At 49.5% G+C, this 274,425-nt stretch overlaps 16 protein-coding genes and 1 long non-coding RNA gene across 29 annotated transcripts in view; 8 read left to right on the forward strand and 9 right to left on the reverse strand.

Annotated features, from left to right (window-relative positions):
- Window positions 1-4,787: 4,787 nt before the first annotated feature.
- Window positions 4,788-31,137, reverse strand: LOC309358253 (FXYD domain-containing ion transport regulator 6-like). 2 transcript variants are annotated; one of them, XM_081891241.1, is made up of 8 exons: window positions 30,864-31,137; window positions 11,035-11,097; window positions 10,474-10,512; window positions 10,294-10,368; window positions 9,405-9,441; window positions 8,235-8,284; window positions 7,681-7,723; window positions 4,788-6,478 (listed from the first exon to the last, which is right to left on the reverse strand). In XM_081891241.1, the coding sequence occupies exons 2-7, from the start codon at window positions 11,090-11,092 to the stop codon at window positions 7,695-7,697; spliced, it is 288 nt and encodes a 95-aa protein (XP_081747367.1). In that variant the 5' UTR covers window positions 11,093-11,097; window positions 30,864-31,137; the 3' UTR covers window positions 4,788-6,478; window positions 7,681-7,694. The 2 variants fall into 2 exon arrangements, with proteins under 2 accessions (XP_081747367.1, XP_081747366.1); XM_081891240.1 differs by having other exon boundaries at window positions 11,035-11,094; window positions 30,864-31,136.
- A 1,557-nt stretch (window positions 31,138-32,694) lies between these two features.
- On the reverse strand, window positions 32,695-52,003 carry TMPRSS13 (transmembrane serine protease 13). Its single transcript, XM_081891016.1, has 13 exons — window positions 51,839-52,003; window positions 47,363-47,543; window positions 46,434-46,544; window positions 43,343-43,465; window positions 42,837-42,966; window positions 42,041-42,133; window positions 39,310-39,353; window positions 38,444-38,603; window positions 37,678-37,853; window positions 37,445-37,543; window positions 37,148-37,290; window positions 36,002-36,154; window positions 32,695-34,728 (listed from the first exon to the last, which is right to left on the reverse strand). The coding sequence occupies exons 1-13, from the start codon at window positions 51,860-51,862 to the stop codon at window positions 34,708-34,710; spliced, it is 1,458 nt and encodes a 485-aa protein (XP_081747142.1). The 5' UTR covers window positions 51,863-52,003; the 3' UTR covers window positions 32,695-34,707.
- Window positions 52,004-62,442: 10,439 nt separating this feature from the next.
- On the forward strand, window positions 62,443-68,765 carry IL10RA (interleukin 10 receptor subunit alpha). Its single transcript, XM_081890979.1, has 7 exons — window positions 62,443-62,532; window positions 62,787-62,910; window positions 63,078-63,256; window positions 64,348-64,508; window positions 64,978-65,128; window positions 65,878-65,999; window positions 66,757-68,765. The coding sequence occupies exons 1-7, from the start codon at window positions 62,481-62,483 to the stop codon at window positions 67,651-67,653; spliced, it is 1,686 nt and encodes a 561-aa protein (XP_081747105.1). The 5' UTR covers window positions 62,443-62,480; the 3' UTR covers window positions 67,654-68,765.
- Window positions 68,766-70,214: 1,449 nt separating this feature from the next.
- On the reverse strand, window positions 70,215-94,312 carry SMIM35 (small integral membrane protein 35). Of its 4 annotated transcripts, none has more exons than XM_081891237.1 (4): window positions 94,073-94,312; window positions 75,984-76,100; window positions 72,273-72,306; window positions 70,215-71,687 (listed from the first exon to the last, which is right to left on the reverse strand). In XM_081891237.1, exons 1-4 carry the CDS (start codon window positions 94,077-94,079, stop codon window positions 71,558-71,560), a joined length of 288 nt encoding a protein of 95 aa, XP_081747363.1. In that variant the 5' UTR covers window positions 94,080-94,312; the 3' UTR covers window positions 70,215-71,557. The 4 variants fall into 4 exon arrangements, 3 of the variants coding, with proteins under 3 accessions (XP_081747363.1, XP_081747362.1, XP_081747361.1); XM_081891236.1 differs by lacking the exon at window positions 94,073-94,312 and adding an exon at window positions 78,094-78,150; XR_014163361.1 differs by lacking the exon at window positions 75,984-76,100 and having other exon boundaries at window positions 70,215-71,663.
- On the forward strand, window positions 86,137-107,232 carry TMPRSS4 (transmembrane serine protease 4). Of its 2 annotated transcripts, XM_081891060.1 has the most exons (13): window positions 86,137-86,276; window positions 95,692-95,725; window positions 96,963-97,076; window positions 97,429-97,581; window positions 98,200-98,332; window positions 99,406-99,510; window positions 101,432-101,472; window positions 102,577-102,736; window positions 103,167-103,333; window positions 104,162-104,257; window positions 105,562-105,704; window positions 106,006-106,155; window positions 106,323-107,232. In XM_081891060.1, exons 1-13 carry the CDS (start codon window positions 86,274-86,276, stop codon window positions 106,332-106,334), a joined length of 1,311 nt encoding a protein of 436 aa, XP_081747186.1. In that variant the 5' UTR covers window positions 86,137-86,273; the 3' UTR covers window positions 106,335-107,232. The 2 variants fall into 2 exon arrangements, with proteins under 2 accessions (XP_081747186.1, XP_081747185.1); XM_081891059.1 differs by lacking the exon at window positions 106,323-107,232 and having other exon boundaries at window positions 106,006-106,315.
- A 2,116-nt stretch (window positions 107,233-109,348) lies between these two features.
- Window positions 109,349-124,873, reverse strand: SCN4B (sodium voltage-gated channel beta subunit 4). Of its 2 annotated transcripts, none has more exons than XM_081891141.1 (5): window positions 124,242-124,873; window positions 115,627-115,787; window positions 114,616-114,862; window positions 114,166-114,292; window positions 109,349-113,099 (listed from the first exon to the last, which is right to left on the reverse strand). In XM_081891141.1, the coding sequence occupies exons 1-5, from the start codon at window positions 124,561-124,563 to the stop codon at window positions 113,009-113,011; spliced, it is 948 nt and encodes a 315-aa protein (XP_081747267.1). In that variant the 5' UTR covers window positions 124,564-124,873; the 3' UTR covers window positions 109,349-113,008. The 2 variants fall into 2 exon arrangements, with proteins under 2 accessions (XP_081747267.1, XP_081747268.1); XM_081891142.1 differs by lacking the exon at window positions 124,242-124,873 and adding an exon at window positions 117,627-118,273.
- Window positions 124,874-138,354: 13,481 nt separating this feature from the next.
- SCN2B (sodium voltage-gated channel beta subunit 2) lies at window positions 138,355-144,644 on the reverse strand. Of its 2 annotated transcripts, none has more exons than XM_081891180.1 (4): window positions 143,951-144,644; window positions 140,642-140,808; window positions 139,672-139,882; window positions 138,355-139,397 (listed from the first exon to the last, which is right to left on the reverse strand). In XM_081891180.1, exons 1-4 carry the CDS (start codon window positions 144,024-144,026, stop codon window positions 139,198-139,200), a joined length of 654 nt encoding a protein of 217 aa, XP_081747306.1. In that variant the 5' UTR covers window positions 144,027-144,644; the 3' UTR covers window positions 138,355-139,197. The 2 variants fall into 2 exon arrangements, with proteins under 2 accessions (XP_081747306.1, XP_081747307.1); XM_081891181.1 differs by having other exon boundaries at window positions 140,642-140,798; window positions 143,947-144,422.
- Window positions 144,645-154,777: 10,133 nt separating this feature from the next.
- MPZL3 (myelin protein zero like 3) lies at window positions 154,778-163,250 on the reverse strand. Of its 2 annotated transcripts, none has more exons than XM_081891171.1 (6): window positions 162,718-163,250; window positions 161,017-161,183; window positions 159,898-160,108; window positions 158,359-158,524; window positions 157,550-157,604; window positions 154,778-156,098 (listed from the first exon to the last, which is right to left on the reverse strand). In XM_081891171.1, exons 1-6 carry the CDS (start codon window positions 162,767-162,769, stop codon window positions 156,072-156,074), a joined length of 678 nt encoding a protein of 225 aa, XP_081747297.1. In that variant the 5' UTR covers window positions 162,770-163,250; the 3' UTR covers window positions 154,778-156,071. The 2 variants fall into 2 exon arrangements, with proteins under 2 accessions (XP_081747297.1, XP_081747296.1); XM_081891170.1 differs by having other exon boundaries at window positions 161,017-161,186; window positions 162,718-163,245.
- Window positions 163,251-164,221: 971 nt separating this feature from the next.
- Window positions 164,222-170,882, reverse strand: MPZL2 (myelin protein zero like 2). Its single transcript, XM_081891184.1, has 6 exons — window positions 170,713-170,882; window positions 167,884-168,050; window positions 166,848-167,058; window positions 166,560-166,704; window positions 165,097-165,162; window positions 164,222-164,447 (listed from the first exon to the last, which is right to left on the reverse strand). Exons 1-5 carry the CDS (start codon window positions 170,768-170,770, stop codon window positions 165,105-165,107), a joined length of 639 nt encoding a protein of 212 aa, XP_081747310.1. The 5' UTR covers window positions 170,771-170,882; the 3' UTR covers window positions 164,222-164,447; window positions 165,097-165,104.
- A 4,489-nt stretch (window positions 170,883-175,371) lies between these two features.
- Window positions 175,372-177,756, reverse strand: LOC309358264. The gene is made up of 2 exons (XR_014163381.1): window positions 177,617-177,756; window positions 175,372-176,037 (listed from the first exon to the last, which is right to left on the reverse strand). It is a non-coding gene; the product is annotated as an uncharacterized lncRNA (long non-coding RNA).
- Window positions 177,757-178,021: 265 nt separating this feature from the next.
- CD3E (CD3 epsilon subunit of T-cell receptor complex) lies at window positions 178,022-187,191 on the forward strand. 5 transcript variants are annotated; one of them, XM_081891210.1, is made up of 7 exons: window positions 180,353-180,638; window positions 180,794-181,332; window positions 182,389-182,515; window positions 184,757-184,987; window positions 185,765-185,935; window positions 186,469-186,515; window positions 186,798-187,191. In XM_081891210.1, exons 3-7 carry the CDS (start codon window positions 182,467-182,469, stop codon window positions 186,852-186,854), a joined length of 555 nt encoding a protein of 184 aa, XP_081747336.1. In that variant the 5' UTR covers window positions 180,353-180,638; window positions 180,794-181,332; window positions 182,389-182,466; the 3' UTR covers window positions 186,855-187,191. The 5 variants fall into 5 exon arrangements, with proteins under 5 accessions (XP_081747337.1, XP_081747336.1, XP_081747338.1 ...); XM_081891212.1 differs by having other exon boundaries at window positions 180,353-180,608; window positions 181,239-181,332; XM_081891211.1 differs by lacking the exons at window positions 180,353-180,638; window positions 180,794-181,332 and adding an exon at window positions 178,022-178,040.
- A 1,540-nt stretch (window positions 187,192-188,731) lies between these two features.
- Window positions 188,732-197,026, reverse strand: LOC309358242 (T-cell surface glycoprotein CD3 gamma chain-like). The gene is made up of 5 exons (XM_081891221.1): window positions 196,778-197,026; window positions 194,791-195,000; window positions 192,422-192,553; window positions 192,212-192,255; window positions 188,732-189,188 (listed from the first exon to the last, which is right to left on the reverse strand). Exons 1-5 carry the CDS (start codon window positions 196,836-196,838, stop codon window positions 189,123-189,125), a joined length of 513 nt encoding a protein of 170 aa, XP_081747347.1. The 5' UTR covers window positions 196,839-197,026; the 3' UTR covers window positions 188,732-189,122.
- Window positions 197,027-199,077: 2,051 nt separating this feature from the next.
- On the forward strand, window positions 199,078-212,575 carry UBE4A (ubiquitination factor E4A). Its single transcript, XM_081890863.1, has 20 exons — window positions 199,078-199,231; window positions 199,525-199,676; window positions 200,434-200,610; window positions 201,388-201,500; window positions 202,115-202,267; window positions 202,364-202,523; window positions 202,698-202,900; window positions 203,187-203,378; window positions 203,742-204,075; window positions 204,263-204,389; window positions 204,969-205,276; window positions 206,422-206,554; window positions 207,647-207,834; window positions 208,316-208,416; window positions 208,510-208,623; window positions 209,676-209,850; window positions 209,933-210,113; window positions 210,442-210,589; window positions 211,081-211,238; window positions 211,712-212,575. The coding sequence occupies exons 2-20, from the start codon at window positions 199,553-199,555 to the stop codon at window positions 211,845-211,847; spliced, it is 3,225 nt and encodes a 1,074-aa protein (XP_081746989.1). The 5' UTR covers window positions 199,078-199,231; window positions 199,525-199,552; the 3' UTR covers window positions 211,848-212,575.
- Window positions 212,576-214,466: 1,891 nt separating this feature from the next.
- On the forward strand, window positions 214,467-217,196 carry ATP5MG (ATP synthase membrane subunit g). The gene is made up of 3 exons (XM_081891234.1): window positions 214,467-214,629; window positions 216,072-216,232; window positions 216,876-217,196. Exons 1-3 carry the CDS (start codon window positions 214,566-214,568, stop codon window positions 216,972-216,974), a joined length of 324 nt encoding a protein of 107 aa, XP_081747360.1. The 5' UTR covers window positions 214,467-214,565; the 3' UTR covers window positions 216,975-217,196.
- A 3,927-nt stretch (window positions 217,197-221,123) lies between these two features.
- KMT2A (lysine methyltransferase 2A) lies at window positions 221,124-266,228 on the forward strand. The gene is made up of 36 exons (XM_081890797.1): window positions 221,124-221,567; window positions 235,395-235,464; window positions 236,096-238,776; window positions 239,745-239,922; window positions 240,150-240,384; window positions 241,160-241,224; window positions 241,462-241,845; window positions 242,199-242,272; window positions 242,895-243,023; window positions 243,586-243,699; window positions 244,231-244,377; window positions 244,796-244,891; window positions 245,212-245,332; window positions 245,678-245,791; window positions 246,182-246,366; window positions 247,616-247,789; window positions 248,169-248,279; window positions 248,558-248,631; window positions 248,970-249,163; window positions 249,573-249,679; window positions 251,138-251,275; window positions 252,196-252,354; window positions 252,491-252,608; window positions 252,705-252,783; window positions 252,973-253,133; window positions 253,930-254,088; window positions 255,364-259,627; window positions 260,207-260,290; window positions 260,858-260,922; window positions 261,287-261,457; window positions 261,729-261,803; window positions 262,286-262,460; window positions 262,993-263,100; window positions 263,350-263,433; window positions 263,817-263,946; window positions 265,369-266,228. Exons 1-36 carry the CDS (start codon window positions 221,139-221,141, stop codon window positions 265,642-265,644), a joined length of 11,928 nt encoding a protein of 3,975 aa, XP_081746923.1. The 5' UTR covers window positions 221,124-221,138; the 3' UTR covers window positions 265,645-266,228.
- Window positions 266,229-271,167: 4,939 nt separating this feature from the next.
- TTC36 (tetratricopeptide repeat domain 36) lies at window positions 271,168-273,479 on the forward strand. The gene is made up of 3 exons (XM_081889718.1): window positions 271,168-271,431; window positions 272,254-272,442; window positions 272,975-273,479. The coding sequence occupies exons 1-3, from the start codon at window positions 271,323-271,325 to the stop codon at window positions 273,271-273,273; spliced, it is 597 nt and encodes a 198-aa protein (XP_081745844.1). The 5' UTR covers window positions 271,168-271,322; the 3' UTR covers window positions 273,274-273,479.
- A 327-nt stretch (window positions 273,480-273,806) lies between these two features.
- Window positions 273,807-274,425, forward strand: part of TMEM25 (transmembrane protein 25) — a 5,352-nt gene continuing 4,733 nt past the window's right edge. Inside the window, exon 1 of the mRNA XM_081889714.1 lies at window positions 273,807-274,425. This exon is cut by the window's right edge and continues 713 nt beyond it. The gene's annotated coding sequence lies outside the window, so the exon portion shown is untranslated.

Below are 274,425 nucleotides of genomic sequence, written 5' to 3' on the forward strand. Positions count from 1 at the left end.
GAAGGAGCGGAACCACTGTATGACAGTGCCCCCAGCTCCCAGCCCCTCTAGACGGTCCAGAAGGATGTTATGGTCGATGGTGTCAAAGGCCGCTGAGAGATCCAGCAGAACTAGGAAACAGCTCTCACCTTTGTCCCTAGCCCACCGGAGATCATCAACCAGCGCGACCAAGGCAGTTTCAGTCCCATGGTGAGGCCTGAATCCCGATTGGAAGGGATCCAAATGGTCCGTTTCCTCCAGGCGTGCTTGGAGTTGTTCAGCAACCACCCGCTCAATCACCTTGCCCAAGAATGGCAGATTTGAGACTGGGCGATAGTTGGCCAAATTGGCCGGGTCTAAAGATGTTTTTTTAAGAAGCGGTTTAATGGCCGCCTCTTTCAGCGGGTCTGGGAAGGCTCCCTCACAGAGGGAAGCATTCACCACCCCGCAGAGCCCATCGCCCAGCGCTTCCCGGCTCGCTTTTATCAGCCGGATGGGCAAGGATCAAGGAGACAGGTGGTCGGTTTCACTCGTCCAAGCAGCCTGTCCACATCCTCGGAGGTAACAGATTGGAATTGATCCCATATAACAGGACCAGACAGAACTCTAGCACTCTCCCGCCCTGGCCCTGCTCCCACGGTGGAGTCTACCTCCTTCTGAATCTGAGCGATTTTATCTGCAAAAAACTTTGCAAAAGCATTGCAGGAGATCTTGGGGTCCCTACCAGGCCCCGGTGGTACAGGTGGTTCCGATAAACTGCGAACCACCTGAAAAAGTCTCCTGCTGCTGTTTTCTGCAGATGCAATGGAGGCGGCGAAGAAGGCCCTCTTCGCCGTCGCCATTGCCACTTGGTAGGCTCGACGTTGAGCTCTAACCCGTGTCCGGTCTGATTCAGAATGAGTTTTCCGCCACCGGCGCTCTAGCCGTCTCAACGATTGTTTCATCACCCTCAGCTCCGGGGAAAACCACGGGGCTGTCCGGGCTCCATGCAATCGGAGGGGCGCTTCGGAGCCAGACAGTCAATTGCCCTGGTTAGCTCCGCATTCCAGCGGGCCACCAGGGAATCAGCTGAAAGGCCATCAACTTAGGCTCACAAGGTCCCGAGCAAAGAAAAGAAAAGTGCACAACAGACACCTGCCATTCAACGCAAACAGCTTTGAGTATTTTTATTCCAAACAAGCATTATGTTAAATGTTATGGAAGTGAATTGCAAATTAAACCAATATAATGATGGTGTTCTATAAATCTATGGTGTGACTGCACATGGACAGTTCTGGTCCCCTCACCTCAGAATGGATATTGTAGAGTTGAAAGGGTTCAGAAAAGGGCAACCAAATGGTCAAGGGGCTGGAGCAACTCCCCTAGGAAGAAATGTTAAAACATTTGAAGCCTTTTAGTTTACAGAGAAGGTGACTAAGTTCGGAAAAAAGGGGGGACACGATAGAGATGTGTATAACATTATGCATGGAAGCTTTTCCTCCCTCTTGCATAATATTAGGACACGTGGACATCCAATGATGTTTGCTGGAAGATTCAGATCAAACAAAAGAAAGTACTTCTTCATGAAGCTCACTCCCATAAGTGTCAGTGATTCCCTCCAATGAATGGCTTTAATAGGGGAATCAGATAAATTCATGGGAAATAAGACTACTAGTCATGGCAGCTGTGCTCTGCCTCCAGTGACTGTGAGTCAGCAATGCTTCTGAATTTGAGTTACTGGTAACCTTGGGGGGGAGGTGGTTCTCTCCTGCTTTTGGGCTTCCCATAGGAGGCATTTGGTTGGCCAGTGTGAGATCACAATGCTGGACTAGATGGGCCTCATTTGTCCCATTCCAGCTGCAGCCAGACTCCTCTGATGCTCTTACATCACTCTGCTGTGAACCTGGCCTGAGTGCCTTAAGTGGAGCAACTGATGGCTCTGCCAGGTTGCTTTTCTGCTCTCTGCTTTGAACCACAGCATCCATCCCAGGCTCAAGCAAACCATGCTGTGCTTCTCCATCACTACACAGGAGCTGGTGGCAGGTTCATGACAGCAGCACCAGTGCCAGTCAGCCACAGGAGCACCCCAGCCCTTTGCAGTCCACTTAAGATGAAGAATCCAAAGCCGTTTCTGCTGTTGTTCCCTGTGTGCTTCATGCTCAGTCCATGGTGCAGCACGCTTCCCTTGAGGTGGCTCAGCCTAGCAATAGTGCAACGCTGCAACCAAGCAGCAGCAGGTGGCACCAGCGTGCATGGAAATGTCCAGCAAGGGAAGCTTTAAGATGCTATCTCAGAAACGCCCTGCTAGCTCAGATCAAAGTGGGGCCTCTTCCTAGCCCAGCATTCCACTTACTGGATTCCTCTGGGAAGCTCGCAAAAAAGGGCCCCGTGTTCTCCCCATTAAGCAACTGTTGATGCTTCCCAAAAGGGCTTAGAATGTCCCCACCCTACCCCCAATTTTGACAGTAGGCAGCTTTACAGGCTTTGCACTCCAAGAGCAAAAATGAATAAATAAGAGCAGCCCTGAGGCTGGATCCAGCCAAGGCTCATCTCGTCCAGCATCCTGTTCTCACAGCGGCCAACCAGGTGTCTTCCTTGGGATGCCCACAAGCAGGATGTCCCCAGCCATGCTCCCCAGCAACTGGTGTTCAGATGCATCCCTATTCATTCATGGTTCTTATGGTTTGATTGAGAGAAGCCAGCTACAAGCATTTGTTCATATGTAACACTAGGTGCTGTGGGTTAAACCACAGAGCCTAGGACTTGCCGATCAGAAGGTCGGTGGTGCAAATCCCTGTGACGGGGTGAGCTCCCATTGCTCAGTCCCTGCTCCTGCCAACCTAGCAGTTCAAAAGCATGTCAAAGTGCAAGTAGATAAATAGGTACCACTCCGGCGGGAAGGTAAACGGCATTTCCATGCGCTGCTCTGGTTCGCCAGAAGCGGCTTGGTCATGCTCGCCACATGATCCGGAAGCTGTACGCCGGCTCCCTCGGCCAATAAAGCGAGATGAGCACCGCAACCCCAGAGTCGGTCATGACTGGACCTAATGGTCAGGGGTCCCTTTACCTTACCTTTTAACTCTAGGCCAGTGGTCCAGCTTGCTTCCTCCTAGCATGGCAAAAGGGAGGAAGGAGCAAGTGAAACTGCAACAGTGCCTCCTGCTACTGATGTATTTAAGTATTTTTTGTTGCTGTTGGCCTTTATGTCTTTCACAATGTGCTTGTATTCCTCTTTGGTATCCCCTGTTGTCTGCTTGCAATCCTTTTACCGAAGTTGGTGCTAATTTTTGTTCTTCACATTTCGAAAAGATCTGCATTTTCTGAAGAACGCTTTCTTGCCTCTAATAGCTTCCTTAACTCTGCTCATTAACAGTGTTGCTATCCTCTTGGCCCTGGTAGGCCATTTCCTGATCTGCAATAAGCTTTCTAGCTAAGCATCTATTATTTGATCCTCTTGATGTTCCCTTTCATCTTCCTTTTTACCATTCCCCTCATTTTTGAAAAGTTACTTTCTTTAGGAAGTCCAAATTGACTGCTGAACTTTTTGGTAATTGTCCCCTTCACCCTATTCCTGGAAGAGATGCATCAGGCTTCCCCAACCTTCGGCCCTCCAGATGTTTTGGACTACAGTTCCCATCATCCTTGACCACTGGTCCTGTTAGCAAGGGATCATGGGAGGTGTAGGCCAAAACATACGGAGGGCCGCAGGTTGGGGATGCCTGAGATACATCCCAAACCAAGCAGGCTTTTCCCCCCAGAGATCAAGAGTGGTAAAGGGAAAGGGGCTCCTGCAGGCAACAACTGAGGTTTTTTCACCACTCCTCCAGCCTGCCCTATATGCTAGTCCTTCTGGTAAGCGGTTCGTTGCTGCCTGGAGCCAGTCAACCCTATCATGCATTTCATAGAATTGTAGAGTTGAAAGGGGTCACAAGGATTATCTAGTTCAACCCCCCTGCAGTGCAGGACTCTTTTGCCGAACATTTTGAGTTTGAATTAGTTATCTGAGGGCCGGCCCTATCATTTGGCAGCAGGTGCTGGGGGGTGGCAGTGAGGTGGTAGACGAGAGAACTGTGTGTGCACCCCTTAAGCTCGCTTCCTCCCCTCTGATGCAGCAGAGGGCAAGATCTCCTCCTCCTCTGGTGTTGAAGAAAGATTCAGCTACCAGAATGGTTGGCTTCTGTTTCTGGAACAGGGTATGGGGTTGCACCATCATGTCCTTTGCCTCAGGCAGAAAAATGTCCTGGTCTGGCCCAGAATCGATACCAGTGAGGAGGTGCCATATCCCTTGTACTGAGGGAGTCCCATCTCAAAGCAAAGGAAAAGGGATGGGTGCTTTCTGCAAGGAGTCACAGGCAAATACCTGGATGTTGTGCCAGGTTTGACAGAGCGAATGGAGGGTGGCTGCAACTTCTGCAAAGCAGTTCTGCCTCTCAGCTTTTTCTTCCTTTAATGGTGAGAGAGCGGGCCCATCTGGGCACTGGGCAGGAGGTACCCTGGGCAGGGCAAGTGTTGAGGGCGTTAGCAGAGGTCGATTTAGGGGAGTGAGTGCAACCACTTTGGTTGCAATGCATGTGGATCCTCACAGGGGCTGCAACTATGATGTGGAATGTAAGGTGAGAGGCAGGAGGTCACCAAATTTTGGCATTGCACAGGGCGCAGCTGGAATTTGAAAGCCCACGGTCCACCACTGGTGTGGGGAGGAATGAGGGCCAGGCACCTTCTAGTTACAGCAGAGCTCACACATGGAAAGACTGGGCGAGACCAGCAGCTCCCACAGAGAGCAAGAACTGGTAGGACAGCTAAAGCCCACAGAGAGAAGCCAGAGCCACTGAAATAGAAATGATATTTTATTCCTCTTCTCATGTGGGTTTTGGGACACAACACAAAAATGCAAGTCCTTTATCACAGCAGCACAGCAGGGTTGCCTATTTCGGATGAAGACACAACAGTGGGTTTGGCTTTCAGAGTTACAACACTTTTACAGCTGGATGGCTTTCTACCAGGTGTGTTAAATGGCTGTTACCAACTGCACACTACAGACACAACGGAGAGGCACATGGCAACAGACGACTGGTGGTGTACACACAGCAAACACTGGTGGAGGGGGCAGAGCAGGGTGGCCCACTCACTCACTGGTGTGAGCAGGAGATGAGGCCACCTGGGTGGGAGGCAGGTGGCCCCAAGCACAGCACTCGCACTGCCCTGCACAGGCATTCCCAGTGGCCTAAGCCATCAAGGTCGGAAACCAAAAGTTGGCTGGGCCGGGCAGAGAGTGATCCTCCTGGGGCTAAACTGTGCTGACTGAGACAGGGGCCGAATCCCTTTGCAAATCCTCACTGTCCCAGACAAGGCAGAGGATAGGGATTCCCTCCTTCCAATGGCATGGAGCTGACTTGAATTGGTCATGGGGGCAGGGGCTCAACCTAGCATTGGAACAAATTTAACAGCTGAATTTGCACATGTGGCTGCGTAAAGCATTGTGGAAAGACAACCTGGTGGTGACAAATTGATGGGGCAGTGATCGGGTGGAGGAGGCTGAGCTCTGCAAAAGATAAATGCTCCTGCCTTTTGGTGCCAGGAGCAATTGCACAGCATGGCTCCAGACAAGCCTGTGTGAAGTCAGGATGTCACCCTTCCAAGGCTTTGCAGAAGAAACCTGGAAACTCTGCAGATCTCGCCACACAGTGGCATGGCTGGAGGGGGCTGGAGGCAGAGATTTGCAGAGGCAGCACTCCCAGGTAAGTGAGGCAGTGCAGTTGCTGACATCTTCCTCTCCTAGTCACGTGTGGAGTTGGGAAATGAGAGCTCTCCCCTCACCCCTGGCACAGAACTAGCTCCCTTTTCTGCCTCCTTCCGCTTCACCAGATGACACTGGCATCTTCCCTCAGGTTGGCATCACAGTGGCATGGGCAGGGGGCTCCTCCTCATCGGCCTTGCTGAGTATTGGTTGGAGGCAAGAGAGGACACAGCATTTTTCTTATGGCAAGGGGAAGGGGACCGAGGGGAGGCAGGGCTGGAAAGAGAAAGTGAGCTGCTCTTATGGCTGAACACTGCACATTATATGCATAAATATCCTGGGCCAGATTCCTGCACCCTCTTCTCTCCCCCAGCCCCACTTCATTGCTTTGGCCAGCATCTGAGGTCATGGAAAGGTGCAAGGAAGAGAAGTTACCCTAGGGGGATATTGCACAGGCCGAAGGAACCTCCTTCTCACTCTCCAGGGATGGAGCATCACGTCAAAACAGCATGAGGGAAGTGAAGAGAAACAGACTCACACGACAACATCGAACTGGAGGCAACGGTCACCACGGATTAACATTACACAGGTGGACGGTATTGGCAGTAGTTGGGGGTGGGGGAGCTTTTTTTTAAAGAGAGAACCGATGTTCCAGGACACAGCCCAACATGGACACAGAGCTGGCAGCATCTCCCTGCAAGGACCCAGGCAGGTCCTTCGCCTCAGCCTCTCTTCACATTGTTTGCATCTGAGGTCCGCTTGTCCGTTGTCTGGTCTCTAGATCTACAGGAGAGAAAAAGGAAGGAAAGGAGGGGTGGCAGCCTGGAAATTTCAGCTTTGCTGGCGGTGGAACACAAGGGGGAGGACACACTGCCTTTCTAGGAAGGGGTCCAGATTGGGCATGCTGGTTGTGTCTGACTTGCGTGGTTCAAGATCAAGAGATCGCATCTGCTCGTTTATCTTAAAGACACACATTAGGAGAAGGAGCGGCAGGCAGCCGCCTGTGGCTCCCACACACCTCTGCTTGCAACAGCCTTCAAGGCCGTTTCTTGGCCGGCTGCCAGGAATTTTGCATTCACAACTAGCAGTCACTCAAACAACTTGGCAGGAGGGGGGAGCCCAAGTTCAAGGAAAACACCATCTGCATGTGAGTGTGTCTCTGCCTTTGGCAGGGACAACATTCAACAGAGAAATCAGGCTTTGCAAAGGCAGAAATCTGCAGCCACTACCGGGGATTAGATCAGGACTCCATAAGGAGCTCAAAATGAACATGTTCCACCTCCTGGAACTGGGGCTTCCTCCTTGCTGTTCATCCAAGGCTCCTCCTGCCCCCCAGCTCCACCCAGCAGTCTCTGGGAAAGGGTCATGGGGGGAGGTGGGGGCTGATGCAGCTCCAGTGTGGGAGGAATGCTGAAATATTTGCACCCCCATTTCATTTTTCTCTCCTTTAATTGGCAGAGTTGGGAGACAGGGCAAGAGCCCATTGGAAAAGGAGAAGCTGTAATTAGTGTTTGTTATCTTCCAGCTCTGGAAGGTTTCAAGCCTTGACTCTAAGGATTCATCCAGACTTCCTTTTGCACAGCCCTTTCCAGGCACAGCTCCATGTCCATGTGTTTTCCTTTACTGTCCGGGCATTTCCCCCAGAGAAACTCACGTTTTACCTCTGAATCACAGCAAATGGCTATCCATAGAAAACCCTGGGGTGTCGCTGGTTTTGTTTGTTTCAGTGTAAATGCAATAAAATAAATGAGCAAGAGGAGAAGCAAAAGAAACCCACCCTCAAGAGATGCTGCCCTCATGTAGACAAAACTGAGGAAAGAAGCCCTCTCCAATTCTCAAATCACCGTAACCACATTCCACAGTACAGAAATAGGGTGACGCAGCCGTGGATGGGTCAGCCTTCTGCCCAAGCTTCAGTCCACCCCATTGGTATTGCCACCCCATGAAATGTCACACAGCACTCACTTCCTCTCTGGAAAGCTCACCTCGTAATTTCTGTTCAGTTCTCTGCTTTTTGTGCTCCTGTTGCTGCAGAAAAGAAAAGGAAAAAAACCCATCTGGAAAATGTCCCTGACTCCTCCATGTACATTTTCTCCTTGTAAGGAGCACTCAAGTAAGCTGCTATGGGGGAACACAATATCTGACCACCCACTCCTTTTGGTCTGGCACCTCCCACTGCCAGACAAAAGGGACAAGAGAGTTTTTGAAGACATCCCAAACGCCAGGCAGGGAGAAACTATTTCCCATTCAACCAAGAGTTCCTAGAAAATTGGCCATGCAGTTAAAGTGGTCTGTCTGCTTCTGCAAACCAGCACTGCTGTCGCACAGAGCATCCTGGCTGCTTCCTCTTGCAGCCAAGACTTCTACGCACAAAAGAAACATTTGAGCACACAGACTGCAGGCAAAGTCAGGAATTCAGAGCGTATCTGAAGCACTCCTTCAAAAGCACCCTTGGTCAGGTGCCAGGAGGCTCTTCCCCACGCAGAAGGAGGAGGGACCCTCAGGAAGTTTCTGCACAGCAAGTATGAAAAGCCCTTACCATTTGAGGCAATCAAATTCTCCCCCTGTGCCTCCTCATCTCCAGGAGCCCTGGAAAGAAAGACAGAGAGTGCAGTGAAATGGCCAAATTGCCTCTTGCCCCAGCTGGGATTAGGGGAGCAGGCAGAGGCCCGTGAATGGCTGGTGTTTCTAGCCACAGTTCTGTAAAGACTGTTCTCATGTATTTTTCCATCTTGGGAATCTATAATTACGGTACATTTACAATTTAAAAACACCTAAGAGGGACACTTCCCATCTGCCTGAATCTCAAGGCCATCAGCTGTCAAGGCAACTCCTACAGAGACACCTGAAGCTACCTTTATACAGAGTCAGGCCATTGGTTTGGATTTTGATTTTGATTTGATATCCCGCTTTATCACTACCCTAAGGAGTCTCAAAGCAGCTAACATTCTCCTTTCCATTCCTCCCCCCCAAAAAAACACACACTCTGTGAGGTGAGTGAGGCTGAGAGACTTCAAAGAAGTGTGACTGGCCCAAGGGCACCCAGCAGCTGCATGTGGAGGAGCGGGGAATCAAACCCGGTTCACCAGATTATGAGTCCACTGCTCTTAACCACTACACCACACTGGCTCTCTGGTCTCCCAAGCATGGTATTGGCTACACTAACTGGCAGCAGCTGTCCAAGATTTCAGGCAGGGGCTTATCCCATCTTCTAGCCCCACCTGGAAAAGCTGCCTGGAAATGAACCACAGACTTTCTGCATGCAACACAGATGCTCGAACACTGAGTTATGGTTTCTTCCCCAAATATCTTAAGGGAAAGTACAAGAATGCTTTTAACTTTGCTCCCTGGGTCTAAACTGGATGTGGCATGCCGGCCCATAGTTGCCCATGCAAGAAAAACAGACTTGCAGGCTGAGGTGGAAAAGGAAGAGAAGTTGGTGTGTCTGGAATTTTGAACAGAGAGATCAAAACTTCTTCTCTCAGCTGCTCCTTCCAAGGCTGCTTTTATTTCAGTCAAAAAACACACACTTGATCTAAGCTGGAGGAATCCAACTAGAAGGTTCAGCCACTGTGGCCCTTGCTCCCTGGAATAGGATGTCATGGTATTTCAAGTTTCATAGGAGTAATGGATAGATGGGGGCGGGGAAGGGGCAGAGGAGAGAGGTGTCACCCAGACGGAACCTGAGATCCCCCATGCTGCCACATACCTTGGCTTTTGGTTGAAACTGCACCTACATCTTCTGCCTGGGAAAAGAAAGAGCATGCCATGAACGTGGAACCAGAACCACAACAAAGGGTTGCCTCTGGAAATTGGGCAGATGTCCCTCCAAAGCATCATTGGGCATAGTTCCCACCAGAGCCCTCCTCAGTGGTTGACTATCTTCGTGCTGCTGCTGCTACAGCCCACTTCATCCCATGGTGGTGTATCTAGGGAATTCTTGGGTCTCTGGAAACTAGTGAGAACATTCAGAGCTCATTTAGCTGAGCAACAGCTCACCCTCTGTCTGCAGGAGCAGGAACCAAACCACTCCTCTCCCATTCTCGTTACCCAACAGAGAAGAGGGAGAAGAAGAGAGCCACAGCTGGGATGGGAGACTCTGAAGCTGCCTCCTGAGTAGGCAGGTTTCATTTAGGCTGTGGTAGAGGAACTGAAGGTACTGCATGGGAGGAGGGGGGAGGGAAGAGGTGCCACCCAGGCAGGGCCCCAGTGTCCTCCACATATGACACCACACATCTTGGGCTTCGGGCCAGTGTTTTAGACTGACAGCAACTTTTCATATTCAAAGCAGCCCTGTCCCTCGCAGCAAATTTAGGCGGCGCTGTTCAGGCCAAGCTATTTTGCTGCTTGAGGTGCAGTAGATTTGGCGCCCACAAGCCAAATCACACAGCAGCCAAGGGTGGCCAAATTATTTTGGCACCAGAGGCAGAAAACCCCAGAGGTCTGCCTTCCCCTCCTTGAGATTACACAATATGCAGCAATAGCCCATTAATAAGCTGGGAGCTTGTTGCCTTTTTATGACGCCTTTCACTCTGCCGCCTGAGGAGGCTGCCTCACTCTACCAAACGGGAGGGCCGCCAAGAAATTTGCAGACTCACTCAGTATAAGGAGGATCCCCACAGTGAAGAAGACCACAGCGAAAACCAAGCCACCGATCCGAAGGGTCTGGTAGTCTGGAGGGAGAGAGAAAAGGAAGATGCCACCCACTGCTGTGTTTGCAAACAGGCCGCAATGCCCAGAAACACACAGCACAGGAAAGGGTGCTTAAAGATGCTCACCATAGTTAAAGGGGTCTTTTTCCTTCTCTTGATCAGTCACTGGAAATAAAAAACAGAAGAGCCCCATGAATCTGTCCACAGCAAAATACATGAGAATCCATTTCCCCCAATATGTGTGTGTGTTTGTGTGTGCATGTTTCTGGGCTGAGAAACTGGGGCATTTGCTACCTGGGGCTTAGGGAGTAGCCAATGGAGCAGGAGAGATATCAAGAGGATTTATTTCTGTAAGTGAATGCTTTGCAGGTGTTTTAGATTTGAAAGCCTGATTACATACCCATGAAAATTAATTCAATAGTACAAATACCCGAGTCACCCGAGGAGATAATGCTTCACCTCAACGCTTTCATCACACAGAGAAAAAATGGCAGAATGAACCTGTGTGTGCTCCTAAAGGCTCAAGAAGCAAAGACCTCTCCCGAGTGCCTTGCTCTGTTCTCTTCATCAGGTGGCTCCTGCCTCTCCAGGGATGGCACTGGCAGCAACCTCAGGCAGAGAGCAGTGGGTTGGGGCAGCTGTTTTCATGAGACCCGTTTTCCCCACCCATCCAAGACTGCTACCTACCATCCACCAGCATCACTGGAACCAGCAGAGAGCAGAGAAAGATCAGCCCCGTTTCCATGGCTGCTGAGGAGGAAGAGAGAAAGCAGAAAGGGGGAGCAGGCGGTCAGACCAAGGAAGGGCCAATGGGAGATTTGTGGCAACAGGACAGTTAGCACTGCAGCAAGTCAGCCCACCCTCCAACCTGTGGGATGTAATCCTTTGGAGCAGTCAAGTACAACATTTCCTGTTTGCCTAGAGTGAACACGCGTTGGGAATGTTGGTCCAGCCAGTTGAACTTCCTGTTACACCTGGCTGGAGCATCCTTCCTTTTGCATGTGACTAGTAGGTGGGCGTGACCTTTCCATTGGGTACCATTGGGGAAAGGGTGCCATTGCGGCCGGCCCTCTGGGATGCACAACCCTGGGATGCATGCCACGCCCCCCTAGGTGACACACCACACCCCCAGGACACACGCCAGCCACGCCCCCGCCTGTTCTCCGCTCCGGGGGCTGCAGCATGTTTGTACATATTTGTAACTTTAAGCCTAAAGCCTGCCTTCAGGGATCACACTGTGCTCTGCCTGATCATGAGTAAAACTTCTTATGAATAAGACTGTTGTGTCTTTATTCTTTTAGGAGGGATTCAAGGGATCTTACCAGGAACATATCCAATCTGGGCAAGCCAGATTGAATTGCTTATTGTCTTAAGAGACTCACATGAGTCTGCAACCAGCTTCTTGCTGTGTAAAGGGAGAATGCATTCTGCTGTATAAAGAAATTTGCCAGTGCAGGTTACGATTATATTAATCAATGTATCCTCTCCTGTTACCCCCAACATTCCCACACAACCCTGTTGCAACTCATTGGGCCCATTTTGTGTTGGACAAGGAATCCTGTGACATCCCCCACAGTGGGAAGATCTCTACCAAATTCCCTTGGCAGTTGCCTCCCATCTTTTCCAGAGCAGCTGCCCACTCAATACCCAGGAGCAGCACATGTCACCCTCCAAGTGGGCTTGAAGGTCAGTGGCTCAAAGCCCTTTAAAGCTAAACTCTTAAAATATCACTTAAAATAGACAGAGTAGCAGAACAACAGCACAAAAAGTGAGCTTTTAAAGCCTGTTTAAAACCAACAAGCAAATAGGCTTGCCTTTTCACAGGCTGACAATCCATAATTTGGTGCAGGAGGCATTGCCGAAAGGGCTCCATTCTGTGTGTCTGCCAATCTAATTGGGTTCATAGGTGAGCATCTCAACAGGTCGTCCAAAACAGATCTTAAAAGTGCAGGCTGCATTGCATTGGTGGGAGCAGTCCCTAAAACCATCTGAACCCAAACATTTGGGGCTTTAAATGTCTTGAAATGGGCTGGGAGTGTGGGGAAATGTGCAGCCAAGACCACAACTGTGTAATTGCTAGAGAGTCACAAACGGGGGGGGGGGGGTATGATGTCACATAACCTCTTTGTGGTGGGAGGGGAACAATAGAAAACTTAATATTCTTCTTCCTCTCACTGCTCACAATCTTCTTCTTACCTACAGTGGAATAGGTTGCCAGCAAGCTCTCTCCAAAGAACACACACCATTTTTGAGCCGAACAATGGGCTCTTGTAACTTTTAATTATTATTAATTGCCTGCCTGATTTTCATCACTGTATCTATCTGGCACGTCTTTTGGCTTGAGTAAACTTTATATTTTCTTCTTTGCCTAAAACAGGCCTGAAAGCGATTTCTTTGTGAAGAGGGAACTCAGATGGGAGGTGGTCCAAATCTGCCAAAGCACCCCAGGGATAACATAACAATTCTTTTTTAGAAGGTTGCACAACCTTGCCTCCGAAGCTTCTAAAAATAAGCTGCACATGGATGGTGATTTTTAACTCTGCTGAAATAAGTATTTGCAAAAGTGAAAAGCAGGATGATAAATAAGCAATTAAATATCCTCTCCTAACCTCTAAAATCCATCCAACAGGAAACATACTGGTGGCCTGATAACTGGTGCAATATAGGCATCATATGTCCTATATGTCCCATCATATGTCCCACCCAACCTGTACCAGTTTTGGTTTCTGAACCATATTCAAAGACAGCCTCAGATAAAGTGTATTGCACCAGTCTAGGCTGGAAGTCGGGGACGCGGGTGGCGCTGTGGGTAAAAGCCTCAGCGCCAGGACTTGCCGATCGAAAGGTCGGTGGTTCGAATCCCCGCGGCAGGGTGCGCTCCCGTCGCTCGGTCCCAGCGCCTGCCAACCTAGTAGTTTGAAAGCACCCCCGGGTGCAAGTAGATAAATAGGGACCGCTTACTAGCAGGAAGGTAAACAGCGTTCCGAGTGCTGCGCTGGCTCGCCAGATGCAGCTTGTCACGCTGGCCACGTGACCCAGAAGTGTCTGCAGACAGCGCTGGCTCCCGGCCTCTAGAGTGAGATGAGCACACAACCCTAGAGTCTGTCAAGACTGGCCCGTATGGGCAGGGGTACCTTTACCTTTACCTTTAGGCTGGAAGTCACTAATGCATGAATAAAGGTGACAAAGCCCAACAGTTCTCAATAGGGTCACAGCTGGTGCACCAATGGGAAGGGAGATTTACCTATGAGGTTCTGGATCTATTTCTCCCCCAACTGTAACCCAGGCCCAACTCTGTGCAACAAAATTTCACACTGGTGCTGATCCTGGGAAGTTGTCCTGAATATGGGATTTCCCTTTATTGTATGAAGGATAGATGCTGTCCCTGTCTGCAAACAGAGCCCCATTTGCTGCCTTGGTAACTTATGGCTGAGGTTAACAGAAGCACCAGAGCCATCAGTCAATGGAGTCTTTCTTCACAGGTCAGAAAGCACCTAGCAAACTCGTACCTTGGAGTGCTGCCACTCAAAGGCTGTATAGTTCTCTCAAGTGCCCTTCAGGTTGCCAAATCTTGTGTTCCATCCTGCAGATTAAGGTAAAGGTAAAGGGACCCCTGACCATTAGGTCCAGTCATGGACAACTCTGGGGTTGCGGCGCTCATCTCGCTTTATTGGCCGAGGGAGCCGGCGTGCAGCTTCCGGGTCATGTGGCCAGCATGACTAAGCCGCTTCTGGCGAACAAGAGCAGCGCACGGAAACGCCGTTTACCTTCCTGCCGGAGCGGTACCTATTTATCTACTTGCACTTTGATGTGCTTTCGAACTGCTAGGTTGGCAGCAGCAGGGACCGAGCAACGGGAGCTCACCCTATCACGGGGATTCGAACCTCTGACCTTCTGATCGGCAAGTCCTAGGCTCTGTGGTTTAACCCACAGCGCCACCTGTGTCCCTATCCTGCAGATTACTCAGGGCCAAACTACTTTTAACGTGTCTGTGGGGTTGTTGTTGTTGTTTTAAAAAATAATACAGTCGTACCTTGGATCCCAAATACCTTGATACTTGGACATTTTGGCTCCTGAATAATGCAAACCCAGAAGTGAGAGTTCCAGTTTGCAAACATTCTTTGGAACCCGAATGTCCAATGGGGCTTCCACAATCAATCAGAAGTCGCACTTTGGTTTTCGAATGTTTTGGAAGTCAAATGGACTTCCAGAAAAGATTCCATTCAACTCCCAAAGTATGACTGTAGTTCTTTTATCACCGGGGATAAGGAGGGCTACAGTCGGGACCAGGACTTCAACCCCTTTCCCTTTCTGTCATGGTGTTGGCAAAAAATACCAAAAGCACCATCTGCTGTTTTTGCTGGGAGGAAAGATGTGAAAGAATCTCTGGTCTACCCCCAAATGTCACCACAAAAATATAATGCAGCTGGAACACATTGCCCAGCCACAACATTCACACACACACACACACACACACACACACACACACACACGTCAGCATTTCATGCCAGGTCTGCAACTGAGAGGCAGTGTGCCTCTGAGCATACACAGCATTCCCTTCTTGCCGCCTTGAATGTAGAATCCACCTTGGTAATTAAGCTGTATGGATATATATAAATAAATAAGAATGATAATCACAATGCAGTGTGAGCCCGTGTGTAACGTTTCTCTTCTGCAATGTGGCACATCCTTTGCTAGGCAGGTAAGGAGTCCGTAGGGGACTTCATTTCATGACTCGCAGCACACATCCTGCCTGGCTTGCCAATCCTCCACCCCAGACCAGAAAGGGCTACAGGCAAAGAAGAAGCAGGTCCCCACCTATGAATCTCTTCCTGGGCGCTGGACAGAGCCACTGAGCTTAGCCTCAAAAGCCATGGGTGCAGAATCCAAGGCCCAACCAGCAACCTCCCTCCCTCCACAGCTACAGAACAGGCACTGGGATGTCCTTCTGCCTGACCCCTGACTCTGCTGCCCTGCCCCAAGCCTTCCCCAAGCCTCCTCTTGCACTGAGAGTCACAGCCAGGGCCACAGGGGAGCGAACCAGTTGCCCTCAGGGATGCATGCAACAAGCACATGAAAGATAGCCCCTGAAAGGATTTGATGCATTTGTCACCAGAGGATGTGGCAGTGGTGACTGTTGCTTTGGGACATGCTAGACAAGACAGCTGGGTTCACCTGTGATCAGACCTCTCAACAACCACCGAATGGGGACAAGGACTCTGGCAGAGAATATTAAGGCAGAAAATATCATATTGCAGTACAAAAAGTTGTGCAATAGAATGGCAATGTAAGAAATCTTATTGGACGCTCAGTACACATTGAATACTGTCGTGCAATAATGAAATATTGGGAAGGCTGTCTTAGAAGTAACATAGAACTAACCGAAAATGATTAAAATTAGATGGGGGAAAATATGAATTTATTAATGCAGTATTGTTTTAACTAAGTGGTTCCCTGTATTTTGCAAATAAGTTTATCATTGTAAAGACCCTCTAGAACATGGGTAGGCAAATTAAGGCCTGGGGGCCGGATTCAGATTCGTGGACAGTCCAGGAATCAGCGTGTTTTTACATGAGTAGAATGTGCCCTTTTATTTAAAATGCATCTCGGGGTTATTTGTGGGGCCTGCCTGGTGTTTTTACATGAGTAGAATGTGCCCTTTTATTTAAAATGCATCTCTGGGTTATTTGTGGGGCCTGCCTGGTGTTTTTACATGAGTAGAATGTGTGCTTTTATTTAAAATGCATCTCTAGCTTATTTGTGGGGCATAGGAATCCATTCATTTTTTTTCTTCCAAAATATACTCCGGCCCCCCACAAGGTCTGAGGGAAAGTGGACTGGCCCCCTGCTGAAAAAGTTTGCTGACCCCTGCTCTAGAATGACTTTACTGTTTTGTTTGCTGTTGTTGTGATTTGTTTCATCAGCGTGAAACATAGAACGAAAACAATTTATGGAAGATTGTAAAGATAAAATACAAATCGTGTTTAAATTGTATAAAATGATTCAGGGCAGCCCTTTCCAGGTATGGGGTGTGTGTTTTTCCGCACCCAGGCACAGCATCTCAGCAAGTGACCACTGGAAGCTGTAAAACGGGTGGGAAGGAGGCAGAGAGAGCTGTGGAAACACCTCCTAGCAAAGCCTAACAGTTCAGCAGGGGCTGCCAGCTGGATGCCACCTGTCCAAATGTTGCAACGCCAGATTTAGGTCTGCCTGCTGTACCTTGAAGGGCAGCCACTGCGCTGGGCAAGTGGCTAGAATCTGTCCTTGGACTTCCCTTTGTTAACATGTCCCTGAGCCAGAGCTTGCCACCAGCTGCATTGCATGGGAGGAACAGCAGCCTGCGCCGGGGATGGTAATAACACAGGTGTCCTTGCCAGTGCTGGTGAGCGGGGTTTCATTCTGCACAGCAAGAGGAGCCCCAAGGACCTCCTGTCTGCAATATGGGCTGGGAGTCTGCTTTCTGCTGCTGCACCTGGAGAGACCTTCTCCCAGCCTGGGGAGCAGGGAGCTGTTTTTGGCTTCAAGGCTGAGCAGAGCCCCGTCTGGAAGGCTCCACACCAGAGTCTGGTTCTCATGCTCCACTCAGCCCTTTCTGCGGCAAGACAAGCACTTCTCCAGCCATCCTTGATCCCTGAGATTAGTCAAGTGTGCCAAGGGATTCCTGTGCAATCAGAGTCTCAGTCACCCATGAAAAGGATCAGGGATTTTTTAAAAAGCATCCAACTTTCCTGTGGAAGTCCCTTGGGTAACCTAATAAATGGCAAGAGCCAAGATCAAGCCACAATGAGAACTACCCAGTGAGTCAAGTGTGCTCTGTTCCTACTGCTATTATTCTGCTGTCTAAATTGTCCATCCAGTAGTCTCTGCCTTGAGGACAGCAGTCGTTCTGGGGACTAATGCATCATTTAGCAGATCTATCATGCAACAAGCCGTTTTCTTTTGTGATTTCTCCCTCCTCCTAATGGCCAGACATAAAGCGGCCTTTGAGCAAGATCAGAGAGTGAGATAGATACTCTGCCTGTTCAGTGTTGCCTGCTCAGCTGCAGTCCTCAGCATGAACTGAGCCTCTCCTCTTCTTAAAAATTAACCATGAAATCCACGAGTCCTCTCCCAGGATTCCTCTCTAGGATGGAGATGGAGGGGGACTGTGGGATCCTGGCCAGTAGATGGAGACAGCATAGAACCCTCATGACTAGAAGCCACTGTTAGCCTTCCTCTGACCAAGAGGACCCCATGGCAAAGCTCGTCATTGAGGAAATCTTCTCCTAAAGTAATGATCAGCCAGGCTTCTTGCTGGTGTGTCTCAGAAAGTTCCCCATGCCAAGGGACTTGCTTCCAGCTTCCTGCACCCAGCGTGCTACAGAAAGGGCAGCCTTCCACACAAGCCATTTCCTCTCCCACATGCAAGGACCCTCCTGCAGGAGAGAAGAGGGTAGGGGTGGGGCACCAGCCACGGCTTTGTTGTGCCAGCCACAGATGTCAAGGAAAGGGCTGCCAGCCTCCACATGCCACCCCAGTCCCATGGCAGGATCTGGCACACAGCAAGCAAAGACAACAGTATGGCTGCTGCCGCTGCCGCCTCCTCCTGCAGCTGATGCATGTGATCCAGCTGGAGAAATATTTGGGATGCTTTTGTTTTGCTGGCCAATAGCTCCATCATTCATGCGAAGAAAGAGATTAATGGAATACAAAACTTAACACAGGCTTTTCACATTTAGGGAATTTACATATGCAAATATATCCATGCACGCTTTAGTACCCGAGCATGGGTTTCATGTGCTAATCAGGCAGCTGCTTGCTCAACCACAAAGCAAAAATTCAGCAAAAGTTTGCAAAAATGCACCAAAGCAGTAAAGCAAAGACCTTTGATAAGCATCTACTGGTGAGCAGCACTGGAAAGCTGCACTGCTGGGTCACTCACACCAAGAGAGAGGAGGCCAAGGTGGGTGGGGAACTGAAGAACACACAGGGCCATCCCAAAACAAGATGACGTCTTTCCCTGGTCCAGAAGCCATCTGGACTAGTGATTAGTGAAGGGGTGTCATCCTCCACTGCTCCTCACCCTCACAAAAGGCTGAAAAAGGGAGCCCAGGTAGGCCGTGTGGCAACAGACCAGAATGGTAGTGGTGATGGGGAGATGAAAGCGGAACAGCTGGGGGCCACCCTCCAAAATCCCCAGCTGAGGAAGTCCCTTCAGTCTGCCTTATGGCATTGCACAAGGTCTGAGGTTGCCCACCCCCATACTTGACCATTCATGACTGCTACACACCAATACTGCACACACACAAGTGCACACACCTGAGTCCAAGGTGAGCACCTGCTCCCATTCAGGGACCTCAGCATAAAGGTGAGTGTAAATAGCAGCCTCAGTCCTTTTGAGAGTGCAGGGCAGCTCAGTCAGAACACCATGGACTCCATCCTTTGAAAATGGGCTCTTCATTCTGTGTTTACTCGGCTATAATCATATATTTCAGCCACACAGAAAATCCGCCCACCAGGCTGGAGGGCAACATACCTAGCATTGGATTTTAATCGGAAGGGAGGGATTTTATCAGATAAATGAAGACATTCATCTCATCTCAGTCTTCTTTAAAACGTGCATCAGAAAATGGACTTTTAGGACTGCACAAACATTCACCTTTCCCTTTTGCTTTTAAGTTATCTGCGGTGCACAGCAGAGGCAGCCAAGCCAATCCTGCACCTGAGTCTGTAGCTTTTCATAATGGTTTTGGCAAGTTCTGCTGCCTAGTCACACAGATACACTCCCCGCCCCCACTCTCAGTTTGCCTGCCTGCCTCCCCTCCTCCCTCCTAAACCAATCTGGACCACCCAACCTCAGGATTTGTTGTTGACTCATTGGCTGTAGGCGTCACTTTCCCTTCCTATCTGATTTTTCAGGGTGTAGAAGGCGGCAAGGCAAAAATGGAGGCCAGCTCTCTGTCCACAGATGATGTGAACCCCGGTTAAAAAGAAGCATCCAGGGGGCAAGGGGCCAGCTCTCCCCAAATACAAACTCCAACACCCACCCTCAAGGAACAGACAGACTCTTGGCAGTTCATCGGTCACAGATCTCCCCCAAACCAACCTCTTTAGAGAAGAGTTTCTCTGCCTCAAGCACATTGCGCCCTTTTCCTCATCCGCCCCTTAAAACAGGCAGAGCCCAAACCCTGCATTTTCTGCACCCTAAGAAGAGTGGAAATTCATCTCTGTAGCTCAGCAAAGGAGAGAATGTCAATGTTGCCCATCGTCTTCCCGAAGCCACCCAGCCCCTGCTAACATCACAGCTTCCTGTTCTTGTTAAGAGGCCTGGAGGCATCTACCAAAGATCAAACCTGGTTAAAATCATGGTACTGCCCTTGAGTCTTGCCTGCACAGCTCAGCTGCCTCAAGGGGGAAAGGGGGGTGCATGTGTGAACACAGGCAGGGATGTCACTTTGCTTCAACATCAATCAGGCTTCTAGTGTGAGGGAGGTTTTTTCAGTCTTCTGCTCCAGAGATTCTGAACCCGGCCTGCACTGTGCCTGACAAGTGCTTCCCGCCACATGAATGCATTCCTGGCAGGTGGAGTGAGAGAGAAAGAGACCCCTTGGCTTGCGGTCAAGCCTGGCTGCAGGAGCAGTGGGGTGGGGGAAAGCACGACACCCCAACCACCAGTGCAAATGCCATAAAGGAGCAGCAGTGGTTTGCAATAAGGTGTGGGTGGTGCTGTGGTCTAAACCACTGAGCCTCTTGGGCTTGCTGATTGGAAGGTTGGTGGTTCGAATCCCTGCAGCGGAGTGAGCTCCTGTTGCTCTGTCCCAGCTCCTGCCAACCTGGCAATTCGAAAGCACGCCAATGCAAGTAGATAAAGAGGTACCACTGTGGCAGGAAGGTAAACCGCGTTTCCGTGCATTCTGATTTCCGTCACCGTGTTCCATTGCACCAGAAGCGGTTTAGTCATGCTGGCCACATGACCTGGAAAGCTGTCTGTGGACAAACGCCGGTTCCCTCAGCCTGAAAGCGAGATGAGCGCCACAACCCCATAGTTGCCTTTCACTGGACTTAACCGTCCAGGGGTCCTTTACCTTTTTACCTTTTTTTAGTGCCACAAGGAAGAAATAAGAACAAAACACCTTGGATGATAATTCAGAGTGGAAAAGTCACAGGCACCACCAGAAACATCAGTGCTGGTTTATTGTCTGTTCTGCACAGAAGGATTAGCTCTAAAATATTGGATGCTGGCTTTTAGGGAGCATTTTGCCATCCCAGTTTTGACTTGACAGGCTTGAAGGCTGCAGAAAGCCCCCTGTTCCCACCTGTCAAGACCCTCAGGCTCCTCCTCCCAAGATCAGCCTGTCCATGAGACAGACTGAGGTTGCTGCCTCAGGTGGTAGAATCCAAGGGGCACCTCCGTGGGAGCAACCTCCCACCATCGCTGGAGAAGCGAAGAGTAGCAGCTGTGGTAGCTTCAAGAGTCCCACAAAATCAGGAGGCACCATCTCATTTTGCCTCAGGTGGTGAGATGGAACAGGCCACCCATGCCTCCTTCCCTCCCACTAGCCTAAGGGATCATGTCCTAACCTATCCTGGAACAATTGCCAGATCCATTTGGAGATGCTTCTCCTGGTCATGGAGGGGGTTCAGCTCATCAGACTGAAGTGCACATCGCAAGACAGAATGTGGCAGGCCCCCAAAAGCATAGCTTGGCCCATTACCCACCACTAAGTATCTTAGATGTGACTTTTGCAAGGCTTAGCTGCCTTTGTGGGGAAAACAACCTTGGAAGAAAGCACACAGGAGCATTCTTAAACGGGTGGCCCTTCATCGGAGGGTGGGTGGAGCCCTGGGTCTTTTGCACCATTCCACAGATCTCCTAAGTGGCGTAGCGTGAGGGGTGCAGGGGGGGCTGGCCGCACCGGGCGCAACATCTGGGGGTTAGGGTTAGGGGGCGCAAATCCATGGGTTAGGGGGCACAAATTACTTGCCTTGCCCCGGGTGCTGACAACCCACGCTACGCCACTGGATCTCCTACCCCATCCTCACCCTACTTTTTTAAAAATGTATTTTTATTAAATATTTTCTTGATTTACAAAAGTATGTGCAATGTCTCTCTCTCGGTTTTTCCCCCCATGTAACATTTTTTACAAATCAGTTTCATTTGTTGAGACATTAGGAAGAAAAGGGGGAAAGGGGTGGGGGGGAGGATGGGGGGTCGGGTAACGATGTTTCTATTTTACTTAAAATATGTGAGGTTTTGTGTCAGCGTTGCTTGTGTAGGTTCTTTGATGTTCACTTGTATTCCTTTGGCAGTGAGAGAGGTTGGGGTTGGCCTAGGGTGTTGTTGTTCATTTGTGGTTGGCTGTGGTGGTCTTTGTTTTCATGTGTGAGTGGGTGTGTGTGTGTGTGTGTTTTGGATCAGGTTAGCCATATTGATTTATATGCTGTTGGTGGATTTTTGTCATTGTCTTGTTGGGCTGTGTGTGTGATAAAGGGGAGCCATACCGGGCTCACCCCACTTTTTAAGCTTTAAAGATTATTTGACCTTGCTTACATTGGGTGCTCTCTGAAAGCTGACCTAATTTACATGTAGACATGCAAATTAGCATATGCAGATTTCATGCAGATTTTAATCACAGGCTTGTGCCTCAAGTCTTTTAAGGGCCTAGCAACAGCCCTGGGGCCTAGAAGATTCTCTTGCTTGCTTGAGCAGAGAGGACGTTCCTTATTATTGTGGTTTTTTTCCTCCGCCTGATTATCTAAATATGTGAGCCTGCCTTTGTAAACAGAAGCTCCAGCTAGCACAAAATGTTGCTGCTTGCCTGTTGACAGGCTTGAGTCAGTGTAGTCATCTCTCCCTCTCATGCAAAGCTCAGCTACTGAGCACCAACAGGACCATAGCCAAAGGGTGTAAACCCCAAATGATTACGGAGGTACAAAAAATCTTTAGGAAAAACGACCAAAGGAGCAACCCGCCTCCACAACAACAAATAGTGAGGACTGAACATGGCAGTGGCGTAGCGTGGGTTGTCAGGCAAGTAATTTGCACCCCCTAACCCATGGATTTGCGCCCCCTAACCCTAACCCCCAGATGTTGCGCCCGGTGCGGCCGGCCCCCCCTGCACCCCCCACGCTACGCCACTGGAACATGGTCAGTGGTGGACAAAGAATGTCTCTTGGGCCAAGGCAGGGTGTGGGAGAGTGGAATGGAGCTCCTTGGAAGGGGGGTAGCTGGCTGGCTGGCTGACACACTGAACTGAAACACTCCACAATTCATGGGAGGTCCCAGTTGGAGGTCTTTTATTTTAAAGCAGCTGCACCAGCTATTCATTCGTTTCTGGGCTCAGTTCCAGGCGCTGTTTTTGACACTTGAGACATTAACAGCCTTGGACGAGGATCCAGATATCAGGGAGAACATCACTAGCTGCCTCCTCCCACACAAACTTCCCCAGAATGACTACTGCATTCCTGAACTTATAAGGAGCAAGCCCTGTAGAACACAGGGGGACTTGCTTTTGAGTAATCGGATTGCGCGGTAAGTCCTACAGACAAAAAACAATGCTTCTGATTCCACTATGCACAGAAGTTGCATTTGCCTCTGCAAGCAGCAGGGCCTTTTTAGTTAAAGCCCCAACATTGTGGAACACCCTCCTGCAGGAAGTGCTTGTGAACCCCTGTCATCTTTCCATTAGTTTGCTAAGACTTCTTCAAAAGGCCTTGATTCGGCTTCTCTGTTGTAATTTTTGTAGCAGACAGAGGTGCCGAGGCAGCAAAAAGATATGGGCAGGGAAAAGGTCTTAACACTTATAGTCCCCCTATCCTATTATCATCAGTGCCACCTGGTTTGTGATTAACTGTGGTCAGTGGTGAGGGTGAAGTTTGGAGTCATTGTAAGACCAACCAGCATTTCAGGCAGTGGGTGACATTTTTCACCTTGGGGGACAGGAGCAGAGAAGCATCACTATTTTGTTGTTCTTTTGATGCATCTATGATTGCGGGAGAGTCTAGTCCCCAGGTTTGAGATTGGGGGGACGGACATAAGAAAGCATACCACATTCTCTTAGAATTCCTAAAAACAGAAGCCATGGGTTCTGTTTTCAGTCAAGCATATGAAATTCAAAAGACCTTCTGTTCAAGGTAAGGAAAGCACCAGGGGAAAGAAGCAAACATCTCAGCCTCTGAAGGTCAAGCGTTATGAACACTGCAAGATGAATAATGTTCAACTTACGTTACTGTGGACCAGAAGCTCCCAAATCATTGCAAGTTCTGGGATCTGGTCCCTAGCTCCAGGAGAGGCTATCTTGTAGATTAAGATAATCCTCACCAGGATAATTGTCTGAGCTCAGTTAGGAGATCCATTTGATACCCATTAGCTTCTTGATTGCTGCAATTTTCTCATTTCTCAAAATATATGTTTATAACTTTGCCTACCAACCAAACCCACTCTCAGCCCAATAAATTCTACCCTTTACTTCTAGGCAGTCCTGGATATTTGAGTCTGCACATAAATTGTCTTCCTTGATGCATTCATCTGCACTCAGAAATCAATGTTCAAAATAAAAGACAGGTTTTATGCATTTAAAATCTAATTACCATCTAATTAGAGCATGGCGCAAATTGGAGCCAAACAAGACAGTATATGCAGATGTACATTGACATTATTCTGATAATTTACAGAGGGTTTGCTGTTGCAGCAAGAACATTAAAGGGCTTGCCTGCACCACAATTTACTGTGTGGTTGAATTCCCATTTAATTTGTGTAGGCGACATGATGTTACCCTCAAACCACAACAAACTTGATGTTTTCCTGCTGTAAATTCAAGTTTACCCAATATGAGGATAATCAGATAAATTGGGGAAAATCATGCTCCAGACTGTTCCACTCAGGATCGCAGATGATTTGCTTCAGTGTTTTTGGGTGGATGGATCAATTGTCATTTTCTGCTGCTCCCTTTTCCATGCCTACCACTCCCACAACACTTTCATTTCTTTTTTGGATGTACTTGTAACTATTTACGGTGTGGTGTGCTCTTAAATAGAGGGGTGGTGGTTGTTTTTGATCCCTCAGATTTGCACAAAAACAGAAAACTGTACAAGCAAACCACATCCAAAAATTCTACACTATATATATTGGGCAGCAATCTGATATATATATATATATATATGCAGGTTTTGGTGTCCTCGGGTGTCTTCCCGTGTAAAAGTTGGGGTGTCTATGCGACGTTTCGACGAGGTCTCACTCGTCATCTTCAGGCTGGTGCTTTCGGCTTCTTGTTACTGGAACAGAGCAGGATCTCAGTGTTTTAGTTCAGGAACTAAAACACTGAGATCCTGCTCTGTTCCAGTAACAAGAAGCCGAAAGCACCAGCCTGAAGATGACGAGTGAGACCTCGTCGAAACGTCGCATAGACACCCCAACTTTTACACGGGAAGACACCCGAGGACACCAAAACCTGCATTCCCGTACCCGTGAAAATCTACGAAAGCATATATATATATATATATATATATATATATATATATATATATATATGCTTTCATTTCTTTTCCAGCATGCTGGTAAGGCCAGGTGAGAGCTTAGCCTGTTTGTTTGTTTGTTTGTTTGTTTGTTTGTTTGTTTGTTTGTGATGGACTGGCTGGATGCAGAGGAATGGAGGGAGGCACCAACTTGGAAACCCCCCAAGGGGATCCCCAGGGGGAGAAAGTTCAGAGCCAGGGGATTGGTGGTGGGACAATGAGTGGTCAGAGGGAGAAGACTGGGAGGAGGAAGCGCTGAAACCTGAAGAGGTTATGGGGCTTAGTGAGCAGGAAGAGGCTGGGGCAAAGGCAGGAGAGGAATGGGAGCCAGGAGACAGAGGTGAGGCTGAAGAATCCAGGAAGTCTCTCCCTCCTGTTGCGACCAACTCCCCTTCTCCCTGGTCTCCCAGAAAATGTAGAGGAATGAAGAGGCAGAGCAACGAGAGACTAGATGAAGGAGCCTGAGATTGCTTGTGAAGGACCCGAAGGAAAAGGGGTCTTAGGGAGCAGTGGAAATAAGAGGACCTCACAATTACCTCATAGGGCTAAGACCCAGTGGAGGAGCATATGCCCAGGGTGGGCGTGGTCCAGAGGGGGGCGCAGCGCAGAAGGCGCCCTCCCAGGTGCGGGATAGCCACTCAGGTGCCTGGAGCAGCGTGCACGCCCTGCAGCTGGGGGCGGAGCAAGCCTCCCATGGTGGACATTTGGCGCACCGCCCACCTGCGACTCCTAAGCCTCCCCCAAGCTGTCAAAATGAAGGGGGAAGGAGGGACTGCCACCGGCAAAGCAGTACAGATCCCACCCTTACTCCAACAGCTTGGGGTAGGCTTGGGAGTCGCAGGCAGGTGACATGCCAAATGTCACCCCCTCAGTGAGGACACCCTTTCTATGCCCCAGCCAAGACCTACTGGGAAGAGTTGCTGTGATCACTAGGCCTGTACTGTACTGTACTGTACTGTAACTCTTTCTTTGAGTAAAGAGTTAACTTCACTGACACATTGCTAACCTGCTCCTGACTTTGCATGTACGTGTGTTTATTCTTATCTGCACAAAACAAGAAAAGTACACAAGCAAATTTACAACTGCCTGACCATATACTTTTGCACACTTCTTGTGGTGGTGGAGTAGGTACGCAGGTCAGCTACCTGTGCACATGCCCTGTCAGTACTTAACTAGCATAACAGAGTCAACAAATTAGAAGGCGAGGACAAACACAGAAGGGAACACCTGCTGGTGTGCACTGAAGTTGCTTCTCATGTATAAATCCAAATGCATGTGGGTGTGAACTACTTCAGTCTAATTAGAACGGGGGAAAGCAGATTAACAGCAAAATTATGCTCCAATGTGGACAAGTCCAAAGCATCTTAAAGCAGGGGCAGGGAACATCAGCGGCTGGTCTCCAGATGTTGTTTGGACTCCAACTTCCATCAGCCTCAGACAGCATGGTCAATGGTCAAGGAAGGATGGTGGGTCTGTAGTCCAGCGACACCTGAAGAGCACCGGTTCTTAAAGACTCACAAATGTTATTATGCATAGGCTTTCATAGACTAAAGTCCACTTTATTGGAAACATGAAGTAGTATTCTTCAGCTGAATATGGGGACAGACAACTAAATCGTAAATTAACTCTGCATTCTCAGGGTGATTATTTTATCATGTATCACAGCTGTGGTCAAGGATCACTGTACTTATTTTGCATTCCTGCAAGTTATAAATGAATGGCTATTAAGTACATTTTGCATTACATTTCCTCTGGCCCCCACCCTCCAGTTGCGTATATTCCTGTACCTGAGGATTATGCTTCATGCATCTATCTGCTGAAGTGGAGACTACAGTTTGGCTGTAAGCAATGTATCACATTCTGTTTCGAAAATGGTAAAACTGTTTTCATATATTCCATATTTGTTTCCATAAGCAGTGGAAGGATTTCATTTAATTCAAAGTCAGCTTGTTTTAGTGATTGTATCAAGCAGTCAGCATCTAACATTTTGGTTATGAAGTGTCTGAACAAGGAACTAGGAATAGAAAACTTGATTTAAATCAGTTTTTGTACCCTGCCAGCTCAAGCTCGCTTCCAACACACTTTCTGGGCTCTTATGTCGTGTGTTTAATGTCTCCTCCTAACAGCTGCTCTGAAAGTTTTTCTTTCCTGTTCCCCAAAATTGGGATGTGGCCTGAAGGCACATGATGGAACAACCTTGCTGAAGCTAAGCAGATCTAAGGCAGGTTTGTGCCTGGGTGAGGGACCTCCTGGGAGCCCCACAAGTGATCCTTTGAGCTCCATGGCAGAAAGGTGGAATATAAATAAATGAAATACAGAGCTGGATCACTGCTGGTTGGCCCTGTCCATCTTCTCATCTTCTCATCTCCCCATCTGTCATCTCAGATAGTGTACTGTCCCTCAAGTAAGCTTTCCCATTTTCTTTCAACAGGGTGCTCACTCCCACACACAGGAGGGAGGAGGAACCCAGAACAGTGGTGTGCAAGCCCTTTAATAGACTTTTGAAATTGCCACCTTGTAGCTCAAGACGTGGGTGGGACGTGGGTGGCGCTGTGGGTTAAACCACAGAGCCTAGGACTTGCTGAGCAGAAGGTTGGCAGTTCGAATCCCCATGACAGGGTGAGCTCCCGTTGCTCGGTCCCTGCTCCTGCCAACCTAGCAGTTTGAAAGCACATCAAAGTGCAAGTAGATAAATAGGTACAGCTCCGGCGGGAAGGTAAACGGTGTTTCCATGTGCTGCTCTGGTTTGCCAGAAGCAGCTTAGTCATGCTGGCCACATGACCCAGAAGCTGTACGCCAGCTCCCTTGGCCAATAAAGAAAGATGAGTGCCGCAACCCCAGAGTCGGTCACAACTGGACTTAATGGTCAGGGGTCCCTTTACCTTTACCTCAAGACCACTGCCCCCATACATACTTAGTTGGTCTCTAGGGTGCTACTGGACAATTTTATAATTTTTAAAATTTATTTCAACATCACAGAAGAGGCGGTCTACAGCAGAATCCTGTCTGGCAAGAAACCTGTTAATGGCTTTACCTGGACAGCCTGGCTTTACCTGGACATTCTTTTGTGATGATAAACGCTTAATTCCTGGGTCCAGGTCACAGGCTCACCCTATTCACACCCAAATGTGCCCTTAAGGCAGGATTTGTGAGCGCAGAGACAATGGGGAGGCTTTTCCCATTTCCATTCAAACAGCAGGGGAATATTTGAGGTCACTGAAAGAGTCAAAATGGCTTATAACACTTTCAACTGAGCATGCTCCAAAATCTCAGATGTGTATTCCAGTAAATTGAAGCTAGAGTGCAGTAGTTCTGCGTCTATGCCAGAAGAGCTGGCTGGATCAGGTCAGTTGTCCATCTAGTCTACTATCCTCTTCTCAAAGTAGTCAACCAGGTTGACTACTTCAGGGAAGCAAGCAAACAGGACCCAACCACAAGAACACTCTCCCCTTCTGCAGTTTCCAGTAACTGGTAGAAGAATTACTGCCTCTGACCATGGAAGACAGAGCACAGACACCATGTCTAGAAGCCATTGATAGCTGTGTCCTCCAAGAACTTATCCCTTCGCATCAGGCCCACACGCAAGCCAGCACAGACATACCATATTTTTCCGTGTATAAGACTAGGGTTTTTTTACCAAAAAAATCAGTTTAAAATTGGGGCTCGTCTTACACATGGGTAGTGCTGAGGGGTGTTTTCTTAATTTGGAGTCCCAAAAATAGGGGGCGTCTTATACATGGGGGTGTCTTATACATGGAAAAATATGGTAATTATTAGGATACAGATTTTTAGAAAATCAGCGCTTCTTATTTCAAGGCCTCACATCTTTTAAAGATCCAAATGGTTCCAGGTTGGCCTTCCTGTGCTGATCTATGTATGTGCGGTTATGAACATTACCATATATCTAAGACCATAATATTCCTATCACACTATCATACATTTCACCCAGTCAGTTAATTGCTTAATTGCAACGTCAGCCCCAGAAAGAAGACAAGCCTCTCTCTTCTCCACAAAATGGTGGCAACTACGACTCTCTCAGGGGCTCTTTTGGGGCATCTTCAGAGAGTGGCTCCCCCAAAAAGCTAAAGCCCACCCCGGCCAGAGCTCAGCTGTGTCTCCATTGCAATGGCATTATCTCAGTCAGGCAGGCAGGCAGGCAGGCCTGGCCTCCCCCACCCCACAGCTTTTAACTCTGCCTTTTATTGCTGCCCGCCCCCTTCCATCGCGCTCTCTCTCTTCATTCAGCTGGTTTTTGTTTTCAAAAGCTAGGAGAGAAAGCTGAGCCCCCTCCCTCCACCAGATGATGGAGGCCAGATGATGCCAAGGAGGGGCTGCCCGGAGGGCGCATGCGCACAGGGAGGGAATTGCGTGGAAGTCTCGGACCACTTTGAAAACATTTCTTCATGTTGCAAAAACCATATCGGCCTCCCCTCCCTCGGCTCTCCTCCCACAGATCCCTCCCTCCTGCAAAATTATGCCTTTATTTTGCAGAGGGACGCTCCCCCCCGCCCCGAAAAAAGCATGAAACACCTCCCTCCTCCACCTCCATCGTTTCTCTTCTCATGTTGTTCTAGATAAACAAGGTTTCTCCTCCGTCTCCCCCCCACTCCCGCCCACCCCCGACCATAATGGCTTCCTGTAGTTCTCGTTAAATCCCCTCCCAACCGCCCGAATCATCTCACAGTCAAGAAAAGTCGCCTCGCAAAGGGGAACGCAATGCGTTTGGAATGCAAGTCTGGATTTGTGTTTACCAGAGAAAAGAATGAGGAGAGAGGGGCTGGGGGGGGGGGCGGGCGGTCGTCGTGGCCGGATGAATCCAGGCGCACGGCTGAGCGGCTTACTGGGGGGGGGGGACAGCATAGATCGGGGGGGGGGCGGAGGCGGACAATGCGCGAAATTGCAGGCTGTCAGATGGGATTCCATCCACGAGCAGGGAGGGAGCGGGGAGAATGTAGAGGTTGGCCCGGGCGGGGGGGGGGGGGAGAGAGACTAGTCAAGGCAAAACATCCTCCCAGACTTATGTGGGGAGATAACTGGTAACTAGGCAACCCACGGAAAGAAGAGCCGTGCTAGCAGGTGGTTGGCACGGCAACAGCAAGGCCAATCACAGCCGCGCAATGGACGGGTTTGCAAGACAGACAGACTGCGGGGCATGTGCAAGAAGAGCCACAGCGGTGCCAACAAGTGGGGCGTTGAAGGGGGGGGAGGAGAGGGAGATGCAGCTGGGGAGGCGGGAGGGAGCGCCTGGCGAAGGTAGGGTGGCGATGACACTGAGCTCCCGGGAACTCCCGCTGAGCACCCAAAGCAGGCATCGCAAGCCCCACCACGCAGCAGGAGGGCGCAGGGTGGGTGTGAGCGATGCCCGGGCGCCCGAGCAGAGTCTTGCCAAAGAAGCCGCCCTCTCGGCCCGTCTCTCCCCCGCGTCCAAAGTGTTGGGCTGCAGTTAATGCTGGTCTGGAGGGAGACTCTCTGCGAATGCTCAGAGGCTCGCTCCTGGCTATTCCCTCTCTCTGTCTCTTTATTTATTTTACAGATTTGGCCCCCAAAATCCCAAGGGGTGACAAGGGGGGCAACATATTTAGGGGCACATGCCGCCCCTAAATCATATGCTTGTTCACTCAGGACAGTTTTGGCCTGGCGCGGACTGGGGGTGGGTGGGGTGTCCGTGAGTGGGAAGGCCCCGGGGGTGCTATGCCCAGGAACGGGAGGGAGCTGGTGTGCATTTGGAAGGGCTGCCGACGGGCAGAAGGCTCGAGCGGGACCCGCCCGGCTCCTCGGGGCAGAGACCCGTCGAGTGCGAGGGGAGGACAATTCGGGCGGGGCACCGGGGGAGGCATTTGCTCCCCGGTCACGTCTCCCGCGGCGCCTGGAAGCAGCCCGGCTGGGCTGGGCGGGGAGGGTCTTCGACGCTCGCTCGCGACGACGGAGCCCATCAGGCAGCCGTCGGCCGGGCCGGTGTCTCCTGGAGCGGGGGCCAAAAGCCTGCGCTACGTGGCTACCTTCCCGTCGGGGGCCCCGCTTACCGGGCAGGCGGCGCGAGGGCGAAGGCGGCTCTCGGGCGTCTGGCGGGGCGAGACGAGACTGGGCTGCAGGGGGGCCGCTCCGACGACGAAGGCGGCGGTCGCAGGGCGAGGGCGGCGCGCGAGGCTGGCAGGCTGTGTTAGGGTGGCTCCTTTCCTTCGGGCGCTGCTGCGATCAAGCCCGCGTCCCCTCGTGGCTGGCTGGGGCTGGGCGTGCCACGGGCTCGGGCATGGCTGGGCTCGGCTGAGAAAGAGGGAGGGAGGCGGGGGGGGCGAGCTGCGCGGAGCCAGGGAGGCGGCGCTGGCAGACAGACGGAGGGAGGGAGAGCGAGCGAGCAGGGGCGAGCTGGGGGGTGGTCTCTCCGCCACCTGCACTGATGTCAGAGCGTGTTTCTGGACGCAGCCCCGAGACCGCCAGTCTCTCTTTCGGAGCGGCCAGCGACTGCACCGCCTGTCTGCCGCGGTCTCAACGAAGCAGACCCTCGACGCCATGCCAGCTGCCTGGCGGTGCTTAGGAGGAAGGCAAAGCGCTCTGCCCATGCTCAGCGGCGCCTTCACCGCAATCGCAACTACGCCCAGCCTTGGGAGGACTTGGGTTGTCCCACACTGCTCTGGAAACGGCTCTCCCGCTGTGTCTCCCACCCAACCCCGGACCTCGACGTTTCATGAGAGTACCGCCGGTCCAGCGAGCTTACGTCGAGCACCAGAAGCCTTGCCGCACGGACCCTGCCTTGCTCCCTCCCTCGTCCTGACTGGGCGGCTACAGCGGGCCAGCAGCATCAAGAGGCGACTTGCCATTGCGTGTCTCTAACCGTCGGGAAAGCTGGTCAGCTCTCCAGGCGGGAGAAGAGTCTCCAGCAGCGCAGCTTGGTTTTACACGTCTCCAGCAAGGCAGCCTAGTTTTCCGTCGGGGACAGAAGACAATGCGATTCTCCACCTCTTCCCCAAGGAGCAAGCAGTTGGCTTGGATTGGCTGCCCAGCACACCACCATTAGCCATCTAAGGGGCTGCCTGTCTGGATGGAAGCCTCCTCCTCCTGGTCACTGGAGCAAGAAGAACAACAGGAGGCCCTGCCTTGTCCACTCCCTGCTATCCAGCTGTAGCAGCTTTCCAGGGACCCAGCAGGAGCAGCAGGTGCTGAGCTCTGGCAGCTCAATACTGAAGCAATGCGTACCAATGTGGAAAATGCCTGGGCCCTTTGGGGGCTAGTACAACTGCTGCTGCATCAACTGGGCAAATGCGGAGCTGATTGGCTTCCCTGTTCCTGACCAGGCTCTTTCGAGATTTGCATTCAAGACCAAGGTGCATCAACATCACACACAGCCACACACTACCTCTAGCAGAGGGGCAGTGAACCTGCTGTTGCTCCTCCCTGACCATTGGGCTGCCTGCCAGGCTGATTTGAGTTGGAGTCCAAGAATACCAGGAGGGTGTTCCCTCTCCCTGCACACCCTACTTGCCTTCCCTTCCTTGGGGACATTCAGTGCCTCTCCCTCTTCTTCCTTTAACAAAACAGGTGGCTCTAAGGTTTGCCAGATGGATGCCCAACGGCTTCTAAGCCCTAGGAGTCTTGCTGACCTTGCACTGCTGGAGAATGGTCTTTTAGGAGCCTAATCCAGTAATTGTTTGGCTTCTGTGGGGAGTGGGGGGAGGGATGCAGTCTCTTGGGGAGGAAGCTGCTTGCAGGAAAGACACCACTCGTTAAGGGACTGCCCATCTATAGGATGAAGTGTAAACCGACCAGGAGAGCATTTTTCAAATGCAAAGCCCAGAACTCTGGTTTATCCAATGTAATTGATTGAGAGGACAGGCAAAAGAATTTCCTCAAACAACACATAATTAAATAATATAATTCATTTTCAAAAGAAGTGGCAAAAACCACCAGCTTGGGGGGCTTTAAAGGAAGATCAGGCAACACTGTGGAGGAAAGAGGTCTGTCAACAGTTGTTTCCCCAAACTGCTAGGTTGAGCCTTTGTAGTGAGAGGAGGTTACCTCACTGTACCAGATGCAGGGGGCTAATCATCAAGCTCTGCTTGTGAGCACCCAGATGCATCTGGGAAGTCCCCGGGTTCTGGATTTGATGGGCAAGAAGGTCACCCTGTACATCATCCAGGAGAAGTGGCTCTCCCTCCAACACCAGGAAAAAGTCTAAACCCAGGAGCTACAGAAATGCGATTTCAGGAGAAATAATTGCCCAACAGTTACTATCAGGCTAATGTTGAAATGTGTATAAACATTAGAGGCAATTGTGACATGGGGTGTTGTCTTTAAAGAGCATGCTGCTGCATGAGGAGCCCCCTAACAGCCCCAGTTCTTTGGGGTAGGCACAGTACTAAGGCTGGCTCCTCTTCACACCTCCTCAGTGGCATAGCGTGGGTTGCTAGTGCCCAGGGCCACACGAGGGATGGGAGGGCGTACACATGTACATTCAACTGCCTAATGGAGTCTGCATCACCCAAGAGATCTCAGCTGCAGAGATAAGAAGAGCTGTTTTGTTGTCTGGAGAGGTCACTCCTGGCTTGCGTAGAGAAGACATTGCCAACAGAGTCCAGTGATGAAAGCACATCCTAACAATTTTGCGCCCAGGGCAACCACTCCTGTGCCCCCTCCACGCTATGCCACTGCATCTCCTGTTAGCAAACTTATTATTGCCACACACCAATTATGTGCATTTCTCTTTGAAGAACTATGATGCTGATGTGGCAAAACAGCTGCCTTTGCCAATAGGCAAATGGTACATAGTTGGTGACTGGGCCCTTGGCTACTGGCAGCAGACACAGATAAGAAGTTCTCTGCACTATAGGATAGCAGCTTTGCTACCATGGTCTACCTCAAAAGGAGAGGTCATAACTCAGTGGTAAAGCACCTGCTTCACATGCAGTAGGTGGAAGTTCCAGGGTGCCTGGCTAAGAAGATGCCATACCTGAAGCTTCGGGAGGTGGGGCTATTACTACTGCCAGTCAAGCTGACAGTACAGAGCCAGGTAGACCAATGGCCTGCATCTCACTTGACATTGCAAATGGGAATGCCCCATAGGAAGCCATTGTGCCAGAGCAAAGGAGGCAGTTCCTCCTACAAGGATGTGTTGTTTAACAGGATGGAGAAGGGCAAAGAAGAGGCTTGTTCCCACGCAGAGTGCCACAGTTTGGGGACTGAGAGGCACCCTTCTGCAGCTTGCCACTCTCCCCACACAGGATCACTGGTGGGGCCCAGTTCCCCAGAGTGGGTGAGTGGCATGGATATACCTAAGGCTGAAGCGTTTCTTAGCAGTGCCCTGAGGACTTCCCAGTGAGGGAGGCTTAGTGGGTAGGTGGGTCTAGCTTTCAAGGTCTTGTGGTGTAGCCAGAGTGATTCTAAAATGCAAAGGAGGCAGAGATGCAGCAGCCAAGGATGCTACAAGGGCTCCTCTTCTGTCCCGTTTCCAAGGACCTATCCAATCCATTCCTGGTCCAAACGGTACAAACAGGTGACCTTAAACACTGAGAAGTGGTCTGTTCCCTTTTGGCCAATGCAACCTGATCCCAAGGGCAGTTCCAGAGCTTGAGCGCAGCTGATTCTCTGGGGAGGACATAATCACACTCCACACTCCTCCCAGATGCTCCATTCCAGGCCCAGCATCAGTTGCATCAGCCCCCAGAGGCACAAGCCAGAGTCCAGGAGGCACCGACAGCAACATCAGCAGCAGCAGCAGCCCAGAAGTACCAGAAGAGGAAAAGGTTGTCCTTTGCCACACAGTCATCCTGATGGCCCATGAGCAGGAAAATGCATCTGGCCACCCCAGCCTCCATGAGGACTTTCCATGGGAAGACAGATGTGGTGCTGGGGGCAGAAGAAGCCCATCTTTTCTCAGTCAGTCTGGCTCTGGCTCTGTAATGGAAGGAAGGAAGGAAGGAATGAAATGAGCCCACGGAAAGCAGCTGCTTCCTCCCCACAACTGGGGAAAAGCGAGAAAGGGGCACCTGCTGCCAGACTGAACTTCTGCTACTCTGGAATGTGCAAGCTTTTATGAGATCTAACATAAGCAGTCAAGTACAACACTTCCTGTTTGCCCAGAGTGGACACACAGGGGGATGTTGCTCCAGCTAGGAGGACTTCTTGTCACACCTGGTCTGGAGCATCCTCCCCCTGCATGTGACCAGGTAGATGGGCATGGCCCTTGGAGACCCCATAAAAGGGCTGGTCACGCAGACACCTTCTTCTTTCTTCTTCGTTTTATTCCATCTCGATGCTTTTGCTGTGTGCTGGCTCTCAGCCAGCAGCACATGGGCTCATTCCCATAGGGGCTGAACTCAAACACTGTTCTGTAACTACAAGCTAAAGCCTGTCTTCAGGATCATACTGTGAACTGAATGTAAGTAAACTTCTTGTTACTTTTGAGAAAAGACTGTTGTGTCTTTATTCTTTTTAAGAGGTAACAAAGGAACAATCTGGACAAGTCAGTTTGGATTGCTTAAGTAAAGAGATTCAAACAAATCTACCAACTAGCTTCCTGCAACATACTGGGGAATGTACTCTGCTACTGACTCACTAGCATGAGTGAGAAAGGATAATATTTAATCAATATGTCCTCTCCTACTATCCACAACATTCCCACACTTTTGAACTCCCCAGGGCATCTTCTTCAGGGTAACGAAAAGGAGATGCATTCAGTTGCAAATATAAGTTTCTGTCCACATGGGTGTAGCCAGGGGGACAGCTGCCCCACCCTAAATCAATTAAACATTAAAAATCAATTAAATCAATTAAAAATAGCTAACTGATCAATTGTGTTGCCAATAACTCAGTTCTGCCCCCCCAACATAATGCCCACCCCCCTCTAAAAAAAATCCTGACTACGTCCATGTCTGTCCACCTTTGTAGGACAGAAGGTGGGTGAAGAATGGCTTTGACACTAGCTATTTCAGACCTGCCCCCATAACATGACCTAGAAGTTGCAATGAATCAAGGACATGCTTCCCTCCCACTAAGAGGCATGTTTGCTGGCTTAAGAGTTGCTGGACAAACCTCTGACCTTTTAGCAGAGCATTGAAGAAACATTTTGCAACCATTTCCAGCACCTCTCCACTGTAGTCTGCCTGCCAGTCTCCTAAACTAAAATAAGTCAGCCGGCCCCCAGCAGGCTCCTCACATGCTCCCTTACCTCCATTTTGCTGTAAATCCAGCTAAGCAGCTTTGTGACCTTCGTGTAGACACCAGGCTTGTTCTTCTGGCCACAGCCAGTCCCCCAACTGGTGATGCCAGCCAAGTACCAACGGGAGCTGTCATTACAGACCAGGGGACCTCCACTGTCACCCTGGGGCAGAGAGAGAAGGTCAGTGGGGCAAGATGGAACCAGAGGCTGGAGAAGGGTGGAGCAGAAGCCACCTGACATTTGGGTCCCCCAGGAAATGTCGGCCACAGTGGCTTGTGAGCAAGGCCCATGAAGGCACCACATAGGGGGACTTTCCACTGCAGACCTAGAGTTTATGACAGGATGTGTGCTCTGGGCATAACCTCTTCTCATGGCAACACAGCAAGCAGGCAGATCACCTGTCCCAACGTTTTAAAGAGCTGGACAGGACTTGTAATTTATTGAGCCCTCCATCCCCAGAAAGCACAGCCTCTTAGGGACACCTCATGTCAGGGAATGGTCTGGATCTGAAGATTGGGGAATGCAGTTGTAGGCAGATCAACTCCTCACAGAAGTGGAGGGGGAGTATTCACCCCGCCCCCTACCTCCAGCATTTTCAGAAGCAGAGAGAGAGGCAGACACAGACACAGAAGCAAAGCAGCTTAGGGAAGAGTTACCCAGCTACGAGATAATGACAAGAGATCCAAAAGGGAGGAGGCAGCTGGGAGACACATCAATTGAGAGTGTGGGGGACCCCTCCTCCCCATGGACTTGAAGGTCTGCACAGAGAACAAAGGAGGCAGGGAAGGGGAGGAACTTCCCATTGGTGCACTCCTTGCTGCGGAAGTAGGATTCAAAGTAGGCAACTGATCTCCTTGCAGAGAGTTGTGGTTTGTGCTTGCAACATGATGCTGTAATAAAGGGACTATAAACCTATCAACTGTTCGTTAATTCTTATCTGTGAAGCTACTGAAGGAAGAGGGGAACTCTCCACGCTTGACACCTCTGGTCAAAGCACTCCGCTTGGTGCTCAGTGCACCCACCTCAGCCCCTGGGCATTTAGCACTTGGCTTCTGGCACCAGTGAGAAGAGAATGGGGGATGACCAACCTGAGGCCCCATGAGTACTCTTGAAACCACACCCCTTTGCCTTCTTTCAGCAAAATACCAATCTCACCTGGCAAGCATCTCTTCCCCCTTTCAAGTACCCAGCACACATCATCCGTGGGGTCAGGTAGTGGTCATAGACATTCTGGCTGTTGCAGAGTCTGTAGTCAATTATCTTCACCTCTGCCTCCCGCAGCTTTGGCGATGTATTCTCTGAAATAAGCAGGCCATGATGAGATGGAGGAGCTCTCCTCGGCACACCAGCACCTCCTGTTGGAGTTTGCTCTGCAGCTGGCTTGGGGTCCTCTGCACCCCTCAAGCTGCAGTTCTACAACCCATCAGATGAAGAACCCCCACCCCAATTCACCTTCATTCTCGTTTGTCTTGCCATAGCCTGTGATGTAGCAGGTCCTCCCAGGCAGGAACTTCTGATCAAACATGGGGAGGCAGGCTGGGCGGACATTGGCTGAAGCAGAGAGAGGAGAGAGAGATTAGTTTCCCCTTGAGGGGGAGGCTGTGGGCTTGTTTCACCAAGGGACCTCAGCACCAGGAAGGCAGGGAGGAAGGTGAGATGTGGCAGCATAAAGTCAGGAGCTTTACCTGATAAGGTCAGAGGCTTCGAGAGCTTCAGCAGTGCAATGTCAAAGTCATCATGATCATCATCGTATTTGGCATTGATGATGATGTGTGAAACAGGGATGCCCGCGGTAGGCAGGTGCTTGAGGTTGGAGGCCCCAGCATACACCTTCCACTGGTCCAGGATCTTCACACTATTCCTTAGAGGCCCAAAGGATGAAATGTCACACAGGTTAGGGTAGAGTCGCTTCTGCTTTGGCCCAAAGCCATCTTCCTCAGCAGGAACATGTGCTCAGAACATGAATTAAGTGTGACAGGGGTGCATGTGAGAGGGAGGGAGAACGTGCTTTGGATCAGGACTGGGTGCCAGGTGATGCAGCTACTTTATCAGAAAAAGAGAGGCATGGAGGGGAGGCAGGGGGCAAAAAGGACAGGGCAGGAGCTGGTGGGACTTATGTTGCAGTTGGGAGGAAGGTGCAAGCAAACTGGGAGGGGGGTGAGGAAGAGAGTGGAGAGAGGTGACTTGTTCAGGGATGTGGCCATTGCATCTCCTGCCTTGCAATAACAAGTGGAGTAGATATCAGGGATGGGATGTCAGAGCAGATAGTCCACTGACTTCCTTTCTGTTCGACCTCCTGGATTCATTGGATCTCATTCTCCAGCCTGCCATGATATCCCTCAGAACTACATGTAGCCACAGTGGAAACCCAGAAGGTCAATTTCCCCCTGCAGATCCAGCCCTCCAACTCAGCCCCCCCCCTCACAAGTTTTGGGCAGGGATGTCACTTACATGAAGAAGCAGTGAGCTGCTGTGAGGACCCACTGAGGATCGATGATGGTCCCTCCACAGATGTGAATCGACCCATAGTGCAGGCTCACTTGCCAAGGCCACTTATTGATTGTTGTTTCATTGCCTTCAATAATGCGGCCAGACATTGTTTGCCCGCAGTCTACAGGGAGAGAAGACATGCAAGAATCATAGAATTGTAGCATTGGAAGGGACCAGGGGTGCTGGAAGGGCAAGCAGAGAACTCTTGCACCCCAGGAGAGCTTGTGCCCAAAAGATGCCACGGTGAGATCTGGCATTGCACAGTTCCTTTGCATCACCCAAGGCTTCCTTTAACTCTTCCCCTCCTGCCCTCTCTCTCTAGTGATGTGCCACTCCCATGGCATTCTCTTCCCCTCTCTTGGCCCACCCTGGGACTTTCCTGGGACTGGGAAGCAGTAGATGGAGACAATGACAGGCAGAGAGGCAGAGCAATGGATGCTAGTTTTGTCTCCACCCCCCTCCCAGATGAGTTTCACAATAGCAACACGGAGACCAAGGAGGAGGAAGCTCAAAGCCAGGCCCACCCTCTGGGCTGCATATGGGAAGACAGGTACATAGGTAGGTGGTGAGGGTGACCAAGGTGAGTGGGGCAATGCCCCATTTGCCCTAATAGACCATCCACCACTGGAGGCTCCTATTTCACTCACACCTCTCTGCTGTGCTGGGCCCATGATGCTTCTGCGTAATGAAGGGTGTGGACAATGTATGGCAGGGATCACTTCAGGGTAGCTCACAGCTCAGTCTCTTGGGTATAGCAATGGTATAACATGAGATCCAGGAGGGGACCCTTCCCACCTCCCACCTATATAATAGCAAAGTCTCCTTACTTGTGCATCGGAGGGAAACATACTTTCCAGTGCCACATTGGGACCTTGAGGAAAGACAAAAACAGACTCTGTTAGGTTTCAGAGGATGGGTCCAGCAGGCTGCAGAGTCAACACAATGGGACTCCCTGGCCAAGAGAATCGAGGTGGAGTAGGATCATGTCTCCAAGAGCCAGCTAGCCACCTAACTAACACATGGAGGTGCCAGGAAGGACCACATTCCTCCTGAATCACAAATGGGCTTTCTGAGCACCTGTGTGCCAAGAATAAGCAGGCTTGACTGGAACAGGCATTGAAATGGATCTCCATCCCTGTGAAAGACAGCTCAGGGAATCAATGGTCCAAACAGTGCCCAGTCAAAGGCCAATGCCAAGGGGGAGAAAGGAGTGCCACACCCATCAGGTGAGTTCCCCCAACTTTGTGTTATCCTCCCAGCAGATTAATCTAAGAGACAGTGGCTTTCTCAAGGCCTCCTTGGCTAAGGGAGGATTTGAGCCACCTCGCTTCTCAAAGTTCAGCATTTTTCATGGTTCCACTGACTCTCTTAAACCAGACTTTTCGAGGGTTAAGGGGCCCCAGTCAACATATAATAAACCTGGCAGACTTAGCTGGAGTTCTTTTGCCATTTCTAGTTCTTAGCTAAATAAAACACATTTAAAAGAGTTGTGGGATGGTGATCTCACATGCTCCAATATGTATCAGGTGAGCCCCTAATGGCCATTTCCTCAATGCAGTTCAGAAGGGCAAACTCTAGCCAACAAATTGCCTCCCTCCCCAGTCTTGGGAGGATGGTCAACAAAACACTTGGTTAAGCAATAATTGTTAATTTATGTTCTGGAACTCACACATTTTAAGGTGTGAAAAGTCTCATCTCTCACAGCTCCTTTGATGTTAGGGATTTTGTTCTTTAAAGGGAAGTAATGCCTTGAATAATTTTGCATAGCAGATGGCACCATTGTCAGGAAGCACATGGTAAACTGATCTCCTGTGAAATTCACAGCTTCAGCTAACAACATCTTTGTAATCTGGCCTGAGAGAGACACAAATCTGGGGGATCTTTCTGTACACAAAAACACACACCCCATTTAAACAATTTTCAAAAGTTACACAAAACTATATACAATAGCCACACAGAAATCATGTAATTTAGGGTTAGATTCAGATTCCAGACACATGTAGAATAGACCCACTTAAGATCATGGGACTTAAGTTAGTAATGAAGAACTGAACTTCTGTTGATGGTTACCAGTAAGCATGATGGGAAGTCTGGAACCAACACACAGGAAGGTGCCCTAGACCAGATCAGTCCATTCATCCACATGGCCAAGCAGCTGTCCAGGGTCTTGGACAGTGGCAGACAGTGGGGTGTCTTTCCTTGATTCTTTCCAATGTGATCCAATGTGATCCAATATGTGGCCCTCAAGGACTTTTTTGGCACCCTCTGCAACATCTGACACACACACACACACACACACACCCAACCCTTGCACTGCCTTCCCAAAGCCAGTTAAGTGAGTCACTGGACTTTGTAAAGGAAGGGTGAGAGCTCTGATAGGGTCCTAGAGTCCTCCAAACTCCTTCTTAACACTTCCCTAGCTTTGGGAAGGAAGTGGAAGGGCATAGGTGTAGCCGGGGGGGGGGCAGCTGCCCCCCTAAATCAAGTAAATAAATAAAAATAGTTAACTAACTGAGGTTCTCCCCCCCCCCCAACATGAAGCCTGCCTACGCCCATGTGGGAGGGCACCCTGCCAGAGCCCCGCACCTCCTTCCCAAAGTCTGGTGCCTTGCTTAACCATCTTTGGGAAGAAAGGAGTGGGCATCAATATTTTGCCTCGCTGCACCAACACCATCCTGCACATGCAACAAGGCAGTGTATGGCCTGCGGGTTCCATGTTGAAGTACGATTGCAACCCAATTGGGCCATCCTGAACTAGAGGGTACTCTTGTGCTGAACTTCCCTGCAGGAGGAGGCCCATCCATGATTGCATGGTAAGTTGCTGTATGGCAGGAAGATCTAAGAATTACCTGGATTTGGGGTGGATTTGTGGCAATAGAAGGGTGCAGCCCTTGGCATTCTGGGTAGGCAAGTAAGAGAGGGAAGAAGCTGGAATCTACTCATTCTAGTAATCCCTCTGCCCCTCCTCCCATGCAATGCTTGCATTATGTGTGTGGTGTGTGTGTGTAGGTGCATTTAATGAAATCTACAATCCCCACCCCCGACTCACCCAAATTTTAGTTAAACCATGCCCCCTACTGCAAGCTTCTAGAAATAGTCACTGGGATCTGTCACTAGCAGAGCCAGTCCTATCATTTGGTATGGGGACACAGCTGCTTCAAGCGGCAATGAGCTGGTGGAGAAAGAGCCGTGTGCACCACACAGTCAGTTCTGCACCCCCTAAGCTCACTTCCTGCCCTCAGGTGCAGTTGAGGGCATGGCCTCTTCTCCAGCCATCTTGAAAGAAGATTCAACAGCCAGTTTGGTTGGTGTCTGTATCAGAAATGGGGGGAGGTGGGAGTTGCACCATCTAGACTTTTGCCTAAGGTATGAAAATCTCCTGGGCTGACCCTGGCAGGTCCCAAGATTGGAGAGGGGCCAGTGCAGCCCCACTGCCAGTCTACAAAGGGGCAATCAATAACAGCCGACCAAGGGGTTGCTACCCTGTCTCAGAATCTCACCGATAGGAGGGAAGGGCTGTCCTCTCCCCTTTCCAAAGGCCACTCCTCGCTCCCTTACCTGCTGAGGCTCTGCTGGATTGTGCTGTTCATTTCTCCGGCCGTGAAGCTGTTCCCAGACCACGAGAGAGGGGCATAATCTGTTAGGGAGGCACTGGGGAGACAAAGGAGGCCGTGGTCAAGATGCGAGAGCCAATTTTGGGGGTGCAAGGCCTATCTTGGGACAGCCCCAGCATGTGTTTGTAGTAGACAGAGGCAGTGGCACATGTAGATGAGATGGAAGGTGGAGGGGGTGTCTAGAGGGGGCTGCCCCCGAGGGAAGCAGAGGGATGTCACCCTCCACTGCCTGAGGGAGGGGGCGCCCCACATAGAATCACAGAACTGTAGAGATGGAAGGGACCCCGAGGGGCATCTAGTCCAACCTCCTGCAATGCAGGAATCTCAACTAAAGCATCCATGGTCATCCAGCCTCTGCTTAAAAACCTCCAAGGAAGGAGACTCCACCACCTCCAGACTGTTCCACTGTCAAACAGTTCTTACTGTCAGAAAGTTTTTCCATATGTTTAATCGGAATCTGCTTTCTTTCAACTTGAAGCCATTGGTTCCTGTCCTACCTTCCAGAGCAGGACAAGAAAAGCTTGCTCCCCTTTTCCAGGCTAAACATACCCAGCTCCTTCAACCGTTCCTCATAAGGCAGCAACCCTTTTCTCTCCTCCTTTTTTGCTAGAAGAAGCAGGTAAGCCACACACCCTCCCTGTGGGGTGACAGCGAGGAGGCGCCTGGCGGCAGTCGCTTGGGAAACTGCCTGCTTGTCTCTCTCCGCTCCTGCCTGCCTGCTGCCTCCACCCAGGACTTACTTGAGGAATCCGAGCTGCCGGCAGGTCTTCCTGGATAAATCCTCCGTCCAGTCTTTGCTGCAGACCGGCAGCCACCGCTTCTGGGGCCCCGAGTAGACCTGGAGAAAGGACTCGTTCCCGGCGAAGCGCACTGCAGAGCCGGAGAGGAGGAGCCAGTGAGGACCACGAGGAAGAGGAGGAAGACTCAGCTTCAGGCCCGTCGCTCGCCGGAGTAAGCAGGAGACCCGGCCGAGGCCACCTTCCCCACCCGGCGAGCACTTGCCCGGCCCCAGCTCCGCAGGTCGCCCCACTCCACCACCCTCCCTCCGCACCAGTGGCATAGCGTGGGTTGTCAGCACTCGGGGTAAGGCAAGTAATTTGCACCCCCTAACCCGTGGATTTGCGCCCCCTAACCCGTGGATTTGCGCCCCCTAACCCTAACCCCCAGATGTTGTGCCCGGTGCGCCCGCCCCCCCCTGCACCCCCCACGCTACGCCACTGCTCCGCACCCCCGGGGAAGGCATTACCGCAGTCCAGCTCGTCGCTCCGCTGAGAGCAGTCGGCGACCCCATCGCAGCGCACCGCGTGGCTGTCGCAGCTCTCGGCCGGCTCCTTGTAGACGATGCCTGTGCCAGAGCGCCAGAACAAGACTGCGAGGGGCAGAGAAAGAGGGAGAGGGGTTCATGAATCTCACCGCCTTTTCTCTGAGCTGAGCTGAGCTGCGTTGACAGATTGTCTCGGCTTCGAAGTTGTTCTATGTTTACGCTCCCGTGTTCTTTGCCACGGCTTGTCCACCAGGTGTCAGGAAAGCTCCAGCAACCAGCAGAGGGAAGCTGTTATGCCCTGAAGGGAATTCCAAGCCTTCAGAAAACACCGCCTCCCTTGTCAGGGCTTCGTGATCCTCGTGACCTCCAGAGGATAAGGAGGACACTCTCCTCCCACACACAGAGCATGTGGTCAAAGTGAGCATGACGATCCCTCATAAACTAAATGACACCAAAAGTGCTTCTATATTAGATGCTGACCACACTCCGTTCATTTTTCAAAAACAAAACAGGGCACCTGCCTGATACAATCATCAAAAGGTAATTGGGAAGGTGAAAAGAGCCCTGCAGCTGCCACCAGGCCCAAGGCCCAAGCGGTCTATGGCAACGGTCAACTTCATGCGGGATCTGAGAGCCTCGGCAGTCCTGTCTCCCCTCCTAATTCCCAGCAACTGGTGTTTACTGCATCCAATACTGGAAGTTCTCCCAATGCTTTCCTTGTGCTCCTCCCATGTTCATCGGCTTGCAGAAAATTCCACTTAAAAATATAGGTGAAGGAAACAAAAGCATAGTCTGTACCAGTGCAGATCGCCTTCGGCCAGGGCTTTTTTTTGCAGCCGGAACTCACTGGAACTCAGTTCCGGCATCTCACAGGTGGGTGCTATTGCCATTATAAGAGAACAAGGGAGGCATTTGTGGCAAGTTCTTGCAGATCTTTTTCTAGAAAAACAGCACTGACTTTCACACTCTGCTTACTGCCTTGTGATATATGTACTGGGCAGTGGAGCCCAACACATCACTTTCACAATTACTTTCCTGGTCAGTGCTATTTTTGTGGCACAGATATTTTGAACCTGACCTTATGCTAAAATGGTTTTGTTTTTTGTTTTTGTTTTTGTTTTGTTCTGCCTATATAAAAAAAGATTCATGCAGTGGAGCTCAAATAGAAACATTTTAGATTTTTTTTTAATTACAAGAATATTTCCCAATTGGCAATATTTTAGGAGTGACAGCTTCCTCATATTTTAATAAGTGCCAAAACACCTATATTAGAAAAAACAACAACACTGTAATAGCACTTAAATGAAAAATCCTTTTATGTGCAAATTTTCAAAAAGGATTTTTCTTTTTTAAAAACTGCACTGCTAAAGTCACACTGATCCGGTGACAGCCATTCCCTTCCCTGTGCAGATGGCTATGCCATGGTATGGAATGGGAGCAGAACACAGTGGGGTGTGCGCACAGAACAAGCGCGGGACCCTCTGAAGCATGGATAATCAGTTGCCACGGCATTCATAGCTTACTGAGAAGGTCAACAAATGGGCAGCCTTAGGAGCCACCCTCCTGCGACCATCCAGAAGGAGGAGGATGGGATGGATGACAAGGAAAGGTAGCCTGGCCTGCAGCTGCTCCCCCAACTTCTCCCTTCCCAATTGTTGACTCCAAAACAGAAGAGAAAGAGAAGAAGGCTCCAGCCAGTGTGTCCTTGTGTGGAAATGTGGGATCTCAGCCAATTTTCCAAGGAAGGGAGGAGCCATGAATCCAGGTCACATCTAAAACTGGGCGGGGAGTTCTCAAGACAGGCTTGGCAGAGTCAGAACCCTGAAAAATGGGGCAGCCGGTAACACCATGTCATTTGCACTTATTTGCCTGTTCAAACTGCTTGTTGCCTTTGCGTTGCTTCCTCATTTTAAAATCGCAACAGGTAAGCCTCTTATACACACCATACATTTAAAACACATGATTCCCCCAAAGAATCCTGTGATCTTTAGTTTACTCCCACAGAGCTACAACACCCAGAACCTTTAACGAACTACAGTTCCCCATAATTCTTTGGGGGAGGTCATGTACTTTAAACGTATGGTGGGTACATAGTCTTAAGAACGTGAAAAAGGAAGAACACACACAGCAGGGCCCCTCCCATGAGCCACAGGACTCTCGGCTCTTCAAAACAGATGGAAGAACTCCAAGGGCCAAATTCATCCACCCACCAGGGTATCTGGCATGTTTCCATGGGTAGCTGCAGCTGCTTTTTGTAGTTCCAGAGATGGGGGGACCCAGCCACTGTGTATTTCTTCTTTCCAAGGCTCTCTGGGGAAACCTGATGCCTGCCTAGCACCTAAAACAACCTCACTTGAATGTCTTCTCCATCCTTCCCCCACTCTGTTTTAAGACTGCAGCCAGATGGAGACTCCATAGCTTCAACATAAGCCAAAAAAGTTATTCTTCTCCCCAGTTCATTTGCCATCTAGCCTCAGGTCTGGAGATCACAAAAGCTCACACTCTGTTTTGTAATATTTTGATTGGTCTAAAAGGGAATTGCCCCAATATGAATTTGGGGGGAAATATATTCAGGGACAGGGACGCGGGTGGCGCTGTGGGTTAAACTACAGAGCCTAGGACTTGCCAATCAGTAGGTCACAGTTTGAATCCCCAGGATGGGATGAGCTGCCGTTGCTCGGTCCCTGCTCCTGCCAACCTAGCAGTTTGAAAGCACATCAAAGTGCAAGTAGATAAATAGGTACCGCTCCGGCGGGAAGGTAAAAGGCGTTTCCGTGTGCTGCTCTGGTTCGCCAGAAGCGGCTTAGTCATGCTGGCCACGTGACCCAGAAGCTGTACGCTGGCTCCCTCGGCCAATAAAGCGAGATGAGTGCCACAACCCCAAAGTCGGCCACGACTGGACCTAATGGTCAAGGGTCCCTTTACCTTTACCTATATTCAGGGATATTTTAAAAAATATCCCATAAATTGTATGAGATCTGCCCTCTTCTTCAAGCAGGATGTTCATTCCCAGGAATGAAGGAAGAGCAGAGACACATTCCTCCCCACCACAAACGAGAGGAGAAGGACTCACATAGCAGGATGAGGGCCACCAGAAGCACAATGAGGATTAAGATGCAGACAATGAGGGCCAACCTCTTCTGGCCCATCCTCCAAGACGCCTTGAACGTTGGAGTGGAGGAGGCTGTGGTTGGAGAAAGAAAAAACCCAGATTGGTTACAATTATGAAATACCCCTAAAACATCCAGTTTGCTATGGTTAAGTCCGCACCATAGAAGGAAATTTTGGAAAGAGACTCTATTACAGAAAACCAGACTCACATGTCCAAGCAAAACTGAGTTGCAAGGAGCATCTGGCTAAATTTATTTGTCTCCTTTTGCTATTGTCTGGACCATTCCTCCCTTTTCATTTGTACATTTAAATGTAGAACTCCTTTGACAATATTCAACCAATATATGGGGTCCCTCCTTCTACCCACAATTACTAATCAAGAAATTTCAATAGTCCAAGGCTCAAGCAGATCCCAAAATATATGTTAAGCTTTTCGCCCACCTCTCCTGGACAGCAGAAGAAGATTTTCCAAGAAGACATTTTGCAATATGTTTTTTGAAGACAAACTCATCTTGACTAGCACTGTTTGAAAATCTTTACACCCATCCACTGTTAGGAAATCAGGATTTACAGTCTTTGTTTCTGTATTAATTTCTGAAGGCCAATTAGGTTCCTCATTCTTGGGGACACCTGCTTCCTCCCGTCCCCTGACTGTGCTCATTTCTTCCTTCTCTGCTGTGTTACCCTGAAATCCCAGAAGTTAAGAAGAGGAAGGGATGAGTTAACACTTTGCCTTTCTCCATTAGCCCCTTGAAAGGTGCAGATGTTCTTGACTCTGCCAGTCCTGCCTGGGATATACCATCCGGACTCCCCCACCTCAATATACATCCAGCAGCAGCTGGGGCTTCCATCAGGTGGCTTCCTTCTCCCCCAGCCCACCCTCCATCTTACCCCTTGAGGTCTCGCGAGCCACGCAGGGCACAGGAGCCAGTCTGGAGTCTGTAGGGTAGGGTCTGAAGGCAACTCCTCGAATGGTCTCTTCTGGTGGGGGAGGTTGGGCCACGATGGGCAGGACAGATGATGAGGCACAAGAGCTGGGATTCAGGTTGGCATGATGCACGGTTGGAGTTTCCTGCAGGTAAAAAGGGTTCAGACTGAATAAAGGGTTCTGAAAAGGCTCTCATGTCATAGCTATTTCTCTGATGGAGCCAAAGGTCAACATGAATGAGGCCTTAAAAAAACCCTCACTCGTGTTGGAGAAGGTCACAGCTTCAATCCCTGGCATGTCCAGGTGGCGCTAGGATTGTCCACTGCCTGGAATTCTGGAGTGCCAGTCAATGTATAGAATTCTGACATATACTCAGCTCTTAGCGTTCATCAGTAGCCCTGGAGAAATCTCACCATTTTTAGTAGGTCTGACCTTGAAGGCTATAGAAGCATCAAAGCAGAGGTGCCTCCATTGCAGGACCTGCCTGCCCACAAAGTGGGGTGAGGGGCAGGGCTGGATTAACCATTAAGCAAAATAAGCACAAGGGACGCGGGTGGCGCTGTGGGTTAAACCACAGAGCCTAAGACTTGCCGATCAGAAGGTTGGCGGTTTGAATCCCTGTGACAGGGTGAGCTCCAGTTGCTCGGTCCCTGCTCCTGCCAACCTAGCAGTTTGAAAGACCATCAAAGTTCAAGTAGATAAATAAGTACCACTCTGGTGGGAAGGTAAACAGCATTTCCGTGCACTGCACTGGTTTGCCAGAAGCGGCTTAGTCCTGCTGGCCACATGACCCGGAAGCTGTACGCCGGCTCCCTCAGCCAATAAAGCGAGATGAGCGCCGCAACCCGAGTCGGTCACAACTGAACCTAATTGTCAGGGGTCCCTTTACCTTTTTAAAATAAGCACATGCTTAGGGCATCAAGGGAAGGGGGGGATTCCTTATCCCTACTAAGTATAGAAGCAGATGTGTTGTGTAAGATTGGTTTTGAGGATCTGATCAAAGACTTTGCAATTAGAAAAAGTAGGAGAATTCCCCCCCACAAAAAATATAAATAAAGTGGAAGTGTACAAAAATAAACATTACTTTCCATCTCGCTGTAAGTTTCATTTTGAAAAAAATATAATTTAATTTTATGGTTTATTATTGTTTATATTTTGAATTAGATATATATATGGGGGCACCGAAATCTTTTAGGTGCTTAGGGCCTCTAAAGGTCTTAATCTGGCCCTGGTGAGGCAGTTGCCTCAGATAGCAGATCTGGGCCCAAGGAGAACCCAGCCAATCTTCTCCAATGCTGTACCATACTGCCATGCCCCCACTGCCCCCTCCTTGACTGTGAGCATGCCCCCCATGGAGGCAGGGGTAGGGCACAGTTCTGGAGGAGGGGGAGGCAGCGGGATGGAGCATTTTGCCCCAAGATGCAAAATGTCCCGGACCAGCCCTGTGCTATTGGCCAGGAGTCCAGGCTGCAAAGGGACCTCCAGAAATGGTTTCCTAAGCTGCTTCTTCAAGGGATGGGAACACAGGGCATCTTCGCGAAGAAGTCACCTGATCGATTCTGGTGTGACCTCTGTGTGTGCATCCAGTTACTGAAGATGGCTCCCCTCAATGAGGCCACCTTGTTGAGTCAATCGTTAGTATCTGTTTGAGCAACCAAGGGGGGGGGTTGGTTGCTTCAGTTTATGCACTTCCTTCCCTGGAAAGGCAGTGGCTGCCCCCACCTCTGCTTTGGGAACACACCTATAATAGCCAAGGACTGATTATTTGCATCTGTCTTCCTTGTGGGCAAAGGCAGGCAAGTCTCTTGGGCAAGAAGCCTGGGGTGCCTCCGGCCTGTCACTTTTCCAGGAGGGATTCAAATGTGTGTGGGAACTTTAGGTTTGCACAGTTAAAGTGAATTAAAGGGCTCTATCACTCTAGCGCAGGAAATCCACTTCAAGAAAGCATCGAACATTTTGCAGTTTGGAAAGTGACAGTGGAAAGCACTGGAAATGTGGGGTGATTGAATGTAGAAACACCCTGCGAGCGCATTAGGATGAATTCAGGATAAATGTTAGCTGTTGTATAACAAATCAGAAGGAAGGCTCAATAAAGACCAGACTGAGTCCACATCCACACTATCTATTCAAAATACTCTTATATTGCTTTTACAGTCGTGGGGAATCCTGGGGGTTGTAGTTTGTTAAGGACGGTGGATCTATGAACCCCACACTCTTAGCAAACTGCAGTTCCCAGCATTCTTTGAAGGAAGCCATGGTTGTTAAAGTGTTGTAAGGGTGCTTTCAATAGATTGTGTGGATCTAACAACTGCATTTGCTTTGTGCAAACAAACCAGGGCAAATAGATGCTCCATGTACAAGTCATCTGGAAGAGTCCAAAGTCAGAAATGTCTACTCACACAGGGTGAGGACTCAACGCCAAGTTGCCAAGACTGAGAGGAGGTAGATCTGGGAGTATTTATAGCAGACAGTGGCACCCAATTGGCCCTCTGCTGTCATTTGACTTCCTAGGCCAGGAGGCTTATGGACTGTTTTGTACGTTCTGTTGGAAATGTAAGAGTTTAATGTAGTGAGTGCAATGTGCTACTTTGTATTCTGTTCTTAGTAATGTTATACATAACTAGTTTTAAGACTGTTCCACAGCAAAGCTTTGAAACTCATTTTTGGGGCAGAAAGCTCAGTTATCCAGATCAGGGATTCTGCTGAACGACTCCAACATGTGCCCCAGCCGAAACTACCAGAAAATTCCACCCTTCTGCCCTGCAGCAACTCTGGTAGTGCAGGGAGCAGGTGACCAGCAGTGCCTGAGAAATGATGATCCCAGTTCCAACCTGGCGCTTTTCTAAATGCAGGGATGCCTCCCAGGGCCGTGGAATGCTGCTGGGCCATCATGTCACAACCAGGTGGAAAATTCTCTCTCTCTGATTCACTAACAACCTTATTAACTGGATCACCATCATCTTTTTCACAAGCTGCTGCTAGCCCTGCTGTGGGGCTTATAAGCCTGGCGTTGTGTGTGGTGAAATGGGAGTGAGGGGAAGGTTTCACTCCCACACTCCCATGTCACTGCTGCAATTCAGTTTGCAGAGCTTCCCTCCCATTACTGCTTTTAAGGGGAAAAGAAATGGCCGAGAAACCCAGCCGCAGACCATCTCTTTTTTGGCCCCAATGCAAGCTTTGGTTTGGCTCTGACAAGCTCCAAGAGGGCTTCTCAGTCATCAGTGCCACATATAGGGAAAGGCAGCCCTCATGTCAAAGAAGAGACAGAAAAACAAGGAACTGACTGTTTCTCCAAAGGGAAATAGTTCCTGCTCAAGACAAAGGAGGCACAGCCAGAACTTTCTGATTTCTAAGCTTTTGTCAGAGGGCCAGATAGAATCTGCCTTCTGACTGTCAGCACAGCTTCCAAAGACCTGTTTCCTCTACGTGCATCAATACTTGAAATTCTGATGGCTTTTCAGGCCTAGGATCTTTGGGCTAATCCTAAAAGGTGTTGAGCAGCATGAAGTCAGTGTGTAGAGGCTTCCGCTGAGTTGTGTGGCTAAATATATATAAGCAGACATGGACACACACACACAGGCTGAACCGCTTGCCTCCTCCTTAAAAAAGGTGTGAATTGCTTGCACCCCTGGTCACAGCAGAAAGAGGGCAATTAGATATTTGGCACGGAGGGGGAAGAAGCCCCTGTCCATGAGGACTGCAAGCACCACAATGGGCACACTGTGGGGCCAACCTTTCCACCAGGATCTTGTCTTGGGGTTCTCCTTGCAGCTGTCCCAAACCATCTGCAAGCACCACCAGCCTCAGGACAGTTACCCTGAAGTCCTGCGGTTTTACCACCACCCACAGCAGCAATCCTGATTATTCAGCTCCAGGAAAAGGAAAACAGTGGCTGTTGACCAAACAGTGGCTGTTGACGAAACATGAAAAGGAGGCAGAGGAGAACACCAGAATGTTTTGGCTCCTGGCCTGGCAGGTTTGAAAAGTTGCCAGAAAGCAGTAGGGGATGGGGAGATTGCTCAGCATCTCCCCCAGGATACTATAAGGAGCAAAGGGCTTTGGTAACGAAGGAAGCCTGAGGTTCAGTCTTAGGAAGAAGGGCTTGCAAACAATATTGCGCATTGGGCTAAGAAAACAAGTAGGGCTGGGTGGTATCTGGTTTTCAACATCAGGATCTATCACCAGCAACTGCCCCAGGATGCCAGCTGGTGGTGCTGAGGCTGCGAGGAAGGGAAAACAAGGAAGTATCAGGATGGGAAGAGCAGCCTTGTCTGTTGTCAGCCCCACAAGTGAGGTCTTTTTGCCCAGCTGGGATTCTCAGGACAAGGCTCAAGTCCACCTCCCCCCACCTCCAGCCTGTTGCCCTGTTTCAATTAGTCTCTGCCCCTCACCCCATGACCCACATCAAGGCCCCTGCATCTCCTCCTCTGTTGACTTACCAGGCTCGCTGGTCTCTCTTCCATGGCCTCTTCTCTCTGCCAGGAGCTCTGGGTCACTGCCACCTCCCAGTGCCCATGGTGAACTGCCAAGGGTGGCCTTCCTGCTCACTCTTGGGCTGTGGATGCCAGCCAACCCAACGGAGTGGCAACTGTTCCGAATGGGGAGTCCGTCCGTCCGTCCGTCCGTCAGGCCTGCCTGCCTGCCTGGCTCACTCCCTGTTAGCTGTGTGGCAACCACAGATGGAATCCAGGGAAGAAACTGGACCAACCTGAAGCGCTGCTGCTCAGCTCTGTGTTCCTTCCCTGACAGATTCCTGGAGGCAGGTGGAAGGTGTTGCCCTTCAGGTGTACTGAGGTGGCTCCCACTGGGGCAGCTCCCTCCTGGCTCAGAGAAGTGGCCCTTGAAACCCAGCTAGGGAGGCATCACACTGACCGCGCCATTAGCTCTTTGAGCCTGCAGCCTGCCTGGCCTTAGACCTTTAAAGAGCCTTCACAGGCAGGCAGGCAGGCAGTATCGGGGAGCCCCACCCACTTGAGGTCATCATCAGGAGCAGGGGAGGAGATGGTTTTCCTTGATTCAGGAGAGACAACAGCATGTCAGTTGGAAGGAGTAGCAGAGAGACAAATTACCTGGCCGGGGAAACCACCCAGGTCTGGGTCCTGCTGGGAAGCAGAATTTCTTTGGAAGCTGCTTCTGATCTCTGGAAGCCTCTCAATTGCCATTAACAGCACACAGAATTACAGTGGTACCTCGGGTTACAGATGCTTCAGGTTACAGACTCCGCTAACCCAGAAATAGTATCTCGGGTTAAGAACTTTGCTTCAGGATGAGAAAAGAAATTGTGCGGTGGTGGCACGGCAGCAGCGGGAGGCCCCATTAGCTAAAGTGGTGCTTCAGGTTAAGAACAGTTTCAGGTTAAGAACGAACCTCCAGAACGAATTAAGTTCTTAACCCGAGGTACCACTGTATTATTATTATTATTATTATTATTATTATTATTATTATTATTATTATTATTATTATTATTTTATTTATACCCCGCCCATCTGGCGGGGTTTCCCAAACCACTCTGGGCAGCTCCCAACAGTGGACTAAAAACAGAATAAAACTTCAAACATTAAAAACTTCCCTAAACAGGGCTGCCTTCAGATGTCTTCTAAAAGTCAGATAGTTGTTTACTTCATTGACATGGGAGGGAGTTCCACAGGGTGGGTGCCACTACCGAGAAGGCTCTCTGCCTGGTTCCCTGTAACCTCACTTCTCGCAGGAACTGCAGTGATGGTATACTCTTTCCCTTTGGGTCTTCTTCTTCTTCTTCTTCTTCTTCTTCTTCTTCTTCTTCTTCTTCTTCTTCTTCTTCTTCTTCTTCTTCTTCGCCATTGCATCCCCAGCAAAGATGCAAGCCCCTTACAAAATTCCACAATTCCAAAGACAGCAGCAGGCAAAGGCTCAGTATCCCCCCTGGTTTCAGAACAGGTGTGTGCATGTCTGTATGTGCGTACGTGTGTGTGTGTGTGTGAATCCATGTTTGTGCTAAGGCAGAGTGAGTCAGCAGCGATCCCCAAGGCTGGGAGTTTGGATCCCTTCGTCTCATTCAGTTCTGCCTTTCGACAGACACTGGGCTCCCCAGAGAAGTTTGATTCAGCCAGACTGTCTTCTTCAATTGGGGAAGGGAGAAGGAGGTTCAAGGGGCAGGATGAACTAGCTCCAGGGTGAAGAAACCATGGGAAATAAATGTGAACGCAGATTGCAAACTGGGCTTTGGAGGTTGAGAAGGGATGTCTGGTTTACACACACTCAATTCCTGTGTGAGTCTTGGGGATAAGGATCACTGTCACCCACCCTCAGTCTTTAGAAGAGGAAGGGGCATGAATCCAGATGTATCCACATGTATTTATTAATATTTGTTATATTTGAGGAATATATACTCTGCCTCTTTAAAAAAAAATCCTTGCATGGCTTTCAAAATCTTAAAACACCACAAAATGGATTTAATTATATATTAAAATATATTTACAAAACCCCGGAAAAATCAGTAATAACACCTTAAAACAAACAGCAAACCCCGGCAAGTCAAAATGAAACAGACTGAACTAAAAGACAGGATAAAATAAAGAAACACCTTTGCCTGGCACTGAAATGACATCAGGATAGGTATTAGCCAGGGAAGCCTCTCTGAGATGAGTATTTATTACTACTACTACTACTACTACTACTACTACTACTATTATTGCAAGGAGCTCAAGGTGGCATACGTAGTTCTCCCCCTTCCCATTTTATCCTCACAACAACCCTGTGAGGTAGGATAGACTGAAAGTGAGTGCCCTTCACCGTTGTGTGAAGATTTGAACCCTGGTCTCCCAGATCGCGGTCCGACACTTTAAGCACGCTGAAGCAAGTTTGAGTGTATCAAATGATAGATTATTTACGTTTATTATAATATCACCACTAGGGGGTATTTACCTCAGGTAGCCTTGTGTTACCAACAACCCATCTCTGCAGCTTTCCCCCCCCCCCAAAAAAAAAAATACGTTGGGCATCTCAGAAGAGGATGGTGTTTCACATAACTGGGGCCACTACTGACAAGGCTCTTCCTTGGCTGCTGTACATATGATGGGGAGAAACGCCCAAAGAAGGAGCTTGCTGCAGGGACAATAGAGGCAACCCATCTCTCCAGCCAGGTACCATGACTAAATGCTCAGAGATGTGTTTTTGACCAAAAGGTCCTGAGTAAATGTAGCAGAGTCACAGAATAAAAGGAAGGGCCCTTGGATGAGTCAGTAGCAGATGAAAGGCCTCTTCTGTACTAACTCCAAATGTGGGCTATATCCAGCGGGGGACGTCTGAACCCTAAGCGCTCTCCTTGCCTGCCGCCAGGCTCAGCTGGTCATCCTGAGCACTGTTCGATGTTTTGCTGAGGTGCCTTTCCCAAGCACCAGCCTTACACAACCGGTTGATCGTCTTGTCTGGCAGAGCAGAGGGAGGCCGGAAGCACCTGAGGACGAGGAAGCCAATTACTGCTCTTACGTGGCAAAAGCATTACGAAAGCTGCTTCCCAGTTCACTCATCATACTGATGGGCTGGTGTCACAAGCTCCCACAGAAGATACATTGGCAAAGACGGTTTCGGCCAGCCTACTCTGCAAGATGCAACGGCAACGTCAGGCGGAGGTAGGCAGCTCTTCCTGCCTCTTCAAGCCTCCAGCCCATCTCTGTCTCTCACTGGGAGCTGAGTTGCAACGAAGAACAGGAGCGGGGCTCAGATTTGGAAAGGCTCCTCGTTGCCAAGGGAGCATATTTACATATTTACATATAAGCTAAACAAGCTATAGCTTAGGGTCCTACTCTCCTGGGAGCCCAAAAAAAATTTAAAGGGGGGAAAAACTGGGTGCACATTTCCAAAATATAAGATAGAAAACAAATAAAATAAAACCTACATACAGCAACAGTGTTTTGTGTTGTGTAGGCTCCTATGATGTAAGTAATGGGCCCCACCTGCTAGCCTGCTCCCTAAAATATCACTGGTTTGCTCATTTCTATATACAGGGTACCTACATTCTGCATGGACTGTTATGGGCAAATGGCTTTAGATACCTATTAGGTCCATAAAGCATATATTCAACACAGCGGCAATTTGTTGTTGACAAAGGACAGCTGGACATATAAAGGGCCCCATTACCTTCAGTAGCTTAGGACCTCATCAAACCTAAATCCGGCCCTGCATGGGAGTCCTTGCTCTCACAGAGCCAAAGTTGTGAGGGCTGACCACAGTTATGCAATGGCATTCTACACATGCTCAGAGACACCCTACTTATTGTGACTCCACATATGCGCATAGCCTTTGACAAGTTTATATTGAGAATTCGTTCCAGTTTGTTTACAGGGCAGTTATAAAAGAATAAGCACTCGCCCTGATTTCCTTGTGGGGTGCTGACACATCTTCCAAGTAATCACTCACTCACTCACCCTATATTTCTCTGTGCATTCCCCCAACACTTTCCTGACTTAAAATGTACCCCGCAGAAGGGATTAAAGCACATACAACTGAAGAGGACTAAAGAGATCTATCGCCCAAGCACAATAAATCCACGCACAAAAAAACCACCCTGGACTTTTTGCAGTTTAGAAAGTGATGGGAGTCTGCATTTTGAAGTGTGGGGTAATGAATTACCAATGGGAAGATATATGAACACTCTGCAAGGACATCAGGATGAATGCTCAGTGAAGACCAGATATATTCTAACCTCCATGTAAGCTTTGTGCTAGCAACTCAAAATAAATCCTCAATAGGTCATCTGAAGGAACTTCAAATATCACTTTGGGTTGGGTTTTCTTTTCCAGTGGACATTATTATTATTATTATTATTATTATTATTATTATTATTATTGTATTTATATTCCGTCTCCCCACCCCCCAGACAGGGACTTGTTGTGCTAGGGCAACATAGCACTTTAATCCATGTTAATTGCACAAAACCTAAAGTTTCAGTATGCACCCCAACCCCTCCCACACAGTATTTACAGTTTGGACACAACTATAATTATTTTCCGTGTTTGTACAGTGGTACCTCAGGTTACATATGCTTCAGGTTACAGACTCCGCTAACCCAAAAATAGTGCTTCAGGTTAAGAACTTTGCTTCAGGGTGAGAACAGAAATCGTGTTCCGGTGGTGCAGCGGCAGCAGGAGGCCCCATGAGCTAAAGTGGTGCTTCAGGTTAAGAACAGTTTCAGGTTAAGTATGGACCTCCGGAACGAATTAAATACTTAACCCAAGGTACCACTGTATTAGTGCTTTTGAGTGTTTGAAGTGATATGCCCAGTGGTGCACGCTTCAGCTGCTCATAACAGTCCTGTAAGGCGGGCTGCTGATCAGTGGCGTAGTGTGGGGGGTGCAGGGGGGGCCGGGCGCACCGGGTGCAACATCTGGGGGTTAGTGTTAGGGGGCGCAAATCCACGGGTTAGGGGGTGCAAATTACTTGCCTTGCCCCGGGTGCTGGCAACCCATGCTACGCCACTGCTGCTGATACATCATTGTCCCATATTGCAGATACGGGGGCAGAGACAGAGAGTTCTTTTGCTGGCAGCTACCGTTCCCCAACAGAAAGAGCTGGTTCCAGAGCCATTGAATCCAACAGGAGGAGGCTAGGGTCCCAGTTACAGAAGGCAGACTCCTTCACCAAAGTATGTACCAAGGAGGGCAGGAGGGCAGCAAAGTCCAAACAAGCCAAGGTCAAGTGCACTAGGTCAGACTAAGTCCAAACATGACCCAGAGACAAAGTCAGGCAGCAACTCCAGGGTCAATATCACAGGGAGCTGAAGGCAGGAGGTCAAGACTCAGGAGCAAGGACCCAGAGACTTGTGCTGCTGTTAGCAAGAGGGGAACCTCATCTGCTCCAACCTTCCCCTTAAGCACAGTTGCAACAGGGACCACTTACTCACAAGAAGACCAACAACTAGGGCTGTGTGGACATATACTGTGTGGTTTGCTTTTTGGCCTGGAACCAAAGCTGTTGTTGCTGGCGCTCTCAAAGACAGGGTGAGTCTGCTCCTTCCTCTGACCATTCCATCGTCCAGTATAAACTGGGAGCTGGGGGAGTTCAAAGGGTCCCTCAGAACTGAATGCAGGGAGCCCTGCCTGCTCCTTAAGATCCTCAACCTGTGGAGTGTCTGATTCGTCCTCAGGTCAGGGCTAGGGCACTAGGCAGGATATTGGCAATTGTGCTTGTCACAGAACGTATGGGATAGGATGGCAAAGGTTTAAGTATGGAGTTGCCAGCTGGTTGCTCCAGCAGGGCTCCTGTACTTTTGGCAGCTGCATAGCAGAGAGAAGAGCAGCATGTGAGGTGTTCCTTAGGGCTGCAAGTTCCACATTGGGAACACCTTCATCTGTTGCTGTCCATCCTGGAGGTCACTTGGGGCAAGCAGGTTGGTGTCTGGAGTGTTAAGGTAATGTCCCTGTTGGGCTCCTAAGTGTCATTGATGTACTCAAATCCCCGTGTCTGTGTGTGTGGTGAGGTCAGGCAGTTTTGTAGGAGCTTTCTCCAAAGTTTCCCATCTCCAGAGCTCCCCCTGGTGATCTCTAAGGGTGTATGGCAGGAGGACTGAGAAATGGAGCTCCATGCGCAGCCTCTATGGCAGTGGTTTTCTTTTTTAAAAAAATAATATTTATTAAAGTTTCAAAAAAGTTACAAAAATAAGAAAGAAGAAAAGAAGGGGGGAAAGAAAAAAAAGAAAAGAAAGAAACAGAGAATACAAAATACAGAAAAATAAGAACAATTAAAAACATTTCCCTCTTTCCATGTCTTGTCTTTCATTTACTTATTTCCCTGACCTCCTCACACCTCCCTTTTTTTGTATTCTAGTTCAATTAAATATTCCAGCAAATCCTTTCCAGCTTGATTTTTATCGTAATAGTTTATCTTAATGTAGTATAATTTTACATTCTCGTCTTTCAGCAGTTAAAAAATCAATTTTTACCTAATCTTTTATATCAATTCTGCTAAAACCACATTACTTCATTCCAACATCCTTCTAACATTCCTGAATTTTACAATGTTTCTGTAGATAAACTTTAAATTTTCTCCCATCTTCTTCCACCAACTCTTCACCTTTGTCTCGGATTCTGCCAGTCATCTCCGCCAGTTCCATATAGTCCATCACTTTCATCTGCCATTCTTCCCGGGTGGGTAAATCTTGTGTCTTCCAATGCTTTGCGATGAGTATTCTTGCTGCTATGGCAGTGGTTTTCAACCAGTGGACCATGGCACCCTGGGGCGCCTTTTTCTAATTGCAAAGTCCATGGTAAATGCAACAATTGAATATTTCTGCGGTGCCCGCCTTCCCTTGATGTCTGAGCAAGTGCTTATTTTGCTTAATGGTTAATCCAGCCATGGGTGTAGTACCCAGGATTTGAGGGGGGCAGGCTTTTGCTAGGGTATTGATTTGTATTGATTGGCGGGCAGCTGCCCCCCTGCCCTTACCCAGCCCTGCCAACCCCTCCGTACCCCTCTGCGCTGCTGCCTCTTTCGTTTCTCGAAGCGCTGCTTCTTTCTTCTAAGCCTCTCTCTTTCCCCCCTTCCCTATTTCGGTTGTTGTTTTCGCTCTGGGGTTTCCTGTGAAACTGTGGCGGGTGGGGAGGAAGAAGAAGCCGGCCGAGACTGCAGTTTGGGTTTCTCCCAGATGCCCCAAAGCAGAGGGGAAGTCGAGCCCTTTCTCCTCCCCCGACCCCACGGCAATCGCTGCCTGAGGATAGACGTGCCGCTTCTGACCGGTTGGAGGTGGGGTGGAGCCTTTTCATCAAGACCCATGATGTGACCAGTGGTCCGGTGATGTCATCCTGAAAACTCGAGACAGGGACTCTTAGGGTCCCCTCCGGCCAAAGGTCAGAAAGATGGTGGTGGCAGACACAGGGCACGCGAGAGGTGGCATTTCGCTTCCAGATAGAGGGCCTTCTTAGTAGTGGCACCCACCCTGTGGAACGCCATCCTTTTAGATGTGAAGGAAGTAAGGAACTATCTAATCTTTAAAAGACATCTGAAGGCAGCCCTGTTTAGGGAAGTTTTTAATATTGAATGCTGTATTGTTTTTAACACTTGATTGGAAGCCGCCCAGAGTGGCTGGGGAAACTCAGCCAGATGGGCGGGGTATAAATAATAATAATAATAATAATAATAATAATAATAATAATATTCCCACCAGCCCCTACGCCCCTGTGTGTTGTCACCTTATCCTCGCCAGCCCCTGAAACTGAAGCTGAAGCTGGGAGGTGGACTTTAGCTGTGACACACACACACACTCACACTTGGCTTTCCCCAACAATATACAAGGCAAACACAGGCGCACGCACTAAATCTGAGTCACGGGTCAGTATTAGAACGAGCGGAAGATCATCAAAGGGTGCGTGTGGACTTACTTCCCTTGGGAGCTTGCAGTGGCGTAGCGTGGGTTGTCAGCACCCGGGGCAAGGCAAGTAATTTGCGCCCCCTAACCCGTGGATTTTAGTAGGGACAGAGAGCTGCGAGTGCGAGCGCGCCCCCCCAGATGTTGCACCCGGTGCAGCCGGCCCCCCCTGCACCCCCCACGCTACGCCACTGGGAGCTTGGATGCGCTTCTGTGAGGAGGGGCCGCGGCAGAGACCCTGATGACTGGCGAAAGAAGAGCCCTGCTGGGGGAGAGGAAGGAAAGACCCCCCCCGACAGCCCCCAGAGGGACACCGTCTCCCTTCCTCTGGCAGAATCCCCTGGTAATCCCTTTCGTTGGATGACAACACCCACACCAGGCCTAGCATAGTGAGCAGGGGGGAGGAAGTCCCCCCACACCTCCACAGCATACTAAACCTCAATTGTCTGTCCCCAACTCCCATGGGCATAGCCAGAGGTGCCTCTGCCCCCCTAAATCAGGTAAAAAAAGGAAAAGCTAAATTGAAAGTAGAAGTAATCAGGATATTTGAAACTGAAATGCTCGCTGAGGTCAAAAGAATTAAGTAATTTAAGTGAAAGTAATTTAAATCATTTCATTCTGAATCTGCTAGACAGAGACGGACAAAAGGATGGTGACAGGTGGGTGTCCTGATGCCCCCCAGCATAAATACTGGCTATGCCCATGCCGTCCCCATCAATAATACACCCCTAAATGCTTCCTCGTGCGCACCAACTAGTGAACTTTACTCTTTGGCAGGGCTCAGCAAGGGGCGTAGGTAGGACATTGCGCACACACACCCCACTGGAAACTGACATGTGGACTCCACTCTGCCCAGGGCTGGATTTAGGCTTGATGAGGCCCTAAGCTACTGAAGGTAATGGGGACCCTTTATATGTCCAGCTGTCCTCAGTCAACAACAAATTGCCACTGCTTTTTGTGTTGAATATATGCTATACAGTATGGTAATTTATGGACCTAACAGGTATCTAAAGCCATTTGCACATAACAAAATGTGTATTTTATCAAGGTAATTGTTGAACTGAAATACAGTTAAGAAGAAGTATATTAATAGTGAAATACAATTAAGAAGTACAGTATAGTGATAGTGATATTTTAGGGAACAGGCTAGCAGGCAGGGCCCATTACTTACACCATAGGAGTCTACACAACACAAAACATTTGCTGTATGTACGTTTTATTTTATCTTATTTATTTTATCTTATATTTTGGAATTGTAGGGCCCTAAGCTATAGCTTGTTTAGCTTATATGTAAATCTGGCACTGATCCTGCCCCACAGATATGCCGCCGCAGCACCCAAGAAAGGGCTGGGCAGCTGTCCGTCAGGAGCCTCAACAGACACCTGCAAACAGCAGCAGTAGGGATGGAAGCAGAGAACCATAGAATTGTAGATTGGGAAGGGGCGCTGAGGATAATCTAGTGATTTTCTAGAATTTCTAGTCCAACCCGCTGAGATAGCTCAGTCGGTCGGCTCTTAATCTCAGGGCCCTGGGTTCATATCCCACATTGGGCAAGAAGAGTCCTGCATGGCAGGGGGTTGGGCTAGATGACCATCGGGGTCCCTTCCAACCTCATGATTTTATTCTAACCCCCTGCAATGCAGGAATATGCAGCTGCCCCAGGGATCGAATCTGCAGCCTTTGCATCATTAGCACCACACTCTAACCAAGGGAGCCAAGCAGGCCAGCATTCATAGAATCATAGAGTTGGAAGAGACCACAAGGGCCATCGAGTCCAATTCATAGTGGTTGAATGCTGGAAATTAGGCGAGGGTCATGCTTGTTGGGTTAGCAGAAAAACTGGCATGTCACCTGCATGTTGCCTGATCTATGAAGACCACTACCATCATCATCATCATCATCATCATCATAATTTATATCCTGCCCATCTGGTCGCATTTCCCCAGCCACTCTGAACTGCTCGCAACAGAATATTAAAAACACAATAAAACATCAAACATTAAAAACTTCCCTAGACACTGCTGCCTTCATATGTCTTCTAAAGTCAGATAGTTGTTTATTTCCTTGACATCTGATGGGAGGGTGTTCTACAGCGGTTCCCTGTAACTTCACTTCTCGCAGCGAGGAAACCGCCAGAAAGCCCTCGGCGCTGGACCTCAGTGTCCTGCCTGAACGATGGGGGTGGAGACGCTCCTTCAGGTATACTGGGCGGAGGGCATTTAGGGCTTTAAAGGTCAGCACCAACCCTTTGAATTGTGCTCGGAAATGTACTGGCATAAACGCACAGAAATCTTTGGAAAGGCGTGCTGGCGTGAAATAGTTGATAAGTTATGCTGTATGAGTTAAGGCTCCTTTGGAACTCACCGGGACTGCTTTCAATGGAACAACCGTTAATTTGTATTTTGCTATGATTTGTTAATTGATTTCTCAAACTTTTAATTAACAAAACAAAACAAAAACCTGCAGATAGGGAAGAGACTAGGTGGACGGATCCGCCTGCAGTGTTGGGCCGCTGGTTTTCGCGCGGCTCAGTCCCCAATCCAGAAGTGCTCTCTCGCCTCCTCAGGGGGACGCGCCGCCGGGCTGCCCAGAGAAGCAGCGGGACATTCCCCGAGGGAGGTGGCGTAGGCGGGGATTGCCCCGAGGGAAGCGAAAAACGTTGCCCGCGCTTCCCTCCCCGCCCACCTCGCAGCCTCGCTCACTCGCTGGCCCGCAGCCGCCTGGACTGGAGGGACGGGGCAATGCTCTTGGCGGCGCTTCTGCTGCTCCTCCTGCGCTGCTTTCGGGGACACGGTGAGGATCCCGGGCAGGAGAGGGTCGCGGGACCCGACGGGGCGTGGGGCTTGCCTTTCTGATCCAGCCGCGGGGCTCTCCTTGCCTTCTGAGGGTGCCAAGTCTGGGTCTCTCCGTGGCCGCGCCCTCCTCCTTTGGAGTAGAGCGGGCAGAAGATGCCCTGGCCCGCCCGGAGCCCTGGCTTGGTCCCTCTTGGGCTCACCACGGTGCCTAGCTAACCGAGGACCATCAGTCGGTAACCGCTGCCTTTGCAGGAGGGAAGATCCCAGCCCCGCCCGAGCGCGTGAGATTCGTGGCCGAGACCTTTCAGCACGAGCTGCGCTGGGAGCCCCCGAGCACCGGACACGGGCTCCTCCTGTACGACGTCCAGTATGTGCGGTAAGAAGGGAAAGGGCCGTCGCGGGAGGCACTGGGGGTCTTGGTGGGGCATCTGTCTTAAGTGTGGAAGGGTCTCTGTCCACATCCAAGGCAACCCCCCCCCCGCTCCGTCGCCACTCCGGCCTCCTCCTCTAGGCTTACCCGCTTCGCCCGGTCCTCTCCTGCAGATACGGCAAGATCGGCGGCTGGAACCCAGCGCAGCACTGCACGCGCGTCCGGAGCCACTCCTGCGACCTCTCCTACGAGACGCGGGAGCCCTCGGAGTTCTACTACGCCAGAGTCCGGACGGTCACCGGGACGCGCGTTTCCAACTGGACCCAGACGAATCGCTTCGATCCCAAGACAGGTAGCCGTCCCACCCCACCCCCAGGAAACCGGCAGTTGTGGGTGAACCGCGCCAGAGAATCCGGATTAGGAGCTGGTGCGCTTGACCAGCCCCGCCGTCGGGCAAGGAGATGCGCGCTCCTTGCGCGACAGCAGCGAGGAAAGGGCTTTGGACTGATGGTAGAGAGGCTGCTGTGCGTGAGGAGGTTCCAATCCCCACTGCCATCTCCTGCCTAGAGAGCAGCTGCCAGTCAGTGTAGGCAAGGCTGAATTAGATGGACCTATAAAGGCAGCTTTCTAACGTTGCAATCCTGGGTGGCTGGCCGCCTCTCAGAGCCCTCCGCCCCTCAGCTCCCTGGTCTGTGTCCCATTGTGTTTATGTTTTGAATTGCTACTTAGCCTATTTCTCCAAAGTGGCTAACAGATTGTGACAAGAAACGGAATAAAACATAATCCCTAAAAAAAACCTTCAATGTACATTCAAATCACGAAATTAGTAAGACTTGAAGATGCTATCACTGCAATCATGCATAGTTAATACAATTTGTGACCTTACTGTCTGTTCTTGGTTTGTTATTTTGTGTTGTTTGTTTTCCTAGCTGCAAAGAAATATCTATTTTTAATGACTAAATTAATAAATATCCAAATCTATTTAACAAGTCCCAGCAGCACAATAATAATGCAGAGCCGAGCCAGCAGAACTGCAACATTATAAGTCAGGCCTGTTAAAAAAATTGCAAGCATTCTCTTGGCTACTGGTAGGCTGTGTGCTCGGTGTCTGCGCAGCCCAGGAAACATGAAAGGCCATTGGAGTTTGGGATGGGAACAACTCTTCACCAGCATGGCTGAAGGGTTTTTCCAGCTTCTCTGTTTTACACGATCTGGGTCCAGGCTATGTCAAGGGGTGACTGTCACCCCCATCTCCCAGTCACAGGGACTGGGCAGGGTTTGCTCAATAGAGGTGGACAAATAGTCATGAGAAGGGTAGAGGGCAAATTCCCCAATTTAGGACAACAGTATTTTCCTAACTTTGGAACTTCACTCTCAGGCAGTTTTTAGAACTCCCCCAGCAGAAATTCCCATTAATTCTTTGTGGTTGTTTCATTTTCCCAGCAACTCCTCGACTGGCAGGAGTGAGCCTCTCACTTTCCCACAACGTGATCCAAGTCAAGCTGCAACCTCCGACCAGCAGGTGGCACAATATAACCTATGAGGACCTCTACCACTGGGAGGAATACCATGTCCATATCCGGAAGGTGTCTGACAATACCCAGGTAAGGCTGTGGTGGATGGCAGGGCACCCTGGCTGGAAGAGTTCAGGGGGAAGGTCTGCCTGTGGTAGGGGTGGGAGAGCACCCAGCTACAGCACCCACTTCGCCGTCCCTCCTTCTGCTCTGCTGGCCACTGGGGGCGCTCTCTCTGGATGGGCACTGCACGCTCTGGCAGGGAACTTGTCCTAGGCAGCCCCTTCTGTTCCCAGAGGAAGCCCTCTTGGTGGCATACTAGGGAGGGAGGCAGTTGCTGAAGGTTCCAGGTGCTTCCCACAAAGAAGAGAAGGGCCAGGGCCAGTCCCTTTGGCATAGGGAGGGCTAGTCTCTTTGAGGATGCCAGGGGGCAGAGGAGACACTCTTGGCACTGACGGGGACTTGGCTAGAGCCGGATATCATTGGCCAGCCTGGTGAACTCTGGCTGGAGTTGGACTGAGCTGGACTGACAACTCTCACATTACGGTATTTTCTGCAGTTTGAATATGTTAAGACCAAGCTGGAGTTTAACCTCTCATCGCTGTCATGGGGAGAGCGCTACTGCATCAGTGTGGAGCCACGGGTGGTCTCCCAGGCAAGTCCTGGCAAGAGGACAGAGGAGCAGTGTATCTCAATACCCACTGAGGAAGGTGAGGCTCCAGTCCCCTTCCTCCTCAGCACCCCCTTACTGTTCTTCTGTGTGGCAGAGTGAGAGAGACATGATGGAGATCAACAGGTACCAAAAAGAGAATTGGGGGGGGGCGGGGAAGGAAGAGAGATCCACTGGAGGGGATTGCAAAGGCAGGCTGGGCCCAAATAAAGCAGCCTAGTTAAATGCTTGGTGAAGAGTCAACAGCAGGAGACATTGGAAGCATCTCCTAGGTAGCTAATGACCCTGCCCTCTGCATCTGCCACAAAGCATCCACAGGGTTGCTGTTCATAGGATCATAAAATTGTAGAGTTGGAAGGGACCACGAGGGCCATCTAGTCCACCCCCTGCAATGCAATGCATGGGGCTCAAACCCATGATCCTGAGATTGAGAGTCTCATGCTCTACCCAACTGAGCTCTTAAGCTACAAACCTTTCTTTCTCTCCATAGCATGTGTCTCTGACACATTTGCATCTGCACACATTCTCATGTAAGGAACCTAGCTGCGCCAGTCCCTTCCTTCACCTCCTCAAGGAGGCTTGATTCATTGCAGAGGGCAGCGGGAGGGAGGCAAGCTAGCCAGTGCACACAGAGAGGAATGGAGGGGACACAGACTCAGGTCCCACAGTTGATTCTCCAGGTACTCCTGTCTCTACCGTGCACTTAGCAATCTCCTGCAGATGCCTGTAGAACTCCCCCATCAGGCCATCCGGTTGAATAATCAGGGGTCGCTGCTCTCTTCTTTGCAGACCATGTAAGATCCATCCTCATCTCCAGCTTGGCCCTCCTGACGGTGATCGTCCTCTGTGGCCTGGGACTGGGAGCAGCCTGTGCCTATGTGAGGAAACCCAAAGAGGCACCTCTCTTACTGGTAAGTGCTTCCAGGGAGGTTCAGAGCCCTCTCTCCCTATGGGTAGCCCAACTGTACAGGCAAAATAGGAAACTGAATCCTAGGGGTGCTTCTGCAGCCATGGAAAAGTCTTAAAGAGAGAGTCACTGCCTGCACTTCTGTAGAAGGCAACCCAGAGGGGGATGAGCAGCTCATCAAGTGTGTAGGACCGACCCCGCACATTCAGGGGCCCTTCTGCACCTCCCCACCTATTTATTCAGAGTACCTAGCTGTCTTTCAGGGAGTGTTTATAAAAGAAAACCAGGTTTATGTAGGGCAAAGCCATAGAAAATAAGTTGCTAATGCTCCTATTTTGCAGATAGGGATTGAGGCTGAGAGATACTAACCTATCCACACTGAGTGCATGACTGGGGGTGGGACTTAAACCCACATCTTCCAGCCCCACAACAGCTGTCTGTCTACCACCAAATTCTTTACTTCCCCTGGGTGGATTCAGTTCCTTATCAAGCAAGAAGCTGGTTCTATCATTAGGCAAAGGGTGGCAGGGGGTGGAGTGGGCATCAGCTGTGAGGTCAATCAGCATGTGGCTGGGGGAAGGGGCTCAGCAGGATCCTTAGCATTGGATTCAGGGGACCCTGCCTGCTCCCCACTTGGTGCAGAGTCTTAGAGACAGGTTTTGGTTTCTGAAAGGCCCTTCCAGCTGTGACCAGCACCTGGTTGGCAGAGGTGTACAGAAACCAGAAAGCCACAACTGAAATCTTTTCTTTCTGCCTCCCAGAAATCTCCGGTAAAGCACAGTCTGCACTGGGTGCCAAAGGAGAAGTCTCCACTCGGGATGCAAGACTTGGTATCGTGCTTAGAGGTGGATGCCATCCAGCTGCTCTCCTCCGTGGGACCGAAGGACCCTGTCCATCCTGACAGCACAAAGTGTGGAATGGGAGCAGCACCAGCACCACTGGGAGGTTGCTTCTGGCTGCCGACGCTGCTAACACAGGGTGCAGTGCTCAGGGACCTGATGGACAGCAGCGGCTGCAGCACAGACAGTGGCATCTGCCTGCAGGATCCTTCCGGCAGCCTGGGGAGGCTGTCTCTGGGAAGCAGTGAAGAGGGAGGCACCCAAGAGGATGAGATGGTTGGCCTCAGCAGGGAGGAGCAGCTCTTGCTGGAGGCTCCGTCTTCTTCCAGTGGGACTGAGCAGGTGGCTCCAGAAGCTGAGGACCCACCCAAGGCCCAGATATTTTCTGGGTACCAGAAGCAGTCAGGGACACCTTCAGAGATATTGGGCTGCTCCCAGCCTCCCCTCAGCACAGAGGAGATGACCCCTTTGGAGCCCGTCTTGGCAACTGGGTACTTGAAACAGGCCTCTGTCTGTGCTTCCTCTGGCCTTGCGATGGACGGGACTCTTACCAATGACTTTCTTGGCAGAACAGAGCATCAGAAAGAGCCCTTCCCTCCCAGCATCCCCCTGGAGCAGCTGGGATTGCCCCTTGAATTCCCCAAGACCCTCTTGGCGTTGGGCTTCTTTGAGCAAGAGCTGGCGAGCCCCTCTTCACACATCTCCCCACAAGCGAACTCTGTGCCACAGCTGAGCCTCGGTGTCCCAACCCTCCCGCAGTACTGGGTGCAAGGACTGCCTCCCAATAAGCTGAGTCAATGGGAGATAGCACAGCTCTAATGGAGCCACATAGAGAGGTGGGGGCTGCAGGGTGGAAGGGACAGGATCGGGGACCCTCCTGACTGTCCCTTTCTGTTGGGCAGTTAGAGCTCTAGTTCTGACATCCCTTCCCCGTGATACACTTTTCCTCTGTCCCCAAAACCCATACGTGTAAACCAGCATGTCACAGACATAAAACATGCAGCAGGAAGGAGGCTAATGATGCCAGATGTTTCTGAGAAGCTCTGGGACCCGAATGCAAGAAGGGAGGTCAAGGCAGTGGTGCATGTCTGCCTGAAAAGGTCTGCAGCGACTAGAGGAAGGTAGCTGTGGGCGGCGGAAGGAGAGGACACTTCACACATCATTGGGGTTGTCTCTGCAACACTGAGTACTGGTAGCTTGTTGCTGGCAACAGCTGCGGTGTCTTCAGGATGATTATATATATATTTGTGTGTCTCTCCTTTCCTACAAAGAGCACAGAGATTCCTCAGCTGCCTACCATTCATTTTGGGGCAGAGATCCTTACCTTCGCATTTCGCTTTGGAGATAGAAAGGATGGTGACCCCATCGTAAGCAATAGACACAGACTCAGCAGGACTGGCCTGTGCCTTTCTGAAGTGGAGGTCCCTTTGCTGGCCCTGAGCCAACCTGCCACCCCTCCCCCTCCCTGTACAGCATTGAGAAGTCTTGAGCCCAGAAAGCCCAGTTTCAGCCTCTGATGTCAGCCAGAGGATCTCAGAGATGAAGGAAGCAGTTGGATCTGCCCTTGGCAGCAGCAAAGGGCCCTTCCAGATGATTGACAAGATGGACTTGCCTCCTTCTTAGTGGGGGAACTTGCACTAGCCCAGATTCAGCCCCCTTTGCAATGCCAGGGCCAGCCAAGGTTGCCCTGCCTTTGCCTCTGATGTGACGGGTGCTAAGAAATATATTTGTTCAGATGGACACTGCCTTCAGTGCCAAGCTCACCTTGCCAGCCCTACCATTTCCTTAGGAAGAGGATTCAGCGAGCTTCTTTCAGGATTATTACAATTATAGGGAGGTCGCTAAACGTTCATAATATTTTGTACAAACTGACTTTATTTATTTTATTTATTTTGTAAATCTATTTGGAGCATACAAGTTTTTTTTAAAAATCAATGCATTTCAGTGTATTTATTTATTTAAAATGCCATGCCACTTTGAAGTGTTGCTTTGGGATGAAAACCCTCTGCGAAGCACCCAAGGACCAAGTGTGTGGTGCTTACATTTGCGCAGAGCTTCTCGCCTGGCAGGTGCTGGTCAGATGCAGAGGCTCCTGGTCCGGCGAATGGTCTTGCTCTGTGCACTTCACAGCTCGCAGAGCTGGTGGCGATTCCTTTTCCTACTGATGTCAAGTGGATTGCAAGCACACTGATGTCCTGAGAAGCTAAATGTACCCTCCTTTAGGTACATTTGCAAATGCAAGCTTTTGCCCTCAAGTAGAAAGATCAGGTGACTGCTCTGCACATACATCAGAATGCCAGCACCAGACCACTTCAGACTGCAGCAGGCGTGGGCAGCACATCTGGAAGAAAAGGTCTGCCCCGGCCCTTTAGAAGTGACACCTTCTTTTCTATTGCCAGGAGCTTTTAAACTTAGGGGAACATTTCAAACTGTTGAGCACCCCTCTGCCCTCTGAAGTGGCACAGTCCCGCCCATGGCCATCTGCAGCTGTACCTTCCAAACATCCTATGAGCCAAATCCACAAGGGCAGCCTTGGGTTTGTTTTGATGCAACAAGGAAGTGAAACTCCTCCCCTAGCATGGACAGAGAGCCACAGGGCAGTTGTGCTTTGCAGCTGGCTCTAAACTTAATCCACCCTAAAGAATAAGGCACAGCTGTATTTGGCAAGCAAGACTATTAACAGCAATAGCAGGCAATTGTTTTCAAAGCCTAGCTATGTTCTCATACTCCGTTTTGCACCACTATGAATAATCTGTGCATTTGATTTTTTTAATTTGACAAAATTTGTATGCTGCTTAACTGTAAGTGAAGCCTCTAAGCTGTTTACAAAAAAATGTAAAAGATGCAGTAAATTGTCAGTAAAAGTTCAAGTTCTTTTAAAAAGTCCAAAATATAATTAAAAGCATCCGTTAAGCTAAAATTACAAAAGACACATGAACCTTTAGATGTCCGAGGAGGCTTCCTTAAACAGAAAAGTTTTAGGGGGCACAAGGAAGTCAAAGGAATCGCAGCAGCTTCCCCTTCTCATGGGTCTGTGGTTTCTTCGCTCCCCAGACTGGAGCTGAGCAAGACAGATAGTTTCTCTGGAAAGCCTGGAAAACCTTCAGATACAATTTCTTGGAAAATTCCCCCACACACACACACACACAACATTGCAGCTCTCCTTCAGAGGTTCTGGACTTCCTCTAAACAGGGAGCTGCTTCACAAATGACCAAGAAGAAATTCCACAGCCTTGTGCATTCCCCAAATTATCTCACAGTGTGACGGATAGAGGAAGTCTGTTTGCATGTTATGCAAAGGAGGTTTCAGGAAGTGGTCACCAGGCAGCTGCAGAGCAAGACCCAAGTCTTTTGGTCTCAGGAGTTGTGCTTTTTTGATGGAGCTGTTGAATTTTTCCGAGGGTGGCTCTTTGAGTAAAACAATGAAGGTACGAGCAGGCATTTTCTTGCAAACCCCCAGCTCTATAAATAATGCCCAGCACTATTGTTTCTTCCCAGGAGAAGCTCCCCAAGCTTCTATGGGTGGAGGGTCTTTCTCAGCCCTTCAATCCAAGGCACAGATTAATAGGAGATGCCAGGAGCTAAACCGAGGCCTTGAAAAAGCAAAGCCACCAAACCACAGCCTGCCATCGCCCCAAGGACACTTCATAGAGTTTTCTCTAGTCTGCCCTGGTGACCTGCCAAACCATGAATCATGGGGCCTCAGTGCAATGTGACACGGAGCTACTGCCTGGTCAGTGGGGCAATGCCAAGCATGGGTGCAGAGGGACTTCTTGGTAGGTTCCACCATCTGGGGTAGAAAGGAGTCAGATCCCTGCTACTGGCTACTCCAATTCATGCCATTCATACACTTCGCAGAAGGGGACAGTGTCCTGTTTTTGAGCATTGAATGGGGTGAGATGAAGGCTGACCAAAGCAGCAAAGAACTTTTTCCCAAAGAGGGAAACTTTTTAGCACTGAGAGGCAACCAGCTTGGTGCCTTCCAAGTCAGGGGCCCATTTTTCCTGAGAGCAGGGGCTGGGAGCCAAGAGTTGGTCCAGCAAGCTGGCGATGAACAGCAACCAGGAACCAGAACCAAGGAGCCAGCAAGTGGAAATCCTGGGATGGAGTCAGAACTAGAGAATACCTAGGAAGGCAAAATGACGACCCTCTCCTTGTCCAGGGAGGTTCAATGGGCAGCCTGAGTAGGCAGAGCTAGCTCAGTACACTTACTGCTAAAAACATGGCAACCTGCACGTCTGTGCCTCTCCACATGGGGCAGCTGCACAGAACCCAGAGGCTGCCTGGCAGCTTCTGACAGAGCAGAGGGATATTCTGCAAACTTCTGGTTTCATCTGGATGCTTGCACAATCTCCTGAGACCTATCCAGAGATTCCAACGTCCTCCAGCCCTGCTCCCTATAAGTGGTTGTTTAGGGACTGTGTCAAAAGTCCTGCAACCTCTCTCACAGAAAGCCAGGAATAGCTGAAAAAACTCTCTCCCATTTTATGCACACATATTGCCCAGACCCTTGAGCTGTGCAGGGTGTGAAAAGATGGCACCAACAGTGGTAGTCTGGGTGGAACAGCAGCACGACCAAGCAGCTATATGCACAATGGCTACTGCTGTCCAGCTGGTCCAAGACTCCTGGGAGACTTCTTGGAGAAGCAGTTGCCTGAGCTCCAAGATCTTGCTGGGAAAGAGAGTCACTGAGACCAGATTCAGAGTTGGCAGCTCCTCAGACTTAGGTGCCTCTGTCATGGAACCGCACGTAGCCACTTCCTGCTTCACGCATGGAGCCACTGATGGTGAAGGGAGGGGCCAGTTCCACCTCCACCGATTTCAGGTTGCTAAAGGGGACAAAGACAGACAGACTGACGGTTGCCCACTCCCTCTTTTTCTCCTAGAGCAGGCTTCCTCAACCTCGGCCCCCCAGATGTTTTTGGCCTACAACTCCCATGATCCCTAGCTAGCAGGACCACTTGTCAGGGATGATGGGAAATGTAGTCTCAAAACATCTGGAGGGCCAAGGGTGAGGAAGCCTGTCCTAGAGTACTGTTAGACAGGCACACCCAGACACACGAGAGAACAGGAGACGAGAGTTTTAACATGTTGGTTCCAGTTGGCAAAGATGGAAACAAAGCCAAAATGGAAGTAATTCATCAAAACAGTAGAAATTGGTGTAGGAGTATGCAATATGTTAAGCCCCACAGAGGACTTCGTCTGGCCCTCTGCTGGCCCTCTCCTGGTTTTTTATTGTGAGCAGTCGCTGCAATGGTCTGGCATGTGCAGTCAGCTCACTGTGCTTGAGGGGCCCCCCCTGTCCCTCCTCCCTCCCTCTGTTAATAGTGACCATCACCCTGCAGAGGATCCAAGCTCAGCTAAAAGCTTGGGGTCATGCAGAGTTTCATTGCCAGATGGGCCTGTGGTGTGGCATGTAGGTGAGTGCCTTTACATACCGGATATGGTAAAGGTTGAAGACAAAATTAGGCCCTGGAAGAAAAAGAAGAAGAGGGAGTCAAGGAACTGTTAGGAGCCACAAGATGGACAACATACCCTCCAACATTCCTCCCATGAAAATAGGGGTGTCCTAAGGGAAAGCGAGACATTCTGGGATCAACTCAGAAACTGAGATGGCTTCTGTAAATCCAGGACTCTCTCGGTAAAATAGGGACACTTTGAGGGTCTGTGACAGCAGCTCTTGGAAACACAAACATGGAGCCCACAAGTTATGGAGTGGGCCTGAGAGTCCCACAAGAGGTGACGGTGGCAGAGATCCCTGAGCAGAGCTCCTAAACTAAAAGAGCACATGTAGTTGTGTGAGGCCTACAACTCCCATGATCCCTAGCTAGCAGGACCAGTTGTCAGGGATGATGGGAACTGTAGTCTCAAAACATCTGGAGGGCCAAGGTTGAGGAAGCCTGTCCTGTTGTTGTTTAGTCATTTAGTCGTGTCCGACTCTTCGTGACCCCATGGACCAGAGCATGCCAGGCACCTCTGGTTGAAACTCTCCACTATGACCTGTTCATCTTGTGTGCCCTGCTCGGCATAATTCATAGCTTCTCTGAGTTCTTCAAGCCCCTTCGCCATGGCAAGGCAGTGATCCATGAAGGGGAAGCCTGTCCTAGATGTGCCTAAAAGAGCACATGTAGTTGTGTGAGGCCATAATTCAAAGCTGGGCTGTCCTAGTTGAGGAGGATATGTATGTTAACCAGGGGAAGGCAACCTAAGGCCCTGGGGCTGGATGCGGCCCGATCGCCTTCTCAATTCAGCCCATGGATGGTCTGGGAATCAGCATGTTTTTTACATTTGTAGAATGTGTCCTTTTATTTAAAACACATCTCTGGGTTATTTGTGGGGCCTGCCTGGTGTTTTTACATGAATAGAATGTGTGCTTTTATTTAAAATGCATCTCTGGGTTATTTGTGGTGCATAGGAATTCATTCATCCCCCCCCCAAAAAAAAACATAGTCCGGCCCACCACATGGTCTGAGGGACAGTGGACCGGCCCACAGCTGGAAAAGGTTGCTGACCCCTGATTAACTATCCTCTCTCCACTGCATTGTTTTCCTAGTCCAAATCACACACATCCTGAGCTGCTACTTGCCACATACAGGGACTGTGTGGGAAATAATAATAATTATAAAATTTTATTTATACCCCGCCCTCCCCAGCCAAGACTGGGCTCAGGGCGGCTAACAACCAATAATAAAAACATGTTGATTAAAATACAATTTTAAAAACAAGATGGAAATACAACATTGAAATATTAGGATTCAGCCTCTTCATGGCAATTCATGTGAAACCCAGAGTCTGACCTCGCTTTCCCACCCTACCCCAGTGTGGCCTTATAGTTTTTAAAAAGTGTGGATTTTAACACTTGGACTGTCCAGAGTGAAACCCACAGGGATAACTGGAAACTCTTCGCAGTCCTGGGGATCTTGTTGAAATCTCCCTTCCTCTGCTCACCTCAGCTGCTTCTGCTCTTCCCTCCCCTTGTCATGCTTTCAAAAATACCCTGTCATGCTGGCAAAACCCCTCAGGATGAGTCAGCACCAATACGACCCGCTTTGTGAAGTTTCACTCCTGACGAGCTGGAATTTCAACAGCCCAGGCACCTCTGTGCTCTGTTGACGCAAGTTCCACATCTGTGCCATTGAACATCTGGAGTTTGCTGTCCATGAGACCTTCCTCACCAGTTGAGGGTGTGATAGGAATTTTATGGTCTTAGATATATGGCAACGTTCATAACCACACGTACATAGATCAGCACAGGAAAGCCAACCTGGAACCATTTTGATTCCTAAACTGAGCAAATGTTTCTCTGCATGGTCAAAATGGAAAAGCCTCCCCATTGTCTCTTCCTTCACAAATCCTGTCTTAATCTGTGTTTGAATAAGGGTGTGAGCCTTATCATTACAAGTCTGCCCAGGCTCCCCAAGAAATCCAATTAAGTAACCTGCCAGACAAGAAATAAACAAAGCGACAGGAGAAAACAACATGCAAATGTTCTGTTTTAGACCGCCTTATCTGAGGGGTGGTCTTAGGTTACACCCCTTCTGTGATGAATGCATAATGTTTCTGGGGGTGGTCTTGATCTACAGGGTGGCAATTTCAATAGTCTTTATAAGGCCTTGCAGGCCATTGTTCTGGGTCCTCTTCCTCTCCTGCGTGTGAGGGGAGCACCCTGTTGCAACAGATCAATAAAGATCAAGCTTACTAGCTGCTTTGCTTCTCAATATTCTCTGGTTGGCCTCTGTTATTTTCTCCTACCAATAGGGAACCTATGTAAGGACTCTATATGGGCTCTTGGATACCCCATAAGGGAAAAGGGCATATTTTTATTTACAACAAGGGGTAGCTCAACAATGACAAGGGCAGTATTTTGGCAGACTGATTGCTCGGGGAGACTTCCAGTCTTACTTTGTAGACACTTTACATGGTATCTTGAGGTTTAAATAGAGGCAATGTGCTTTGAAATGTAACCCGGCTAATGCTAGTCATTTTCTTGTTTTAGAATGTAATATGGATAGCTCAGTTGGTGAGAGCGTGGTACAGATAACGCCAAGGTTGCCAGTTTGATCCCCGTGAGGGACACCTGCATATTCCTGCATTGCAGGGGGTTAGACTAGATGATCCTCAGGATCCCTTCCAAGTCTATGATTCTATGAACCTATCATTCTATGAATTATTTCTAAATGTTCATCTAGACATATAAATTAGCATATGAAAAGTGTGTGCAAATTGGTAAACCCCTCTATGTGGACATATTAACCTGAGTCATTAGAAGCTAGCCCCAGCAGGAAATGCTTCTGGAAAGTCTTCATGTTGTTGCTTTGTAATGGGATAATTTTTATTTGCATTTTACAGTGTAACTGCAGACAACAAATTATTTATGTAGATCACAAAGGTTATGTGTGTTTATGTAACTAATACATTTCAGTTTACATCACAACTGAGCAATAAAGTAACATACAGTAGTAACTGTTAGAAAAGATAACAGTAGACCTGCCCGTAAACTCACAGAACATTAGCTGGCTCATAAAAATAAATCATACCTGTACCAGTAAATAATAATAATAATAATAATAGGCATCAGGAATAAGCATCCCTTGTTACATCAAGAAGAACCATACAATATTATTACACAAGACGTATTGTATTAGCCAGATGCATTTATATGCGAGAGGCAAATTTTGACCATGTTCCTCTTTGCTAACATACATAATAAAACCAAACCATGCTGATGTGAAGCTGTCTTTCTTCCTCTGACCTCTGGAACCCCTTAGTTTATACATTAACTTTTCTAAAAGGGCTGTTTCCTGTACTTTGTTGTACTGATATGTGACTCGAGCACCTGCCAGGTCTCTCCAAAACTGGGCAATTGTAGCTCTAGCAGCCATCAGTAAATGAACCATTTGCTCTGTATTGGAAGGTCCTCATGCCTTTGGGGGGAAAAGAGGGTCCATGGGTCATGTGTGGGGAGCAGATATAGCCAGGGCAATAGGCAAGCGTCATGGCTACAGCAGTTGTGTGGAAGCCCCCAGCCTCTGCTACAGGGCCAGCCCTGGGCTCTCACTACACTACACTACACTACACTACACTACACTACACTACACTACACTACACTGCAACTGCAACTGCAACTGCAAACCACACCCCATACTTACTGTTCCAGCAGTGTCCTTCCTGGTACCACCTTGCAATGGTATAGCTAAGGACACCAAGGATCAAGAGGGAGAGACTGATGCCAAGGATGAGGCCAAGAATGCTGACCGGCTCCCCTTCTGAAAAGACAAAGAGCCCCACAGATGGAATCCAGTCAAAGGAAGACATGGAGGAGCCTTCTTATCCCCCAAGGCTGATAATGGGTGATTGTAGGTGTTCGCTCTTAGGGCTGTATTCAATTCAGAATTGACCCATTGACATCAATAAACCTAAGTTAATTATGTCAATTAACTTCCATAGGTCTATTGTCAGTAGGACCAGTGTTGAATACCACCCTTAGTGCCTGCCCCCCCGCCCCCGCAAAAAGAACGGGATTTATTTATTCCAAGCATTTTATACTAGCTTTTAATCATATTCCCAGTTCAGTCTGCAAAAAGAACAAACAATTGAAATGTACTTTTAAATAAATTAATTAAAGCTAAAAACACAAAGTTATATTTCAGCGTTGTTTTATTGTGTCTTAATGTTGTTTTGTGTTGAAGTTGTTGAAAATTGCTTTGGATTATTCATAAAAGACAAGTGGCACTGAAAAAGAGATTGATTTAGAAATGAATGCACATACAGAACAACCCCTCCCCCCCCAAGACCCACCCCTTGTAGCAGGAGAAAACAAAGGATACCAGAACAAAGTTTTCTGGAAAAACAAACTTTTTGTCAGCACTGGCTGAGGCACTTTGAGCAGAGAAATGCCACTATCCAGGGTGCTTGCTCATAGTGGGAGCTTCTCACTGTGTTTTCAGGGAGCACCCTGCTGGCCATGCCAGGAGTAGCAGGATGGCCTTGAATTTTATTTAATAACTTAAAAGAGTTCTTACCTGCCCTCTCTGCAAGGTCCCCAGCAGCATGCCAAGATTGGTTGCCTCTATGCATGTGTGTTGGGTGAATGCTTTGGGTCCAGATCATCCAGCTAGGACAATCCAATCTCCTGAGAATTAGGGTTTGTGATATTAGGGAAAGCCTCCCCCCTTTTCCCCGGATAAAGAGAAATCTGCAAAGTCAAAATCTGCCTTTGCTCCCTCTCAATCTATTAAGTGAAAGGAGGGGGACCTTCATATGAGCACAGTGTCAGATAACCTGCCTCATATAACCAACATGCTTACGTCTAATGTATGAAAGGGTTAAGTACATAAAGTAAACTGTCCTGCCAGGCTCAGCTCACCCTGGGAGGGATTAGGTCAAGTCTTTGTTCCCCCAGTCTACCACATGAACTCAGGTTAAGCAGGCTGCTCCAATTTAGCTGCATGGCTCTAACAAGCTTTTCTTGTGATCCTAGACTTTAATTTAGGAACTTTCCCCACTAAGCTAAGTTTTACTGCCCGTGGCACCTTTTTCTGAATGCTGTATGGAAGAGCACAGGAATCTGACTTTTGGAGAGTTTGTAAGTAAACATTTTAAAATTATGCAATGTGTGGTCTTTTTCTATGTTAGGAGAAGAGCAAAGTTTTGGAACTCACAAGGGCATATTTTAAAGGTCTAGCAGCCTGTATTTCCACACTTTGCTAAATATTTTGTGATTTTAAATCTCTCACCAAAGACTACATGCCCCAAACTTGGACCTTATCAGAAATTAGACCTTTCGTACTTATATTTTTCCCTTGCAACCAACACACAGCTACCCCTGTCTAGGGAGGTTATATGGGATTGTGGGTCTGCTGCTGCCTGACAGAACTATATGCTGTTTGCCTCCATCTATGGTCTCCTTGTATACTTCTAAATAAAGCAAATACTACAAAACTACAAAAACACCATGCATCTCCCGTGCTGTTCCTTATCCATAACACAGCTGGTTGCTCTGCCCTAAAACTTCTGGCCACTCAGAGAAGTGTCACGACAGTGGGAAACACATTGTGAAGGTGCCACCTCCCTGGTCCTTTAGGGTCAGACACCTGTGGAAGAAGCTTGGTTCCATGAGCTGTGCTGTGCTCCATGCAGTGTGAAACTCATGCAGCACCCATGTTCATTGGAAGTGCTCAGAGGAGCACCCAGAATACCCTCCCCTTTTAAGAAAAAGCCTTGAAGCCTGGAGGGAAGATAGGTGTCCCCTGAATTTACCTGTGTTGGGGTCCATCCTTTTCCTCTGCAGTCCAGCTCTTCAAACAGGAGCTCTCCCTCCAGTCATCCAAGCCAACAACCTGCCTGCCTGCCCCTGCTTTGCATGCCTCTCACCTCTTAGCTGTGGCCACTCCCTAGATGTTGACGCAGAATGTTCCACGTTGCAGGCAAAGCTACTTCAAACATGCCACTTTGTGGGTGACAGAATCACAGCTGGCTCCAGTTCCAACAGAGGAGGTGGCTGGACCTCAAGTCAGGCCCAAGAGTGGCCAGGGGTAGCAACCCTGCAGTCCTCCACAGAATCTCTAGGATGCCCCTCTGCTACAAGAAAATCATGGGGATTAACTTGGGTCAGTTACCTATTGAAACCCTTTCGCATGCAGGGCAAGCAGAGTTTGGCATGTAATCTTGGTTAAAGAGTAGACACTATTGGTTGCAATCACACACAGAAAGATGCTTGTAGAGTGTGAAAAACAGGCATAGGTAAACTTGGCCCTCCAGATGTTTTGGGACTACAACTCCCATCATCCCTAGCTAACAGGACCAGTGGTCAGGGATGATGGGAGTTGTAGTCCCAAAATATCTGGAGGGCCGAATTTGCCTATGCCTGGTGAAAAATAACAACGTAGTTTATTGTAGAAAATACTTTTATAACTTGGGTATAAAAGTTTCTAGTTCTAACCTAGCTAGCTAATCTGAAGAAGAACAAGGCACCCATGCCTGAGGATAGCTCAGTTGGTAGAGCATGAGACTCTTGATCTCAGGGTTGTGGGTTTGAGTCCCACGTTGGGCAAAGGATCCCTACATTGCAGAGGGTTGGACTAGATGACCCTCATGGTCCTTCCAACTTGCTCCTTGGTTCTTCCAGAGGACGATTCAGGATTGACCTCTCATCTTGAGGTCCAAGAGAGGTGCGGGGAGGAGGAAGCTATAAATAGGATGCCACTTAAGACAGATCAGTCTAACATCCAAGAGATAGAGTGGTCAGCTCAAGAGGTTAAAGGTACAGGGAGGGTCTGAGAATCTGGAGGTCCCTAGTCATAATCCATGCAAACCTCATGTCTGCAAACATCCATCAAAAATAATCACCTGGCCATTGTTGCATGCAACTGAATCTTCTGGCCCCTAAGAATAATAATCACACAAAGCAACCAAGAGTCATCAAACAATATTATTAAAATACAATGAGGTGGGGGAGAGTCTCTGGAAAAAAAGATATCATACCCAAAGAACAGCATAGTCCAGCTGAAAGCTCCTCAGCACCAATAAAACCCTAGAGGGAGCTCAGAACCACTTATCTGATATGGAGAGGAGCAAAGAAGAGCCTCTGCCTGCTTATCTCCTGCTCAGCCCCAGTCCAATGCAGTCACTTTTAGGAAGGCAGAGTGAGGACAGGGTAGGGGCAAATTTTGGCCTCCCACCTCTATTATTTATTTAATTTCCTTAAGGCATCTGTACCCTGCTTTTTGCTACTTGTCTCAAAGCGACTTACAGGAAGGAGTAAAACATACAGCACATGCAATTTGAAATATAAGTGAACGCATCTGAAAATTGGGGGGCAAAACCCAACAACCATTGGGACAACTTTCATAGAGCAAAGGCCTCCTGAAATAAGATCCTTTTCACCTGGCACCTATCACTTAACAAGGATATGTGGAGGTAGGGTTAAACTGTGTCTATTTGGCAAAAGATGAAAATACACTGTGCACATGCATGGGTTACTCTTATCTATCTGCCACTATAATTTCACATGCTCCAGTGCTACGGCCTGCCCCGTCTTATGTCATGCTTCTTAGGACACCCAGCTTGTTACTTTCAGCTCTGAGTGTCAGCAACCTAGCTCCACTCCTGGGTCCCAGGCAAATATCTTTTCCAGCCTGACTACTTACAGGAATGGGCCACTGAGTTCTGGCCTCTCAGCTTGTGGTTGCATTAGACAGGCAGTTCCTCCAGTTCCTCCTTATCCCAGTCTCTTTGGACCTTCTCTCTTGTCAACTCCAGCCTGGGGGAGGGAACCAAAGCACAACCCCCTCCACAATCATGTGCTCTGGCTGCCCAGTGGCCAGAATGAGCGTCCTGCAACCTTTCCATTTATGCAACCAGCAGAGCTTTTGGCATCATCTACACCTCAGGAAAGGGCCTTTCCAAGCCATGTTTGTACAGCTGGGGACCAGAGGGGGCATGCACTTTCCCACACACCTCCCCACCACCTCTGCCCATGAAAACAGTCCTGCATGACGAATTGCTGCTCATTAGATGAAATCTTAGCCCATTCATGGACTGAGCTAACAGAGGCTGGCAGGGCCCGCAGGAGGGGTCCTGCTAGACAAACCCGTTCCTAAGCAAACTCTGGCACACAATGAGAACCCTCCACAGCCCCAACTCCCTGGGCCTTGCTGGTGAGAAGGACGCCAAACAGCATGGGTGAAACCTGACCCAAACTGAGGCCAGCACCCATCACCCAGCAGCTGAGGTGCTTCTCTCTGAACCAGAGGCTAATCACCACTTTCAATCTTTCTGGCCCTTCTCACCAAATACAAGAGTTGTTCAGGTCTGCGTCTCTAGTTCCAGGGGCCTCCCGCCCTGGACAGTGCCTGTGCAACCTCACCACATACACTAAGGCAGGGGGTGGTGAGACACCTTCATGCTTCTGTAAGTTTCTGTCTTCCGCCTGCACCACCACAAGTTGCTCTAGCACGGAAGCACGTCTGTCTCTGAGTCAGAGGAGCTCAGAAAATATATCTGACTGCCCAGCCAGTGTGTGCCCAGCTCTAGATTCCTGCAGCCTCTCCTGAAACTGCCCAAGGCTCTTCCAGTGGAGTGTACTTCCCTCCGAAGGCTGTTAGTCATGGTGCATGACTCTGTCTTCCATGGTCCTTATCACAGAACGGAAGGCTGCAGGAGTTGAGTCAGTTGGTTCCCACACTCAGATTAGGTATACAGTGGTACCTCGGGTTACAGACGCTTCAGGTTACAGACTCCGCTAACCCAGAAATAGTACCTCGGTCATGGCGGAAATGACTGGCAGAATCCGAGACCAGGGAGAAGAGTTGGTGGAAGAAGATTGGAGGAAATTTAAAATTTATCTACAGAAACATTGTAAAATTTTTGAATGTTGATGACATTGAAATGAACTGAAGGGGTTCTAGCAACAAGGTTAAAAATAAGATTGGATTGATAATAGATAAATTAATTGGATATGAATTTGCTGAATTAATTTTTAAAAGGGATACAAAAAAGGGAGATGTGAGGAAGTCAGGAAAATAAGTAAATCAAAGAGGAGAAATCAAAAAGAGGGATTTTGTGTTTTCTTTTTAGTGTGTTTTTTTCCTGCTTTTTTCTATAAGCTAAATGTTTGTATTTTTTGTATTTTGTAATTTTATATTTTTGTCTATGTGTTTTTTCTTTTTTCTGTTTGTTGTTATTCCTAAAATTTAATAAAATATTATTATTTTTTAAAAAAGAAATAGTACCTCGGGTTAAGAACTTTGCTTCAGGATGAGAACAGAAATCACGCAGCAGTGGCACGGCAGCAGTGGTAGGCCCCATTAGCTAAAGTGGTGCTTCAGGTTAAGAACAGTTTCAGGTTAAGAACGGACCTCCGGAACAAATTAAGTTCTTAACCCGAGGTACCACTGTACTGTACATGGACACCTGGCTGCTGGGATAAATAAGAGGAAAGGAACTCACCGCCAAGTTTCATATGAGTCCTTCATCCAAGGAAGCCACCATCATTCGCTTTGCCTTGAGACTCAGATAGGCAGCAAAAACACAGGAACTGGCAAGGTCTCTGCACTCCTGCCGCACCTATTGAATCTTGGAGTCTTCCAACCTCACCGACTCCCCCCCCCCCAATTAAAAAGCTCCTTCAGGTAGCACAGCACCAAGTGGCTGCACATTGACAGGCTGGCAGAAGGTTGGGAGGACGTTTGAGTGGTGTCTGACCTAATCAAAAGTTCTCAGTTACACCGCAAACCAGACACAATGTGAGTCTGTTGCATTCAGGCAGAATGAATTAACTGCACTGTCGCTTAAGTGCACCCCAAAGCCTAGACCCCTCCTCCTCTCTTCTCTTGAACTAGGATACAAACCCTGCTGCAGGCTTGTGTTTGGAGTCCTGTCAGGGAGGCATTTATAACCCTGTTTGATAATTCCACCTGTCACTGTTTAGTTTGACAAATGATATGCCTCCTGTTCTATTTTTAGACCAGAGGTTCTATTGTTTCTGATGGCTGTATTCTTATCCTGCAGCTGCCATTTGATTTGACTATTGATAATTTTTTTTAGGGTGAAGGGCAGGTTATAAATATGTGAAATAAAAACAAATACATAATAGATTTGAGTGACGGGCAGAGGAACGACAAGTTCTGATTTAAGCACTGCTTGTGAAACGGGCCTTAATCCCTGACTCTTGCAGGCCTGACGTAGGGCTGTGTTTTGGTCAAGAGGAAGATCAGGATTCACATACACAAGAGCACATATTTCCTCTTCACAACATTTGTTGTGTGCACAAAACATCCAAGGCCCCTGAGTCACCTCAGCTGTGCCCAGGCGAAAAATGTACAGATCACACCCAATTTTCATTTAGAAGGAAGCAGGAACTGCACTGCTGCCCTGCCTCCATGCCTATGAATGTTCAAATCACTGATAAAACAATGTCTACTATCATTTGCATTGCAAAGGCTGGAAAGGCAGGCTGGGGGGAGGTGTATGGATGTGCTGCCACTCCTATTCTGGATACAACCTCAGTAGCCTCCCAAACCTAGACCGTCTGCAAGAGATTAGGATCAAGGAACTGGGAGTAATCCACCACAACTCTTTCCCTCACTCCCTTCGTGGTGGCCCAGCCCAGATTAGCTCCCTACAAGTCCCAGCATAGGAGCCACCTCCTAAGGGCTGATGGGGCTGCCATCCTCCCCCCCGAAAAAAAATTGAGGGGGCCGTCCCTAAAAGTTGATGGTCATTGGCATTCAAATGGTGTGTGTGCGCTGCATCATGTGATCAGTTACGCAGAGAAGGCCTTACCTGGACACCCCCAATATTTTATTCAAATTGAGCCCTGGGGCCACATTGGAGCAATCGAGCCTGCGCCTGAAAGCAAGGGGTGCTTCAATGCCTCCCACCCCTGCCCCTAACATCTGGATTGTGCCCTGAGCTTTGAATACAGTCTCAGCTGGGTTGACACCTCCTCAGGGACTAGCATCTCGGACCAGTCTTTCAGAAGAGCTTGCTGAGGAGGCCTGTGGGCAGGTGAGGAGATAGCGCTGGAGGAAGAACTACGCCTCCTTCACCTGAGTCAACCTGGCTGAGTAATCGGCTCTTGGGGCACCTAGAGGTCTTCTCTGTTTTGACAGCAAGCTGTTTTTCCTTCTCGGCGAGAGCGCAGCAGCAGCCCAAACGGAGCGGCCTTTCGCAAGAGCTGCGAGCCTGCAGAGGGCTAGCAGAGCGCAGCTTGGTCTCTTCTGCTGACCTGAGTGACCCACCAGGCTCCCGGGTTCCCCGGGGTCTGTCTGGCGCGTTGACAGCCTCCTTTGCAAGAGACAGCCGCGTCCTGCAGCTCCTCCACCCGCGTCCCTACATTTGGCTGCACAAAGAGAGGGAGTTGAGGTCGTGGACTCGCCCTTGCTCCTGGTGCCCACGCCAACCCCCTCCTAGGCAGTCCGCTGGCGGTGGTGGATGATGCCGCCCGGCACCTCGTCCTTTCCAGGCGTCTCTCCGCCCTGCCTGATCCCGCCCGTTCTTCGGTAACTTAACAGGCCGGCAGAACGCATTGAGAAGGTGCCAAGGCAGTGGGCAGAGCCCGGCCCTGGCAGCTCCAGCACAGAGAGGCAGAGGGTGACTGGCAGGCAAGCAGGCGGGGCAGGGTGGGGCAGCCGAGGGCACCAGGAGGGCATCTCACACTGACGGCAAGGAGTCGCCCAGAGCGGGCGGGGCTTGGAAAACAGGCTTGCCGTGGGGCTTTGGGCACATTTGGGGGAAAGGGCGGAGAGCTTGCTGGCCCCCACCCCCATCGGACTTTGTAGGATGGGAACAGACAGGCCATCCTGTGGCCTCCTTTGGGTAGGCGGAGGGCTTGCCAGTCATTTCTGCTCTGGCTAACGCCAGATGTAAAACTCAGTTGGTTGGAGAGCGGTGTTGACAATGCCAAGGTTGCGGGTTCGATCCCCGTGAGGGACAGCTGCATATTCCTGCATTGCAGGGCGTTGGACTAAATGATCTTCAGGGTCCCTTCCAACTCTATGATTCTATTCGCTTCCCACCCCCGAAAACCCCAGACTGAAAGCTACCTTCCTCTCTCCAAGCCCAAGTTTCCCCAAGCGGGGGGAGGTAGTGGCGGGGCTTCATCGCTTTGCCTGATCTCTCCTTTTTCACCTGTTGATGAAATTATGCTTTGCACCTGGAAGCGCCTTCGCCTCGCTCACGTCTGCCAAGGCAGGCTGGCTTACAACCTGGGCAAGCGGAACCACTGCCTTTTCTGGGGGTCCCGCCTCACACCCACTCGGGTGTCACTCGTGGAAGAGGGAGCTTCCTTTCTTTCTTGTCGAGCTCTGGCCAGCCCCTCGACGTTTTGACAAAGGCTCAGCTACCCACCCACAAGCCAGACAAGCAGGCGGCAGGAATTGGCAGGGTCCGGTTTAGAGAGGAGCAAGAGGTCCGTCCCCAGGGCCCAGCACCTCTCCAGCATCTCCAGATCTGCCGCCTTCAATGTCTGTTTGATCGCATCAGTACCGCAAAGACTCTTTGCTCTCCTTCTGGGATTGTACCCCCAAGTGTGCTTTATAAACTGGTCTCTATCTATCATCTATCTATCTATCATCTATCTATCTATCTATCTATCTATCTATCTATCTATCTATCTATCTATCTATCTATATCTCTCTATCTATCTATCTATCTATCTCTCTATCTCTCTATCATCATCTATCTATCTATCTATCATCTATCTATCTATCTATCTATCTCTCTATCTCTCTATCATCATCTATCTATATCTATCTATCTATCTATCTATATCTATCTATATCTATCTATCTATCTATCATCTATCATCTAACTAACTATCTATCTATATCTATCTATCATCTATCTATCTATCTATCTATCTATCATCTATATCTATCTATCTATCATCTATCTATCATCTATCAGCTGGTATCTATATCTATCTATCTATTTATCTATCTATCATCTATCAGCTGGTATCTATATCTATCTATCTATTTATCTATCTCCATCTATCTATCTATCTATCTATCTATCATCTATCTATCTATCTATCTATCTATATCTATCTATCTATCTATCTCTATATCTATCTATCTGTCTATCTATATCTATCTATCATCTATCTATCTATCTATCTATCTATCTATCTATCTATCTATCTATCTCTATATCTATCTATCTGTCTATCTATATCTATCTATCATCTATCTATCATCTATCTATCTATCTATCTATCTATCATCTATCTATCTATCTATATCTATCTATCTATCATCTATCTATCTATCTATCTATCTATCTATCTATCTATCTATCTATCATCTATCATCTATCATCTAAGACCTCTGCAGACTGGCCTGAGTTGCTAGCGTCTCCTGTGTCCTTGGTTTCCCAATTCTCACCATCCACCTTGAAAGACTGTTTCTCCCATCTTCACCACCCCACCCCCGGGGGGTTCACTTTATGGACCACCTAGGCGCCAGGTATCCAAGGTCCCTTAGGGATGGAGGGTGTGCGCGCCTGTCTTTTGTGCTTTAGGAGGGAAGAGTGCCAGTCTTCCCCGACGCCCCATCCACCCTCCTTGCCAGGACTTCCCATTCGTGATAACTGCGGTGGGGGTGACTCACTCAGGCTTCACAAGTTAGAGGCAGGAGGAGGTGATGATGTTGCCACTGACAGGTGAGCGTCAGGTTACAACCCAGATCATCAGTCCCGTCTGACAACTCCAGCTGAGCCAAGTCTTAAGCAGGCGGCGGCGGCGACACAGCGCTTGCCTGACCTCACACTCACAGCTGGCACGAAGGGAGCGGACCGCTGGAGACCTGGAAAGGACCTCGGCGACCTGGAGAGCAGCACACCGGAGCCCTCTGGGCATCCCTGGTGACGACAAGGGCAACGCCTCCTGCCCATCTGTGAAGGTGACCGGAGAGAGAGGAGCCCCGCTTGCAACAAACATGGTAAGTGCTGTGTACTAAATTTGCTTTCTAGAAGGCAAGATGAGTCCTATGGACTCTTTCTTCTGACCCAGTTGCCTTTCAACCTTCTTGGAAGAAACCACAACACCTCCTGGTAACTGGGCAATAGGGAAGCTGGCAGGACCTTTGGGCACACAGACAGGAACTAATGGCAGCAACAATCTCCACTGTGAACAGCCAGGTGCTAATTAATACTCCCAGTTTGTGTGCTTATGTTGAATGAAAGACCAAAAGGGGTGTTTCTCTGTGTATCCTGAGCTGGCCACAACACCAGGCATTACCGGTAGTTTTCCACTGAGAGGCTTTGGAACTTACATACACAGTAACCAGGAAGCCCCTTCCCTATTTCCAGATTTTTTGGGGAGGGGTTGTGGCAGCAAAGGAAAGGTACTCTGCAGATGGTCAGAGGTGAAGCAGATGGATCAGAGTTGGTGTTTGTTGAAACAGACTGAGCCAAATGAAAGTCAGATTAAGTCTCATGGGGGAAAGTGAGGGGCCCTCTGTTCTTAAGGGCAGATTCTCAAAGCGAAAGAACATAGAAAAAGCCTTTTCCTGCTGGAACGGCAATTTCCAGCCATACGCCTCACAAGAGGGAGAGTGGGACAGTGATCGTGTTCTCCTGTTGTTTGTATCTGCCATCTGGTATTCAGAGGTATACTGCCTCTGGACATAGAAGTTCCACTGTGCTTGCATAGCAGGTGGACTTGGTCGTTCCTTCTACACTGCTTTGTGTCTGTGAAGAGTGTGAGCTGCAAAGTGGCCTTCTGAAATCTCAGTTGAAAGCATAGGTGTAGCCAATGGGGGAGCAGATGGGGGCAGCTGCCCCCCCCCCGATCAAGTACAAAATAGAAATACTTATCTAATTGACCAATCACATCAGTTCTGCCCCATCCCGCCCCAAAAAAATCCTATGTCTGAAAGCCCTGCCAGTTGTGAGGTTTAGAAAAGGATAATGTGTACATGAATTACCCTGAATATTCTGACGTGCTACATAAGTGCAAAGTAGTGGTGGTGGTAAAATGAGTGGTAACCTGTTAACAGAGCCTACAAATATGCAGGCAGCAAAGGAACCAGGAAGTGGCAGGCAGAGGGTGACAAGGAGACTTTGCTGCCTTCCGTTGCCCTGCTGCTGCTGCTGCTGCTGCTGCTGCTGCTGCTGCTGCTGCTGCTGCTGCTGCTGCTGCTGCTAAGTTCAGCTGGGAACCAGACACTTCTTGGAGCTGTCCTGCCCAGATGCACCCTGGGGCTCCCCAGTGACAATGGCACTATTAATGCCCTGCCAGGGAGCGTGCCTTTCCGTGAACCGACAGGACACCTCTTCCCCAGCTGCTAATCACCAGCAGCTCTTTATATAAGCCAACTGGCACCACTCAGACAGAAAGAGCAGCAGCCCTAATCGCTTCCAGGATCCACTTTAGATGTCACCCTGCAGGAGGGGTTTTCTGTGAATGGGAAGAAGAGACATCTGGGCCCAAAGAGAGGGAGGACTTCAACAGCGCCAGCTGAAGCAAGCTTTGTCACCCTAGAAGGCAGAGAGAAGGAGCCAGGCATGTCAGAGAGCACTGCCTGCCTCCCCAGGTTTTGAGCCAAAGCAAGGAATCAGTCCAGGTGCCTGTACTGCTAGGTTGGGTACTTGATCTTATTTTTCATATATTTGTAAAATGATCTTTTAAAACCAACTCTCCTGTGGCTAAAGAGTGGCTTTGTACCACTCAAAACCTGACTTAGCATTGCCCAGATTTAGCCTAATCGAGAGGTCTGTCACAATTTGATTGACATACTTTGTGGGTCCATCAGCTGGTGAGTCTTACAGTGGACATGCAGAGGTGTGAAGAAGAGCAGGTGTTCATCTTCCGAGGCTCATGCCATCTCTAGATTTACTTGCTCCTCCAGAGCAACCCTAAAGCAACTGGCAAGCCCCCATTCCCTCTGCTTCCTTTCCCCTGGACATTAGAGACCTCAAGACACCTCCAACCATAGAATCATAGAGTTGGAAGAGACCACAAGGGCCATCGAGTCCAACCCCCTGCCAAGCAGGAAACACCATCAGAGCACTCCTGACATATGGTTGTCAAGCCTCTGCTTAAAGACCTCCAAAGAAGGAGACTCCACCACACTCCTTGGCAGCAAATTCCACTGTCGAACAGCTCTTACTGTCAGGAAGTTCTTCCTAATGTTTAGGTGGAATCTTCTTTCTTGTAGTTTGGAACCATTGCTCCGTGTCCGCTTCTCTGGAGCAGCAGAAAGCAATGGGGTGGGTGCATGGGGTGCACTCCCATACTTAACCCAAGCAGGGCTCCATGGGAAATGGACTGAAGATTAAATCTTAGATTTAGATCTGAACTTCTATCCCATGTGTGTTGGAGAAATACAAAATGAAAACTGGCTATGAGTAAAACACTTATAAATTTAATAGCTTATTAAAACATAAGTTTAATAGCTTATTAAAACTTAGGAATTGCACAGTTATACCTTTTTATCCCTTTCATTTGTGGTATGCTGACGTTCCCCTGTTACGGAGAATGAACCACACTTTTTTAGTAAGATAAACTAAAAACAGGTTTACTTACATTTCAATGCAGGCAGCATATACAACAAAATAGTGTACGGAAAAATACTTCTATGTTATAGTAAAATAAAAGTTGGTAGTTTTAGCTAAAATGTTTGAAAGCAGGAGCTTTAGCCATGTGCGTCTGGTCAGCTTGGAGGCATGGAGGAAAGAGAAAGTCTCCTCACAGGCAAGAGGGAATATAAAGGATTGTCTCATTTGTTACAAAGTTCATGTTCAAATGAGGCAAAGGAAGGATCATGTACAGAGGCTCCTCTCTAGGAAGTTCAAGAACTCTCTGTCTACTAGCCCTGCGCTTTTCTAGCAAAACATGCATTTGTGATTTGGCTGCAAACCCCAACAGCTCCACAACACCCAGACAGCTGTAGGAGAATAAATCCCTCCTGTGTGGGTTGATGGCAGAGAAAAGGAAGGTAAATTTGGCTTGGTTGGCCCTGTGTCAGTGGCAGAGTATGGTCCCGCACTGCTTGGGGTGGGTGCATGGGGTGCACTCCCAAAGGGTGCTGGGTGTGCAGGGCACCCTTCCACACGCCACAGTTCAGGGTAGGAGAGGGGCAGGGAAGCTGCTGCCCACTGTCCTCCTGCTCTCCTTCCCTGGGCCAGAGCTGTGCCAGGCACAAGCGCCACAGCTAGGGCGCAGCTCCTTCTGGCGCAGAGCCAGGTTCCGATGAAGGAGCCTGCTGTGGGGGTGCCTGCTTGCACTCCCTCTCAAAATTGTGCCCAGGGCCACAGCACCCCCATGCTATGCCTCTGCCCTGTGTGAAATCAGAAACTCTTGATGTAAACACAGGTATGAAGCAGCAGGTAAGGCGGGTATCCACATGCAGCAGGTCCCCAAGGAGGAGGGCAATGATGCACACAGTCAACCAGCTGCACCAAAACTGCCATCTAGGGCCATGTGGCCACCCAGACAGCTCACAGGTGCCTCTTGGAGGGTAGGAGATGGCTGGGCATCTTCCCTCCCTCAGCAGATGCTTCTAATTTCTGGGTCAGAAGCAGCATCGCTTAGGAGCACAAGACAACTGAATTAGGCCAACCTGCTCCCACCACTGCCTGTGCATCAAACATGGCACAATCAAAGCAGGCTGATTTACAGGCACTGGTATTACTGCAGGGATGGATCAGCTACATATTCCACCATGTGAGTGCTGTTCCAACAAGAGTGAACAGACACTTTCAAGGCAGACAGCCTGACCCAAGGCACCCCTCTAGGCAGCCTGCACCACCAGCAGCAGCAACAACTGGCAATGGGCCCTATTTTTGCAGCTTTCTCTAAGTTAATCATTCATACTTCCTTCCACTGGAAGCCATTCCACCTGGCACCATCTAAGCAGCCAAAGAGGTGAGCCAGTCTCTTTCCTCCTCACCAAGAGTTGTACCTTTTTTTCACTTTCCACCTCCCTCCATCCACTCCATGCTAACGGAGTCGTCCCTTGTGCAAGGGAATGCCACACCAGGCAGCCAGCAGATGGTAGCAAAAGCCTTCTCCTTTTGCAACATCTGCTCTGGTGGGAAGACAGGGGAGGAGATCTCTTCTCCTCTCTCTCCCCCATCTGAGTCCCGCTCAACTTGTGTGGCAACTACAGATTAAGAAAGCTGGACAGTGTTTCTATCAGAGGGCGCACTTTAATATTTCTTCCTCTTTTCTCCCCAAATATCGGCGGAGATGAGATGCTAATTTGGAGCCCAGCAGTGGAATCCTTCCTCTGCAAAAAGTCAGCCAGAACACAAACACACATGTTCTCATTGGGTTAGCCTATTCCATAGACCAGAAGGGAGAAGTTCAGATTCCATGGAGCTTCAGATTTTCAGTTGACTTTTGCCTCTCTGTAAAAGAACGTCAGAAGACAGCCTGGCTGCAGCTGGACCATACCAGAGGGGCCCCATCTAGTCCAACAACCCAGAAAATACTCACCTTGGGAAACCCAACAGCAAACCAGACGCATTCAGGTGTGGGCCAGGGTGTTTTCACACTTGGCCACAGACCCCTTGACCCTCTCCCAATTTTTAAAATGCATTATTTAATGTTTTTACACTTTGCTTACAGGGGGACTTGATGTCCTGTTACTGGCGAGGTCAATGAGACTCCCCCTCTAAGTCACCTGGCATCTTCACTTGCCCAGAGGAAATTAATACACTGGGCCCAGAAGACCCTGTTGGCGTCAGAATAAGCCCTGACAAGAAGAATAAATTTTGCCCTGAAATTTTGCAAAGACAAATAGACATTTGCATATGCAAATCTGTATCATGAACAGCTAATTAATTGCTAGAAGGAGCTAAGCCACTCTCCTGGTTAGTAGCTCCCATGTAAACTAAGATCTCACCACAGCTATGCTCTGTTGTTTGTTTGTTTAAAGATGACCATAGATGTAATTCATTTTATTAAACCTGTATATCATCTTATACTAAAAAGAAGTCCCAAACAAATTTTTATATGTGATATTCTGTGTGCGCTTACCTGATACAGTAAAGCATTATACAGTGTATTAAAATGCACACTATCAACATATGAGCAATAATAAAAACACACACTAAAGCCCAACTTAAATGGCCGTTACAATATCATTATATCTGTTAATTTGCCTAGGAGATTAAAATATTTTTACCTGGTGCTGAACTAATAGTAAGGTTTATGCCAGGTGTGCCTCCCTAAGGAGACTGTTCTACAGATGGGGCACAATTATAAATGAGGACGATGCATGGAAAAGTGCCTCAGGTGATGAACACAGCAGGCAGTCTCATATGGGGCAGCCCTTGAGGAATTGAGGACCTGAGCTATATAGGGCTTTAAAGGTCAGAAACAGCACTTGCTATTTAACCCAAAACCCAATGACTGCGAATGCAACTGAGTGAGAATCAGTACTACAGTGGTACCTCGGTTTACGAACTTAATCCGTTCCAGAAGTCCATTCTTAAACCGAAACCATTCTTAAACTGAGGCGCGCTTTCCCTAATGAGGCATCCCGCCATCGGTGCCCTTCCACGGTTCGGATTATGTTCTTAGACCAAGTTAAGTTCGCAAACTGGGACACTACTTCCGGTTTTGCGGAGTTCGTAAACCGAATCATTCGTAAACAGGACTGTTCTTAAAGCGAGGTACCACTGTACAAGTTCCCACTTTCCTGTTTCCAGTAACATTCTGGCAACCGCATTCTGCTGTAAGTAAAGTTCCCAAGCCATCTTCAAAGGCAGCCCCACGTATAACAAATTGCCGCAATCCAGCCTATAGGTTAATAGAGCCTAGAAGAAGAGTTTGTATTTGATATCCCGCTTTATCACTACCCTAAGTAGTCTCAAAGCGGCTAACATTCTCCTTTCCCTTCCTCCCCAACAACAAAGACTCTTTGAGGTGAGTGGGGCTGACAGACTTCAGAGAAGTGTGACTTGCCAAAGGTCACCCAGCAGCTGCATGTGGAGGAGTGGGGAATCAAACTCGGTTCACCAGATTACGAGTCCACTACTCTTAACCACTACACCACACTGGCAACTAGGCAACTGAAGCAAAGCTATCTGTGTCCAGAACAAGACTGCAGCTGTGCCACCAGTCAAATTTGTTAGAAGGCACTCTCCCCCCCCCCAGGCCTCCAATGGTAATGTTGGATCCAAGAGTACCCTCAAGCTATCAGATCCAGAGGGTGACCAGCCATATGTGCAGTGGCGTAGCGTGGGTTGTCAGCACCCAGGGCAAGGCAAGTAATTTGCGCCCCCTAACTGTGGATTTGCGCCCCCTAACCCGTTGATTTGCGCCCCCTAACCCGTGGATTTGCGTCCCCTAACCCTAACCCCCAGATGTTGCGCCCGGTGCGGCCGGCCCCCCTTGCACCCCCCACGCTACGCCACTGCATATGTGTCAAGCCAAAGGCATCACTGGACAGCCCCATGACTGCCATGGAGACCATGCAGTCCTGAACTGCAATCCTGAAATTAGGAGGTTCAGAGTGGACACTGGAAACCCCTTGTACTAGTAGTCCTGAGAATCACAACAACCCACATCCAATATCACCTCTGTCGTTTCAGGAAGAGAGGCTGCTAGGAGCAATGTAAGCCATGCACCAACAGATTGCCTAGTTGTTCCATTTGCCCAACACCAAAGGAAGACCTTTCAAGATAAATCTTCCAACATGGCAAAAAACATTTTAAAACTATCTCAATTCAAAAACAAAACCAAGCAAGAGGCCACCACTCTGCACCTCAAGGCTAGTGGAGCTCTGGTGACAAGAGGGGCCCCTGAGGAGAGCATTAAACAACCAGGGGGTGACATCACCAAAAAGACCCTGCTCCAGCCTGCCTACCAGTCAAAGTGGGCAGGTTCATTTGGGTGCAGGAGCCCCTTGAGATGCCCTGATCCTGTGCTATATAGTCACTAGTCAGCCAGCTCTTTGAACTGTGTTGAGAAACAAAGGAGCCAAGGGGGGAAAGTTCTGTACTGGCAAAATATATCCTAGCTGGTCAGTTCATTTGTTAAAAGTTAATGTTTTCTTTTGTCTAGGGCCTAGGCCATCTGAAAATCAATAAATTGCCATTTTAAAAATATGTATCTTAGCTTCTCAGTTCAAATCAATATTCTGACTCCTTATTCTGAAGCAGATGACATTTCTAGGAGTGTTCATGGGCTGTAGTTAGTGGAAATGACCAAGGCAAAGATTGCTGTGTGAAGGTTTTCTCCACCTGGGAGGGTGACAGGTAGCAAAAGGTGCTTCGTGCCACTGTGGCCACTTGAGCCTCTAAAGAAGAGGCCAGATCATCCATAGGCTCTGACCTTGATCCTTAAGAGGGAATGCAAACCCATCCAGAACAGTCACTACCACCTCCCATCAGCTGAACTACCTACCCACAACAGCATCCCCATCCTGCCTGGACTGGGACTCAGTTTATTAGCCCTCATTCAGCCCATTAGTTCAACCTCCTTGAACCACTGCGACAGCCAGCCTTACTGGGTTTCAGCATCCCCAATTCCCAGTCCTGACAGCTGGCTCAGAAAGACACTAAGAGAGGTAGTATTGAAAGTCACCGAAAGGGCCAGGAGAACTCACTGGACCACATTTCCCCTTGCTCTCAGCAGTCGTTGGTTCGCCAGAGCAACCAAGGTGGTTTTGGTGGCAACCCCAGGTGAAAAGTCACATTGAACTGGACCTAGATTGTTTTCAGATACTGGGGGTTGGGGAGGGTTGCACCTCCAGTGCCCATTTCATATCAACCCAGGCCTTACCTGTCATTGCAAGATCCAAGAGTTGGCCCTGCAGGTAAATAAATGCTCTTGCTCAGGAGCAAAGGAGGCATTAAAGCGACTGATCTGGTGATGGTTTCCACTGCAGCAGCAATGGAGAGTCTCTTGGCATCATTGTCAAAAATGCCAGTCTAAGGCGAAGCCAAGCAGGATCTGGCTGGGCCCTTGGTTAGAAGCAGAGGGGCTGGCTTCTCACAAAGCAGAGGGCTTCCTTCCAGCTTCTTCATGCAGAGCTCAGGTGCTTTCTGTCTCGATGCAGGCTGCCAAGAGTAAGTTGGCAGTCTCCTAGCAGCAACCCAGCCTGCTTTCCTCAGGAGGACCTTTGCCTCCTGAGACTCCCCGCTCCCTCCTTTTCCTCCCTGCTGCTCAGGCAACAAGAGGACATGGTGGAAAGAAGCAGAAGACTCAACCTCCCAGGCCAAAACAACGTCGGAGCGTGGCTGTCGCAAAGGAATTGCCTGCTGAATCGATGTGGGCTTGGGTTCCAAGGTGGAAAATTGAGGGCTTTCCCTGGAGTAATGTCTCCTTAGCTGAGATTTAGTCTGTTTCCAGGGAACATGCACTGCACAGCTTGTGTATGTCAGTGTTAGAGATATAATGCATTCCCCACCAAACTTTGAGCAAACCAAGCAGCTTCTTCCAGTGTGTCGTTTATTTATTTATTACAGTTGTGTAATAAAGATCTTCCTCCAGAGAGTTCAAGGACAAGGCCTTGTGCACTGTTGTCTACCTCCCGCATCACCTATTTTATCTTAACAACCCTGTGCGGTAGGCTAGCCTGAGTGATTTGACCAAGTTCAATCAGTGAGCTTCAGAGCTGGGTAGGATATCGCCCCCTAGGTCTTCCCGGTTCTTGTCTGTCACTCTAACCAGTGTTAGAAACTTACATATTTAAGTTGGGCATCAAATGGCTCCTTAAATGAAGGTTACATTTGCCAAAACAGAATGTCCAGTACGACTCTAATTTTTTTCAAATGATGGGTTAAACATCTGGCTAGATAGATTTAACATCTGGTTAAACATCTGGCTAGATCAGATGACAACCTTGAGCTAGATTAAGAGCTTTGAGAACTTAAAGAAGACAAATCACTTGATTCAGGGGCAGCTCACGTATATATTGGCCAGTTCCTACCTTCTTTTCTTAACAGTGACTGCTCCTGCTCAGGCTGCACAGAAAAAGCCTTTCGGTTCCAGAAATTCATTCCAATTGTACAAATAAAATATAACTAATAGAATTCTACAGGATGGGGTATTAGTGTGTAAAAACAGTCCAGAATCAATCACCTCCAGGCCTGAACCTCCAGATGGTGATGTCGGGTGCCATCCTGGTGCTCCGGCATTGTCACTTGGTCACAAGTGGTCGAAAGCCAGGTGCAAAATGCTCCTGGCACCTGGGTTAATTTCGAACGCTGACTCTAACCACCACACCACACTGCCTCTCATCTAAATAAGTACATTGGATTGCTTCTCATCAGTGAGCCATACTTCCACAATGGATGGTATGCCAGTGTGGCATGGTGGGGGAAGGGTCCTCCCTGTTTTGCTTCCAGGGCTTTGCTGCCTTCCCCACCCTGAGGATAACATCTCCTTTTGCTTTTTAGGATAAGGACACTGAGCAGCCACTCAACAGCAGAGGTAAGAACAGAGGAGACCCGTTGAATTGTACCAGCATCCTCTTTCACACAGGAGTCGACCAGGATGCCTCTGGGAAGCCTTCAAGCAGGACAGAACATGCACACAAGAGCCCTGCCCCAATGTGGCCCCCCAAGAGTGGGTAATTCCAAGGCTGACTGCTTCTGGATGTGAAGGCAACACTAGAGCTATGATGGCAACAATCCCTGATTTATTCATTGCCTTCTGAACAACTGTCTCAAGGCGATGCACGCCAAAAATAGTTAAAAGCACAAAAACAGCAACCAAATTTAAAACTATACAAAGCAGGCACTTGTGGTAAAGACCCACTTTATCCAGCATAGCAAGTTGGTGGCAGTCTTGAATCTTCCAACATTCAGCTTTATGTGATTGGTGATTACGACAGTGAAGGCAGAGAATAGCCATTGTGGCTAGTAATTATTGACAGCCTCCTTCCTCTGAATTTGTTTAATCCTCTTTTAAAGGCATCCAGTAAGGAAAGACTACAACATTTGGGGCTTTTTGATTTAGAAAAAAAGATAAGTGGCATGGGGCGGGGAGTGGGAACATGAGGATGCATAAAATTATATCGTGTGGGTAAAGTGGTTGGACAGAACATTTTCTCCTTCTCTCATAATACTCTGGAAACAATCATGTATTGGTCCAGCAACAGTAGCAATAAAAACTATTCGGGGAAAATGTTTATATTTACAGTATAACCAGCTTCAAGCATATGCCTGAACCAGAGTGAAGAGAGGCATGTCTACCTTCATGACTGTTCATGGGGGTGGGACAGGAACTACTACTACTTCCTCTCCAGGAGAAGAGGGGAAATGACATCACACAGAGCCCTCTCTACCAATTATGTTTCTATGGCCTGATCATCTGCCTATCAGCAATACAGCTCTGTGATGATAGCCCCTTCTCATGATGTATTTTTAATCTTTGTTGGAAGCTGCCCAGAGTGGCTGGGGAAACCCAGCCAGATGGGCAGGGTACAAATAATAAGTTGTTGTTGTTGTTGTTAGCAAGAATATGCATTTGTTAGGACTGGCTCATGGGTGTAGTCAGGATTTTTGTAAGGAAGGGACATGTTTTGTTAGTGGGGGGAGGGGCAGAACCTCAGATTTGTACTCAGATTTGGCTGCTCATTTCCTGCACAAAGCAAGCTCTGGAAACAGCCTGTGAAGGAGACTCACAGCATGCCCACCCCACCAACCAGCTCTCTCTATGTTCACAGAGTCTTCACTCACGGACAAGGCTTTGACCAGGAAGGAAGCCTTCATACGCATTGGTATTCCTGTCATTGCCGCCATCCTGTGCATCGGGATTCTCATCACTGCCATCTTCCTCAGTAAGAGACTCTCATGCTGTGCGGGTGCAGCGGTACTGCCAGCTCATACCATCCTCCTGCCCCCCTTCCCACTTGTTTTCCTCTTCCACAAGGTGCATAAGAAGAAGCATTCCCACTCCGGACCCATTGATGCTTTGCAGGGGGGTTGGGCTAGATGACCGTTGGGGTCCCTTCAAACTCTAGGATTCTATGATTCTATGGCATGCCAGGGGCCCCCCGAAGGAAGCCAGGCAACTTCACCAGGCCTGATGCTCACAAGAATCTCACGTGGAAACAGCTGGCGGCTTGCCTGGGGCTGGACCGTCCAGAGAACCCCAGAAGTGACCCTGACTCTCTCTCTCTCTCTTCCTAGTTAAGGTAGCAGTGGAATCCTACTACTTCTTCTGCAGCCAAACCTACAAGTTTATCCCCCTCAACCTCCAGTGCGACGGGAGCGTGGATTGTGCCTGGGGGGAAGACGAGACCGGCTGCGTGCAGCAGATGCCCGATGGCACCATCGTGGGAGGTGAGTCCTCGGTGTGGCGATCACACAGGGTCCCCGGACATTTCACCGTCTATTGATGTGCCACCACTTTATTTATCGCTGCCACCACCCAGGCCCTACCTGGTACAATACTGAGTCCAGTCAGGGTTAGATTAGAACATAAACTTCTGTTTATTTATTGCAGTTTAACAAGCGTGCAGTTTAATAAATGGTCTCAGTCAATTACAATAATGGGGTGCCTACCCAGCCTATAACTTCTGCTACCTGCTCTCACTCACTAAACCACCTCTCAGATATTTACTTGTCTTCCTAGCTCCTAACTGTTCCGGACTCAGCTTATTATTTCGCTACACTAACTCAACCTACCCACAACTCTATCCCAATTCACTCCCACTCCAACCAACCAACCACCCAACTCCCAATGAACTCCCCCTCTTCACCCTTCCCAGAGCTGGTTTTATAGTCCCTCTGACTCCACCCCCCTGGATTCTGATTGGGTAACCTGTTTAACTATTTCACCTCCAGCACTCTCATATGTCACACTCTGGTCACACCAGAAGGAGGCAGCCAGCCAGCCAGCCAGGGTCTGCCGCTGAAGGAAACCAATGGCTGCCGGGGCCTCTGCTTCTCTCTCCACAGTCCGTCTCTCCCGCGACAGGTCCAGCCTGCAAGTGCGCGACAGAGAGTCAGGCCGCTGGGCCTGGGCTTGCCATGACGACGCCTTTGACATCACCATGGCCACGGCTGCCTGCAAGCAGATGGGCTACAGTAGGTAAGTGGGGAGGGCAGTCTGATGCCAAAACAGGGTGAAAGCAGCTGCCAGGACCCCCATATCAAAGCAGAGGGAGCCTGCATCACCACAGCCACAGCCTGGAGGGCCACTCGCCTTGAAATACTTGCACATCTATGTCCCGGTGGCGCATCACTTGCGGGGGACCCACTTGTGGCCTCGTATCTGCCTTCCCCACAGGAGCTTCGAGGGTAGATCTTGTGAAGCAGCTTGTGATGGGTTTCCTTGGAAGTCATACCCATGTTTACTATCCATGTTCCCAAGTATTCCTGCAGAGGATCCTGCACTGAGACTCCTAGGAAGAATTACAGGGTTTCCCAAACTTGGGTCTCCTGCTGTTTTTGGTTGGCAGTTCCCATCATTCCTGACCACTCTTCCAGCTAGCTAGGGATGATGGGAGTTGCGGTCCAAAAAACAGCTGGAGACCCAAGTTTGGGAAACCCCAGATTACAGCAAGTGCCACTCCAACTGTTTCTGTACTCCAAGTCCCATCAGCCACAGCCAGCATGGTTGATAGTCAGTTCTTCAACAACAACTTGAGAATCATTGCACAACTCCAGTGCACCCAGCTGACAGTTCAGACAGCCTGCGCTGTGCAAGGGTACCTGCTGGCCAGGTGGTGGTGGGGAGGTGGCAGACACTGGAGAAGACAAAGTGCTTCTGAGCACATGCAAAGTGCATTTCTCTCACCAGTATGAGTATCCTGGTTCAAAGATCCTCTTTCAAGTCAACATCCCAGGCTAGGCCAACCAAGAGAGGAGGGTGGTTCTTCTCCACTGGGTTCACAGGATCCTTCTCGGTATCTTGGGAGGAAAAGATTTCTGACAGAGCAGCAGAAGCTTAAGGCCCTTCCTAGAAATGCATGATGCTTTATTGACATGACTGCAGCCCCCCAAAGTGTGGGTCAGCACATTAGACTCCAATGCAGGACAGAGGGCCGGCCGGCTGGCTCCTGGTGTCTGTTTTGCCCATGGAAAAAAAGCTTCGACTTTGGCATGGAGTTGTATACCTGCATTCAGATGCCCCTGTTGCCAAACACCTTCTCTCTTTTGCAGTGTCCCCACCTTTAGCCCTGTGGCAGCTGGTGATATGCAGCAGGGGCAGCTCCTCAGACAGGTGACTCTACAGGGTGGAGAACTCCGCTGGACAGATTCAGAAAGGTGAGTGAGACTCAGCAGGTGGGGGGGGGGGACTACTGCTTTCCTGCTATGAGGAAGGAGCAGTTTAGATTTCCTACAACACCCCTAACACAGCATCATGGCAGGGCCCTGTCCAAAATGACTGTGGTGGCCAGATCCAGCTGCTTGGCACACACTGGAGCACAGCTGCCTGCCACTAGATGGAAGAGAAAGCCCAACAAATGACAAGTTTGCTCAGAGCCCTCCCCACAACCCCTGGATCCATCTGCATGGGGCTCTCTCCCTTGCTGTTAAAATGACAAGAGGGTTTATCCATACTTAACCTTTTGCCCTGCTCTATCCAGACACAGGTCCATGCTTTAAAGCTCTGTGTCTGAGTGGGTTTTTTCTCTTTTTCTGCCCCCGAGCTTTCCTTGTGAAAACTTGCTTTCTGGAGCTCATTTGGAGCAAATGTAAATTTGTGTCTGCTATGGATTTGTGTCGATTCAGCTTTAAAGAGCAGGTTTTCACAGGGAACGCTCCAGGGCAAAAAAAATCCCCAACCCCTCCCATGCTCGAACACAGAGCTTTAAAGTGAAGACCATGGAAGGAAAGGTAAGTGTGAATAAGCCCAAAGCTGCTGTTGTGAGTTCAGTGACTTTAATGCATTTGCTTTGCACCGAATGGGACTGAGGTGTGATTTCTTGAAGGCTGATTTGGAGGAGATGCCCCTGGTAGGGGCTGGCATGGTACCCAACATTGATGTGTTGAGAAAGGGGGGGCTCTGGAATCTGCATGGCTTGAAGATGTGGGAATGCTGAGGAAAGTAGGAGAGGATATATTGATTAAATATTATCCTTGCTCACTCACGCTAGTGAGCAAGCAGTAGAGCATCATTCCCTTGCACATTGCTGGAAGCAAGTTGGTGGATTCGTTAGAATCATTTAAGTTCAGCAATCCACTCTGGCTTGTTCCTGGTAAGTTTCCCCTTTAATTTCCCTCTTTAAAATAATAGCACGACAATCTCCTTTTAAAGTAAGAGTAAAGTTTACTTACATTCAGTTCACAATAGTTTTCCGAAGGCAGGCTTTATCTTGTGGTTACAGTTACATTTGTAGAGAAAAGAAATCTGAGCTAAGCCTCAGACTTTCTACCTTGTGGCTTCCATTCTCTTTAAGGATGAGCCATGTACTGCTGGCTAAGAACCAGAATAGAGGAAGATGGAAGGGTCATGCCCATCTACCTAGGCCCTTTGTAGGGTCTGCTAGGGTCATGCCCATCTACCTAGGCACACACGGGGGGGGGGAGCCTCCAGAGCAGGTAAGACAGGAAGTCCCCTGTGTGTCCACTCTAGGAATCAGGAAATGTTGTGTTTGACTGCTTCAGTGATGATACATCCCACAGAAGAGACCCAAACTGGCCAATTTTGTCCGATAAAGTCAGAAGGAGAAGTGATGGGCATATGTACCCAGGGGTTGGCCAGCTTGGTTGGCCACGGGTGCAGGCCCAAGGAGGTGCAAAAATTGTGCTTCTCCACTCTGTGTTTGAGTGGCTAGGAGCCCGCCTGCCCACCTGTATGCTTCCTGGGCTGCTCCTTCACTGCTCTCTGTGGCTAGCCAAGGTGCACAGGCTCTGGGCACCTCAACAGAGGAATCTGGTTGTTGGCGTGGGCTGTTGCAGAAGCCATGTGGGGCCCCCTCCCTAGCCACCCACTATGTGAAGTGTGACTGGAGCACCCAGCTCTTTGCGCAAGGGAGGGAGGGCACCAAGGCTGCAAGGGAGCCTAGGTACACCTCTGTTCCCACTGAATCCTATGCAAGACCCAAAGAGGCCCTGCACTGCTTCACTGCGAAGCCTGAGCCATGCCCATGTTGGTGGGTATAGCTGGCCCTGTTCTTCTCATGCCTGTCTCCTAATCCATGACCACTTGACAGCAGTTTCTGACCAGGTCTCTCTCTTACAGGCAGTGCCCATCTGGCTCCATCATCTCTCTCTCCTGCTCAAGTGAGTATGTGCGTGCTCATAGTGCTGACTACAAAGCAGCAGTGACACTGACCTGCCTGGACTTGGGCTGTTTCCAGCAGAGCAAACCCATCTGAAGGCCTGGGAGCCGGGGGTTGGGTCCATAGAGGCACTATTCAGGTTGGGGCTGGAGCAACTTTCACCCCAGCAAGGCAGGGTACGTGCTTGTTAGTGACTTGACTGGTGTGAACGTTGGTGCTGAACTTCCACCTCCAAGCAAGCACCTGCCTTGTGGCTTAACCTGTTACCCTTTCAAGAACCAAAGAAACTTATTTTTGTATGCAACTCTTGTGGTGAGTGTACTATGTGCCCCAAACTGGCAGGATGATGCAGCACCTACAAGAGAGGAGTGGCAGATGAAATTGATGGAGTATGCTAAATTAGCAAGCTTAACTAGTAAAATTAGGGAACAAGATGAAACAGCCTTTAAAGCGGATTAGAAACCTTTTGTAGATTATTTTTTAAAAAAAAAATATTGTAAATACGTTAAAATGCTAGCTGGTTTGCAGTCAGCTCGGCACTAAAAGCTACTTTGAGAATAAGATGGATGAAAGAAGGATTAGAATAATTATCATATGCAACAGCAATTGATAACTTGAGGAAACCATGGAAGGGTGGAAGGGAAGTCCATCAAGAAGAGACTATATTTTGGAACTGTTTGATTGACTGTATTGTATTTTTGGAAAATTCATAAATATTTTTATTTAAAAAAAACACCTGTTGCTCTTTCAGGATGCAGGTCCCCCTTTGAGTGAGTCAGGAGCCCAAATCCTGTCTTCTGGCAAGAAGGTTCAAGTCTTTTGCCAAGTGTTGTATGTCTGGGCTCAGCATCATGCATGAAGGAAGAACCTAAGCAGATTAATTTCTGTAGCCTGGGCTGTTGGGTGGGGGACAGACTAGCATGCAGCCCAGAACCCATAGACCTTTTAAACCTGTCTCTCAAAAGGACAACTGACAATGCTGGGCTCGTGACTGCAGCATTATATTCTGTCCCGCTCCACACCCTGCTTGTCCCTTTGAACCAGACTCTTAAGGTAACATCATATGCTGAACTGAGAACCTGATTTGCCTACCCTTTGGATGTAGGTTGTGGCCATAACTCGAAGTCGCCGCGCGTCATAGGTGGTGGTCCAGCTTCCATCAAGACATGGCCATGGCAGGCCAGCTTGCAGCACAAGGGGCAGCATGTCTGTGGAGGGAGCATCATCGACCCCCAGTGGGTTCTGACAGCAGCACACTGTTTCCGGTGAGTCAGTGAGTGCCAGATTAGGGCCTAGCAAGAATTGATCTGATTCCCATCAATCCTGGAGGGAAATGCATCTAGACACAACAGAGGCTGCAAGGCAGCTCCAGGAAGGAGCAGAAGTCCTCTGCTCTCCCAAAGCAGGACCTACATACAGACTTCAACCAGAAACACCACCAGGCCCACTTTCACCAGGCCTGGTTCAAGACTAGGGTTGCCATCTTTTTTATTAGCTCATGCTCCTGTGCCTTTAACAGGAGCTTGGACTGCAGACATTGGAGAGCAGTCAGGCTCATCATTGTCAGCATAGAGGCTCATCAGTAGGTTGAGCCAGTTTGGGCTACTTTTCTGGCCAGTTGGGCCCCTTTGTGGCATGCATATGTCTTGCCACTGAAGGGGAAGAGCAAACAGGTGAGCCTCTTTCCATTCTCAGGACCAACCTGGTGACAAAGTACTGGCAGGTGAAAGGTGGCTCAGAAATCTTCTCAAATGCCACTACTGTCCCTGTGGAGAAGGTCTTCGTCATCGACGTCAAGTACATGTTCCCCAAAGATGAGGACATTGCATTGGTCAAGCTGCAAACCCCCTTGAACCTCCCAGGTGAGAGGCTTCTCAGACTGCCAGCTGGGGGGAATTAGGGACCTCTAGCTGGACCAGGGACTCGTAGCTCCTGACAAACCAAGCCCATTGCAGAAATGGGTTGGAGTTCACAGCTGAGATGCTGGACTTGCTGCTTGCCTGTATGGGCAACCTTTTCTGGAAGATATTTGTAATTTCAAGTTTAGTGATCTGACATGGTCATTTCTTCCTGCCTCTGTTTACCTCCCTTCTCTATCTCTTGTTAAAGTTCTTTGATGGCTGAGAGCAGCCTTTAATGTATAATCTGGTGGAAGGAAGAAGTGATAAAGCAGGGTACCTTCTGACCTTCTTTGATGTTAGACATTGTTTGGAGGAACGTGAAATTGTGCAGTGGTGGTGCAGCGGCGGCAGCAGGAGGCCCCATTAGCTAAAGTGGTGCTTCAAGTTAAGAACAGTTTCAGGTTAAGAACAGATCTCCAGAACGAATTAAGTTCTTAACCCGAGGTACCACTGTATTGGAAGAGGGGGCTAGCTAATTAATAATCTGCACTAACTAGTCGGGCAAGGCATGTAGGCTAACAATTTAGCTATCTATAAATTGAATGGTTTGGGGGCATAGCTCTCAGCAGCTCGCGCAACCTGAGACTACCTGGGGCTCACTTCTTGGGGGCTTCCCAGTGGCAGATTGAAGTGCTTGCTTGGTGATGTATATATTGCTTGCTGTTTAGAATAAAATCTTTAATCTTCTCCCTCACTTGTGTTTGTATTGCTTCTGGATCTCATCAAAAGAGCCACCTTGCCTTTGGCAAGACATTGCCCAACTGCCTTCCTTCCCTCTTTCTGCTGCAGGGTCAGTGAAGCCAATCTGCCTGCCGTTCTTTGATGACGAAATGGTCCCAGGAACCCCCTTGTGGGTGACAGGCTGGGGATCCACCAAGCAGGATGGTGAGTTTTCCCTTGGCATTTTCATCTTCTTCCCCACCATGGCCTTGCAAGTGCCGGGCCAGTTGCCTTCTGGTCTCTGCTGCAGCCTGCTTAGGACTGAGCAAGGATGCCAGACTCTAGATGGGGAGATGACCTGTTGTGGCTTTGAACTCCCAAGCTGTTCCCACAAGGTGCCACTCCTGAGGACAGCAGACAGAGCCCAGGGGCCTACAGAGACCAACCAAGAGCAGGCAAGTGGGTACAGGTACCCATACCCCAACAAAAGTCTGGCTTGAACATGCCTTCATTAAAAGAGCAAAGAGTGCCTGCCAGTCTTGGGGACAGGCCATATCTCAGTGGTAAAATATCTGCTTTGCAAACAGAAGGTGCCAAGTTCAGTCCCTTGTGGCATCTCCAATTGGGAGGGAATGTTCCCCTGCTTGAACTCCAGGAGAGCTGCTGCCAGTCAGTGTTGACAGTACTGAGCAAGATGGACCAGTGGTCTGACTCGATATCAAGCAGCTTTCTGATTTTATTTGTATGCAAACTTTCAAACCATGATCAAGGCGGCTTACAAAATGAAGGGGGAGGAAATACATAGCTGCAACATAGCAAAATTAGTCTTAAGCAATAAATAAGTAAAGGTAAAGGGACCCCTGACCATTAGGTCCAGTCGTGGCCGACTCTGGGGTTGCGGCACATCTCGCTTTAGTAATCGAGGGAGCCGGCGTACAGCTTCCGGGTCATGTGACCAGCATGACTAAGCCGCTTCTGGTGAACCAAAGCAGCGCATGGAAATGCTGTTTACCTTCCCGCCGGAGTGGTACCTATTTATCTACTTGCACTTTGACGTGCTTTCGAACTGCTAGGTTGGCAGGAGCAGGGACCGAGCAACAGGAGCTCACCGCTTCGCGGGGATTCGAACCACCGACCTTCTGATCGGCAAGTCCTAGGCTCTGTGGTTTAACCCACAGTGCCACCCGCTTCCCTCTAAGCAATAAATAAAACCTTAAAAACTACACAACCTAATGGAACAATTTCCACATAAATCACAACAAAATCTATAATAAAGATACAAAAAACCAATAGGAAACAACCCCAACCAAACCCCAAGAGTCTCTTCAGCAGCCTCGGCTTTTGTAGCTGGAGTCACAACCCTGCCTTCCCAAGCCAGGTGGGAAAAGACCTGCAAAGCAAACAACTGGAATGAGGAAATTGGCTTGGAACAAACCCTCCAGCCTTACATATAGATGGGCTGGGAATTCTTTGGGGCCACTGAAGCCTCTCCCATAATTTGAAGTCATCTCCACCATGCTTTTTGCTAGGCACACTGTCCAAGGAGCTACAGGAGGCACAGGTGGAGTTGATTGACAGCCGCATCTGCAATGCACCTGATGCCTACCATGGGGAGGTGACCGAAAAGATGCTCTGCGCAGGCCGTGATCGGGGTAGAGCTGACACCTGCCAGGTAAGTGGCACAGAAAGATCAAAGGCCGCAACTCTCCTCCTCCAGCTCTGCAGTCCCAGCAGGAGGGAGGGCGGAGCAGGGAATCATCAGTTCCCTTTTTCTAAGAACGATGACGCTGAAGCTGAGCTTCATTTGGGACTGATGCGGGTTAAAGAGGGCAAGGCGTGGCTGGTTGCCCTTCATGGGAGACAAACTAGGAGCAGGACGCAACATGCAGAGCTGTTGATCCCTAGTGTTTCCATTTGGGATTCAGCTGAGTCCTGTCCACATTTATGTAGCCTGTGTCTTCCTTCTCACCCAGGGAGACAGCGGAGGGCCACTGGTGCACAGACAGGGCCCGTGGCACATTGTGGGCATTGTCAGCTGGGGCCATGGCTGCGGAAGCCCCAGCACCCCCGGCGTCTACACCAAAGTGCAAGCCTACCTCAACTGGATCTACACCATCCTCAGGGTCAGTGTTGCTTTTCCTCTGGGGTAGGACCCATTTTCTGTCCTGGCAGGATGGCGGTGGGTGGGCAGAGTTAGGCTGCCAACCGCCAGGGGAATGGGATCCTTCATCCAGGTGCCTCTGCCTCAGATGGTCACCAGGCGGTTTCTCTGTGGGTTTTCTTCATCCAGACAGAGTCCTGAGAACAGACCAGCCGCAACTGTCCTGCACACATGCACGCCCTTGGAGCAACGTGTGTGTAGGGCGTCCTTCCAGTCCTGCTGCAGCTTCCACTGAGGACATGGGAAAGGCAAGAGGACAGCCACAGGATGGGGCCCTCAAGAAAGTGTTGGACAAGGCTCCCTGGGGAAGATGTTAATTTATGGCTGCTGCTGCTGCTGCTGCTGCTGCTGCTGAAATCCACCTGAGATCCACTTTGCCAGCTACTCTGTTCCTTTCCATTTCCTGCTATCTTTCTTGGCAGAGCTTGGGGAAGCTCTTGCAACCCAGGAGAGGCAGTTTGTTTCCCCGTGACCCGGCACTGACAAAGGGAGCAATTGAAGAGAAAGGCTGGGTCCAGACCTAGGATAAAGACAGCTCTCTGTCTAGCTTTCCATCTTTTTCTCAGTCTGGCAGGAGCCCTCAGCTGGGCATCCTGTCGCCTTGAGGCTGTCCCTCCTCTGACCAGGCCTGCCAAAGGGGTAGTCACACCCAGCAGCTCTTCCTCCTCCTATTTATTGCACCCTGTACAAATCCCTCTTCCTCCCCCCTTCCCTCCGCTTGGAATAAATCAAGGAATATTTTATACCAAAAGACTTTTGAACCTGTGTTTGTGGCCAGACTGAGTCCAGTACGAGGTTTGCTGCACCGACAGCTGTTGGAGTCATGCTTTCATTTTGGCATCAGGAAAAACTGGGAGCTCTGTCCATCTTGACTGCCTTCACAAAAACACTGCCTCCCTCTGAATATGAGGAGCCTGGCTTCTGGATCAGGCCAAGGGGAACCCATCAAGGCCAGCATCCTATTCTCACAGTGACCAACCAGCTGCTCCAATGGGAAGCCCACACGTATGCCATGTGTACAACAGCAGTGCTCTCCCTACTTGAGATTCCTAGATGGGGTCTTCAGAGGCATATGGCCTATGAGAGTGGAGGGAGAAAATGGCCATTGTGGCTAGTAGCTATTGATAGTCTTATCCTCCCCCACAAATTCGCCTAATTTTTTTAAGCCACCCAACATCCCTACATCTTGAAATTTCAAATTCAATAGTTTAAGCATGTGCCTTGTTAAGAAGTTATTTCCTCTCCAGAATCTTTCAGCTTCATTGGACAGCTCGGAATTCTAGTACTATGAGACATAGGGTGGATCTATACACAAGGGGAAAACCCGCTATAATAAGTCAGAAATTAGATCATTATAACAAACTAAAAAAAACCCCTATGGAAAATCACTATATAAAAATTTCCTGCTCTCTGGCACCATCTGGTGTTGCATGTTTGTAGCACGTTCAAATTGTTTCTTTACTAATGTAGCTGTGTCCATAATTGTATACACATCTGTCATATCCACCCCCTTACCTAGCTTCCCTCTAAGCCAAAAGGTCCCAAATGCTGTAAGCTTTCCTTGATCGTTTTGGTTGCCCTTCTCTGGTCCTTCTCCAACTCTGCATTATCCCTTTTGAGATGAGATGACTAGAACTGTACACAGTGTTCCAAGTGCAATTATGTCACAGATTTCTATAACAGATTTGCCTACGATGTTGACAGTTTTATTTTTGGTTCCCTTCTTAATGATCCCTAGTATGGCATTTGCCTTTTTCACAGTTGCTGTACACTGGATCAACATCTTCAGCAAGCTCCAGCAGGAGTGAGGTCCTCAGTCCAAGGAGGTTAAATTATTTTAACAACAAATGTACCTAAGAGAGCAGGGCTCCAGCAGCAGCATGGTCTCCACAAGCCCAGGCCAAGCACAGAGAATCAGTCTAGGTCCAAACATGGTTCAGAAACAAGCTCAAGGAACTGTCCAAGGTCAATATCACAGGGGAAGAGGAGGGCACAAGAAGTAGGAACTAGGATCCAGAGACCTGTCCTGTTTCCAGCAACTAGAAGGGACCAGATGGATGCCTCACATACTCAGGCCTCCTAAATGTCGCCCTAATCACACCCCTGTGACTTCTTCGATCTCTCTTTAAGAATTGGTCTTGCATTGGCCGATTCCTGTCCTCGGGTAGAGAAGCTGATCTTACGAGACAAGTAGCAAATCTTTGCTGGAACACAAGCAATTTCATAGTTGAGTTCTTTTAAGAACTCTGCAGTGGATGCCCTCCGGGCCTGGTGACTTCTCAGTTTATTAATTTGGCAATAAGACCTAGAACTTTGTCTCTTTGTCACCACCACCAGCCTTTGTTCCCTTCCTGCAAATGTTAGAACTTCAGGCACAGGGATCTGCCCTGTATACCTTCTGCTGCATCCTCCTCCACCACAGGGAGGTGGCAGAAGTGAAACTTTTTGCAGAAGAGCAAAAGGTTTGCTGTGCACTCTTTGCTGGCTACCAGTTGAAAGTGCAGAAAGCCCAAAGAGAACATAGCTGGTCTCATAGGTTGAGCTTTGGACCCCGAAGTTCAGCAGCCCCAGGTGGCTGCTTCTTGTCCCATAAAATAGCCATTGTCCCCAGCAACTGTTCTCTTCTGCCCCAGAGCAGGAGCAGCAGAGAAAGAGGGTAAGAAAATACAGCATTCCTTCCCCAAGCACAGGAGAGAGGGCCAGCTCTTCCCAGTACAAATCTTGCCCCAGAGCATTCCAGAGAGCAGTGGCGTAGCGTGGGTTGTCAGCACCCGGGGCAAGGCAAGTAATTTGTGCCCCCTAACCTGTGGATTTTAGCACTGATTTTAGCACTGCGAGTGTGAGCGCCCCCCCCAAGATGTTGTGCCCGGTGCGGCCGGGCCCCCCCTGCACCCCCCACGCTATGCCACTGCCAGAGAGTTTGGTGCCTCTGGAAATCCTTGCCCTTGCAAGTTACTTATTTTTGAGTGTGGGATCAGGAAGGCCTTGGCTCTCAGCCACGGAGGACGGCATGCAGGTCTTGGCTCAGGTCAGAGAAAAAAGGATCAAGTGGATCTCTGCCTCTGCGTGCGTTTTAACACACATGCAAACCCAGTGTCATCGAGACACTTGCGCACACTCCAAAGAACAAAACGAAAGCAGCCCCAAGGAGCCTCTGTAGTAAATATAAAGGTTTTATTTCATTCACGGCAATGAAGCCAGTTACAGCTCGAGAGTGCAAAAGAGAAGTCTCAAAGGCAACACCGGTTGCCGAAGGTGCACCTGTGCTTGGCCCAGCCTCTATGCTAGCCTGCCGCCTCCTCCTCCTGCCGTGAGCGCATGCAGGCAGCGCAGGGCTTGCTCCAGCAGAGGCTGCCAGCCTCTTTGGGAAGGGAAGGAGGGCAGAGTGGGGAGGCCTTGTGGCTGAAGCAGCTGGATCAGGAGGGAGAAAGAGCTCTGCTCAGATAGTCTCTTGTATTCGCAGAGGGAGCAAGGCGGCCGGGGGCGGGGGGGGCACGCATCAGCGCAAGACAGCTTGGTGATGGAAAGCCCTTGGTGGGGAAGGCAGGGCCTTGAGGGAAGCTGCAGGCAGGGTCAACCTCAGGGTCCTGCTGCCAGGGGAAGAGCCACCAGGGGAGATGAACAGGCCTCCCTAGAGCCAGTACAGGACAATTGTCCCACCAGCTACTCTCGTGGGCAGGCTCAGGTTTTGTACCAGAATCTAGCTGGCCACTGCTCCTGGTGGCAACTTGCCCCCACCCTGGGGCAAAGGCTCAGCTTGAAATAAAAGCAGAGCTGGGAGGAACATGGGAGGGGAGGGGCCTCAGTGTTAGCCCAGCCCGGATGTCCTCCTGGGTAGGAGGTTCCCTGGCCAATGCTGCCCCTCAACCTTTTCCTCCACCCTAAGCAGCTGGTGCCCCCTGCTGGGCTGCTCCAGGACTCCTATGGGAGCTCTGCCTGCAAGCCTGGCTCTGAACTGGAGCCCTTCCTTGGCCCCTCCAGGCTCCCCCATTCTGAAATTATTGCCAAATAATTTCGCAGACTGACTTCACCCACCTCCGCCCGCCTGCTTAGGCAGATGGTTCAGAGGAGTGCAGGTGGAGGCGGGTGATAGTTTCTTTTTCTTTGGATTTGCTGTTACACCCAGTGAAGAGAATTCATTAACCTGAGGAATCTGGTTAATTTGTCCAACGCCAGCCCGCCCTGCCGGCTGCTGGCTCAGGCTGGGTTGCACTGTTATTGCTGTTCACACCTCCTTGCGTTGGGGTGGGGATCAGGGGGGGAGGAGGAAAGAAAGCAGACATAGGAGCAGAAATCACAGCAGGATCCCGAAATGGGGGGATGACGTCTTTCCAAAACTGGTGGGGTGTGGGGGGAAGAGCCAGGAAGCCAGTAACAGCCAGGAAGTCACTTGAGAGAGCTGAGGCCATCCATATTTGCTGCCACAGCTGCTAAACCTCTTGAGCTCACTTTGCCGGCTTTCCTCCCACCCTAATAACACACACACACACTTACAAGGCATCTGACAGTGGTCATGAATCAAGCCTCCTTACACCCCAACCACACAGGGTAGGTTGATATTGTTACACATCGTATGGGAGACTGAGGCACGGATGAAGGATGTGACTATTTCAAAGGCACCCAAAAAGCGAGAGAGAGAACTCTGCTGCGGTAGGAGCTGGCCATTTCTCCTACTTCCCAGAAGAAATGGCATCTGTTCGGCCACTGTTCTGTCACACACAGGAAATGTATCTCTTCAATGAGAAAAAGGAGTGGCGAGCGCCACCCAGAACTGCCTCCCTCCTCCCCAAACCCTTGGGAGGTCAGGAGATTTGGACGCTGCCCTTGGCCAGACCACAATGCGAAGGAGGTGGCCTCTTGTGGGTTGCAGGACAACATTGTGCAGGATTTGCAAACGCATAGCTTTCATTAATATTAGTTATTAGTGTTATTGATGCTAGTCCTCATGGTAAACAAAAAAAGCCTGCAAATTTCTGCCGTAAGCTCAAAATCAGCATGGATCTGGGTCCACTATCCTACAGAGTGCTGAGTTTTAATTTCTTCCCCCAGTTTAAACAGGGGAAGACAACGTTCCAAATTCTGAAAATGCCCAACTGAACCAAACACACAACGATGGGGATGCAGCTGTGAGGTTGCCATGCTTCTCTATCTGTGTCATTTTGCAGGATCCCCATTTTGCCTGGCTACAGGGAGATAGGTTTATATATATATTATTATCACAGAGGAGATATTAGTGGCTCTAGCAAGCCAGTGTGGTGGAGTGAGACCTCTGGGTTTAGGGCAGTATAATAATAATAATAATAATAATAATAATAATAATAATAATAATAATAATAGTGGTTAGAGTGTCTGATGAGGACCTGGGAGACCAATAAACAACCAATAAATAAATAAATAAAATACAGAATGGGTGATATCAGAGGGTTAGGGGTTCCAGGCCTCCCTCCACCCTTTGCCAGCAAAGAGGGACCAAGCTGCCCTGGGAGAGGGGAGCTTCCTCCAATGGGGGCTTTAGGGCTGCTGGATAACAGAGAAGACAAGGCCTTTTGGACCAAGTGTTTTGGTCATGATCCCGGCAAGACAATGTAACCTGCAGATGGATGCAAGCCTTGCAAGGTTCCCATCAGAGTTGCTCCTGACCGTGGCCAGACAGAAGAGACTCCCTTCCTCTTCTCCCAGCAGGAAGCCCAGGAGAGGGGGAGGGATGTAGAGCAAAAAGGCAGACCAGCAAGGAGGGGAGGGGAGGGCCAGGGAATTGGCTTACTTCACACTTAAGGACTTGACAGCTCCAAGGTGGTCCAAAGGCCTGAAACAAGAAGCGAATCTCCTGGCTCCTCTCTCACCAGGAGATCGGGAGAAGGAACCAATGCAAGTAAGTTGGGACCAGGACTGTGAGTTCAGGAGCCCCAGGCTCACCAGTTGGCTTGAAAAGAGGCTGGCTAGGAAAAGGTGCCATTCCTCACTACAGTGTGGCATCTGAGAGCAGAGCAAGGGAACCACCATTCTGGGTGATGCAAGAGCCCTGGGGTCTGCAGGTGGTGAGCACCACTTCAGGAACCCCAGCCCCGGAGGGGGTGCAGCATGAGCAGTGAGAGCCAGGCTGCTTCTCTTATCCCCCTCAGCCTCACAAGCGTTAAACAAAACAAACAAAACATATTGTGAAGCTGTTGCGGAAGGTGGGTGGGTGGGCAGGCAGTAGTGGTGACAGAGCAGCAGGCTCCAGGTGCAATTTGCAGCTCATCCACACTCCCACCCACCCCAGGATGCAGGAAAGATGACAAAATCCAGCAGCGGTACAAGCAAAATGGCGCCTGGCTCCCAGTGGTACTTCAAACTCCTATTGCCTGTGCAAGTTCTGTCCCAGCAATGTTGGCCCTCCCATCCTTTAGAAATGAGCCTTGGCTCCTGTGAGAGGCTGGCAGGGAAGAGGGTGCCAAGCATTTCCCCTGGATCACAGCCCATCTGTATCAGCTGGTTGCCCTCTGCCCAGGAGGAGAACCAAGTCCCTGGCACTACGCCCACCTGCCAGCCCAGGCTCTTGCACTGAAGATGCCCAAGCTCACACCTACGGAATCCCACCTGGCAGCATCCTCATTCCTGGTGGCTTAAGAACTACCTGAGCACACAGCCCCTCCTCCCCCCGGCCTGCCTGTCCAATGCCTGCAGTCTTATCTGAGAAGCAGTGCTGGTTGCAGCCAACTGTGTAATATAGTCATGTGTCTCAAGCATCAGTCATTTGGAAATGGTCGACTCTCCTCCTCTTACTCCTGGGCCTGGATTTCAGGGCCTCACAGGTCACCGGTTCCACAGCGGCCTCAGGCCTTTGGGGCGGATTTCTGTTCTGTTTTGGAGCCGGCTAGCCCATTCTCTGTGTTGTCATTTGCTGAAGAAGTCACAAGACACTCTCTGCGGAGAACAAGAAAGAGGCTAACTATCACTGTTCCCAGCGGCGCGTCCTCTCCTCCTCCACCACCACCACAGCCTGCTTCACCCTTCTTCTATGCAATGGCAGCCCCGAGGTGGGCAAGTCTTCCCATTCAGCAAGCAGGCCTCCCAGAGACATAAACCACCCTCAGGAGGTCTGGGGCTCAACAGGGCTTGCAACAGCAGCCCAGGATGGGACAGGGACAAGATGGCTTCCAGGAAGGCAAGGAATCCCTTCACCCCAGTGATACTCCAAAGAAAGAAGCCACGCAAGTTGCCTACTGTGGGATGTGAAACACAAGAGCAGTCAAGTACAACATTCCTAGAATGAACATGTTTACACATGGGGAGGAATGTTTGTCCAGCCAGCAGGTAAACTTCCTGTTTCCTTCTGGGCTGGGACAGACTTCCTCTGCATGTGACTAGAAGTGGGCGTGGCCTCACCTGTGCAGGTAACGACAAAAGCACAGGGCAAGGCAGCCATCTCTCTCTCTTTCACTACATGCATCGAAGAAGCAACATCTGCTTAGCCAAAGATGCTCTCTTTCTTTCCAAGAGAGGACAGAGGGACTGTCTCCTTATAAGATAGTTTCCAGGTGTATGTTACTTTTCTAAGCTAAATCTGCCTTCTGGGATCCGACTGTGAACAGAATGTGAGTAAACTCTTTTTATACTTTTATAGAAGACTGTGTCGTGTCTTATCTTTTATGAGGGAATTAAGGGCAAAATACCAGAACAGTTATTATAGAGGCTTTAGCGAGCCTGAGCTAACGCATCCGCTGTAAGTTTAGAAAGGGGGATGTTACTCTGCTAAATTGTGAACTTGTTTACACAAGTTGGAAAGGCTATAACCAAACAATATTTACTCTCCTGCATCCCTGAACATTCCCACACCTACACCATGCTGGAACCCACATGCTGTGTGCCATACTGGGCCCCACTTTGCTCAGGGCCTTCCAGCTCCTCTGGTGAAAGGGAGCCTCTCAGGAGACCCAGTCTCTGCTCCCAAGGGGAAGTGGGCAGGGAATGGGAAGCCAACCACACTCACTTCTCCCGTGTCTTCTTGAGAATGAAGAGGATGAGTTTCTTGATCAACATGATGAGGACCAGGAGTCCAATGACACCCCCAACGACTGATACGATTATCAGTGTTAGCGTGTTGTCCTTCTTCTCCACTGGGGAAGGGAGCAGATAGGGAAGGGTGAGGCAAGAGGGGCCCTGGGTGGTAGGGTGCCCCCTGCCTGCACATCCATGCCAGGCTGTGGCATGAGCCAAGGAAGGGGCTTCAAGCACCCCCTTCTCTCCCTCTCTTCCTCCCCAATATGGCAGCTGTTGGGTGAGATGCAGCCTCCCCGCCTTATACATGTGAGGAGGACCCAGCTTGTCTCGCCACCCAATGCCAGGGCTGGGAAAGGAGCCCCAACACAACCCCTGGGCAAAAGGAGCAGCTGGTCCCCTGTGGCCCCCAACGGCTGCCCTGGTGGCAACTGGTACTTACTTTCCACGACCACTTTGAGTGTGATGGTGGCACTATGGTTGGCATTCTTCTCCTTTGGGTTCTTAACAAAGCAAGTGTATTTCCCAGAGTCGCTGAACTCTGCAAAGAGGAGCAGGAGGGAGACGTTGAACTCCCGGTTATCCTTGCTGAGGGCGATATCAGTTGGCATCTCGTACTTGATGAGAGATCTGTACTCTGGATAGGGCTCTGGCTTGGAGTCTTTGTTCTTGATGATTCCTTTGAATATCTGCAGCAAGGAAAAACCAAAGAGCAAAGGGTCTAGTGGTCCAGAAGAAGCTTCCTCTGATGGGTCAAATAGTCAGGGTTGGGGTGGGGAAAGAGCTGCCTGATGCATTAATTATTATCATCATCATTTAATCACCCTCTATACATGTGTCTCAAGGTGATATAAAAAAAACAACAACCCAGCAGAAACACTTAAAAACAGCAATAAGAGTTAGAACAAAGACCCATTTACCCAGCTGGGAAAGTCTGCTGGAACAAAAGTATCTTGCAGGGTTTCCAGAAGATGGGCAGATGTCCTGTCTCAAAAGGGAAGCTGTTCCACAGAGCGGGGCAGCCACACTCAAGAGCCCTGCTCCATGTTATACATCAGCTCAAAGTGCACAGCTGAAAGGGGGCCGGTTTCTCAGGACAGCTAAAACTGCCAATGAGAGACTGCCTCTGTTTGAAGCTCCTGAAGGATGCTCTGGGGATAAGAGACTTACCAGGTGGGAACCGACCTGTCTCCACCTCCCCTGTGACCACAGCTGAGACAGGAGGGGGTGGGCAGCAGATAGTCACAGTTCTGTGTGTGAGCTGTTATACATGGAAGGAATTAGGCCTTCACTCATCACTTATTAAGACACGTGTATTTTGCCTTTGTGTCCTTCAAATCAGTAAATAATAAAAGCAGTAAAGTTACACCATTGGCTATTAATGAGACTCATCATGATGCCTTTCCACTTTGCTATCCAACCCCTCGCCTGCAAAGTGTAGTAAGCCACACACTTCAGTGCTATTGCTGATCCACGAGAAGTTGGCTCTCTCGATTCCGATGCAAGAGGTGAATGTGCAGGGCAAGAGGACATCCGTGCCATTCTTTACATAGATAACGGCCGCCTTGCCCACCGAAACCTCCAAGGCAAGTGTCACAGAGCAGAGCTGGAGGCCTAAGGAGGAGAAAGCAGAGGCACGTTGACTGTAATGTGGTTCCGCTGGGGGAGACTCTGGGCACTTCCAGACTATAGCTGTTTTGGGGTGAAATTCAACAGCAGAGCAGCAAGTACAGGCTGCGCTGCTATAGTTGCTTGGGAGTTCTTGTGCAAGAAACCCACTTGCCCCAAAGATCAGACTTTTTGCCATAAGGAAATTGATTGGAAGATGCATTGGACAGTACAGGCTAACACTTGCTTTGGTGAAATGTCACCTAACCTCCCCAGGAACAAATCAGAGTGGACACTCAATAAATTGCCAGTGTCATCTAATCTTCCTGCAAATCAATCAGAATGAATGCTCAGTAAACAGGCTGTCTGGAAGTGCCCTCTTTTCCTCCACACACCTCCAGAGAGGAAAGCAGAGCAGCTGACATCCACCACCACCAAGCAGGAAGCCCTCCCCAATGATGGACGTAGGTGATGTGGGATTTCCAGTCAAAAACACAAATGCATGATTGCCAGATGGGCACACGAGCAACTGACATGCATAGAGTTCTAGAATTAGTATAGAAGGGACTGTATGAAGTAATTTCTTTAATGCTTTGGTGGGAATTTCTAACAAAGGAGACAATCTGATAGGATTTCCTCCCTGTCTGACCTCTCTCTCTTCTTTCAAGCCGGTGATGTGAGTAGACATACATGCCTGAGCTCTGCTCAGAGTCCAGATGCCATTATAGAAACTAATTTTGTAACTGATTTTTAACTGCATACAATATTGATGTATTTGCTGCCTGCACTGAAATGTAAGGAAACCGTTTTGTTCATCTTGCTAAAACATGTGGTTCATTCTTAGTAGTGGGGACAAAGAAAGGAAAGTCAGCAGACCACAAATAAATGGGGATAAAAGGTGTAATTGCCTAATTCCTAGCTTCTAGTAAGCTGCAAAAGTGAATAAATGTTGCAGCCTGTTTACTCTCATATTTCTCCCACACGTTTGGGGCAGGAAGTTTAAATTTTAACTTACTGATTTAGTCCTCAATCCATCTCCATCAGGTGAGCAGAAGGAGCTGCCTTCTACTAGGGAAGTGGCTATTTGTCCATCTAGTTGCGTTGACAATACTGAGCTAGATAGACCAAAGGGTCTGGCTCAACGCAAAGCAGCTTCCAATATTCTTACGACCTCAGGCAGAAAATGATTTCTTTCATCACTTGCTAACTGTCATCCTTTTAGCTGGAGATGTCCAGGGTTTCCTCCTGGGGCCTTCTGCATGTAAAGCATGAGGTCTGTCATTGAGTTATGCCAGATACCAACCCAGAGTACATCCATGGTGATAAGTACACACACCCAAACAGTTTTCACCCAGTATTTGGCAATTGCCAGTGCACCAGTATTAGTGGGTGAAATGGGGACTCTGCAGCCAGCACAGGTGGGGTTAGTGGCAGGAAGTGGCCACCCTGCCCAAGGGGCACTGGCTACCACAGAGTTCAACCTGTACAGGTCTCTTACAACAAACTGGCATGCCTTAAATGAAGAGGTTTACAGCCACCACAGAGGGTGTTTAACACTAGCCTAAAGTCACCAGAAATAGTCAGGGAGGCCAGATTACAGAGTGTCTCAGAAGATGTTTTCTAGACAAAGAACATGTTGACCAGAAGAACTGGATTTTCATTGAAATGATGTAATGTTTCCTTCACAAAGAAAATGAACACACACACAGAGAGATGAAGAACATATTTTTCTTTGGCCAAGAACACACCCTTGTGCCAGGTATGTGCTGATCACCCTAAGCTAGGCAGATGCAAACCTAAGACTTGATCACAGCATCAAAAGCCCTCCAACAAATGTGGACATACCAGGGTATGTTCTGAAGGGATATGAGGCCACCACCTTGCTGAAGCTAAGCATGTTTGGGTCTAGTCAGTGCCATGGATGGGTGACCTCCTGGACAGCTCATGGGTTCCATAATGGAAGAGAGACAGGGTATGAATGCTAAGAAAATAGAAATAAAAAGCCTGTTGACAGCTGACCAGCAAGGCAAAAAAAAGGCCACATGTCCATTAGAAACTTGTTCACTGGAATGTTATCTAAAACAACCAGAAGACTGAACACTTGTTCAACAAATGGCATTAATGAAGAATACCAGAACTGAGGCCAATGGGCAGAAGCTCCACCTAGGCCAAGGACCCTTTAGCTACCTGCCCTCTGAGTCCTGCCTGACTGCCCCTCACAGCTCAAGTACCCAAATTCTTCTGGGGAAAGGTGCCACTAAAATACTTAAGAGATTTATGAGTTGAAGAACAGAGATGATATGCTTAGGAACATTCAGGGAAGTGTTAATCTCATAATTGTTAAATCAGGTTATAGGCTGTGTTCAAAGTGAAAGCATTGTAAGCCGCAAAGTCTATAACTCTATAAGCTGTCATATGCGCTATTAGGATAAATAAAAAGCTGACTGTTTAAAGTTTCAAGCTGCCTCTTAGTGCTATTTTTCCCCCTTCTTCCCTCCAGCACTTAAGAGTTCCAAACATACAGTGTCAGCTCAGGGTCCATTCTCATCAAAAAAGTTGCAATTTAGAACCTGCAAGAGGGGGGTCACACCACACAGCGTGAGAATGCAAGAAGAGCCTGATGATTCCTGCATTGCAGGGGGCTGGATTCGATGGCTCTCAGGGGTCCCTTCCAACTCTGCAATTCTATGATTTTATGAATCCTCATCCCAATGGATCATCCTGTCCTAGCCCAGCATCCTGTGCTCACAGTGGCCAACCAGATGCCCAGAGTTCTCCAATGTTTCAGGCAAGAGAGGCCATTGGAGATTGAGCCTTGAACCTTCTGCATGCAAAGCAGGGGCTCTGCTCTTGAGCTACAGCCCTTCCCTTCACCAGGGGTCCTCTGCAGAGGAACGGGCTGGCTCATCCATAGCCTGTCCTCCTACATCAGGAGCTTCTTCTAAGCTCTGTAAAATGAGCACAGCTCTGTCCGCCTCTTGATAGGCCTGCAAAGAGGATCTGCAGTTGTCACATATGGGGAAATCAGTGACTGTTGCTTAAGATTGGACAAGGTAAAGGATTGGGGAATCTCCCAAGATCTGAGCATCCTGCCTTGCGGATACCCAGAAATGAGGTCCACCTCTGCAAGAGATTTGGAAATGGGAGCATGAAAGTGCAAGATGCGCCTGAAGACACCTCCTCCCCCCCCCAAAAAAAACCCTCTTTCAGAGTCTTTTGCACACCTGCATGCTAGCTACCCTCAGTATTTGCTAGTCAGCCCAGCCAGACAGGCTCCATCTCTTATGTGCTGTTTGTCCCCACCAAAGATATCTGGGCAGCCTAGTCTCTTTGGAAGATAGCGTTGCCTTTGGTGCTGCAGCTGACAGATGACCTTCAGACTGCCAGCTTCAGAGCTGCTGCATCAGGCAACTTGCATCTCTCTCTCCCCGCATTTTCTCATATATATTAGCAAAGCAGAGAGAGAAAGGAAGCACCGGGAACGCATAAGGTTCTCTCTCACTGGTTCCCCCACAGCTTTGGTCCTGGGCACCCACTCAAGAGGGGCCCGGCTGATGAAGAGATTCCAGAGTCCCCAGATCTTTAGTGTGAACAAATGTCAGAAACTGGGATTGATGCAGTTGCAAAGCTGTGAACCATCACATCCTCTGCTGCACGTGCCTCAACCTCCGTGCTGGAGTGCTCTCTATCCAGCTTGCCTCATCACAGAGCCTGGAAAAGTGGACTCCCTTTGTCCAAGAACAGACCAAAGGCCAGCCCAGCAAGACTATAGATTTAGAGAGGTCATGTGGCCAAAGCCAAATAATTGTCCTGCAAACCCTCTGGCTGCACAACTGTGTGCTCTTTGGGGGCCAGCAGAGCAACTGCCCTCTGAAGTATCTCACCACACTCCAGCCAGCAAGTTAGCACCTACAAAGGCTCTTCCGCCCTCAGGGCTCAGTGCAAGGAGCCCAAAGGAAGGGCGCCACCTACCACATCATAACCCTAGCTGCAGGAATCCCCTTGGCAGCACAGTGGGCCTCAATGCTTTTGCCTGCTTGCTATGGCTTTGAGGGAACTGACAGGAGAGCAAGGCAGCTGCAGAACAAGCCAAGGCTCAGAGAGTTGGGAGCTTTCCTGTTGCGGAAGAGAATGCATCCAGATGAATCTGGCTTGGTGCTTCTGGAAGACTGCAGAAGGATCCCAGGCCAGGCCCAGGAGCTGGAAACCCAGTCCGATGACCCCTGCCAATTCCCTGGCCTCCTCCACTACTTTGGGCTTCAATCCAGCCATGACCAGCACATTGTGACAGCTCCTTTCTGCATCTCTAACCAGCAGCAGCAGCAGCCAGCCAGCCAGCCATTGACTCCAGCCTACCAATGGAGTCAATGATGAAAGGTGGTATGAAAAGCTCTTAAATAAACAAAAGGATAAAAAGGGAGCTAAAAGGGAGCAGATTTTGGGGGCCCTTGGGTCAAGGATTAAGTGGTACCTTCAGGAGCATCAGGAAGATCTCAGTGGCAGAGCAACTGCACTTCAAACTGAAGGTCTGAGGTTTAATCTCTAGCATCTCCAGGCAGGGCCAAGAGGCTCCTTTGCCTGAAATCCTGGAGAGCCACTCAATGCAGAGAGACACAATACTGAGCTAGATGGACCAAGAGCCTGAGTCTGTATAAAGGCAGCTTCCTATGTTCTCCAGACAGGGCTAGGAGCCTGCAGCTGCCACCTGCGTGGTGTGAGCTGCCTTTCTGAAGCCAGCAGCTTCCAGAGTTTCCAGGAGGGCCACAGGAGGCCTCCCTTCTTCCAGGAAAGGGCTGCTGAGCAACCAGTTCCATTAGGAGCAACAACCTGCCCAGGCCTCCTCCTGCAAACAGAATGGATGGGGGCCTCCTGGGGCCTCATCATCTCACTGCAGCTCCTGCCAGAAAGACTCTCAAAGAGCGTAGCAAGTCATCCTGGGGCCATGAGCCACCCCAGAAGAGCTAGGGAGCCTCAGAGCCAGGGCCAGCCCCTTAATAGTAGAGGCACAATCACAGGACACATGCGTAGTCCCTGCAGCTCATTGATGCAAGGTCTGCCTTCTGGATCCCCCAAGAAACCCAGTGCTGAGATTTGTAAAGCAAACAGAAATCAGATCATTCCATTGTGACCCTTCCTTGGCCCCTCTCCCTCCATTCTTCTTCTTTTTTTTTCTTTTTTTTTGCAACTTGGTGATAATGTTTAAACAGGGAGGTAGCCAATCTCACTCTGTAAAACACCACAGACAATGGTGGTACAATTAATCATACAGCAACCAAGGCAGACCAAGGGAGACTAAAGAACTGGAGCGACTCCCCACTTGCCTACCGTGAAGCTCTGAGGTGGCCAAGTCAGTCAACATCTACTCTTCACAGCATAGGCAAGGATTAAATGCTATTTATTTTATTAGACAAATGATACAGTACTTTCCATAGGAAAATACTGAAGTTGTGTAAAACCACAATGAACCATGGATATCTATCTAGTTCCATTAAAAAAACTCAAATCATATTGATCAATGGTAAGCATAGCTAGGTCACATTTCGGAAAAAGCATGTGTGAAAAATAGGTTTGGAGCCAGCATCATAGGACTGATGCAGCTGGCTCTTGCCTGATAATAGCAGGGATGGAATTCCTTCCACAAGGCAGGAGATGCAGCAGTGCTGTAAATGCCCTGCTCCTCCTGATCACGGAGTGGGCACCCTCTAAGAGGCACCCGCCGTTGCTAAACTGGCCAGCTTGTTTTATTGCCCACAGCCCAAAAGCCTCTGCAGGATCGCAGAAGATATTTGGAAGTAATCATAGCAATGCCCCGTAACATTTCACTGTTCCATAGGGAAAGCAGGGTCTTGATAGAATAACCAACTCTACCCACTGGGAAATCCCCTCAGAGCATTCAGGAATCCATTAGCCTGTGTGGAAGGACCATTCTAAGAGGTCCCCACCCCTGCAGGGAGAGACAGATGCCATAAGCCCAAACTTTACCAGGGAGTGGTCTGACCATGACAATAGGATCCCTTACCTTCAGATAACCCATTTTCTCACATGGACCCAACTGAGGGTATGCCTTGCATTATGCATTGGACCAGTGATATTTTGGGCCAGCCCCATGGTTGCTAAAGAGGCCATGAAGTCCCAAGTAGGGCAAGAGGTATCCTTGATGTGACTGCTGAAGTCACCCAGGGCCACCATTCTGGGCTTTTGAGACTGCCTCGGACATCTCTGGGCAGCTGAGCAAGTTGCTGTGCATCAGCTGTCTCTATGGCCCAATACCAGAAGCAGGCCCTCTAAACCAGATTCAAGACAGAGCAGTTTTGTGGTGCAGGAGATGGATGCTCAAAGGACCATGACAAACTTGCCCCGCCCCCTCCCTCCAAAAAACCCTCCCGCCTGGGTTGGTGCTGCACTAAATGCCTGGGCAACAGAGCTGAGTCAGGTTACCTACCTTCCAGCATTTCTCTGATGAAAATAGGGATGTCCCATTCCATAATTATAATTTTACTATTTATACCCCACACATCTTATTGGGTTGCCCCAGCTACTCTGGGCAGCTTCCAACATATATGAAAACATAATAAAACATTAAACTTTTTTTTTATAAAAAAAAACCTTCCCTATACCCCCTGTTCAGACGGCTCGGGGTCAGATAACTCCATACCCTCCAACATTTCTCCAATGGAAACTGGGATATCCTAAAAGAAAGTGGGACATTCCGGGATCAAATCAGAAACTGGGACGGCTTCTCTAAATCAGGGATGTCCCTGGAAAACAGGGACACTTGGAGGGTCTGAGGTTATTCAAGTTACCTGAGCCTAAGCCATCCAGGGCTTTAAAACTTAATTTTGAACTGGGCTCAGAAATGAACAGGAAGGCAGTGCAGCTGTTCCCTATGACTGGAAGCCAACACACACAGTCCAGGCTCCCATCAATAGTCTGGCTGCAGCATGCCAAACACTTAGCAGTTTCAATCCCATGTTGAGCACGCTACAGTCATCCAAACATGGCATCACTAAGGCACACATGGCCAGATCTGCCATTTCAAGGGGCAGATGCAATGGGCACACCAGCCTAACTTGCTCAGAAGCACTCCTAGCTGCAGCAACCACCTGAGCATCCAGGTTTAAAACCGAGTCTGGGAGCATGGCTAACATGCAAGAGCACCCCATTCAAGACAGGTCACACTCTGGTACCTGGACTGGCCATTCAACTTGACCAGGAGCATGGAAGACCTTTGCCATCTCTGGGTTGTGTTTCCATTGACTTGCCCACCCACAGACATGTGCTGCCTTGGAGCAGAATGCACAGGGAGTCAGGTACTGCCTGTTGACCTCCCCCTAGAGAGGCCATCAGTAGGCTTGGTGGTGGCTATGTTCCACCTCCATCTCTGAATACCAGTTAAACTCCAGTCCTGCTTGTGGGTTTCCCAGAAGAGACATCTGGTTGGCCAACATGGTCTGAACTAGATGGGTCCCCCTTGGCTTGATCCAGCAGCAGGGAGCATTTTTAATGTTCTGACGCTGACTCTGAAAGTGGGCTCAGAGTACGGGCATCATGCCTAAATTAATGACCAGTGGCCTGGTCTTGGGTCTGGGGACTTCGCTGTTCCCAGGTCCCAATGGGTCAAAGAGCAGGGAGCTCAGAGCAGGAGCAGGAGCAGGTTTGCCCCACAACCACAAGATGGGAGGGCGGTAGAGCCAGTTTCCCTTTGCTTTGAACTAAAGGCACCCTTTATCAAAGTTCTTTTTCCTTAGGCACTGGTGTGTGTTATCTTGAACCTATACACTGTTTAAAATACCTATTCCAGTACGATTTTAAATAAAAAATAGAAGAAATAATAATGATTTTTTTAAAAAAAGATGACGAGATGGGCTTCCAGGCAGACTGGAGCTCCAACGGGGAGGAGATAGGAGCCTGTCCCAACAGAGCAGAGCAGAAGCAAGTGTTGCCTCCCCCCGCCCTGCCGCCGCACTCAGGAGTCGGAGGATACGGAGCTGCAGTTTCGACAGCAGCAGTTTCTTCCTTGCAAGGGAGCCCCAGCGGCACTGCGGGTGCGGGTGGCCAGGATGTCCTGCTGGGGCCCCGAGCTGCTGCAGTTGCTCCCGGGGAGGGGGCTATCCGCCGAGTCCTCCGGGCCCGGAGAAAGCCGGTGTGTTGGCGTGGGGAGGGGGGCGGTGTTTCGTAGCCAGGCTCCCGCAGCCAAGTTGCTGGCAGGCGCCCACTTTGCTCCAGCCGCCCAGATGCCGGCGCGGTCCTCTTCGGGGTGGGAGGCGCCCCTGCTTTGCGGTGTGGCACACCGCCCGCCCGCCCGGCTCCCTCCATACCACTCTGCGCAGCTGAACCGGCAGCAGCTTCGCCTCTCCCTGTCCAGCCCGGGCGCGCCGCCTGCGGCAGGACCTGCGCCGGGTCCCCGCTCCCCGCTCGCCTCCGCCGTTCCCTTCCCCGCCTGCCGGCCCCGCTACTTACCCACCAGGGCGACCCCCAGCCAGCCCCTGGCGCCCCCGGCCATCTCCTCGCCAGCTGCAGCGCCGCAGTGGCCTCTTCTTCCGGCCGGAGCGAGCGAGCGAGCGGTGTCCCAAGCGTGGCTCTCGCTCCGCCGCTGCCTGCCCTCGCTGCCAGCCTCCGCGGCTCTCTCGGGCTCCAAAAGTTGCCGCGCGCGCGACCCGCCCCCTCGAGCAGCCGCGCCTGGGAGGCTCCGAGGGGCGGAGGCAGCCGGCTCCGAGCTCGGCTTGGCGGGACCGCCTCCTCCGCAGCGAGCCCTGGACTGGACCGAGCGAGCAGAAAGCATCTTTGCCCGGCCCGCGAGGCAGGCGAAAGTTGAGGGACCGGACGGTAGGCAGCGCCGACAGGGCACGTCGATTGGAGCCCTGTCTGCAAGCAGGCAGGGAAGGCTGTTTGCGTGGGTCACTTTTTAGAAAGGCAGAGTGCCTCCGCCGGAATGAGGACCCTAAAATCTGGGTCGGGACCAGTAAAAAGGACGAGAAGCTCGCTTCCTCGCCCTTGATGCCAGGGGCTCCCAAGCCAGTCTCTGCAGCCATGTCTGCCGGAAGCATCAAAGTGGGTGAAAGTCCTCCTTTATCAGGGCGATGTCCTTAGTCGACCCCCATCCCAAATGCCCTTGGGCATCCCAGTTAGTGGGTCCCACCCACTCAGCATTGATCATGACACGAGTATTCTAGCCCTTCTTTCTCACTGCAATGTGCCCATCCACACCTGAAGCCCACCTGGCCTCATCCCGGAGCTCTACCTTCCTTATCACCTGGCCTGGGTGAGAACAAGCTGCACAATATACTGTAAAGGGACCCCTGACCATTAGGTCCAGTCGTGACTGACTCTGGGGTTGCGGTGCTCATCTCGCTTTATTGGCCAAAGGAGCCGGCGTACAGCTTCCGGGTCATGTGGCCATCATGACTAAGCCGCTTCTGGCAAACCAGAGCAGCGCATGGAAATGCCGTTTACCTTCCCACCGGTGTGGTACCTATTTATCTACTTGCACTTTGACATGCTTTCGAACTGCTAGGTTGGCAGGAGCAGGGACCGAGCAACGGGAGCTCACCCCATTGCAGAGATTCGAACTGCTGACCTTCTGATCGGCAAGTCCTAGGCTCTGTGGTTTAACCCACAGCGCCACCCGCGTCCCTTAATATATAGTATAGGCAGTCGTTTTTGTGACCAACCAGGTGGGTGGTGCTGTCCACTTCAGGACCGGCCCCACCATTAGGCAGGGTGAAGCAGCTACCAAAGAACAGGGATGATCATCATGAGATTGTGGTGGAGCAGCTGCCACAGGCCTTGTAGTGCAGCTGGCCAAGCCTGTCTTGCCCCCACATGCTTCTCTGGACCATTGGCCAAATAGCTTAAGAACATAACATAAAGGACACACTAAGTGCTGTGGGTTAAACCACAGAGCCAGGACTTGCCGATCAGAAGGTCAGCAGTTCGAATCCCCGCGATGGGGTGAGCTCCCATTGCTCAGTCCCTGCTCCTGCCAACCTAGCAGTTCGAAAGCATGTCAAAGTGCAAGTAGATAAATAGGTACCGCTCCAGCGGGAAGGTAAACGGCGTTTCTGTGCGCTGCTCTGGTTTGCCAGAAGCTGCTTAGTCATGCTGGCCACATGACCCGGAAGCTGTACGCTGGCTCCCTCAGACAATAAAGCAAGATGAGCGCCGCAACCCCAGAGTTGGTCACGACTGGACCTAATGGTCAGGGGTCCCTTTACCTTTACCTTAAGAGCCCTGCAGGAACTGGTCCAGCATCCTGTTCTCACAGTGGCAATCCAGCTGCCCCTGGGCAGCCTGCCAGCAGGACCTGTGCAAGAGCACACTCCGCCTGCGTTTTCTAGCAACTGATTTTCAGAAGCATAAAAGGCTGTTAAGGCTAAAGAGAGACTCCAGCTTGTCCTACATGATCACTTCCCTCCAGGGTGTGGCATCCAGTTGCAGATGCCATCAGCAGAAGAGTAATGGGGATGGGCATCCATTAATGGATGGAGGCCCTCAAGGACTTTGCAATTGTGCCACCTCAGCAGCACATTAAGAACAGGAGCAGAGCCCCACAGCTGGATCAGACCACGTCCTGTTCTCATAAGCAGGACATGAGTGCAGCAGTTCTCCCCAGAGAACTGTCCTCCTATTCCTGCTCTCTGCTTTCCAGTTACTGACCCATGAGAGGAGTGTGGGATTTCCAGTCAAAATCACAAATGCATGATTGCCCAGACAGGCAGGTGAGGGGCTTACAGACATAGAGTTCCTGAATCATTATAGAAGGGACTATGTGAGGTCACTTCCTTAATGCTTTGGTGGAAATTTCTAACAAAGGAGATAATCATATATACATCCTCCCTGTTTAAGCACTGTCTCTCTCTCTCTCTTCTTTCAAACCAGTGATGTGAGCAGACATACATGCCTGGGCTCTGCTTAGAGCCCAAACTCCATTTTGGAAACTATTTTTGTAGCTAAGAAATATTTCCCCCCACATACTACTCTTAGGTATTTGCTGCCTGCACTGAAATGTAAGGAAACCTTTTTGTTCACCCTGCTAAAACGTGTAGTTCATTCTTCGCAAAGGGGACAAAGAAGGGAAGGTCAGCGGACCACAAATAAACAGGGAATAAAAGATGTGATTGCCTAATTCCTAGCTTCCAGTAAGCAGCAAAAGTGCAGAAGTGTTTTTACTCTTCTCAAAGGGCTATTTACTGTCATATTTCTCCCACACACATGGGATAGGAGGTTTAAATTGAATTTACATATTTAATCCTCAATCCATCAAGTAGGAGCTCTCCAATCATCCCAAGACTGCTAAGCTTAGTTGAGAGTGGTTGGTGAGGGACTGTTGTGTCACAAGGACAAAAATACCATTAGTGGCAACTCACCACAATGGCTGTATACTACCTCCACTGTCAGAGGAAGTGTGTTTCTGAATATTGGCTTTTGGGAATGACAAGCAGGAAGAGTGCTACTGTTGCATTCAGGCTCTGCTTTGCAGACTGTCCAGAAGGGACATCTCTTTGGCTATTGTGAGAACAGGTTGCCGGACTAGTTGGGTCCCCTTTGGTCTGATCAAACAGCATATTTCCTTACCTTCTTATGTTAAAACAGAGGCAAATAATTCATTCAGCTTCTCTGTAATCTCATTTTCCACCTTCAGCACACCTGTGACTCCCTTACTACCCAGAGGTCTAATCATCTCCCTAGCCTGTCTCCCACTTCTAATGTATCTGGGCATAACTTCCATTTTCGGAAGGAAACCACATTGGCAACTTTCTTTTTCTTTCTTTCTTTTTGACATGTCTTTTTCATTTTTCAGATTGCTACAAAACCAAATTGGAAATCAAGCAGAATTTTACAACTACAAACAACAAAAAGTGCCCTGGCAAGCGTACAGACTTGTATCGCATGTTGCAATAAAGTTTAATCGTATTATTCGTCTCTCCACATTTGACAGCTCTTTTGATTCTGCTTGTTAACCACACTGACATTCTTTTAGCCTTGGTTGTGCTGTTTCTGATTTGCAGTCTATATTTTAGCTGAGAAGATTCTATTTCCCCACCCACCCAGGCTTCTGGACCCCCTAAAGCACAGATCCTAGGCCAGGCTGGCTTGCTTCTCTGCCTCCCTGACGTGGTAACCCATATCCTGAGCTGAAAAGTGGGAGATGACTGGCCAAGGAGAGCCCATCTAATATGGGGAGCAGGACAAGCATTAAAGCACAGGAGTCAGTTAAACAGAAGCCCAGAAACACACAATGCTGCAGGAGATGACAGTTTCTTGAGGCGGGGCATTGATCCATTGCAGCAAAAGCAACACAGAGTCTCGTGACGCCTTAAAAACTATTGTATGCCACATCGCACCACAAAGGAATTCACTGCTGCATCTCCCTGAATCACCAGGAGAGCAGCAGAGGCCATTCATGCCTGTGCATGTGCTGCAGTTTTAATATAATACTTTACAAACAACAGCAGGTCGTGAGTGGTACAAAAAACCCTTAAGCCAATTTTTGTTATCTCTGATTTTTTTTTGTGGCTCTTTGATGTGAGGCTGGACCAGTTCACCGCTTGATCATGAGGACCAGAAGCACAGGCATTGTAGACTCATCACCTGGCTCAGGGGCACATGGCTGGCTTAGCCCAAATATCTGCATCTCAGGATCCCTGCCTGATCAGAAGGCATTCTGATGCAGTGGCGTGCAAGGAAGGAGTGCCAAGGCTGTGAGCTGCTCACAATGCATAGGAACATAGAAAACTGCCATTGGCCTACCTACTACTGTCCACAGGCAGCTCTCCAAGGTTTCAGCTGGGGTTATCTCCCAGCCCTGCCTGGTGATGCCACTGGGGACTGAACCTTGAAACTTCTGCATGCAAAGCAGGTGTGCTACCACTGAGCTATAGCCTTTTGCATACTAATAAAGCTTGTAACAGATTTAAAAGTTCAGCATGCACGGGAGGCAGCCAAATTTGGGTTCCTTTATAGGGACGACAAACGTGGCACAAGGCATGCAACCCTGAGTTGCTGCAGCTTCTAGTGACGGCAGGACACCTCCAGCCATTCCAGTAAAGGTAAAGGTAAAGGTACCCCTGCCTGTACGGGCCAGTCGTGACCGACTCTAGGGTTGCGCGCTCATCTCGCTCAAGAGGCCGGGAGTCGGCGCCGTCCGAAGACACTTCCGGGTCACGTGGCCAGCGTGACGAAGCTGCAACTGTCGAGCCAGCACCAGTGCCGCACACAGAAACACCATTTACCTTCCTGCTATAAAGCAGTACCTATTTATCTACTTGCACTTAGGGGTGCTTTCGAACTGCTAGGTGGGCAGGAGCTGGGACCGAACGACAGGAGCTCACCCTGCCACGGGGATTCGAACCGCCGACCTTACGATCAGCAAGTCCTAGGCACTGAGGTTTTACCCACAGCGCCACCCGCGTCCCCATTCCAGTAAGCCTGCACAAATTGGTGCCCCCTCCGAGCCATCTTTCCTGCCCTCCACTAACAGAGGCTAGAATTCAGGGAGGGGGTGGGGCAGAAAGGAAAGTAAATTATGAGAGAGAGAGAGCATTTAAATGTGCAAATGCTGATCTAGCAATTTTAGGCAGCAATCTCACATCTGCAGTGGACATTCCTTTCAGTAAATGATCTCCAAAGAAGAGGACCGTTCAGAAAGGGAAGGAGGAAGACCCCCAAAGAGAGGCAGCAGTTGAAATCACAGTTGCAATGGCTATTGAAGTTGGGGTAATTTCTGGGCAGAGAGTCAGCAGGCAGAACCCTTAACTGGTGAGTCTTCTGCTGGCTTAAGGGAAGTGATAGACAGGGTAGGTCTGAGGGAGGTTGGAGTGCTGCTGCTGCTGCTGCTGCTGCAGTGGCTCCCAAACCTGCAAGGAACCGTGACTCAGGGATTGTGCTGTGAAATAAAGAGCTGTAAAGCTGCCAGAAACTCACTGCAAGCACTTTGGGCACCAGCTCTGCATGGGGAGGGGAGGGAGCTGAATCCATCCTGGTGGTGGTGCAGGATTTCCACTGCAGAGAGCCAGCTCAGGTGGGACTCCTCTAAAGAGCAGCCAGGGCAATGACCCCAGAGTCAGCAAAAGGACTAGCGTTTTACAGTCCCTCTGCCTAACCAGAGGGCTGGCCGGTTTGCATCAAAATGCCCCAGCATATCACATTCAAGGCTGCTTCTGCGTTGGTGTTTGTTGCCAGCAAGAGTCCTGCTTGAGATGCACTAAGGGGCATGGTATGTGCATCTGATGCAATGGTTAAGCAGGGAGATCTGAAAAGGTGAAACCCCACAGCAGCCTTTCCCAACCTGGTGTCCTCCAGGTGGTTTTGGATGAAATGCCTAACACTCCCTGGTAGGGCTAATCGGAGTTGCACCTTCCATCTGGGGTGGAAGGTGGATTAGGGAAAGCCACTCCACCCTGGAACATGCACAGCTGCATTGCTGTCAAGGGAACCCAATACAGCACAGACCAGATACCCACAAGGCCTCCCTAACAGGTGCTGGTCTGCTTGGCTCAAGCATTCTTTCATGCAGAGAAGATGGGGAGGCATGTTCAGCACTAAAGGATGAGCCATTGGACCTTCAAATATTTGCTCTTTCCTCCCACATGTTCTTGCCTTTGGCACACTCTAGCATGGTCTGCTTTGCTCAGCACTTGGACCACAACCTGGGAATCTCACAGGTTGGAGATAGCCCTTCCCTCTCTTCCTTGTACCCAGGAAGACTTTGTCATCAGAGGTATGTTCCCTCTGGACATTCAGCTTCCATTTTGCTAACATGGTTGATAGCCACAGCTGAATCAAGCCTCCATGAAGTCCTTAAAAAGCCATCTGCTTTTTGCCACTACGTAGTAGTCATGACTGATCTCTGTGAAAGTGCCCTTCGCTTGAGCAGAGCGGGTTATTCCTTTTCAGGTCCGCCCCTCGCTTTGGGAAGAGGAGCCCCTCGCCTAGGCAGACTGCCCTTCTCCTCTATCTCCCTTTTTAGAAAACAATTTGCACCTTGATGGGAAGGTGGGGGCTGTTTATGCCTCATCCATGCCAGGTGCGAAGGCTGACTTTGCCTGACATCAGCCACCACGGTGCCCTCTCTGTGTGCTCTCTCTGATTGATCACAAGGTGCAAAAATAGAAGTGGGCCAAGGAGTAAGCCCAGCAGGTGTTCAGAAAAGTGCTGACTTAGCTACGTCCTCCAGGAGAGTGGAAATCAGGACATCCCAGAAGATGTTTTGGTCCAGGAGTGGGGGCTGGGAATTTTCCCACATTGGTGCTGATAAAGTTTTCCTTGGATACGGATAAATCTCTAAGACATTAATTCCAAGTGCTGTGGTTGTTTGAAAGGACTTGGAAAGCTCCTCTGTACATGCTCAACAAAACTGTTGTTTTTAGCACGCTGGGTTCCAGCACAGGGCTATGCCTGACTCAGATGACATTCTGTAGGTGGGCCAACCATGATGTGAGCTTCTTCCCACTCCACTCTCCCCTCCCCCACCAACTGCACAACATGCACAGTCACATCACAGGTCCTCCCCCCTCCCCTGCCCTCCCAGAGCACTCCCCCACCTCCACCAAGTTTGGCACCCCTTCCGAGGTGATGTTGAAATGCAGAAGGCTTTGGAGTGTCTCCTTTCTGCTGAGTTGCACATAAGGTGGAGGGTTTGATTTCAGGAAAATCCAAACATCCCTAGATCTGGAGCTGTCAGCTTCTGCAGACAGGTGTCACCTTCCCAGAGTAGCAGGAAACCAGAGATCCGGGCTTCTTCCGGCTGGAGTAGGTAGGCCAGAGGGTGGTGGGAGACTCATGTTTCCAGGGCTATTCTGAGAGCATGGGGTAGGCAGACAAGCAGCAGTGTCAAACCAGGCTGCTCCTTACCCTCTGCTTGCCCTTTGTGGCTTTGAGACATCTTGACCACTGCCTCCTCCCTTTTTCACTTAGAGCTTTCTCTTGCCAAGAAATGACCCCCTTCTGCAGAGACTGGAGTGGCTCCCCATCACCTCACCTGAGCATCACCTTTGTGGACAGAATGGAAAGGGCTGTGGGAGTGTGTGGACTCCGGAAAGCCTCCATTGCTGCTGAGGATGCAAGTGAGGTCACACAGCTCTTCACCCGAACGTGGCTGTAGCCTCCTACAGTGCCCCCCCCCCACAGGCAGAGCTTTGGGGGCCCTCAGGCGGGCATTTTATTGTGGGTGAAAAGGTAAAGGCGAAGGACCCATGGACTGTTAAGTCCAGTCAAAGGTGACTTTGGGGTTGTGGCACTCATCTCGCTTTCAGGCCAAGGGAGCTGGCATATAGACCACTTCCCAGGTCATGTGGCCAGCATGACTAAACCACTTCTGACATGACAGAACACAGTGATGGAAACCAGAGTGCACGGAACACTGTTTACCTTCCCGCCGCAGTGGTACCTATTTATCTACTTGCACTGGCGTGCTTTCAAAATGCTAGGTTGGCAGGAGCTGGGACAGAGTATTGGGAGCTCACCCCATCATGGGGATTTGAACCGCTGACCTTCTGATCAGCAAGCCCAAGAGACTCAGTGGTGCAATTAGTGGTGAATTTGTTCTGCTTTACAGTATTAGGTGTTTTGTGATGTTTCCCTGAAATTATCACATTATTGCTATCTGGAGGAGCTATAGGATACCAGAATCAGAACAAGAACAAACTCAAGCATTTGTTGTATGAAAAGTTGTAGGATAGTGACATGATTTGCACTGACTGGATATGAAGCCTCAGAACTTTTGCACACAGAAATAATATTGTTGCACACCACCCCAATATCTGCCAAGCAGTAGCATGATTTCAGAGGTTCCAGGCTCATATTTCCATTGTGAATTCAGGGCTTGGCAGAGACAGCAATGTTTTCAGATATTTGGTTTATTTTACACCTACGTATGTACACCTAAAGTCTTCCATGGAGGGGCTACAGAACATTATATCCCAAGTGTCTCTCATTGCCCCTCTCAGAGCTTCACCAAGCTTGGGTTTTAAAGCAGTAGTCTGGCATGGCTCTGGTCTCTCAGTGCAGCCTCCTCCAGCCAGCAACAAGATGGAATTCTGGTCTGCCAGCAACTCGTGGAGGTCTGCCCTTGGTTCCTGTTCTTCCCAGAACACCTTGCAGAAAACTCCAAACTCCTACAAGAAACAACACGCATTTCCCTGCCACCTCGTACCCCTCCCCGCCACCTGTGGCAACCACAGACCTGAGCACCTTCTTTGATATATAGAACATCCACACCTGTTGTCATGTTAAAAGCTTATCCCCAGCGAGCTACATAGGCTGGCTGAGCTTGTGATCCTAAACTTTATTGCAACAGTGCTTGGCATCCCCCTTTAACATTCCCCGTATTAGCTAAATTCTGATATTAATTCCTTATATTCACTAACCAGCAATCTAGGACAATATTGAAAGCAGGGTCATGTATGACCAGCACAAATCATCCTACAGGTGTAATTGAAAATGGGTGTCTGGACTCAGAGGAACTCAAAGTTGCATGATCTCACCTTGTCTCAAAGGAACTATTATTATATCATTATTATTATATTATTATTATTTATATACCACTCTATACCCAGGGTTCTCAGGGCAGTTCACAGAATAAAATAAAGATATAGATACATAAAATACCTAATAAAAATAAAAACAATAACCCAATAGCCCCCCCCCCAAAAAAGGGCATAGGATGTAAATGGTTTCAACCAAAGGCCTGGTTAAAAAGGAACATTTTTGCCTGGTGCCTAAAGGTGTACAATGAAGGTGCCAGGTGAACTTCCCTGGGGAGTCATGGGCCAGTCAGAAATGCCCCCACTGAGGGGATTCAAGTCCCAGCTCCACCCTGGGCTCACTGGGGTAAGCTGCTGGAATCAGATCTCCTCAGCAGGTAGGCCTTTCTCTGCAAACAGATGCTTTGAATCAGAAGATGGAATGCCCTAGCCATACAGAAGAAACAGCTCTCCCCAATTCCCCACCCTATCAGCAATATAGAACTTTGAGGGTGGGGTGCACACACACACTGCATTGCCAAGCTCTCAAGTCGTTTTAAAAGTCCAACGTTCTTTTTTCAACCCCGCCCCCAATAAAAGCCCTTCATTGACCTCTTAAAAACAGAATCACTTCCTACCCCAAAACAGAAAAATTGAATTGTTTTTGCCACAAAGAGATGAGCTTAAAATTGATTCAGGGTCTGCCACAGCAGACTTCTTTGAGTGCCATGGCTAAGACCCAGGTAATGAAATGCCTCTGACCAAGTGCAGAGTACCTTTCACCACCTAGGTATAATGGGAAACAGCTTTCCTAATTCATAAACATAGGTGTGTGAAAGGAGAAGGGCCGAAGCCCAGAGCAAGAAGACAGGCCTTCATAGAATTGGAAAGTTGGAAGTAACCCTGAGGGTCCTTGCAATGCAGGAATATGAAGCTGTCCCAAATGGGAATCGAACTTGCGACCTTGGTGTTACCAGCCCCACGCTCTAAGGAAAGACCTGCCCACCTCCCATCTAGGTGGTCGGTCTGGTGCGGTGGGGTCTGCGCGAGGCAGCACTTCGGCCCTTTCAAGTGCAGGCGGGGGCGGAGAAAGGCACTTATCTGATTATAAAGGCTGGGTCACCCTCTCCACTGAACAGCTGAGGGCAAATTCAAGGCCATTTAGCAGTTTTTGTTCTGCGCATCGAGAGCCGTGGCAGTTGCCATCCCTCGGTAGGCTGGATGGGTTGTCGCCTCTCCCCCCCCCCCCCCCGCGCGCCTAAGTGCTGATATGGCAGAAAAGGTCCCGGGCAAGGAGGCTGTAGGCCAAGCTGCGCCTTTGTGCGGACCCAGGCGGGCGCTGCACCTTCAGAGCACTTATTCTTCCCACGCTCCTTCCTCCAACCCCGAAACTCAGGGACGGAGCAGTGGGGGCGTCATTCTCCGCCCAGGAACTTTCCTGGCTTCTCTCTGACTGTGGACGGGACGAATGGAAGTGCAAGCAGAGCAAAGAAGGAGTGCAAAGCCACCTCAGAGCGTTGCTGCTAGGGCCCTGCAACGTACCCTCGAGCTGTCTTTTCCCAGAGAAACTGGCCAAAGACAGATGGTGACTCTGCAAGCTCCGGGCAAAGGAGCGGGAAGCGCTCACCGACGGAGCGGGCAGAAGGGAAGGAGCCGATCATGCCTGAGCCAAAACTGGGCAGCGGCGGGCGGTAGAGGGTGCTGTCCAGCCAGCTTTGGTCCCACTCTGCGTCCCGGGTCGGAAGGTGCGGCGTCTGTCCAGGACCACCCCGTCGGAGGCCAGCGAGATCGTGGATCAGCGCGCCGGTGCCGCGCCTTCCGCGGGGGTCTCGCGGTTTCCCAGCGACAAGGAGAAGAGGAGGCTCCCCCTCACTCGGGAATTGTTGGCCAGGCCAGGCCCAGGACTGCGAGATAAGCCTCCAGCCGGAGCAGGACTGTCGAACCTGGCGCTTTTTGCTGTGCGCCCGCTGGAGAACAGCAGACTCTCTGGCTCGGCTCGCCTTCATCCCCACGTTCGCGAAAGTGGCTGGAAAAGTGAGCTCGCTGAGAGGACTGGAAGCCGGAGGCAGCTCCCTGGCACGGATAGGGATGGCCTGGCCACCCCACCCCCGGGCTGCGTTGCCTAATGGTTAACTTGTGCGGCGCTCTATGGAACACACGCGGTTGTCATAAACAGAAGGGAACCAGCGGTCAGGTTAGCATAATTTCTTTCTAATTTCCCCCTCCACCTTCGGTGCTTAAAATTGTGTTCCCTCCCCTCGGCACAGTATCCACCGGTGTTGTATAATACAGTGATGCCTCGGGTTACATACGCTTCAGGTTACACACTCCACTAAGCCAGAAATAGTGCTTCAGGTTAAGAATTTTGCTTCAGGATAAGAACAGAAATTGTGCTCCGGCGGCAGCAGGAGGCTCCATTAGCTAAAGGGGTGCTTCAGGTTAAGAACAGTTTCAGGTTAAGTACGGACCTCCGGAACGAATTAAGTACTTAACCCGAGGTACCACTGTAATTTCAGAAGTACTACAAACTATCTCAGCTGAAGTCAGGCATTGGCGGGGTGTGTGTAGGTGTGGGTGTGTCCTTTGACTGGAGGGATTCGAGGGAATAATGTTCCCGCCGCTCCGCACTCTCCATCCCTGCCAACGCCTGTACTTAATAACTTTGCAAGCGGCTGCTCCAGACGCAAAACCCGCTTCCCCGGCTGAGAGCAGACTCCTGCCACGCCCCCAGAGCGCTCCTCTTTACGCCCATTCCCTGAGTCCACAGAGAAGAAGCTTCCTCTTCGCCAGGTGTTCCGCTTCTTCCGACGCCAAGACTCAGACCATCCTCCGCCCGCTTTGGCTCAAGAGGAGGAGACGGACAAGAGAGAGGCAGTCCGGCTGGTTCCGACAAGGATGGGCTGCGGAACGAACCTTCAGGCACCACCGTAAGAAAACCATTTAGGGCAGGCGATGATTATTCAGTTGCAAAGGAAAGGCACTCTGCACATGTTCAGAGGCACGATCATCTTTATTATTTAATATGCTCTGGATGTAAGCCCTGCCCTAGGCTTTGTGTTGGGGTGAGGCGGACTAGGCGGTCTTCAGGATCCTAGGGTCCTACAAACCAGGACCCCGCAGAGTAGCCCGGTCTATGCTCGTGAAGCTGAGGTCTCCCCACTGCCCAGCTGTCCCGGGAAAGAGGCGGAGCTACGCCTGTTCTGAGCTCTGTTTTATTTCCCTGGTCTCTGATTCCCCGAGACAGACCCAGGCAGGAAAAATGCTTACTCCCAACATAGCAGCAGCACAGCGAAAATACAAACAGCCAATGTGCAAAGTATGGTCAACGAAATCGTTTCCTGACTATGTACATGTGTATAGGTATGCATTATCTGTATATTTGTTTTCCTGCGTACGCACGAAAAGAGCAATAAAACATTCCATAATGTGGCTTTGGTGGAGAACCAAACGGCAAAATTTGGCAAAACAATAAAGAACAGGAAGGGGGCGCCGTCGAGCTGCCGGGTGGCGAGAGCAAGAGGTGTCTGCGTCTCCCCGGGGGGGGGGCAAATATCGAGCGACGGGTCCGGGGGAAGTCAAGCAAGAACCAAAGGCAGCTCCAGGCCCCGGAACCAGCCGACTAGGTGCCCTTGGCCGGCCTGCCCTGCACTCTCCCCCACCCGCGTTTCAGTCGTGGGACTCCGGGGAGAAGAACCATCACCGCCTTCTCCAGAGGCGATGTTAGTGGTGTGGGATGTATTGATAGAGCAGCAAGTACAACATTTTCCTGTTGCCCAGAATGGACACACAGGGGGAAGTGGCTCCAGACAGGGAGGGCTTCCTGTCATATCTGCTCTGGAGCCTCCTCTCCCTGTGGGTGACCAGGTGGATGGGCGTGACCCTAGCTGTCCATGTAAAAGGGCTGGCCATGCAGCTATCATCCCTTTTCCTCTTTTGGATCTTCACTTCTGGATCCCTACTGCTCCTGGCTCTTAGCCAGCACATGGCACATCCTTACAGAGGATGGAGACCTAACTCGGACTTAACTTTTCTCTACAAATGTAACAGTAGCCACAAGATAAAGCCTGCCTTCAGATTACTGCTGTGAACTGAACGTGAGAAAAACCTGTTATTTTTCAAGAAGACTGTGTTGCGTTATTCTTATTTTAAGAGGGAAATAAAGGGGAAATTTACCAGGAACAAGCCAGACTGGATTGCTTAATTAAAAGACTCTCGCTTAATTAAAAGACGCTTGATTAAAAGACTCTAGCTTGAGTGAGGAGGGATAATATCAAAACAATATATCCTCTCCTACCTTCCTAAACATTCCCACAAGTGGTGACCCCCCCCCAAAAAAACCCCAAAGATGACTCCATTGTCAGGGGAGGCGAGAGCACCACCTTGTGGCCAGCTTAGCAGAGAACGAGCCAATCGCAGCAAGGCTGCAAGGAACAGGGCAGAGCCTTGGTCCGGCCGGATGGGAGAAGGATGGGAGAAGCAAGAGGACTTAGGGGGGTTCACTCCTCTGCCTTTTTGTCCCCAGGTGCGACAGTGAGAGAAACCCGAGAGCCCCTTGAAGGACGGCAGGGTCATGCACGGGGCCCAGGGATGGTGGACGATGACCGGGCCTGGAGCCCAGCTGTGACTGAGAGAAAGAGGCACCCAGGAATTGCCTGCTTCGGAGCCAAGGACGCAGCAAGCACCGAGGGACCCGATCCAGCCCTGCCTCCCCTAAAGCCCTGGTGAAGTTTACAGCAAGAGGCTGACGGGCACTGCCAGGTAAGTGCGCTCTACCGAAAGGAAAGCCGGAGCCTGCAGTGGGGAGGACAAGGCAGACAGGCCCGGGATCTTGCCCCTCCATGAGATCCAGACCTCTCCTCAGCCAGGGCCTTTCAGGAGCGCTCCTTCCAGCAGAAAGCATAGTCGCCCACCCAAGAAGAAAAAGCATGGCGCGCGGCACAGGCAGCATGCTCCAGTGGCGTAGGGTGGGGGGTGCAGGGGGGGCCGGCCGCACCGGGCGCAACATCTGGGGGTTAGGGTTAGGGTTAGGGGGCGCAAATCCACGGGTTAGGGGGCGCAAATTACTTGCCTTGCCCCGGGTGCTGACAACCCACGCTACGCCACTGGCATGCTCTCAGGAAATAAACAAGCAGTCTCCCACCCGCCACCCCACAAAAAAAAGCCTATTCCCAGAAAGACCCTCCCCCCAATTATGCTGGGCGTAGGAAACATCAGGGGGTCGTGTGAGTTTGGATGGGGATCAGGGAATAGCTGACGCGCGTGAGCTTGCAAATGCCGGTTCTGGGAGGGAGTGCAGAATGTGCCGCCCTTTCGACCTCCCCCTCCCGCGCCGCTGGCAGTGAGTTGCGTTTGGCAGTAGTGGGTTGTGCTTGTGGCTTCTGTAGAAGGAAGACGAAAAGTGGCAGTTTCTGCATCGGAAGGGGGAACCTCTTCCCCCCCCCGCCCCCCTTCTCCTCTTGGGGCCAATGCTCCCCTTCAGCAGCAACACACACAAACACCCCCGTGGCGTCCCCTCAGGAAGGGAAAAGATCCCCTCCAGCGGGGGGAGTTTCTCACCGGGTGCCCCAGGTGACCTGGTGGGTGGGGGCGGGCCAGGAAGAAGGCGGCATCCTTGGTGGCGCCAGGCAGAGAGGACCAACAGCAGGGGCAGGAGGAACAGGTCAAGACCTTCCCTGTGGCAAGTTGGGAGGCGAGCCCTCGCTCTCACCCCCCAAATCCTCCCTTTGCAACCCCCCTCCAACTTTTCAGCCCTGGAATTCTTCCACAGAGGAAGATCTGCTCTGCAGCGCCCTGCCCAGCTGCGTACAAGGTCTCAATGGAGAGGCTTAAGTGGGGGAGGGCGGGACCTCGACACTTCTGACACCAGTGGAGAGTCTTTAGAGGAAGCTCATGGATGCGGGAGGGCGGAAGGGCAGAGTGCAGGAGGGGACCATCCCGGGCCGCCGGGCACCGGTCTACTTGGTGCCTTCATCGGGGTTGCCCTCGCCGTCCGTCTTGCCCTCCTCCTCCGTCTTCTGGTCGTCCGTGTTCAACCTCTGCTGCTTCTTGCGCCGCACGCACTTGACAGCCACCAGCACCAAGATGACCACGGCCAGGAACCCTCCCACCGTGGCGCCCACGATCACGGCCACCGTCGAGTCCCGCTCGGGAGGTTCTGCGGAGGAGACACAGCCGGGACTAGTGGGGGGCGGGGCTGAGGAAGGGCACGCGCAGCAGGCTTGGAGGGAGCTTGGAGAGAGGGGCTAGGGGAGCAGGGGGCAGGGGGCAGGGGGGTCCCCGCCCAGGCTTTGCAGGAAGCTGGGCTTCTGGAGTGGGTGTGGCCTTTCTAGGACGCCGCAGCATAGCAGGTAAGAAAAGCGTGTTGTTGTGGGGTGGGTCCCAGGGGGAGAGGAGACCCTAGACGGCGGGCCTCCCGAAGGCTGACTGACCTTCGGTGATCACTATCAGGCTGATCTTGCCGTGTCCCTTCTGCCGGTCAGGGGGGTTCATGACGTAGCAGTGGTAGGTCCCTTCGTCGTCCAGCTGCACGTTGTGGAGGGTGAAGGAGACGTCGTTCTTGATGGGGTTCCCGGTGAACTCCACGCGATCCCCAAAGCGGGTCTGCTCCATAGGAACAATCTTCAACCTAAACTGTAGAAACTGGAGACGGGGTGGGGAGCGTTAAGGAGCAGAGATTGCCGCAGTCCACGCAGGAGGCTCTGGAGAGCTGCGACAAAGCGATATATCAAGAAGCCATCTTGAATTGGGGGTACCCAGGAAAGCCCCGCCCCACATAATCGATCACATGAAGGGACACCATCTGAATAGCAATGCCCATTAACTTTGGTTGGGGGGGAGCCCTCAAGTATTTTATTGAGGGGGCAAAGACCCCTTGGCCCCTAGGACTTGGGCTCCTATGTATCACACACCCTTTTAAAATAAAATAATATAAAAACAGGCTTCAGTAGCAAATCCCTGGGATATGTGGTTGCAATAAAATGGGTGCCTCTGAGCACATGCACGAGTGCATTCCGCTTGATCGTGACTTAAAAGGGGCAGCAGGGCTCATCTGTTATAGCAAACACAACGAACAGAGTTCTGGAACCTTAAAGACTTGCACATTTATTGTGGCAACAAGAAACTTAGGCCACAGTAGACGCTTGGCAGCTTCGCGTGGAATAAATGCTACAACCCGCTCCCTCCGCCACACACATACTGTACATTCACAGGAACCGCATTTGGGGGACGGGTTGAAAGGACTTCCAAAGTCCAGACTCTGCCGCTAAGTTGTTGCAGCGCCCTCTCTGCTGGGCACCCAGTGCAGGCGACCCAGTTTTGCACTCCCCTCAATCTGCCTCTGCGCCGCAGCATGCTTCGAGGAAGTGCCCGGCCCAGCTCAGCTGCGGGCTGCAGACTCACCATCTCTTCGGTGCAATTGTCGCATTCCTGGTATGTCCAGTTAAGGGAGAACTGCTTCTTCTCCACCCGGTAGCAGGAGTTGAAGGTGCAGGTGAGGCGGACGGAGGAGCCATTCAGGGCCATGATGGTGAAAGGCGCCATGACCTCCATGCCCAGGCTGCTTGGCACTGCCAGAAGAAGAGGACAACAGGGTAAGACAGGAGAGGCGAATCTACACCGGTCAGGTATAACTTTTAAAATGTGTTATAGAAATGTGACACCAGAGGGCGCTGCAGAGCAGCAATCAGTGGAAAATTGAACTGAGAGTTATATAGGGTTGTTGTGTTTTCTAATAGCCTTTATTTCATAGCATTTATACAGATTCAGTGCAGATCCAGCCTCACTTGCTCTCCCACCCCACCCACCCATTACACAGGAAGGGCAGCAACGTTGGGTCGGCAACCGCCCCCCCCCTTATTTTGGAGGAAGGTGGGCTGCTGACAAAGGACCCTCTGGGAGTTGGTTTGTTTGTTTGTTTCCAAAGGGGAAAGTACTTAAGACAGTTCACTATTAAGTGATCATTTAAAACGGGATCCCAACTGCACCGGAAAAAAGTTGCTGGAGAATTTCATAGAACAAGCCTGACGGCATAGCTCAGTCAGTGGAGCATGAAACTCTGCACCTCAGGGATGTGGGTTCCAGCCCCACTTGGGGCAAAAGATTCCTGCATTGCAAGGGGTTGGACTAGATGACCCTTGGGGTCCCTTCCAACTCGACAATTCTTTGATGGCCAGAGAAGTGGGACGAGCGACTCCTGGTTGCAGTGTGGAACACTCCTATTCAAGGCGCCAGGCAGTCAGTCCTGCCCCTTTCCTGAACACTCCATTAGGAACATAAGAAACTGCATTTATACCGAGTCAGACCATTGGTCCATATAGGCCAGTATTGTCAACACTGACTGGCAACAGCAGCTCTCCAGGATTTGAGGCAGGGGCGTATCCTCCTGGCTCTACCTGGAGATGCCAGCGGGGGTTGCCCCTGGGGCCTTCTACATGCAGCGCACATGTCCTTTCCAGACCTCCCCTCTCCCCTTGTTTTTCGCCCCCTCCCGCCAGCACTCGGCCCAGTTATTTGGGATTCTTTTTTTTCTAAACGAGTTTTTTTGGGGGAGGGGGCGTCTGAAAACTTCCCCGCCAGCCTGATGGCAGAGCGCTCCCTCTCTTGCGCGCGTTGCTGGCGAGGCTTTGGCTACGGAAGGACGCGCGCTGAGCTCCTGCGTCCTCCTCCTGCCGCTGTTCCGTCCCGGCTACGGATGGCAGAAAGCCGGCCAACAGCCCCGCCGCTTCCGTTCTCCCTCTCTGTTTCTTCGCGCTCATCTCAGCAGTTCCTCCCAGGTCCCCCTGGCTTTGGTGGCAGAAGCCCAAAAGGGTCTCCCCTCACCCTCAACTCCTTTATCGATCAGCCGCGCGGGGGCTCAAGGCGAGTTTAAAGCGTGAAACTGCAGGTGCTCAGAATTGTTCAGTTTCTGATCAGGTCTGGCACACTATATTCTTTTTGTTTTGGCTTTAATAGATCAGGAACGTAGAAGGAATTGCAGAGGACGAAATGCGGCTGGGGAGAGGGGGGAGATGCCTGGATTACCCGTTCCAGGACTGAACTAGCAATACCTGCCACCACGTCTGGGGTCTGACATTCCCAGGCTGCACCACTGCTCCGAACCGAAGCTCCTTCCTCGTGGCCCTAAGACCCCACCTGAGTCACCCCCCAGGGGATAATCACGGCAGCGTGCGTGCCCGACCCTCCACCCTGGGCGCATGCTCAGGAGTAGAGGGATTTCTGCTGCCCCACACGGGTATCATTCTTCCCGATCGCTGCTGCAGCTGGGTGGCAGCCCTGGGGCTTTAAGGAGACGCCTGAGGCAGGCAGTCCAAGGTCAGCTTGTTTCTGTCAGTCCCTTTTGCTGACGCCTGGCAAACCGGTCTCCTGGCTGTTCCGAGGAGCCCCGAGTGCTGCAGAAGCTGCAGCCTCTGCAGTGCCTTGAATGCAGCAATTGCTGAGGCAGTTCCTGGCTCGTCAGATGCTACTGCAAAACTGGAACACATTCAACACACACCTCCCCCTCGCCGTACCCCGGGAGCCCCGAGGGGAAGACGGTGCGCCCTTAGCTCAGCTGGGATCCGCAGCTGAGATCAGGGGGCTCCTCGCCGAGCTGGCTACCCCTTCTCCCCACAAGCCCAGCCGCAGAAAGCCTGGCCTTTCTCCCCCTCATCCTTTCCAAAACGGTCGCCTGCGCGCTTTTTGCAGCCCCTTCGCGCTCCTGTTTGGAGAGGCAGAGCGGGCTGTGTGCTCGGCCAGCGGGACACAAGCCTTGTAGCAGAGGGGGCCGAGTAAGAAGGGGCTGGGAGTGGGGAGTAGCCAAGGCCCAGGTCCAGATCTGGCCCTGGGTCATAGGCGCACCCTCCTCTTCTCTTCTCTCCCACTTGGAACTGGTATCGCGGACTGCTGTAGAAAGGTCGCGCCTGGCAGCAGGCAGCCACTGGAGGCTAAGTCGGCCTTTACAGAAGCCCTTTGGAAGGTGAGAGCAGGAGGATCTACTGCTGGGCATCGCCAGTGGTGGCCAGGAAACCCCTGAGAGAAGCCCCTATGAATGCTGGGGAGTGGGCGCCGGCGCAGTATCCTAGGGGGTGGGAGGCAGTGGTTGGCCCCTGCTGAATCAAGAGGGGGCTCTCTTCCTGCGGAGTCGCCTGGAGGCAGCTGCAACCCCCCCCCCTCGCCACACCCCACAGTCCAAGCGAGGGAAGAACCTGTGCCTCATTTTGGGAGGACCCAAGCAGGCGTGGGAGGGAGCAACTCTGGTCCCCAGGATAGGAGGCGGAGCAGCATCTGGCAACCCCGGCACAGCTGTGTGTGAGAGAGAGAGTGACCACATGCACACTGCCCTCAGCTGTCGCCCCCCGCGGCCACTTTCCAAAGATCCAGGCCCGGAGCGCTTTCCTCGGCACTGATATTCTCAGTTGCTGGCGACTGATCCGGCCAAAAATTGTGTGGCTCTGGCGGGGCACCGGCTCTGGCCGGTTCTTCCAGCAAATGCACTGAGGGGCTCTGGCCAGCAAAGGGCCCTCCCCGAAGGCGCCCCCCACAGATGCTCCCCGCCCGTCCTGGAGCCAAGGCAAAGCGGCGCCTCCTTCTCCTCCTCCCTGGAGCGCAGCTGTCAGTGGGGCTGCGGAGCCGGGCAGGTCCGCAGCGGGCCTCGCCAGATTGCAGCAGCCCCCTCCCCGCTGCTCCCTTCCTGCCTCAGCTCCCCATGCCGGGACCCCAGAAGCCACTTACCCAGCGCGAGGCAGAGGCAGAGGATGAGGAGCGCCAGGGCGTGCGTCTTCGGGGGCCGGGGGGCTTCTCGGCTCATCCTCCGGGCCTAGCGGGGAGAGGGGGAGGGGGCCGGGCGGTGCGCTGCTTGGCTTGGCTTGGCTTGGGTGGAGGGGAGTGTCAAATGCGGGGTTTGGACTCGGAGGCATACATCATGTTCTGGAAGCTTTATGGCGAGGGCTGGAGGGTTTGGTGCTTCCCCTGCAGCCGCGGTTAAAAAACGGGGGGACACATCATTTCTGTGGTTGGCGAATCTCAGCAAAGGAAGTGGGAGGGCAGGAAACCCTTAAGTGCCGGGAATGAGAGATGCTCCCAGCTTCCGCGGGGGCGGCGGGCTGGGGGAGAGCGGAGGATTAATCTCGACACCCCCTGCCTGCCCTCCCCGGGTTCTGGTCAGGGAAGGGTCATAGCTGAGGGCAAAGCACCGCATTTGGACGCAGAAGGTCTCAGATTCAACCCACAGCAGCATCTCCAGGTAGGGCTGAGTAAAGGCACCTGTCTAAAGACCTGGAGAGCATCTTCTCGCAAGAGCTGACTGGACCTGGACCCGGAGAAAGCAGTTGCCACTGTTGCTACGTTCTTGGGCTGCTGCCCTTTCCCAAAGAGCAGAGCCGGCGGCCGAAGTCAACTTCTCAGCCACCCGCTTCAGAGGGACGTCTTCTTGTCCTCCAGCCCAAACTATGCCACCTGGAGCAAATGCCCATTTCAAGGGCTCCCTCCCCAAACATGCTAAGCAGGAGGAGAAGGCTGGTAGGGGACCTTCGCGCGGGGGTGGGGAAAGAATTCCCTGCTCTTCAAATGATTTATTGCCTGACCCCTCAATTTGGTCCTGGGGGAGCCAAATGCCTTTCATATTCCCAGCTAAAGCAACACAACCCCGCGCAAGAGAGAGAGCAGAGCAGCTCCCCCGATTGGCTATGGGACTCTTGCGCGCTCGCACACCTCTTCCTCTTTCGCAGCAACTACCCCAGCGACTGGGCAGGGAGGGCGAGAAGGGTCAAGAGTATCAGTTTAGGCATCCCAGTGTGCAGTAGGCAATCCAGCAGCCCTTCCCCACCCCCCACCGCGCGCGATCGTCCAGGAGGACAGGAAGTGGCGCGGCAGCATGCTCCAGGCGGGTAGGTGGCAGGGAATGGATAGATGCTCTCGCGCCTCCCTCTCCTCTCCCCTCCATCAAGCGCTGTTTGCCAAGGCTGCTTCCTCCCCCTCCCAGTTGGCCCTGAGCTGCCCAGTCTGCCTTGCCAGTGGGAGCTGCTGGGGACCAGTCGGGACAGGGAGCCAGCGGCGAATCAAAAGCCCCGCTCCCCATACAAACACACTGCAGGCTCCGAAGGCCTCCCCACCCACAAGTGAATGTGGGCCGGGCGAGGCTCCCCCGGAGCTGCCTTGGTTATCCTGCTCCCTTCCTTGGGCACTGGCTGAAGTGTCGCGTGCGGAGAAAGAGCTCCCTTAACTTCTCCGCTTTCTGGTCGCCTTGCTGCAGCTGCTGGGAAATGTCGGAGGGCGGCAACGCGAAACCAAAGAATACAGCCGGCTGCGCTTCTGCACAGGCTCTGGGTGGCGTCTCCCGGGTCCGCTCAGAAAGAGCCCGCGCAGAGAGGGCTCTGGCAGTGTTGTGGGTACGCTTTGGACTTGTCTGGCATCTGTTGGGGCTGCTTGGCTGCTTAGGGGTGAAGGAAGAGACTTGGCTGCTGTGGGGAAGGGGAGCGAGGAAAGGGACTGTTGAGCCGCTCCAAGCCCCAGCGCAGCGCCCCGCCGGCCTATCCCAGAGCCACGTCTTTCTACTGGGGCGCTATCCATAGTCTTGATGCAAGCGGCCTCCTGTCACTCTCGCCTTCCTGATAGAAAGTAATGGTGAGCTGGGCTCATCCTGCGCAGGGAGGAGAGGGCACCGACCCACCAACCTCAGTCTGCACCTGCCTGCCTTCTTGACATCTATCCAGTTTTGTTTTTGCAGGGGGGATGGAGACAAACACAGAATTAGTTGGCTCCGCCTGTCTTCGGTTCTGCAAACTGTTATCCTTCCAATCTTCCACCCTGCCAGTCCTAATGGGCATCAGACCCCAGTGGCTTCTGAGTCCAGATGGTTCCAGTGGCTATTAACCCCAGGTGGAGGTGTTCATACACCTACTAGAAAGAGGAGAATTTTGGGTCTATCACTCATGATCCTGGACTGGGCTAGGCAAGGAGGGCTGAGGAAGCTGGAGAAAGGCCTAGCTTTGTTGGCTGTGTGTACCTGAACTTGTCTGAGGCCCTTCAGATTTACCCTGTTGGGCTTAGCCAAATCCAATGCACAGGCCTAGTATATAAGTCATATCTAGTAGTTACTGATAGCCCTATCCTCCATTAATTTGACAGCAGTGACAGTACAGCTCTCTTACTTCTAGGGTGTTTTGTGCCCACAGAGGCTGCCCATCACTACCATCATGGGCAGGTTCCAACTGGCCCCCTCAGAAGTAGATCCCATTGCTTAAATTTAAGGAGCACTTCATTAATATTTCAAGGCACTCTCCTTTTCTGGGACAACCTGCACAGCCCAATTCTGCAAAGTCAGAGCCGACTTGCAGCTGAGTCAGTCCCTTATGCTCACAAAAGGAGGCCTTCGTCCTAAAAGGCAATTGGCAGAGGCCGGGAGTCCCAAGGGGCAGGACCAGCCCCACTCCAAGAAGTTTGGCACTGCCTTCCAAAGGAAGGGAAATGTGGCTTAGTGGGTTTGCTAGGTCCACCATACTCCCTCCCTGAAAGACGCAGTATCCCTCTGCATGATAACAACCGCCGGGATGACAAGAGGGCAGAGTGCTATTTCTCCCGTGTCCCGCTTGTCTGTTTCCCATTGAGGCACCTGGTTGGCCACAGGGAGAACAGATGTTTGGACCAGATGGGCCCCCTTGCCCTGATCCAGTTGTAATATTACCTGCTGAGATTACCTTTGGTGGACTAGCAAGCTTTGGCCATTTTCACGCTTAAGGCCATTTCTATAGGGGTGTTAATGGATACTGGGAGAGGGTATGGTTAGTAGATGTTATCCTTCCTCACATTTGTGAATTTGGCAGAGTGCATCCCTTTGCAGCTTAAAAGGGAAGCTTAGATAGGTTAGTGTTAATCTTTTTAGTTTAAGTTTAGTTTAGTTTAGATTTAAGGAGCTGGTTTTGACCTTTAAAGCCCTTTACAGCCTAGGACCCTTGTACCTATGGGGCTGCCTCTCCCGGTATGCCCCACGGAGGACCTTAAGGTCCATAAATAGCAACACTGTAGTGGTCCCGGGCCCTAAGGAATTCAGATTAGCCTCAACCAGAGCCAGGGCCTTTTTAACACTGGCTCCGGCCTGGTGGAACGCTCTGCCTCATGAGACCAGGGCCCTGCAGGATCTGATTTCTTTCCGCAGGGCCTGTAAGATAGAGTTGTTCCACCTGGCCTTTGGCTTGGAGCCAATTTGATTCCCTCCCCCTCTTTCTTTTTCCTTTCTCCTCCTGTGATGAGGCTGCATTTTAACATTTTAATGTTGTATTTTAATCTTGTTTTTAAGTTATATTCATTCAACTTGTTTTTATTATTGCTTGTTAGCCACCCTGAGCCCGGCCTTGGCTGGGGAGGGCGGGATACAAATAAAATTTATTATTATTATTATTATTATTATTATTATTATTATTATTATTATTAATAAATCCAGGGTGCTTTAAGGCAGACTGGATTCTCCTGGTATTTCACCCTTTTCTCCCCTCCAAAACAACAATCACAGAGTCTTGTAAAAGGTAAAAATACCTTATTTTTCCATGTATAACATGCCCTTGTGTATTTGGGGGACTCAAAATTAAGAAAATGGTGGGAGATTGCCCCTGTGTATAAGACTAAGCCCCCTTTTAAACATTTTTTTTGGTTTAAAAAAAACCTAGTCTCACACAGGGAAATGTACGGTAATATTCTGCTAGTTTTGATTTTATTAGTTTTTGTGTGGTGTGCTTTTTGTTTTCTGTGAATTCTCATTGTTTGGGTCTAAACTGTGTATATTTTATAGACTTATTTATTATTTCAGGTATGACTATACCACTTTTCATCAGAAAGGATCACCAAGCAATTTACCAAAAATTAAAATTAAATGCAATATAGAACACCTCAAAATCCATAAATACAATATAGAAAACATCAAACTCCTAACATAGAATTCTGCTCAATCATAACAAAAGAAAGAAATCCCTATGGAAAAGCGCATTTTAAAATTTCCTGCTCTCTGCTGCCATCTGGTGTTGCACGTTTATAGCGCATTCAAATTGCTGTTTCTTTACCAATGAGGCTGAGTCCAAACTCTCGGCAGTTACAGATCTCAATAAAACTCCCAGTACATATAAAAAGACATACTACAACACCAGCAATCAAATACTATGAGGCTAAAATCACATTTAATCTAGAGGGGGAAATTACGTGGCAGTAGATAACAAACATGGCATTCCTTGTCTAAAACAGAAGTTTAAAAAGAAATGTGAAGTGGGAGAAGTAAAATAATAAAAATGTGTAAATGGGACAGAAATCTAACACTGCGATTCCATGCATATCCACTCAAAGGCAAGTTCCATCAAGTTCAATGGGGGTTACTCCCAAGTAAACATGCACAGGACTGCAGCCAAAATAAATTGTTCTGCTAAAAGAACTTAATTAACTGACTTCCTCCTTCCAGGACCATGGGTCAAAAGTTTGTAACTTCCCCATAGTTATAATAACTTTCCATCAAACATGATGCAACTTGAATTGGGCCTTATGTAATTACAACTATTTCACAAGGAATTCTGTTTTTGAGAAAGCAAACTTCTGCTTGTAATTGAAACCGACTGTAAATTCTTAAGGTGTGAATCATGTCATCCCATAAGCACGCAAAGATCTGGTTTCTATCAGGAGGGTTGAATAAAGGACATATTAAGTTGTTGATGGGTTATTTGCCACTTTACTCATGGAAATGACTCAAAGCAATTTTACAAGCACCATAGAAATACTAAAACCAAGTACAATAAACACGAATAAAAATCTTTTTTTTAAAAAAACACAAAAACTAAAAAACCACACCTATATACCGTAAATAAAACGCATGACTAGCCTATCCTGCCCCACCAAAAGCAGCCACAAATACTTAAAACCCCTTCAAACTAAAAGCCTGGGTAAAAATGAAGGTTTTTGCTTGGTACCTAAAAATAGATACAGAAGATACCAACTGAGTTTCCCTAAAGAGAGCATTTCACAAAGAGGGAGCCATCACTGAAAAGACTTGTTCTCATGTTGCCACCCTCTGGAACTCCCATGAAGTAGGCACACGGAGAAGGGTCTCAGGTGACGTTTGCAGGGTCTGGGTTGGTTCATGTGGGGAGAGGGAGTCCTTGAGATATTGGTGTCCTAAGCCACATAAGGCTTTGTAGGTCAAAGCCAACACTTTGAACTGGGCCTAGAAATTAATTGGTAGCCAGTACAGTCAAGTCTGGATTAGTGTTATGTGCTCAACCTGTCTTGCCCTGTTGAGCAACCTAGCTGCTGAATTCTGCACTAGCTCTATGTAGCCCTATGTTGCACTAATTCAACATAGAGGTTACCAGAGCATTGACAACAGAAGTTAGGCTGTGTTTGTCCTGTCCAGAATTAGGAAACACCATGGTGAATGCATACCGACTAGGGTTGCATCTACACAGCTATTAAAAAACACTCTGGAATAAAAGCCATTTTAAAGCTTGCAATGGAAAATTTCAGAGAGTTCCAATTTCAGCTCTACAGCGACATCTGGTGTCACAGTTTTATAATGCATTTATAACGTTTTATTTTTATTAATGTAGCTGAGTCCTAGGAATCATTCCAGTTCAAATCTAAGGGGGAACCACTAGCTGACATTGAATTTTAACTTCCATTAAGAACTGTTTGATGTTGATAATTACTGATTAGCAAAGATTTTGTTTGTGTGTGTGTGTATCCATATACAGCCATACCTGGGGATAAATACGCTTCAGGTTGAGCGCTTTCGGGTTGCGCTCCGCGGCGACCCGTAAGTAACGGAGCGCGTTACTTCAGAGTTTCACCGCTTGCACATGTGCAGACGGTCAAAATTACGTCACATGCATGCGCAGAAGTGGCAAACCGCGACCCGCGCATGTGCAGTCGCGTCTTACATTCTGTTCAAGAGGCGAACGGGGCTCCAGAATGGATCCCATTCACATCCCGAGGTACCACTGTATAGATATATAGTCATATATATTTGTGTGTGTGTGTGTGTGTGTGTGTAATGCAAACTTTGTAGGATTTTTTGTTTAAATGTGATTAACAACTAAACTCCTCATTAGCATAATAAATGACAGCACCCGCCACCCACAGACAAGCCTGCCCCAATCTCCTCTGAAGTTCCACTTGCACATAACAATGTTGGCTGCATAATGGCAACAAAATATGGAACATTTCCTGAATTCGTGCTAAACTCGGTATCATTCCAATGTTAACATACGAACTGATGAAGCAAGCAAATATTTTTTGCTTCTGTAAGGCGCACTGAGTGGTTTTTGAGAAAGGCAACCAGGTTAAACAATAGCCATAGCTACAATCCCACCGGACAACTAGTCTCTGCTTGCTCTGAGATTGCAAAAGGGACAGGCAGAGGCTAATCTCCAATCTTATCATTGTGGGACTACAAGTTAAGATCAAATCTAAGGCTCTGCCTGCTCCTGGCTTGAACTTTGAGCTACCTGGCATCAGAAGATATGGGGTGACTGACAAGTGAGCGCCCCCTCTCACCTGCTAAGAATGACCCACAGAGTTCTCAGGTTGAAAATGTCCCCAGCCCCCTTGCATTAAACCAGTGGTCATGTCTCTTGCTTTATCTAAATGCTTTTCATTTTAGGCAGTGCTAGATGCTGATGGAAAGGGGAGGCTTCCATTTTCAGGGTGATGGCAAGGAAGGAGTCACTCTGTTGCACTCAATAAACTTCAGCCAAGGACTTTCATTCTTATACATCTGAAGGAGGGAGAAACAGAGAAGGGTGGGTTTCATGTTTCAAAGAAACTTGATAGTTGCTCGACAGGAACTTGACCTGGCTGCTTTTAAGGTAAAGCTCTCCAGCGCTGTCAAGGCATTGCCTTTCCACAAATTAAAACAGATCAGAGGCCCCAGCTGGAACAGATGGTGGGGAGGGGGCTGGAAAAGAGCCAGCCACATGTGACCAGGGCAATGGCCGAAGGAGCCCTCCTAGCGATAGGGCTGGGAGTGATGACAGGGGTGATGACAGGCCCAAAGGGAGCCGAAGGAAAGGCATCCAGGCTCCAGCCAGATCACTTTGGTAACACTTGTAGGGACCATGCAGACCACTGTGGGAAGCCTCACTTCTTTGCCAATCTGTAGTTGTGAGTCGAGGACCCTCCACCCGCATAGGATTTTAGATTAATGGGCAAAATTAGGCCACAACTTTTATTGGTTACAGCATGTGAGTAGTATTGGCTTAGGCATTGGATGAAACAGCAATACAAGACTCCACCCCACACAGCCGGGAGTCATAACAGGGTTAACAACGAATGGGAGGAGCTTGTTGATGCAAATACAACTGGAAGCTCCCCCATGACGTCACCGGGGGTTGTGCCATGGCTCTAGCCACTAGCAGGGCATCGGACAGGATCCACGACCGCAGGATTCCTTTAACGGAATACCCAAAAGCGGAGGGGTAGATGATGGCGCAGTAGGGCTTCATGGGTCCATCAACACTAAAGGCCTTTCAGAACCCCCATGTCCTCAAACCAGTAACCCTCTAAGAAACAGATGCTGGAGACAAAATCAGGGAGTTGTTGCCTGCCTGCCCTGACCTCCCATCATTCTTTTTCCTTTTCTTTCTTTCCATATAATATCTTGTTTTTAATTTTTTTAAATAAATCCTATATTTTAACTATAATTGCATGTACAAGTAGCCCTTTTTTCTTTTTGAAATCATTTTTATTGGGGGCCGACAAGGTGGCCGACAATAACATCTCTCCGACCCACATGACATAATTAAGAGGCTGATATGGGAGTATGCAGCCTCCCTTGCCCCCCAAGGGAATGGGGGGCACTTCCTTGCCTGCTGTGTCCATAATTCACCCCGGATTCAAAAGAAGGGGGTGAGGGCACTAGGCACGAAGCCCTCGGGTGGGGTCGGCTCTCCCAGACACTGTCTCTGATCGCGCACTGGTTTGCATCAGCTCGAAATATATAATTGGGTAAGAAGCAAATGCACATACTTCAAGTGAAGATTGGGAGTAAAGACTGCTGATTAATGGGATCTCTGTGATGCGGAGCGACGGGCTGGACAATAAATCAAGTGAAGATTCATCATTAAAAGATCGGTATGTTGGAGTGAAATGGAAAGGAGGGGGAGGAAAAAAACTTTATTTTTGGTCTTATGTTAGTACCCAATAACCCTCCCCCCCCCCCCCAGAGAGAAAGAATCATTGCAAATTACTAATCACAAGCAGGAGATTAAGAACTGTGTGGAAATGAATTACTGATCAAAGAGAGGACTGGTGGGAACATCGGGAATGGAAAGAAAGCTTTGTGACGCAGTTATAAATGGAGATTCGTTAAGACAGGCATGCCCACAGGAGGACGAGAGGGAGGAGGACCATGGTCATCGGAATGTGAATGTATAGCTATCGGAATGTGGATTTGACCTGGCAGGGCCCCCTTAGATACAGGTTGGCAGGCCTGTGGATAGCAACGGACAGACTGTGGGAATGTTCTTTACGGAGGTGTGGAAATGGCATCTGTCCTTTATGTGATATGGCTCTTGGAGAGTGTAAAATCCACACAGGATATGTTTGTTTTCAACCCGCTTGTGAAGATTATCGGAGATCACAAAGAAAGGAATATATGATAACAACAAGAAGATGAGGAAAATAACAAAAAGACTATCTGGACAGAACTGTGTAATTAAAGCAGCAGCAAGAGTGATGTTTGGATCCCTTTCGGAGCTCGAAGTATGGGTACCCCCAACAAATTTTTTAAAAAATTTGGCTGTATAATTTGGAACTAATGTGATTTGGAATTAATGTGATTTGATTGGCCTGTTAATAAAAATTATTCAAACAATTTTTATTTTATAACAATCCAAATGCATTTTCCTATAGAGAGATTACTCTGAAACTCGAGATTTCCCCCCATCCCCTTCATAGGTCCAATTGTCAACATTTACAACTGCATATTATTCCATAGTCTATATTTTATATCAATCCATATTGTCCATAATGTTTGTCACATTACATTAGTGAGATTAAAATCCTGCTAATGTTTCCATCTGCTTGCAGTGATCTCTTAAATAAAATATATATTTTTTCCCATTCTTTTTATAACTTTTTGTCCTCTTGGTTCCTATAAAATACTTCTTTCATGCCTAACAGATGCACCGGGGAGCATTTGGGGGAGGGAGGGGATGTAGTTAGGGAAAGTGTTAACCCCCCCTTCCCCCAATTGAAAGCAATGCCCTGTTGCTGGAATTTGTAGAGCCTGTATGCGTATGTGTGCCTTTTATGGGCACATGTATTGTAAGGTTACCAGATTTTTTTCAATGAATCCAGGGACACTTTAAATAAATAAATAAATACTACACATTCGGGATGTTGATGCTGCAGCAATGGCAGTGGCAGATGGCCGCCGCCTTGACCTCAACCACCACATTTCTCCTTCCTCCAAGGCTTCTATCTCCTTTCTCCATGAGCCTGGGAAGCCCAAGTTGTTGGTTCTTCGGTGGGGGGGGGGAAGCGGTGGGGGTGGGTCAGGCATGGAAGGCAGAGAAGGAGGGCCGAGAGCAGTGGTGGCAGCGAAGCTCAGGAAGCGCGATGCCTCCCTTCCCATCAGAGCAGCCCCAATCCCTTTCCTACTTGTGTGCAAGCAGGAGGGGGTGGAGATCCCTAAGCTGGGAAGGGAGGCTTCCTGTTGCCTAACTGAGTGATGCCTACCCCCTCCTGCTTGCACGCAAGCTGACAGGCAGCGTGAAGCCTTCCTTCACAGCTGAGAAATCCCCGTCCCGCTCCTGCTTGCATGCAAGTAGGAGTTGGGATGCTGCTCTGATAGGCAGTGTGAAGCCTCTCTTCACAGCTCAGTTGCTGGGATCAGGGAAGGTGGAGGCAGCCCAGAAGCTGCATCTTAGAGCCCCTGCACCAACATCATATGGGGACTTCCAAGCAGCTCCTGAAGCCAGCCAGAGCCAACTGCTCCAGGCTGCTGAGACTGCCGCTACTGCATTTCCCAGGGACATTAGATGAAATCCGGGGACATTCTGGGATGGAATTTGTCCAGGGACTTATTTGCAAATCCAGGGACTGTCCCCAGGAAACTCTGGTAACCCAAATGGATGGGTTGCAGCTCAGTGGTGGAACCTCTGTTTGCTTGCAGAAGGTCCTAAGAAGAGCCTGCTGGATCGGGCCAAAGAGGTCCTGTGTTATCCAGGATCTTGTTCTCCCAGAGGACACCCACATGCCTCTTATGGGAAGCCAGCAAGCAGGACCCGAATGCAATCGCATTCCCCACTTCTGATTCCCAGCAAATGGTAATCAGAAGTCTACTGCCTCTGTGAGAGGTGTACTCTCAAGTTCAATTCTTTGCAGCACCAGGGAGAAAATTTAGCAGCTGCCAATCAGCATAGACATTACTGTGTGAGTGAGTCATTGATTGATTGATTGATTGATTGATTGATTGATTGCTGCATGCATGCTAGCTCTGGCCCTGCCCACTTTGGGCAAACCCCTTTTCTTTCAACAGCTTGCATGCCGCCCACTCCTGACCAGAACAAAAAAAACCATTAGACGGAGTTGGTACAAGATGTTTATTGGCTACAGGAGAGATGGGTATCCTCCTCCCCCAGCCCCTATCCACAAAAAGGCCCCACTGAGGAATGAATGTCTGTGGAAGAAGAGGAGACAATGCACATATTGGCATCTGCACAGACCCAAGCAGCTATTCTGGAGAGGAAAGTCAGGCTGACAAAGAGGAAATTCTTCTGTAAGTAAATGTGGAACAGTCCTCTAGAGCAGGGGCTCCCAACCAGTGGCCCACAGACCCCAGTGAGGCAGTGTAACCCATCCAGAGGGTCCATGGCACCATTCATGTGCCATAGAGATAACAACATTTTCAAAAGTAGGGGGTCCACGGTACTTAGCTAATTGGGAACCACTGCTCTAGAGTCTTGTCCCAGGGCCTCCCAAATGCCTGTGCCTTTGGGGGACATCCTGAGGTGTGCATGGATCTCCAAATGAAGGCTCTTCTTACATTTTAGCTCCAAGATGCCTGAACCTAGGAACACAATACCAGCCCAAGGTCCCCCAGCACAAGGCCAGCTGCCGCACTTGGCTTTCATTACAAGGAAGCCCAGTCCCCCCACCATTACCTGCTCTGGTTCCACTGCCTACGGCCAGCTTGGCTTTGAACCAGCAGCCAAGGGCAGCAGCCAAAGGAGAAGATCACACAGTGGCCCTTCTCTCTCCCTGGAAAGAAAAGCACAGTGAACCTCTCTGGTACCTTGAGCCATGGAATACCTGCCCAACTCTCTGCAAGCCACTGCAGGCACTAACATTTGCCTGCTTCAGGCCCAGCCCTTTCTCCATGTCAGTGGTAACTGGCCACCAGACGCAAGGTGCCCACACCATTTCCAAACATTTTGTTCTTGCTGTTGCTGCTGTTGCTACTGCTGCTGCTGTTGTGGTTGGAGGTTTGTGCAAAAATATGGCAAGGAGGAGGAGGACCAGGTAATACCTTCATGAGTCAAGTGCTAAAGGGTGGCTGAGTTCAACGCAGTGTGTGGAGAAGCAGCAGCGCAAGAGTGTCAATCAGCACAGGTCATCTTACCCAGAACCCAACAGTCCAAACAGTAATCCCCACAGGCTGCATTCTCCATCCAGAGAAACAGGGCAAGAGCCACACCAACCAATGAGAAGCTGTAACATCTTGATGATCCGCAACATGAGGTAGAACCTGATCCCACACACACCATCAGAGCCCTCCTGACACCATGAAGTCCAGCACCAAAGTTCCATTCATTGAAGAGTCACTGGGATGTATCCTGCTGGCCTTCAGATGACATTCAGAAAAAATACCTTTGTCCTCAAGTCAGTAAGGATCCTCATCATCTGAATCCTGAACAGAATGCAAGAAGAAAAGGTCAAGCAATGGAGCCAACAAGACTCCCCCCAAATGCCTCACCTGGCAGAAATTTACTGCTGGAGAAATGAGTTGGAGGATTTTGTGCTAAGCAACTCAATGAACCCAACCCAGATCTGGAAATGTCTGCAAGGAAGCTCAGTTAGATTCCACCCCCCTCTTCTCTGTCTCTCTCTCACACACACACACAGGCCCAGCGTGCCAGAGTGTACACCCTGGTCTTCTTCAGAAACCTCCATATGAGGATGAGACCACTATGGGAAATGGACTGAGACACAATGCTAGATTCATGGACAACTGTGCCAGACTCTTAGACACACTTGCAATGCCACTTCCTTGCAATGCCACTTCCTTGTGTAACCAATGGGATCCTTCAACTCAGTCTTATTTTGCACTCTTGCTGACAACTTCCTTGCATACTCTGGCTGAACACCAGCACAGAGATGCTAAAATCCTCAGCAGCTCAGGCCCAAGATGTGCAATTGTAGACTTCACAACATTATCACATAGTAAAACCTCCATGTGCCAACCACACAAACATTCATGTTCAGAAACAAAAGGGACAGTCAACTCTCCCACCCATCCCATGTTTGGTCTTTGCTTCATTGGCAAACAGGGCTGGCCCAAAAAGACATTTTGCTAACTGTAGTGGAACAGTAAATGTCTCCTCCCCCAGGTCAAGGTACATAGAGCAAGTCATTTTGGCACCTGAATGAGAAAAACCTGAAAGTGCCTCTCTCTGGGACTAAAAATACAATAATGGATTAAATCTCTGGCCATTTGTTGCCCTTTCACAAGACCCTAAACCAGGGTTTCCCAAACCTGGGTCTCCAGCTGTTTTTAGACTACAACTCCCATCATCCCAGTGGTCAGGGATGATAGGAAATGTAGTCCAAAAACAGCTGGAGAACCAAGTTTGGTTTCATTTGCCTCAGCCAGCTGCTTCACTCAAGCCTAATGGTAGGACCAGCCCTATGAAAGGGTGGGAGAGTACTTCAGATGAAGCTGTAGAATACCCCCACCCTGGACGCCAGCTGCAACAGGAAATGGTGCTCACTTAACTCTCCTATTCCCCTTGCAGCCCCTGCTAGCAGTGGCATGAGGGAAAGAGGGAGGTTCTGCAGGGCCAAATTACTGGCATGCCTCCACCCTACCTCTCATGACTGAAGGGCAAATGGAAACAATGGGTGGTATCTGCAGGTGGGTTTGTTCCTATGCCCCCCAACCCACTCCCCCAGGCCAGCCCTGTTCACAAACGGCTCCACCCTTCTGACACCTACAGCGGCAAAGGTAGGAGACTTCAATCTTGGCCTCTGGATTGGGTCAGGCATGAATGGGAATTTGATGGCAGGCCCAAGACGCTTCGCCCTCCCTGCTATCTTGCCAGCGTCAAACTGGCTGTGTGTAAGAATGGCACTTTTGCTTACCAGACATCGCAGACACCAGGCGGCCAGCCTCTCCTTGCACTTAGGTCGCTCAGGTCTACAGGAAGAGCACAGAGGTGAGTCCAGCATGTGTCTCCTTTGCCTGCCTGGTACCTGCTCCCCCTCAAAACCCCCAGGGCAGCCAGTTGCACACCTGTGCCAGTCAGCTTGCTCTACCTCTGCCCATCCCCTCCAAAAGAAACCCAGTTATCCTGACAAGCAGCTCCCCACCGGTGAAGCTTGACCAGACTTGCCCTACCCTGCCCCCTGCATCTGCCGCAAAGCTTCCATGGGGTTGCTGTTCACAGAATTGTGGAGTTGGAAGGGACGCCCAAAGCCATCTAGTCCAACCCCCTGCAATGCAGGAATCACAGTTAAAGAATCCCTGACAGGAGGCCACCCAACTTCCAATGAAGGCTCATCCACCACCACCTGCTCCTCAGGTGGACCAACAGCTGCAGACCACCAAGCTCCCAAGATTTATGCAGGAGCTGACAGTAGGTGGGACATGCCTTTGAGGCACCAGGTGCAGTGGAGTGTCAATCATCAAAACACCTGCTGATGCCCTATGGAGGGTTCACAGTCTGAATCAGCTGCTCCACAATAACCACATATTCTGCTCATTATATTCCCCTTGGTCTGAGAACATGGGCATGGTGAGGGTTGTATGGGGTGGTGTCATTAATCTCCATTAAGTGACCTTGAATACAAGCCCAGGGAGCCCAACAAGAACCCTCAGGGCAGCCCTCCCCATCACAAATGCCCGTTCTCTCTGCTTCTCCCTGGTTAAGCACAGAACACAAAGTGCTTACTCTTCAGAGACTTCGATGGAGGACTTCTTGTAGCTGCACTTCTTCTTGCTCTTCAGCACCCCGAGCTTCTTGCCCATTCGAACCAGGAGCAAGGCCACCACAATGGCTGAGGGGAGGAAGACCAGGATGGAGAGAAGCCCTGCTGACGTCAGCTGGAAGGAGGCCCCTGGAGAAAGAGGCAGGAATCAGGCCACAGGCACACCAGAAGGGCAGGCTGGGCCTCTGGGGAACAGAGGTTCAAAGGGGAACACCCAAGATCAAACCACAACTGAGTTTCCAACCCATGTGAGAAAAGAAGGCAAAATGCTGAATTAAGGAGGCATCACAGCCAGTCCCCAGAACAGAAGACTGGGAGGTAAGCACATACCATGCTAATCCCTGGCCAATGCACAAATGCTAACTGAGTCTTCCCATCGGGGTTTGAATTTTTCAGCAGAAACATGGTGAAACATGAAAGCTTAACTAGGGATTTCCGCAGCAGACTCAGTTTTGTGACTGGAACAAATCCATCAGCTTATTAAAGCTTAATAGTATTACGGAATTTAAGGAAAAGAAAGTAACTTATAGAAAATAAAGCAAATTGCTTACGATAAAAAATTAAAGCAGGAATACAATATAAACTAAATAAACTTATGAATGTTTTATACAGTGGACCCTCTGGATATGAATTTAATTCATTCCAGGGGTCCGTGCGCATCCCGAAAATTTTGTAAGCAGAGGCACAGCTTCTGCGCACACATAAGGCGCATGGAGCACTTCTGTGCATGCGCGCGCAGCGAAACTTCCAGGTTTACCACGTTCACAACCCAAAAGTTATGTTATCTGAAGGTAACGTAACCCAAGGGTCCACTGTAATTAGCATGAACTAATTGCAAGTACCAATCGTAGAACTGAGAAAGCAATCAGAGAAACACAGGCTCTGAACTTCCTATACGTCATTAAAGTTCTTTGTTTTTAGGTATGTTGCTTTTGCCTTGAGTTATTTGTTTCTCGGTCACATCAGGCCATTCTTCTTCAGCAATGGGCACTTGACACCAGTCCAAATAAAACTGAGGTGGCAGTCTATGTCCTTAGCCATGGTTCTACGTTAAAATAAGAACGATTCAAAATAAACTTTTGGTTTTGTAGGCCTAGCAGGCTTTGCAATCTCCAAAAGGGGGAAAGGGAAGAGACACCCCAAAGAACTTGCCTCTCACCATGGCAAAAAACAGGTCCTACTTGCAGGCTCACACAGTGAGCCCCACCCCTTCTCTTTGCACTTTGTACTCACCAGCCTCTGGGGACTAAGGCAGGAAGTGAGCAGATTGGACGCTCAACCCAGCAGCCCCCAGGGTAGAATGAGGGCCTGTCTTACCATTCTCCTGAAGCAGTGCGTGCTAGAAAATGCAACTGGTGGAGGATGGCAGAGGGGAGATGGCACTAAGAGACTGGGATTTTCAGGAAACAGCAACAGGGTTTTAATGCTCTTGACAGGAAAGGCTTGGGAGAGGTGAGGAGGCAGAACCACCATGGCCACAAGGACTAGAAATATTACTTTACCTCTCTGAGTGACAGTCAGCATAGTCTGGGGGATGTTATGCTGCACGTCCGGGGGATTTTTCACAGCGCAGGTGAACGTCCCATTGTCATCCATTGTTGGGTTGTTGATCCTAATGGAAGCATCCCGCTTGGCCACGTTTCCAACCCAGGATACCCGGTCACGGAAGGTGCCCTTCTTAGCTGGATAAGCATCCGACTGGTAGTGGAAGATCTAGAGAAGTTTAGAGATGGTGAGCACTGACGGCCGCACAGATGCTACTAGCCCAGAGATGGAAAAAAGACCACTGTAAGCAGATGAAAACATAAGCAGGACTGCAATAACACTTGCAATGTAGCAGATACTGTGGACAAAATGGAGTGATATAGAAAATAATAATAATAATAATAATAATAATAATAATAATAATAATAATAATAATAATAATTTATTTATACCCCGTCCATCTGGCTGGGCTTCCCCAGCCACTCTGGGCGCCTTCCAACAAAATATTAAAATATAGTAGTCTGTTAAATAGCTTCCCTAAAGAGGGCTGCCTTCAGATGTCTTCTAAAAGTCTGGTACTTGTTCTTCTCTTTGACATCTGGTGGGAGGGCGTTCCACAGGGCGGGTGCCACTACCGAGAAGGCCCTTTGCCTGGTTCCCTGTAACTGCCTGGCACCCTGGATTATGGAACAACATGCAGTCGAAAAGGCTGACAATTGGACCCATGGAGGGGAAGGTGGGAAGTCCAGAGATTCGGAGAAGTCTCTAAATATGGATAAGTATTTTGTATTGTTATAATTCCGCACTTGTAAAATCAAATAATAATTATTATTTTTTGAAAAATATAGAGATGGTGAGCATCACGTCCCATGACAGCCAAGAGCCAATGGCTCAAGGCCTTTCATGAGCCAATCTCACTGCAGCAACATTCCAGCAAGGTAGGCTCATGTTTCTGCAGGAAGGATGATACCAAAAGCCATTCAATTGGCACCCCCAGAGCAGCAAGATAAAGGCTCTGCTGCGCACCTGCCATCATATAGACCTTGTGCACCAGTGGCACCCACCACAGCAGACGTGGCAGGCACATGTGCCACTCTGCCAAGAGCCAGTGGGCAGACAGTGAAAGCACCACTCACCGGCTCCAAACTGCCCCCTGCAAGAGGTCGGTATGTCCAATCGATGGTGAGCTTCTCTGTGACTGGGAAGGAGGACTTGAACCAGCACTTCAAGATCACGGCCTCACCCACAAAGGCCTGGACGTCTGAGTCAGCCTGGATCTCCAGGGAGTGGACTCTGGCAAGGGCTGCTGCAAAATATAACCCCAAGAGATGGGTTAGTCACCTGAACAGGAACACAGAGGTGTTGACAGAAAGAGTTCCTGCTGCTCCCTCTTCCACCAGACCCACTTTGCAGGAAGTGCTTAGCTCAGCAAAGGAACCGCCCACCGTTTTTTCCCTTGGCCAGGCAGAGATCAGGAACTCAACAGAACCAGCCACAAAGGACTCCCAAAAACAGCACCTTCTGGTGCTCTGCAGCCTCCAGACATAGCAACTACCAGCAGGTGGCGAGAAGGGGCCCCATCATTTGACAAAAAGAAGAAACTGCCTAGAGCGGATGACAAGGGGGAGCAGTAGCAATGTCTTGGATGGATGGTGCTGTGCCCCCCCATGGTCTCCCCGCCCCCAATATAGGCTGCTGTGCCCCGGAAGTGAAGGTTATCCTTTGCCTATGGCAGCACAGTCTAACACCAGCCCCAGAGGCAGGGACCTAAACATTTAGTCTGGGGTGGGGGAGGATTGGTGTGGGTTCCATTAGAAGTGCCAGTCTCAGTGCTTTATAGACTCCACCTCAGAGGGAAATTCCCATTTTCTTTCTTGTTGGGACAGATTTTTATTTTTCACTGTATCCAATAAAGGTAAAGGTAAAGGGACCCCTGACCATTAGGTCCAGTTGTGACCGACTCTGGGGTTGTGGCACTCATCTCGCTTTACTGGCCAGCATGACTAAGCCGCTTCTGGCGAACCAGAGCAGCGCACGGAAGCGCCGTTTACCTTCCCACCGGAGCGGTACCTATTTATCTACTTGCACGTGCTTTCGAACTGCTAGGTTGGCAGGAGCAGGGACAGAGCAACGGGAGCTCACTCCGTCATGGGGATTCGAACCGCCGTCGGCAAGTCCTATGCTCTGTGGTTTAACCCACAGCGTCACCCAAGTCCAATGCTGCAGATCTAATTTTATTCAATGGGTCACTAATTTCAATGGGTCTACTCGGAGTAAGAAAAGCACTCAGTACAACCCATCAGTGATTCTTTCAGCCTACGACAACGACTTCTGGGCATTTGTTTGGCTTTCCCCCCTGTTCGAGGGCCTGGGCCAGCTGCTCTCTTGACAACAACCCCGCAGGGTAGCTCAGTCTCGTGGTTCACCATCCCTACAGGAGCCGGGAGGGCCGAGCCCCGTCGCCTCGCTCCGCCACTTGGCGGAGTCGCGTCTCCGGGTAGAAAATTCCCTTAGCCGGGCTGGCCGTGCACCTCTTCCCCGGACAGCAGGCAAAGGGGCACCAGGCTTCTGGCCCCGATTCGCTCCCGGCTGGAAACCACGAAGGGAGCCCTCGCCGCACCCCAATGTCTCCCTTGACCCCGAACCGCAGGCAGGCAGGCAGCTGGACCCCGAGTCGACTTGCTCCGGAGGAGACCTGGCTGCGCTCCTCGCTGTTTGGCACCAGGCCCGGGCGGCTGTTCTCTGTCGGGTCGGCCTCAGGACCAGAGCCAAGCCCGAGATCCAGGACAGCGCTAGGGAAGGGAAGGGCCCCGCTCCCGCCTCCGCCCCTCACTCACCCCACAGAAGCAGGAGGACCCCACCGCCAGGCTTCTTCCGCGAGAGCCCCATTTTCCTCGCCACTTCCTCGGACGACACCTGTCCGCCCAGGTGAGGCCGGAAAGGGCGGGGAGAGGCTCAAAATGGCCGCCCAGAGACACTCCCTGCCCAGCAGCCGGCACTCTGCACATGCTCAGAGGCGCCGAAAGGGCGCCAGTCGCGACTGAGTCATCCGAGCGTTCTGCGGCGTCACCGGTTCCACAAGCGGGATACGGAGCAGTGATATTGCCGCCGTCGCCAGGCCACCTCTCTCTCTAGGGCGCTGGAAGGCCCGCGTTGCCTCCCTCTGCTGAGACCTGGCCGCGGGAAGAGGGGCCTCCCGGCAGGCCGGCTTCCCCACGAGAAGCCCGGGAAAAACCCTTACAAAGCAGGCTGAAAGTTCGCTTGACTTCCAAAGGTCTACGGTTTTTATTGTGAAATACAGCTTATTTACATACAATTGCGTAACCAGATTCTTACGGACAACTAAACTTCAGGGCCGGGAAGGCAAAGGACAAACCCGTCCCGCGCCCCCAAGGTGCCCCCTCCCCCGACCACTTTCCATATCCAGAAGGGGCTGTACAGATGTGACCTCGCCCCCTCCCCAAATAGTGGGGCAGGCAGAGGCTGAACTGGCCTGGTTTGGAGCGCTGAAAGGCAGTTTCTGAGCAATAAATATACAGCACAGAGAGAGGCTGGCTGAGGCTTCCTGAAAAGCCTCCAGTTCTGAAAGCTGTTGAATTGCAAATGGCCCTGGGTGCAAGTTCTGCGGGAGGAGGGATATGTCGCAGCACTTGGACAAGTCCGCTTGCATCTCCAGATACAAGAAATCCAGGAGGAGGAAGAAGAGAATCCTGGCTTGCGCATGGGGAGCAGTGTGCACAGGGAAAGGAATGGTGATGGCTCACTGTGAAGCAACAGAAACCCAGACGCCCCACCCATCATCAGCTTCTTTCTTCCTGGGATCAAAATGTTGACCAACCCTACAGATATTGGAGCTACTGTGGATACTGAACTGCTGGTTAGAGGATGATTGGAGCACTGTGGGCTGTGACTCTGAGCAACACCTCAGCTGGCAGAGCAGGAGAATCTCATGGTTGTGGGTTTGAGCCCCACCTTGGTCAAAAAGATTCCTGCATTGCAAGGGGTTGCACTGGTGGTCCTTTTCAACTCTATGTTTCTATTCTCCGTTTAACAGCAAATTTAGCTGTGTAGGGGTAGGGAGGGCTTCTATGGGTACAAATAATAATTTATTATTATTATCCTTTAAGCCTCAGGAGTCTAGCCAGGCTGAGCTCCCCAGAAACTTAGAAGGCTGGACTGTATTTGTGCAAGAGTGGCATAGTCCTGGTTGAGAAAAAGGCTGTGTGTTAGAGTCTTTGCCTTTTCTAACAGTTGTACATGTAGTTTGCTTGGAATAATTCCCCACATATATGCACCAGGCCATGGCTGGGGGACACACACCCCCATGACACACACACACACCCCACACACACTATAGCATCACTAGGAACTGCCAAACTCTGCTATAGGCCAAGCCTTAAAGTCTTTCCACCAAGAGCTGCAGCCTCAGAGGGCCTTTGAAGATAACAGTGATGATGCACTTCTCTAAGGCAAGGGAATCAGGGACAGCTGTCTTGTGGCATCCGCCACCTCTGATCCAGAACTCTGAAGAACCAGCCTCCAGCTCCTATGGGGGTGGGCAGTAGACCTGTGAGGAGAACAGACAGGTAGACAGGTTACTCTTAGGCTTCGCCCCTGAGCCTGAGGGCAATACTAGAAAGGGTGATGGGTTCAATCTAGGCCAGCAAGAAGCCCCCCCCAAAAATGCTACCAGAGTTGTTTACAATGCTCAATAATAAGATAGTCCCTACCCTCAGGTTTAGAATAAAAATGGCACAACACTAAAGGAAAAGGGGAGTGGAAGAAAAAGGAAAAAGCCAAACTCTAGCACTAGATCTTATTTAAAAGCTCCTATAAGTGCTCTTTCAGAGCTTCCTATGTTCCCCCATCCCTGTAAGAGCATCCCTGTAAGAGCATTCCTATGTTCCCCCATCCCTGCTCAGAGCATTGGGCCCATCTAGGTCAATACTGCTTGCACTGGCTAGTTGCAGCTCTCCAGGGGTTCAGACAAGGGGTCTTTTTCGAGTCCCACCAGGAAGTAGTGCTAGGGATTGAACTGGGGCCTTCTGCTTGCAAACAGGTGTTCTGCTATTGAGCTGTGGCCCTTTCCCCAAACATTTGGAATGGCTAGATGGAGACGCCTTCCACTGGGCTTCCATTGAACCACCTTGGACTCTACCACCCACCTGGTGACAGAAATGCCTTCTGGAGAAAGGGGCAAGGCCGAAAGTACCTACCGGGCACATTAGGCTCCCTCTTCCAGCAGGTGCTTCTCCGTCTCTTTCAAATTCTCCTTCTCTGGCCTGTTATCAAATGCAACAAAGGCAGTAGTTAGGAAGCCAGCCAAGTTCTCTGGCCTCGGGGTCAGGGAGGGAAAAAGAGGCTGTTGTGTAAAATGAAAGGCAGAAGTCCCTCCTGGATTTGGGAAGCAGTGAGGAGCAGCAGGAGGTCCAACCCCAACCTAGAAGCTAGTGAAGCTCAGCTGTCCTGGGTCCTGCCAAAGTCACTGTCCTGATCCACTCGGTGCAGCACTCACTGTGTAGGTCACAAGTCTGTGCTAGTAACACAGCAAATGTGCCCCTCTTGCAGGCAGTTGTGGAGCAACTCAGTTCAGTTTCTGGCCCGACTTTTCCTCCACTTCGACACAAAGCCATCAAAATGTTTTGCAATGAATTTCCTTCACCTTGTATACGTAGCAAAAGAACGAGATAGCAGAATGGCCTGCACCACACTGAAAACTGTAGCTGCAGGGTGTGGGTCCCAACTTTGAATGGCCCTACAATGAAAACTGCTTGCGATGGGAAACTAGCACAGCTGTGAGTGGAGTGGAGTGGAGTAGAACTTTTCTCCCCAGATGGGCTAAACTTCCATTGGCAGGGAGGTTTTATTTATCTATTATAAAACATATTTATACAGCTTATCATCCTTTTGGGACTTTGGGTGGCATGCAATCAATAATCATTTCAACCACAAAGCAATAAACACAGTTCATAAAACTAATTTACAGCAAACACTTTTGCCTGGGGCTGAAAAGATTTCAGTGTTGGCACCAGGCGAGCCTCTCTTGGGAGGATGTTCCCCCGCTGGGAAGCCACCACTGAAAAAGCCTTTTCTTTCATAGTTGAGTACCAGATAAAGGAGACACCTGAGTGAAGGTTTTGGCTGAAGACCTCAAGACACAGGCAGACCAATCCCCCTTCAGGAGTTTGGATTCTAAGATGTTTAGGAGGAGTTTAAAAAATGCAGTCTGTTTAGAAATGATAAACATCAGCTGGATGCTTCTATGGTCTCCCACCTCAGGCCCCCTTCATTCTGCCACATGTGTAGAGACAGCCTTTTTCATTTTAACTTCCCTGGTTCACCAGAGCCTGTCAACAACCCGGCCCACTGACACTCGTCTGTGACCCATTAAAGCTTCATGGGATCCAGGCAAGTGAATTCTGGCACTCCTGGTTCCTTGTTGCAGCCATTACTTACTGATCCCAGCCCCAAACCATCCCTTGCTCTGTCTCTCAAGGCTGTGTGGTCATCGTCTTCATCTTTTTTTGAAGAGAGTGGTTTACCTGTATCAATGAACAGTTGGTGTCCATTTTCTGTGACGGCCAAGAGACCAGTTGTGGTTCCCACAAGGCCAGGCAAATTGCCTCTAGCCAGCTTCCTTACACACACACACACACACACACACACAACACAAACTTACAGTTCTGTCTCCTCCACCTCTGACTCCGTATTTCCATGCCTTCTCTTCCGGTAGCGGCAGATGACAACCACCACGACGATGACAATCATCAGAAAACAGACAGCGCCAATGATGAATGCTAGGATGTGGATCTCTGAGAAAGTCACTGTGCAGGGATGAAATGCATGTTGGGGGTGCAAGAGGGATATAGTGGCCCCTGTACCCCAGCAGCACTGGTGACTGAGCAGACCCTCTCCTCCTCCCCCCCCCCAGGAAACCCACCTGCACCCTCCCCCCGAAGTCACAAACCTTTCGTCACCACTCGTAGCTGGATCTCGCCAGTCGGACCGTCCACATCAGGCGGGTTCCTCACGTGGCACTGGAAGGTCCCATTGTCACTGGGCTTGGTGTCCCAAAGGATAATGGAGCCATCGTTCTTGTGGATGTTGCCATCCCATGTGACTCTGCCTTTGAAGCGGCCTGATATGGGCGGAAAAGGCTCCTCACTGTAGTAAAAAACCTAGGAAGTTGCAAGAAGTCCAGCTATCATGCCTGTCACTGCTGGTATTAAATGACAGCCACTTTTCAGTGACCTCAGTCCTCTGTGGATAGCACCTCCCACTTCTGCAGGAGATTTTGAAACTGAAAATGGCCTGGAGGAGGAGGAGGTTCTCTAAATGAATATACTCCCTGGGAATGGGTGAGATTGACTAGTCAGGCCTGGCCCGGCCGTGAAGCAACTTCCTTCAGGCAGAACCAAGAGTGGGAGAGGATTTGTGTCTGAGTGGGACAGCAAGACTTTTCAAAGTGCGGGTCCTGGCTAGGGAGGGTGAACATCTTTTTAGCTCTCTGCCTTAGGCAGCAAAATGTCTTGGGCCAGCCCTGCCAACAGTGGTGAACTGCCCTTGATTAAGTCAATCTCCAAAGAGGGATCTGAACCATCTTCCCATCAGGGACTGGTTTTTGTTGCATGGATGTCAGCTGCAGCTATTCAGAGCAGAGGCATTATAAGACAAGCCGTTTTCAGGATCTGTAAACATTTGAGCAGCAAGAGCCACTTACAAGCCCCGCTTTATTGGGCGTTATTGGTCTCTGGAGCTTCATAGCCATGGTACAAGGTGACACCCACTCCCCTTTGCTCCACGAGGGTGCAGGTTGCTTATTCAGAGCATATTGGACATGGGTGGTGAGAGGATTGCAGAAACAGGACTGCAAAACTCCCAGCTTCACAGGGAGGTATACCAGCTGCTCAGGATCCTCTGGAGGCCAAGCACCAAACGGGGGCCACAACCCTGGGGAAGAGCCCAGGTCACTTTCCACAAAAAGGCTGCAGAGATGAACTTACAAACTCAGATCTGCCAGGTTCCTCAGGCTGGAAGTGCCAAGACACTGTCAACTTTGACCCGACTGCGGAATAGCTGCGGAAGGTGCATTTCAAGCGCACTTCTGTCCCGTTCAGGACTTCCAGGGACTTAGGGGTGTAAATGTCCACAGCTGACACAGGCCAGAGCACTGGAGGGGGGAAAAGCATAGAAAATGAGCCCCTACAGGGGGGAGACACGTACGCGCGCACACACACACGACAGAGAAACCAGTAGGAGAACACTTCAATCTCCCAGGACATTCTATACAAGATCTCAAAGTAGCTGTTTTACTACAAAGGAATTTCAGAAATAGACTGGAAAGAGAAGCTGCTGAATTGCAACTTATTACCAAACTTAAAACCATGGAGAGACCTAGTCTGAACAAAGACATTGGATTCTTATCTCATTATACATGACAAAGCCATTTTTCACCTTCTCACCCCTTGCTTTTTCCTGTAAGACCTATTGCAGTCGTTAAGAGTCATCAACAGGCTCATCACAGCTATCTGCCAATCACCCATTCCCACCACCCTTCTGAGTAATACCCCTCCCCACCTTCTCACTATATAGAAGGGTCTGGAAACTTCTGTTTCAGTGTATCTGAAGAAGTGTGCATGCACACGAAAGCTCATACCAAGAACTAACTTAGTTGGTCTTTAAGGGGCTACTGGAAGGAAAAAAAATTTGTTTTGACTATGGCAGACCAACACGGCTACCTATCTGTAACACACACGAGTGTCAGCATTCCAGTTTAGCACCAATAATCCCCCAGAGCCAAGAGAGAGGGTTGGTGATGCCCTGGGTAAACCTTCCTTGGATGATTTTCAGGCAGCCTGGGGTGCTTCAGGCAGCCTGGAAGGGGAGGGCTTCTCAATTGCCCTGAAATACGGCAAGATGGCTGGACTCAGTGCCCTGCCTGACTTCAGCTCCTGAAGAAGATGGGCTCCTGCTACACACTGTAAGCATGGGGGAAAACCTTGGTCTCTCCTACCTACAGCCGTCAGGCAGAAAAGGCTACCCCAAAATAAAATGAGTTTCTTCTTCCAGTGTAGCACCTACTCTTTGGAAACCCCTCCTGTACATAACAGACAGGCAGCATATTTACTGACTTTTTGGTGCCTAGGGAATAAGTTCCTTTTCCAAAAAGCCTTTTAAATGGAGATTTTCATCCCCGTTTTTATGTCTACTAGGTTGAGATTGTATCTATGATTTCATGGTTGTTATTTTTATTGTTAAGTCACATGGGGATGTTTTAAGGAAAGCAATTCATAAATTAAGTAAATAAAACTGAGCAGTGGCTTTGGAGACTGGCTGCTCTAGAGTAAAGGATTCCCATGCCTAAAATCCCCCAAAGCTGACTTGTGTTAGTCCCTGGGCTGCTAGCTGCCCATCTCTTTCTCCTGCTCACCCTGAGAAGCTCCTTAATTTCAATCTTCAGGGAAAGGGTCTCTGCCCCTTACCCAGATGCCAAAGGTTGCAGCCTCTGTTTGGATGCTAAGGCACTCTGTATCTGCTTAGGGCACAGGTGAAAGGACCCCTGGGAATCACCACTCCCTTCCCCTTGACCATGATTCAACAAAGGCAGGATATCAATGCACAAAATAAAACAGTAAAATAAATAAAGCAGCTCTCTTTTAGAAGTTAGGCAAAGCCAGGACTCATGGGTGGAAGGTGGCAAGGTCCCCAAAGGTCTCTCTGTCCTTGGGCAGCAGCTGGACCACCTGATCCATAAATCCCTAGGCTACCATCACCACCCTCGTCAGGTTGGAGGAAAAGCCAAGAGCTGCCTCTGCAGAAGAAGGAAGAAACTTCTGCCAGGATCATGGCTCTGCTTCTCCTCTAAGTGATTCATGGTAAAGTAACTCCTTATGATTGAGATGTTTGATTCCTACATCCGCCTTACAAAACACGTGAGTTGATTCTGTGTCCACAGCGAATGAACTCTGTGGCCGTGTGATGCAACGGGTAGAGCGCTGGGCTTGGGCATCCTGGGACACAGGCATTGCCAGGCTGGTCTTGCATAAAACACGGCTGCCTTCTGGCCTCGGTTTCCGGCATGGAAAAGGGGAATGGCGCGGAAAGCGAAACAGTGAAAAAACAAAACCTGCCAAGTGTCTCCTCTTAAAAGTGCTGCATTAGGGAAAGGTGTCATGGTCTGTTTTCTCAAGGGAGGGAAGGAGGGTCTCCAGAGAAGCGAAGCCCTTGCGGGAGAGGAAACTGATCCCGCATTCCCGCATTGGCCTCCCTTTATCTCTCAGCGGAGCAGAGCACAAACATTCCTTCTTTTTGGCAGAGCCCTCCAGAGGGAGGGGAAGGTTGGCAGTAGAGAAAAAAATACACACAGAATAAACAGGAGCTCAGGACAATATTTTCACCACAGCCCCTGTTCAATCACACCAGGATAAACCGTCCACAATCAGCTGGAGTTTGACAGCTGGAGAAAAGCAGAGTTGAGGCCACATTGCGCAGGTACAGGCAGGCAATAGCAGCGCAGCTGGCCTGAACAGAATGAGACCACTACTGGCCATCCCCTCCTGGCCCTGGGCCCTCTGCTGGGCACCCCCACCTGGTCATTCCCATAGGAGGCCAAGGAAATGACAGTGGAGGGGAGTCTTTCTCTGTGCCTGGAAGGCACCTCAAACCTGTTTGTCCAAGAGTGCCTGTGAGCTTCCCACTGTCCACACAGCCCAGAAAGTGCCTGGCTTGCCGGCCTGCCTGCCAGCTTGCTTTGGAGCTCTTGCCCCTAAGAGCAGAGCCCAGGGCAGGGATTGACAAGCAAAGGGAGAGAAGAGCAGGGCTGTAGTCCTTACCTAGCAGCAGGAAGCCCACCCAGCTGGGGCCAGGCAGCCCCTGGGAACGAGGTGCCATGTCCACACTCCACAGGCAGTGCCAGCCGCTGGGACGGTAGAGAGGAGGCGGACTGCTGCAGCAGAGTACAGCCACTCCTCTCAGGTGCCCTTCTGGCTCGGGACTAAACAAGGTGGAGCCACGAGGGCTCTCTGCTTCTCCTCCTCCCCTCCCCTCTCCCTCCCACAGGCCAAACCAGGAAGCCTCTCCCAGTCTTGCTGCTCCAGCTGAGGCTGCCTCCACCCTGACTTCCCTGGGGCAGGCAGTAGTTTCCAGAGGAACTGGGGCTGTAGTTTGACCACACGTAGCACTCCTCAATGTCTAGGGCTGGTTGCGATTCGTCAGGGGAAGCCCTCTCCACATGCTCAGGAGCTTTGTCTTTCTGCTAACTTCAATTCTTCCATAGCTGAGCAGGGGGTGTTTAGCTCCAGCGACAGAGGGGGAGAAGGAGAGATTGCCATTCTCCCTTTTGGCATCTACCTGATGATCAGACCAGGAGCACCTCCTTAAGTCGTGGCAGAAGCAAAAGGCGAATGCTGGTGCTCTGTGTAAACGGCCTTGCAAAGTTCTCCACCCTGTTTGTGGTCAGAGGAACTGGGAGAACATAAGAGCCCAGCTGTGGGATCAAGGCAGCGGCCCATCCAGTCCAGCGTCCTGTTCTCACAGTGGCCAACCAGATGCCCATTATGGGAAGCCCACAAGCAGGACTGGAGTGCAGCAGCGCTTTCCTCACCTGTGTTTTCCAGCAACTGGTATTCAGAGGCATGATGCCTCTGGCAGAGGATATACAAACTACCCATCCTGGCTAGTAGCCATTGGTAGTCTTATCCTCCATGAATTTGTCTACTCCTCTTTTAAAGCCAGGGATGCAGGTAGTGCTGTGGGTTAAACCACAGAGCCTAAGACTTGCCAATCAGAAGATCGGCGGTTCGAATCCCCGTGACAGGGTGAGCTCCCATTGCTCGGTCCCTGCTCCTGCCAACCTAGCAGCTCAAAAGGACGTCAAAGTGCAAGTAGATAAAGAGGTACCGCTCCGGCGGAAAGGTAAACGGCGTTTCCGTGCGCTGCTCTGGTTCGCCAGAAGCGGCTTAGTCATGATGGCCACATGACCCGGAAGCTGTACGCTGGCTCCCTCGGCCAATAAAGCGAGATGAGCGTCACAACCCCAGTCGGCCACGACTGGACCTAATGGTCAAGGGTCCCTTTACCTTTTACCTTTTAAAGCCACCTAGATTGGTAGCCATCGCTGCCAGCTGTGGGAGAGGATTCCATAGTTTAACTATGCCCTGCATGAATAAATTCTTTATTTTTTTCTGCCCTGAAGTTCTAATGTTATGAGATGGAGAGGGAGGGAATCTCTGACCACTTTCTCCATCCCATCCATAATTTCAACACATCTATCATGTTTCCTCTTACTGAGAGGAGTTACCCTTTCCCTGAATTTCTTCAGAGAGAGGTGGCAGTGAAAGTTGCAGCATTCAGGAATTTTTAGTTTAATGTGCCCCAGATCAAACCTTGTTCCAGGGCGCAGGGATGGTGGAAAATATGTGAACGTTCTGAAAAGTGGCTGCCTTTTTTTTTTTTTAAGGGTGTGAGGGGGGAAATAGATATTGGGCACTCATTCAGAAGAAAAATGTCTTCTGAGGAATTTCAGCTCAGCCCTAGTGAATACCTTCCAACCTTAAGGCTGCTGGGATAAGAATTTAAAATGATTTGTTGCAAGTGATCAGTAAGAATAAGGATTTCAAGGAGTTCCAGGGCAGATGCCAAAATGAAAGACAGAGGCAGGGAGATCTTTGCTGGCGGGGTGGGCAGAGACAACAGGGAAGCCTTCACAATGACAAACTCTGAAGCCTATGCATGCATGCATGTGTGTATTGAGGTGGGGGGGTTACAGGGTCATTTCACACATGCTCAGAGGCTTTCTCTTCCGTTGATGAGCCAAGCCCTGCCTTGCAAGGTTCTGGTGCAGGCACCTGTTGCTGTCTTATGCACCTTAGGCCAGGTCCAAATAACAGGCGACATGACCATGGGCACAGGGGCGGCCGAAGCAGCATGCAGCAGGGTTGTTTAGGGCAAAGCCCCCCACATCTGGCCTGCAAGCCCTTCCCCACCTCCAGCAAAGCTTCCCTGCCAGTCTGGCTGTTGTGCCTTCCAAGAGTGCAACAGAGAACTCTTGAGCATGGATCGTGGCACAGCGAGGCCTCCTTCTCTGGGGCTGTGGAAAGGGCATACAGCTGGGGTCAGGTCTCAACATGTAGCAACAGCAGCAAAGATTGCTGAACAGGTTCCTACTCTGGTGATGGGCGGATGGGAGGGAGCTGGGCTGGCTCCATAAAGGCACTTTGTGCTTTCTGGCCTGGCCGAAAGCTGATCCGACAGAAAAGGATGGATTGCATTTGAGCCGGTTTTCCCTTTGTCTGGCCTGAGAAGCAGCCTTCAGAGTCAGCCATTGCAACGTGGATTGGGCAGTCAGCTCAGAGAACCACAGCAGCTACTTCTCACGACTTCTGAGCCTCCAGTGCTCTGCACTCCCTTCTAAACATTCTCTAAATATCCTCTAAATATGACCATGCAGTGTGTGCAGCAAGACTACTTAGGAACAAAATATCTTCCATTCATGTTATATTGATGTCACTTGGCTGCTGGGAGAGCTTTCCCCAGAGAGATCTTATTGACCCTCCCCCCCAGATAATTTAATATCCTCTCTGCCTCTGCCCTCCTCCCCAGGTTGTCCTCTCTTGTCCTGTGGATCCTTTACAACAGAGAAGAAAGCACACAACCCAAATGAGCTGGATTCAAAGGCAAGAGGAAGCCACTGACAGGGGCATCAGAATAATTCTACACCAGATACAGCAGGCAAAACAGAACCCACAAAGTACAGCTGCCAAAAAGATGCCCCAAAGCATGGGTAGGCAAACTAAGGCCCAGGGGCCGGATCCAGCCCAATCACCTTCTAAATCTGGTTCACGGATGGTCCAGGAATCAGCATGTTTTTACATGAGTAGAATGTGTCCTTTTATTTAAAATGCATCTCTGGGTTATTTGTGAGGCATAGGAATTTGCTCATTTCCCCCCCCCAAAAATATAGTCTGGCTCCCCACAAGGTCTGAGGGACAGTGGACTGGCCCCCTGCTGAAAAAGTTTGCTGACCCCTGCCCCAAAGGGAAGAGGCCCACAAGGAGAAACTGAGTGCCACAGCCACACTCTCAGCTTCATTGACTGTGAACCCCAAAATTTGCAGTGCCAAAGTTTTGTAATAGTTTTGTAGCATTCTGCGTAGCAAACCCCATGTTTTGCAGCAACCGAGCTCAAACTGGGGGGGTGTCATTGGTATCACCCCAAAACCCAATGTAGTCTGGTTCACGTCAAACCGGTGCCAAAGTTTTGAAGAGCAAACCCCACATTTTATAGGACCCCCCAAACTGAGGAATTTATACTTCAAAGCAGGGTTCATATTTAATACCCCCAAACCCAACACGGCCCAATTTACTGCAAAATGTGGGGGGTCTGCAATGCAAAATGCTGCAAAACTATTACAAAACAGTTTGGAGATCCCAGATCTTGGGGTTCATAGTTAATGAAGCTCATTCTACAATTGTGATTCCTGGCAAATGGTGTTATTCAGAGGCATTTACTGCCTCAGGGGTAGCATGCAGCCATTGTGACTAAGAGTCATTTGTGGCCTTAATATGCAATCCCACTGCTTAGTTTAGGAAAGACAGTCCTCCCTAGCAAAGCCCAAGCCATCTCCTATCCTATTTTTTTCCCTTATTATTTTTTTACTGTAATTTTACTGGCATTAGCCACCCTGAGTCCGGCTCTGGCCGAGAAGGGCGGGGTATAAATAAAATTTATCATCATCACCCCTCACATGGCTGGCTGGCTGGTGGCAGCAGTAAACACACCCAGGACACCCCAAAATTTGTTGATCTAGGACAAACAGCCACCTGCCAGAAATTCCCCCCAGATGTCACTTCCCCCTTTGAAATCCTAGGAAAATCCACAGCCCTATTCCCCATGAGGTGTAACCATCCTGGCCCTCAACACTGACCCACCCAGTCAAGACAAAGTCCCAGCTCTGACATTCAGTGAGCTTGTGAATAGTGGTGTAGCATGGGTTGTCAGCACCCAGGGCAAGGCAAGTAATTTGCACCCCCTAACCCATGGATTTTAGCAGGGGGCAGAGAGCTGCGAGTGCGAGCACCCCCCCCAGATGTTGCGCCCGATGCGGCCGGCCCCCCCTGCACCCCCCACGCTATGCCACTGCTTGTGAACATGCCAGAGTCACAAGAAGCAAACACTCATCTGCATGTTATTATAGAGAGCTCTTGGCTACTGTATGAATATCACCGCAAAGGGGGAGAACTGCATTGGGCTGCTTTTCCGGCACTTGGAACCCCAACCCGTGGTTCTGGCTCCCCACAACTACTGCTGCACCCAGGCATGGCACATGCACAAGGCTGCAATGCTTCCATGCTAGTATGAAACATGCAGTACGCACAGAAGCCTGTGATTCTCACACGCAATCCTGACACTCACAATGATCGCTTGATGTTGAGGCCCAGATGCCCTCTCAAGCTGGTCACCCCAAGAATTTGCACAGGCGAAACAGAGAGACAAACAGTTAGCAAGTTTTATTCTATTGTAAACAACACACTAACACAAGGCTGCATTGGAAGAGTCTGAAACCACTGTTATGCGTTGAGAAAGGTCCGCTAGCTTGCTTTTGAGCTCCCTGTTTTCTTTATGTACTTGTTGTAAATGCTTTCCTTGTATCTGGTTCTTCCTCTCCAAGGAGGTAATGCTGCCTTGGAGAGTATCAACCTTGGCCACCATCTCTTCTAATTGTTTCATCAGTTTAGCCATTTCTTTGGTGGTTCCATTAACTTTCTGGTCAACGTCTTCTGGGTCCTGTTGTGGTTGTATTGTGTGACTGTTTCCTGGGGCCATGGTGGTATCTGTGGTTTCGGTATCGCCCTTGGTTGTGGCCATTTTGGCTTTCCCGTCAATCCCTCTTTCGGGTTGTGCGGTGTGGCTTTTGGCGGTAGGGGTGGGGTTCTGCAGGTCTCTTGCTGTTGTGTCTTGCTTTCACCTTACATACCCCTCGCTGTTGTGTCTGGGCTGTGGGTCTTAAATGTTGCAATTGTTGATTTTGCTGAGCCTCTTTCCTTTTACTATGCTCTTGTTTCGCTCTTGCTTCCCTAAGGACAGCTGACCTCCCAGGAGCAGGTTGGTTGTTCAAGGGCTTCTCTCAGACCGCAGTTGCTGAGTGGTGGCAGAATGCCCTGGACGCAGAATGATGGACAGACAAACAAGGACGAACAATCAGACAGAGGGACAAACGTGCAAGCATACAAGAGACAAGTAAAAATGTACAGGGCAGAGCCACAGCTGGGTGATTTGCGCCCCTGGCAGAACCATCCAGATTGTGCCCCCTAGCCACGGACAAATTAGCTCTTCTTTCCGCCTCTCCTCCACCCATTCAATTCACCCTCTATTAAAAACCTTTTCTTATGATGCAATAAACAATATTTTTATTTACAGATATATTTATGGACATATTTTAAGCTGATTTTGCAGGAAAAAACCCAAACCCTCACCTGCACCCCTGGTGGGGGCTTATTTCACCACCCCCTAGCTATTGTCCTGCTACAGGGGGAAGGAATAGAGGGGGAAGAGATGGGTGGTGGTAGGGGATTGTGTGTGTGTGTAAAATATTGAAGTAAGAAGAAAAATGAAGATGTGCAAATAAAAAGTATAAGGATAAGGATAAGAATTTAAAGATGAAGGTCAAAAATCAAGGTAGAGAGTTAAGTTTAAAAATGGAAGGTGAATTAAAAAATTTAAAGTCAAAAATCAGAATGAAGATTCAAGGTAAAATGTGAAATAAAAAAGACATATACCCACCCAAAAGAATGGAGGGGGGAGCGAAAGTTACAAATTTAAGAACTGTTTGGCCTCCCTGGCTCAGAGTCCTGGTTTATTCTGCTGCGTAGCTAACATCTTTTTCCCTGGTCTCCCTGGTGTGGTGGGAAGGGTGGGGAATGCAAATAGTAATAATAATAATAATAAGGGTGATAAATTTAATAACAAAAGAAAGGGGGGAAAGGAGAAAGCAATGGTAATAGTAGTAGTAGTAACTTTTTTAAAAAATTAAAAAGCGTGGAGGGGTAATGATTAAGGAATAAACGTAAGAGTAGAGTAAAAATAAGGTAAACTGATAAAAAGGAAAGGGGGGATTGCCCTTTTTAAAAACATTTTTTTTAAAAAATTATCTGTTTGTTTATTTCTGAAAGTCTCCGTTGGGGCGCACCAACCTGAGGGTGGTTTTTGCAGCGTTTGGGAACTCACGAGGCTTGGGGATCGGTAGCGTCGGCAGGAGGGAGCCTTTGTCGGCTCAGGCTTCCGCCGTGGGCGCCACCGTTCTCCGTCTCCTCCGCGCTCACCCAGTCCAAAGCGGACCGGCTGGGCTTGGGGGGGGGGGTCCCGACCCGCGATAGCGGGCTCCGCAGACCCAGCTGGCCGAGGGTCAAAGCGACAGCAGTGGTTTCAGGGAGGCAGCGCCAGAAGGCGCCGCGCTCCTTTCTCCTGCGCCTCGCGGTCCCGGCTCTCCGGTGGCGAAATCGCTGCGTCTGTCTCTCCAAAATGCGGCTAGAGTCTCTGGCGACTCGGGACCCGGGTCTGAACCTGGGTCTCCCCTTTGTTGGACGGGGGGGGGGCGGAGATCCGGGGCCGGAGCGAAACGGTGGGGATGATCTCCCCGCTTCTCCTCTCCTCCCGTGTTTTGCTTCGGGGTCTGCTCTAAAGCAGAGCGCATGGCTGGGCTCCCTCCCCGCCTCTCCCGGCGTTCAGCTGCCCCCCTACCTCCCCTTCTGCCTCTGAAGCTTGGATGGGGCTTCACCTTTTCTCCAGCCCGTCGGTTTAGGGTTTCCTCCGTGTGGTTCCGAACTCCTGCATCTGGATCAGCCCTGGGTGGCCTGGGAGAGATGGCTCCCCCTAATTCGCCATCTTTCCCGGAAGTCCAACCACTGCAAAGAGTTCTCGCTAATTCTAAAGCAAAGGGAACACAAAGGGAAACTAGGAGATGTGGTCAGGCAAAACAAAACAAAAAAAGGGGGGTTGTTGGCTGGGAGGAGGAAATTTGGCTAGAATGCTGAAAGGGTTACTTGCTCTAGGAAGAGAAGGGGAGGTTTGCAGAGGAGGAAGGGGGTTGGTAAGGGAAGGTTTGGGGCAAGAATCGGAAGAAAGCAACTGGAAGCGTTTGGGGCATGGAGGTTTTTAAGCAGAGGTTTGGGTGACCATCTGTCATGGATGCTTTAGCTGAGATCCCTGCACCGCAGGGGTTGGACTAGATGATCCATGGGTATCCCACCCGATGGGGCTGAAACCTGAATACAGGGGAAAGAAGGGAGAGAGTGAGGGGTTTGCTTGCTGATGGGCTCGCCAGGGAAGAGAGAGGGAAGCGAGCCTGGACACCTGCAAGTATTTATTTGAGGATTTTTAGTATTTGTTGATCAAAAGATTCCTACCTGGGAAAGGCACCAGCTTTTATGCCCAAGTTGAGCTCAAAATAATAGGAATAGTTATGTCTTTCCAGCATTGTATGCAGACTCTCCAAGTGTCCCTATTTTCCAGGGATGTCCCTGATTTAGAGAAGACGTCCCGGTTTCTGATTTCATCCTGGAATGCCCCACTTTTCCTTAGGATGCCCCTATTTTCATTGCAGAAATGTTGGAGGGTATGATAAGATGTCTGTATTTTTAATTGGAGAAATGTTGGAGGGTATGGAGTTATCCAACCCCTGAACCATCTGAAGGCAATCCCCGTATAGGGAAGGTTTTTTATTGTTCAATGTTCTATTATGTTTTTATATACATGTAGGAAGCTGCCCAGAGTGGCCGGTGCAATCCAGTACGATGTGTGGGGTATAAATAGTAAAATTATCGTTATGGAATGGGACGTCCCTATTTTCATTGGAGAAATCTTGGAAGGTATGGTGTATGGGTGTTTAAAAGTTTTCAAATGGTGCCAACCAGGAAGAGTTTGAGAAATGGATTCTAAAAGTGCATCTCCGTTCCTCTTTTCAGCTGAGTACCTAAAGGGAAATAAATTGGCATATTTGGGGAGATCTACTGGAAAGAGCCTCAGGCAATTAAAACTACTTGATTAGTAGATGGGGGAAGGAGAGGGAAAGGGAAAGAAGAGGCATTCGTTTAACCCATCTTGGTTTAAAACTTCCAGAAAGAATCTGTGTTATTTTGTTTTTAAATTTACAAATGATAAGGGAGGCTGGCAGAGATTTACATTGAGAAGACAGTGGTCAATGGGCTTGCCAAGAGATGTTGTAATGAAGCTTGCTTGAACATGCCAGCTGGCCTTCCAGTGATGGAGGCTCTTCTTCTGCCTCTCCAAGTGTTATGTACTGAGTTGAATAGGATCCAAACTGCAGCAGTCTGATTGGTCCTAGAACAATAGGATCCAAAAGGCAGCAGTCTGATTGGTCCTAGAGCAATAGGATTCAGAATGCAGCAGTCTGATTGGTCCTAGAACAATGCAGCAGTATGATTGGTTGGCAGGAACCACCCAGATAGAAGTGAATCCACAACCTGATTGGCTTACAGTAGAATTCCGGAATTAGCCAATCATGTGCAGCCCATTGTGTAAATAATGTATATAAAGCAGATACTTTGAGGGGACATTCATTCATTCCTCCTCACCACTATGAGCTGAATAAAGAGCATGAAATCACTTTGCGACTCTGAGTATATTTCACCAAGCCAAAACCAAACTTCCCTTCTTAGGAACAGGTTGCCATTGCAAAATCTGGTGCCTGTGTTTGGGGTGATTCACAACAATGCAGTTGCTTCCCCTCCATCCCCATGTTCTGTATTCACATGCTTCCCTGGAAGAGGTGACAGCCATCCCATACATAGACATCTCCCCAGAAGGGGGGCATGGGGGATCAATGCCTCCCCAACAACACCCCCCCCCACTTGCCTCCCATTTCAGAACTCCTGTCATTAACATTTGCTGTTATTTTTCCAGGTAATGGAGTTCCCTTACCTTTTAAAAAACAAATAATTGTGTGTGTTTTTTGTTTTGGGGGGGGGCTGGAATGGATATACACCCAATGCCTGAGCCAAAAATTCACCTACATCTGTAATCAATAAACTTGTGGCTATTTCTAATCCAGATCATTGTGTGCTTGAATTTATTAATCACACTTTACATTTTGCCAGGGACGGGGTGGGGCACTGTGGCTGAGCCTGCGTTATAAGAATTCTAAGGACTCAAACATAGAATAGATGTTCATAAATGTACCAGGCAAAGACATACATAAGCATATAAACCATGGGTATCCAAATTAAGGCCCGGGGGGCCAGATCTGGCCCAATCGCCGTCTCAATCTGGGATTGTCATGTTTTTACATGAGTAGAATGTATGCTTTTATTTAAAATGCATCTCTGGGTTATTTGTGGGGCATAGGAATTTGTTTGTTTCTCCCCCCAAAAAAATATATAGTCTGGCCCCCCCACAAGGTCTGAGGGACAGTGGACCGGCCCCCTGCTGAAAAGGTTTGCTGACCCCTGTTAAAACCACGTGTCTAAAATAGTACAGGAGAACAATCCTGAAACCATTTTGGGTCTCCCAAATTGACCTCAAATATTTCTCTGCGAGGAGGAAGGAAATGGGCAAAGCTTTCCAATTGTCTTTGGAGTTTCCAATTGTCTTTTTACACCTCCCGGCAAATACAGTCTGTTAAGCTGAGCAAACTATCAATATCCTTAAGACATTCAGAAACTAAAGCATTTTCCATCTCAAAGGAATGGCCAGGCCACCCAGAAAAGGCAATCAAGTAAGTCATTATCAGGAATCCTGGCAGGCAGTGGCGTAGCGTGGGTTGTCAGCACCCGGGGCAAGGCAAGTAATTTGCGCCCCCTAACCCGTGGATTTGCGCCCCCTAACCCTAACCCCCAGATGTTGCGCCCGGTGCGGCCGGCCCCCCCTGCACCCCCCACGCTACGCCACTGCTGGCAGGAGAGAAGCAACCCTCTCAGATTTCTGCTGGAGACCACCTCCTTCTGTGATGGAGTATATATGATGTTTTCGGGGGTGGTCTTGAGCTAGAGGGTGGGCAATTTCAAAAGTTTGTAGGGGCTTGCGCACCATTGTTCTGGGTCTCTCCTACCTTCTTGCAAGGAGGAGAAGGAACTGTTGCAACAGAAAAATAAAGATCTGCCTTGCCTTCTATGGATCTTGCCTCCATCCATTCATCTCTGACTGATCATGGACTGATCAGTCCCTTGGGGAGTTGGGAAGCAAAAGCCAAACCCCCTGTTTTTTCTATAACACCTGCAATAAATAAACAAACCTTGGGGTGAGTTCCCCCACCTTTTTTCCAGAAAAAAAAGCACTGGCAAAAAATCCCCACACTTTGAACAGTTTTATCTTATGTTATCTTATGTTTTGTTCTCTTTTTTGCAAGATCACACACCACCAGAGGTCCTCCTGCAGCCCTCTCAGCAACAGCCCTACAGGCTCTGCTGCTGGACTACAACTCCCAACATCCCTTGCAGCAGGTATCGCCCCACAGGTTTAGACGTGCAATCCAGCCACAGCTAAAGGACTCCAAACTCACACAGAGGCCAACAGCTACTGCAGCAGATGGACTCAGCCCAGGGCAGGGAGGCCCCCAACAGAATCCTTGGGGTGAGGGCAAGGAACACCCAACTCAGGGGGCAAGGAGGACAGCTGGACACAATATGGGTAACAGGGAGGCGTTGCCACAGAGTGGGTGCAAAAACCTATAAGCGGCTGTCAAAAGGGGACCTCCCATCGCCACAGAAGTGGCAGGTCCTACAGTCACAGCTCCAGCCATGTAACAGGGAACACACACACACACACACACACACACACACACCCCAAAGGGTCTCCTGGGGAAAGGGCTCAGGCCCAGGGGTAGGGAGGGTATTGCAACTATTGGTCAGGGATAGCGTTTTGTGTGCTCTGCCTTCCTATCCCCACTTGTGTTCACAAGCCTTCCTATAAATCAGAGTCCAAGGGCTCTGTGGTTTGATGGGAGCTCAAATGAGGAAACTGGCATGTATCTGGAGAGCCCACAGAAACTCAATGGGTGATGCAATCCTGCTCAAGAGGAGACCCACTGGAATTAATTGGAAAGGCTGGCTTGGGCTCATACATTTCCCTGGGTCTGCTCTGAGTCGTTGGCGACGTCCCAATATTTCTATGCAGCAGGCTGACTTGAGGAAACTGAGGCAGGGCTTGCACTAGCCTCAGAGGAGACCTTGGGCCAGAGTTCGCTTGGGGCTGCTTTCTGTTCTGTCCTTGTCCCAAAGCCCTCCTTTTCCTCCACAGTCGGCAGCCTTTTGCGCTCCATGTCAGGAGAGCTGTAGTAGGGCAGCCTCTGCTGCACCACCACCACCAGCAGCCCCCGCCCTTTACGCTTCTGCACTTCCTGGCAGGGCTTGTGTGTCGCAGACACTTCAAGCTGCTCCAAGGATGTTGCAGTGGAAACTCTGAGTGTCTTCAGTCTCTCTTTGCTGATAGACTTGCCAAGACTCCTACTCAGCGATTCCAGGACACCCCAAAAGCATACCTTCCCTTTCCCTTTACAGGAGTAAACAAGGTGGGACAAATTGGATGGGAGAAGTCTAATTAAGCAAGAGCCAGGAGATAGCTGGAAACGGAGAAGGATGCACCTGGGAATCTGTCTCGCAGCCTTGGGTCTTGTCCTCCCTTTGTGTAAGTATACCTGGCTTGTTCTGGTGGGAGGGCTGGATTGGGTAGGAGGACATCAGAAGGACACACATCACCTTGCTGGGTCAAAAGGGCCCTCCAAGGTCCATCTAGGCCTTGGTTCCTAGTGGTGGCCACCAAAGGGAACCTGGAAGCCCACAAACTGGGCACGAAGGCAATGCCCTCCTTTGCTACCATGGGGGCCCATTTGGGTTACATCAGAGCAGCCAGTCCAAGAGTTTGCCCCTCGCTGATGATGCTGAAACAGGCTCTCCTAACACCACAGGAAACTCCCAGACCATTGCTGTGGTGCATCTGACTATCAACCAGAACATTGGTGGTTGGAGCCCACCCAAGAATGGCTGTGGGCAGGATCCCTACGTTGCAGAGGGTTGAACTAGATAACCGTAGGGGTCCCATCCTGCTCTACAGTTCTGTGATTCTATACATGCAGCCAGGGGGCTGTAGGGACAAGCAGGTAACCTGGAACTCATTTAAAGCGAGGGTTTGGTAGCACCTCTGCAGATGCTGCAGGAGCCATTGTGCCAAAGGGCCTTGAAGAACAGCACTTTTAAGGGGCTGAGCAGGAGGATCACAGGTTTTTGGGATGACGTCCTTCCCCTCCTCCTCCTCCTCCATGCTTCAGCCAGCTCTGTTGAGGGAGAGATGACTGGGGCACTAGGGAGGGGCCCCCGTAGATGGTGCCAGGGCTGCCTGCAGGCGGCTTCCAAGTGTTTCTAGCCATAGGTGGTTTGGGGCTTACGGTAAATTATGCCAGGAAAAGGACACAGGCACTGGGTGAACTGGGAAATGTCCCCATCCCCATTAAGCTCAAGAGCATGTTTACATGGATCAGGCTATCCCTGGGCAGGTGAGGCCCTCAATCATTTGAAAACCAACCCAGCAGTAGCAGCAGAGCTGGATTCCTCACAGCTTCCTTGCAGACACTAATCCTGGGCATCTTAACTTCCACATTTCTCTTGCACAGCTTGCCCCTCACCTTGGCCTTGCTGCAGATTGGGGCTAGGCCCCCACCCACATACCTAACACAGACCCCCCTCCAAGTAGTTGTCCCTATTTTCCAGTCCCAGTTTCTGATTTGATCCCAGAATGTCCAGCTTTCCCCTTAAAGGTAAAGGGACCCCTGACCATTAGGTCCAGTCGTGACCGACTCTGGGGTTGCGGCACTCATCTCGCTTTACTGGCTGAGGGAGTCAGTGTACAGCTTCCAGGTCATGTGGCCAGCATGACTAAGCCGCTTCTGGCGAACCAGAGCAGCGCACGGAAACACTGTTTACCTTCCCGCCAGAGCGTTACCTATTTATCTACTTGCACTTTGACGTGCTTTCAAACTGCTAGGTTGGCAGGAGCAGGGACTGAGCAATGGGAGCTCACCAAGTCGCAGGGATTCGAACTGCCAGCCTTCTGACCAGCAAGCCCTAGACTCTGTGGTTTAGACCACAGCACCACCCGCAACGCCCCTATTTTCACTGGAGAAATGTTGGAGTGTATGGAGTTATGCGATCACCAAGTCAAGGAGATACATAACTATACAACCTTTAGAAGACATGTGAAGGCAGTCCTGTATAGGGAAGGGTTTTTTTTAAAAAAAATGTTTGATGTTTTATTATGTTTTATATATGTTGGAAGATGTCCAGAGTGGCTGTGGCAACCCAGTCAAATGGGCAGGGTAGAGATAATAACAATAATAGAATAGATGTCCCTTTTTTCATTGGAGAAATGTTGGAAGGTATGCTAACTAGAGGGGAGGGGGAGTTGTGCTTGTTTCCATAATTTATATCCCGCAGCTTCAACATAATTTCTGCTGCTAAATGTTCTAATTCAAAACTATATGAAACAAAACATCCTAACCGATGTTCCTGACTAAAACAGCTGTGGTCGGTTCAAATAAAAACTCCTCTGAGTTAAAAGCATGAGTCTTAGCATCTCTTAAATGCCCTGGTAGAGAGAGAACTGCCACAGATGGGAGAAGCTGTTGCTACTTTCCCCTCAACTCTGCTCCCCCCACTACGTTCCACATGTAGGGTGCCCCCCCCACTGCCCTTGACATGAGAGGTCTTGAAACATAGAGAATCAAAGGTTTCTAAAGGCCTTGGACAAGGCTTTTCTGAGGGGCTGGTGAATGAAATCAGAGCTCTTTCTCAGCCAGAGGCACCAAGGAAAGGGCAGAATGGAGACCTTTTCGCCCTAGCCTCGTGGTCACCTGACTTTTCTTCTGTTCTCCAGCCTCATCCTCAGAATCACACAAAGTGGGCATCTCTGGGCGCCGCGTGACTGTCACTTGCCCTCTACAAAATGCCAATTGGAAATCGGTCAGTAAAAAGAATGGAAATTATAATGTCACCGAAGAAAATGAAATCTTGACCATTGAAGCCATGAACAACATGGAAGTGGTCAAGGGTGACTTCACCTGTCAGAATGGCACGGCATCCCGCAAGATTTACCTGCAAATCAAAGGTCAGTGCTCAAGTTTGAGGTTCTAGGGCTAGAAATCCTCTGCCTTCTTCAGGCGAGAGCTACTGTGAGGGACGACTTTGCTCCATCCCCCAGTATGCCTCTGAATAATACCAGTCAGTGGAATCGAAAGGGGGGGGGAGAGAAGAGTGCCGTCCCACTCTTGTCCTGCTTGTTGGCTTTGTTTTGGGGCATCTCATTGGCTGCTGTGACACTGGGCTAGCTGGGCCACCTTTGGCTTGATCCAACTGCAGGGCTCCTCTGATGTGGGAGGTGAAGGGATCCAAGGGAGATGCAAAGAGCTTCTCCTCCTCCTGTGCCAGAAGCCCAGTCTGGATATCCATTCCCTGACCTTGCAAACAAAGCCTGCTCAGCCCTAGCAGACTCGGATAAAACTGGAGGAAGCAGCCCCCCACCCCAGTGAGATCTTTCTCCAGAGCCAGATTGTGCCAGGACATCCCAATACATTTTGCTGTCTGCAGTGAAGGACAAGACAAATCCCACCCACCCCTTGTATGTGTAGCAGCATGTAAATGCTGGAGGGCAGCTCTATGCAGAGGCTCCTCTGCTGGACTCCGGCACACAAAAGAGCTTCCTCGCATGATGGCTCAGCACTACCAGGCTGCCCAATCCACTAGGGGATGCAACATTTTACCCACCAGGCACCAGCAACCTATGCTATGCCACTGGCTCTGTGCACCAACCCCTTCCTTGCCCCATGCTGCCTAATTGTAGGGCTGCCCCAGTTCCCAGGCTTGACTCTATTGCTCTCCTGGGCAGCCTGTGATGACTGTGTGGACCTGAGCATCGAGCTCGTGGCCGGCATCGTCGTTGCTGACCTGCTCATTACCCTGGGGATCATGTTCCTGGTCTACTACTGCAGCAGCAAGAAGCCTGCCACCAGCTTTGGTGGGGGGGCCGCAGGGGGAGGCGCCCGCGGACGGACACGAGGTGAGTACTCTTGTGGTACCCCAGGGCTCTCCACAGGGGTGCCTTCGGCTTCCTCCGTTGTCCCACAGAGAAAATTGGAAGTCATCTATGCTGGGGTTGGATTGGTAAATGAATGCCGAGCATATATGGCTCCCATCTGGAGCTGGAGGCGGGGAGGGTTGCAGATCTGGTGGCAAGGGTACACCCACAGCTTAAGAATTTGGGGGACCTCTGGGTGTTGCTGGGATGGGATCAGCTGGTTCAGGACTTGCTTCAAGGGGTGAACTGGAGGAGAAGCCAGCTAGTTGGCTGGCTAGACCCCAGCAGGGATCCTGATTGGCCCAGCCCAGAAGTCATAGCAGCAGCAGTTGCTCTGGGGTGGGATGGGGGGACTTTATAGCCCCATAGTTCTGACACAAAGTATTTCAGCTAAAGCACCCAGGAGTTCCTTGTATGTGCAGACAGGGGCTGATGCCCCACACTTAACTGCCCTGCAATAACCACCTCCAATTCTTGGCTGTGCTAACAAATACCCACTTTGCATTGTCTTCCAGGCCAAAAGGTGGAGCGCCCCCCACCTGTCCCAAACCCAGACTATGAGGTAAGCACAGCAGAGGGTGGCTGCCAGGGGCCGGGAGGGAGAGTCTATGGAGGGCCGCCAAAGAACCTGGAGCCTGAACGCCGTCAGCACTGGGAGGGCCAAGGGCTAGACTGGGCACACCCGGCAGGAAGGCCCTGCAGCCCTCTGCGGGCAGCTGCTTGCTCACCTGAGGCAATCAGGCCCTGCTTGCTGGTGATCCCCATGGCCTCTCCAGGGGGAGACAGAAATGGCCCCATCACAGAAGGACCCTTGGTGAGTAACCTCTCCTCTTTATTCCAACAGCCCATCCGGAAAGGCCAGCGGGAGGTGTATGCTGGGCTGGAGCCCAGGGCCTTCTGAGACACACCACAGTCTCTACATGGAGCCGCAGTGCCACGAAACCTCATACTGACTGCTGGTGGAACCGCCATCTCCCTTTGCCACCAGCAGCTTCCCTTGGTGTCAGGTGGGATGCCACTCACCTCTCCCTGAGTCTCACAGCCTGGAAAACCATCCTCCTTCTCTGCAGCTCAGTCCACTCCCTTCAGTGGGTCCAGGTGCGCCTCCGATGGGGTCCTTCCCAGCTCCTTGATGGCCCAGTAGAAGAGCCTCCTTCTGGGTCAGACATTCATCATATCCAAGCCATGCCTGGAGCAACTTTAGCCCTGCACTGCAGAGAGGGATGTGGGTACAGAGACCTGGGCTTAGGGTCATAGGCTATGGTCATAGGCCCACCTGGGCTTGCACTGTGAATGGTGTTCCAACCCTAAGCCAGCTCAGATTCTCCCAATTCCTCTTCTCCAGCCACACACCTGGGCAGGAGCTGGTTGCTGGGTTATGCAGGTGGGGGGAGAAATGCTGGGCAGAGAGTCTTGTCCCATTTCTGGAACCTTAACTATGGGGGCTGATAGAAGTCAAGCCCTGTTCTAAGGCATCTCCCCTTTGTTCATTCATCAGTCCTGGGCCTTCTCCACCACATCAGCCCACCTTTAAGCCCCTTTGTGGTTTGGTCCCCACCCCACCCCAAAAAGTGCTCCTGTGACCCAGGGAGAACGGTCGGTCCTGATTAAATAATCTCAGCTGACTTCTCTGCTGCCCTTCTCTCACCCAGCCATGCTGTGTTTGGGCACCACAGCAGATGCGCTGACCTCTTGGGGGACAGAATTGTATGTATTTTGTTTTGGTTGTGTTTGCAAGGAATTCTAATAAAGTGCCTTCCAGGCCAGCGTGCTGCACCACACTGGCTCTCTTTGCACATCATTCTTTAATGGGTTGGTATGTTCTTTGCTAAGGGGGATCAGAAGGTCGGCGGTTCGAATCCCCACAACGGGGTGAGCTCCTGTTGCTCGGTCCCAGCTCCTGCCAACCTAGCAGTTCGAAAGCACGTCAAAGTGCAAGTAGATAAATAGGTAACACTCCGGCTGGAAGGTAAACAGTGTTTCCGTGCGCCACATGACCCAGAAGCTGTACGCCGGCTCCCTCGGCCAATAAAGCGAGATGAGTGCCACAACCCCAGAGTTGTCTGTGCATGGACCTACTGGTCAGGGGTCCCTTTACCTTCTTATGTTCTTTGCTGGGAACTCCTGATGACTTTGTAACTAACAGGGGACTCAAGAAAATTCACGGATGTAGCATAGGGGGAAAAGGCAGGGCAGAGAAGGCAGGGATTGCTGGTTATGCCCAGGGTGGGAATACTTTAAAGCTGTCAGGAAGGCAGGTGAGGAAGGTACGCTAGTCAGAGCAGTGGCAGCAGAAGTAAGGACTGCATTAACGCCATGGGCCAGAAACTCTGGCTGAGTAGCCCCTCAGCACCCTCTTGGGAGCCCCTCAATTCTCTCTGCTGCCCAGGGACTGCTTGATTGGGAAGGGCAAGTAGCAAACACTCATTCCTTCGCCCCAAAGGAAGTGGCAGTTGCGGGAAGAGCTGTGGTCCCACGTAAGAGCGCTCAGCACTCAGCTACCACGGCACTTGTTCCGCAGGATGTGGTCAAGGCAAGCGCAGCTGCGTTTTCAAGAAAGGCGAAAAACAGCTCCCACGTGCAAAAGGCATGTGAGTCAACGTCCAATGTGTGTCTGCGCCTTTGTGCAAGTTGCTGACTTCGTGTGGAGCTTAAACTTTCAGAGCAAGCTACCCACCTTCCTTCAAAACACATTCAGCCACACACCACTCGAAAGACTGCAATTTGTTTTCAGTAAAATAAGTAATTTAGAAAGGTATCCGCCGCAGACAGATGAGATGCAGTTTTGTTGGAAACTAGAGCTGCATTTCCTTTATTATTATTGATTTCATTCTATTGATGCATTGCTTGCTATAAAACAGCTGAGAGCGAACAGACCATGTTCAAACTGGATCACTGCAGAAACAACAAAAACCCTTTTGGCTTTCTTAGTTATTGGAGCCCCTTCAAATCAGAGAGGAAAGTCGTGGGGAAGGAAGAAAAAAGGGAGGCCAGCTCAATAGCAAGGACAGGGGTTACATTTTGAAATGAAAGCACAGCCAAACTATTTCTACACCCTTCATTATAGCTTGAAGCAACCTTCCCTTTTGAGCTCCCCACGGCCAAAGGAGGAGCCATCAGCAATTCACTCTGCGCTGCCACATCAGAGGAAGAACGCTTTGTCCCCTTCTCACCGGTGGCGGGTCTTGGCCACTCCAATGTGGCTGTACTGCCCATTGTTGCGTTCTCCGAGAGGCTGGAGGGGAAGAGAGGCCTGCAGTTAGAACAGGGGTCTGTACTTTTCTTAACCTGCCCTAGGAACTTGCAGGTTGACCGAGGAGGATTTGGGCAAGACTGGTCTGGCTCATGGGACTACTAGCGGACCGCGTCTGCATTGAAAGCCCCCCCCCCGGCTGCACTTGACCCATCCTGACACCACTGGAGATGGGGGTTCCCATTAGCTATCTGGAGGCTACAGGGATTTCCGGGGGGGGGGGGCAGCTGGGTTAGTCTGCTGCAGCAAAACCAGCAAAGGCTGGATCTATTTCAGCTGCCCAGCCTGGAGTCCCTGCCCTTTGTTTATTCATTGTTTTATGGCAAGAGGTTGCGTGGTGTCATGACCTGCCCATGACAGATCAGAGTTTTCCCAATATTTCTTCCATCTCACAAAAAAATATGACAGTTTCTGTGGAACCAGCAGCACAATCACTTCTTTCTTAGTACTACTGCCTGCCTTTTCATGGCACGTTAAAAGATTTAACAGGTTTACCAGAGCAGAAGCTTTTGCAACCTTAGATTCACTTTCTCTCTCTACTCCTTGTTTTTTTAAAAAGACCAGGAAATCCAGCAGCTATCCCAATGAACTCCCAGAGTAGAAACAAACATCCACAGACCTTACAGCAGGCTCTGTATGAAAGAGTTGCTGCAAGGGCTGCTCACCCTGTAGTCCCCTGACCACTTGAAATGTCTCAATGCTGGGCTAACCTGGTTCTGACCTAGCCTGTCCCTTTAAGAGTACCCAGTTTTTCTAGACCAGGAGCTGGGAATCTCACCCCTCCCCTGCCTTTGCTGAACTACAACTCCCATCAGCCCCAGCAAGCCTGGCTAGCGGACAGGGATGGTGGGAGTTTTAGTTCAGCCATATTAGAGTACCAAAGGTTCCCCACAGCTGCTCTGGATCCTCTGTCGTGTTAAGTGGGGAGCCTGCACCCTACCCCACCCCACCCAATGCACAAGCAGAGGGAAGTTGGGCAACTCCTGCAGTGATGAAGTCATGAAAGCCCAGTCTAAAGGTAAAGGTAAAGGTACCCGCGCCCGTACGGGCCAGTCTTGACAGACTCTGGGGTTGTGCGCCCATCTCACTTAAGAGGCCAGGGGCCAGCGCTGTCCGGAGACACTTCCGGGTCACATGGCCAGTGTGACATCGCTGCTCTGGCGAGCCAGAGCTGCACACGGAAACGCCGTTTACCTTCCCGCTGGTAAGCGGTCCCTATTTATCTACTTGCACCCGGAGGTGCTTTCGAACTGCTAGGTTGGCAGGCGCTGGGACCGAGCAGCGGGAGCGCACCCCGCAGCAGGGATTCGAACCGCCAACCTTTCGATCAGCAAGTCCTAGGCGCTGAGGCTTTAACCCACAGTGCCACCTGTGTCCCTCTCAAAAGCCCAGTCTACCCACTTCCAAAAGGTGGCACCCACCCTGGCACTATGCTTCTCTTCCTATCAGTGGCGTAGCATGGGTTGTCAGCACCCGGGGCAAGGCAAGTAATTTGCGCCCCCTAACCCGTGGATTTTAGCAGGGGGCAGAGAGCTGCGAGTGCGAGCGCCCCCCCCCAGATGTTGCGCCCGGTGTGGCTGCCCCCCCCTGCACCCCCACGCTACGCCACTGCTTCCTATCAGCTAACCAGAGCCACCCATCAATCAGAACCCACCTGAACCAAGAGCTCTTAAAAACAGAACATTGCCAACATTCCTTTCCCCCTCATGATCTTTCAGACCATGCAGGATGATGCCACGTTACTGCTGAAGAGTGTGGAAACTTGCTTGTAAGCTGAAGAACGTCAATAGACTTGAAATGCTTATTTTCGTAAGCCTCATTCAAAATAAACTCTCTTAAAATTGTGCCACTGGAGTTTGATGTCCGTTTGCAACTGCTCACTCCGGGGGCAAACTTTGGTAATATGGTGCCTCGAGCAAGGACAAAATTTGGCGCCCCCCCAAAAAAATCTTATTTTCCCAACAATTCATTTTGGTGCAGCTGATTTTTCGTGAATCTTCTTAGTACAGTGGTACCTCAGGTTACATATGCTTCAGGTTACATACGCTTCAGGTTACACACTCCGCTAACCCAGAAATAGTGCTTCAGGTTAAGAACTTTGCTTCAGAGTGAGAACAGAAATTGGGCTCCGGCAGTGCAGCGACAGCAGGAGGCCCCATTAGCTAAAGTGGTGCTTCAGGTTAAGAATAGTTTCAGGTTAACAACGGACCTCCGGAATGAATTAAGTACTTAACCCGAGGTACCACTGTAGTTACCTATATAAATACCTATATATAAATAGGTATTAACAACAACACTATCATGCGCCCCCTTGGCTCAGTGCCACCACCCTAAATCTAGTGCTGCTAACTCATGGGCGAGATTGTGTGCCTAGACCTCTTGGACTCAGCCTACGCATTTGTGTCCAAGGAGGCTGCTATCTAGGGAAGAAAAGAAAGCTGCTCTGTTTCCTGTGGAAGGAGAGGTGTAGGCTGAGTGCTTCTTCCACTTAAGAATGGCCTTTGACTCCAAGCCAGAGAGGAAAGGGCTGGGAGCACCAACACACCTCATATTTGGAAACAGCTGCTGCTCCTGTTTCAAGGGATGGAGGACTCTCTCTGCTTCCTGCTACAAGCCCCACATCACAGCAAACTTCAGTTGTCCAGAAAGGACTGCAGGTGTTCTCATCATCCATTTATTCTTCCTTTAATATTTTTTTTTCAAATGAAGTTGCTTTGGGGATTTTCTGCCACCACAGTCTCTTCATTTTACCCCATTGGGAGGCTAATCTCTGGACACGAGGGCTAGAAACTAGCTTTTTAAAAGAACACACAGACAGAATCATGATTCCCAGAAGAATATGTTGCCTCTGCAAAGCAGCACCCTAGGCTGAGGCAGAAGAAGCTTTGCAGAAGTCAAGGAATTCTTGGATGCAAAGGGCCCCTCATTTCACAGCTTGGGAGGAGCTGTCCAGAAAAACACCACCATGGAGGAGAGGAAGGGACTGACTACAGGCACCCACTCACCTGGTAGAGCTGCTCATTGGCTAATAGGGTCTGCTTGTCAGAAGCTGCAAAGTCAAAACAGGAAATTTCAGGATGACTCCAAATGGGTGATTAACACAATTAAAAATTAAATATACCAGGTATGGGAACGTGGATGCCAACATGGACATTGCTCCCTTTTCCAAGGCTGTTTCCCCATCGCCCAGCAACCGCCTGTCCCCCAATGCTCACCCTGAGATCGTCGGCCCGGCTCCCCCGCAGCAATGCAGTATACGCCAACAGCCAGGAAAAACGTAGCCACGATGCTGGCCAGCAGAATCCCCATGATCGCGGCAACGTCCATACGAATACAATTCTGGCACACTGTGTCAAGAGGGAAAGAACTCAACATGCATCTTATGCTCACAAGCACACCTGAGTTTTGTCCACATGTGGCTTGATTCGAATAGAGTGTGCCTCTGAGCACATGGAAACTGTGCTAATTTTGATGTTTGCCACCCTGGGCTCCTTTGGGGGGACAGGCAGGATAGAAATTTAATAAACGACAAGAATAATCAATACAGTGGTACATCACGTTACAGACACTTCAGGTTACAGACTCGGCTAACCCAGAAATAGTACCTCGGGTTAAGAACTTTGCTTCAGGATGAGAACAGAAATCGTGCAGCAGCGGCAGCGGGAGGCCCCATTAGCTAGAGTGGTGCTTCAGGTTAAGAACAGTTTCAGGTTAAGAACGGACCTCCAGAACAAATTAAGTACTTAACCCGAGGTACCACTGTAAATGGATGGTCCCTTGCCACTGAGTGACTAGAAACAGCCAGCGCTTTTTTGGGGGGCGGGAATGCAGGGGTATGCATACCCCTAAACATTTTGTGAATCTTTGTACTTTTGTCCATTTACTGTATTTATTTTCCCCGATTTGAACCATAAAATGGTGATTTTCTGGAGTCAAAATGAGAGTAACCCTAAACATATTTTGTTTTGTTTTGAAAAAAAGCACTGGAAACAGCCATTTGCCATCTGGGACTAAATGAAAAGCACTTCTGCTTGTAGGGTGGGTTTTCTAGCTAAAAAACAACTCCTAACATCCAAACAGCCCATCAACCCAACAAAACAAACCCCAGGGACTGTTGCTGCACCACAACCAGAAGAGAGACCTGCGCAATATGCTTAGAAGGCTACTTACCACTAACAAAAGAACAAGCCAGCCGAGAGACTTAAAAGTGGAACAGAAACAAATTTTGTCACTCAAAATTCTCGTATTCTAAGTTTGATGTCATTGTGTGACATCCAATGATATTTGATATTTGATTTCAACTTCTTTAAAAAATGAAATGACAGTCAGATCTGATGTGAGCAAAGGCATTTAGTATTTGACAGCTCCCATGAATGCTGCCAATGGTGTCTGAGATCTTCCATGCAACAGCAGGTAGTAAAATGTTTGCTTTTGAAATAAGATTGTTCATTTAATTTAACCAATTAATTAGGAAACATGCCCCAGAAAAAAGATAGTACTCTCTACCATATGTGGTGATCTTGTTAGAGAGTAAAAGCTTTATGGGAAATGATTTATAACGAATTGAAGAAAATGTTTAAGACAACTTTTAGCAAAAAAACCAGAAGCTTTTCTTTTAGGGATAGTAGATAGTGAGATACCAAAAGACCCCCTAAAAAATTGTTTATGTATGCCACAACTGCAGCTAGAATGGTTTTTGCCCAGAGATGGAAAGAAGATGTAGTACCAACCCTGGAAAAGTGGCTAATTAAATTAATGGATTATGCCGAAATGGCAAGGTTAACGGGTGTAATAAGAAACCAAGAAGAAGAAGAAATTCCTAAAGATTGGGGAAAATTTGTGGAAAATTTGAAAAACTTATGTATGCAAATAGCTCATTAGCAGGATTAATGTAAAACAAGTGGTTAAACGTATGATTATGAGAAACTAAAGAATAACTTTAGATGGAGTAATGTGGAAAATGCAGCATGAAAATTAAAATCAAAAGGAAACCACAAAAGGGAGGAAGTCAAATATATATGCATTAGAAATGCATGCACCGTATTTTTCGCTCTATAAGATGCACCAGACCATAAGACGCACCTAGTTTTTGGAGGAGGAAAACAAGAAAAAAAATATTCAGAATCCCAGAAGCCAGAACAGCAAGAGGGATCGCTGCGCAGTGAAAGCAACGATCCCTCTTGCTATTCTGGCTTCTGGGACAGCTGTGCAGCCTGCATTCGCTCCATAAGACGCACACACATTTCCCCTTACTTTTTAGGAGAGAAAAAGTGTGTCTTATAGAGCAAAAAATACAGTAATTTGTGTTTTTGCAATTTGTATGATTGCAAAAAAATATTGAAAAACCAAAAAATAAAATTTATATATATATAAAAGGAAACAAATAAAGCAGGCTCCCCCAGGGCCATTGACAACATCACAACTGCCAGGCTAAGCACATTCACACTGGACAGGGTTGTCATGGTCCCCACCAAGTGGCCACAAATCTGGGTGTGTCCCCTTCCCACCCACCCCCTCAGTTGTGTGGCTCTGGAGTAGCACTGCTTTCCTGTTCCTTCACATGGGGGAGGAAGGGCTCACGCACTTCGGACGAACACCTGAAGACGTGCGCTATTGCACTCGAAGAGACCTCTCGGGTCATCCAGGATGGCACCCAAAGACAGACTAGAGTTTCCATGGTTTAATGCATTCCCATCTTTATTCCAGCTTATTGGGAGGTTTTTATCCTTCGCTTCACAGTAGAGGACAATGTCATTCTTTTGCTGCTTCACTGTGATGGATTCCTCAGCAATACCTATGAGGAAGGAATGACAAGGTGGAGGAAAACACACGAACAGAGCCCTTGGGTCCATCTAGCACTCAGAAGGACCCAAGATCAGCCACAGCTGGGATGCATGAAGGAAGACCACAACCGTAAGGTAAAGGCCCTTTCACAGGAACACCCATAAGTGATGAAAAACATGGACCATATTGCTTGTGCTGGAAGAGGAGGAAGCTACAGTGGTACCTCAGGTTACATACGCTTCAGGTTACAGACTCCGCTAACCCAGAAATATTACCTCGGGTAAAGAACTTTACTTCAGGATGAGAACAGAAATTGTGTAGCAGCAGCGCGGCGGCAGCGGGAGGCCCCATTAGCTAAAGTGGTGCTTCAGGTTAAGAACAGTTTCAGGTTAAGAACAGACCTCCAGAACGAATTAGGTTCTTAACCTGAGGTACCACAGTACTAAGCTGACTCCCTCCTGCAATGCAGGAATATACAGCTGTCCCATATGGGGATCAAACCTGCAACCCTGGCGTTATCAGCACCATGCTCTAACCAACTGAGCTATGAAGAAAGGTAAGTCATTCCACTGTCCAATAAAAGAGGGAGGGAATTACGTTAAGTTGTGCCAATAGTCAGCCACAATATTGCACTACTTCACCCACTTCTGAAACAGAAACACGTCCTTTTAAATGTTTTGTGGGAAGGGGCTTATTGGTGTCAAGGAGTGGTAACGATGCCCACATCTGGACACAGACGTCAGGACAATGTCTGCAGCCCAAACACAAACACCTGCACCTTCCCACTGCAAAACAATGGAAGCAATCACTCGGTGTTCAGCAGCAGTGGCAGAATGAAAAGGACAAATACCACACTAGGGACAGCTAGGAAAGGGACAATAAGATGGACACAGCATTGTGTAAATCTAGTGTGTGCTGCATTTGAACTACTGGCTGCCACATCTCAATAAGGACACCAAAGAGCTAAAGAAAAAAAGTGGGGGTAGCCAAAATGATTAAGAGGCCAGAACACCCTCTTGTCACAAGGAAAAGCTAATGTATTTGTGGTGTCTTAGTTTTTAAAAAATGATGATGGGGAGATGGGACATGATTGAGGTATATGAAATTATGCACATTGGACAGAAGAAAGTCTGTTTCTGCTCCTCTCTCTCATACAAACACAAACAGACACTCACACATTCTCTCTCTCTCTCTCTCTCTCTCTCTCTCACACACACACACACACACACACATACTACTACAACCCAGAGTTGTACAATGAAGTGGAAGAGTGGGACATTCAGCAGAGAGGGAGAGGGAGAGAGAGACGCAGAAGAATATATTTCTTGTGGAATTCTCTGGTAAAGGATGTGGTGATGACAGGTATTATTAACGTAGATTGGTGATTGATCCTGATAGCCAAATGGAACTTGTCTCCTGTGGTTGGTGGTTCTGCTTTATCCTCTGAACAAGGCACTGACATTTCATAGGGTCCAACAATAGAGTCCAGCCAGTGAGGCCTGATGCCTTTCAGGGTGGGACACAAAAGGTAAATGTGGCAAACATCTTTTTTTTCAAGCATTTGATACATACAGGTTTTTGGAAGCGTTTTAGAGCACAATTACAGGCAAAAATAATATGGGAAAGGATCTGTCAATGAACATTTAAGGTGAATTGGTTAGTTGCCTCTCTTTCTCTTCCCACTCAAGGACCCGACTTCTTCACTATTCTATCTTTGTTCCCCCACCTCCACAAATGTCAGGTCCTTTCCTGAGGCTGGACTCAAGGGCCTTTGAGCGAGGTCCTACCTTTGGAGAAGAGCAATCCAAAGAGGAAGGTTGCACACAAGAGATGCTGGCTGCGTCCCATGACCCTTCTTCAGAGTGTGTGCTGATAACCCTCTTATTCTTTCCCTTGAAATGAAATTGCCCACTTTGCAAAAAGACACCCACAAAGAAGTGCCCTTTGCTCAGTGCTGTGCTGAGCTGGATATGAAAGTAGAAGAAAACATCTCTGTAGTCAGCCAGGAACAGGAAACCTGTGGGTGGGAGGCCTCTCTGTCCCCACTGTGCATGGAAATGAATGAGTGAATAGATGTTAAGAAAGAGTACAATTTCCGAAGAGAATTACAGGGGAGGGGGGGTGCTCTTGTGTTTGAGTCCTGCTTGAGGGTTTCTCACAGGCAGGTAGGATTGTATGTGAATAGGATGCTGGACTTGAAAGGCCATTGATCTAATCCAGCAGCCTCTTCTTATGTTCTTAAATGGAAGGAAATAGCCTGCAGAACATGGAAATTTAACTGATTCCTCACCACACCCTATTTCCCCCCCACTACCAGATCTGCCAACTTCATGAACTGTTGTCTAGAGAAATGGTGTACTCGCTAGGGGTGCCATGCAGCCATCACACCATCAGAGGGTGGGTATTTTGGTGGGGCCAATGGTGAGGTGAATCCTGGAAACCTGAAACAGCCGCTGGCAGAAAATGACAATTGTGGGCCGGGGCTGGGCGGGATATAACTTCCACTGTGGCATTACAAAGCACTGTCTAGTATATGAGAAAGATGGATTGCATTGCAGGGTTGTTGTATAACTCCCCCTCTCCATTGGATAGGGCGGTTTTCTCCATGTCCTGTGTGTGGGCTTCCCAATAAGGCATCTGGTTGATGACTGTGGAAAACAGGAGACTGAATAAGATGGATCCCCATTGGATCTGGTCCAGCGACACAGCTCTACTTAAATTTGGCCACAGCTCTCATACTGCAACATGGAGATAATACTTGTGGATTTGATTTTCATTTCTGAAATATTTTAAAGAACCATTTAAAACTGCATTGATTTTTCACAAGGATATCTGAGTATGAAACAGAATAAACTTGGCTGCAGTGCTAGGATATAGATATACAAATATAGAAAGAGTGTGTATGAACTTCCACCACCACTTCTATAAGTGTGGGCAGCAGGTAAGGATGGATATGCTGCTGTCCAAACAGAGCTACACAAAAGCAAAGCAAAATTGGATTTCTATCCATTGTTTCGTATGGACAGCTGTCACTTTTACCTTGGCAGACTAAGTGAGAAAGCAAGGCTTCAAATACAGCTAGGAAGTCCCGCCTTCAGAAACGTGAACTGTCAGTCTGATCCTATTACAGAGCTACGATTTCAAAGTGTTTACAATTTGAAGAACCTTCAGAGCGGTTATTGAACTTCTGTAGCATAGGTTGCAAGCAAAAAGCAACGAAGAGGCTCGTGGCTCCAACAAATATCCTTATGCTATAACCTTTTATTAGTTTTTTTAACATATCGTTTTTAACAGTAATTAAACATACTTTTACGTCTTATTCAATTTTTTGACTTCCATCAATCCTGTCTGAAACACACGTCATCATGGCTGTAAGCGGGGGCGGGGGACGACTTGTGTCCAGGGAAGCTGCGGGGCACGACCTCCTGCCATTCTTAGGAGAGCTGTTGCGAGTCAGAGGGGGCGATTTCCCCCTCCCAGCTGTCCCAGTTCAGAGCAAACGGCCCTGCAAGCCTTTCACGAGATGTGATCCTTCGGCCACAGCCCCCTCACTACAACTTGCGGCATGAGGACGGCAGAATGTACAGTACAGTGGTACCTCAGGTTACCGTAAATACTCAGTTCGTTCCGGAGGTCCGTACTTAACCTGAAACTGTTCTTAACCTGAAGCACCACTTTAGCTAATGGGGCCTCCTGCTGCCGCTGCACGATTTTGTTCTCATCATGAAGCAAAGTTCTTAACCTGAAGCACTAGTTCTGGATTAGAGGAGTGTGTAACCTGAAGCGTATGTAACCCGAGGTACCACTGTATTTGTTTTGGAACTGGTGTTGGCTAATTTTGCAAATACTGGCGCTTACAGGTGGCAGGTTGTGGGAGAAGCAAACGTTTCCTACGAGGCGACACTCGGGTCTTCTGCTACCTTCGGGGCGCAGTGCAACGGATGGCTGCTGCCCAGGCAACAACTGTACATATTAAAAAGCTTGGATTTTACACCTCTCAAAACGGGAAATAGGAAGCGAGCTAGGAACACAACCACGTGGTCCTCTCTCACTTTTTCCTATCTCTGAGGCTCTAATTTCTCTCTCCCCCCCCGCCCCGCCCCCATGCGTTCCCGCCTCCCCTTCTTCCATTGGTGGGGCCCGCCTCCGACCCTGTAGGATGACGTATTGGCGCGGTCCAGTGGCGTCACGCGTTGTCAAGTTTACTGACTGGGAAGTGGTCTCGAAGCGGTCGCGGACCGGTAAGCAGGCGAAGAAGCGGCGGGTCCCGTCGCTGCGAGCCTTGGGCTGGAAGGGCCAGGCCAGGCCGGTGGGGTTGCCCTGGTTTGGGGGAGCCTCGGTGCGGTGCGGGTCGCTCGGCCCAGCCGGCAGGCCCTCCGTGCGCGGGAGCCGCCGTCACCGTCGCCTCCTGGCCCGGCGCTTCTGCGGCAGCTGCGGGTCAGCGGCGTCGGGCCTTCCTAGGCTCCCTCCTCGGGCCCTGGAAAGAGGGCTTCTGAGGCGGCCTCTGAGGCCCTTCTCTCGCTTTGGTCCCCAGCCCTGGATGGAGTTCGCCTGGCGGGGAAATGACCGACCAGGAGAACAACAACAGTATCTCCAGTAACCCCTTCGCCGCCCTCTTCGGCTCCGTCGCCGACGCCAAGCACTTCGCCGAGATCCAGAAGCAGCAGCAACTGACGCCGCCCGTTGGTGAGAGGGGGAGAGGCGGCCTCGCTTTGGGGGGGGGGGGTTGAAGCCCCTGGCCTAGGAAACATTGGGTCAGATCGAAGGTTGAATCCCGCGTGGAGGCATTGCTGAAAGCACTTGGCTGATCTTATCTGTACCCCCACCCCTCCCTGTCCTTATTTTAAACGACAGACCATTTTACCCCCCCCCCCCAAAAAAAGCTGGGCATCAGTAACCATAGATTGCAAAAACTAATCTGGATTTTAAGGAATTGGTGCGAAGAAGAATTGAATTAAAATGGATAAAAACTAGTAGGTGCTGAAATCCTCAGTTTTTCACTGGTTTAACCCCAGGCTCCCAAATGGAAGGGTTTTTCCTCTGCTTCAAGTTGTGCAAATCTTTGGAAGAGCAGAGAGAGTTCGTGGTGGTGGGATAGTCACTGAGGCAGCCTTTCTGTGTCTTGGTTGGCCCAGATAGGCAAACAAATTGTGTTTGGGTGATAAGGTTCAAGTGGTACCCATGTGGGGCTGGCAACCAGTCTCCACGCATTTTCTAGAGGTGACAACAACATGTTTGTGATTTGTGGTAAGCTGACTTTGTGGCTGGTAGCTATATTTGCCTGATGCCTGACACCTTATCAAGAAGCCAAATCTGAGGCAAAGGCCATGCTGGTCCCTCCTTCTTCTTGACGCAGAGCCCTCCAGGGCAAAAGGCCAGGGTGCGTGGCTGGTGCCTGGTGGGACCAAGTTAGGCTGCTTCTTAACTAGTTCTACTTCTCTAGTGGAGGAAACCTCGGCCAGCCAAGATGATTCTGACAACAGCGTGTCTGAAAGCCTGGATGATTGTGACTACTCCGTGGCTGAGATCAGCCGCTCATTTCGTTCCCAGCAGGAGCTTTGTGAGCAGCTCAACATCAACCACATGATCCAGAGAATCTTCCTGATCACGCTTGACAACAGTGAGTATGGGGAGTTAGTTCCTGGGGTCCAGACTAGGAGGAACTCTCAGTTATACTAGGATTTTTGCAGCTTCCTGAGAGTAGGGCTGCAGTATTCTAAGGTGGCTGTAGACTCAATACAGATAATCTTCCACTTGTAGTTCCTTTTGCTGTACTATGTGCTGCAGAATCTCTTAAAGAACTTGGCTGTGTGCGGTTTCTCTTACACTATGCTTGTCACTGTATAAATGCTTTCCTGACACATCAAGTGTGGTGGCAGGGAGTAGTGTTTCCTGTAATAGTGCTGCTCTATTCTGCTGCACAATGATTTGTGTGGGGCAAAAAAACCCCTCAAGCTTGGATTCCTATGTGCATCAGTTGCCTTAAAAGTCTCAAACTGTTCCAAAATGCTGAAATGGCTGTGTCCCTTCAGGCATGTGCTGTGCCACTGGCACTCAATAAAACAAAGCTTAAATCTCTCCCTTCCTCTTCCCCAGTGAACTGATAAAAATAAATTCTCCCTTTAGGAAAAATGAAGTTAACGTCTTCCAAACTAGGGAGGGGGGTTATTGGGTTGTTGTTTTTATTTTGATTATATATTTTGTGGTTTTATATGTTGATTTTGTTCTATGAACCACCCTGAGACTTCTGGGTACAGGGTGGTATATAAATTCAATAAATAAATAGAAAGATGGGGCGGGAGGATGATGTATGGGTTGGGGGCTTGGGCTTGTAGGGACACAGATTCATGCTTGTAGTGTTACTGATGTTGCTGGTTTGATGATTCCCAACCTGCAGGTGACCCCAATCTCAAAAGTGGCAATGGGATTCCTGCACGCTGTGTGTACTTGGAGGAAATGGCAACAGACTTGGAGGATCAGGATTGGCTTGACATGGAGAATGTGGAGCAGGTATCTGTGCATATGCAAATGCAGTTGTTTTTTCTGCCTGACTGAGGGCTTGGCAGAGCGTCCGTGAGCCTTGGTGAAGGATGCAGGCTTTGCCCTTCAGGACACACTGTTCTCTGTGCTGATGTTCTTGAAGGACCCTTCAGCTGGATCAGTCTTGTGAATGGAAGACATTTGCCTTCTCTCCTTTTGTAGTGCTCACTTTATAGAGCAAGGCTGACTAACCTATGGACCTGCAAATGTTGTTAGACTTTAGCTTGAATAATCCTCAACCACTAGCCATACTGGTTTGGGGCTGATGGGAGTTATAGTCCAACAACATCTGGAGGGGCACAAGTTAGCCACCCCTGTTCTAGAGCCACCAACGTTGCATTTTGGACTTTTTGTTTAATCAAGCAGACTTGTCTGACCTGGGTGCCTGAATCCTATCACCCATTTGCTTACAGCTCATGATAAAGTGGGTGAAGGATCTGGCCTTAGCCACAGAAGGTGTCTTGGATGACCTTCTGGTCTTACTGTTTGTTTTTGATACATAGTTGGGCATTTGCTCTCTGTGGCTGGTGGGCAGGCAGGGTTGTGTACTGACCATTTATGTCCGGCTTGGCATGTCTCTCCAGGCTCTCTTTACCCGGCTACTCCTCCCTGAACCAGGGAATCACCTGATTCACATGACCTCGGCTGGCATACAGAATCTATCAGCTGAAAGAGATGCAGGGGAGAAGCACATATTTCGCTACCTCTTTGCCAGCTTCCAGAGGGCAAAGGAGGAGGTGGGTCAACGCCCCACATCCCTGTCAGCAAGTCTGACTGCCTGAGCAGAGCAGCCCAGCAGACCAGAGACAAAGTGCTCTCCTCTGTTCTCCTAGATTACCAAAGTGCCAGAGAACCTGTTGCCCTTTGCCATGCGCTGCCGAAACCTTTCAGTGTCCAACACTCGCACGGTCCTCCTCACCCCGGAGATCTATATCAACCAAAATGTCTACGAGCAGCTAGTGGACTTGATGCTGGAGTCCCTTAGAGGAGCCCGTAAGTTACAGAGGCAGAGCTGGGCACCCTAGAAGAAGTTAATGGGCTACAACTGCAGGAGGTCCCTCAAAGATACCCCACCTTTTTATTATAGTTGTAAATGTGTTGGGGTGCCTGTATCTTTCTGTGAGAATGCATAAAGGATTGGTGTTCTCTCCTACTCTCTTACTGTAGGCTTTGAAGATGTGACTGAGTTCCTGGAGGAAGTCATAGAAGGCCTCACTATGGATGAGGAAGTGAAGACCTTTGAGGAAGTAATGGTGCCTGTCTTTGATATCCTCTTGGGACGGATCCGAGAGCTGCACCTTTGCCAGATCCTGCTCTACTCCTACCTGGACATGCTCCTGTACTTCACTAGGCAGAAAGATATAGCAAAAGTGAGCATTTGGCTAGCCTCTTCAGGGTGCCAGGGAGCAGCAAAGCAATCAGCCATGGCCATTTTCAGCTTCCCTCCTGGGCAGAGGGGTAGTTGCTTGTTCTCTTCACTGTGAAGGGAGCATGGCCTTCCTGATTCTGTGCTGCGGTTGCAACATGCATCAATGATAGGCTGGCCAATATGGCAGAGCCATCATTCCATAAAAGGGTGTCCTTCATTCCACTACTTACATCAAGGCTTTACCTGTACTGGCTGACCAGCAGTACCTTCTATTTCTGTTTGTTCAGGTTTTTGTAGAGTACATCCAGCCAAAGGACCCAGCCAATGGGCAGCTCTACCAGAAGACTTTGCTGGGAGCTATCTTGAGCATCTCATGCTTGTTGAAGACCCCAGGTGTGGTAGAGAACCATGATTACTTCTTGAATCCCTCTCGGTCCAGCCCTCAGGAGATCAAGGTGCAGGAATCCAACATCCATCAGGTGTGTGGAGGTGCACATTTCATACCAGTGTAGCTTAACCAGGCAGAGTAGAGGGGACAGCGGCGGAAAATGACAGCTTCTGTCTCTTAAATTTACCTCTCTAGTGTGATTTGGTGGGTTCTTGGTTGTTCCTTAAGTCACAGATTGTCAACATCAAAGTATAGTGAAAACCTCTGCAGGAAATTCATGATGCTTGGGGTATTTGAGAAGACCAAGACCCATTAACTGCTGAAAGTTTAGGAGAGAGGAGGCATAGCTCAGTGGGTAGAGCACAGATACTGCATGTGGAAGATCCCAGTTTAAGTTGACTGAGCAAGTGTGTGTGTTGTACACATCTTAAGACTTCTGATGTTTTGGTAACAGTTCATGGCTCAGTTCCATGAGAAGATCTACCAGATGCTCAAGAACCTGCTGCAGCTATCACCACAAACAAAGCACCGAATCCTGTCCTGGCTGGGAAACTGTCTCCATGCTAATGCAGGCCGCACGAAGATATGGGCCAACCAGATGCCAGAGATTTTCTTCCAGATGTATGCCTCGGATGCCTTCTTCCTGAACTTGGGGGCCGCCCTCCTCAGGCTATGCCAGCCCTTTTGTAAACCCAGATCGCCCCGGCTCCTCACATTTGACCCTACCTACTGTGCGCTGAAAGAGCTGAATGAGGAAGAGCAGCGGAGCAAGAATGTGCATATGAAAGGTGAGCCACGACTTTGCAGGTGCCCAAATCTTGTCCTCATACTCTTGGCAAGGCAGCCTGTAAGGGAGGAGGCTGCTGGCAAGGGCAGAGGAAGAGCTGGAGGAAACCAGAGTGCTCCCATTGGCTCTGGCATCCTCCTGGTAGGTGTTGCTTGGTGGGGAAGCAATTCCTGTTAACTTCCTTCAAGGTTTGGAGAAAGAAACCTGCTTGATCCCAGCCACAACTGAGCAGGAGCCAGAGTTTGCCCCCAGCTACAACCTCGTGACGGAGAACTTGGTGTTGACCCAGTATACCCTCCATTTAGGATTTCACAGGTACTGTCTCCAGAGGGTGTATGGGTGTGGGGGAATGGCAAGGTCTTGCAAGTGCCTCTTCCTTAGAGACTGAAAATTTGCCTACAGCAGGATTGAGCTGTAAAAGCCTGGTTGGCAGCCTTTGCAAGCTGAGGTGACCTGAGATATCCTATTGACAGGCAAAGCCTGTAACGAGAACAGTGATATGAGAGCACCCCAATCAAATTTGTTTAAGCAGATATTGGTTTGGGGAAAGGGGATTTTACTGGTATAATGAAGAAGCTAAACCAGTAAAGCCAATGCACGTGATTTCCAGCTGTCCCCTTGAAGCCCCCCTCCTTGATGTGGAAACCCCCTCAAATCAAAGCAGCTATCAAATAAATGATTGCAAAAAGCCTCTGGATGCAGTAATTTGTTCCAGTTTGCTGCTTGTGTGATCCAGAAGAGAGAATTGGTTCCTGGGGAACCTGAGTTTGTTGCATCTTTAGTTCAGTGGGGGAGCCTTGGACATCTCCCCACCATACTTACAGAGGCTATCTTGTACACCCCACTTTGCTTCTGACCTTCTTGTTAATATATGTATTTCTGTTGCTTGTACAGGTTGCATGACCAGATGATCAAACTAAACCAAAGCCTTCACCGGCTGCAGGTGGCCTGGCGAGAGGCTCAGCAGAGCTCCAGCCCTTCAGCAGACAACCTTCGGGAGCAGTTTGAGCGTCTCATGACCATCTATCTCTCCACCAAAACAGCTATGACAGAGCCGCAGATGTTGCAGAACTGTCTTCACCTGCAGGTCTCCATGGCTGTTCTCCTGGTCCAGCTGGCCATTGGAAACCAAGGGACCGAGCTGGTAGACCTGACATTCCCTCTGTCTGAGGTGGAGAAGAATGCTCTGGCCTATGTCCCAGGTGACCCGCAAGGGGTTTCCCATTCAGAAATGTTGGGCTTATCTCTTTGGCCTATATTGGCATCAAAAGAATTTGAACACCTCTTTTCCTCCAGCAGTTTCCTGAAAGTTAAGAGCACCCTTGCTGTTCTAGTCTGACTGATGGGCATCTAGAGAATTATAAAATATACCCTTGTGTAGTTCTCATCGGGGTTTAATTGACCTAGAAAAGTTCTGGGATGGAGCGAAATAGTTTACAAGCAGGGGCCTATAGTTCTGCTCTCTTTGGAGCAGGCCTAACTGGTTTATTGCAGCACCCCTGGGTAGATAGGTAGGTGGCAGTGGTGACCATGGTCTAGGATTCTTAAATCTGGCAACCCAAAAAACATCCACGCACCATCACTGAATTAATTGGGGCAAAACATTGCATTGGCTGTGCCTGTGTGCAGTCTATAGTTCCAGTCTAGAGATGGAAGGTTGAGGCTTCTGGAGTTGTGAAGGGAAGAGATGCTGATGTATAAGAGGGCCTGAGAATTATGCTGGCAGCAGAAACACCAGACATGGAAGCCCACATGAGCAGGCACTGAAGGCCCAGGTGGTTTTAGGGTTGACTTTGCAATTAAGGACAAATGTATCTTTTTCCAAAAAAAAAAAAAACCAAACCAGCTGTGCTTCCCAGGACACCACACAAAATACCTGAATTGGACATCACTTGCTGTACAGATTCCACATTGCTCTAAAAGATTCCCCTGCTACATCTTAGGGACCTTCTCCCTTGGTGCCAGAAAGATGTACAATTCCAGAAGAGGAGTCTGTCTTGCTGGCAGTGATGGTGTATGCTACCTAAAAAGCTAAACTTAGAGAGACAGTGAAATGGATGGGGACACACAAACACATCTGTCTCTATCCTTAGATGTGAAATAGCTGCAAGTGTGCATCCATTTCCAACACCTTCCATGTTGACAAATAGGTTTCTCTTCCTGTGAGCTTTAGGCAAGGCCGGGTTGTAGTGTCTTGGAGTATGCTTAGTTTGACCCTGGAGAAGCTAAAATGCTGTCCTGCTCTAGAGGAGTCTTTGTACTATTAAGTAAGTTCTTTATTTCTGGTCAAGGGCTGGGTCTGAACATTCTCCCTGCAAGCACCTCATTTGGAGCTTTGTATTTGCAGAATTTTTTGCTGACAACTTGGGTGACTTCTTCATATTCTTGCGCCGCTTTGCTGATGATCTTCTGGAAACGTCAGCTGACTCCCTGGAGCACATCCTTCATTTTGTGACTATCTTCACTGGGGATGTGGACAGGTAATGGCCTCGCCAGCCACTTGTCCACCTCATTGCCCTTCATCCAGGCTTCAAGGGTGGTCACCAGTAAATATTTGGAAGTACCAAGGCAGGGAGAGAGGTTATGGCCAGAACAAATCAATCCCCTTTGAGCCAAGCAGTGATGCTACAGCTCCTACACCTTAGCACGGCAGTGCAGAAAGCTTAAGCCATTCAGGCAGCTGGTAATGGTTTCCTGTTTGACTTCCTCTGTATTCTTGAACAAAGACTGTCACCTTGAGCCGCTTTCTCCAAAGGAACAACAAGGGGCTTTGAAGTCCTATCCTTACCTGTCAGGTGTGGCTTTCTGAAAATGGCGTGGCAGGCCTAAAGATACCTACAGATCCATGTTTGGTCAGTAGGTTGGAGCTTCCCCACCCTTGCTCTAACAACTATATTGACTGTTGCATTGTGAGATAGCTATTTATTTTTGTTTATTTGTTTATTCAATTTATATCATGCACCTTCCTCCAAAGGAGCCCAGGGTGGCAAGCATGTCCGTACTCAAACAGCGCAACTGAAACTTCTAAGAACAGTTTAAAATGCCTAGAATTAATTACCTATACTCAGACTAATAATTTCAAGGTTACTGGGGACAAAACTTTCAGCCATGAAATGCCAGGGCAAACAGGAACGTTTTAATTTTTTTCATAAAAGTTAATCGTAAGGAAGACAAATGAACCTCACAAGGGAGGATATTCCACTAAAGGGTAACTGCCACTAAGAAGGTCTTGTTTTGGGTCACCGCCAGCAATGGTACCACCAGCAGGGCTTTCCCTGCTGATTATAGGGTTATCCTCTAAGGTCCTCAGTGTCCAAGCTTTTGGGGTTTTAGGAGATCAAATTCCACATTTGAGCCAGGAAGAAATCAGGTAACACTTGCAGAAGTTGGGGCACTTGCCTCGTGGTTCTGGCATCTTCCAAGTTCTGCCCCAGTTGGTGTCTCTGAATTGTGGTCAACAGCAGACAAAGAGGAAGCCACTAAGAAGCAAAGCTTCCAGGATATGTTGGCAGGGCTAACAGTCATCCTTGAATGTCCTCCCAGGTGGTTGATCCTCATTTGCCCTCCTGCAGGATGAAGAACCCACACCTGCGAGCCAAGCTGGCTGAAGTGTTAGAGGCTGTAATGCCTCACATGGACCAGGTGCAGAATCCCCTTGTCTCCAGTGTCTTCCATCGCAAGAGGGTCTTCTGCTCCTACCGGCATGCTGCCTACCTTGCCGAGGCCCTCATCAAGGTCTTTGTGGACATTGAGTTCACTGGTAAGGGGGCGGTGGGAGAGAGGGACCTTGCTCTAGTGGTGCCATTTTCATCATCTTCCTCCTCCTTGAGCTGCTGCCATTTCCATTCCTGCTGAACAGAGCCATCCTCCCAGTCGCATGCTTTGCATCTGTGATAGCAGCGCTCAGGGGCGAGGGGGCTTTCCTTTTCTCCCAAGTCCTCTGAGCACCTTGTGCTGCACCAGACATGGGTGACGTCTCTCCCTGTACCATTCATGGCTCAGGGCACATTTTTGAGCTGTCCATGCTTTTTCTTGAGTGTAAACCATGAAAGTGGAGGGTGGAAAGAGCCAGCCCTTTGCTGTTCTATCTGGACATTCAGTAGCACACTGCCATGCCAAGATGCAGCTTTGAAGCATGAGGACCTGCCATATTGTGAGCAAAACATCCCTTCCTTGGTCTTGTGGTGCTGCCAGATCTTGGCATTCATTTTGGCTTGGCCTGTTCTTTTCCCCCTGCCTAGGGGATCCCCATCAGTTCGAGCAGAAGTTCAACTATCGCAGGCCTATGTACCCCATCCTCAGGTATATGTGGGGCATTGATTCCTACCGGGAAAGCATCAAGGTAAGGCTTGGGAGGTACATGAGTTGCTTCAGCCAGGACGGCAATAATCTCTGGGTGGGAAACATCTCTTTCTCCCCCTCCCTCTTCTTGCAGGCACTTGCCGACTATGCCTCAAAGAACCTAGAAGCAATGAATCCCCCTCTCTTTTTGCGCTTCCTAAACTTGCTCATGAATGATGCCATCTTCCTGTTGGATGAAGCCATTCAGGTAAAGCATTTTTTATTTATTTTTTGATGATGGGAGGGAGCACCAAAGAGGAAAATAAAATGGTCCCAAGATCTATGAAACAAGAATTTCTCATAGCCATGAATGGAATTGCCACCTGCAGTTACTCTGATAGTACCAGGAAGGTTGTTTGTTTGTGTGTGAGAAAGAGGGGGGGGGGCGAGAGTTCTTGAAAGTTCTAGGAAGATTATCTGTCTCTGAACCATGTAAACTAGCTCAGGAGAGGGAGTGGAAGGAAGTTTCTCTGGCAGCCTCTGTGCCCCTGAGGCCAGTTCCCCTGAAGCGTTTGTGTGCGTGGAGACACTTTAAACCAGTGGTTCCCTAACTTTTTTGGGTCACCACCCCTTCGGTTCCATGGACACATCCCCAGTGCCTCTCCCCCACCCTTTAAAAAGCATTATTTGAAATATCGGTCCACTAAGGGAAATTACAACACAACGAAATTCAGAGCAGGAGCAATTAATTGCATATTTGTTCAGAGCCCAATTAAAACTATTTAGTTTAATGCAACAAAATGGAACAATATCCAGTGATGCCATCTTTTCAAAGTTTGATGGTCATTTACATCTTCAATGCCCCCCCAATGCCCCTTGCCTCTTAGCAGCCCCCTAAGTAATCCCACCCTCACCCCTGGGGGTGGTACCACCCACTTTGGGAAACACTGCTTCAGACCAACTTCATTTGCATTACCCATGCTTGTAAGATTCATTCCCCCTGCCCCTACTGAATACTGTTGTGTGTTCATCACTTGCTCTACTGCTCTTTCTCAACCTTTCCTCTGCTGGTGTGAGCTGGAGAATTCTGTTCTGCCATGTCTGCCTGAGAGAACTGCATCTGGCCTGTGTTGAGGAAAGAGGCCCATTCCGGAAATTCAGTCTGGCTGATCTGTTGCTGTTGCCCCTCTCAGCTGCTGTCCACCTCCTTAATAGAAGATTGTGGAAAATGGGCCAGAGGACTACTGAGCTATGGTTACGTGTGCTTCATACACCTTCTTCCTTCTCTCCCTTTCTCCCCCACCTCAAATTGCTCTGCAGTACCTGAGTAAGATCAAGATCCAGCAGATTGAGAAGGACCGGGGTGAGTGGGATGCCCTGTCTACAGAGCTGCGGCGTGAGAAGGAAGCCAGCCTGCAGATGTTTGGGCAGCTGGCTCGCTTCCACAACATCATGTCCAATGAGACCATTGGGACCCTGGCCTTCCTGACTTCAGGTAAAGACAACTCTCCAGCTAGGAGTGAGGAGGGGAGCTGGGCTGTTCAGGGGACCTCACAGAGACATGGTTTATATTGCAGAGATCAAGTCCCTCTTTGTGCACCCCTTTCTGGCTGAGCGCATTATCTCCATGCTCAACTACTTCCTGCAGCACTTGGTGGGCCCCAAAATGGGGGCTTTAAAGGTCAAAGACTTCAGTGAGTTTGACTTCAAACCCCAACAGCTGGTTTCTGACATCTGCACCATCTACTTAAATCTGGGGTATGTGTATTGGAAAGGAGAGGGCAACTTGGTGGTGGTGGCAGCAGCCCTCTGAATACTTTCCCCCATCATTCCCTTTTTTGGAGCATTTCGTTGACCAATGTTGCAAAAAGAGGGCAGGGCCAGCTGAGCCTTTGGTCTGTCTAAGCCAAGAGCATTGGTATGCTTGTGGAAGTGTGAGAGAACAAGAGAATGCCAAAGGTGGAAGGCTGTAAGGCAGACTGACTGGGCTTCCCTAGGGAAGAGAGCAGAGAAGCTCCCTTCCTTGCTTGAATGTGCAGAAGGGCCTTGCCGCTCCCAGTGTTGTCTCATCCCTCTTCTCTTTCAGGGACGAGGAGAACTTTTGTGCCACAGTGCCCAAGGACGGGCGATCGTATTCCCCAACTCTTTTTGCTCAGACAGTCAGAGTCCTGAAGAAGATTAACAAGCCTGGCAACATGATTGTGGCATTTAGCAACCTGGCAGAGAGGATCAAGGTGAGGGGTGGTGGAGGGGAGCTGGCGCTAGCTTCCTCCCTGCTTTCCACAAGGAACCCTCCTTTTTGGAGAGCTGCATGTTGGTGCCTCATCCTCTGCTGTTGGCATTTTGAGCTGGGCAGCTTGTGTATGCTCTTGCGAGAAGGAGGCTTTCTCTACCTAGTAGCATGTGCAAGGAGCAGACCCTCTGAGCTATAGGCTTTCACTAAGTCTCTCCATGAAAGGAAAGGCAAGGGAACAAAACTGAGTGTAGTGGGAGCATTAGCCCATTCCATAAGCCAGAATTACATTCCTTGCCGCTTCCTGGAGCTAAGCCAGGCCCAAGAATACAACTTTGCTCTCATTTGTTGCCCTTAAACAAAGGCTCGGCGGCAACTAGTCGTCTGCTGAGCTTCTTGGGTGTGTTGGGGAGAAGTTTCCTTCTGTCATCCATCCCACCATTGACCTGAGCAGGCAGGCACCTCTCTAACAATTATTGGGCTTTCTTCTAGTCCCTTGCAGACCGCCAACTGCAGGAAGAGGAGACCTATGCGGATGCCTGTGATGAGTTTCTGGACCCTATCATGAGTACTTTAATGATGGACCCGGTGCTGCTGCCTTCCTCTCGGGTCACTGTAGATAGATCGACAATTGCAAGGCACCTCCTAAGGTATTCACAAGGCTGGGAAGGGGTCAGGGTCAAGGCTGAACAACTGATTGCTTATCTCTTCTAGGAAAATATTAGGTGGCTTTAGCTCCAAGCACCTCCCCTTGCCCAAAGTCATTTGATGTTAAGGTAGCCCAATTTATCCCTGAGTCTGCCTCACTTAGCTCTACCGTTCCAGGCATACCCAATTTTCTAAAATAAGCAAATTACTTTCACTACAAAAGGCTGCCTCACAGCAATGGTTGCACATTGGGGGTCTGTCAGAGCACCATATTGGGCTTCCACAACTGTGGCCAAATAAAAGGCAGTCTTGGTCTGCCAGATGACTTCCTCCTTGATTTGATATCCATCTGGTGGGGTGGCGGTGGGCCTGTGTGTCCATCTCCAAAGGTTGGTGGCACTGCCTCCTGCCCACATATCTGTGCTACTAGCTAGTCTCTCCTTTACCTGCTTCCTGGTGTTTTTTCCCCTTGTAGTGACCAGACTGATCCTTTCAACCGGAGCCCCCTCACCATGGACCAGATCAGACCAAATACTGAACTCAAGGAGCGGATCCAGCAGTGGCTCGCAGAGCGGAAGAAAGAAAAGGAGCAGTTGGAAGGGACTCTGTGACCTGGATTGTGGCCCTGGCTGGGCTTCTGCAACCCCCAGGACCTTTAAGCTGCCTGCTCCTTCCCTCTTTTGCGCTACCACTGCAGAGTTGTGAGGGGAGAAGTGTGGGGCTTCTATGGGCCTGTTTTTGGTTTTGGGTTTTTTGCCGTTAGGACTTTTGTCAGGAATCTTTAGCTGCTCCCTGCCTTTTTGGTTCACCTGCTGTCCGGTTTCCACAGCAACTGCCCTTCCCCGTATCCCTGCCCAGATAGGTTTCCCTTCTGTTGCAGCAGCATTTCTCGTGCCAGAAACCTTTTTTCTGTTTTAATGTGAAGGCAAAAGCTGCACTCTCCCCATTGGACAGACCTTTCTTTATGCAATCCTGACACTATTGGTGGAGATCTGCAACTCACTTTGGTCCACACAGGGGGACTATTATCCACCAACAGCCTTTGGTTAGAGGAAGTTGATACCAAGAGGCTGGGTGAATGTTTGCTGTAGCATTTGCCCCCTCCCCGAGCTTGACATTTCATACTGTGGTGATGAGCCCCCGTTGTTGCTTTTGCTGGCAATGACTTAAGTCTTCTGGGCTGGTGGGCCTGCGCCCCAAGCACTGTGTACATGTTCATGCAGGTGCCCTATAAATCCTGCCTGCATTTATACTGTGCCTGTTGCATGTCAATATGTATGCAGTGTGTATATAGTATGACATTCACTTTAGACCAATAAAAGTGTCAGGTGTCCATGTTTCTTTGGTGTTGTATGCCTGTTGATCCTGTAGCCACCTACCTTCAACCACTTCCTCTCTACCAGGGTCACTGCTGCAACCTTGTTGGAGTTGGTGTGCTGAACATGCCCCTTGGCTGCTCTTCAGTATTTCCATTTCAAAACAATTATGTATTTTTGTTTTAAACATTCTATCCTGCTCCATTTAAATGAGGTAGAGCATATACTTGATCAGCTCTCCAGAAGTAGACCCTTTTTGTATATTCTTGTTGGCTTTCCTCCCCTCCAGCCTGGTGTAGAAAACCCTAACCCTATAGAAGACTCCACAATCCTTCCTCAGGGCCTAAACACATTTAAATCTTCCCAGTGGAGATCCTACACTTTGAGCTGTTTAGCTGGTCCTGTGTAAGGAGATAAAGAGCAATTATGAAACTGCTTTCTTGAGGTCCTTGGGCTTCCTAATTTTTCTTTTCTTTCTTTTTAGGGTTGCACGACTTGTTTCCCAATATCAGTGGTGCACCAAAAGTGCTTCTTCTCACCCCCTTTCGCAGTGTGTGATATCCAGATACCCCCAAAGCAGGCAACATGCTTGTCACAGGCCCGTCTTTTTATACCCTGTGACACTTTCTTCCTCCTATCCATAGCTTCCATAACCACCTCCCCTTCCTTCCACAACTTGCCTGTATTCAGGGGTGCATTGGCTTGGAGAAATTTAATTAATTGGATAGGGCTCCATGACAGGGTCTGTCTAAATGTGTCCCACAGTATCTCCCCCTACACAATCTGTTTTTTTGAACCACTCCCCATGGAAGAAGACCTGAATTTGAAGAAGCAGGTATCCAGGGGGGGGGGGGTGAAAAGCATGCTGCTACTCCCACTACACTTCAATGTGGGGCACTGTGGGTGGTTTCTCTAGGATACGGTTTCCCAAATTTGTGTGTCTAACTGTTGTTGGACTACAACTCCCATCATCCCTAGCTGGCAAGACAATGGAATGATGGAAATTGTAGTCCAAAGACAGCTAGAGACCCAAGTTTGGGAAACCCTGGCCTAGGGAGTGTTCCGCCAGTGATGGATGGGGCTATACTCTGCTGTGAAAACTCAGATTTAGGAATGTCAGAAGCTGCCTTAAATAAAGTCAGATTTATTATGATGTCGGGTTTATAAAGTCCACCTAGCTCAGAGTTGTCTACATTGGTGGCAACTTTCCATGGTTTGAGGCAGGGATCTAAGACTTGCCCGGAAAGGTTAAGCACTGAATTTGGGGCCTTCTGCATGCAAAAAGTGCTCTTGGATCTGCCTTTATCTGTAAAGTCAAGTGACTATGATGGTTTCAAAAACTCTTTCACGGGCACCAGCTGTTATTTAACTGTAACGCCCCCAACCCATAACCTGCACGCAAATATCTATGTATTAGGAACATGTGTTATGACGGCTGCCTTCTAAGGGTGCCCTCGTTGCCTGCCACGGGTTCTTTTTTTTTCTTTTCGGCTTTTCCTGTCCAGGCTGCGGACAAAAAGAAAAAGCCCCGCTGCTACCTCGCCGGGGAAGCCAGCCTGGGGCCGCGTTCCGCTTCTGCGCGTGCGCTTCGCTGGAAGCGGCTCCTTGCCTTTTTTCACGGACTTCGTTCACCCTCCTTCCGTCAGCGCCTGCTTAGGGCGCACGCGCACAAGCATTCTCTCCACCCCCCATAGACAGTTGTTTTCGATAAACGCCTGCTGGAAAGGAAAGAGGAAAAAATATTTTAAAAATCGCTGGTAAGGCAGCGAAGACAGAAGCCACTGAGAAAGGCCGGCAGGCACGTCCGCCCTCCCAGCAGCTCGGCGGCTTCCTCCGGGCTAAGTGCGTGGGCGGCGCGAGCGAGACCGGCACAGCTTGGGCAGCTGCGGCGGGGTCCTTACACTCCGCCTGGCTGTGACCTTCAGGGGGCTTCTTTCGAGTGGCTCCTGCTTGTCCGCTGTTCCACCTCCTCATTCCTCTCCGGTCCTCCTCCGTCCGCTGCTCGCTCCCGGGATGGCGCAGGCTGCGCAGAAGCTGGTGACGGCCATCACCACCCAAGGGCCCAAGCTTGTTTCTGGTCAGTCAGGGGACGGGCGCCGGTTCGGGCGAGTTTCCTTCAGGGGCCGCTGAAGAAGAAGCGCTTCTCTTTCGCCCGGCTGCCGCCGCTTTCCCGCCCGCGCTGGAAGAGGAAGGGCAGGCGGCGCCGGCCATGGAGCCTGCCCCCTGCCTCCTGTTAGGGGGCGGGCGACGAGCCGTCGCCGCTCTTGGCAGGGGGCGGCCCTTCGCTTTACCCTACTCCCGCTGCTCCTACCCCAGCCTCGGTGCTGGGGGCGGTCGCTCCGAGAGCTGTGGGGCCGAAGGTCGGGCGAGGAAGGGGTTTCATTTGAGGCTTGCGTCGAACCGGCGAATTGCCCTAAGGGAACCTGACGTCCTGCCCTGGCTTCTACCCAAGGAACGAGTTTGCTGCTTAGTCGCACTGTGGCTTTCAATCCCATCCCACAGTAATACCGTGCAGCAAGTAATACATGGCAGAGCATGTATAAAATTTAATCAAGCAGCAGTTCAATAAAACTGTTTGATATGCATGCAGTGAGACTGACCTTTGCATGCCCAGAAGAATAAGGCGGTCTTAACCTAGCATCTAAAACCATACCGTGGGGAAAGCCAGGATTTATGTTGGGAGGGTGGAAGGTAGTCAGGATTATGAGGGGGCACGACCTGTCATCATCCTCTGTCTGGCTCTGTTTAGCAGATTTGGGCTGAAATGTCTCAACAGTTGTTTTAAATTATTTTCTTTTGACCCCAGCTGCTCAGAGAAATCTGTCAAAATCTTTCTCCAATTTCTACTCTTAGTTTTTTTATTTATTGACTTGATTTAGGGAGCCAGCTGTCACCCCTGGCTACGCCCATGAACCATACCATGATGACACCTGGCAAACAATGCCGTGCTGGGGAGGGGATTCTTACCAACGTGGCAACACTACAGAGATGGCTCTTTTCTTAGTCGCCATCACCTGTGTGGGAGCTTTACTTATTGAATGGTATTCCAAACTGTTAAAGGCACTTACCATTGTTGCCAGTAGGGACCAGAATTGCACTGTTTTGCTTTACTTCAAATGCTTACATTGTTTTAAATGTACTTAAACACTCAAGTGAGTTCTGGCACTGAATATTTGGATGCTGCAGGTTTTGACCTACATGTGCGAATAGTTACCTAGAGAGTTGGAAAAATTCCAAGTGCTGCTTTGCCCTGGTGCTTAAAAATGTGCCAGTGCTGGGGATTTGGAGTACTTTTCTAACCTTGGTTATTCACTCAAGAGTTCATATTAAATGGCCATTGTGTGCAGATTGAGAACAGTGATCCCCCACTGGACGCAGGTGTTTAATGACGGTAGTTTTACCTGCTGTCAGGAAACTGCCACTTTTGGCACAGTGGGACATTAGTTTATGGTGATTTGTAGATGTCTGCTTTGCACACCTGCTTTTGCTCTCATCTCATCCCACTCTTATCTCTTTCAGCTGCTATCACTTATTCAAAGCCTCGCCTGGCCACTTTTTTGTACTATGCTAAAGTTGAATTGGTTCCCCCAACTCCTGCTGAAATTCCTAAGGCCATTGATGGCATGAAAGGATTGCTGAAGAGCATGCAAACTGGCCGCATCAAACAGCTCACTGTCAAGGTAACTGCAAGCCAGAAGTGAAAGGTCATTACCCTAAGCTATAGCTGTTCATATCTATAATAGGGTATATCTGGCTGTATGTAAAAAGTGAACTCAGTCAATATGAAGCAAAAGACCAACTGAACACGTTGTTGGTGCTTTACCCTGATACAAACATTGTGACTCTTCTAAAACGTTACAACTTGTAAATCATTAGGTTTTTTTAAAAAAACTCCTGAGATTGTGGGCTAGGCCTCTGACGTCATCCTGGCAGGTTGCTTCTTTGTCCAGAACTAATAGTGATGCCTGCAACAGTCAGTCATCAGTCTCAAAGTTGTTTGTAAACTGGCATGCAGTTGCATTTTCATTCTTTTATTGTAGGTGATGTAACTTGCAAAGCTTTACTTGGTTCATAGGAGCTCCTATTCCTGAGGCTGGAATCTTGGATGAATTTGGGGGCCACAAGCTGAAATGCCAAAATATCTGCCCCTTCTTTCTCAGTCCTGTGGAGGAAGCATGGGCGCAGATATTTTCTAGGAACTAGAGTATGCCATGTAATGCATCCTATCATAGATCATAAGGAAGCCTCTGGAATGGGGTTTGTGTTTGAAGGGATGATTTGCTAAAGTGGCAAAAGTTGTGAAATATTTCTCTTTTCTTTCAGGAAGCTCTGAGGAACGGCTTGGTGGCGACTGAAGTGCTAATGTGGTTTTACATCGGCGAAATCATAGGCAAACGTGGCCTGATTGGCTATGATGTTTGAAAGTTTTTGGTTTCTACTCCTAACAGTGTCGTAGTATTAAATTACAGTGCTGAGATGAAATTGTGGTGGTCTCTACAAATATCATTCAGATTGGGGCAGAATCAGATGATGGTGACATGAATGCAGACAAGGATCCCTAAAATACTCCTTCTCTTCCTCCTCCTGTTGGGGGATAGGGCAGGCACCAGTGGTTGGCTGTTCAAATAAATGCTGTACAAAGAATGACTCGGAAGTGAATGGGAGTATCTCTTGATTGTTGCCCTGTATTTTGAAGTGCTTTTATACTGTCCTGATGCTAGAGTTTGTAGAAATACCAGGCTCTTAAACTGAGGCAGTTTACCCAAATACTGTAACCTTGGCCTCTCCTGGATCCTGTTTCAGTCCAAAATTGCAGGTAGGTGGGATGATTTCCTCTGAAGCTCTACTGTTTGGGCAACCCTACAACAATATAAGTTTCCTAGCAAAAACCCATTCTTCACTTTTTTCACATGGTTTTTAAAATACCAATTAGAATATGACTTAAAATAGCATCCTTAAAGTACTGGGTGAAAATACTGTTTTGGCATTAATTACTCCTCCCAGAAAGCTTAAAAGAATATGAAGGAGGCAAACTTAACTGGGTTGCATCCAGCCAGGTGTCCAGTGGGAAGGCAACCACTGAGAAAAGCCCTGCTCAGGCACCACTTCTAGCACTTGCCTTCTGAAATATTAGTTGCTTCCTAAAATGGAGTGGAGTCACTTATAGCAAAGGGGGGAATTGTGAAACAAAGATTGATTTGTGTATCCATGTTTAATAGCCTTTGATCAACTAATGCTTCAATAATGTTTTGGTTGCCTAGCAGTGAGTGAACATTATACTGGCCTTAGCTTTGTGCTAGGGTCTGCGTGACACCATTGACACGTTTATAAATGCAGCAGATTAGTGCTGCCGGCTGTGGAAGTGGTTTCACGACTTAAAAAGCCACCAAACCTATCATGCTAATTCCTTGAAAACCAATGTGACTGGGCTGTTGGAAGGATAACTTTACTCAACCTGTCTTGCTTTAAATATAACCTCATTATTGCACGACTTTATATTTAACTTTGTGTGGAAGTGCAGCAAACTATGGCTTTCCTTACTCTGGCAGGTCTGCTGGAGTACAGACCTTACAGGAAGAAACACGTTGTGATGGATGAAGCTTGGTTGTTAATGAGCATGAGGTTTTAGCAGGCATTTCTTTTTATGTGCTGTTGTATGGCAGCTTTCTCCTAAAAACAGTAGACCAGAATTCCAAATGAATATTTAATGCTTTTCCTAGTCAGGAGCACCTGAAGGCAAGTATGGCCACAGTCCTTCCAGTCTCCTGTGTTGCAAAGAGGAGTGGAACATATTTGTCCATCAGCATTGCTAAACTGGGTAGAATGCCAAAAATACACATCTTTATCAAAGTGTCCTGGTCTATATGGTAGTGGGACCCAGGAGGCGATTTCTCACTTTACTGTCTCTATAAGATGTCTCTCCCTGGCAGAGAAAGTCCTATGGCTTCTTAGCGATGTAAATGCTTCACTGACTCATAAAGTCACCCTTTTTGCTTTGGCTGCCAAAACGATCAGAAAGAAGACCCTGGACAACATAGTGAATTGTAAGGGAAACACAGAGATACAAATAAGAGACCATTTGTAGTGTGGCACCCCTTTTGCTTGTATTTATTTTTGATTCAGATTTGTCATGGCCGGGTACAATAAAGTTATTTGGATCGGATATATGGTAGTGCCCCTTAACAAGGCATTCTCAGTAAAGTTAGTGTGGGTTTTGATCCTTGAAATTTAGTGTCTTTTCTAGATCGAAAACTCCCAAGAAACGTCGTCTTCCCTTTAGTCATTTCCTGACTATTAATACATTAGCAATGTCCAGCTATATATAGATGTGGATCTGTGCCAAAGGAATGCCTCAGTTTTTGGAGAAAAATGAGCCTTAGTTGCACAGTCTGATAGCAGACCAGGTGGCACAATGTGCTGCTTAATTATGCCTAATATGGGTTGTACCCATAGAGGTGACAATCCTAGTTCTTAACATCATTCTGCAGTTTGTGAGGAGGCTGTCAGAGTTAGCACTTGGGGCCTACGATCCAGGGAAGGTAAGGCAAGGGAATCCACCCCTCTCTGGTGAGTGCAGTCTGTAAAGATGTATATTCAGAAGTGCATGACTGGAGTGATGGTTCCCTTCCTTGCCCTTGTTTGGAATTACAGCACTCCACTTTCTAGGACTCCCAAGACTCCAAAATTTTAAAACGGGTGGGTAGGAATATTAATGTTTATAATGGAGTTGCTGTAGAATAACCCACCAGTCTGCTTGACAGCAAGGAGTACTCTCTACTAGGGCACAGGAATCTGAATGTGCACCACAAACTAAGTAACTTTACAAAGACTTGGGTCTCTGGTGTAGAGGCTTTCCAACCTCCCTCTCCTCCCCCCTCCCCCACCCGTTTCCAGCTGAGAAATCACAGTATTGTTTCAGTGTAGTTGCTTAGCATCCCAGCAGGCAATGCCTACACGGAACTTAATTGTGGCTTGCTGGTGAGAGACCCCAGGATTGAGAGACCTCAGAAAGGATCGGAAGCAGCAGCAACAGCACGGTAACACCAATTTCTGCAGCTCAGATTGTATTTAGCGGTGGCAACCTCCCTGGTGGGCTTTGCTACGTATCCGCTGTCTGCCACTAGAGAAGTCCATGGCAGAGAATAGAGTTTGTATTACGTTGGCCTGGTCAATAATGCTGTTGTTTGTGTGGTCCAACAGCAAAATCGAGTCTTGGTTTTGTTATGCCTGGATAATGACATCTATCTAGGGGTTGGACTACATGACCTACTGGTCCGTTATTATTTGCCCTGTGTTCCCCTTAATCAGTCCTATTAAGTGCAGGTGGGGAATTGCCCAGCACCACAAAGTTTTCACAGTTACAAAGGTTCATGGATAAGCAGGCCTAGCCTTCAGCAATGGTGAAAGCAATATATGGACACCAAAACAGCACATTCAGTCCAAGGGAATCCGTTCGGGTGAGTCCTTGGCTTAGCCTATCCCATCCTCCCCAGCTACAGAAATTTAAGAGTGAGTCACACTATCAGTCCAGCTAGGCTTGTGCTGCTTAGTCTGCCAGGCTGTGGCTGTCCTTAAAGAAAGGCCAATGTGGCAAATGTGGCCATTGAGGTCTTCCTCTGGTAACCACAAAGCCGAATACTCACCACCTTTCTTATGAGGTGTTGAGGGTGGCTTCCTTTTAGTCCCAGAATGGGTACATTAAGCTGAAGCAGGAAGTTGGACAAGTGATGCTGTTTCCCACTTAGCTCCTGCACAGCATGCGGCCAAAGCAGATACCTCTGGCAAATTTGGGTTTCATCAGCAAATCTGGTGTGAAGCTTTCCTCCCCCCCCCCCCCATTGGAGGCAGAGGGACAATTCGCACCGGTGCCTAGTGAAGAGAAGGGAGGGCAAGAGAGCAGCCTTACTAGAGGGGGAGAAGCGGAGACTTCCAGTTGCAAGGCAAAGTTGCCCTTGCACCCTTAGAAAGAAGAAAGGCCTAGCAGGGTGCGCCACCAGGATGCTCTTTTCTCCAGGCGCCTTTTTTCGCTGTTTTGCCGCCAGGCTAAGTTTTGGCACGAGAGCGAGGCCGCACCCGCGCCTGCTCTTGATCTGGGGCGGCCGCCTTGCAGCGCCTCCAGCCGCGCTGCACCTGCTGCCCTTGTCCCGTTGCAGGAGGCTGCCGCGGGCGGGCATCCTCGCAAGGGCGGCCGTAGGAGCAGCTGCTGCTCCTGCCGCCGCCGTTTGCTGCGGTCCCCACCAGTGGCCACTGGGCGGACCAGGCGGCCGCAGTGAAGCCGAAGGCCCGCCCCAGCCGGGGGCCCCGCGCCGAGCATGCCGCCCAAAGTTATGCCGCGCAGGCCGGCCGGGCTTTTGAGGTGTCCCGCTTCCCGGGCGGGGGCCCCGGCCCCTGTATAGGCTCCGCTGTTATGCCGCGGCTGCTGCGGCGAGCCATGGCTCAGGCGAGGCGCGGGGCGGCGCTCTGGCGGGGCCCCGGAACCTGGATGGGAGCCGCGTGTCTGCAGCGCCCCTAGGGGCGGGTTGTGCGCCAGGCAGGTTCCCGGGCGCGGCCCGGCCCCGCTCTCTGGCTCGTCGCCTCACAGTAAAGATGGCGCACAGCGGTCGGTGGCGCTTCCCGGCCCGGCCCGGCAGCTGTGGCTGGGGCCGCCGCGGGCTCGGGGGCTGCCGCGTGCGGGTGCCGGCCGTGCGCAGCCTGCGCGGGGAGCCGCCCGAGGAGCGCCCGGCTGGCGGCGGAGGAGCGGCCGCGCCGGCGGGAAACAGCGGTGGAGGGGGCGGGGCGGGCGGCTCTTCCTCGGCCTCCGCCGCCGCCGCCCTCGGCCCGCCGCCTCCTCCGCCTCCACCCGCTGCTGCTCCTGGCTCGGCCGCCGCCGCCGCCGCTGCCTCCTCGGTAGCGGCGACGGCGGCCAGTGCCGGGGTGGCGCCGGGCTTCGACGCGGCGCTCCAGGTCTCGGCCACCATCGGCATCAACCTGCGCCGGTTCCGGGCGGCCTGCGGTGCTGAGGCGGGCAGTGGAGAGGTGAGGAGCAGGCGGCCGGGCGCGTGGGGGAGGGAAGGGGAGGGAGCGGGATGTGTGCGGCGGGGGGGGGCTAGCGGGGGGGGAGACTTCCCTAGCACGCGCGCTCGCTCGCGTGTGTGGCGGGGGAAGAGAGAAGCGCGCGCGCACGCGGGGCGGCAGGAGATGGGGGGCGTGCCTGCGCTCGCGCCCGGCGGGAAACGAGCCGCCTCGGGATGGACGGAGCGGGAGAAGGCGGAGGCTTTCTTTACCCCCCCCCCTTTCTACAACCACCACCTCCCGGTGGGGATCCGCCCACCTCGTGCCCGCCTCGCAACGAGCAGCCTGGGCAGCCGCGGGAGACTTGACAGGCACGCCCACCTCGCCTCCCCGGGAGGAGATGCTGCTGCTGCGCGCGAAGAACGGCGGGGCGGGAGAAGCAGCGAGCGAGCGAGGACGCCAGCGCCACCCTCTCCCTTCTCTCGCTCTCTCCTTGGAAGCATCCGCGCTTCTCGCCGGGGAGGGAGCGGGAGCGGCAAGGCCCGCTCGCACCTGCATTTCTGCCCGCTGGGAGGGGAAGAAGAGCTCTCCCCCCCCCCCTCGCCTCCTCCCGACTATCAAAGCCGCGGGGCCACGATCCTGCCTGCCTCCGCACTCCTCCTGCAGGGAAGCAATCTCGCCACAGTTGCAATGCACTTTGTGTAGGGATGTGTCCTTGCCAGGCGCTCTTCTATCTGCTCGCCGGCCTCCCTGCAAGCAAGGGTGTCTAGGTGGTCAGGCATCACTGGTTAAGGGAGCATATTTATCCTAGAAAAGAAGAGACTGACAGGAGATATGATAGCCATCTTCAAATACCTAAAGACCTGTCAGGAGGCTAGGACCTGAATCAATGGCTTCAAGTTACAGGAAAGGATATTCCAACTAAACATCAGGAATAACTTTCTGACAGAGCTACAGTATTTGATAGTAGAACAGTCTCCCTCGGAGGCGGTGGACTCTCCTTCCATGTAGATTTTTAAGCAGAAGTTGAATGGCCATCTGTTATATATGATGTGGTTGAAATGCCTGCATTGCAGGAGGTTGGACTAGATGAGCCTCAGGAATCTCTTCCAACTCTACAATTATATTGTTTTTTCTTTCTTCTGTTCAGTACTTTCCCTACTTTCCTATATTCCTGTAAAACAGGGATGTTCAATCTGTTGGCCTTTCAGATATTGGACTACAATACCATGGGGTATTTCTATTGCTTAGGTTGGGAGGCTGGCTAAGTAGCTTGCTTTGCGGCAGTGTTCCCCAATCTGATAGTCTCTAGAGCTTTTTGGACTACAACTCCTATCAGCCCCAGCCTGTATGGTTGTGCATAGTTGCAGTCTGGAACATCTGGAAGGCTCCAGGCTGAAGAAGGTTATTATACAGTTGTCCCCCAAAATCTTTCTATATGGGAATGGCCATAGATGCTCAGTGGTAGAGCATCTAGCTTGTATGCACAAGGTCCTTGGTTCAAGCCCCAGTGGCATTGGTAGGTAGGACTGGGAATGTTCCCTGCCTGAAACCATGGAGAGCTCCTGCTATTCATTGTAGAGAATACTGAGCTAGATGGATTAAGTGGTCTGACAATATAAGGCAGCTTCCTATGTTTGTTTGTTTAGTTTAGTTTATTGAATTTCTGTTCTGCCTTTCTTCCAAAGATAACAGAGCAGTTTACAATATAAAAACACACACATTCTCTATATATAATATTTCATTGTTGTTGTTGTTTAGTCGTTTAGTCGTGTCCGACTCTTCGTGACCCCATGGACCAGAGAACGCCAGGCACCTCTGTCCTCTACTGCCTCCCGCAGTTTGGTCAAACTCATGCTGGTAGTTATATATTATATATAACATAATACCAAACAAAAACAATAACCCCTCCAGTTTAAAAGTTTAAAAGGCCACAGTTTAAAAGGCCATTGATTTGTTGATTAGTCAAAGGCTGTAAACAGTTATGCAGCACTTAATAATTATTTATGATTTTACTGTGGTTGATACAAGCTGCTGCTTACCTTCTCCTACCTAATGACAAGGCACCTGCCTCGGCTCCTCTCTTGAATGAGCCTCTTGAGCAGTTTGAGGTAAGCCCTAGACAGTACTAGGTGCCATCTCCCTCATGAATTTAGCAGTTGGATGCAATAATTTTATGTAAACAGGTTTTAAATCAGGTCTTTTTCAGATTTATTTACATGTGAAAATGTGTGCATGGAATTGTTGCAACTAAGCAAAGATTAATAAACCGCAAGGCTGAGAACTGACTTTACCCAGTCTCAAAGAAGCTCAAGAGAAATGGGTATGGGGCTCATTTTAGTATCACTTCATTTCTTTAAAATAGCTTATAAATGAGAAAGATTAGCTTCCAGGTCCAGACAATTGAACTTGGGTTTTTCATACATCCAGTCCCAACCACTTTATTGAGTTTATTGTTCTTTCTTTCCTAAAGGAGTCCTTCAAACAAGCAGCTCTTTCAGTCATTACACTTTTGGGGGAAAGTGGGGTGTTCTAGTGAAAACATTGCTAAAACAGCTGTGTTGCTATTAGGATAGCTGGAATAATCTAGCTGAGACATATTAGGGCAGTTACATATTTTAAGAAAAAAGCTTTCCATTTTACATTTTTAAAATAAATTTTGGACATATGCTCAGTAAAGTGGTCCTATTCAGAGACAGAATACATTTGATTTAACCAAATTGTGTAGATGCAGTAATTTTTAAAAATATGTGGACCTCTGCTCATGTAAAATATGGAGCCCTAGTTATTTACAGATGAATCAGTACACATCAATGCAGTGGCACATACTTGATAAGGAACCTTTCTTGTGAATATGTCACTTATTATCTTAGATCTTCCAGTTTGGATTTGTTTTATTCAGGTAGGGCTTGAAGAAATTTAGACTGAAGTTGCCACTGGGATGCTTGATGTTATTGCAACTTTTCTAAAATTAATTGCATGCAAAAAAATTTGAATGACAGGGGCATGTCCCACTCACTCCAAATTATTTGATATTGATATCAGTATGCCACACCTTCCTTAGTGACAGAGATTTTGATGGTCCTGCATCTTTTGTTCTGGCAGAGCGTATTTCCTTTCTGAAGCCTTTCAGTGATGTAGCAGAGAATTGGCCACTTAAGTGCTCTGAGCAGCAGAGCAGCTTCTGTTCTCTTTCAGCAACAGATGTTATAACCCACATCTGTTTATTTCTCTCCCGTAATTAAAACTTAAGTTTAAGAATGCTGAACTTGTTTCATACAACTTTAAGTCAACATTGATGAAAAAATTAATTTTTGCTATTTCATCTGAGTTTTAAGTATTTGAGAAAGAAGCTTAGCATGTAAATGACATCTGAATTGCCTTTCTGGTACCCATCAGAGGTCTTTTAATACTACTTTCTTTTTAGGCTATTCCATTGGGAATCTTATTAATTTTTTGCAGCTGTTATGTTTTTCTTTTTTATTATCATTATATGCTGTAATTCCCCCTTCAAAGTTCAACTGAAGGACAGGATATCAAACAAACAAGTAACCTAAAACAGTGATGTCACTATTGCACTGTAATTGTGAATGGATCATAATTTTTTAGGAGGCAAGCTAAAGAACTTTATTGAAATCATTGCAGGAAGGGATGTTCAGAACTGTGTTTGAATATATTTTTCTTTCATAATTTTGAAATGTTGCCAGTCAGAATTGTACATTTTACACTGACGGCATAGCAACTTTGTTGCTTGGTATGCTGTACTTCTGGTCAGCTGGTAGTATGTTCTCAGTTGGCATCAGCGCTGGGTTTAGGGTGCTGCAGCCAGTTCCCTCGCTTACGAGTGCCAAGCCAGCCAAGGGGTTGCAAAATAATAATAATAATGAGAAGATCCATTAAAAAGCAACTGTTCTAAAAGGAATTTTTGTGAAAATAAGAAATACTTGGGGAGGATTTTGTCCCTGCTCAGGGCACTATATTACCAAAGTCCATCTGGCAGCATCCTGCATAATTAAACCTCAAGCGCTAAGCTGCTGGATGTGTTATTGGCTCCTGTTAGTAAAACATCAGCCCCCAGTCTTCCCTGGAACCTTGCAGCTTGCTGTGTACAAAACACCTTCTCAGGCTCTTTGGATCTTCGTTTCCAAAGAAGATCCTGGCACTTGGGGAACAGGGGAATATGTGAGTGGCAAGTCAGTCTTTATCACTTGGGCTTGTATTGAATTCTGCAAAAAAGGTGCTTTATGGCAGACAAATGAAAGGTGCTACCTCTGTCCAATAGGACTTTGCTGGAGCAAAATTAATAGAGCATCTTTGAAGAAAGAGGAGTTTATTTATTTGTAAAACTTATGAGTTGCTCAAAGTAAAAACAACCAACACAAAGAGTATCTTGTCTTATCTTAAACAGCATTCCTGGAGACTTAAGAAAGCCAAAAGACTGTTCCCCCCCTTCCCCCCAAAATAATTTATCAAGGTCATAATGGGTAGGGGCTCCCATTCTATGCTCCTGCTACATGAGATTGTTCTGGGAAAGAGTTGAACTCGGCACATTAAACTCAGTGCTGGTTTAATATAGTTATGTTTCTATGCCTAGTCAGTAACACAACAACAATCAGTGGCACAACAACAACTGTGCAAACAAATAGAAAAATGTAACGACACTGACAGAACTCCCAGAGCATCCATAAAAGCTCTGGTGCCGTCCATCAATTGGTGATGAGATCCCCTCATTAGCAATGCACCAATCAACTTACAGGAACCAGTAGAAGCACTCTTTCCACCCCATAGTCATATTCTAGTTCCCAGAAATAGAGCACCTCCTCCAGTAAAGGCATCCCAGTGCTCAGCAATAAGAGGCTTCCCAGGAGTAAGGTTAAGTCCTTCTCTGAGGCCAGCAATACTACATAGGCAATACAAGTAATGCTGCCCAAAATATGTTTGTATTGTGAGGCGAGGGGTGTTTTTGGCTAGGAAGAACCATGCAGACAAACAAGAATGGAAGCTATATCAGCAAGCTTGCAGGAAGCCACCCTTTGAGCTTCCCAGGAGCAATGTGTTTGTGACCTCCACAAGGGGGGAAGCTCCCCTTTGTGAGCAGCAGTAACTTTAGATGGGGAAAAGGGTGAGGTAGCAGTACTAGGGCTGGGGCTTCCTGGACCAGAGAGGGATAACCTAACCCAGAGATAACCAACACTGCCCTCTGGACATTAGTTGGACTACAACTCTCATCATCCTTGACCATGGACTAAGCTGAATGGGGCTGATGGGAGTTGGGAGTCTAGCAATATCTGGAGGGCACCACATTGGCTATCCCTGCCATACTCACATAATGCAGGAGCCTGTAAATGAGAAGGGGGGGGGGAACTATGGTTGGGACGTTTTGATCTTCTGGGGCCAAGCTCCTGGCATGTACCGCTTCCTACCCCCCACTCCATCCATAAGAGGTCTTCCACCCCATTCTTAAAAGTGCCTATGTTGTGGCATTGCGCTGGTTAGCGTACATGAGATCATGGGTTCAATTCCTGATACCAGTCTCCTGGGTTAGACTCATACCAGATAGTGCAGCAACTGAAATTACTCCCCAATAGCCTTGTTCAGATAACTGACTCATTCATGCCACAAGATACCCAGTCCCGACATCCGGTTCATTGACATACCCTTTTTGTTAGGATAATTACCAATGTCTGCTGACGATTTTCTCGAAGCACTGTTAGGACCCTCCAGAACTGAGCCCAGCTGCTACGTTAATTATCGCACCAGGAGTTACTGGGCTGGACAAGGCTGGGAGGGGACTGAATTGCTGTCTCCTCAGCAACCATGAGTGGGGTGGATGGATTTCCTGTCATATGATGAGGCTGGGAAGCTGGTCAGGCAATGAATGCAAGGTGTGCCAAAGCAGGCAGGGAGCTGTCCAGCCAAGGATTCAAGCTAGAGAAAGAAAAGGGTGTTGCAGCAGCAAGGACAGGCAGCATGCAATAGTTATTATAGCTGCCCTCTAGATCTGGAGTATGTTTCAGGTTTTTTCCCCTTTGTCCTCCTGAGTAGGGCCCAGGGATGGTTGGTCTCATTTTGCTAGATGTGTGTTGAACCAGTTGCTCTGCCTTCAGTTCAGGTTCATCACTGTCTCTGCTGCTGGAGCAGGGGAGGAGGTATCCAAGTGTCATTGGGTCTTCTGCCTTTGGATTCTCTGGGTGAGTGGGGTGTCCCTCAGCATGGCTGATGCAAGATGTTAATCAGGATATGCAGACCCTCCTTGGCCTGGGCTGGTGGAGTTTTTTCTCTTTAGCACATGACAGCTGTAGGGGGTGCTGGTTCCTTGTTTGTTAGCTATCACAAGAGCAGAAGCACAGCTTTTGTTGAAATGTGCCAGTTGTGGAAGGGTTTAGGTGAATGGGCTCACCAGTAGTATTGGTCTTGCAAGATTCCTGTGCTGTGCTCTTGAAAGCTGCATGACAGGTAGAGAAGTAACAAATGCAGAAGTTTCTATTACTTTGTCTGCATGCTGCAGATTCCTGCACCCGTTGCATGACTGTCTGTCGCACAGACTGGAAAGGCAACAGGAGCTAGAACATTTTTATCTATGGAACACCCTCCACAAATTCTACCAGATGCCCAGCTTATTAGAATCATAGGGTTAGAAGGGACCATGAGGGTCATCTAGTCCACCCACAATGCAGAGATGAGTCTCATGCTTTACTCACTGAGCTATCCCAGGATGATGACGACGATTAATTCCATTTATATACCACTCTTTATCCAAAGATCCAAGGGCAGTGTACAACATTAAGAAAACATTTTATGGAACGTAAAAATAAAAACATAACAAAGCATAATCACAAACAGCATAATAATAAAATAATCATAATTACAGTGTTCCCCCCCCCCAAAAAAAAGCTTTAGCAGGTTTTAACTTGGCATAGACAATAAACAGCCAATATCTGATTCTCTTACCATTTTAATGAAATGATAATTTAGCCACTGGTGTGATGGTTTCCCTCTCTGATGCTTTTCAGGGTGATAGCTGAATTGTGTTAACATGTTGTTGTTTTGTATTGCCTTTCTTGAATATTGTTGATGTTTATGTATTTTAAATTGCATTGTAAACGCCTGGGAATAAATGCGTAAGCTTTTTAAGCACCGGCTCCGCACTCCTTTGCACACCTGTGGGATCCCTTTTCCTTGCAGTCCCTGTTGAAGGAGCTTCCTGGGGTGTGTTTGTGTCTGGACTCCAGGGGGAGTCTAGAAGTGTAAGGGTTCTGATAGAAGACTTAACATTATTCCTACTTTGTTATTAGTCCTGGCTGCTTGTTGTCTATTTCAAGTGATGGAGCTCCACTGTGTATGTCATTTATATATAAGTTGTGTTCCTTGCTGTGGCTTTGGCATTCTTTTGTGGCTGCACGGTTAGTTGGGAACCTGGGGACAGGAAGTGGGGGCAGTTGTTTTGGGCTGTCAGAAGCCCCTAGGCTGCAACCAGGAATCTTTGGATTTCTGAAGCTTTGGATTGGCCCCCAAATACCATTTAAAGACGCACACACTCTTTATTTGTATTTAGCTAAGTCTTAACTATTGACCTTTGTTTTTATTATTTATAGTTTTTTAAAAAATATATATTTAGGGTGGTTTTCTTTTATTTCCTCCCTTTTATGCAGTTACACCAAAAAGTGATACATAAAGATTAGAAATCAGGAAACAGGGAAGAAGACTTATCCTTTGTGATGGAAGTTAATCCTTTAAGAGAGGAAAGTCTGCCAGGACTCTAGATGGATCTTGGGAGAATTATCATTTCTGCATAACTATTTGAATCATCTGAAAAACTTAATTAGTGAAAGGTTTGCATGCTATTATTATTATTAGCATTATAATTTATTACCCATTTTCATTACAGCTATTAAAACACGATGTTAAAAATAATTTAAAACAACTTAAAATTACAGAAATAATGTGTGTCCTAAAATGTACACCTCAGGTGTTAAAAGCCAGGATGAAGAGCCTCAGAAAATGGGGAAGTCTGAAGGCAATAATGCCAAAAGATATGAGAAGGGTGGGGGAAAGCCCTTCCCAACGGACACTTTCTGCAGGAAGGGACAGCACCCAAACTGGAGTCACGACTTGTGGGGGCTATAAAGCAGTGTAGCCTACTTATTCCCCTTTTCTTTTCCTTGGGCTGCCTGGCTTCTGCTGTAGCACAGACCCGTATCACAGCCCCAGCTTCTTAAGTAGGTGGGAAGCAGGCTCCCTGTTGCAATGCTGCTACTACTGCAAAGGCTGTTCTTTCTGGAGCTTCTCTGTCAGTTAGGTTCATTGCTGCTTCATCTAATATAGAAGGTGCTGCATTTTCCTCTTGGCTCCTGAAGGAGAAACAAAAAGCCAAGGTATGTTGAGGGAATGCTTTTACATTGAAACTGATAAATCCTCTAAGTGCTGGCACAATAAGATCCTTGTCTCATGCACCTGTTTCTCTGGTAACTTGGACTGGCTTTCTTCAGCAAATCTATGGCCTCCTTAAACATGGAGTGCTTCTGGTCTGTCTGCAAAGCTCAGCTTGGGCCCTGTTGTTTTTCTAAAGCCTCCCAAAGCCTTACAGACTTGCAATCTCTTTTTCCATTTCTAACTTATTTGGGGGGTCAGCATGATATATACTCAACCGTTTTGTAATCCCAATTGACTTTATTTTGCTGTTGGGTCACTCAGATAGGGTGGAGAGCCTTTTACAGTTGTCCTGTTTTAAAGCTTAAGGAACATAGCTAGATGGGTTCCACTTTTGTCTCAGTTCTAAGAAGACACAACAGTCCCTGGGAGTGATTTGAGTTTTATGGGGGGGGGGGGGAATCCTGTACAAATTACCCAGAATTGCATAAGGTGATTTGCATTAGAAAAAAAAAATCAGTTGGAATCAGAAAATTTTCTGATGCCCTAGAGACTAATCGAATTCAGCATGTCTGTTTTACTTGTGTTTAGTAAGCAAAGCTAAAAATGTTGAAACTGTCAATCTTGCCTAATGTTTTGTTCGCAGTTGGCATCTGTTTGTTGTTAATAGTGAACTTATGAAACGGAAGAGTTTCTGTGGAAAAATAAAAGCACTGGGAATTTTTCCACCTTAAATCACTGGCTCCTGAGTCATCGTTCACTAGATTCCCACTGGAGATGCTTGTGGGTAGGGATGGAGGAATTGTCTCTTACAAAGCAAGGGAAGGGAAAGAAGGGAGACTCTTTTCAAGCCTGGTGACTTGAGTGGCTGCAGGAAAAGGCTTTGAGATCCAGGAGTGCGGCCTCCGTATACTCAGACCATGAAGCTCTTGACTGATTAAAAGAAAATTGCAGCTTCACCCAATCCACGGCTATGTTTGCTTCACCCAAGACAGGAATTATTATATAAGGCCCCTTGAAAGTGAAAGAATCTGTCACATCAGACAGAAGCTGATGAATCTCCATTTTCATGTTTTGTAAAAGAGGGTGTTCGGCCCTCTAACCTACTGCTGAGTGAATGGCACATTAAATTGTTATATGCAGAGCTAGCAGGGATGACCACTAGAATAAGAAACCAAAATGGCAAAATCTATAAAGAGGACTGGATGTTGTTTATGGAATATATGGGAAAGTACTATAAGTAAACAATTTACCTATCAGGATGGGAAGATTTTCAGCAGAGTAAGAAATAATAAAGTATATAAAGGTTGTTGCAGTAGACAAGGTGAACTGAGAAAACATGGGGAAAGGAGGATAAAAGGAACCATGGAAGGAAAGGTTAGGTCAAGGAATGTTTTCTGGGTTGGTTGTAGGGGGTTTTTGGGTTGTTTTGTTTTGTTTTTGGTCTCTTGTCTATTTCTCACCAGCTGATCAGATAGAAGAGAACTGACATGTTTGTGATGTTTTCATACATACACTCCCACGGGCAGTGGGATAGTGCCATGGGGAACCTTCTTCCCACACAACTTGGTATAAATAAGAAGGGGGCAACTCTGGTCACTTGTAATATACAAGAGAAAGAGTCTTTCCGAAAGGATCTCTGTCAGATAAGGTCACAGTATTTAACAACCTACACCAATGAAATCATGCAAAAACAATATAAAGGGTTTGTATATTACAGAGCTTAGGTGTGGGATGCTTACTGGTAAAGAAGAAAAATATCAAACTTTCACTTTGGGATCATTTTATACCCTGTAGAATAAGAAGAAGACTTTACCTAAAAATGATTATGTTCAAGATGGTTGACAAGGCTCTCGAGGAAAGATTTCTATATGGTCTGGCCAAATGTTATATCTTAATTTATATAACAGTTTAAATATATGCCCTTACATTGCATTCTTTAATTGTTCAAACACCTATCCCATTCTTAATGTAGAAAGCTGCAACTAGGCTCAGGGTTCTGCTTCTTGGTGGCTGGCGATCAAAACAGAAAAGAGTTCAGTGGCTGAGCACGGAACAGTACTGCAGGCCAGAAATTCAGTGATATGCGGTTGTGATCCAGAATTTGTTGCTTGGAGGGATTAAGATGAGTTGCTGAAATATGAAGGCACAAGGTGTTGTTGAAGTGTTTTGAGACAGAGCTGAGGACTGGGATAACCAGATTCCATCCCTAGGTAGTCTGGAATTGCTTTGCCTTTCTGCCTCCCTCTCTTCCTCATTAAGTTGGACTCACAACAGCAGGAAATCATTGCAAAGAGTGGCTGGAGGATTTACAGCCTTTGATCTTTTTGAACTGCCTCCCTTGAAGCTGGTTAGAGCCCAACTTTGGCTTTCCAGCTGTTAGTCATGGCTGTTGTTCCTTTCAGGATACCTGGGACTGATGTACTTGCTTTCTAGGAAGGGGGAAATGGAAGAATTGAAGCTTTGGTCACATGCCCAAACTTCTCTCCCTGCTTGTTTGTCCATGGATCTTTCTCCCAGCTTAGCAGCTACAAAGGCTACCCTTGTGCTTTGCAGAGCAGTTTCTGTTGATATTAACCAGCTGTAATTTTCGGCCAGCTTTGTAGAGGAAGCCTCAGTCCTTCCTCAGCCGAACATTGTTTACTTCTTGCAGGGAGCCCCACGTGTCCAAGGGGAGTGGCTGGCAGAGGAGATATGATGAAGCTGCTGCTCTTTGCAGTGCTGTGTGCAAAACCAGGGCCTGTGAATGATGCGCTTTCACCACAGCAATTCTCTTTACGCAGCTCTGCTTGATTCAGCTCAGATGCAGAGGCTGCAGCTGAATTTATCCTTCATGAAATATTCTGCTTTAGAGAAATCTGCAGGCATGTTGCCTGCTTTTCTGTACACATCCTACCCCTCCCTCCTGCCAATGCTAGTAAGAGAATTTGCTGCTTGACGTAATGCTGAAAAACAAGCCGCCTCTTTGCAGTCCAGTGTTGTGAATTTTGAAGAAAGACAGCCAAAAAGCAGCTGTTCCTCAAGTTGCTTTTCTAGAACTGACTTCCAGCAGATGACTCTCATCTTGAATCAGCTGTTCCTAGCTATGGCCTGCAGCACAGCTCTTCCCAGAATTAATGTTTCTTCCTATATCAAGTACACGTGTGTGTGTGTGTGTGTGTGTGTGTGTGTGTGTGTGTGTGTGTGTGTGTGTTGTATGTTTGTGCACATACACAGAGCTGTATTCTGGAAAATGCTTTAGGTGGCAATGGAATGATCTGCATTCCCTGGGAACAACAGATTGCAAGGGTGACCTGCTATAGTTAAACATGGAGAACTGGAAGCAACACCTGTAGTTCTGGGCAAAGCCAGGGTACTCCATTTACCCCAAAAAAGTATGCTGAAGGAGTGCACACACAAAAATGAAGGCTGGTCCTTTGGATGACCTTGAGTTAAGTGATCACCATAAGCCTCCAGGCTTGCTAGATGTAAAGAGCTTGGAATACAGTGGTACCTCGGGTTAAGTACTTAATTCGTTCCAGAGGTCCGTTCTTAACCTGAAACTGTTCTTAACCTGAAACACCACTTTAGCTAATGGGGCCTCCCGCTGCCGCCGCACCGCCAGAGCACAATTTCTGTTCTCATCCTGAAGCAAAGTTCTTTTTTTTTTTTAATAAATATTTATTAGGGTTTTTAGGGGAAAAAAATACAATAGTAATAAACATTATTGCTTTGTTTTAACAAAGTTTCATAATATCCTTGAACTTCCTCGCGTCTCCCGCTCCCATTTACATCTTTACTAAATTTTTGTCAAGCAAATTATCATCTTATTTCCAAATCTATAACCACTTGCTTAAATACCATAAGATAATTCTCCTACTAATTGTTTCGCTTAATCTCTCTTATCATCAATTCTTAATCTATTTTAATGAGCTGAAGCAAAGTTCTTAACCCGAGGTACTATTTCTGGGTTAGCGGAGCCTGTAACCTGAAGCGTATGTAACCTGAGGTACCACTGTATGAGTCAAAGGCTGCCACAGGTGCCTCCTCCTCTCTTTCTTTCATTGGGGGTGTAGTTCCAGCCCTCCTCCTGTCAGCCCTAGCAGGCAGGAATGGCACTTCCAGTTTAGGCTATCCTGGTCCTGATACCATAGTGGCTTCTTTCTTCTTGAGGTAGAGGGGACCCTCCTGCCACTTCATGCTGTGCATGGTGTTCTGCTTGGAATGGTTGCCAGCGGTGAACTCTTCCCATCCAGTTTGAATCCTGCAGTTGATTCTTCCATTAAGGTTTATGGGGCAAGTCAAATGCCTGCAACTGGGAGCACACATGAGCAGAGCCAGCAAGGTTGTCAGCCGCCTCATTTGTCCCAAAGCACACCTCTTTCCATTCAGATAATTGAACAGTTGCTACTTCCTGCTTAGGGAGCTACACTTGGGGGAAGTAGGATCCTTGTCACAGTTGGTACAGGGATTTCCCTGCTATGCTGACCTTGGGTGGCCTATCTCATTTTTGGCAGTGTTTGATGTCACAGGCAAGTAGAGGAGTTCCCCCACCCCTGAAATATGGGAGAACTAGCACCTGCAGAATGGGATGGCTGGTGTCCTTTTAGCTTCAGGTTAAGGCCACAAGAATTGGATCTAGTCTGGCATAATAGTAACTGGCAGACATTCAGATGCTCCTGGGAACCCATATGCAGGGAGCAGCTCCACCCCCTCCCTCTTGATTATTTCTCAGCAGCTGGCATCCAGGGACACAGAAGCTCCATTTTAGCCATCCTGACTAGTAGCTATTGATAAGCCTTCCCTCCTCCATGAGTTTGTATAATCCTTTTTAGGATGTGGTCAACACCACACCTTGTGGCTATGAGTTTGATCATTTAGTTCTGTGCTGGTGAGCAGAAGTGGTTACTGTAGAAGAGGAGCGTGGCTGCCATGTGGTCCATCCAGCAGAAGTGGCCATAGGCCGGTGATCGTCAGATAGCCTTTCCAGAGAGGGCAGCCTCAGTGTGGTGCTTTTCAGTTTCATTCATGCGTTTTCATGTCCTGCCCTTCAGTCCTAGATTTTATCCAGCATTTCCCTTGTGGTTTGTAAGACACAGTTTCATTATCATATATAGCTGAGTGCACATTAAGAACACAAAAAGAGCCCTGCAGCTGGATCAGACCAAAGGCTCATCTAGAACATCAATTCTCACAGGGGCCAACTAGATTCTTATGCGAAGTCCATCAGGAAGCAGGACATAAGCACAGCAGCAGCACTCTCCCTTCTTCAGCTGCCCAGACACTAGTATTCAAAAGTATGCTGATTCCTATACTGGAAGTAGTCTACAGCCATCATGACTAGTAGCCACTGATAGCCTTACATTGGTGGTACTCTAGCACACACCCCGTGGGGCTTGTTACTACTTATTTTCATCCTCCACTTACCTGGGACCAAGCAATCAGCATTGCTGTAGATATTTCTAGTCTATTAAACTGCCCCCCTCTCTCTCTCTTTTGCAGGATGAGCAGTTCATAGGCTTTGGTTCAGATGATGAGGCCAAAGGACAAAGTCCCACCAAATCTCCCACAGGTATGTTCAGTTTGCTACTGTCTTGTCAGGTTCATGGGAGTTTTTTCTTAAAACGGTCTACATGGGCCTGGTCTGAAGACTGCACTAGTGCCGCAAACTGTTGACGTAACACATGTTATCTCTCTCCACCTTATCTGTAGGGATGTGACTAAGCTCTGCTACAGGGATGGGGGTGCAAGGATTGATGGGTTGAGTACTTAAATAGGCGTCAAATCAAGTGCATATTGTATAATACCTCTCATTTGTCTTTAACATGAGCAACATTTTAAAAGTAAACAATGCAACAATACATAGTGGGCTTTCAATTTGGTTTATCCTGAATACTATCCTTAGTCTACATTTTTTGAAAGAAACAAGTGGAACTGACCAACTAATCTCCAGAGCTTTCATGGTGGGGAAAACTTACAGTACTTTAACAGTCAACTGGAGAGAACTCCTTTTCCTGTAGCAGAAGCTATTGGTTCCAGCAGTTAACAAGCATTATGTATAATGCTTGTTTAAATACTTTTGTTTTCTTTGTTTTCAATAGCCTGTTTGCATACCGTGTGACTTTGAAATGCACACACTTATTCCCATCTTGCAGAGAAGCTGAATGTGCACTTTCTTTCCCCTTCCTTCACTTTACCTGCAGCCTCAGTCAAGCCTAGCGCACGCAAACCTCGTGGGAGACCCCGAAACAGCTCAGACCGAAGTTCAGTTGTGCTCTCAGAGTCCTCACCTGTGTATTCACCTTCAAGCAAACCAGAACCCATCTCCATGGAAAAATTAAAGAGGAAAGAATTGAAAAGTGCAGAAAAGCGACGAGGGAGGCCTCCTGCACTTAGCAGTGTGAAGTTCAAGATCACCCGCAAAGAGGTCATTCCAGATGCTCAGAAAGGAGGCAAGGAGGAAAAAGAGAATCTAAAGAAAATAAAGCGAGCACCTTCCACTACATTTCAGCATGCTGCAAAAATTAAGAAACTAAGAGCAGGAAAACTCTCTCCACTGAAGTCTAAATTCAAATCTGGAAAGCTCCAGATTGGAAGAAAAGGGGTTCAGATTGTACGCAGGAGAGGAAGGCCACCATCTTCTGATCGCTTGAAGACTGCACCAGCTCTAGTTGTGAGTTCTCCATTAGAGAAGGCCCAGAAGGTGCGAAAGGAGAAAGATGGAGTCTCGCCCCTGTCGAAGGATGAGAAGCCAGCTGTGAGACAGAGCCCCCGCAGGCCTGTGAGGATCATCCCTTCCTCCAAGAGGACGGATGCCACGATTGCCAAGCAACTCTTGCAGAGGGCTAAAAAGGGGGCCCAGAAGAAGATCGAGAAAGAAGCAGCAAAGCTTCAAGGCCGGAAGGGGAGGACGCAGCTCAAAAACATCCGGCAGTTCATCATGCCAGTGGTGAGTGCGATCTCTTCGCGGATCATTAAAACTCCAAAGCGCTTCATTGAAGATGAAGACTATGATCCACCAATCAAAATAGCCCGTCCGGAATCCACACCAAATAGCCGCTTCAGTGCTCCCTCTTGTGGGTCCAGTGAGAAGTCCAGCGGCGCCTCTCAGCACTCCTCTCAGGTGTCTTCAGATTCCTCACGGTCCAGCAGTCCCAGTGTTGACACATCCACAGATTCTCAGGCCTCAGAAGAGATGCAGGCCTTATCTGAAGAATGCAGCAATACTCCAGAAGTTCACCCTCCGTTGCCCACATCCCCTTCCCCTGATAACGAGAGTGGCGAGAGGAGGAGGAGGAGGTTTTCTATGGCAGAGAGAAATTTTGTGCCCAAAGCAGCTAAAAAACTGCCCAGCCTCCAAAGTGTGTCCCAGCAGCAGCAGTCATCGTCTTCCTCTCCTCCACCACCGCTTCTCACCCCACCGCCACCACTCCAGCCAGCTGCCGGCATTTCAGACCATGCCCCTTGGCTTATGCCCCCCACCATCCCTTTGGCATCGCCCTTTCTGCCCTCCTCAGCTGCTCCCATGCAAGAAAAGCGGAAGTCGATTCTTCGAGAGCCAACATTCCGTTGGACCTCTCTAAAGCACTCTCGGTCCGAACCCCAGTACTTTTCCTCAGCCAAGTATGCCAAAGAAGGTCTCATCCGCAAGCCCATCTTTGATAACTTCAGGCCTCCTCCGCTGACCCCTGAGGATGTTGGCTTTGCCTCTGGTTTTTCAACGCCTGGAGCTGCAGCTCCAGCCCGCTTGTTTTCTCCTCTTCACTCTGGAACAAGATTCGACCTACACAAAAGGAGCCCCTTGCTACGAGCTCCAAGGTTCACCCCAAGTGAGGCCCACTCACGCATCTTTGAGTCTGTAACTTTGCCTTCTTCTGTTAGTCGATCAGCAGCAGGAAGCACTGCAGCAGCATCCTCTTCGAAGAAGCGGAAGAAGAGAGGGTTCAGCCCAATTCGATCAGAACCCAGATCTCCTTCGCACTCCATGAGGACGAGAAGTGGAAGACTAAGCACCTCTGACCTGTCCACTCTCACTCCATCCTCATCAGTTTCTTCCTCGCTGACAAGCATTCCTGTGGGTTCCCTTACCACCAGTGCCTTAAACTCCACTTTTACTTTTCCTTCCCATTCTCTCTCCCATTCTGGGGAGTCGGCAGAGAAAAGCCAGAGACCGAGGAAGCAGGCAAGCATTCCGGCTGAGCCTTTCTCATCCGGGAGCCCCACTCCCCTCTTTCCATGGTTCACACCAAGTCCCCAAACGGAGAGGGGCAAGAACAGAGACAAAGCCTCCAGTGAGGAACCATCCAAAGATAAAGAAAGTGACAAAGGTCTTGAGAAGGAGAAGAGCAGAGAGAGGGATAGAGAGAGAGAGAAAGAGAATAAGCGGGAGTCCAGGAAAGAGAAAAGGAAAAAGGCTCCAGAGATTCAGAGCAGCTCAACTTTGTTCCCACTGACTCGAGTTTCCAAAGGAAAAGTTGTCCGTGAAGATGTAGCCATTTCCTCTTCTGCCAAAAAAACTGCAGGCCGGAAGAAATCGGCGACTGCTGATCCAGCAGCAGATGTGCCTGCTGTGGTTCTTGTAGACTCAGCAGCAGCCATCATCAAGACCAAACTGCCCAAGAAAGGCCGAGGGGGGTTAGAGAAATCCAGTCTGGAACTTGGATTGGCTGCTCCTTCCATGGAAAAGGAAGAATCCCTGCGTCTCCCAGCTGCTGCTTCAGTCAACATTGTGAAACATTCCTCCATCAGCTCAGTGCTGGCTCATGCAGACAAACTTCCAATGACTGACAAGAGGGTGGCCAGCCTCCTCAAGAAAGCAAAAGCCCAGCTGTATAAGATTGAGAAGAGCAAGTCCCTGAAGCAGGTGGATCAGCCAAAAGGACAGGTATTTACCCCCAAAGTAGTGGTTTGGAAAAGAGGTAGCACATGGAGGGAAATAACTATGACAATAGAAGACCATGCAGTGCCTGGCTGGCACCATGAGGGGGAGGACAAAGCTCTTGACATAAGTGGCCTGAGTTGGTGCAGCGTCTCAGGTTTCTAGGTCCCTGTAAGCAAACCAGAGCGTGACCTCAGATCATCATTTAGCTGCCTCTGCTTTGGGGTCACAGTTCCCACTGAGGTGTCTTTTTGAAGCTTCCTGTTGCCTTGATCTCATGTCTTGCCCATCCCAAGGGAAAGCAATGGCTCCTTCCTTTTTGAATTACTGGTGAGAGTTTTCTCACTGCAGCCTCTTACCTTCATGCTGAATTGTTTTTAACACTTGATTGGGAGCCACCCAGAGTAGCTGGGGAAACTCAGCCAGATGGGCGGGGTATAAATAAATTATTATTATTATTATTATTATTATTATTATTATTATTATTATTATTAATGCTTCCACTTACCTTTTACCAAAGACAATCTCAACCCACCCTGGCCAGACATATACACACATGCGCATACAAACAAATATACAACAGCCGAGGGATGCATGGCAATTGCCAGATGTCTCCCCAAAGCTGTTGCACTTTTCTAACAGGATTTGGTGGGCTTTTGGTCATGCATGAGGTGCATAACTAGCTGTTTGATGCATTTTATGTAAGTAGTGGCAGGAATTGTTCCTTTTTTTGCAAGTCTTAGCCTTAGTTAAGTATTTTTACACTTAAAAGGTTACTGTTCATTAGAAGAAAAAAACTACTTCTGATTTCTGCTGTTTCCTCCATTTGAAAACACGTTTAGAGAAGGTTCAGAGATCTTTAACCTTCTGCTGGACAAACTGCTTTTTGCATTTGAACTTGAATCGCTCCCTGTGGGATGGTTGATTATGTCTTAACAGCCTTTTCCTGTGTTCTTGCCCTGCTTGGAATTTAGGGTCAAGAGAGTGATTCTTCAGAGACCTCCGTGCGAGGGCCACGCATAAAGCATGTTTGCAGAAGGGCAGCTGTAGCACTAGGCCGCAAGCGAGCCGTCTTTCCAGATGACATGCCCACTCTGAGTGCCTTACCATGGGAAGAACGAGAGAAGATACTGTCTTCCATGGGGAACGATGGTAAGTGTCTGAATTTATGCTGAAGGGTGCTTCTCCAAGGGTGCATCGGTGGCAGAAGAAGGTATGCGAGGCTGTAGGATGAAGGAGTTGTGTTTCTAGGAAATCTGGATGGGCCCCGCTGTGAAGCTGTTCTGAGAAACCAGCGATGGCCAGCAAAGTCAGTTCTGTTGAGGACTCACTTCTCCTTTATTGATTGCTGAATTAATAGCTGGTCTTTCATTTCACAGACAAGTCCTCGGTTGCAGGTTCAGAAGATGCCGAGCCCCTTGCACCTCCCATCAAACCTATCAAGCCAGTTACCAGAAACAAGGCCCCCCAGGAACCCCCTGTGAAGAAAGGCCGGCGGTCAAGGCGCTGTGGGCAGTGCCCAGGCTGCCAGGTCCCAGAGGACTGTGGTGTCTGTACAAATTGCCTGGATAAGCCAAAGTTTGGTGGGCGGAACATCAAGAAGCAGTGCTGCAAGTAAGTGTGTGGGTATGAAGCCTGCCCCTGCCCTCCCGTTGTTCTGGGAATAAGGCCCTTCGTTGTTGGTTTGTGGTGCTTCTACCCTGTCTTCCTATAAAAGATTTAGCCAGAGGAAGATCCTTTCACTTGCATCAAAGAAGAGCTAAGGAGCAGAAGACTAGTGACTTTGTCATCCTCTGAGCTTGGCTGCTGCCTTTCCTTCCTCTTGGAGTTCAAAGTGGCAGTTGGGGGCTCTCAAGAGAGTGGCAGGGAAATGGACAGGGTTGGGTGGGACAGTGGAGAGATCTGCCTCCTCTTTTCTTCAGCCTTTTCAGGTTTTGAGTTTACCCTGCTGTGTAGTCTGCTGAACGTGAAAACGAAAGTGTAGTGTGGAGAATTGACCCTTGGCTGAATATGTGCCACAGCATGCTTCCTCTGAGCAGCCTTCTCACAGTGGCTTGGCCAAACCTCAGAAAAAGTTTCAGATCTTAAACAAAGAGGGAGAACAGTTAATCTTCTTCGCATCTTGAAAGTAAGGCGTTTTGAAGATGCTTCAGAACTAGTTGCTTTTCGGCATAGCAGAAAGGCTGACATAGCAGAGCTGGTGCTGGTGGGGCGATCTTTCTCATCCTTTTAGCCAGATTGGTCTGCCATTGATCTCGAACTTTGGCATGGCTCCAAAGCAGATATCTTTCCACTTGAGATGCAGCAGCCTGCAACATGCCTGGGAATCCAAAGGCTTGTTTGTGTCGGGTGATGCATCTTGCCATCTCCTTCCTTTATTCCCCCCTAGGATGAGGAAGTGTCAGAATTTGCAGTGGATGCCATCAAAAGCCTATCTCCAGAAGCAAGCCAAAGGTAGGTGCCTTTTTTTCATTATTTCTATTGCGATGGGGAGAGAAAGGCATAGTTAACAGCTGCAGAGTCTTTGCTTCAGCTTCAGCCTCAGCTCCATCTAGGCAGTGAGGCCGTGGGCAGGCTGGCATATACTCCTCAGGCACCACCCTCCCCTCTGGCCATCCGTCACTTGGGGAGGCCAGTGCCATAGGCTGCGCTATCGTTCATTGCATCTGAGGTGCTGCTTTTGCTTCACAGCTGTGAAAAAGAAAGAGAAGAAATCCAAGTCCAGTGAAAAGAAAGAGATCCATGCTGGGAAGAGCCAGCCAGAGGCTGGACAGAAAGCAGCTGCTCCTCAGCTCACCTTGGCGAAAGAGGATCATGTCTCCAAAAGGGGCAGTGAACCTGCCCGGAAGCCCAGTGAGGAGAAGAGTGAGGAGGGCCCACCACCACTGACTCCGCCTCCCCCAGACACCAAGCAGGCCCCTCCCCCTGCAGCCCGGAAGGCTGGCAAGCAGCAGGCACCGCCCCCCACGCAGGTGCCCCCCACCCCACCGCCTAGTACAGGCCCACCAAAAAAGGAAGCCCCCAAAACCATCCCTGCTGAGCCCAAGAAGAAGGCAGCTCCACCACCAGAAGTGGGTAGGTATTCAATTGCAGCAAAGGTAGTTGTTAGCTGCCTCTGCAAAGTCAAGCAGCCCACCTCTGGACTTCATGGAAGAGATGTGAACACATCTGCTGTACTAATTGGGCTCTTAAGTGGGTCAGGAAAGAGCAGCCTTGGACACAGCTGGGCAGGTTAGCAAGTGTGTGGCGAGCTGCAGGAAATCCTATAGTGCCCACTCCTCCCTAACAAATTGGAATTGCTAGTTCACTTTGTTTTGTTTTCAGCTTTCCACAACAGTGGAAAAGTTGTCTCCTTAAGTCCCCAAATTCTGTTTGACTGCTAGAAGCAACTCTTGGCTTTTAACAAACTGCATTTGTACTTTCCCTAGGGATCGAGCAAAGCAGACAGAAGAAAATAACTCCTCGTCCAAGCTTACCAGTGAAACAGAAGCCAAAAGAAAAGGTAACCTGCAAGTTGCTCTATGTCTCCAGTGAACAGAAAAAGCTTTTTTCATAGTTGGTTCCTTGCATGTAGCTCTCCTGGCTTTTAGAGAGCCCATGAAGACAGCACAAGTTGAGGATGCCCTTTGGTACAAGTTCTGACCCTGTGATGGCACCACCTACAGATGGGCTGCTTTTACAGTGGCTCTAGGCTCTTAGGGGTCCTTTTGCTTGACTCTCCAAAGTTCAGGTTGGTGTGCAGATGATGATGCTTCTCACTATGGTTTTTTTTCCTTCTCTCCGCCCCAGCCCCCCCCCCCCCGCCAATAGTTTGTGCATGGAATGGCTTTCCCCTCCAGAAAAGACAAGGCCACGCACCTTTTAACACTAATAGATTCCAATTCATGTTTGGGGGTGGATACCTACTGGATTGAGTTTGCTTTCAAAACAAGACTGACCAGTTCAAAATTTCAGATTTTGCTTTCCAGTTTCTGAAACCCCTGTTGCTCTTTGCTTTACAAAATGTGAAAGAAGAGAGTCCTCCTTAGATTCCAGCCCATAACTAACTGCATATATTTTGAATGTTGGTTTTCCTTCTGCTGCTTGAGCAAAGAAAATGCCATTTTTTTGCCCTCTTTCACCAGGAGAGACCACCCCCAGTCAGCAAGCCAGATAATGGTACCCTCAACCTGTTGAGCACTTTATCAAATGGGAACAGCTCCAAACAGAAACCCCTCATAGATGGAGTCCACAGGATCCGAGTAGACTTCAAGGTAACAGGGTGGTTTGGGGTGGTGCCCCTGCCTTTCTCCACCAGAAACCTGGCCTTGGGGGTTTGTAGGATGTGGCGACATCTCTTCCTTGAAACTCCCCTCTTTCTACAAAGAGCTGTTCTGGTGAAAGTTGTTTAGTTTTCTGTAGAGCCTGTTGCTTCTTAAGATAGCACACAGGAGGATGAGAAAGAGTGATGAATACAAAAGGGAATACCAGCAGTTTCCATAAACCAAGGCAGCCTCCTGAGGCTCTTAATGCCCTAGGAGAGTCTTTATTGTTAGCAACAGCATTAGTTAGGCAGTACATCGGCATGCATATACTGCTGCCACGTGCCCTTTAGAAGATGTCTAGGTATGTATCACTGGTGTGGAGAGAACCGAGGTTAAGTAACTCCATCCAGCACATTCCTTTGTATGTCACAGAAGCTTTGGCAAACAAAACATTTTCATAGTGATATGTACAGGATCTTCGTGCTTTGCTCCAGTTCTTGTCATTTCCACCACCCCTGGGCCTGGTATAAGGATAATTCCCTTTCCATGTTCTTCCTTTTGTGTTTTTTAGGAGGACTGTGAGGCTGAGAACGTTTGGGAAATGGGCGGTTTGGGTATCCTGACCTCTGTCCCGATAACTCCCAGGGTGGTCTGCTTCCTCTGTGCCAGCAGTGGGCATGTGGAGGTAAGGGTGAGGTCCCACAGGGACAGTCCACACCAAGCTGTTTGGTGTATGTGTGTGTGTGTGATATTATTTCAGCTATCTAAAACTAAAGTAAATCTGAAGCTGGAATTGAATCCTGATAAAGGCCATCAGTTAGAGCTGCAGCTTCAACTGCCATTTGAAATGCTGCTTTACCTGCCTCTCAAAGCAGGAGGTGTGGTGTCAGAGAAGCACTTATGTCTCTAGGCACCAGTTGACCTTTTGTAGCTTCACTAATACATGCTGCTCTTGCAGAGGGGCTCTGGAGATAAAACAGCCCACAGACAAATGGTGCAGAACTTGGTGGTGGAAGAGGGCTCTCTAAGCCTCTTTGAAGCAACTGTTATGTGAAACTGGGGGCCAAACCATGAGGGTGGGGTGACCAAAGACTTTCTCCTCCTCCTCCCTCTCCCTCTGGAACCAGCCATCTGGGGCAAGCTGGTGGGCAAATAGTTGAAGTGCACAACTGCTGCAGGATGCGGCTGACCTGCTGACTTGCCCCTTCCCTTGTAGTTTGTGTATTGCCAGGTGTGCTGTGAGCCTTTCCACAAGTTCTGTTTGGAGGACAGTGAGCGCCCCCTGGAGGACCAGTTGGAAAACTGGTGCTGTCGTCGCTGCAAGTTCTGCCATGTGTGTGGGAGGCAGCACCAGGCCACCAAGGTAGTCGGGAGTCCCTTGATGAGCTTGCCTGTCTCCTTTTGTCCCTCTGGAATGGGGGGTTTGTGGCATCGCAAGGGATGGCCGCCGGGGATGCTCAGTTTCCCCAACACAGCTTCCTTATGTTGAACTAGGAGTCATCAAATGTCTAAAGCAGAGCTTTCCAAACTTTTCATGTTGGTGACACACTTTTTAGACATACATCATTTTGCAGCATAGTAATTCAGTTTTACTAGCAAACTGGAGGTTAAACTATCCCCTTTCCAGCCCCGGGAAAAGCATGGGGAGTGTTCGTACAACACACCTACACACTGCAGCTGACACACTAATGTGTCATGACACACAGTTTGGAAAGCTCTGGTCTAAAGCAACTACTGGAGCGTCTAGGCTTGACTTGCTGCTGTTTTCCATGTTTCCATAGCAGTTGCTGGAGTGTAACAAGTGCCGAAACAGCTATCACCCAGAGTGCCTGGGACCAAATTACCCAACAAAACCTACGAAGAAAAAGAAGGTTTGGGTGAGTTCTGTTGCATCGTGGGGACACTTGTAAGGCAGGGATACCTTCCCCTCTTATTATAATCAGACTGCCAGGTGTCTTAGCCTGATGTTGAAAGTGGTCCATTGTTTACAAGGATATGCAATAAAATCGGTCTGAATCATAAACTGCTGGATATGGCAACCCCATCAACTGGCCATTGCAAAAGAGGCAGGCTGAGGCATGGTTTTCTGTTCCATGGCTCACCTGTAGAGGGAAGCATCTTTGGTGCCTGCTATGACTGAATCCTATGATCCCAGAGAGAGGCTGTGCAGACCTTTATTCCTTGTCTGTCTTTCCAGATCTGCACGAAATGTGTCCGCTGCAAGAGCTGTGGAGCGACAACGCCAGGCAAAGGGTGGGATGCCCAATGGTCTCACGACTTCTCTCTGTGTCACGATTGTGCCAAACTCTTCGCTAAAGGTGTGGAGAGACTGGGTGCATGATAGGTCTGGTCTGCTGCGGAAGTATGCTGTATCATGCTGAATGGCCTTGGAAATGCTGGCATCTGCAGTTCCATGTGCAGATGCAGCCCTTGCTTTGCTAAATTCCAGTACTTCCTCTAGGGAAGCAGGGGACGGCAGCAGGGAGCACCTTCACACTGAAAGGGGGCAAGTATAGTACTTGCTGCTGGCTGTTAACAGTGGCAGTGACTGATAGCCATTCTTGCCCTTTGCATGGAGTCCCCTGACCACTAGCCAGCCCTGAGTGTTTGGCTTTGTATACTGATGGTGGGAAATCTGGACCGCCTCTCTGTTTTGCTTGTAGGGAACTTCTGCCCCGTCTGTGACAAATGCTACGATGACGATGACTATGAGAGCAAAATGATGCAGTGTGGGAAATGTGATCGCTGGGTCCACTCCAAGTGTGAAAACCTCTCAGGTGAGGACTGCTTCCAACCCTGCATATATGGAGGAGTAGGATGAACATTTACAACCAGGAACCTTGTTCCTTTTTGCAATTTCATCTTGGTCAAAGGGATGGGTTGCTTCTTCTTAGACTAGGGTGCAGAAGCCAAGGAGCTGAATATCCTGAGCTAATCGTGCTTAGCTGTGGACTTTGGAGCTCAGCTTTGCAGGCAGCAGTTGTGCTGTGGGTTCCTGAGAGTGTGCAGAGAGACACTCTTCCCAAGACAGGCATTGGAATCCCTAGAGCTGAGCCCCTTTGCACGATGTAACCTCCTACCATGCTGCCAGATCCCCCACAGATCTGACACTTTTAGCCTCCCGAGGCTTGCCCTCTGCCCCTAATGCTTGCCCTGTCTCCCTTCAGATGAGATGTACGAGATCCTCTCCAACCTGCCGGAGAGTGTGGCTTACACCTGCATTAACTGCACAGAACAACCTCCTGCTGAATGGCGCCTAGCACTGGAGAAAGAGCTGCAGCTTTCTTTGAAGCAGGTTCTAACAGCCCTATTAAATTCCAGGACATCCAGCCATTTGCTGCGTTATAGACAGGTGGGCCTCCTTCTATGAACCATACAAATGTACCTGAATTCTGGCTGTTCAGAGTGGTGCTGTTGGACTTGAAAGCACAATATTCTTCCTAGTGTTTCTAGAAGAAAAGCAGCATTAGAAATGCAGTGGCAGGTGTGTGGGGGAGGGGGTGGGGAGAGGGAGAGAGGGTGACAAGCCAAAGGTTCCAACCAAATGTTTGATATTCTGTCTTGCAATGGATATCACAGAGGAACCCATAACACGAGCAGAACCCATATGGCAATGGCTACCACTCTGCCTTGCTAATTGCCAGCATGTGAGAGGGAGTATGTTCCGGGCAGGAGGGAGTCTGTAGGAACATCTGTATCTGCCTGACCTGGGCCAGGCCATTGGTCAAGCTTGCACAGCACTGGCTGCCCTTCTCTGTGGCCTCACTTGTGGCCCTTGCTCCATATCAACCAGGAAGGACCCTCCATAAGTGCCATTCACCGTGGACCTCTCCTCGTGTTTATTCCTTAAAGCATTTTTGCCTAGAGTTTTACATGCATGATGTGAAGAATTACTACCTTGCCTGTGTCTTGACTGCTAACTGTCATTTTGGGCCTTGAAAAGAAATACTTCCCCCTTTCGTGCTTTCTGCACCACTCAAGGTTCTATAAACTTCCATCACGCCCCTTCTGCTGTGTTTGTTTCCCCTAGGCCTTTTTTCCAACCGAGGAGACCATAGCCAGAAAAGGCCTGCAGGGCGGCTCTGCCTCCAAGGGCTTTAGAATTCATGCATTAGATGTGGATGTCTGTGTCTAGAGCTCTATTATATTATGTATTATATATTATAGAGCTCTATGTGGATGTCTGTGTCTAGAGCTAGAGTATTACCAAAGTAGAGGCATTTCCCCTGCAGATGCTCCCACCTATGGTGTGAATGTGAGGGCCAAACTTGGTGACCTGGGGTGCAGTGCAGCCCCTTCCAAGATATGTTGCCCCCTCCCACAATTCAGACATGAAGGGGGCTTGTTTCCTCCAGTCCTCTGTTATGCTGTACTTTTCTGCGCCTCCTTTCATTCAACTAGATCCTTGTGCTCAGGTAGTGCTTGCAGGCTTCCCAAAGGCATCTGGTTGGCCATCATCAGAACAGAATGTTGGAGTAGATGGGATTATTGGCCTGATCCTGCAGGCTCTTTGGCTCTTAACCTCTATCCACAGACCTACTAAAGAAATGCTTTGTGCTGGGCTCAAAAATTGTTGTACTCTCTTACCGTTGTGTCTCCAGGCGGCCAAACCCCCTGACTTAAATCCTGAGACGGAAGAGAGCGTCCCATCCCGAAGTTCCCCAGAAGGCCCAGACCCTCCTGTGCTCACTGAAGTCAGCAAGCAAGAAGAACAGCAGCTGCTGGACCTGGAAGGAGTGAAAAGAAAAATGGAGCAAGGAGGCTACATTTCTGTGGTGCGTTAACGATTAAGTCAGCATCCCCTTCTTGCTTTCATCATAGCTTCCATGAGGAGAGGGAAATGATGGGATATACAAATCAGTTTGCTGTTGTGAACTGCATTGAGGTGGTTCCTAAAATGCTACATTTTTGCTATAAATTCCCCCCTTGTGCCTTGAAGGTGCATGGATGTTTTGGCCACGCTACAGTGTTTTATGTTGGCCATGCTGCTCTTCTGAAACGTAGGCAGGGAATAAAAAGGAGTTCAAAAACTGAAAAGGAAAAGATGAACTACTGCCACTTGATGTTCAGCACCCGTGGGTGGGGAAGAGGGGTGGATAAAGTATATCACAGAAGAGGATAGGAAGCTGATATCTGTGTGTGTCTATCTTGCAGCTGGAGTTTAGTGATGATATTGTAAAGATAATCCAAGCAGCCATTAATGCTGATGGAGGGCAGCCAGAACTTAAGAAGGCCAACAGCATGGTGAAGTCCTTCTTCATTCGGGTAAGCCAAGCTGCATCTTATTTTCAATAAATTGGCAACTGGTGCACTGAAGTTGCATCTTTAATACTCCCCAAGGAGCCCATATTTCTGTTCAAGCTACTGTGTGGCTGTCTGTGAAACAAATTAGGATCTTGTCTGGGTAGACCTTTAAGTTCATTATAAATCATTCCTGACTGTAAATTTGCGGAGATCTTGGACAGTAGACTTCTTCAAGTGTTTAGTGTTGAGTCCTGTAAAGCATTTCTAATACATTTGTGGGTGTTTTGTTTGTTTTTAAGCAAATGGAACGCGTTTTTCCATGGTTCAGTGTAAAGAAATCAAGATTTTGGGAACCTAATAAAGTTACAACCAAGTAAGTAACTTCTTCCGCTTCCAGCACTCACTTGCTGCAATTGACCTGCCTGTTTCAGCCAAAGGTGGTGCCAGCGCTCTTGCCCCTTGGAAAGAAGATCAGAATTGAATTTCCAGATGGGCCTCTCCTGCTTCTCAAAGCAACTGGCTGCAATTAGTTCCTGATCTAGAAAGTAGAAGTGGCTTGTGGTCCTCCTTGTACCAATCTGTGTCTTAGTCCTGCCCCTTGCCCTGCAGAGACGGCTTTGCAGTGAATGAGGGAGCTTTACCTGCCTAAGGGCTATAGTTGGGGCCTCCTAGGTGCAACCAAGTCTGATGCTACCTTTTGTTCATTTCTAGCAGTGGGATGCTGCCTAATGCTGTCTTGCCGCCATCGCTCGACCATAACTACGCACAGTGGCAGGAGCGTGAAGAAAACAGTTGTGCTCAACAACCTCCTCTTATGAAGAAAATCATTCCAGCACCAAAACCCAAAGGTCCTGGAGAGCCAGACTCCCCAACTCCACTGCATCCTTCTACACCACCTATATCCAGTGAGAAACTGAGCCTTTTTGTCTGGGGGAAGTGCTAGGGAATGAGGGTGACACTGGGGGAGGCAGGCTTTAGACCCTGGGGAAAGTCTGGGCCCGCCAGAGTCGGGTACAGAGAGGCTCCTTGCCTTACCTACCATCTGCCGGGACTTCGAAGTCTGAACCAAACCTCTTTCTCTGCCTCCCCCTTACATCTGCATGGTTGGTTAATTTGTGTTTTGTTTTAAAGTGAAGTAAAACCTTTTCAATTCAAGCGAGCAGCTGAAACTGTTTGCTGCTCTGGGCATTTGCAAGCTACTTTATTCTCCAGTAATCAGTTCTCAGCCCACATTTTCTTCCAAGCATTTTTTTCTCAGGAGTGATCAGTCCTTTCTCTCTCTCTTTCTCTTTCTCTTTCTCTCTCTGTTCTGAGGTTCTGACAGAAGCTTGGAGGACAGCCCAGAACTTACCCCTCCTCCAGATGTGGAGGATAACCGGCAGTGTGCACTTTGCTTGAAGTATGGCGATGATGGTGGGAATGTAAGTGGCTCTGTCAAGAATGTATGTTGTGAGCTGTAGAGGCTTTGCCTTCTGGTTCTAGTTAAGGTTTAAAGGCAGGCTTGATCCTTGTTGCACCCTCAGTCCAGCTGAGCCAGACTAATATTACCTTTCTTAAAAAAACAAAAGCAGGTTACTATCTTAGTGAATTGTGGAAATGCTGCGGGCATAATTTAGCTGATAGCAGCAAAGCATTTTACAAAGCTCCTTGTGATATTTTGATTAGCAAACTCTGTAAATGGGGACAGGTGATAATATCAGGTGGTTTCACAGCTGGTTAGAAAAGTGCCCTGTCAAGAGACACTTTTCAGTGGTTCCTCACGAAACTGGAGGGATGTTTTGAGTGGAGTGCTGCAGGCTTCTGTTCTGGGCCTGGCATTCTTCCAACAATCAATGACTTTTGGTGGGAACTGGAAATCTGATAGGGATTTAAATATTGAATGAGGGCATAGAGGGAATCCTTACCAGAGTTCCAAATGGTACTGGACTTTGAGGGACAGCTAGGACCCCAGAAAACAGAAGGGAAAATAGGCAGAACCCAACAAAAAGAAATTCAGTAGAGACAAATGCAAAGTTTTGAACAAGTGTGGGAGGAATCAGATGCACAAGGATAGAATGGGCAATACATGGCCCGGCAGAAGGATATGTGAAAAGTATCTCAGGACTGTAGCTTATCACAAGCAGAACACAAGTCAGGGGTGTGATGTGGCTGCAGTGAGATCTTACTCCGCATTAACAGAGCCATCATCAAGTCACAAGAAGGAATAACTGACTTTATTCTGCGGTAGTCAGACCTCATCTGGAGTACTATGTTCATTTCTAGCACCACATTTTAAGGAGGATGTAGACAAATTGGGATGGGATCAGAGGAAGATAGCAAAGATGGTCAGAAGTATGGAAGACAAGTCCATAACTGGAACCAGTTATGCTTAGCTGAGCGAAGAGAAGACTGGGGTGGAACCTAATAGCACTCTACAAATCCTTGAAAGGGCTGTGTCACATGCAAGAGTTTGCAAAGGCTTGTTCTCCATGACTCCAGGGGTCAAAGGGTTATATCTCTTAGACTTAAGTTACAGGAGGGTAGATTTGGATTGAACAATAGAGGAAATTTCTTGACAGTAAGAGCAGCTGGACAATGGAGGGGTGGTGAAATAGAGGTCTTTGAGCAGAGGCTGGAGAGCCCTCTGTCTGCTGGGGATGCAAAGGGTGGTATAAAAATTAATAAATCATAATAACCTAGCACTGGGTGTTCTGTTCTGAGCAGAGGGTTGGACTAGACAGCTGCAAAGACCCTTTAAACGGTCTGATTCCATGGACCACTTTTATGTTTGCCAGCTTTTATTTCACTGTGGCTGCTGCAACATGTGCCCAGCAGTTGTGGGGTGGGGAGTGCACTTGACTGATTTCTGAGTGTATCTGGTGGCCTTCTGTTTCTTGCAGGATGCTGGCCGTCTCCTCTACATCGGCCAGAATGAGTGGACCCATGTGAACTGTGCCCTGTGGTCAGCTGAAGTTTTTGAAGATGACGATGGCTCCCTGAAGAATGTGCACGTGGCAGTGATCAGAGGAAAACAGCTGGTGAGTAGGAACAGGTTGGGCTCAGGAGTCTGTCCAGGAATGAGGATTTACATTTCAAAGGCAACTAAAATGTTCCTCTTCTGCTGTTACAACAGCAAAGAATAATATTGGAAAGCCCACAGCATGTCTCCATGGAGAGACAGCTCAGGTTTGATGTTAATGGCCCAACTTTAAAAAGAGCAAAAGCCTCACATGATTCTACACAGTAGAAGTAATGGGCTTCACAGGATGTTGTATCTGAAAAAGACAGAGATCCTTGAATTCAGATTCCAGCCTGCAAAGAATCAAAAGCACTGGTTACTTGGACATTCACAAGCAGCTCTATTATAGTAGCATGTGAACCAGATCATCACCTGGCTTCTGCAGCAGACAGATGTGAGCAAGTGCCCGCGTCTCCTTGTAATGATTAGGAAGGAGTGTCTTCTGTGGACTCTCAGTGGCCTGAAGTGTAGGAAGTCACAATCACAGGTAGCAGCTTGGGCTGCTGTCCTGCAACTGCCAGCAGTTGCAGCTAGTGGCTGTGGCAGCTTTTTCGTGTTCTTAATCAATCACTGATCCATTTTGCATGCTCAGAAATTGCTTTAAACTGTTAAAAAAAAAACCTTTCTTCTGAATTGGAATTAAATTGGGAAGTCCAAACAATGTGTGAGTTTGTAAATGAACAATGAAAAAAGGCTGCACTCAGATTACTAACAGGTTGTTTTGGACAAGTGAATTGTGTTTGCTAAATGAGTGGTGGAACAGCAGCACTTCTATTGCTTTCTCTTTGTTTGTTGGCAACCTGATATGCATGTCATAGATAATCATATTAGGGGTGTTGCTGCTATTGACAGTGCTGCACTAGTCCAGTTTATTTGTTTAGGCCATTGGCCATAACAACAAGATGCTTTCCCTAAAAACCCAACCCTCGAACCTTGCAGAGATGTGAATTTTGCCTGAAGTCGGGCGCCACAGTGGGCTGCTGCCTGACTTCCTGCACAAGCAACTATCACTTCATGTGCTCCCGGGCCAAGAACTGTGTCTTCCTGGAGGATAAGAAAGTCTACTGCCAGCGTCACCGGGACCTGATCAAAGGAGAGGTGAGCCCAGCCACCACCCCCAGGCCTTTGCCCAGCTGTACTCCCCCCCCCCCAAATTTCCCTGCTCTTCTCAGCTCAGGCTGTGTGTTTTCACCTTAATACTGTATAGGCCTCTTTTTGTGTGTGCTTGCTGTAGGTGGTTCCCGAGAATGGCTTTGAAGTCCTAAGAAGAGTCTTTGTGGATTTTGAAGGGATTAGTTTGAGACGAAGGTTTCTTCATGGTCTGGAGCCAGAGAACATCCACATGATGATTGGTGAGGGCCCTCTGCCTCTGGCCTTGGCAATGTGCCTGGTGGAATTTAGTTCCTGCCTTCCTCACACAGAACTTTGCCTCTTTGGTTTTCTTGTAGGGTCCATGACGATTGACTGCCTCGGGATTCTGAGCGATCTGTCTGACTGTGAAGACAAGCTGTTCCCCATTGGTTATCAGTAAGTAGGAGCTGTCTCCTGAATAGGCAGCAGCAGCAGCAGCAGAATCCATGTCATTTTCCCTGGAAGATGCCGTGAGGACCACCCAGGAAGTCTTTGGCCTTCCTTCTCCTCTTGCCCCAGGGAAGGGCTTTTGCAGGCATGCACAGCTCTCTGTGTAGATGTTGTAACTTTCAATTGTTTTCCCAGGTGCTCTCGAGTGTACTGGAGCACAACGGATGCTCGGAAGCGCTGTGTGTACACTTGCAAGATCATGGAATGCCGCCCTCCTATCCTTGAGCCAGACATCAACAGCACAGTAGAGCACGATGACAATAGGACCATCACGCACAGCCCCAGGCCACTTTCAGGCAAGTTTCTGCAGGCATGGCTTGGCTTGAGATTGTGGCCTTTGTGCCAGGCCTGTGGGTGCCTGTTTTTTGTGCTGCTCAGCTCTTCCAAAGACAAAAGCTTCCTTCTTCTGGTCAGTCTTTGCTATGAGACAGGGCTTGTAATACCTTTTGGTGACAGCAGTAGCAGCACACACTTGGAGTAGGGCAAAAAAGGGGGGGTTCCCTGGTAAAGATCACATCCTCTACTTTGGCTATAGGTTTTGGAGTGGATCCTGGCCCTTGTTCCATAACTGAGTCACAGAATCATAAGTGTTGGGAGGAACATCAGGGGTCTTCAACTCCCAACTCTGCTCTGTGCAGAAAGACACTCCAGCATTTGCCCAGGTGTCATGCGCTTCTGGAGACTAGATTATGGCATGCTTGATCTGAAACAACAAGGGACTTTGTCCTTCTGAGATGTTTGGGGCATGGTGGGGGTGTGCTTCTACCTAGTACTCTTAATGTTTGGCGCTCACCTGCTCCCAATGACACATAATGTCCAGCTTTGCATTCTGGTTTTGGCCTAGATGCCAAAAGACTGCAGCCTTTTTTTCTTTCTTCCCCCCCCCCTTCCTGCCCCCTTTCCCCCCTTACTTTCTGCCTCCCTCCATGTATAAAGATTTTTCTGTCAACATTCCCTGAGGGAGAAAGAAAGGATGTTATTGAGGGGAAAGGCCTCTAGTACTCCCCTACTTCCCTGACGCTGTTTTGTTCAAATGCAGGCTGGGTTTTGCCTGAATCCATAAGTTCCTTATTTCTTTTTCTTCTTCATCAGAAATTCCAGCCAGAGAAGGCCATGCAGTGTCAGCGGTTGTGAGCACTCCCTCTTCAGACTTCCTGCCACATTCTCAGAACTGCAGGGCTCTGCGGATCAGAGCGCCAAGTTTTCCTCCTGCCCTGCGATCTCCTGGTTCAAGGCCATTGCCCTCTGCAGGTCTGGCCCTCCACCTTCCTCTGCTGCTTTCTCTGGTTTTCTTTGACGTCTGTTCATTCTTTGTTTAGCAATTTCTTCAGGCTGTCCTCAATGGCATGGAACCTTGTTTCCACCTTCTCTATTGGGTTTAGGGCTTAATAAGTGCTGGGGTGCAAAAGACTTGTTGTCCGTCCTCATCATCAAAGGCCAAGCGCTGAGGATGCTGGTAGAGGGGGGCATCTTCAGTCATTTCCCCTCCCGCTTTCTGGGCATCTCACCTACATACTCAACATGTAGTTTTTCCTCACATTTAACCTTGTTGTGTGAACCAGGTTTGAGTTGTTGACAACTTGTAAACCTCCCTGAGCTTTTGGGCTGAGGTGGGCTCCATTTTTAAACAGAACTGAACTAAGAACTCTAAACCACGCCTTGAAGGATAATGTTCTTTGCAAATTCTGCTCACCGACCTCCTAGCTGGTGACTGACTCACCTTGTGAAGTCAGAAGACCTGGCCTAGGTGCGAAAAGGCCTGTCAGGATATTGAAGCACAGAACTCCATCTGCAGCTCAGATGGCCACCCCCTCCTCTTCCCCAGCCGTAGGAGTTTGTCAGGGGGCTGGATCAGAATTTGAAAAAACCTCAGGGAAAGTTCAGTCTGCTGTTCTTACAGTTAAGAAATATTTCTGGGTAGGCAAGACCAAACATGCTCCTGTGCAACTTGAAGACAGAAGGAAAAAGTTATAGAGTGTTTGTTTCAATGAAGCCAACAGTAGAAGGAATAATTAGATCAAGAAAGCGGTTGACTCTGGGGGTTTAGGCTTTACTTTACTCCTTGTCTGCATAGATCCAGATATTTGCATTCAGTAAAAGGTAAAGGTACCCCTGCCCGTACGGGCCAGTCGTGTCCGACTCTAGGGTTGTGCACCTATCTCATTTAAGAGGCCGAGGGCCAGCGCTGTTCGCAGACACTTCCGGGTCACGTGGCCAGTGTGATGAAGCTGCTCTGGCGAACCAGCACCAGCGCAGCACACGGAAACGCCGTTTACCTTCCCACTATAAAGCGGTACCTATTTATCTACTTGCACTTAAGGGTGCTTTCGAACTGCTAGGTGGGCAGGAGCTGGGACCAAAAGACAGGAGCTCACCCCGCCACGGGGATTCGAACCGCTGACCATACGATCGGCAAGTCCTAGGCACTGAGGCTTTACCCACAGCGCCACCCGTGTCCCTTTTGCATTCAGTAGATGACCTCAAACTCAGTTCTAATATTCTTCCCCATCTTCTATCTTTTCCCAGGGAGCCCCACCCACATTACACACGAGATTGTGACTGTGGGAGACCCCTTGCTGTCATCTGGACTTCGAAGCATTGGCTCCAGACGACACAGCACCTCCTCTCCTCTGCCCCCTCCACAGTTGAGGTCCTGGATGATGCCTTCCAGCAGAGCTGGGGTCACTCACTCCTCCAGGCACAGCATCTCTTCAACACCCAGCCTGTCTCCCTTGCCAGAACATGACTTGAGCACAAAGCCTTCAGAGCGTTCTTCGGGTCTAGCAGCTGGACGCATTGCCACCCAGAGTAGCTCTGCCCCTCCCTGTGGTGGTCAGAGGCCAGCAGGGACAGGCGGAGGAGGCACAAGCACTTCCTTGGAGGGAGCGCTGTCAATAGAAGCAATGGGGCCTCCAGGGACAGAGAAGAGCAAGCTGATGAGCCAAAAAGACGCAAGTTCTTCCCTGGGTAATTTGAAGGCCAGTACTCCTGTGCAGAGTGCTTCTGGCACCGAGCCAAACACCAGCAAAGTAGGGAAGCTTCCGGAGCCCTCTTCTGGGCTGTTTTCTTCCAAAGAGGCAGTAGCCTTTCCACCTTTACATCAGAGACCCCCAAAGAAGGAGCAAGAGCAGCAGGTGGATCTTGTAAAGCCAGAAAAAAACTGCTCTTACGAGGACCCAGAAGCAAAGATCTCCAAGCTTTCTGGGGCAAGTAACAGATCTCCTCCTTCCATAAGTGACCCAGCACCTTCTGCAGGCAGAGATAGGCGGCAGCAGAAGGGGAAAAGGGGAGCCAAAGAGAGACATTCCAATAAACTCTTTACAAATCCGAGCCTCCTCACACCTAGCAACAAAGACAGCGCAGAGCCAGAATTCGTTCATCAAGCTGTGACGCCTGAGCATGTGAACCAGAAGCTCTGTAACAATGTTGTGGCTTCAGAGAAGGGCACCGATAGACAGCTGCTTAACCAGAAGACCTCCAAGGTTCCTTCCCAGGGCGAAGTGGCCACTTCCAAGGATCTGCAGGCTTCCCAGAAGCGCACAGTGAAAGTCACGTTGACTCCTCTCAAGATGGAAGGTGATAGCCAGTCCAAGAACATTCAGAGGGAGGGTGACGTAGAATCTCAGCCTAAGGAGAGCAAACCAGCTTCCCTGGCACAATCCTCTTCCACTCCAGAACGGTCAGGAAACGGCTCCCTGGTTCAAGACAGCCCAAGTTGTGCTTCAGTCCCCGAGGCTCCAAGCGAGGCCTACCAGAGTCTTCCTGTTCAGGAGAGCAACATGATGCTCCAGGAGACAGCCAAAGCCCAGGAAGACGGGGCCTACAAGCGCCGGTACCCCCGGCGCAGCGCACGGGCCAGATCCAACATGTTCTTTGGGCTGACTCCATTGTATGGTGTGAGGTCTTACGGGGAAGAAGACATTCCCTTCTACAGCAACTCCACTGGGAAGAAGCGGGGAAAGAGGTCTGCTGAAGGGCAAGTAGATGGTGCCGATGACCTCAGCACGTCGGACGAGGATGACCTTTACTACTACAACTTCACCAGGACAGTGGTCTCAAACACGGAAGAGCATCTTGCTTCTCCTCACAACTTATTCCGGGAGGAGGAACAGTGCAGCCTTCCCAAAATCTCTCAGCTGGATGGTGTGGATGACGGGACAGAAAGTGACACAAGCATCACGGTGACAACCAGGAAAGTCAATCCAGTGACCAAAAGGAGTGGCAAAGAAAATGGAACGGAAAGCTTAAAACTTGATCGGAGCGAAGAGAGTGGGGAGAAAGCACAAGTCACCAAGAGCTCAGCTGGCCACAAAGCAGCTGAGCCCAAGATGGAGAACTGCCGCGTAAAAACCCAGAGCCAGGATCCTCTGGAAGCTCAGCTGAGTTCTTTAGAGGCCAGCCGCCGCCCTCGTGCCAGCACCCCTTCGGAGAAGACCCTGCTGGATACCTTCAGCACAGAGCTGCTCAAGTCCGACTCCGACAATAACAACAGTGACGACTGCGGGAACATTCTCCCGTCTGACATCATGGACTTTGTGCTGAAAAACACCCCCTCCATGCAAGCCCTCGGAGAGAGCCCTGAGTCATCGTCCTCCGAGCTCCTGACGCTGGGAGATGGGCTGGGCCTTGACACCACCAACCGGGGCAAGGATATGGGCCTCTTTGAAGTCTTTTCTCAGCAGCTGCCAACCACAGAGCCTGTTGACAGCAGTGTTTCGTCATCCATCTCGGCAGAGGAGCAGTTTGAGCTGCCTCTGGAACTGCCTTCTGACCTCTCTGTCTTGACCACTCGGAGCCCGACAGTGCCCAGCCAAAATCACGGCAGACTTGCTGTCATTTCAGAATCCTCGCTCTCCTCCTCCTCCTCGTCGTCAGGGGAGAGATCACTCTTAGCTTTGCCTTCTACGGAGTCTGCCGAGAAGAGGGTGACTGTCACAGAGAAAGCTGCCTCCAGTGAAGGGGAGCCAGCTCTACTGAGCCCACGAGTGGACCCAAGCCCTGAAGGACACCTGACCCCTGACCCCTTTATTCAAAGTCACATGGAAGCAGAGCACATAGCCAGCCCCCCATGTGGACCAGGAGAGCCAGGGCGTTCAGCCAGCCAAGACTTGGCCAGAAATAGCGGGACACCTGGTCTCCAAGTGCCAGTTTCTCCCACCCTCCCACTTCAGAATCCTAAGTATGGCCCAAACTCCACAGAGAACCCTGGCCCATCTCAGATTTCCAATGCTGCTGTGCAGACAGCCCCCCTCCACCTCAAGGCAGCTGCAGAAAAGCTCCTGGTGGTTAATCAGAACATGCAGCCATTGTACGTCCTTCAGACTCTTCCCAATGGTGTCACGCAAAAGATACAGCTGACCTCTTCTGTCAGTTCTGCACAGGGCGTGTTGGAGGCCAGCGCTTCTGTGCTTGGGCCCCTGGGCCCAGGGCTGGCACTAGGGGCCGGTGTAAACCCCAGCTTGCCTTCCTCCTCCCAGCCTCTTTTTCCACCAACCAGCAAAGGGTTACTGCCAATGCCCCATCACCAACACTTGCACTCCTTTTCTGCAGCCCCCCAAAGCAGCTTCCCATCCTCCCTTGGCAGTCCTGCCTCAGGACTTCTGATTGGTGTCCAGCAACCACCTGACCCCGAAGCAAATCAGAGAGCCGAGATTGGGTCCACAGCCACCACGCCACCCTCTGGCCTCAGCAAGAAAAGGCAAATTTCGCGCTTGCCATCGCGCAAGAACAAAAAGCTTGCCCCTTCCGCCATCACCCCGTCTGACATGGTCCCCAACATGACGTTGATTAACTTCACTCCTTCCCAGCTCCCCAGCCACCCAGGCCTGCTAGATTTGGGAACTGCCAGTAACCCTGCATCCCACAGAACTGTCCCCAATATCATCAAGCGTTCAAAGTCTGGGATAATGTACTTTGAGCAGACCCCTCTGCTGCCCCAAGGGGTGGGAGCAACTGCAGCAGCAGTTGGAACACCCCCTAGCGTGGCTGGGCCAGACAGTGGTCATCTTGCAACTAGGCCAGTGACAGGCCTAGCCTCTGCTGGATCCATGCTGAATGTGGTGTCAATGCCGACATCATCAGCACCTTCCACAGGCACATCAGTCCCCAGCGGACATGGGCTGGGGAGGGGGTCCGTTGCACTACCTAGCTCTGGGCTGCAAGGAGTGTCTGACATGGGCTCCATCAGCAACCTCTTAATCAAAGCCACTCAACAGAGCTTGGGTCTTCCGGAGCAGCACGCTGCAGTGCCACCATCTGGCTCCGGGATGTTTTCACCACTAGGCGATGCCTCATCGGCTCAGTCCACAGTCTCAGTGGCGGGGACGGCAGCATCCAGCATCTGTGTCTTGCCTTCTGCACAGACTATGGGCATGACCACTGACCCTGAAGGATCTTACCAGCCTGGGCCTCTGACACAGATCCTGGCCAGCAAAACTGGTGCCGTCCCGCCTCAGGTGGACCTTGCGCCATCCCAAGCTCCTCCGCATTCAGGCTTTCCCCAGTTGGTGGACATCACTAACCCTGCAGCACTGGAGCAAAGCAAGACCACCTCATCCGTCACGCGTGCCAGCTCAACTTCTCCCGCAAGCTCCACATCCTCTGACCAGCTGCTTGGAAGCTCCTCCATGAAAGTCAAAGCCAAAGTGAAACGGTCTCAGCCCTCATCAGACAGCAGCATCAGCAAAGGGTCTGGAAAGAAGCACAAGATGTCTCACTTCTGGTCCACCTCCCCTGAGAAGCACATTCCCCAGCAAGGCACCAACTCTGCGGCCCAGGACTTGGCTGGAGGGTAAGAGATGGAGGTCTTTGATCTCCCCCCTGTTTTCCCAGCCCCTTCTGAACCCGTCATCCTTTTTATTTCTTTAGTACTTCTGCTGTAGAAACTTCTGCAACAAAGCCTAGATGGAAAACGAGCTTCATTCAAAAGCCAGCAGGCAGTCTGCTTGTCTGCCATTTGAACCAGGAAGCTGTCATGTATTTGATGCAGCTCCTGAATATGAGCTGTGATGCTTGAGGGCCTTTTCTTTGAAGGAAAGAGGGAGAAGCTGCTTGAGCTGCTAGCTGTTCATGCTACTGATCTTCTTTATTTGCAGCAGTGGGTGTGATGGTACTGTACTAAGTGGGAAAGTGTGTGTGGTGGGAATTAGATTTGACGGCCTCAGTGGCAGCGCAGCTCAAGATCACCTCTTTTACTCCATATTATTATGAGAGATTCCTTTAGAAAACCCAACAGCTACGTTTTTAAAATGGAGTTTATCTTGTAAATGCTGCTTGATAAATGTTGCTTCTTGGAGAGCCAGAGAAGTGGAGCATTATCTGGCTTGTGACTAGTCATTGTAGTATTCCTGAGTAATCTTGTCTGTTCCAGGATTCCTACCCTGAAGATGCACATGGAGGAAGAAGAGGAAGGGGCCGCAAGTGTAGAGCAGCCCCCACCCAAAGTGGCAGACAGGTAAGGCAGTCTCTCAGGTTGTGGTCACATCAAGAGTGTCTGTGTTTTATGTATGCTTCTGGGGCGGGAGGGATGTTGGCAGGCAGAGGTACACATGTGCCTGGCTGCACAAACATTGTTCTGCCCCAAGAAAGCAAGCACACTTCTTAATATGTGTTGGGCAGTTCCAACAATGAAACACTGATAACCAGAGCCTACAATAGGGTCACTCTACTGCTGACCTCAGAGGCTTTAAGTTTTCTCTACTTGCCTAAAACATGGAGACCCCTCTCAGAAAGCTCCAAGTGATGTTCTTTGTATTGAACATCCCAGTTTTCCACCTGCTCTACTGTTTAGAAGGACGGGCAGTGCTGTGCTGTGGCTTGGTCCATTTTTTGGAGCGCTTGCCACTCAGCCAAATGTATTATAAGTAGCAGGCCTCTCCATCCAGTGGAGACTCACGGCTCAGAGTGTTTTGTTTAGCTTCTCCCTTTGGCATCTGCTGGGGAATCAAAACTCCTAAAAGGCTTCAGTTGTTGAAACAGGGGCGGATTCTTGCCTTGTTTCCAGCTGTGCTTCTCTCCACAGGCAAACGGCATCTGTTCCAGAATCACAGACAGCACAGAGCACTGCAAGTGAGCAAGAGCCCACAGGTATGTTGTCCATCGACCTCAAGTACAAACTGGCCACCAGTTCACAGATGTTTCACTTGGAAAGGCACATATATCTTCAAAAAAATTTTTTGTCTTATTGTGTTTTTATACCTTGCTGGAAGCCACCCAGTGTGGCTGGGAAAACCCAGCCAGATGGGCAGGGTATCAGTAATAAAATTACTATTATCATTCCCAGTTGTAAGCTTGCCCTATGATTCTCCTTGTATGACAGCCCTGTTTGAGAGAGCCCTCAGCAGCTCTCTTAGTTCATGAGAGCCTTTCCCTACATTCTTAATGTTCCTTATTAGGTGGCTTTGGCTTTGCCAAGGACTCTGGAGGTAAGAAGATCTTGTTTTCCTTCCAGACTCCAGAGCTTCTGAGGATGAAGAGAGCACTTTCAGCTCCCCACTCATGTTCTGGTTGCAGCAAGAGCGGAAGAGAAAGGAGAGCCTCGCTGAGAAGAAGCCCAAGAAAGGATTGATCTTTGAGATCTCAAGCGATGATGGATTTCAGATCTGTGCTGAAAGTATTGAAGGTGGGAAATGGGGCAAGTGGGGCAGGTGACATCTGATGCAGCTGCTTTGGGGTTAGATGCATTTTCGCTGTGCTCATCTTACAAAGGTCACCTTTAACTGCTTTGCACCCTTTCCAAGTGCTGCAGGGGGCAGCCCTGCATGAAGTTTGCAGGAATGCAGAGCCACCTGGCAGCAATTGTGAATTTTACGGTTTAAAAAGGAGCAAAAGGGAAGCTTTTCTGGGACACTCCTCCCTCCCACTGAATCATTTCTTGTTTATCTTCATCTCAGAGGCCTGGCAATCCCTAACTGACAAGGTTCAGGAGGCTCGTTCCAATGCCCGCTTGAAGCAGCTATCCTTCGCAGGTAAGAAAGGCAGCAGGGTTGGGAATTCCAAACCCCTTGCATGGATAGGAAGACAGTAAGAAAGTGCCTTGAATGTCACTGCTGTCCTGTAGGCCAAGACCTAGGCAGGGACTTTGCCACCTGGGCCTGCTTCCTTGCGCTACATAAACGCTAGAAAGAGTCTCACAGGATGCCCTGTTTTCTTAGGATACAGTACTTTGGTTGCACAAACAGCTTAAGGACAAAGAATGGGGTTTGTGCTTCTTTTAGGACACCCTTTGCATCTTTTAAGCCCATGCCTGGCCGTGGAGATTTGGGCCCATTTGAGCTGCTCCACCAGTTTCTTGAGCTGCTTTTTGCCTAAAGGCTGGGCCATGTTGCCGCCACCACCACCTGGCTGCTTCTTACAAGGAGGACTGAAGGGAGCCACTGGGCTCAGCCTGGGCTGGACAGCCTCTTCTACCAGCAAGCTGCCTTCCCTGTCTACTCTCTCCTTATTCCAGGTGTGAGCGGATTGAGGATGCTGGGAATTCTGCACGATGCTGTTGTGTTCCTGATAGAACAGCTGTCTGGAGCAAAGCACTGCCACAACTACAAGTTCCGGTTCCATAAGCCAGAGGAGGCCAAGGAGCCCCCAGTGAACCCACATGGCTCTGCCAGAGCTGAAGTGCACCTCAGGTCAGTGGCAGACTCTGCTCTCATTAAAACCAAAGCACCTGCTTCAGAGATCCTTCAGTGGTTTGGGGGTGATGCTTTCTGTGGAGAGACAGTGAAAATAAATTCTTCTTCAAATATCTGTTTGGGAGGGAGGCACATGAATAGCATATCATCATTGAATAAACAGACTTGGGCCCAGGTGCTCCCTAGTTGGCATATAGGAGGAATCCAGGAAGGAGCGGGTTAACTGCCCCAACTGTTCAAGACAAGGAGGGTCACATGATGGAAGACCAGAGTATCTCTACCCCCAGGGAGGAAAAGGTTGCTAGAATCCCACAGAAGGCTCTACAAAGGGGCTGCTGTGGTTTTAGCTCAGACCAGACACTTTGAAGTTTCTCCACAGTGTGGGGAGCCAGTGTAGAGCCTAGTGGGCTTCTGGCAGCCGGTCTGGGAATGTCTCATTGTCCTGGAGGAGAGAGGAGCATTGTGTGGCTTGTAAGGCAGCTCATTAACCCTGAGAGCCAGTCTCACGCCTCTTGGATCTGCATTACAGGAAGTCCGCCTTCGACATGTTCAATTTCCTGGCTTCTAAGCACCGCCAGCCGCCAGAGTACAACCCCAACGATGAGGAGGAAGAGGAGGTGCAGCTGAAGTCTGCCCGGTACATAGCGGGTGCGGAGGCGAGTTGGTGGGGAGGGCTAGAAGGCTGCTCATTTTTGATGTTGTCGGCAGTGGTGGGAAGCTAAAGAACGGGGAAGGGGTGCAGATTTTGCCTCCTGCAGCTGCCCCATAAGCCAGCCTCTCAGCAGTTGGCACTGCAAAGTGGCTTGTGGAGCAAGGTGGGGCTTGGCAGCTCAAAGGCCCCCATTAGTTGAACTCTCTCAAGCAGCCTCTTTCCTCCTCTCTTCAGGAGGGCAACCAGCATGGATCTTCCCATGCCCATGCGGTTCCGACACTTGAAGAAAACCTCCAAGGAGGCAGTTGGTGTCTACAGGTAGGTGGGTGGGAGTTGGTAGGCACTGGTGGAGGAAGAGGGGGGCAGGGGGAGCACATTGCCCCCGGCAGCACGATCCCAGTTGGGTTCCATCACAGCTGCCCCTACTGGATCCCACGCCCCCGCCTGCTCTCCGCCGCTGTTGGTAGGTGGAGGCCACCTTAGCAGGGTAAACGATGGGGAGGGTAGAACAGCCTGAGCCAGCAGGGCTTAGCAGAACAGCAATGAGAAAGTGCCTGGAACGACTCTCCTAGGTCATGTGGACAGATCTGCTCCTAGCTGGGTGGCCTGCCTGCCTGCCTCCACGTTCAGGGTGAGGCTTGCTGCCTCTATGGTTGCAGCACCTAACACCCGTGGCTGCGCTGTGTGTTCCTTCTTGACAGGTCTCCTATCCACGGCCGGGGCCTGTTCTGCAAAAGAAACATCGATGCAGGAGAGATGGTGATCGAGTATGCCGGCAACGTGATCCGTTCCATCCTAACTGACAAGCGTGAGAAGTACTACGACAGCAAGGTAAGCCTTAGCAACAGCAGAGGCACTGCTGAAACCCAGCTGGTCATGAGTGCCGGCCACAGGGGCCCTGAGGTTCTCCTGAGCGAGGACAAGGGCTTCCTAGGCCTTCAGTAAAGCACTGGGAAAAGCAGACCCTGGGTTCTTTGGTTGGAATGCACAGTGCAGGGGTCACCCTGCCCGCACTTGAGCAGTTCCTCCTTACGTAAGGCAAGTGCCAGCACTTAAGCCTTGGAAGCAAAAGAGGGATGAGAAGTGGTGGCTGCACAGGAAGAGGTTGATTTTCCTGCAGAAGGGAGGGGGGTCCTCAGCTGGGTTGTCCCTCCCACTTGCTTCACTAGGCAGGATTATGTAAATTAGGTTGAATTTACCCCTTAGTGGGTTGGCGACCCTTCCTTCTTGCCCAGCTCCCAGTGCAGGTAGGGTGACAGCTTGCCTGTAATCCTTTTCTGGGTTGCTGAGAAGAGAGGTTCTGTTGCTATTGCCTTCAGGAAAACTGGGAAGCAGAAGATGGCTCAGAGAGCAGCTAGTCCTCCCTCGCAGTGGCCCCTGTTCTCTCATCAGGAGAGGACATTTTGTCCTAGGAGCCTCTTGAGGTGACAGGATTGGTACCTGATTTTCCTAGGAGCTGGTAGTCAGGTCCTTCTCAGGTGCAGGCAGGGGCAATTGCTGGGGCAGAGAGGGTGGAAGGGTTGTGGGGCTCTCGCCATGCATTCTCCCTGCCCCCCTCCACATCATAGAAGGCATGGCTCTCCATCCCAGATTTTGCCAGTGTGTCTAGCAAATCCTCATGCAGGGATCTGGAGTTGGCTCTGCTCCCGCCTTCCCTATTCAGGAAACTGGTTTGGGTCTCCTTGAGCCTTATTGGGCTCAGGTTTGGGGAAAGGCTCAGCCTTTCCGTGTTTGGACAGGAAAGCCATCAGGTTGCTAGCCTTAGCAGCACTCTTACGACATAGGCTGAAATGTAAATCCTGATTGGAATGAGGCCCCCAGTTGTACTATTATGATTAGTGAAGTTTTCTTATGCTTGCAGCACAAAAAAGAAATAGAATTGTAGAGTTGGGAGGGTCCTCTAGTCCAACTGTCTGCAATGCAGAAATCTCAGCTAAGGCCTCCATGACATATGGCCATCCAGCCTCTGCTTTAAAAATCTCCAAGTGGCTTACTTTCTTTTTAAAACAAAAGTATAAGTCATAAATAAAGAATACATTATAATAAAGACCTGTAACAATTCGCAGAAACTTTACAGACTCTCCCTGGCATGTGTGAACTACGTCCTTTGACAAACTTTTAAAAGGCGTGTTGAACAGGCATAGGTTGGCTTTTATGTTGCAGCTGGTCTTGTCTGAAGGGTTAGCTGTGGTGGTGCCCTGTGACCTGAAACCAGCCCATCCTCTCTCCCTGCCCCCTCCTCTCCTGGCCCAGGGCATCGGCTGCTACATGTTCCGCATTGACGACTCTGAGGTGGTGGACGCCACCATGCACGGGAACGCAGCCCGCTTCATCAACCACTCCTGTGAGCCCAACTGCTACTCCCGAGTCATCAACATTGATGGGCAGAAGCACATAGTCATATTTGCCATGCGCAAGATCTACCGCGGCGAGGAGCTGACCTACGACTACAAGTTCCCTATCGAAGACGCCAGCAACAAGCTGCCCTGCAATTGCGGTGCCAAGAAATGCCGCCGGTTCCTCAACTGAACGCTGACCTGACCTGGCTGTCGTAGGGGTTGGGCTCCGTCAGTCTCAGGCGTGGGGTGGGTGGGGTGGCCCTCCCATGGCAAGTGGGTCAAGCCAGGCAGCAGGTGGCCGAGGCCTGGTATTGTTTGCTGCCTCCTTGGCTTTGTGAAAGGTCCTGCCCAGATGATGGACTTCGTTGTCCCGTCTTGCAAGGAAAACTGCTGGAGTGTTGGGCTGCTGCAGCAGCCAAGGACTGCCTTGAGAGGTGGGGCTTCCCTTCCCGCACACTTTGGTGGGCCCTTGCCTCCTCAGACTTGGAGACATGGCCTGCAGGTCTCCGTGAGCTGCCCTTGTGTCTTGCCTCTGTCTGGCTGTTCCCTGAAATTCCCATGACTTGTTGAGGAATAGCTCATCAGTATTTGAGCAGGCAAGCAATGCGGACTGAGGGCTTCCATGCGCTTTGGATGAGGTTAGGTTAGAAGTGCAGCCAAGGAGGACTCCCTGCCCTAGGAAGCAGGCTGTCCTGCCAGGCATTCAGTCCCTAGAGCCCTCTCCCCGCCCTGCACCTGCCCTCCAGTTGGGACTCCAGAGGAAACTGAGCCCCACCAGCCTGCAGCAGCTGATAACATTTCCTTCCCTACCAGCTGCTCTCTGACATAGGAAAAGGCAGGGAGTGCCAACACTCCCAGTGAGCTAGAGGCTGTGGGTTCCCTGGTCCAAGATTGGGGGACCCAAAAGGTGATGGATCTCCCTAGTGGGATCATGTGCCCGTTTAAAAGCAAACACAAGCAGCACAACTTCCTTTCAGCCTCCTTCAGTTGCACCCTCTTGAATTATTATGTCATTGGATTTTACTTGGTTCTTCTGTTTACAGTTTAGTATTTAAGGTTTTGTAAATGTAAATATATTTTGTATATTTTTCTATGAGAAGCACTTCATAGCGAAGAGCACTTATGAAACTATTTTTTCAATTGTGGTTGTCATCCTAATTTAAAAGAATCAGTTTTTAATGACCTTATTATTTTAATAGGATGGGCTTTAGGAGGTTGCTGGCCAGGCCTGCAGTCTGAACCTTCCTCTAGAGAGCAGTGGGGGCAACGGGGAGAACCTTTCCAGTTTTCTGGAAGCTTCGGCTGGACCTCGAATTACACATTGTGGGAGAGAAGATACACACACATCTGCAAGAGGTGTTTTGAACCCAGCATTGATGCTGGGTTTTAACATGGGGTGGGAGTACAGCACAGAGGGGACCCCCTGACCTTCCTCTCTCTTGGGAAGAGGCCAAAATCCCACCACACCACACCTCAGTAACCCAACATTTCTGGTCTGCTCCATCTCATGCCACCAGATTAAACTTCCTTGGCTCTGAAACTGCAAGGAAACCTTCCTATGGTTGCCTAGTAAAGCCGCAGCAGCAGCCAGGCTTCTTTTGGGCCAACAAGCACATTCCCTATGAAGATCTTGCCTCTCCTGCAGCCCAGCTTCCAGTTGCCTGGGGAGGACAGGCCAGCACTTACTAAGCCTTCCGCTCCAGCTGGAGTGGTACAGGGCGTGTGTCCATTTCTCCTATTTGGGGGGGGGGGCGCAAAACCCAAGTTTGGGTTGCCTGTGGTGAATGTGGCAGAGTTTTTGGGGAATCGAGTAGCTCTCCAGCTTTCCTGTTCCAGGCTGCCACATCCTGTGGGCCAAAGAGGAACATTATTTCCGTGTCCCCTGCTGCTACCAAAGCCCTGAGCCAGTAGCTGCCAGGTCAAAAGAGAGTTCCGTCCCTTGCTTCTTCCTCTCTTCCACAAGGAAGTTCCAAGCAAGGAACAGGAGGAGGAGGTGCACAAGCACGTGGCTCAGGGCAGAGCTGGACTGGTGTCCAAGCTCACTGACATTTGCTGCTGCTGTTGCTGCTGCTAAACCCTGATCTGACTGAGTTCAGCAGCAGGCAGCCACTATGGCCAGTAACCCAAGGAAGAAGGCATGCATGCCACTGTGCCTGGGCTCCATGGGGAGGCCAGCAGGAACGGAGAGAAGGAAGGGTTGGGGTCTTGGCCAGTTGTGTTGGCTCTGATCCGTGGAGCAAAGTGAGGAGCTCCACGCGGCTTCCTGGCAATATGAATGTATAATTTCTAAGGACTGACAGAGATCATGATACCTGAGAATACTAAGAGTCAAACCTTTAAGGTGTTTATTTTTTTAAAGGAAAAGCGGGTCACTGCAAAGGGCTGGGGTATAATAATCTTCTCTTCATTGTCCTCCCTTGCGAAGCAATACCGGGTTCTTGTTCTTTGTGCAGAATCATGTCGTTCTCACCCAGATTGCTGCTTCATCCTCCTCCCCCCCACCATCTCCTCCTCCCACACACCTGCAAGTTTTTATAACTATAAATATGGTATATATAGGAACAAATATCGTACTGCACCATGTCTTGAAGCCTGGCTTTGAATTCTCTTTAACACTATAGATAAGAGTTGTGTTCCAGTTGCTCAAAAGGCAGGAAAACCAGCAAGCCAGAGGCTTCGGGGCCAGTTGACGTCTCCCTCCTCCAAGGAGGACTGGGTAAGGGACCGGGGGGGTGGAGGGGTGGATGCTCTGGCTCAGTCTGCCTGCATGCAAACCCCCAGGAAGCTGTTGGGGGCTTGGCTATGAATTCTCCTGACCTTCAGTGTTAACAGTCAGTTCTTGTACAACTTGTTTCTTGCCGCCTTCGCTGCCTCCTCCTGGGTTCTGATTGTTGAGGTACCAAAACGGCATCATCTGCTTTCCTGGTACCTTAACAAGGTCCTGCAGCTTTGCCTCTCAGCCGAGAACTGTGCTCGTGATGTTCCTTTGATTCAACGTAGCCGTCTTTTAATAGCTCAAGGTAGTGAATAATTGTCTCAAACCGTGCAAAAGCTACGCAAACAGGGTTTTGTTCCAGAGAAAAAGCAACTTATCATGTAAAACCAATCTCTCTCTCTCTCTTCGTTTTATTTCTTGTGTTCTTCCAGATTGTTTTGGTTTTTGTTTGTTTGTTTGTTTTCTTTAAAAAGAGGAAACGCGTCTCTCGTGCTGCATCAGTGTTAATTCCCTGTCATCGTCACAGGGATGAAGGAAGTACTTTCAGTAGTTCAAGAAATGACTGAAAAGTTCCATGAAAGACTGAATGTAAAAACAAGTGTATATAGTTGTACAAAAAAAGGAGTTTTTAAACATGTTTATTTTCTATGCACTTTTTTATTTAAGTGATAGTTTAATTAATAAACATGTCAAGTTTATTGCTTCAGAGGATGGTGTTTTCATTTATTGATCAAGGCTGTGGAGGTTTTCAGCAGGGGAGGGGGGCTAGTTTGTATATAGCTCTCAAGAAACAATAAAAAAGGAAGCTACCTCTTCTAGGCTGCACCATACAAACACAAGGTAAGACCATTTACTTCACCTCTTGGGATTCTTTCCTTGTTGCAATACAGTCATACCTCAGAAGTTGAACGCCTTTCAAGATGAACATTTTGGCTCCTGAACACCGCAAGCCTGGAAATGATTATTCCTGTTTGTGAACGTTATTTGGAACCCGAAGGTCCATCATGGCTTCTGATTGGCTGCATGAGCTTCCTGCAGCCAATCAGAAGCTGTGCCTTGGTTCCCAAACGTTTTGGAAGTTGGATGACTGTATATCTGATATTCTGTAAGGTGAATGTGCTGCAACAGTCTTACATGCTTCCTTGTCCAGAAGCAAAAGGGAAACCTTGTAGGGAAAGAGATACCTCATTGCTGAATCCAAATAAAGGCCCATCTAGTCCAGCATTCTCTTCTCACAGAGGCTGAACACATGCCCCAAAGGGAAGCCCACAGTGAAGACCCAAGTGCAAAGGGTATCCCTGCCATTGGTACACCGAAACTGATGTTTCGGCTGCTTCCGATACTGGAAGTAGTACACAGCCATCATTAACTAGGAGTTTAAAAGCTTCTCTGCCACCCTTTTCATTTTAGGTGCCAGCAAACTGGTTCAGGTGGAGCCCATCCCTTTTGCATTGGTCCAGCTTGTCCCCAAAAGTCCCATAAAGGTAAAGCTACCCCTGACCGTTGGGTCCAGTCGCGGACGACGGGGGTTGCTCACTCACCTTGCTCTATAGGCTGAGGGAGCCCGTTTGTCTGCAGATAGCTTCTGGGTCATGTGGCCAGCATGACAGCTGCTGCTGGTGCACGGAAACGCCATTTACCTTCCCCCCGGAGCGGTACCTATTTATCTACTTGCACTTGACGTGCCTTAGAACTGCTAGGTGGACAGGAGCTGGGACTGAACAACGGGAGCTCACCCCGTCACGGGGATTCGAACTGCCGACCTTCTGATCGGCAAGCCCTAGGCTCTGTGGTTTAGACCACAGCGCCACCCGCGTCCCTTGGCATCTTGCAAATCCATGCCCTGCCTCCTGACACCACTGTCTCAGACATGCGTTGAGACTGCTCGCTCTTTTACCTGGCCTTGTGCATTTCAATGAATGCATCCCAAGCTCAAAAGTCCCCACAAGAGTAGTGCACCTGGCATAGTGTTATTGCACAAGAGAAACAATAATTGTGGCTGGCACAGGTGTGGTTTATATCCTGCCAAACACTGATCGCCTGCATGGTTCCACCACATCTGGAGAGTGTTCTCATACCACCATGAGGGTAGCCAGTGAGTGGGGCAGGGGCCTTATTTTCCCAGATTAGCTTGAGCCCATTGTTTCCCATGGGACATGTCCCTATGCACTGCCCCTTTGGCAGGCATAGCATCCAGGCATAGTTGCAGTCTTGAGCAGGGGTTACATATACAGTGGTACCTCGGGTTAAGTACTTAATTCGTTCCGGAGGTCTGTTCTTAACCTGAAACTGTTCTTAACCTGAAGCACCACTTTAGCTAATGGGGCCTCCCGCTGCCACCACGCCGCCGGAGCACGATTTCTGTTCTCATCCTGAAGCAAAGTTCTTAACCCGAGGTACTGTTTCTGGGTTAGCGGAGTCTGTAACCTGAAGTGTATGTAACCTGAAGCGTATGTAACCCGAGGTACCACTGGCTTCTAACATGCCCCTTTTTTGCCAGGCGGATCAGTGGCAGGAATGACCTTCATCCACCAAGCTGCCCATTAGTGGACAGATGAATTTCTGGCAGCAGCAGCAGATTCCCAGCAGCGTGGGCTCCCCTCTGCTGTGGAGGGTAGTTGCACTGCATCCTAGCCCCTTCCAGTCTAGCAGATTCGTGGTTTGAACTGCACCGTAACACAGCATAGTAAAACGTAGGACTCAAAACAGTAGCAAATGTAATCCGGATTAGCTACAGAAATCCCCCAAAGCCTGTTAGGAAAATTTGGTCTTTACTGCAGCAGGGAAAGCGGCTGGGTCGACTTTTCTCCAGCCCTGCTGTTCCACCGGTGATGCTAGGAACTCTGGGACGGAGCATCTGGGCTGGCTGGAGGTATGTGTGCGCCCTCTCCCTTTTTTGTTATTCCTGCACTGTGTTAGTTCCCGCCCTTCTTGCTCCTCCCCCAGCCCTGGGAGTGTGCTTCGGGGTCAAAAAACTTCCCTGCTTCAGCTCCAGCAACAGCACCCACTTAGACATAGCCGCAGCAGCAGCAGCAGGGCATTGCCCCATCTCCTCCCCCATTGCTATTGGCTGCTTGGTAAGCCAGCCCCTCCCTCTCTCACCCCCACTTGCTCTCCCCAGGTCACTCAAGATCTCATCCGCAGGAGCCGACATGGCAACAGCACACGACAGGGCAGTTTTGCACAGCATATTCCACCCCGACGCCCCTTTTGGCGACCTCTCTGATGAGCTGGAGGAGCAGGAGACCCTCAATGGAGAAGGTGAGTTTGGCTTCGGCATGAGATGGGGCAGGGGAGAGGGACTTTCCTGTCTCTCCTGGAGGCATCAGAGCAGCTTCAAACTGCCAAGAAGTGGAGGTTCAAGGATGGTGGGGGGCTGCAAAGGGGAAAGCCCCACCTACCCATCTCTGTGTAATTGGAGTAGCAGCAAATCCCTCTGTTTTTCATTAAGGAGACCTTTACAAGGCTCTCATATCATAGCCCTGGAAGAGAGGGCCTCTCCCTCACCATCAGCAGCATAGGAGCCAACTCCTAGGGGCCGAGATCCCTTCAACACCCCCCAATAAAATATTTAAGGGGTCTGGGGGCCCCAAAATTTGATGGGCGTTCAAATTATGTGTGTGCACCATGTCTTATGATCGATTATGGTGGGTTGGGGTTTATACCTGCCCCCCAAATATTTTATCCAAGTTGGCACCCCTGGTCTGCAGCGGGGGGAGGCTGCTTTCAGAAACTTGCCAGCCTTTTTCTGCAGGCTTCATGTCCATGGTGGTGCAGCCTGACCTCTGATCGTCACCTGACCACAATTCATTGCACTTTGCCCTGGAGAAGGTGGGTGGGCTTTTCCCCACAGGCTTTCTGTCCCCTTGTCCCTGATAAATTTCTGGGCTCTCTTGAACTGCTGCATTTTAGCAGTTGTGATGTAGTCAGCCATGTAATTAGCACTGGATTGGAGGCCACTGGAAGTTCCAGTGGCTGTATAATGGGGGGGGGTGCATACCTTTATAGTCTAGCTGTCTTCTGTCCCCCCGCCCTTGACCCAGAGCTATTAACAAAACTGTGCTTCTCCTCATAATGAGACAGAAGCAACCTTTGACCTGGCGCTCCTGGAACAAGCCACTCAGCTAGAGATCCAGGGCATTGAAGCTGCCGAAGCTGGAGACCTGCAGAAGGCTTTGGAGAGATTTGACCGGGCCATTCAGCTGCTTCCTGAGCGAGCCGCAGGCTACAACAACCGGGCCCAGGCCTTCCGCCTCAAGGGCAACACAGCAAGTAAGTGAGCAAGGCAGTGCTGGTCTGTCTCCCCATTTCTGCATTGACACAGAGGATGGGGGCCCTCTGCCTGGGACAGGCACCATGTCTGCTGTGTAGCCTGAACCTAGCAAAAGGAGGACTGAGCAAACCCCCAGGACAGGGAACACCACGTCCCTTGTCCTCTTCAAGGGCTTTTCAGAGACCTTCCCATCAGCTGTTCTCTGGGCTCAATATTGGTGCTGCAGCTTGCTTGGGAACCCACCTACCAGGGCATCTCCCCATGCACAGCCAGCCCTACAAGATCCCCGAGAATCAAAGCTCTGAGCTAAGAACCTGCTACCTAAAGTGGAACCCAAACCACCGAAAACAGTCCCCAGTCTTAATAAAACAATTGCTTTCCATTTCAGCTCTGTCCATGCTGAAGATGGTGCCACTGTGTAGGCACAGCTGCTGCCGCTTCCCCTTCTGCAATATCTCTGCTATGATTCACAAGGCAGGTTCCATGGCGTTCCCCTCCATCATTTGCATGTATTTCTTCTCTCCCCGTCAGGTGCCCTGGAGGACCTGGGTATGGCTCTGCAGCTTAGCAGGGGCGTTGGCCGTGTAGCCTGCCAGGCGTTTGTGCAGCGAGGGCTGATCCAGCGCTTGCAAGGCCACGAGCAAGAGGCCCATAGGGACTTTGAGCAAGCGGCCAGACTGGGCAGTGCCTTTGCCCGTCGTCAGCTGGTCCTGATGAATCCGTACGCAGCCCTCTGCAATCAGATGCTCTCCGAAATGATAAAGAAACTGAGGGGCCCAAGCAAAGAGCCCCAGCTGGAGGCTTCCTCTGGGGAGAAAGTGTGTCGCTAAGGACAAACGAGGGCTCAGCCTGCAATTTCTCTCCCAAAGGCAAGCTGGGGGTGCTACTCCCCACCTTTCAAGCTCCAAATATAATATAAAAACAATGTTCCATCGGGTTACGGTCCGGAATAAACAATGGAAATTAAGCACCCTGAAAAATCTTTGTAATAAGTTTTGTTTCTTTCTTAATAAAGATCTCTGTGACAAAATTGTAATTTTATGTTATATTAATTGTTCTGATTGTGAAACAATACGTAGCTTGTTCCTAAGATGAGCTTTCCTACCTGAGGACTAGAAAGCAGTCAATGTAGCACCAACTTTTAGAAAAGGATTCAAAAGGGATCTGGGAAATTACAGGCCTGTTTGTTTATCTGCTCCTGGAAAACTGGTGGAAACCAATACAAGTCACAACATTACCATACAGGGAGTAGGAGAAGCTCTAAAGCAGTGTTATTCCACAGATCCAGACCCAAGACCCACCTCTGAGTCCCAAGCTGCAACATGGGACCCACTTTCACTTTTAATTTATACTTAATATTGCTAATAGTGCACACTGTTAATTCTAAAATGGCAATTAACAGAGCAATATACATAGTGTTGCCTTAGCATTACTACTAAATGAAAACCAGTGCTGCAATGTGGCAGGAGAAAGGAACAGGCATGTGACTGGCCAGAAATATGCATCGTATTAAAAATTGGCTCCTGCCACATCAGAGCATTTGTAGAAATTGATAAAATGGATGTCTCATTCGGAACTTGACCTAGTCTAGACACACATGCAATGCTCCTTTTCGGCTGCTCAGCCTAAGCTGGAATCCAGCTTCTCTGTGACCCACTTGGTGTGGCCTCACAACCCACGAGATCTGCACAAAGGGATCTCTCCAAACTGAGTGAATGAGCAGTAAAATGGCAAATGCAATTCTGTATAAGTAAGTATAAAGTGATGCACAATGGATTGAAAAATAATAATCCAAGTTTCACAGACCTGCTAAGGGGGTCTGAACTAACCAGGAAAGATCTAGGAGTCCTGATGGCAGAAGATGACCTGCCCCAAACACACTCATGTGGCCAAGTTCTGCTTTACACGCTAATAAAGCACTCATAAACCCCATCACTTCTCAGAATCACCAGTCTTAAACTCCAAGTGTTTTAAAGGCGGCC

This window comes from Podarcis melisellensis (genome assembly GCF_964234715.1).
Source record: "Podarcis melisellensis genome assembly, chromosome: 15".
NCBI lineage: Eukaryota > Metazoa > Chordata > Lepidosauria > Squamata > Lacertidae > Podarcis > Podarcis melisellensis.

What these genes read in the sequence shown, in the direction of transcription:
- LOC309358253 (XM_081891241.1), bottom strand. Translation starts at nt 11,092, where the DNA reads ATGGAAACGGGGCTGATCTTTCTCTGCTCTCTGCTGGTTCCAGTGATG. An exon ending in GGGGATCCTCCTTATACTGA is followed by an intron (nt 9,442 to 10,293) that starts GTGAGTCTGCAA and finishes TTCTTTTCCCAG; the next exon opens with GCAGAAGATGTAGGTGCAGT. An exon ending in AGTTTCAACCAAAAGCCAAG is followed by an intron (nt 8,285 to 9,404) that starts GTATGTGGCAGC and finishes CTTTCTTTCCAG; the next exon opens with GGCTCCTGGAGATGAGGAGG.
- TMPRSS13 (XM_081891016.1), bottom strand. Translation starts at nt 51,862, where the DNA reads ATGGAAGAGAGACCAGCGAGCCTG. An exon ending in TGTTTCCCTCCGATGCACAA is followed by an intron (nt 38,604 to 39,309) that starts GTAAGGAGACTT and finishes CTCTCCCTGTAG; the next exon opens with ACTGCGGGCAAACAATGTCT. An exon ending in GGATTTACAGCAAAATGGAG is followed by an intron (nt 34,729 to 36,001) that starts GTAAGGGAGCAT and finishes CTTCCATTACAG; the next exon opens with AGCCAGAGCCAGACTGACTG.
- IL10RA (XM_081890979.1), top strand. Translation starts at nt 62,481, where the DNA reads ATGCTCTTGGCGGCGCTTCTGCTGCTCCTCCTGCGCTGCTTTCGGGGA. An exon ending in GCGCTGCTTTCGGGGACACG is followed by an intron (nt 62,533 to 62,786) that starts GTGAGGATCCCG and finishes CTGCCTTTGCAG; the next exon opens with GAGGGAAGATCCCAGCCCCG. An exon ending in AGGTGTCTGACAATACCCAG is followed by an intron (nt 64,509 to 64,977) that starts GTAAGGCTGTGG and finishes TATTTTCTGCAG; the next exon opens with TTTGAATATGTTAAGACCAA.
- SMIM35 (XM_081891235.1), bottom strand. Translation starts at nt 76,149, where the DNA reads ATGTCTTCCTTTGACTGGATTCCATCTGTGGGGCTCTTTGTCTTTTCA. An exon ending in GGAAGGACACTGCTGGAACA is followed by an intron (nt 72,307 to 75,983) that starts GTAAGTATGGGG and finishes TTTTTCTTCCAG; the next exon opens with GGCCTAATTTTGTCTTCAAC. An exon ending in TTCAACCTTTACCATATCCG is followed by an intron (nt 71,664 to 72,272) that starts GTATGTAAAGGC and finishes TGTCCCCTTTAG; the next exon opens with CAACCTGAAATCGGTGGAGG.
- TMPRSS4 (XM_081891059.1), top strand. An exon ending in AAGCAGATGGGCTACAGTAG is followed by an intron (nt 98,333 to 99,405) that starts GTAAGTGGGGAG and finishes TCTCTTTTGCAG; the next exon opens with TGTCCCCACCTTTAGCCCTG. An exon ending in ACAGCAGCACACTGTTTCCG is followed by an intron (nt 102,737 to 103,166) that starts GTGAGTCAGTGA and finishes TTCCATTCTCAG; the next exon opens with GACCAACCTGGTGACAAAGT.
- SCN4B (XM_081891141.1), bottom strand. Translation starts at nt 124,563, where the DNA reads ATGCTTTCTGCTCGCTCGGTCCAGTCCAGGGCTCGCTGCGGAGGAGGC. An exon ending in GCTGGGGGTCGCCCTGGTGG is followed by an intron (nt 115,788 to 124,241) that starts GTAAGTAGCGGG and finishes TCTCCTCCTTAG; the next exon opens with GCCTCCAGCTCTGCTCTGTG. An exon ending in CTCAAGAAGACACGGGAGAA is followed by an intron (nt 113,100 to 114,165) that starts GTGAGTGTGGTT and finishes TGTTCTCCGCAG; the next exon opens with AGAGTGTCTTGTGACTTCTT.
- SCN2B (XM_081891180.1), bottom strand. Translation starts at nt 144,026, where the DNA reads ATGAGCCGAGAAGCCCCCCGGCCCCCGAAGACGCACGCCCTGGCGCTC. An exon ending in ACAATTGCACCGAAGAGATG is followed by an intron (nt 139,883 to 140,641) that starts GTGAGTCTGCAG and finishes CCCCGTCTCCAG; the next exon opens with TTTCTACAGTTTAGGTTGAA. An exon ending in CCTGATAGTGATCACCGAAG is followed by an intron (nt 139,398 to 139,671) that starts GTCAGTCAGCCT and finishes TCTCCTCCGCAG; the next exon opens with AACCTCCCGAGCGGGACTCG.
- MPZL3 (XM_081891170.1), bottom strand. Translation starts at nt 162,769, where the DNA reads ATGGGGCTCTCGCGGAAGAAGCCTGGCGGTGGGGTCCTCCTGCTTCTG. An exon ending in GGTCCTCCTGCTTCTGTGGG is followed by an intron (nt 161,187 to 162,717) that starts GTGAGTGAGGGG and finishes TATATTTTGCAG; the next exon opens with CAGCCCTTGCCAGAGTCCAC. An exon ending in GCTGACTGTCACTCAGAGAG is followed by an intron (nt 158,525 to 159,897) that starts GTAAAGTAATAT and finishes CTCTTTCTCCAG; the next exon opens with GGGCCTCCTTCCAGCTGACG.
- MPZL2 (XM_081891184.1), bottom strand. Translation starts at nt 170,770, where the DNA reads ATGGCACCTCGTTCCCAGGGGCTGCCTGGCCCCAGCTGGGTGGGCTTC. An exon ending in GGTGGGCTTCCTGCTGCTAG is followed by an intron (nt 168,051 to 170,712) that starts GTAAGGACTACA and finishes TCCCCCCTCCAG; the next exon opens with TGCTCTGGCCTGTGTCAGCT. An exon ending in GCTACGAGTGGTGACGAAAG is followed by an intron (nt 166,705 to 166,847) that starts GTTTGTGACTTC and finishes ATCCCTGCACAG; the next exon opens with TGACTTTCTCAGAGATCCAC.
- CD3E (XM_081891211.1), top strand. Translation starts at nt 182,467, where the DNA reads ATGCACCTGGGAATCTGTCTCGCAGCCTTGGGTCTTGTCCTCCCTTTG. An exon ending in CGCCCGCGGACGGACACGAG is followed by an intron (nt 185,936 to 186,468) that starts GTGAGTACTCTT and finishes ATTGTCTTCCAG; the next exon opens with GCCAAAAGGTGGAGCGCCCC. An exon ending in TCCCAAACCCAGACTATGAG is followed by an intron (nt 186,516 to 186,797) that starts GTAAGCACAGCA and finishes TTATTCCAACAG; the next exon opens with CCCATCCGGAAAGGCCAGCG.
- LOC309358242 (XM_081891221.1), bottom strand. Translation starts at nt 196,838, where the DNA reads ATGGGACGCAGCCAGCATCTCTTGTGTGCAACCTTCCTCTTTGGATTG. An exon ending in TGGATTGCTCTTCTCCAAAG is followed by an intron (nt 195,001 to 196,777) that starts GTAGGACCTCGC and finishes CCTTCCTCATAG; the next exon opens with GTATTGCTGAGGAATCCATC. An exon ending in CCAATGAGCAGCTCTACCAG is followed by an intron (nt 189,189 to 192,211) that starts GTGAGTGGGTGC and finishes CTTCCCCTCCAG; the next exon opens with CCTCTCGGAGAACGCAACAA.
- UBE4A (XM_081890863.1), top strand. Translation starts at nt 199,553, where the DNA reads ATGACCGACCAGGAGAACAACAACAGTATCTCCAGTAACCCCTTCGCC. An exon ending in AGGAATCCAACATCCATCAG is followed by an intron (nt 203,379 to 203,741) that starts GTGTGTGGAGGT and finishes TTTTGGTAACAG; the next exon opens with TTCATGGCTCAGTTCCATGA. An exon ending in CCTACCGGGAAAGCATCAAG is followed by an intron (nt 208,417 to 208,509) that starts GTAAGGCTTGGG and finishes CTCTTCTTGCAG; the next exon opens with GCACTTGCCGACTATGCCTC.
- ATP5MG (XM_081891234.1), top strand. Translation starts at nt 214,566, where the DNA reads ATGGCGCAGGCTGCGCAGAAGCTGGTGACGGCCATCACCACCCAAGGG. An exon ending in AGGGCCCAAGCTTGTTTCTG is followed by an intron (nt 214,630 to 216,071) that starts GTCAGTCAGGGG and finishes TATCTCTTTCAG; the next exon opens with CTGCTATCACTTATTCAAAG. An exon ending in TCAAACAGCTCACTGTCAAG is followed by an intron (nt 216,233 to 216,875) that starts GTAACTGCAAGC and finishes CTTTTCTTTCAG; the next exon opens with GAAGCTCTGAGGAACGGCTT.
- KMT2A (XM_081890797.1), top strand. Translation starts at nt 221,139, where the DNA reads ATGGCGCACAGCGGTCGGTGGCGCTTCCCGGCCCGGCCCGGCAGCTGT. An exon ending in GGATCCGAGTAGACTTCAAG is followed by an intron (nt 243,024 to 243,585) that starts GTAACAGGGTGG and finishes TGTGTTTTTTAG; the next exon opens with GAGGACTGTGAGGCTGAGAA. An exon ending in CTGTTCCCCATTGGTTATCA is followed by an intron (nt 252,784 to 252,972) that starts GTAAGTAGGAGC and finishes TTGTTTTCCCAG; the next exon opens with GTGCTCTCGAGTGTACTGGA.
- TTC36 (XM_081889718.1), top strand. Translation starts at nt 271,323, where the DNA reads ATGGCAACAGCACACGACAGGGCAGTTTTGCACAGCATATTCCACCCC. An exon ending in GGAGACCCTCAATGGAGAAG is followed by an intron (nt 271,432 to 272,253) that starts GTGAGTTTGGCT and finishes ATAATGAGACAG; the next exon opens with AAGCAACCTTTGACCTGGCG. An exon ending in CCTCAAGGGCAACACAGCAA is followed by an intron (nt 272,443 to 272,974) that starts GTAAGTGAGCAA and finishes TCTCCCCGTCAG; the next exon opens with GTGCCCTGGAGGACCTGGGT.